The sequence below is a fragment of the Brienomyrus brachyistius genome, chromosome 4 (assembly GCF_023856365.1).
Source record: "Brienomyrus brachyistius isolate T26 chromosome 4, BBRACH_0.4, whole genome shotgun sequence".
Lineage (NCBI taxonomy): Eukaryota > Metazoa > Chordata > Actinopteri > Osteoglossiformes > Mormyridae > Brienomyrus > Brienomyrus brachyistius.
The window spans coordinates 2,535,860-2,821,826 of NC_064536.1; the positions used below are offsets into that span (position 1 = coordinate 2,535,860).

General features: G+C 45.1%; 13 protein-coding genes and 1 long non-coding RNA gene across 26 annotated transcripts in view; 7 read left to right on the forward strand and 7 right to left on the reverse strand.

Moving 5' to 3' along the window:
* Positions 1-15,371: 15,371 nt before the first annotated feature.
* Positions 15,372-86,444, forward strand: efr3a (EFR3 homolog A (S. cerevisiae)). 3 transcript variants are annotated; one of them, XM_049011561.1, is made up of 24 exons: positions 15,372-15,719; positions 15,964-16,131; positions 34,195-34,271; positions 35,964-36,091; positions 37,932-38,082; positions 44,027-44,148; positions 45,728-45,877; positions 51,835-51,969; positions 59,036-59,114; positions 64,584-64,719; positions 66,010-66,174; positions 66,916-67,024; positions 69,203-69,254; positions 70,738-70,910; positions 71,221-71,296; positions 74,395-74,556; positions 75,984-76,115; positions 76,247-76,314; positions 76,834-76,961; positions 78,928-79,013; positions 80,021-80,069; positions 80,521-80,624; positions 82,538-82,587; positions 83,212-86,444. In XM_049011561.1, the coding sequence occupies exons 2-24, from the start codon at positions 16,122-16,124 to the stop codon at positions 83,315-83,317; spliced, it is 2,448 nt and encodes an 815-aa protein (XP_048867518.1). In that variant the 5' UTR covers positions 15,372-15,719; positions 15,964-16,121; the 3' UTR covers positions 83,318-86,444. The 3 variants fall into 3 exon arrangements, with proteins under 3 accessions (XP_048867518.1, XP_048867517.1, XP_048867519.1); XM_049011560.1 differs by having other exon boundaries at positions 15,372-15,602; XM_049011562.1 differs by having other exon boundaries at positions 15,717-15,856.
* A 588-nt stretch (positions 86,445-87,032) lies between these two features.
* On the reverse strand, positions 87,033-97,506 carry oc90 (otoconin 90). The gene is made up of 17 exons (XM_049011584.1): positions 95,096-97,506; positions 94,889-94,954; positions 94,211-94,388; positions 94,021-94,133; positions 93,725-93,856; positions 92,610-92,702; positions 92,200-92,310; positions 91,852-91,914; positions 91,433-91,522; positions 91,208-91,303; positions 90,839-90,868; positions 90,533-90,649; positions 89,700-89,852; positions 88,985-89,080; positions 88,190-88,361; positions 87,886-87,992; positions 87,033-87,645 (listed from the first exon to the last, which is right to left on the reverse strand). Exons 1-17 carry the CDS (start codon positions 95,136-95,138, stop codon positions 87,302-87,304), a joined length of 2,004 nt encoding a protein of 667 aa, XP_048867541.1. The 5' UTR covers positions 95,139-97,506; the 3' UTR covers positions 87,033-87,301.
* Positions 97,507-98,281: 775 nt separating this feature from the next.
* On the forward strand, positions 98,282-111,096 carry LOC125740528 (uncharacterized). Its single transcript, XR_007397646.1, has 3 exons — positions 98,282-98,346; positions 98,465-98,530; positions 107,422-111,096. It is a non-coding gene; the product is annotated as an uncharacterized LOC125740528 (long non-coding RNA).
* LOC125740492 (HERV-H LTR-associating protein 1) lies at positions 99,044-107,073 on the reverse strand. The gene is made up of 13 exons (XM_049011733.1): positions 106,467-107,073; positions 105,832-105,936; positions 104,998-105,054; positions 104,493-104,573; positions 103,669-103,752; positions 103,440-103,523; positions 103,077-103,160; positions 102,860-102,916; positions 102,309-102,389; positions 102,054-102,083; positions 101,377-101,466; positions 101,099-101,185; positions 99,044-99,397 (listed from the first exon to the last, which is right to left on the reverse strand). Exons 2-13 carry the CDS (start codon positions 105,920-105,922, stop codon positions 99,213-99,215), a joined length of 1,011 nt encoding a protein of 336 aa, XP_048867690.1. The 5' UTR covers positions 105,923-105,936; positions 106,467-107,073; the 3' UTR covers positions 99,044-99,212.
* Positions 111,097-111,221: 125 nt separating the features above from the next.
* kcnq3 (potassium voltage-gated channel, KQT-like subfamily, member 3) lies at positions 111,222-176,370 on the reverse strand. The gene is made up of 15 exons (XM_049011559.1): positions 175,703-176,370; positions 126,057-126,147; positions 125,717-125,843; positions 124,857-125,029; positions 124,326-124,499; positions 123,258-123,368; positions 121,636-121,731; positions 121,255-121,349; positions 120,463-120,489; positions 116,420-116,631; positions 115,620-115,725; positions 115,113-115,244; positions 114,045-114,140; positions 113,858-113,942; positions 111,222-113,772 (listed from the first exon to the last, which is right to left on the reverse strand). The coding sequence occupies exons 1-15, from the start codon at positions 176,002-176,004 to the stop codon at positions 113,107-113,109; spliced, it is 2,493 nt and encodes an 830-aa protein (XP_048867516.1). The 5' UTR covers positions 176,005-176,370; the 3' UTR covers positions 111,222-113,106.
* Positions 176,371-202,167: 25,797 nt separating this feature from the next.
* On the reverse strand, positions 202,168-222,647 carry dnaaf11 (dynein axonemal assembly factor 11). Of its 3 annotated transcripts, none has more exons than XM_049011675.1 (13): positions 222,508-222,647; positions 222,121-222,288; positions 221,842-221,919; positions 221,550-221,722; positions 221,137-221,366; positions 220,877-221,035; positions 216,411-216,488; positions 214,487-214,552; positions 214,309-214,378; positions 211,949-212,044; positions 210,956-211,041; positions 205,901-206,072; positions 202,168-204,303 (listed from the first exon to the last, which is right to left on the reverse strand). In XM_049011675.1, the coding sequence occupies exons 1-13, from the start codon at positions 222,515-222,517 to the stop codon at positions 204,214-204,216; spliced, it is 1,476 nt and encodes a 491-aa protein (XP_048867632.1). In that variant the 5' UTR covers positions 222,518-222,647; the 3' UTR covers positions 202,168-204,213. The 3 variants fall into 3 exon arrangements, 2 of the variants coding, with proteins under 2 accessions (XP_048867632.1, XP_048867633.1); XR_007397632.1 differs by lacking the exon at positions 202,168-204,303 and adding an exon at positions 206,234-206,332 and having other exon boundaries at positions 205,949-206,072; XM_049011676.1 differs by lacking the exon at positions 221,842-221,919.
* Positions 222,648-222,839: 192 nt separating this feature from the next.
* On the forward strand, positions 222,840-226,056 carry LOC125740467 (zinc finger protein with KRAB and SCAN domains 1-like). Its single transcript, XM_049011670.1, has 4 exons — positions 222,840-223,122; positions 223,272-223,399; positions 223,505-223,610; positions 223,839-226,056. Exons 1-4 carry the CDS (start codon positions 222,840-222,842, stop codon positions 224,867-224,869), a joined length of 1,548 nt encoding a protein of 515 aa, XP_048867627.1. The 3' UTR covers positions 224,870-226,056.
* A 465-nt stretch (positions 226,057-226,521) lies between these two features.
* LOC125740465 (zinc finger protein 260-like) lies at positions 226,522-231,564 on the forward strand. Of its 2 annotated transcripts, none has more exons than XM_049011668.1 (4): positions 226,522-227,138; positions 227,224-227,321; positions 228,927-229,035; positions 229,863-231,564. In XM_049011668.1, exons 1-4 carry the CDS (start codon positions 226,841-226,843, stop codon positions 230,933-230,935), a joined length of 1,578 nt encoding a protein of 525 aa, XP_048867625.1. In that variant the 5' UTR covers positions 226,522-226,840; the 3' UTR covers positions 230,936-231,564. The 2 variants fall into 2 exon arrangements, with proteins under 2 accessions (XP_048867625.1, XP_048867623.1); XM_049011666.1 differs by having other exon boundaries at positions 226,523-227,138; positions 227,221-227,321.
* A 1,870-nt stretch (positions 231,565-233,434) lies between these two features.
* LOC125740471 (zinc finger protein 232-like) lies at positions 233,435-236,784 on the reverse strand. The gene is made up of 4 exons (XM_049011674.1): positions 236,464-236,784; positions 235,673-235,764; positions 235,440-235,584; positions 233,435-234,735 (listed from the first exon to the last, which is right to left on the reverse strand). Exons 1-4 carry the CDS (start codon positions 236,669-236,671, stop codon positions 233,684-233,686), a joined length of 1,497 nt encoding a protein of 498 aa, XP_048867631.1. The 5' UTR covers positions 236,672-236,784; the 3' UTR covers positions 233,435-233,683.
* Positions 236,785-237,202: 418 nt separating this feature from the next.
* Positions 237,203-248,128, forward strand: LOC125739787 (uncharacterized). The gene is made up of 8 exons (XM_049010242.1): positions 237,203-237,699; positions 241,489-241,559; positions 241,667-241,775; positions 242,181-243,344; positions 245,355-245,582; positions 245,777-245,862; positions 246,191-246,290; positions 246,390-248,128. Exons 1-8 carry the CDS (start codon positions 237,444-237,446, stop codon positions 247,172-247,174), a joined length of 2,799 nt encoding a protein of 932 aa, XP_048866199.1. The 5' UTR covers positions 237,203-237,443; the 3' UTR covers positions 247,175-248,128.
* Positions 248,129-249,045: 917 nt separating this feature from the next.
* LOC125740469 (adult enhancer factor 1-like) lies at positions 249,046-252,580 on the forward strand. Its single transcript, XM_049011672.1, has 4 exons — positions 249,046-249,527; positions 249,637-249,719; positions 249,851-249,959; positions 250,550-252,580. Exons 1-4 carry the CDS (start codon positions 249,233-249,235, stop codon positions 251,578-251,580), a joined length of 1,518 nt encoding a protein of 505 aa, XP_048867629.1. The 5' UTR covers positions 249,046-249,232; the 3' UTR covers positions 251,581-252,580.
* A 1,397-nt stretch (positions 252,581-253,977) lies between these two features.
* Positions 253,978-259,018, forward strand: LOC125740470 (zinc finger and SCAN domain-containing protein 2-like). Its single transcript, XM_049011673.1, has 4 exons — positions 253,978-254,467; positions 255,852-255,973; positions 256,838-256,976; positions 257,073-259,018. Exons 1-4 carry the CDS (start codon positions 254,185-254,187, stop codon positions 258,041-258,043), a joined length of 1,515 nt encoding a protein of 504 aa, XP_048867630.1. The 5' UTR covers positions 253,978-254,184; the 3' UTR covers positions 258,044-259,018.
* An 802-nt stretch (positions 259,019-259,820) lies between these two features.
* Positions 259,821-273,481, reverse strand: tmem71 (transmembrane protein 71). Its single transcript, XM_049011754.1, has 11 exons — positions 272,942-273,481; positions 268,775-268,866; positions 268,253-268,301; positions 267,942-268,154; positions 265,447-265,619; positions 264,905-265,093; positions 264,226-264,295; positions 263,430-263,491; positions 263,141-263,196; positions 263,008-263,046; positions 259,821-262,922 (listed from the first exon to the last, which is right to left on the reverse strand). Exons 2-10 carry the CDS (start codon positions 268,803-268,805, stop codon positions 263,023-263,025), a joined length of 867 nt encoding a protein of 288 aa, XP_048867711.1. The 5' UTR covers positions 268,806-268,866; positions 272,942-273,481; the 3' UTR covers positions 259,821-262,922; positions 263,008-263,022.
* Positions 273,482-274,041: 560 nt separating this feature from the next.
* Positions 274,042-285,967, reverse strand: part of ift57 (intraflagellar transport 57 homolog (Chlamydomonas)) — a 13,579-nt gene continuing 1,653 nt past the window's right edge. For 2 of the 8 annotated variants that reach the window (XM_049012369.1, XM_049012374.1), the window contains 10 exons: positions 285,879-285,967; positions 284,662-284,780; positions 279,253-279,343; positions 278,304-278,375; positions 278,038-278,160; positions 277,074-277,145; positions 276,024-276,155; positions 275,383-275,445; positions 274,986-275,052; positions 274,042-274,402 (listed from right to left, as the gene is read on the reverse strand). The exon at positions 285,879-285,967 is cut by the window's right edge and continues 86 nt beyond it. In XM_049012369.1, coding sequence (XP_048868326.1) covers positions 274,224-274,402; positions 274,986-275,052; positions 275,383-275,445; positions 276,024-276,155; positions 277,074-277,145; positions 278,038-278,160; positions 278,304-278,375; positions 279,253-279,343; positions 284,662-284,780; positions 285,879-285,967 — 1,007 coding nt within the window. In that variant the 3' untranslated portion in view covers positions 274,042-274,223. Of the gene's footprint in view, positions 274,403-274,985; positions 275,053-275,382; positions 275,446-276,023; positions 276,156-277,073; positions 277,146-278,037; positions 278,161-278,303; positions 278,376-279,252; positions 279,344-279,628; positions 279,748-280,845; positions 281,021-282,106; positions 282,179-283,070; positions 283,194-283,336; positions 283,409-284,285; positions 284,377-284,661; positions 284,781-285,878 lie in introns of all 8 variants that reach the window. The other 6 variants (XM_049012366.1, XM_049012365.1, XM_049012368.1 and 3 more) reach the window with 6 other exon arrangements.

Sequence of the window (285,967 nt, forward strand, 5' to 3'; positions counted from 1 at the left end):
GGGGTAAATGCCAAGCGGCAAAACCCAGAATGTAAAATCCAATCGATGCCGTAACCGCGAACGGATGGAGACGGGCGGATTTTCAAAAACGCTGCCATTGATTAAAGAAGTCACACTGCTTTTGTGACATTTAAACCCGCGGCCGCCGCTAATCCCGTCTGGCTCCCTGAAATATACGGCCTTGTGTTTCAACCGTCACGCCCGTCGTGTCGATATTGCATGGAAATGCCAGCGGATCTGTACTGCGCCCCGGTGTGGTAATGGCGCGTTGCTGGAAAGCCAGGAGCCTGCTGACTTCCCAGAATGCCGTTCTCAGCGGGACCTTCACCACCTGAGCACACTCCGAGAAGCCCGGGAGAACGGTCCGATAGCTTGTTCCTCTGAACTCTTCTGCTGCGTAGTGTGTCACGGTTGGTAGAAACTTCACCCCCCCCCCCCCCCCCAGAGACTGGACTTTGACGTAATGCCCGCTGATCTGCAGGAGTGAAGCAGCCCCTGTTTTGAACTTCAGGGTTCACTCCTGCTTTTCCTCAGCTGCATAAATATTAACAAGCCTCATAGCAGGTAGCTGGAAGTGAATGTTAATCTGAGGAGTGCTCAGCTCCTCTTTCCTCCATATATGGGTGTAGGGGGCGTCAAAAAGAATAATACGCTTGTCATGACGTCCATGTTGGGTTGGCGGTGGTGCCGGAAGCCTATGTGCTGTTCGCTAACACGCAGATGAGTTTTTAGCTGGGTCGTGTTTGCTGAACTGCGGCTTCTGGTAGCTCCTTGCTGAAATCCAGTACACAGCAATGACAAAGAAACTGTCAGCGTGTTTGCTCATTGGGGGGCGTCCATTTTGTATGATGTACGGGTTCTGTTGCCGGCAGCGCTACAAGCCATCAGAATCATACAGGGTCAGTCTGATGGGGCATTTGGTGAGGGGGGATTGCTGGTGGAACTGGGAACAGCTGTCAGCGGCGATCCCATGATTCGGTCTGCTTGGCTCTCGAACCCGAGACACCTGCAGATGAGGACCTGTAGGAGGCGCTGTTCTGTGGCAGGATGCTGGTCTGCGGAGTGTGAAATGTTTCAATTTGGCATGGACTACATCTGGGGGGGTAGGGGGCAGAATGAGCTGGTTGGGGTCGTCGTATGCTGAAATGGGAAGGGGGGTGTCAGTCTTACTGGAGGACAGAGAGTGAAAGACTTCACAGCTGATTCAGCCATCAGCTAGCGTGCCCCATGACCCAGACCTTTATGCGGTTATAGACAAAGGATGGATCTGCTCCATTTGTTATAGTTCATTTACAAGCTCTTTACTTCATTTGTCCTGCAGAGACTGATAAATTGAAAGGAGCCAGCTCACTCTCTTTCTTTAATCCCTCCATTTTCAAGGTCACTCACAGTTATTGATATCCGGTGGCTTGGACTTTTATATGTTCTTAATAATTACAGATTCATCACCGAATAATGAACAATCCCCTTGAAGAATGGTATGATCCAGAGGTCAGCTGACCTAACCGGCTACCTAACTCACTTACCCAGTGGTGCAATATAGACGCCCAGGTCTCCAAATGCCGATTAAGGACAGATAAAGTTATAGGAGTAGCCAGAGGAGATGAGACACCAGCTGGCCCCTTCCTTGGTAACAAACAGGCTTAAAAGTAGAGGTTTCTGTGTTGAAGTCTTGTTTACATAGCATTGTGGTGACTTAATGCTCTCTGCCATGAATGATCTTGAAAAGAAGAGAGGTCTCCAGATCTGGAAGAAGGTTCCCAAGCGGTGGTCTGCTAAGTCGTTATGAACACTCACGGGTGGCTGGTTTCCCTTAGACACGCTGAGTAATGCACACACATGCCCTGAGAGTTTGGGCGCGGTGTGTTATAATACTTTAGCCTGGATTTCAGTCCCCTGGCTGATCTAGGAGGACCTGCAGATCCGTGTGTTAATGTGCACAGTAACATTTACAGTGTATGAGCTGCCTGGGGGGGGGAAATGAAACAATGAAATGGTGCTTTGTCTTCCATTTGTACAAGTATGAGTACAGGTAGAGGAGAATGCTTCTTCTAGCATATGCCACCATGCTCTCCTTTCAGACACACACATATATATATATATATATATACAGGTGAGAGTGAAACTTGAGGTCTGAGCACAGGGTCAGCTATTTATCTGGCGGGGGGGTTAAGGGCCTTGCCCATGGGCCCCATTTGCTCAAGGCTCCAGCCCCAGTCTCCAGCCCAGAGATTAAAACTGGTGATGACCCTAAATCACTGAGCAACATACTGCCCCATGTGGTAGCACACTGTATCACGCCTGTGTTTACTGCAGTGGGCTCCACACCTGCCAGGTAAACACCATTACAACACCACACGTATCCTTACCCCTCCTGACTCTGCTCCCCATAAACAACCGCCCAGCTTGCCAATTCCCCTCTACTACCCCATAATATCCCCCCCGGCTGTATTCAGCAGGTCTCGTAACAGGTTTAGTATTCATGAACCAGGTCTTAATGTGCTGCAGACATTTCCATTTGAAAAGGGCATCCCAGATATTTGGCCAGAAATCATATTACATTTGTCCTTTAAAGATTCACCCTGCTCCTCTCCATACTTCACAACTAAAGATAAACAGGATCCTTTTCAAAGCGACTGTAACTGTGCTGGTCCCTCCATGTTCTCTGCCTTCCTCCCGAAGCTGGAGTCCTGCTTCATTGTGGAGGTCGAGGGTGCGATCTTCTTACTGGCCGACTCCGAGACCCGATTCGGTGTTGGGTTTTGACCTTCATGACAGTGAACACTTCGCTTTTAGCAGGCAAACCCACTCTTCCTGTTTCCATAATGTTGGCATGCCCGGGGGGGGGGGTTGGGTAGCCAGTTGACCTTGGACCCCCAGATGTTTTTTTTCTCCCTGCTTGGGAGTTCTTGCTTCCTCTCCGCCCTTGTCTTTTTTCTTTCATTCTTTCTTTCTGTCTTCCGCTTTTCCCGGTTCCATATATTATTCTGCATTATGTATTATCACAGATCCACGTGGGGCGGCTTGTGGTGACTCTGTTGTGAGAGATGCTATGTAAAGATAAACTGAATTGAATAAATAACATGTCCTAACCATTTAATTGACTTTTCTTTGCTATCCTATAAACACTGCTACTGTACGTACAACTTTCAGCTTAATAAACACGTCGCGGTATAGAATTGCTAATGAATGCACTTAATACATGGGAGAATAACGTAGGTGTGGTGTGTGGCGATGTAAGCTGCATCTATCTATGACCTTAGGCTTTCCTGAGCTCTGACGCATCTCCCAGATCTGCCTGTTGGGCCGGCGTCCGTCTCTGGGAGGCAGCCTCAATCCCGATGCGGTTGTGCCGAGAAAAGAACGGAAATTACTTCAAAGCCTGTAAATCCCGCCCTTTCTTCTTTTAGTGGACAAACTCGGTCACATCATTGGATCCTGCGCTCCTCTGCCTAAGCTTTAATCATTTAATACCAAGGCACCATAGCCAGCGTCTCAGCGTGTATACAGTACATACAAAGAGCACAGGGTTTTCTAACAGAGATGCTTTGCTGATGTAGATACAAGCACATAACGTACCATATTTTGCTACACTGCCCAAGTAGGTCACTCGGAGGGGGGGGGGGGGTTGGGGAGTGACAGCTAAGTGAATAAACTGTAAGCCTGACGTGAAGATGTAACTGGGACAACGGGGCTGTGCTGAGGACGCCTTGGAGAGGACATTTACCATCATGTACTTTGGGTCCCGCTCTGGGTTGGTAAAGGAACAAAGTTGAGGCATCCATGTCAAAAAGGGGCAACACGAGAACCAGATCCCACACGTTCCCCTTGTAGTTCATCCGAACTGCAAAAAAAACATCGCAGACTTCAGTGGAACTAATTTGTCTTTTGGATTCTGAAGAGACGGAAACATCCGGAAGGAAGGTCACTCTGGCATCTGTCTATTTTGGTTGACTGCCTCTCGCCGACTGGCAGGCTGACAGCCGCCCCCACCTGCCAAACTATAAGCTGTTGAAACCCATCTTCTGCCCTCTCCCGTGCGCCGTTGCCGGGGTGTCGAACTGGGTCGCGGGAGGCCTTACTCACAAGCTGTGCTCTCGACTTTTCTGCTGAGCGGCGAGGCCTGCGGCGAGGCCTGCGGCAGATTTGGCCGCCATCGAGACGCGTGTCCTGCACAGCTTGTGCTCATTTCCAGCCCTAAGTACACAGCTTATGGGAGGGGATGACGAAGAGACCCAGCAGAAAAGAGACTGATATTAACTGGACGAGTCAACAGAGTCAACTTTTTAATATGTAAAATGCTTCTTCTTTTTGAATTTATTCCACAGCATTAACATTGCTTACAGATGCTTGCTAAGAGCTAACTGTGTTTAACATTGCTTACAGATGCTCACTAACATGCTAACTGTGTTTAACATTGCTTACAGATGCTCACTAACATGCTAACTGTGTTTAACATTGCTTACAGATGCTCACTAACATGCTAACTGTGTTTAACATTGCTTACAGATGCTTGCTAAGCGCTAACTGTGTTTAACATTGTTTACAGATGCTTGCCAACATGCTAACTGTGTTAACATTGCTTACAGATGCTCGCCGACATGCTAACTGTGTTTAACATTGCTTACAGATGCTTGCTAAGAGCTAACTGTGTTTAACATTGCTTACAGATGCTCACTAACATACTAACTGTGTTTAACATTGCTTACAGATGCTTGCTAAGAGCTAACTGTGTTTAACATTGTTTACAGATGCTTGCCAACATGCTAACTGTGTTTAACATTGCTTACAGATGCTCGCTGACATGCTAACTGTGTTTAACATTGCTTACAGATGCTCGCTGACATGCTAACTGTGTTTAACATTGCTTACAGATGCTCACTAACATGCTAGCTGTGTTTGCCTACATGTCATTGCAAATTAATATGTCATTAAACCTCCGTAACATGGGGTGTAGTGAATAAACATGTCTTTCTGGCCTGAGACAGAAATGACACTTACATCCTGACGAACAGCCTCAGTGAAAATACAAGCACTTATCAAAGTGTTAGAGATAACAAGCAACCAGGGTTTAAGCTTCAAGCGAGCAAATGTGATGAAAATATCCTCAAATAGTCTGGAGAAATTTCCTGGCTAATGAGCTCATCTACAATTTCCTCAGAAGAAATCTTGTGTTGGAAACCAACGTCTTTAGACTAAATGGCTTGCATACAGTTGCTGGGTCTCTGACATTGTGGGGACCCAAATAACATGCACTAAATGCCTCATATCTATTTTTAGCCATATTCAGAGGCACTTCCTGATTGGCTCTGGGTTCCGGATTGCAGGGATCACTGATCTTTTATAATGTAATTGATAGTACAGTTATTGTCATTCTGTATTACTTTGTACTTGTACAACTACTAACTTTCACCCAGGAAGCATATAAATACTTAAATTATAGTATTTTTAAATACTATGAAAAATTTATTCCAGCAAACCATCGGTGGACATGTTAGTTAACTCCAGTCAATACGTACGCATGTAGACATTTCCACATATCCAGTGATGGAAAAAAAAGTATCACAAGGCCCTACAGAGTCACAAGGGTGAGTAATTTGAAATGTCAAGTGTTTGCGAAACAAATGTCAACTACTTCAGGTATATAAAAAAAAGCCCCCTTTAGTCACATTCCTGCCAATGGTGTGTAAATGTCTAGCATTTCCAAGAAATCGAACCATCTATTTTCAATCAGGCACGGACAGTGGGTTAGGGAGGTACTAATGGAAATTCTCTGAAGTCGCATCAAAGTGCTGAGACGGATCTCTGCTTGTTCCGTCCTCTGCCGGGAATCATCTACCATATCGACATGCTGTCAGAACCCTGCTGGATACAGCAAATCGGTACAGCGGAGGTGGATGCATGTAGCTTAGTGGGATAAGGACCTGGATCCCTGTCCAGAAGGTTCTGGTTTCAAACTGTGTAGCCGGCAGAGTAATCATATCACCACTGGTCTTTTGAGGAAGGCCCTTGAGGTGATGTGGACTGAAATCCAAAAGATGGAACGTCATAGCAACCTTCTGAAAAGCTGTGTTGGATTAACCCCTAACAACACAATAGCGGGTGGAGTACTGCCTTCGAGTGTTAGGCCCCAGGAAAGAGCACAGACAATGACCAATACATTCTCCAAAGCAACAAGATGCACTCGCTTGTGACAAGAATGTACTTGCCGTTTGGAAGTCTGAAGATCTGGGCAGAAGATAGAAAATCCTAGAGGTATGCTGTTTATGTGGTTACTAGGAGTCGGCATCAACTCGATGGCACCTGATAATAATTACAATATTCCGTAGGGCTCTCGTGAGAAACCTGATGAGCATTTCCTCTGAACCACTGCGAATTATACAAAGGCCTGGTTTACTGAACGAATTCCACGTTAACGAAAAAAAGAGACAAAATTTACAGGCCAATTTTTTAAATGTTTGGATTATGAGCTGGTTGCCAGGGTGTGTTTTTCATGCTTTGCTCAGTTATACAGCGAGTGGCTCGCGATAGCAAATGCCATGGGGTCCATAAACATCCATGCCTGCTTTCAAAGGCAGATAATGAAATCGTCGTTATATCGTTACTGGAACCCATGACAACAGAAAGTCAGTGTTGGCCAATGGTCCATTGTGCAGGACGCAGTAGGCAGCTGCCTGAGTTTTATGCAGGCTTGCTCTGTCTTCCAGTCCAAAATCTGGTACTATGGTACTGGGTTACATTGACCACAGAGGGGACTGTACATTCACCCAACAACGGAACCAGGGAAACAGGCGCAGATTGTGATTTCACCCTGTGTTTCACAGTCCAGGATGAATGTATGCCAGTGATGGTTGTGTCTGCCAGCAGTTTCTGCCAGTTCTTGTGTTGGCTTCCTGATTTCCGTGCAAAGCTAACTGGCTATTTCTGAAGTCTAGGGCGACTGGTTTATACAGGGCTTTCTGCCACTTATCTTTACCAATTCATCGGCATTCGTAATGCCGCAAGTAAGCTGTCATTGATCGGCGCGGAACTCTTACTGCAACGGTAGCCTTACGCGATCACCTGTACCGGAACTCTGAGTTACGTTCAACTTATCCTGTAGCTAATCAAGTAATTAAAGAACTAGGTTAGGCTGGATGTCTGTGGTGCACTGGTTACAGGAAAGGCCTCTGCTTAGCAACAACTCTTGTTCTGAAGCTGTAGATCGCATCTTGTGGGTGAGGATAGGAGGTGCCTAAGTGTGAAACTGAATTAATTTTCTGTCACCTCCAAGAACCTCCAAACAAGTGAATTAGATTATTGTTCTGTTGGCATTTCCGTATTTCTTGTGTTTTCCACTTTTTTACAGAACTTTGGTGGCGCCGGTAGTGGAAATCCGTTGTCGGTGCTCTTCTTGGGAGAGGTGGCTTAAATGTGTTTCCCTCCTTAAATAAAAACAGTTTAATCTGATTGGTGAGGTTGAAGGCAATGCTGGAAACCATCAAGTCTTTGTTGGTCTATTTATTTATCCAAACTTGTCAGTTAAATGCAGGCCATTCTACCGGCCTAGGGAATTTAGTGTGGTTAGCAATGCTGCCCTTTACATACCACCTTAATCTTACCTATAACTATTTCTTTTTAGAACGTTAACGCAGACAGTTTTTCCAAAGAATATTCAGGGAGCCGTAGGTCGGGGAGCAGAGCGTGAAGCTAGAGCTAGAAGCAAGTTCATGGTCTGGATCACAGTCCGACATGCATCGATCTGACAGCGCAGGTTGAAAGTAGGCCAACTTTGACACTCTCACAATCGCAACGGCTTCCTCCTCATTTCCTAATGCTGATGATGCTCCTCAAACTAAACACCTCCTTTTCTAGGCCCAGTCTCTTGTCAGCACACTGCAACTGCTGCTCCACCAACAGTTAAAAGCTTGCTTGCTATAGTGGTTGTAAGGCGACTGGCTTGTAATGTCCTCTGCTACCAACTGCTTGGAACTCCGGTAATAGGATGACGTAGATTTAATCTTAACGTAGGCCAGTGTATAAATATCGTAGAAGGGCTTTCCACAGAAATACACACTTATTACACAAAAGTCCAGCAATAGGAGTCCTAACCATTTTAAATTAAAAAATAAATTAAAAATAAATTAAAGAATATTGGTATTTATGAAATAGCTTCTTTCAGTAGGTTATTCAAATATACCATTGGCTTTTGTGCTACTGTTATCCGGGGACAACATTTTGCAATTACGTCGGGTGAAGAAAAATAACATGATATGTGAAGTGCACATTTCCATTACTTACTCAGTCCACAGGATATGTTTTCAAGAAAACTTCTGTGGGCTTAGCGAGTTTTGAAAATTTAATGAAAATTCTTCGTTGGATTACATGAGGACTGAGCAAGCTTTGGTTCCAGATATTGTAACATGAAGAGGAAGCCTGACTTTAGGTCGTTGGCGGTCTTATCTCGACCAAAACAAAAAAAATGGTCTGCATGAGTTTTGGAAATTTGCTCTTCACTAATCAAACTTCTAAATGCTTGCAGGCAAACACGTACTGGTTGCCCTACTTATAGCCTGACATAATTTTTCTACTAACGATACATTTGAGAATAATGAGATAAAATATGATAGCCGGAACTCAGGCATTGCATGCAATAATGAGAATCACAATATATAAAAGTAAATTCCATCCAGAAATAAACACTAGCTGCACTCTATATTAAAACAAAGATGTTATTTTTTTTCACCTGATCTTTGGAGACAGAACCTCTATCTTCAATAAAGCAATCAGCACTACAACCACTAACTATATAGTGGTTGGCATAGGATGCTAGTTAGCAAAGAGTGCTAACCTGGAGCTGCCCCACTGATTTGTCGCCACAATCAGGTGAGTGATGTAGAGACCAGAGAGCCTTTAACGTGTTGGCACCCTGAAGCATCGCTGGATGATTTTCAGGTCTCCTTTCTACAGCTGAATTCAGCCATCCAACTGACTTCACACCCGGTTTTCCAGGTGTTTTACAGTGGATTCTGGTGCACATTAAGACTCTGTGCCTTGAACCATATAGATGAAAACTCTTTTGTTGTGTCTTGTTATTTTCTGTGTTCCTTCGCTGTTGCGTCGATTGTCATTCCAGTAACACAGTGAAACTTGCATGTATTGCCAAACTATTTAGGTCTGTGCATTAGTCCGTTAGAGGGCAGCCACTTCCAGTGATTCCCATGGCAGGAATGTCCTGATTTTGTGTGATTTTGGGCCACATTTTAGCAGCCAGAGTGCCCAGCACTGTACTTAATTTTGAAGCCTAGTTCTCAGGCTATGATGTCAACTTCCCTTGCAGTTCCCTCGAATTCCTTTCACGCCCGGGCTGCTGCCTTTTACTGGGGGCCCTGGCCTGTCAGCCTGCACTTCCCCTACTTCATCTCCAGCCCATGCAGTCCTGTGGCTCCTACTGGCCTCCCAGTATTCAGCTTGTGCTGGTCGGATGCGATCTTCACCTGCACACCATTACGCTCCTGAGTACCGCCTCTCAACCATGTTGTTAACCCTTTGGTACCCAAGTGACCCAGGTTCAGCTGTGCTCAACACAGTGGGCAGAACAGGCAGAATGTTGAACACCTAACGGCCTGCGATGCAGGTTTGAAAGACCTCTGATTGCCCTCCTGTGTGTGGTGAACTTTGTAGCGTCTGAACTCGTAAATATTAAAGCATGAGTAACATGCTTCTTCAATAGCATGCTGATTTAGTTAGTACAAGAACTAAACAATTCAATGACTATGTGATCATTAAGTTGAATATTAATTTACCTAGTCATTGAGTTGACATGCTGTACATGAGATCCGTTGTAAACTCCCTCTTCAATATAAACCTGTAAAAAATCTATATATTTAGGCAGGTGGAAAGCTCAGGTTCAGAAAGTAAAAATCCAGACCAAGATTTTGTCCCAACCAACAAGTCATATGCTCTGTGACTGTAACTTTTTAAACTTTACATCCACTCATTACATACTTCAGACCTTAGGTGACTTTGTGACTCTACATCACCCCTAGTGGTTGAATGCGTGTGCATCCAGGGTGTAGCCAGTCTGTTGCACTGATTCACTAGACAGAATTAAAAAACATGGATATGCAGTGCTGAAAATGAATGTATGGATATCGTCCCAAACATGCATGGGCACTGGGAATTTCACTGATCAAATTTAAATAATGCAGTGGAATATTGCACTGTTTCCAATGCATTCCAGTTCGAAAACAGGTCTACCACTGTGCAGCCTTTCTCATAAGCAGTGGTGATGAAGTTCAGTTTAATGAATATTAATTACACCTACAGCTGGAGATCATAATAACCTGCGGTTTATTCCAGTTATTTTTTTCTCTGAGTGCTTATTAAATGAGTCACATCTTGGTTTGCCGGTCCACTGCAAATACTTCTTTTAATTCTCCATCTGAACCTCTTCATTTCTTTGTCATGGTAAATGTCAAGAAGGCATTTCCTGTAGACAGCAGGATGCTGGGATTTTGAGGTGCACCTTGAATAAACCAGTATCTAATGGCCTCGTTTTTTTTTTTTTATTAAATATTTTTATAAACACAGTCACCAAAATATGCTAATATGCCCATGAAAGCTGGCTTTACAGGATTAATGTCGTCCTACTCCCTAAAATAATCTATTCACTTTTTATCTTAACAAAAAAATGGTTATTTGATAACGTCATTTGTACTTATATTTCAATGGAGAGCGTTTGAACTTGGAAAAAAACTGCGTGTGCTTATGCGTTATACGTTTATATATTAAGATGCCCCAATAATGGTTCTGGTAATTCATCTTGAGACTTTTTTTAATTTTATCAGGTTTAGCAGAGCTCTGTCTAGGAGAGAACAGATGTGGAGATTTCATTATGTTTACATCAGTTATTTGTAATAGGCAGGTTTGTTGTGATGTGTTTTCTGCCATAATCTTGCACACTTGTAATGATCCGTTCACAGATAATTGTCTGCCAGCCGTGACTCAACAGAACAAGAATCACACTGAAGTGAAACTGTAGCGGATTGTGGACGCTTGTGTGTTTCCACTCATACTTGTCTCTTTTGGACTGTCTGGATTTTTTTTGGTATTCATAAACTCCGTGGCCTCAGACCTCTGGGACTGTAGGTTTGAATCCTGGCCGACTCTATGATTATTGAGTTAGCATATTAGTTTGCCCAAGCACAAAACAACCTCCCAAGCATTTATTATAGTAACATATAATAAGATTAGATTGCATTAGATTCAACTTCAGTGTCATTCTACAAGGAACAAGTACTCAGATAAAATGCAATAAGTACATTGTTTAAAAATCTGCATCAATGCAACATTGTTTGTGTGCATGTTTGCAGCAATGCATCTTAAATGTGACACTCATACTGCTTTTTTCATGCACCTGCAGGGTCCCCCCCCCCCCCCCCCCCCCCAAGGTATATATCCATTCACATCCTGGAACATTGGCTGTACCCCCAAACATGTAAGCTTTTATCTTAAAATGCCGAAAGGACTTCATGCGTGACAGAGCTAATTGATTATCTATTTTTAGCCTTTTGATTACATTTTTACGCACACACACAAAAAGTGATCAAAACTGCATCTGATTTCATGAATAAACACGAAGTAATCTCTTTGGTATACCCAGTAAGCATGTGTGGTGTTTTCTGCTTAAACAGAAATAACGTTAAACGATTCCGCCATGCAGTGACAGCAGCTGAAAGATCCGATGTCTTTCCGCTAGCCATTGTTTTAATGAATGCAGTAACAATGATGTCCACCAGGGAAACAATATGGTTAGGGAATTTCAAGATAACACATGGAGGTAACTAATCTAACACGTTGATAATATGTGCTGAAAAAAAAGGAAACGGTGGGTGGCAATTACACAATCACTCTTTCCACGGAGAATGGAGAGCGCGGCAGCATCTGTAATGCATATAACAATAAGACGATCGACAGCATATTCCAAACACTGACATCTAATCTTTGGTATAACCTTTGATATCTTTCACCGCAATCGACTCATGGATCAATTTTAATCAGTAGAGCCAAGCGGTCCTCACTGGAGAGACGGTGAAATAAACGTCCGGCCGTTGTCGTAGTAGCCTGTTGCCGTGAGACTAAGGAGGTAAAAATCAGAGCCGGAGAGCGACAAATCCAATTAACGTCTTTGGCTTCTCTCCGGACAACGGTCAGGCGACCTCCTTCTGTGCGGTGTACAGAACGCACCATGCAGAGATTCTGGGAGGGCACGGTTTAATCTGAGGACAAGCTCATTTGCCATTCTCCCTGTAGTTTGGCATGGCTGTCAGTGACCGGGATTGTATGACCAGATGTTGCCGGGCAGGACGTGAGCTTTTAATCACGAATAAGTCCAGAGAACCTGACAGCGAGGTCCCCAGGAGCTCGAAAGCAGAGGATTCAGCTAATAGGAATCCATATGCTATATCTTACGGTTATTACGGCAGGAGATTGTTTACCCTTGGACATTCAGTTTGGAGGTTAGATGGCCTATATAGGCAATTACACCTTTAAATAACCACTATTTTACATTTGATTACTATTGGGCGGAGCACTGTTTACTGAAGATAGCAATCAGGGGGCCTCTCAGACTGGTTCAATAGTGGCGCAGTGGTATCGTCCCCTACCAGAAGCACATTTAACATCAGCCTCGGTGCTCTACACGCGTTAATCTTACACAGCAACTGTTTTTAGTTCATCATATCTCATATCACTACTCAAACTATTTCTTTTATTGAGGAATTCTAACAGTTTTTTTTTTTTACTTTGAAACTGCGTGGAAAACATTTTGCACGGAAGAACCGTTTTCCTCGGTCTAACGATCCAAGTAAACAATCGACATCTGTGCATACACTGCACATCTTGTCCCACTCAGCGACTGGATCTATTACATTACATGTTCAAAATTATCCTATTTTTTCCCGTAAAATTCTCTGCTTGCCTTATTTGCATTCAATTGCGCAAACACATTTCAAACGCTCACAGGATGCCATGCCTTAATGCCGCCTGCTTCTCCTCACTTTGAGCAAACTGTAGGTGTCCTCAAGTGGTTCCTTTTCCACAAGCATTTTTCACAACGATTAGATTATGTCCACAGTGGGCATTGCCAAGGGGCAATAAATAGGTGAGAAAAAAAACATCAACTAAGGCCAACAGCTTAGAACGGAGCGGTAAGGATTCGACAAATTGTCAGTTGATTCCCTTTTCCCCTGTTGAGACCAAAGACTGTTAGAGGGGTACATACTCAGGAAACTAATTGTCACACTATTTTTTATGTTATTTATTCAGTTGTATTGCAGTGTTTACTAAGCCAGTCCATGTTTTTGCTCCCTCTGAGCTCCCTGCCAGACATCCATGTTTTAGCTCCCTCCCAGACAGTCCATATTTTTGCTCCCTCTGAGCTCCCTGCCAGACATCCATGTTTTTGCTCCCTCCCAGACAGTCCATATTTTTGCTCCCTCTAAGCTCCTTGCCAGACAGTCCATGTTTTAGCTCCCTCTGAGCTCCCTGCCAGACATCCATGTTTTAGCTCCCTCCCAGACAGTGCATATTTTTGCTCCCTCTGAGCTCCCTGCCAGACATCCATGTTTTTGCTCCCTCCCAGACAGTGCATATTTTTGCTCCCTCTGAGCTCCCTGCCAGACAGTCCATGTTTTTGCTCCCTCCCAGCTTCCGAGGACCGGATTAGGAAACACTGATCTATTGTATTACTATTACTATGTATGATGCTTGCAATAGGAGAGCCTGCTACCTCATTTCGTTCTGCATGTGCACAATGAGAACAAAGCTGACATTGACGCATGCGGAGGGCAGCTTGTCTGCAAACACAGATTCTGCACTGGCAGGAAAACCTCAAGCTTATCACCTTACAGGCCATGCGAGCGGATGGAAAAGGCCTCTGCTCACCGCCGTCTTAGAAGCCGGCCCGAGTTCCTCCCCATCCAGGAAGGAGCATGCTGAGCTGGCTGCTATTATTTCACTCGTATCGTGAGTCATTAAAGGAAAGGTTAGCCGTTTAGGTCATTACTCTGCTGGACGGCTAGGATGTCAGATCACAGGTGGCGTGCTGAAGCAATATTGCTGAGCTATTTCTTTGTTTTCACCCGTCACAGAAACACAAACATGTGATCCGTTTATTGCAGACTGGTTGTCAGGCACATCTGCGCGTGAATCGGACTTTGTTTCAGCGGCTGTCCACTGAGGCTTGTCGATTTACAGCTGATGTAGTGAGGCTGGAACACCTTCAGAGGCGTGAGCCCTCCAGCCACCCGAGTCAATTAATGTTCTAAAATGCACGCATGCAGCAGTAATTCCTGCGATCTTTATCAGGCAGTGTGCACTTTGCAAGCAGGTGAATACATTCGGTGTAATACTTAAAAAATGTCTCAACTGCCAAATCTCTCAGGGTTTTTTTTTGGTTTTTTGCTTTTTTACCTGCCAGTTCTAACGAGTGTGACATTGATTACCTAATGCTGTTTTTTGGTCTTCCCAGTGCTATGACTAAACACACCTCAGTGGTGTATGTTGTAATTGTAAGCATTTCTCCCACAATTTTTTCGTACAGGAATACACACAAAAAACTACATAAAAAAACAGACCTGTGTAAGATACACTTATCAGACTCCATTAATTCCCACTTGTTTTTTCTCTCCTGTTTTCCAACTGTACAGTGTATATGATATGAGCACCCCATGTGAATTGGATTGAGGGGAAAACAATATCCTTAGAGAATTATTACTTAACTTTGAATCCAGCAAGGGCATTTTAACCCCCATATTTGGTTTATATCATTCTGCGCCCCCCCCCCCCCCCCCAGCACCCTTAACCTTCTCCTTCCCACAGATGGATTATTTAAAAACAACATTCCATTGTCTTTCACTGATTAGCCTATTAGGAATGCAAAGAGCCATTTCTTTTGTGTGGGAAGTGCAGAGTACACTGTGGACAAGAGTCACACTCGCTGTTGCAAACATTCAGGATATATGTTACACAAAATCTTTAGTGTGCTAAAAGGAACAACTTCTAACTCTAGAGAGACCAGGCACAGCCCACGCAGACAGAGCTGAGGCTGATTACCCCAAATCCTGAATCTCATATTTTTACTGTCCATTAAAAAAAAAGGTAGCTCGACCAAATATCCTTATTTTATGGCATACGGTGTGGACCACTCACGCATTTTTAAGGTAATTTCACCAATATTGCACATTATGGTAGCAGTTCATGCACTTGGTTTCCGCAGATATATTACAAATTGACATAAATATTATGTACCTGAATATTATTATTATTTGCAAGCTGCAACGCTGCAATCTGTAGGTCCACGGCCCCAGTAGGAGGGACCGATCGCCGTAGCCGCACTTCCTTATTTAACTGCGGGATTGACAAGTACTGACATCAGCGGAAGAGAGCACCCTTTAGTCTCCGCCGGCTACCTTTCCCGGCCCTCCTGTTAACTTTACGCCGCAGGCCAGCGGACCACCGCCGCCCCTTCGGAAAGCGCGAGGGTCGGTACGCGGCTGCCCCGTGGGGGAAAGTGAGCGCGACGCCCCGCGAGACGGACGTGGAGGTAACGCGGCACGAAGGTAAAGCAGCCGCTTCCGCGTCGCGCGCCGATGTGGGGCGCATTTTTAGGGCAGGGAAGCTGCGCTCCGAAGGGGTTAAACCAGCAGCGTCCCCGAGCATTTACCGACGAGGCGCCGGTAAAAAAATTACCATCGCTCCTTTTAAATATCAGTCAAAGTCTCGCTTAAAAATAACGTTTTAACTTAAAAAGCACACGCACGCCATCTCGGCTAAACTGCCTCGCTGATAAGTATCCTACATGTCAGACGTTGAGGTGATTTCGGTGACATGTTGAACTGCACTTAGCAGACATTACATAAGGCTGCCTTTTAATTAAGTGTGTATGTATGTTTTTTTTTCTCTCCTCGTTTTATACCGCAGTGTCCTTAAAAGGTCCCTACCTCCTCCACCGCCAAACCATGAAGTGACGAAAAGCATCGGCAGCCCCGGGATATCTCTGCACACGGTCTAAGAGGAAAAAAAAAACACCCGACGGTTTCCCAAAGCCGAGGCGATCTCCCGGCCCCGTTTCCCGGAGGATGCCAGCCGGTAAGCGGCGTCTCTCCCCCTTTCTGCCATATTTTCCCATGCTAAATTAGCCGGTTAGCTAATGCGTTTGACTGCTAATCGGGAGGGAGTTCGGAGGGGGCGGGGGCGACCTTCCAAGCACGACAAACCGAGACCTAAATGAACCATTTTGCCTAAAATGTGATGAATACTTCTTTTCTGTTTTTTCGTGGTTGGCATTGTGATTGCCGTGCTGCAGGGGTTAAAATTACCTGTACAGCGCTGCCGCTTTCGAGTTCATTTCCACGGCAGCAAACTGCCAGTCACCGCGAAAAAACGCAAACGGACCCAGGATCTATTATTCATTTTAAACGATAAAAACCCGTGTAACAAGTTTTAACGTGTGTCCTGGTCGGATTAACTAGATTTACAGCGCAGCTGTTAAAACGGTTAAATCCGGTTCCCACGCACTGTTGGATAAATGACATTTATTGCGTTGCTTTTCTGTTTTAAAATAGACCGCCGTTTATAATGTTGTAAACTGAATAAACACGAGAGGCACTAGTTCCTGTTAGGTGTGTTTGTTTTGAGGCAAAACGTTAAGTTAGGAAAACAGAAATTATCCCTCGGGAGTGCCTGTTTGCCTGTTGCGTGATGTTTGACAATGCTTGTTTGGAAGCACGCTGACCCGGCCGGTGCTTTGCTTTGCCGGGTCTGCAGTGTGTTTGACGTGCAGAACCGATCATAATGGGTTTACTAAGGTACTTTGAGGCCCAGAGTGAGTATGCATTCTCTGGTGGATGCAGCAATCCCGCCCTGCTCCCATAGCTGAACCACAGTGTGACGTTCAGCTGATTAAAGGTAGGTCACAGTAAAGTTAATCTCGGTCAGCTAGACCCCAGAGAGAACATGTTGGAGATCCAGGGTCTCTGCTGACCTTGCAAGAAGGGCTTTCACTTTCCTGATTTTGGTGCAGTACTTAACTGATGTTCATAACATTTTTTATATGAAAATGCAACAATTAATGACTGCATAATACTGTTAGCCGTCTTTGAATTGGATTAAATATCTGTTTTTTAATTTCCCGTAGCCTAAAAGTGGTTTGATCAGTGGGGCCTAAAACTTGCTTGGGTGTTGTGGTATTTATGTGTTTCTATAAGAAGGCCATCACATGTGGGGGAAATGGAATTTGGCTGCCCTTCCTGTCTGCCAGGGGATGCTCTGCAAGCTCTTTAGTAGTTGGTGCTACTGGTTTTAATATCATTGAATATTAATGCACTCTTGGGCTCCAATTTGGATGAGCAGAGTTTGGCATCACTCTTAAGGTATGCGGAACTTTTAATGAAATTTTCACAACCACATAGGAAAGGACAGGGATATTCGGGGAGCCATATGCATGATGGAGGAGCTTCTTAGAAGCTGAAGGAACGTTTGGTACGTCAGCGTGTTGCCCCTGATCAGTGGGGAAATGAGAAGAGGCCAGATAGCCGTTTTGTCACATGATGACATTGCTTCTCTTCTTGAAAGTTGCATCACGATAATGTCATGTCACAATGGTTCATTGCGCTTTACTGACAGTTTTGGTTGGCTATTTGTTGAAGATTTCTTAATCGATTGAATGGTGGGTTATTAAAATTTTTTAGTTTAGTGCTGTTCATAGAGTAGGAGATTGTTTTGGTGAGTGAGCTGTCCTGGATTAGGGGCTTTGGTGTGAAAGTGATGAAAAGCAGTTGTAGACATGGACATAACGTTTGTGATCCCTCCAGTAATCAGAATTGGGCAATACAACCCCCACCCCCCAAATAATCATGTTGTCATGATGAGCAGGTGGGGACCTCACTCCCCCAGCCCCCGTGTTCAATCCAAAGTTATGCCCTTGTGTGTACACTACCTATGGTTTAGAATTGACTGCCAGAATCAGAATTACAATTATAGATGGAAATGCACCCATTTTTCATGTTCACAGAAATGAACTTTCAATTTTCTGTCATTATGTAAAAATATATATTGCAGTTTAAACTGTAAATGGAGATATTTTTTTGTAATTGTCCCCCCCCCCAGTAAATGACAGCTGTCTCAGTTGGGGACCTTTTTATTTTCTTATGTATGCTGAATTTTCTTTGAGTTTTTTTTTGGGTAGCAAGATTTATGAGAGACAATTTGGGTTGTTAAAAATATACCAGTGAGAAGAGTGAATTGCTTACTATCACATAAGCTGTGTAATTGTTGATTGTCTGTTGTTTGATAAACTGGGGAGAGCTAAATTGTGTTGTTTTGATGTTATGATTAATCCTTTTCCCCTCTGACATCTCTGATTTATTGTCTTCTGAGTAGGAATATATAATGCTACATTCTCACGGAATAATTATAACCGTAAAGAACTGGGCTTATTTCAGTGCATGCTAGTGTTTTTGTGCTATCTGCAAGCTGTGAATATATATTTATTTTAATGAACGAAGAATAATGCATTCGTGCGGTATGTGTGGGGCAATTAAGCTTTTAGGAAAAGCTTTGTATGACTGCTTTACACTTCTCAATAGTCACATAACCTGTTAGTCTTTCCTTTAATCAATGGGGAGGCCTAAAAGCTAACGAACACTTGTGAAAGTTTAGGTGTGTTTGGATTGGATCAACAGTGTTGTTCATCATGAATTAAGGATGGGCGGTTTAGTCACCAATCCTACATTTCCCTTAGTATTTATTTAAAATGTACCACAGATGCTATTCCAGTGACTCTTCACCTCTGAATAGATTTCTTCAGTTGGAATAAATGTTTCCTTGTCATCTGTCTCTTAAATAGGAAGACATGTTGCAAGCAGGCTTTTGGCAATGCTGCCTCTTTGTGTGCTAGTTTTATTTGCTTTGGTCTGGTCAAGCCTAGGTGAACAAGGCCCCGTTTCTGCCCTAATTACAGTGAGAAGCTCTCTTTATAGTTACCCATAATCCTTGGCACTGATGTCTGCTCATTGGCTGGCTGCGACCTAGGGGGGTTTCTCTTTCCAAGCCAGTGCTCTTCAGCTTTGTCTGTCTGTCTACAAGAGCCACTCGCATAACCTCAAGTGAGCTTTCTCGCTCCTGATTTATTTTTTATTTTTTTATTGTTGTTTTTGGGCTTTTAGGAATAATCACTTAATACGCCTGATTCAGAAAATCTCCCTATTACAGAAGGGGAAAATCACTTTGTGTCACAGTCGTCACGTGAGAGGAGGGGCACGATTTGCCTGAGTTCAGCTGCATCACAGGGCTCCTGTTTACTGTCATTGTGCCTTTCTGGCGCAGGAGTCTCTGGCACAGAGGAGGTGCTGGTTCACAGAGCTCTTAAAAATGATATTTGTTTTTTCACACTTTTCAGGAAAAAATCAATCTCCAGCATAGATTTCATGAATCAAATTGTTCTATGACAATGTTGTTGAGAAAGACAAAGATAAGTGTTAAAAATAAAATAAAAAAAATCGGTGCCACTTTACAATAAGGCTACCCATATAAAGAGTTTATGAATGGTTTATAATCTGGTTATTAATTAGGTTGTAACACTTTGTAGTTTAAAATTGTCTATTAATAAGTTAACTGTTTTTTTTATTAATGAGTTGCTACCATTTACAGATGGCAAAAGGGAGCCTTATTGTAAAGTGGTACCAAAAACTCGTTACGCATGTATTCGAGCATTATATGTTTAGAAAAACTATAGGAACTTTTTTATACATTGCTTTTTTGAATTTTTATTCTCTAAATCTGTGTGCAAGCGGAGTTTTTTTTTTTTTTTAATCTCTTGTGAGATTGGTGCTTTCATATCTTGGGGTTTTTTTCTGGTTTAAAGCTTCATTGCAGGCCTATAGAGATTGTTGGGGAGAATTCCTGCTGTCCTCTGAACTAAGGCTCTGCCGCATCTTTTCATTGTTCTGCCTTTGTCTGTTTCAAACCCAGCGTGGGATTTCTCTCCTGTGTCACTTGTAACACATGCCAGTGATCAATTGCCTTTGTTCCTACCTCACTGTACAAAACTTTTGCAATAAGATATTTTTAACATCTCCTGCACCGCATCCTTCTCTGATCTTGGAGATGCAGAATCCGGAAATGTGTCATAGCATGACTGGGACACCAGGCAGGTTTTAAATGGCTGAAAATATCGTACAGTAAAGGCATTCGGATCTTCCGTCTGTTTGCTGACATACCGCTCGACCATCGGCTTTAACTGCTTAGTATAAGTCGACTGGCTGGCTGGCTGACTGTCTGGGGCAGGCTGTGGTCGTGATCCTTGCCTACGGCCTCGTGCATAGCTATTCCAATGCTCATTAGATGGCATCAAGCCGTGAAGACCCCTGCAGTCGCTGCTGGCTCACGCTGGCACGCTGCAAGTACGCCCACGGCTTCGGGTCGTCTGTTCGGGGCCTGCCGGGGCTCGTGAGCCTGCCAGGTACATGTCGGCACGCCATTCACCGAGCGGGTGCGCTGGCCCTATTGAAGCAGCGGCATGCGTTAATGCCCTCACTCTCTCTCTGGTGTCCACCCCCCTCACAGCTGCTCCCTGTGGTGTGGCTCCATGGAGAAGCAGACAGAAGGTGCTAAGAGTTTCAGGGGGGGCGGCGAATGTGGGCACGTGGCTCTTGGTGCCCTGTTTGGCACCAGCCAGATCTTTAAAATAACGCCTCTCTGTGTTTAACAGTCCCTGGGAATTTTGGCCTCAGATCGTCTCTTGTGACTGCTTATTCTCTCCTTATTTGTAACCTTTTCCCCGGTGTCCTTTAATATTCTTGGCTTTGCTGCACATGCAGTTTCGAAATTCTTGCATGCTTTTTTTCCAGTTTATTTTCTCATATATTTTTTTTTGAACAACCCACAGTTTGTAAATTTCTCTCTATCCAGACTGATCTTTCTTTCATTTCATTGCAAACTGACCCAACACACATGCTTGCTCCTCTAGATGCCGCAGTGATGAGAGCGGGTTTCAGGGATGGTGTCTGCTCTGTCATCTTTCATGCACAACTGGTGCTCCCCCTCCCATTACCAGATGCCAGCCAGCAGACATCCGTTTCACTTACTGCTGCAGATGAAGCTCGGTCGTCCTTTTGCCATCAGCCAGATATGTGTAAATGTGAACATAAAATAACATTTACAGATCCAGAGGTAATGAACATAATTCTCCGTTCTCTGCCAGCGCTTGACGCGCGCAGATAAAATCTGACGTCACTGGCGGTTTCCTCTCTGTGGAAGCCAGCTGCAGGTTTTGTGTGTGCGGCTGCCCACCGCGGTGCAGTAGGCTGGAAAACGCAGCTCTCACCTTGATGCTGTTTAGCGTCTGGCTGATCGATTTGTGTAATACTTTTATTTTTTCGGTGTGCACGTTGAAGGGATGTCTGGTCCACTTGCTGTGAGGTTCATGGGCCTCCATATGAGGAATTAAGTAGCAGGAGAAAATCTCCACTTCGTCCTGATTTTTAAGGCGGCATTGGAAGTATCTGTGTGTGGGGTCGTTTGTGTGGTTTCTTTAAGATGTCATCCATCCATCTTTCAACCTCTTATTTAGTACAGGACCAGTGGGAACCTGGAATCTATCCCAATAAGCACAGTGCACGAGCCTAGGGACACCCTGGCCCGGACACGTACATGCAAGCTACTAGCAACTTGCGGCACTTTTCCACTGTCACCAAAAACCAAGCTGTACTGCAAAGAGACGGTTTTCCACTGTAAATTATCTGAGCTGTACCTGACCCGTACCTGCGCTGACATGGTCGTGCTGCTAGTAAGCAGGACCTAAATCGAACTGGTTGTGTTCCCACCATACGATTGGTCGAAATGCACGGAGATACCGATGCTTTGTGCATAGATTATATGAAGGGTAAAAGGGGGATGTTCTGTATATTATTCATTATTAATAGCATCACACATTGCAGTGTATTGATCCCTCCCACTTGCAGAAGTACTATAGGATACATATAGTAGATTCGTAATGCAAATTTAAACAAGCGAATGCTATTTCTGCTAGCGGTTCTTTCTAACATAAAACAGCGATTCTCACAGATGTGCTAGCGGAAATTAGCACACAGTAAATCATAACATACCTCATGTAAACGGTAAAAAGGCCGTCCCTTCTGCAGTGGAACCGTGGCTTGAGCTGGAACCGTGATGTAACTAGTGTCTTTGCAGTTCCTGTATGCCAGTGTAAAAGTGCCGTTACAGACCAGTTCACCTGCCAGTTTTTTTTTTTTTTTTTAAGGTGGAGAACATGCAGTATCTCCACACATGCAGAGTGGGTGGGACTTGAACCCCCAGTCCTAGAGGTGTGAAACTGTTTGGCTCTCCTCTTAGCCTATTGCTTAAAATGTCCTGCTTCTGTTTTGCACTTCACCTTCGCTGCCTGTATTTGCGAGTGGTGTTCTTAGTGAATGGTTGATGTAATTCTCGGTGTGGATGCTATTCAGCTTCAGTGCTGCTTGCTCTATTTATAAACCCGTTAGACACACCGTATCATGGCTTTGTTTACGGGCCGTTTGATGTCGGCCCGTCTGAAAGGCTCCGTCTTGTGAACTGCCGGGGCTGTGCCAAGGCTCCCCGTAATCTGACCCCTCAAGGGAATTGCACATAAATGCCTTTAATCATTGGTGCTGTTTGGCCTTGATGCATCCTGAACTAGCCTGAATGTAGTAGTGCCCTTTTAGGGGGAAGGTAGGTATGACTGGAGGAAGGCTGGGATGATCCAGATGGACCTGACGGTTCCATAATGCTGTGGTTATGAACCCTTCAAAATGGAGGCTCCCCTCTGCTGTCCTCTTTGTAATTTAATGTAAAGGTTTTGATGCAAATGATTTCATGCTGCGACTGACTGCTTTTCCTGATTAAGGTAAATCTCTAAACTTCGCTAACCTCCCTGATAACACTGCCCTGGAATTCGATGTCCCCTCTCTTTATACGACTCAGAAAACATTCAAGACATGGCAGATTTGTGGGTGGTAAACTGGGGGTGGGGGGGGGCAAAGATCGATCTGTAGGTTAAGACAACAGGGCTGCGTTCCTCTGAATGTTCTCTTATTGACCCGAAGCTTTTTTGAAATGCAAGCGGGATGTCAATTGAAAAGCATCACGCTAATTAACATGAGATGCAAAATTTATACACAAAGCTATAAAAATGAAGACCTCTCGATACTCAGGGGAAGGAGAGGTGGGTTTTAGCTTGAAATACTACCATTCAGTAATAGAGTAAAACATTTACGACAGGAAAGGAAATCCAGTATGAATTGGACGCCTAATTAATGGCCCTTATAAACTGCCATTTTGAATGTTCGAGCAAACGTTAAATCAATAACGGGCCCTTTAAGTCTTATTTGGCATGATCCGTTGTTTAGCATGATCATTATCAGGCAAAGATGATTACATGTAAAATAAATTATGCCCTGAGGGTTTGGCTTGGGAGGAGGGTGAAAGAATGAATGGGGAAAGCACTGGAAATTGAAGGAAGGCTAACTTTAATGGGTGAGTTTCCGGTAAGGCATTTTACGGAGTGTTTATCTAGAGCAGCCACGATTCTATTTGGCTGTCTCCCCAGCAGGAGGCGACGTGACATTCTGAGTTTGCCGTATCTTGGCAATGGATAGCCCCGCCCCCCCTCCGCCAAAAAAAAAAAACTTGCAAAATTCTGCTTTGGAGCAGCCCCACAGAGATTGACCCAGTTCCATGAATTATGATAGCATAAGGCCGTAAACATGATAAACTCCAGCTAAATCCACAGGAGTACGCTTTTCATTGGGCATTTGCCACATTCTTGCTTGCTGTGACTGTATTCAGAGGCGAGCCACCTACGTCTAGAGGGACATCACAAGATCTAGATGGTGATTAGAACTAATTAGTATATCAGCTAATTGAGTAGATCATTGATAATTGAGTCGGTTCCAGAAACAAGGCTTTTTGCCCAGATGAAAGAAGTGACAATTAAAAAGGTGTGCTGCTGGGAGTTTAGATTATGTTGTGTGTGTTTCTGTTTTTTGGTAAAGTCTCATTCGCGTGTAACAATAGACAAGGCTGCATTCGCAGTCTTTGAAAAAATGGCGCCCTCTATTGAGGGAGACTAAAAGGCCATTCCTCCCACCTTGGAAATAAATGAGACATCAGCCTGCCAGGTATTTCTGCCTGTACAGGACAGCAGTGCAAGGAAGCAAATGAAAGGCTTTGGCATTTTAATGTTATCACAGAGCTCTCGACTCGGCCCGCAATAAAGCAAATTTGACGGCCCAGCCCTTTAATATTGGTGATGAATTTTTATTTTCCCCGCATAGGACCTAATCCTAAAACATGTTCTGCTTAGCTTTTTGAAGGATGCATTCCATTTCGAGTGGCTGTCGCAAGTAGCCAAGTAGCAGTAATGATTCCTGATCGAACTTTTTGTTATACAGGTTTGCTCTAAAATGAGATGGTTTGTGGTGTTTTGGAATTGTAAAAAACTGCTCTGACCCTTAGCTTACTCTTCATTAGTCTGTATCTGCGATTTACTTGCATCCTCGAAGTAGATGCAAAGCTTAGAATTAATCCCCACCCATAAAATAATAATAAAGTTGTCTCGTGCTTCTGTTGGGACTGGCCATTGTGGGTTGGATGCATTATTGAAGGTGACTTTGTCGATGTGCATCTAAAAGTGCTTGTTTTGTAAGATGACATCTCAGCAGGGAGGATTCAGCTGCTCCATTTTTATCTCATTTCTCTTTTTTTTTGTGCAGCCAAATGTTTGTCTGACTTGTTCTGTTTCTCTCTTGATTTATTTTCTGTGTCTCTTCCTATCTACTAGAGCTTGATATTGATTGTTTTCCTTCTTTCCTGCGTTTTTACATGCTGATATTCCTCTAAATTTAGGTGTTTGAAAAATCTTTATTCAGACGTGTGTGTTCTTGTTAATGCTGCCCTTTTTCTCCTGGGATGAAAATCGAATGCCGCACAGTCCTCCTTCCTGTGACTCACTCGTGCTCACTGACAAGTTTCCCAAAGCTTGAGTACGATTGTCTGCAATTTTTATTGTGCTCTGAAAGCTGTGCCTCACACCGGCGCATCCCAAACCTGCACTGACAAGTAGGAACGGTTGCGACGCTGTGCTCAGCCGGCAAAATGATTTGTTGCCACCCGTGCCAATTGGCTTCGAGTGCTTCGCTGGCCTTTTATGTGTGTTCGATGTGGTTTAAGCCTCGACCGGCTATGAAATGTGAGATGGTTTTATTGCAGTGAAGGCCAGCAAAACTGAAATGCAGGGAAACAGAAAGAGGAACTTAAAAGCCTCGCGTCAAAGCGACATTATGAATACATCTGTAGAGGAACCTTCCTCGCTGCTTCCCCTGTTATTTTGTGAGTTCCCCAGTTTTCTCATTGAATAATGAAAACCTGTCAAACTGCAGCCATTAAAATGTGCGGAATGAGGGCCCTTATTTTCAGAGACGGCCAGAGTTAAGCTGACCCGATGTCTGTCCTAGTGAATGGAGTCTGGCAAGAACTTGACGCTTGGACAGTTACCGTGGAGCAAGCTGCAGGCAGGCTAGCAATGACGTTCTTGATAGCCAAGATAAGGATCCATTTGTGTCTAAAATACTCTATTTAAAATGGCTGCCTTCTAAGGAACCTTTGAATTTGTTTCTTCTTTAACACCGTCCTATAAGAGGTGTCGATCTGTTACTCCCACTTCCCTTAATTGTCTGTGTTAGCCATTTTCCAGGACTTTTAAAGGAGCATCTGCTTACCGAGTGGTACAGTGATTCATTCAGTAGATTGGCAGGGGGGAGAAATTAAGCTTTTGAGCTCAAATTTTGGAGCTGTTGGTGTAACGGAAAATGCCAAAAGGTAGCGTAGTTGCTAACAGGCAGCCATCGATCGGCCTTGACTCGGAGGCCTGAAGAACAGGCGCATCATGCTAACATTATTACCCATCTCATGGTGCGACTGGTTGGACTGCACACAGCTAAGGTAAAGCTATTTCTAGACTTCTGGCTGCCATCATTTTGCTCCTGTTGGAGTTGAGAGCTAAAAGTATGGAGAATCAATCTGCTGGGTAGATTAATTGGATCCCGCTGTTTCACGGTGTGCCGTGTGGCCATCATAAAATGTTTTGTTGCCAGCGAGAAATATCCTTCATGGTTTATTAATGACTTTCCAAGCATCCCTGCAAAGTCAACCCCCCCCCCCCCCCCCCCCACCCTGCCCTTTCGGAATTTAATTGCCCACCTCACGAAGCTGAGGTAATCTTTCACCGTCGACTGTTGATGCGTCCATTGCGAGCAGGCCATGGCTGGAGAGGTGGCAGATGTGTGGGTTTACCTGACTGAAGGTAGGCATATGCTGTTTTGTGAAATGACAGGATGTCTGGTTCTGGGTACTGGCTGAGAGGAAGCACCCTACTGAAAGGTGAAGGAGTCGGGAAGCATTATACATGTCTGTCTGTTGGGCAGTTTGTGATGGTGTAAATGTTGAATCTGAGTGTAGGTCTGCTGGATATATGTGTTCGAGTGATTGAACGTCATCTTTTCCTTTGGGTGCCTGGTTGTTTTGCTCTCCGGCTGTGGGTCGCTTTCGGATAGGTTGCAGGAAGTGGTTGGTTGTTGGGGTGGTCCAGTACCAAATTGGCAGATTTGGGGGAAGTGAGATGGGAACGCAGATCTCTGTCCCCTGGTGAATGGGTCGCTGCCCGTTCCAGCACGCCAGGCATGTTAGCTTCAGCAGCTGGCCTTCACTTCAACCATCTGTCCTTACTCAAGTCTGCTGGGGACAGCAGGAGGGTTGTCCTCCTCTTTGGTGTCATTGGCCTGACCTTCGCTGTGGAAACCGCCTCCTTGCCCCCTCTGGAGAGCTGCTGGGGTGACCTCTCTCCGCGTCCGTTCCTGGCCAGCAAAGGGGAGAGGTCCGATAGGGAAGCTCATGTTATGCTGTTTACGGACTTTATTATCTCCGGCTAACGGCGCCTGCTGGATGTCATTAATGGCTCCATTAGGTTTTCTACTGCCTGAGTCAAACTGCAAATTGCAAGTTCTTCCTTTGCAGGACTTCAGTCGCCGCAGAAACAGACAAATGTCAAGATGGCTATGGTCTTAAGCTGGTTTTAGTGCTAAAAGATAAGGCATCTCTTAAAATCATGGATGACTTGGAGAACTTTGTCTTGGAGTATCCTGAAACTTTGTGTTTGAGTTACCTTAAGGGTCAGCTTTGCTGGGTTTCAAGTAAGCTAAGTTTGCTAGACAAGCCTATTAAGAACTTTAACCTTTTTTCCCCTCAACATCTTCCATAATCTAGTCCTAAAAATTAGGCCTGACATACAAAAGGCATTTCATTTTGATTAAGTGTGTGTTGCTGGATGACTTTTAACCTCTTGGATACTAGAAAACTGTTGCTATAGGATTTGTTTGTTAGGCATTCTGAAGAACTTTTATCATTTTTGTAACCTTGATTCCCTGTGGGACCTTGACGCCTCCAGCTAAAGGATTATGTATCACTTCGAAACCAGGACCTTTCTCAGGGGGTGTAAGCCAGGGGTGGAATAACGATGCCGGATTAGATATCGGAAACGCTGGGCTTCTGCCTCTGCGATGAAGGCGTAGGTGACCAGGGGATGGATGATGGGAAGGGTCTTGCATCTTCAATGCAACCTTGGCACTTTAGTTGATCTTATAGATTAGATCAGCCTTCTTTTCAAAGAATGCCAAAGCCAGTTCATTATATGGGCGTAGGGCTGGACGAGGAGATTAGGCTGCCTGACGGAGAAGGACATTTTCAAGGATGCTTCAATCCATATTTTGATCTGCCTCATTGTTCCCTCTGTGAACCACAAGGGATTAACTCCCTCTAAGCGCCAAAGTCTGCTAAATTTAAACGGGATAAAAATAGTGTGTGGTGTACCATGCGCTTTTGAAGATGCGAGCCCTTCGAGGTTCATAATTCCCAGGGTTGTGTAAGTGGGAGGCTGGTATGTCTGTGAGAGCCAAACTGTCATTTTACCATGATTGTAAAACTATGAACAAAGTGTCATTTTACTGATGAAGCTGCAGCAGTCTGTAGCCCAGCCAAGACTGATTGTTCTGCTTTCTTTCTTTAAGTAGTGAGGCACTCTGATTCCAGCACAGCTGTGTTGATTTGAATGTGATTTCATCTTATCGTGTGTGTGTGTGTGTGTGTGTGTGTGTGTGTGTGTGTGTGTGTGTGTGTGTGTGTGTGTGTGTGGAATATGTATGTACTGATACATGGATAAATCAAATTTATTCAGTGGCACATTAACTGCATAGCAAATTTGGTTTTCTGGTTCCCTCCTTAGTTGTCGTGAGGCTGTTTATTCATAAATGGTGATATCTGTTGGTTTTATATTTCACCGGGAAGCAATTATTTAGATAAAAATGTACTGACCATGCTTTCCACCCCAAAATTCCGTCATCTGCAGCTGTGCCATGAAGTCGAAGTTGTTTACTGTCCTAATGAGTGTGGCTAGACTGAGGCGCGTTCTACCCGCTCGCCCTCACTGGCATGAAAGAAGTCATCTCACTTTGCTAATTAGGCCTAACAGGATAAATGGGGTTCTGCTCTGTGGCATATCTGTAGTGGGAAAACTGTTTTTTGATGAAGGGGGATTTGGCTGAATTTCTGGATAATGCGCTTATGAAACCGATATGGGACCTTATCTTCTGTGTTATTGCGTTCTGGGTAACATCGGATGCTTGAGGGTCCCCTTCCTGTGTGTATCTGTGATCCTTTTAGATTAGGTGCTGTTCTAAACCCTGTTCATGTTGTGAGCTTCACATGAGCTTAAACAAAACTAGAGCAATTTTCCATTTATTATTGCTGTTTGTGTAAATTTAGCATTCAGAAAGTATCATCTGTTGTGCCCAAAACATGCAAATATGTGTGCCCACAGACACACACACACGCGCAGACAGTCTTATGTGACCTGTGAAGTCCCGGAATTAATATAACATGTGATCCCCGGTGAACCATGGAGATGACCATTCCCTTCACCTGAAAGCTCTTAATCATCCCAGGGGGTGGGCGGGGAAGGGCGGGGTAGCCTTTCTTTCCTGTGGATACAGCGTCCGCTTGAAGCCGGGGTACATTTGGTGCTGTGCGGTATCGTTCCTGAGCTTGGCATGTGGACAGGTAGGAGCTTAATGTGATCAGTGTTTGGTATCTTGACCAACTCATTAATAGCAATGCGAAGTGGTTCTCAGCTGACCAGCTTGGTTAACTAAAGATTAACTAAAGTTATTTATTTAAACCAGGTGTCTTGGTACCTATTCTTATATTCCATCTACCTACTTCTGCAAGTTTTGCCGTTCCCTCCTCCTCCCTGCTAACTCCAGATGTTCTCTTGGCTGATGTCCATGTCAATCAGGTCCGAGGAACTGCAGAGGGGGAACAGCTGGGATAAACTGACCCAATCGAATACCTGCTCCTGTCACCTTGCTTGTAACGAACCTTCACATCTGTAGCTTGTTGGGTTGGGTGAATAAGTGTTTGCGTTGCAGTTGAGTGTCTAAGACATTTTCCTGGGAAGGATGCACAAGTGTCTGAAGCTCATAAGTAGCTCAGACAGACACCAGGGGGTGGGGTAGAGCTACAGTGGGTAGCACCCAGACAATTTTCTGATTTAACTGCCCGAGAGATGCAAATGGTTTGTACGTTAATTTATTTGCCATGGGATGTTGACATAAAGATCCATTTTGCTTGGTTATTTGACTGCCGGAATATTGTGTATCTATTTTTGAACCATCGGTTGCTAAGCTTGTGTCGCACGCCTAACCCTTATTAAATGCGGACAAGCCGCGTTTCCTGAATGTCGCCGTCTCTTTTGCAAGCAGATTGTGTTGCTGTTGTGGGATTGATAAATGATGCAGAAAGAAGGCATTATCAGCCAGGAAACCTGACTCCTGTCGTCTTGTGTGTACCTCCAGCTGTCATTGTCGTGTAACCCTTTGCTTTGCTCGTAACAGAGGCGACCTAAGCGTTTTTTTTTCTTTTTTCTTTTTTGAAATTGGCCCCTCTGCTTAGCATTTTGTTGGACCAGTAATGATATTTGACGGAAATCTGACATGACCTCTTTCCGGTTAACCACTCTGGGCTTGTCCTTGTGAGCAGGTATCTTGATGTGATATTCTATAAGGCCACCTGATACACATCCGCCAAAGATTGGTGACGGAAACGGCCACTCTAACGGCCGGTTGATTAGAGGCGTTGGCATAGCTGCCGTCTGTCTTTTGCGCCGGCTGAGGCGGTTGGCTGCTGGGGAGAATGGGGTGGGTATCCACCTTAGGTTGAGGACACCAAAAGGTAGGGGTAAGGTTTGGTCCCTTTTGGAGAGACACCATGAGAAGATACATGCAGGTCCCTCTCTCTGAGGCCGATGGAGTCTTCAGATACAACCGGACACGGAGACGAACGTTTTTCAGTTTCGGTAGGTTGGCTGCTTATTCATTTTAGGGAACCAAGTGGTGAATGACAATGACTTCTCTTCTTGCATTTGAAGGCCACCGTTTCCAGTTGTTGTGGATGAGGTTGCCAAACATATGAAATCTTTTGTGTCAGAATTCTGGGATGTACCGGATGCGTATATGGAATGGAAATTTAAACTTCTCCCAAGGGACTTGTGTTTGTTTTATTGATGTTATCCACTGCAGTTGTGGAATTCTAGAAGATGATTGTCAGTGTGAAGCTGTCAGTGTGGATTTCTCATTGGCTCAGGTTTTTTTTTTGCTGAGTCAAAGAACTGAAATGCAGAGGAGTATTTATCAAAAGTTTTCTGACTGGGTATTAAGGTACAAGCTGAACAGGCAGAGTTTTTGATAATTGTTTTGCCTCTGCATATTATTCTGGCTGTGGTGATGATGATGATGATGATGATGATGATGATGATGATTATTTGAGAATAATAATTTGTTGTAGAATCGGAGCTGCTTAGTGATTCTCAAAAAGGTTAGCTAATCCTCTTGCCATTTTGTGATCACTATGTAACTACATACTCTTACTATTTATCCAACTTTTCTAGTCAACAACTTTTGAATATCAGAGATCTGTATATCGGCACGTATCTGGAACGCTACCTGCGGGTTCCTGACTAGGCGTACTTCTGTGGTATTGTGTGAAAATTCGATCAGGCTTATTCTCATTTGTGCATTAGAATGCAGTGGCCAGCAGAGTGATCATATACCCACTGGGGTCCTTGACTGAGAGAAACTGTGTATCCCAGCTTCTTTTGCTGTGTGGGGTTTGTTACAAGGGCTCAGGTTTAGGCTTTGACCCCACTCCTGTGTCGCTGTAATCATTTATATCTCTTTGGCGGATGCTTTTGTCCAAAGTGACAGCCAAGTGAGGAAAGCTTGGGGTCAGAGTGCCGCTCCAGCCAGCATCCCACAAGCTGTGGGAGTTAAGAGCTTTGCTCAAACTCTTAGTAATGGTACGATTATGATCAACCATGGGATTTGAACCCATGACCTGGATACGGGCACAGATGCCTAACCTACTGAGCTACACACTGCCGCATTGCTTTGTTGACAGCCGTGCTGTGCATAGGAGCTAAACTCGCATGGTGTACCAGGCATACATCTTTAGGTGAAAACCTGCAGGTCCCTGTAGCACTCACTGACCCAGGATGGTCACCCCTGTGGTGGCTACCGGTGTAGAGGAGCCCTCTGGTTTGAACTGTCATCCATGGTCCTCATGCCGGCACCTGGCAACCATGGTGTCACTCCAAGAGCGATCTAGACACTATGCTGTCCATAGACCGCCGGAGCCACTGCTAGGCAGTCATGAGTGCTGTCCTCTGTTACCTTTTATATCCTACTGTAGTTGCAGTTGCTTCAGAATTATGAAATGGTCTCTCTGCTGGTCTCCCTGCCTGTCTTTCTTTGTTTTTGTCTCTCTCAATCTCCGTTTCTGTCGTCTGTCTCTCTATTTGTTTTTTTTTTGTCTCTCTCTGTCTTTCAGTCTGTCTGTCTTTCTGTCGCAATGTTTCCACCTTTTAGCACTGGCATGACAACTAAGAGGGCCTTTCTGTGGATAAACCCAGTATTACGTGGGCTCCCCATCCTACCCTGGGGCACTTTCAGTTCAGTCCCAGGGGGTAAATCTCAGTAAAGTGGTTGTCGTGCCCCCGGCAGGTAGGATTGAAAGCCTGTGTCAGCTTGTTTGCGTCGTTTTCGCTGAGTCATGTGGCTCTGAGGTTGACAGCATGAGCGTGTATGTTTTTAATAGCGTCGAGGGGGCGTGGCCTTCTTAGGGGGAAGGGCATTCGTTCACCACTTGCTCAGGGATCTGTAGGGGGAGGTGGGGCCTGTATTAGAGGGAGGGATCACATTGCATCCGGGATGAGGCTGTCTCATCTGACGGATAAAAATCTTCCTGACTGCTCTTGTTCTCTGTTGGGTGTGGGGGGGGGGGGTCCTGGCCAGATGTAAGACCTTCTGTGGTCCCTGAGCAAGTGCACAATGGAGAGGCATTAAAGACAAAAGCGAATGTAAAACTGGGCTCTGAGCTGGTGAATAATGATTCAGCCTTTTGCCACGGGAGTCATTTATCACCCTAGAATGGAGAGTTTTTGGGGTGATTCCCAAACAGAGCCTGTGGCCTGAAGGGGACAGTGTTGTGGTGCTTCACCAGGAATGTTTAAGGAAGCCTGGGTCAGTTAGGCCCTTGTTTTGCAGCCGTGGGAATCAGGGTCCTATAATCATTATATAATCAAATTATCATGCGATCTGATGTGTGAAATGTTTGTGGCTTTTGGAGGTTCCCTTTTAACCCTGGATTCCCATGTCTCTGGTCATTTTAAATACTATGTTTTAGCACAAGGCCTCTGGTCTTTTGTGCCCCCTTATCGTAATTTTATTCTTGTGCCAAAGGTGTAAGACCAGATGTAATGCATGAAACGTACATGAAACGGATGCATTATGGGTTATGGTGTCAGTTACTTAATTGTTTCTTATTAAGTTAAAGTGAAATATTGCAAAAATCTCACCTGCTAAAGGTTTTATGACTGTCTTTGCGGAAAGGCTAATGGCAGTTTTTTTTTTCCTTGATACATTTATATTGCTAGTGGATAAAATAACCATATCTTGACAGATTGACTTCCTCTCGGAACCTCTTTCGTCGTGGTTTTTGAAGAAACACTAAACGCTCTGGGCACCCTGACGGGACACTGCACTCTGCTCCCTTCTCCGTTTTCCCGAATCTGACATCGACGGCTGGTTTATTTCCAGAAGCCCTTATCTGCTGACCCCCCCATCTCCCCCCCCGCCCATGTTGGCAAAATCAGAAAACCTTCAGTGAAACCGGACACATCCCCATATCGATCCAGCAAGGCGGGGCTGCATGTCGATCGGGAACATGAGGAGTTGGCTCTGCAGCTGACCTTTTCTCATGCTGCTTTAAGGTTTCATGGCATGTAATCCCTAAGGTGGGGTGGCCTGACTTTCCCTCATTCGCTGAAAGAAACCGTTAGTGTTGCGTCTATTGTCTTTTGAAAATACAGAGCTTGGACAGAGAGAGTAGGGACTTAGCTTAAGTCTAGTATACATCTCTCTACTTTTTTCTGGCCTCAAGGAGACGATAGGCTGTCGTGGGGTTATGTGGGAAACTGCCCCAGCGCCCCATCCCCCATGGCACCACAGTGACAGTACTGGACTGTGATGGGGGGGCGAGGGCGAGCTTGGTCGTAGCTGAAAGCTTCGCTCTGTATGTGACTCGGCGGAGCACCCTCTCCTCCAAGCTCCCGTTTCGCTTCTTACTCGCCCACCAAGCAGGAATGATCCTGGAATGAAACGGTGAGCGAATAGAACATTCCGAGAAGGTTTCGAAATGGGTCCTGCGCTCGTCCTGGCGCTTTCTGCGTCTTACCCTCTTGTGTCGTCACTCACTATGCACTCCGAGCGTCTCTTCACAGTAGGACCACTGTCATCGCGTCTTCCGGGATCTTCTGAAGATGCTGTGGCCAAATGCCTGAAATTAAATGTGTATTTTCCTGTTGTTTTTGTGTGTTTATCCACTATTATGATTCTGATCTGCCTTGACATGACAGCATTACAGGGTGGGCTGTCATTAATGTATCGTGTGTCATCATTTTGAGTTTCACTGAAGCCCCCCCCTCTCCCCCCCCCATGCTGTGTCTTTCAGGAGTCTGTGGCTGCTGTGGCCCCTTGAGGCCTCGCTACAAGCGCCTTGTGGACAACATTTTTCCCGAGGATCCCAAGGTAACGCCGCTTGTTGCTATGGGTGGGTGCCGGCTTTCCGCCGACACGTCAGTCAAGACCCCCAAATGTCAGGCTATCCTTCCGCTTACACCCCTGGTTTAATCACAAATTTAAATTGTTATTGAATTGCAAGGTCGTTTTCATTAATCGCCAAATTCTCGCTTAATGCAATTTGGTTTATGACCTTAATCATAAACCAGTGTTGTTATCGATTCTAATTATCAGCCTCTATGAGTAACCTTTATGGCTGTCTCAGCCCTCTCATCCAAATACAATAATACTGCTTCATGTTTAAGGTTTTAATTTTATACATTTTTACAGTCCTGTACAGCTGGTAATGACCGTAAATATGATGATCCTAAGTGAGGAAGAATATGATGAGGTAAAGGGTAATTAAGGAGGAAAGGATATTGTCAGCGTTTCAGGAGCCTGGTCTGGCCTCGCAGTCACTTCGTAAGGTTTCTTCACACTAGTAAGGGGAAGTTGATGGGTTTAGTTAATTCTGTTTTTCACACAATGCACAAACTTCATTTAAAATGGGTAGAGAGATTCCATATGATTGGTCCAGCCTTTCTAAGAACTTCAGGACACGCGACTTAAGAATTTTGCTCGGTCCTGTTTCCCTGCCTTTTGTGGGGTTCGGCATCCACTCGTTCTTTCTCTCTTATATTCCTGTACATGTTAACTCGTCCTGTTAATTTCCATGCTCCACTGTGCTGGTAGCACCGTAAACGAGAAACTCATTAACTTGCTTATTAACTCTTGATCCTGTTAATTAAAATGGTATTTATGGGATTTTGGAATAGGTAGCCACTTCTCTGCATAGAATCTGAATTTTCGCCGCATATCGACCCCCCCCCCCCCCCCCCCCCCGAGCATGCATGTGTGTTTAGCAAGGTGGGATTGAGAGAACTACCCAGTTGCCCCTTGGGAGTGGATGAAGTGTGGCAATTCTGTTCTGATTTATTTGCCCTTGTTGCCCCACTTGAGAGCTATAATGTTAAAGCGGACGGCCTAATTATGGGCTTTCAGGTGCTGAAGGTGACTAATGCTCTTTCCCAGGGAGATTCTGATAAAACCCCTTCTGCCCTGGAGTCAGCCCAGAGGAACTGCCCGGTTCCAATTCAGTTTCCATAAATCTTGTGTTACAATATGCTGTTATGCTGTAGTAATAATAGTATAAAATTAAAATGAATCATAGGTGAAATAAGGCTTCTGAACCTGTAGTGGATGGAGTTACTGTCCCATCTCTCAGAGCGCAACCAATACAATGCTGATATTCAGTGATTGACAGCTTGCAGTCAGAGAGTAACAGCATACAGTAATCCCTAACCCTCTTGCTCTTAAAATGTCCTTCGGTGTTGCTTCCTAAAGAAAATCTAGCCAACTAAGTGCTGGTATTCAGTTGGAACAGATCTGTGGAAAGGCTTTTGGACCCTAATCAGAGAATTCAGGGCCACTGCAAAGAGCCAGTTGTCTCCTTTCTACACATGAACAACTGAGATGCTGATTAGCTGGGGAAGCCTTTATTTAAATAGCTTAGCATTGTTAAGACTTCACAATCGAAAGTCTGGTGATGTTTATGGTGTTATGTTGTTTGGATGGGACGCTTTTGGTTTCCTCATCCCACTACGAGCCCCCCGCCCCCTCCCTTCGGTTGGCCTTTTAACCAGCAGTGTGTCCGTGTGTTAGGATGGCCTGGTCAAGTCGGACATGGAGAAGCTGACGTTCTACGCTGTGTCTGCCCCGGAGAAGCTGGACCGCATTGGGGCTTATCTGGCCGAGAGACTGACCCGAGATGTCCTGCGACACCGCTATGGGTACGAGTGTACCTAGTCATTGTTTGCACAAACACTCTGTGTGTGTGTGTGTGTGTGTGTGTGTGTGTGTGTGTGTGTGTGTGTGTGTGTGTGTGTGTGTGTGTGTGTGTGTGTGTGTGTGTGTTGTCAGCTTAGGGAATATAAATTTTTCCAAAAATCAACTTAAAAGGAGTAATCCGTCAGAGTCCGCCTTCAGCAAGGCTCTCACGGAAGGTAAAGGTTAGTACCAGGAAAAATGTCACTCATTGCCCCCTTTGGAGTAAAACCTGTGATATGATTGATTTGCAACTGTACGATTAAAAAGAGGGAAAGCGAGTTGGGGATTTTCATATATAAAAACACACACCGTCCCCTGGGTCATCTCGTTCTGCAAGGCTGCAGACCCCTCGGCGAAGACGGCGCGGTTAACGGGAAGGATGTCGGCACGTGCCTGTTGCTAAGAAACACAGCACCGCAGAGCGCTGTACGAAGCGGCTTTGGGGAAGACACACCGGGTTTCCCTCTCTGTCTCAGGCTGCCTCGTCCGCAGGGAGCACATCTCCGTTCACCAAGAGTGAGCTGTTGGAATAACGCAGTAGTGTATAGGTCTCCCATAGTGTGTTTGTTTAATTTATTTTTTTTTTTGGAATCTCAAAGGCTGTGTTTTTAATTAGGCCTGTAAAAGGAGCCAGCGGAGGGCTTGTGTTTAAAAATAGAACATCTTAAGCTGTGCCAAGACTCCGGTCTCCAGAGGTGCCATGAATGTTTTTATTTTTAATATATTTACCATTTTCTTTCAAATCGGTGGAGCCATAAAGGATTATGTAATGCGTGTGTAGGTTATGTATGTGTTACACCATGGGTGTAGGTTATGTATGTATTACCACAAAGCGCGGTAGGAAGCATCTTCAGGAAAGGCATGGCGGGCTTCCTGTATGAGACTCGTCTGCAGGGAGGACAGCTTCATCCAAAATATCCCCACAATGTGGTAACCTGTTCATTGGTCTTTTCATCACCACAAGGGGAAATTTAAAATGTTTAAAAATTATATGACTGCAATCAAAAATAAAAAAATGCTGAAGATCTTGTATTTTTGGTTGGTGTTGGTTAATTGGGTTAAGGTTGTCATTGTTGGTATTTTGCGGTTGTCCATTGGACATCCAGTTAAATCCGTGGCAGGAGAAACTTAAACAGTTATTTTTTTAATGGACCCTTTTTTCCAAAGTGACACACCAGTGAGGACAAGCTGCATATTACAGGCATACAGCTGTCAAGCAGCCAGCTTGGCTACAGCAGCCTGTAGTGAGTGACTCGTAGCAGGCGTAAGATTGTCATGGAATAAGAGCCGTAGAAACTCCACAGAGCGTAGGATCTGGAAAATCTGGGGTAGTTGGACTTAGAGGCGCGTCTCGACAATGATGCCACATTAATTGGGTTTCTAAACGCTGAGGTTGGGTCGGAACTGCATGGGTAGATGGTTCTGTAGACCTTTACACTGTAGGGAGCCGACCACAGGCTCCCCCTCCCTCTGAGCGTCTCTGTTCCCTATTCATGTGCTCAGCAGTGCTTTCAGGACGGCAATTAATATACCACAGGAGCTAAATATAGAACCCTCCTCCACCTTCCACAGAGTTTGTGCTCTACAACAGAATCAATCAAACATAATATGTTTGAGACATAAACATGCAAATGTTCCAGAAACTGATGTGCATCAAGCAGGCAGATGTCTCCAGTTGTATAATTCCATCCTGCAGGGGGCGCTGATGTTCGCGGCAAGCACCTGTGCGGTTAATTTGACGAGTCGTTGATCCGGGTGGGTAAAATGCAGGGTTGGGCCCTGAGCCTTATCTCTGGCGTGCAGTTACGTCGTCATCGCCATGGAGGCCCTGGACCAGCTGCTGATGGCGTGCCACTCGCAGAGCATCAAGCCCTTCGTTGAGAGCTTCCTGCACATGGTAGCCAAGCTGCTGGAATCCCAGGAGCCAGACCTGCAGGTCCTTGGGACCAACTCGGTAAGCGGCCCGAGGGCCTGGGGTTCAGTCCCATCGTCCCGGCTGCCTTCTGTTGACTTTTTCTTTCCCCTTTGCCCCTTAGAGCTCCGTTCTCCTCGAACATATATTAGATCTTTTCGCCATCCTTCACACTGGTCACTTTAATTACACGTCACTCTTCTCTGCCCATCTTCCCTGTAAATTTCTTCTTTTCTGTTATGAATTCGCTTTACGTGTAAGACTGAATGATTTACTAATCTGTCAGAAGGCTCTACTTGAATGTTTTTTTTCTTTCTAATATGGATTTTATTTACTTTTTCCTCTGCTATGTTTTGTTTGCTTGGAAGTTTGATTGCCGCCTGCCCTAGAGTCAGGAAGGGTTTTTTTTATTTTCCCCTCCTCCATTTTTCTCAGATTAACTGTACTTTTTTTTCTTGCTGTCTGTTCCCTTTGCAAAGTATTTCTCTGAAAACAACATTTGGGGGAGAACTCCTTGAACTCCAAAAGGAAGGGAGAAAAAACTAACCTGCATCTGATAGCAGATTTGCCACTATTGGATTTTTAGTCTGGCTGTGATGTGAGCTGATGAGTTTAGGGCAAATGTAACATTAGAGCACAAAGTATGGATGGAGAGAGATTCTGAAAGGAAAAGGGGCAGAACCAGAGAAAGGGGCAGAGATCATCACCATCTAGGTCACACTATGACAAGGACGTTGCTAATTTGGAGAATCGTGTGAGATGTCGGGCATTACGGACTGTTCTGGGAGTCTGGGATCGGGAGGCCTTACTTTGCAAGAGGCACGTTGCTACTTCAGAGGGTTAAACGAAACCCAGAGTGCTCAGCTGGATGCAGGACGCCGCTCTGGAGCCGGGAGAATTCACATGGCTGCATGAAAACGGCCCCAGGTGGTCTAGGAGACATTAAACTGATGACTGGCCAATCAGAAGTGGGGAAATGATGACACGGGTGCCTTGTTTTATGCATTAGAAGGGTTGCTTTATAAGATGCGAAGGTATATTTTAAAATTCTTTACATGCATTTGTATTTGAAATGTTTTATTTTTAGTGTGTGTCTGAAAGGTGTTACTATTATTTGGCAGATGAGTTTTGGGCCCATAGTGATGTAGCTACTGGAAATGTAGTCCTGAGAATGATTCCCTTGTTGCAAGTGTCACTGACAAGACCTCACATGATGGTTATTTTTAAGTTCCTCGGCTGGGTTCTCGCGGGGATCCTTGCTAGCCCAGAGAGCAGAGTAGTGATGCCCGTGGCGTTTTACGCCTTAGACAAGACACTTGGTCGGTTTTGGGGGGGGGGGGTTGACACGAGGATCTCCTCACAGACAGTCCATATGTTTAACCTACGGCTGATTTACGCAGCTTGCAGTGCATCCAAGCAGCATTTCCTGTCGCTTAACGTTTTTTGCGCGTCTCCGTTTAGATTTTGACGGAGGTTAATTACGTTTGCTTGTCCGCTTGTCTTAAAACGAGTTGGGAAATTAGATGAGTTTGAACAGAAAGCGCCTAATCAGCTATAATCACCTTGTATGGACCTCCTGGAAGTGATGCGTCCATGAGTATAAAACTGCTAATGATTTTATTCCCAGCATTCTTCAACGTTTGTCTTCCGCGGCCCGGCGTTGTGCGCACAGTACCCTGACGTCAGTGTCACAACATGCCATGTGACTCGAGAGCTTCGCAGGCAAGGATGACCCACCTGCTCCCTCTCCCTGCTTTCGGCTGACACCAAAACTGAGACGATAACTGAGCTTTCCATGGTCTGATCCTTCTGTCCCGTGGCCTCGGAGCTGTCACTATAGTCGAGAGAGGCAGCGGAAGAGGGTGTGGGAGGGGCTGTTTGGATGCCAGGGAACATCCATTATTTATATTTGGTATTTGGAGGTGGCAGCAGGTGGGGGCAGGGTGCCCTAAGGTGAGTGTCATATTAATTTAATATCCCTCTAAATATGGAACGTAGGCCGTACGGGAAGCTGGCTGCTCTACAGGCCTTTTTTTTCTTTTTTTTAAAAACCCTAGAGTGACATTTCCCATAATGCATCGGTAGAACAGCTACCACATCTGTACCTATAAAGCATGTTTTCACCATTTCCGGTCACGTGCTGAGAGCTTGTAATGCTGAGCCAGATGTTCTTGTTTTGGGCCTGGTATTTGTAGGATGCTGTTAGTCAGCTAACTGGCATCTTGTATCCCATTCTCGTGCCCTATACTGCCTCCCCCACCCCTCTGTTACCCTAACCAGGGTAAGTGGCAGTAAGTTGTGGAGATCGGTGGCTCTCTGTGCAGCCATTGTTTGGAATGGTGGGGAGTCACTTCCCAAACAGTTAGCGTTTCCTCCCTGCCTGGCTGCAGAGAGACAAGGTCCTTCTTCTGTGGATCTTGCAGGTTAGGAACCTCACCCTTAATGATCCTCATTCAAAACCTTTGATCTTGCCAATGGTTTGCAGTATATGTACAGTACAAGTAAAAAATAATACTGAAAATCATTTGTTATTCAGTAGGATAATGACCCTATTGCAGATCTCAAGGTTATGTGGTATTTTCTTGGGAACAAGAAAAGAAATGGAGTGTTGCGACAGATGACCCGGCCCCCACAATTTCCTGACCTAAATGCTATATTGCTGAATTGGGGTGAGCTGGATTGAAGAGAGAGAGCAAGGTAGCCAGTAAACTCCTCCAGGACTGTTGAAGGTTTCCAGATGGTTACATCTGGATGCTTGTTGAAAGAATGCCAAGAGTCTGCAGTGTGGTCATTGAAGCAGGAGTGGACTGTTTTGAAGAGTCTAAAATGTGAGAAGACGTTGATGTTGACCACTACTCTTTTGTTGTTGCGATATTTTGTATGTTTTACTTAATTACCTCAACTGCATTAAAAAGCTGTACTGTCCTGACATTTGACTAGTACTGTACTATGCAGTGTTCTTTGAAAACCTGTGAGTGCTCAGGAAAGAGGAAACACACCAGTGGCATTCGCTGGTGTGGTACTGGTAATGCAGTCCGTCAGCTAATCAGCAGGGAAAGGTTTGAATCGAAAGCAAGAGTTGAAAGGTCAGGCGAGAGGTGGATGATATGAATTTGAGGAAACCCCATTTTAAAGTGTGGTTCCTCACATCTGCGGGGCCCTTTCAGAGCCAAAGGCTGATATGTTCTCTGATGCCCTGCTCTATAACGGAACTCAAAGGATGGGTGCACTTTGACGAATCTCCATTCACCTCTTTGCTTTGTCTGCATGGCACCAACCAGCCAAAACATGGATTATGTGCTTAGTATTTATGCAGTACTTACGAATTGCACATTTAGAACAAGGTTGATTCATCCCAAGGACAGGGTTTTTGATATCCTCATCTTTTTGTGTAACAGACTTCTAGGAAAACAAATCCCGCTATATCTCTAACTTCTGGAAAAGGTACAGAGTTCTGTCTCTTCTATTTTATGAAAATTGCCATTCATTAGCATCTAAATTTGGATAACTGGTAGGGGTATAAAGATGCGTCTACATATCATGATGAGCTGAATAAGGTAGTGAGATGTAGGATGGCAGAAAATCTCATTCATAAAGGAAGCCATGCCTGATGATCTTTGAGCTACACTGCTTTCTGGAAACTTTCCTCTGTTCTTTTGCAGAGAACACTCTCTAGTTGAGATGATCTTTGAGCTACAGTGCTTTCTGGAAACTCGCCCCTGTTCCGTTGCGGAGAACACTCTCTGGTTGAGATGATCTTTTGTGCTATAATGCTTTTGGGAAACGGCTCCTTTATTGCACAAAAGTTGCTCTTTTTGCTAGCTATGGTTAAGACTCTGAGGTAGCTAACTGGCAAGCTAAGGAAATAGTAAAGCTATCCTTAAAGATGCGTGATATATTGGTTGACATATCAGTATTGGTTTATATTAGTTAAAAAATATGTTCTGTCTGATGCATCAGACTTGGTTTATATTGCCGGCAAGCATTTAAGCTTAATCTATATTCAAAAGTTGCAGCACCAGAGCTAAAGACCTCCCTACTGAAATAATGGTGATGGTTGCATTGGATGATCAGCCATTTTCTGTCAAAGGATCAGGGATTTTTGTCAGCTCATTCAACACTTTAGAAGAGGTCTCAAAGTATGGGCCCATGACATGCATTGTTAAATCTGGTTCGCAGATTGATTTTTGATAGCGTCATTCTGCTAATCAGAGATGGCCCGCTTGGCATGGTTAATGAATGCTGTTAGGAGCCTGTTCCCTCATTAGTCCTGCTCAGAGGGTAAGATACCGTTCCTTCTTGTTAAAGCCTCTATGAAGGGTCACATGAAATTGCCTGAGGGTGACCTTTCTCAGATCAGGTCTAATTGCCCATTCAGAGGTGGCCGTTTTCCCTCCTTGCCCTTAACCTTCCTCTGCCATGATTGATCCTTGACTCGAAGATCCTCGGTTTGTTCCTCAGCAGTTTGCGAAAGGGCTGTATGGGTTTTTGACTCAGCTTAGCTTTTGAAAGTTTTGTCTGGAGTAGAGTTTGTGGTGACGTGGCAGCTTTTTTTGCAGAGCTCTTCGGAGAACAGGCTTCGATGACTGACTGACTGACTGTGACTGACTGGGCATACTTCAGGCCTGTGGTACCGCTGTCAGTGCTGACTAGGGCTATGCTGCTGAATTATAGGGTACACGACGACAAATGTGGTACCAGTGGATGGTTGTGTGACACATGTCTCCTTGGTGTGGGCGCCCAGTGCCCCACACTGAAGAGCTGTAATCAGTACACATGCTTTACCCGCTTCCCATGAGTAATCACCATTAAACACTCCTATGTTGTTCAACATTTTTTTTCAGTTTTTTTAACAAAGCATTAGTCCGCCTCTGTGAAGAGGATCTTTCCTGCTGGTGTTTCGTTCAGCCTCATTTTTGCCCTTGTCTCACATCCTGTGCCCTTATCATCCCCTCCATGCCTCGTCAGTATGCGTACGTGGGGGGGGCGGGGGGGGATCTATTGCAGCGCTATCATGGAGAAATCGAAGCTCATAAGCCAATGGTCAGAGTGTCATATGGGTCCATCAAAGAGGGCCTTTGATGTCGACCCTGATTTGATTTATTTTTGAAAATTATTTGTTTGGTTAGACGGATGGGTAGAGTGTTTCCGAGCCAGTCAGGCCAAGACCAGTACCTCCATTTGACTGGGCTGCTAAGAAGCAAAGAAACCGCAGCCTTTGAAGCTGCACTGCTGGAAACATGATAAATCTCTGTCACTGGATCTTTGACACTGAACAATACGTATTACAGGAGTATAAACGATTCTCTGAACATCCAGCGTGGTGCCTGGCATCCTGACTCGAGGTCCCCCAGTTAGGAAGCTTGTCTCTCCTTTCCTGATGATGATCTGGTTAAATTGCTGCCCCTTGCAGATGCCTTGTGTGGGAAATGAAGGACCTTTCTGTCTACCATCAGAATGTGTCAAAAGGGCAGTGGTAGCTTAATGCTTAGGGACGCGCATTTGTAATTGAAGGATTGCTGGTTCGAATCCCCAACCAGCAAGGCACCACTGAGGTACCCTGAGCAAGGTACAGCCCACAAGCACCACTCCCCAGGTGCTAAATTTGCTGCCCCCTGCTTTGTCACGACGTCACATATAGGTTAAGAGGACAGATTTCGTCGTTGTGTGCTGTTGTGTGTCAACAATGACCACTGATCACTAAATTCTAAAATTACCGAGAAAATGTTCTTGGCACATAGCACTAAACTTGATTTTAAACATCCTCTCCCTTCATGCCTCTGTGCATGCTGAGGTTTGTTTCCTTGGTGAGGTATTCCCATCCCAAAGATGGATTCCATGCAGGCATCCGGCCACCTGTTTTCCGCTTGTAGATAATCATAGGATGCTCTGGGCATGTCTGTCAGCAAGCAGATCGATGTGCTCCCGAAAGCCCAGCAACCCTCAAACACTCTGTCCTTTTTTGTCTCTCTTTTTTTAACTCAAGTTTGTCAAGTTTGCCAACATTGAGGAGGACACACCTTCTTACCACCGGCGGTATGACTTCTTCGTGTCCCAGTTCAGTGCCATGTGCCATTCCACTCACGAGGACCCAGAGACCCGGACGAGGTGGGTGACCATGTTGGTCTGGCTCTGTGGAGTGAAAGTGTATCGTTATTGTAATTCATATTCTTGTTTTTTATATTTATATTTATCGTTCTTATCCTTATTACTAATGTTGCTTTTAACAATATTAATGTTTGCGTTTTTATATCAGTCTTGTGTTCAGTTTTCTTGCAGGGGAGTCTATAGCATTTTTCAGCTAGCATTTGCTGGTGTCTGGGTGTTAGCATTTTAGGGTTTAAATTACAGGCGAAGCTGGTCTTGATGTTTCCATGTGCTCAGGCAACGGCTGGTGGCCCCCTCTGCTATCGCCGCAGGTCCGGCACTTTCTTGGGCAATTTTTTTAAATTAAACCAGTAATAAATGCGCAACTGTCTTTGAGGTTGAAAACTGCTCTGTAGATCCATCTCGGTGATTTATACCCTGAAAATTCTTGTCGTCTGACACGTCACTGGGGAAAACCTATAATACGGCCGTGGGCGGTGATTTATTCGCAAAGAAGGGGATTTGTTAGTGACTGTCAACTATATCCCTGCCGGCCAATAGCATTGATCAAAACGACGACGGATGGCAGTGGAATCTGGGACGCCGTCACGGCGAGATGCCTTCTCTGTGCCTTAATTACAGATTACGGTCGATACGTAGCCAAGCAATTACAGCTAAGAAGAGGCCACACCGAAAGGAGTTTTACCAAGATGTTTAATTAAATTTTAGGCCCTGGAAACTTCCCGGGGACTACCAGAATAATGCGTCTTCTCCTGGGGTTATTTTTATTGTTTTCCTTTTCCAGTTCAGCCCCTGATTTTGATATGCAACACAGTGTTTATCAATTTGATCCCCTGGGGCTCCTAGATGGTCCATGTTTTTGCTTCCACCCAGCTCCCTGTAGAGCAGAAACATAGACCATCTGGGCGTCCCCGAGGATGGGTCTGAGAAACAATTGCATAAGGGAGCAGAACATGATGGTCATCACGTTTGAGCCAAGTATACCCAGCAAAAACATGTTGATGATGTTTTGGTTGCCTACAGATCTCGTCTGCAAGGATTTCTGTGTCTTGTTAGTCTGCCCAAAGGTCTTTCATTTGCCTTGGCTCTTTTCCCCCAGCTGCACTTCACAGATGTAATGGGTACTCACACCCTTCTTCTGGCCTTACCTTGCGTGTGCTTTGTCTCTTGATATATGCGGATGTTAGACCGGTGTTAAAATCCTTGATCCATGCTTTCCGCAACGGGTCTAGAGGACAGGTGACCTATTGCATCATGGGTCTTCCAAAAGTCATGAAGTTGTGGTATGTCAAACCCGTGACAGGAGCTGACCCTCTGAATCTCCAAGCCTTCTTTTCTTTTGACTTGATAACCTACCTAATAAATAAGGGGTGGCAGGTGATTGTGGGGGAGGGGGCCTTAATATCATGGTTAAAAATGGAGATGTCAGTCCGGCAGCACTGAAGTAGAGCCCCTCAACAAGAGGCCTGGACCTTCTCAAACCGAAATCGATGTAGCAGGCGATGTTGGTGTTGGCATTCATGCTGTACGTATGAGGTCATGCCTGATACGTGCTCACACCAAGTGGTCCCGCCCACAGGATCCGCGTGGCGGGCATCCGCGGCCTGCAGGGCGTAGTGAGGAAGACGGTGAACGACGAGCTGCAAGCCATCATCTGGGAGCCGCAGCACATGGACAAGCTCATCCCCTCCATGCTGTTCAACATGCAGGAGGCCGACGAGTTTGACAGGTGAGCCACACAGCACCCGGCAAAACAGCATCGTTATTAATATTTACATGTTTATTCTCTGTATGCTGATGTCATCATCTGCTGGCCCAATATTGCAGTTTTTCGTGTCATGACATTTGAGTTTTATAACTTCGTTGGTCCCAAAAGGTTTTGTGTCCCATCTCAAACCACTACGTTGAGGTTCGTAGTGCCCTTCAGTCTGCCCCCCCCCCCGCAATGAGTGGTCCAAACGTTTTCCGATGTGACTCAGACTGGATCCTGGCCCAGGGCTGATGCCAGCATGTGTCTGCCGCCCCTTGGTGCGCGTCCGCGATGTCCCTTACAAACGCACGCCCCTTGGGGGAGCTGGCGTGGGCCTCAGTCCAGCAGCCCGAGGGCAGCGCCGGCCGCTTATCCCTGTCCTCTGATACTCCCGCTGTTCTCAGCCCTTCATCCCAGTCCTACTCAGCCGCTGGCTTCATTTCCACGAACCCCGGAGGTTATGAATCACCTCGCTCTCCTAGTCACGCCAGGCCGTGCCCCAGCCTCGCTGCATGCTGTCTTATCGCTGTGTCCGCTTCACTCCTCCTCCTCCACCAGTTTCCTTGCCATAAAGCAATTCATAAGACTACCACTATAAGCTTAATCTCGCCATTTTTATGTGAGTATTGTCAAAGGAGAAAATCACCTGGAAAATGGTTCTCTTCCTCTTTCCGGTTCTGATCTATTTCTGTCTCTCCTTTTCAGTTTTTTCTGCGTCTTTCCTCTTCCTGCTGATGTTCTCTTTAATCTCTCCCTCCCTCGTCGGTTCATCTATTCACGTTTTTACTCCAGTCAGTAAATGAAGCCTATTGTCTGCCTTCACGTTGACGTCAATTCGCACTACTGCTAAAAATGAAGTCTTGTCCTCAAAATGGCGTTGCGTGCCCTTTTATGAAACGGCGAGCGGGCCTTCTCCTGAGGAGTCCTGCTAGCAGAGGAGGTCCTGCTGTGAGCTGCTGCTTCTGAAACCTTCGGTAATCTGTGGGCTTTACCAGGGGGGAGGGGGGGAGGGGGGGCAGCTTTAACACAGCTCAGGCTAGGGAGCAGATCCAGCTGGGAAGGTAATGTGGCCTGTGGGAAGGAGATCTGGACCCGTGGTGATGAGCCCCCAGGACGTCGCGCCGAGGACCTTTTAACGGTTGCCTGGGGTGACGCTCGTGTGGTATTTTTCCGCCTTGCTGGGAAAGAGCGCGCCGTTCCCATGATCCCGGAGCGAGCAGACTGTCTCTTCCTGATCATAACCCTGGAAACAAGTGTCATTGCATCCTCTTTGGAGGTGGGGTATTGCAAGCCTAGTAGTATCTTTGTCTCTTGCACCCCTGATGATATCTCAGAAATGCAGCAGCCTTTATTTTCTCGTAACTGTTCAGGAGCCCGAGCTGAGGCGATCTCCCTGTCAAAGCATCTCGTGTTAATGGGTCTCACTTCAGTGGGCTTTCTCTCAGCTAACCTGCTGTTTTTAGCAGTTAGCATAGAGCCCAAAATTAGGGCGGGACTGGCTTTGCAGCTGGGGCATCCGGACTGGCGAATCACCGGCCCCGAGCAGATTCGTCTGGCTGTGGGCATTTTCTCGGGGGGAAAAGGCGTGTGAGCTGCTGCGGGTACAGTACCGGTGTGATTGCCTTTGGGATTATGCACTCACCTGCTGTATAAATATAGCACACAGCTGTAAACAGTCAGCATCCTCTAAGCATCCACAGGGGCAGCTCCGCTCCGTTTTGGAGGCTGTTGGTTGGCTCCTCCACCAGGGGAGGGACGGCCAGGCAGCACGGCAAAGCCATGGAGGACATCTCTGTGACGCATCCGAGAGGCTTGCTGCTCCCCCATCCACCTCCGGAGCAGAAGCCGAAAATGGTTCTGCTTATTTCCTGTGAGGGGGGGGAAAGGTGGGTTTCACCCTGGGTTATGAGGCAGCCCCCGCGCCCTCCCTCGTAAGCTCGGTGGCGGTGAAGGGGTTAACCGAAGGGAGTCACTTTGATAAGAAGTTGTCTGTCAGAGCAGGAATGAGCTCTATGGAAATCTGTAAGCAGATCCTACAGAAATCCCCAACACATGTGAGGAAGGAGGCCGTTTTTCTGGCTGAGTGCATTCTAACTGGCTTCAGGTTGGCAGAGGTTTCTTCAGCACTGCCGAGTGCCGACAGTGAAATCAGTTTTTAACTGTAATTGAAAATAGTCTCTCCATGTGTAAGATTCCTCTCAGGAAGACGTGTTAGGGACTCGGTTCCACTGTTTGCTTCTGTTGGGTCTGTGCGTGACTTGACTGCGAATGGGAGTCGGGCTTTAGTCCGATCCGCGTCCCCTGCCTGCTCCCTGTCTTGGATTTTGCGGCTGGGATCATATTAATGCCTCACTGCCAGGTGCGAAAGCACGGCTCTTTTCGGAGGAATGAACAGGGCAGTGGCAGTACTTGTTTCACCTTCTTTAACCTAACGGGAATCATTTCAGTCGTCCTTTTCCCCTCTTTGTAAATTTGTGAATTTAATTATTGTATAGGCCAAATGTACAACGTTTCCATTGGTGGATTTTTTTTTTTGGGCAGGAATTTAAAGCCTTCTGGTAAATGGCTACTCTCTCAATATATGTTTGATGCTAGAATATTCCTTTGACCACAAATTTTTGGTGTTGGGTGGTGAGTAGTAACTAGGGGTGCTGGTGTGTGTGTGTGTGTGTGTGTGTGTGTGTGTGTGTGTGTGTGTGTGTGTGTGTGTGTGTGTGTGTGTGTGTGTGTGTGTGTGTGTGTGGTCCTTGATCCCCATGACCCTGACGGATGTATATAAAACATTTTTACTGATTCGGAAGCTCCGTGCAAGACATCGCTAATCACCATGTCTGAGTCTTTATTGCAGTCGTAAATTAGCTTTTATTATGCATTGTTTTGTGTTATAAATCCATCGTTTCCAAACCCTGGCATGCAATTTATATTGTATCACGTGATTCAGTAACCTCAGTCGTTATAGATCGACTTTAATCTCTAAGAATACGAGCGTAAATGTGAAGGTTGCCTGGGCGTTTTTTTTGACTGCAGAGCACAGGCCGGAATACTTGATTAGAACATGGTTCTTGGAAAAGCTGCCTCACTGCACCCAGGAGTAGGGAAATGCTCCCAGAACACTTTGGTCAAGGGCATTCGATCCTGTTAATTGCTTCTCGTGAAACAACGTGACCAGAATCTGAGAAGCAGGTATTAATGGTGCAGGACCCGAGATTGGGGGGTCTCAGCCTGTGGGTGGGTAATCGGTGTGCCCATCGCGAGTCTCGCTGGCTTTTAGCAAGACTTTAGAATGACATGAAGACCGGTCTGCTTTAAATGCTCTGCCGTCAAGTCCCAGCCGCGATCCGACCAGCCCCTGCTTAAGTTGGTGGCAGTGCCGCCTTATGCCCTGGTCATGTGACAAGTGCCTGTCAGGCTTTACCATGGTAACAGACCTGCGACCTGCCAGCTGCCACACCTGCGTGGGAGTATTCACTCATGCAGGTATGAGTCCCCATGTGAACCTTTGGCATTCTTATCCACGTGGTGTCCCATAATGCTCCTGTGGAAACGTCCTAGAGCAGGGGTCTCAAACTCCACTCCTGGAGGGCCGGAGCCCTGCACATTTTTGGGTTTCCCGTCATTGAACACACCTGATTCAACTCCTTGTGCTAATTACCACATAGCTCTTGAGCTGTATCATTTGTGGTGGAACAGGGAAAGACCTAAGCTACACAGCCCTGACCCAGAGGTATGGAAAGCAGTCTGAGGTACAGTAGATGTGCCACCAAGATGCTTCTCCAGAGAGGTAGCTTTGCTGTAAGCATTACAGTGTCAGTGAAATAATCCGAGTTCCCTAGGTCTCCGAAAAGGTTACTTTAAAACAAGTCGCTTTTTAAAAAGAAAAAAAAATTGCATGAATTTGCATTATGCATTAATATGAGTTCATCGTGAGAATTATCACATTGGCTGAGGTTTTTGGATTTGGTTACAGATGCAAGGAAACATCAGAATTGGCAAAATAATCTTAATGAGCTCTCCGACTGGGAATGCGCCCAGCAATTAATTTAAATAATGATGATATCCACAGTTAGAGCCCAGTAAGTTTTTAAATAGGCTGAGGAGAAAAATAACACAGGCTTGTTAGATGGAGGCTGGCAGGGTGAGCACACGACTGACCTCTGTGCTCCGTCTTGCTGGCAATTTGGATTTCCGTTCTTTTCAGTTTATTCAATGGGCCAAGTGCAGCCGCTCGTCCTGTGAGCAGGAAACTCCAGCAAATCCCCCAAATAAAGTCCTGCTTCCAGGGATGACATAAGTTTCAGCTCCGCCTCCACCGGCAAGGTTTCCGAATGGTCTTTAAACGGAGGCCAAACCACCAGCGTGGCACCTTCGGATCTGCTCCACCACACTTCTTTCTTTCGATAACTGTCGTAGTGTCGCACCCTCGACTGGCCTCCAACGCGTCCCGTTTACGGGCAACTTATTGCTGCGGCAGGAATCGAAATGTCACGGATTTTGTAATAGTGGTGGTCAAGATAAGATGAGCGTAAGTGGTACAGAAGTGAGCGACGTCTCGGTCAAGCTCTTAATCTCTGTGACATTTACTGCATGTGCTGAAATGTTACAAAAAAAAAAAACATCCCAAATTAAATGTGTGTCACTTTTTTTAGAACTGGCTTCTCACACCGAGTGCTTTGCTGGTGTTTTCTTGGGAGCACGAGCATTTAACCTTGACCTCCACCCAAAGCAAAGCGCGTACCTTTGAGGTACAGCAGCCGTCTTTTCCCCCGTCAGACCAGGACCATTGGATTTCTGGCTGGGGAGGATATTAATCATGTGGTCCATTAGTATACTAGGGAACGTGGCCGTGATGCTCTGATAGGGACTGAATGGGCATTTGGCCAGTGGCCCTACATAAATTTGTTGGCGCTGTGCGATGTTTATCAGTACTGCCAGGACAGAATCTGACCCAGAGCTCCCCCTGCTGTTTGGACTCTTATTGCACCGGGGTATTAAGCCTGTGTATTATTATCGAATGACAGAAATGCATGCACAGCCATGTCTGTGTGCAGCCACAGGCACAAGTAGGAATAGACAAGGTAAGTGACAAAGTAGGAGACAAGGTAGATGGAGGTGTTTTTTCTGATTTTTGACAAACGGTGTAATTCTGGAGCAATGTGTGGGCTCGGTAAACTTGGTGAAATTGAATTTTGCTCTCACGGGAGCCGCTGCCCACCAACCATCTGGTGCCGGTTTGTGAGGAAACGATTTATCACGGTGGTTATTTCTGGGCCGAGCCGACTCGCTCGCCGCTGGCCCGGCGCGGCTAGATGTGACCCTCCACGCTCGCGGGTCACGGACCCTAAGCGAGGTGCCTGTTGACTTTGCCAATGATACCACCGGTTGAAATTTTTTTTCTTTTATAAAAGCACTGACTACAGAGAGTGTCGCGGAGGGCTGGGAGGGCTCCCCCATCTGAGTCCCGGGGTGCCTGCGTGATCGCTTTAAGCGAACCATTCGAGAAGGACACATGCCACGCTTTTAACTCCCCTGGAAGCAAACAGTCTCCATCTCTGACCATGCATCTCCTATAACGACCGTAGAATTACTGCAGAACGGGCCGGCCGGGGGTCTACTACCTCCTAAATGCACCTGGGGTGTGGAGGATGTGATCCTCACTTTTCTTGGTGTGGGGGCCGCCCAGGGAAAGCTTTGCCAGGAGCCCCTGGGAAGGTGGAGCCAGCCCTGGGAGGTGGTGGGGCATGGATGCCCGAGCAGATACACCAAACGCTTCCCCCCATTTCCTCAAAATGCATTTTAACAGCTTCCTCATAATGTTTATATAGCCCACCCCCCCAGGATGCTGATCATACCAGGGGATCTCTTTTGAGCAGAAGTCCATTTTGATGTTCCCTCTCTCCCCCCCCCCCCCCCCAAACCTCTCTACACCTACCCTGCAGGACGGGCCACCCAAGCTCCCCAGCGGGCGCGGAGCGTGAGGAGAACCCGGCGGTGCTGGCGGAGAGCTGCTTCAGGGAGCTGCTCGGGAGGGCAGCCTACGGCAACATGAACAACGCCGTGCGGCCTGTGCTTGTGTGAGTGCACCGCCGCTGCCGCCGGGCCTGCTGGGTAACGCGTGCACGCACACCTTCCTCTCTATCTCTGGGATCGTCCTCAAGGTTCATTCCGAAGTGATGCACACCTCTCCCTGTAAAGACCCCTCCGCTGAGATGACCACTGTGGGCGTGGCCGTGCCTCTCTCTGATTGGCCGATAGGCCTCGTCTCCTGTGACACATCGCATACTCAAGAAGCTCTTGAGCTTCACAGCTGGCAGGGCTGGGCTGCCGAAAATGTATCTGTGGGGCATCCCGAATTCCAGGGTCAGTTTTAATCTGTCCAGCCCTGACGACCAGTAACAAAAAGCCCCTTCGTCATCACTACCCATCACCCACACTTCTGCTAAAATGCTTTACGTAGTTATGAAAGCAATTAAACCTTCTCTGTTAAAAATAGAACATTTATTTATATATATATGATATAATTATAGTTATATAATCATTGTGCTGCATTCATCACTCTAACATTATGAGCCCTTGTATTATGATATTGGTAAAAATGTTATTGAGCTGTTAAACATTTAAGATCCACCAATCACACGGGGGGGGGGCTTACAGCTGTATTATACTATTACTCACTGCCACAAAAGTGCCAAGGCTTCCGCGGAGGTTGATATTCTGTCGGCTTCTCTGGAGATTTAATTAAATCTCTGCTTTTTCATTTTTTTTGTTTTAGTCTTTTGGGCTTTGTTTATTTTTGATGGACGAAAGGCCAGTGGGTGACATGGCAGGTACTGCTAAGCCGGACCCCTAATCAGGTGCCTCTTGTACTCACCACCGTGGGTGTCGAGTGGCGCTCTGATTTGTCACTTGTGGCCCCTTTTTTTTTTTTGGGGGGGGGGGGGTGGGGTGGGGTGTAGGCTCTTGTCTCCAGTCAGCCAGAAACACCAGATTGTACAGTGGAAAAATCAGGAGAGTCCCCAGTTATGTCTCCTTAACCTGGGGTTGTTTATGGGAGTGCCCACATCTTAAAGGCACGGTGACGCAAATCTCTGCATCCTGACGTCACCATGGCGATGGTTTTACCCAAGGTTCCGTCGTTGCTATGCGGTGTGAATCACAGTACGATTGGCTGGTTTTACGATGCCCCTTTTAGGGGCGATGAGATGTATTAGACCTGTGGGGGGGAAAACATCGCAGCCCCACATAACCATGATGAAGATGTTTGTTTCTGGTAAATCGGTCAGTTGACCCTGAAATGGCTTTGCGGGGTAAATCACCCGGGGGGGAGGGGGGGTCTGCAGTGAATCCTGAGGCTCTTCACTGCACCTCCATCCTAGTTATAAATAACTGTTTAAGTGACTCTTTCACTGCCAGTTGGTTTTACCTTATGCAGAGTGTGAATAGAGGCAGTACCATGTCCTGTGTTGAATATGCTTTTAGGTAAAAGTGTTTGCAGGGTGGATTTTTTAATACCTTGAAACCAAGGCATGCTGTTATTAGAGTCTTGACAGCAATGATTTGGATTGTTGAGGACTGAATTTGTATTATATATTTGTTTGAAGTGCCATGGTACCATGCATCATAGGGTTATGTGACTGTGACCAGGACAGCCAGTTTTGCTGACGTGGTATCAGTCTACAGTGGGCGGCATGGAACTGAGGGCTGTTGTCTCAGAAGTGCTCTTTGAACTTGCAATTAAACGGTCCATCTCTGATCTCCAGTCCTGCTGCTTCTCTGTGAATGAAAGGCGCCTTGACACTCAAGCCCTCGGTAGGTCGGCCTTTGGTAGCTCTTCCCAGTAGGAGGTTTCTCTTGCCTGCTTGTTCCTTCACTCGCATGATCTCTGAGATGAGAAAATGTGAAGAGCATCCTTCATGCTAAATCTCCTGCTCCTCCTCCTCCTGCTTAAAAGCAGAGCTTAACATAAAACAGAGTGCTAATTGTGTTTAGAGGTGTCACCGTGTGTGTCTCAGATGCATTTTGGTTATGGCAGTATTGTGGGTCGTAGCCCCAGAATACAGACATAAATGATCTCACCCATGGATTGGTATGGATGTCTTTGTATTGTTTTTTTCGCTTTTGGGTTGGTATGGTTCTGTGTTTCTCCCAACCCAGACAGCACGGCACTGGAAGGGAGCAAAAACGTGGATTGTCTGTGGGTTACGAGCTACACGTTGGTAAAAGTTGGGCTAACGTTTGTCTCTTTCGATTTAGGGAAATTCTTCTTTAGGCAGCTTTTCAGTCAGTGGTCTGATGGGGTTTGCCTGCGGGTGTGTGCGTGCGTCTATGGGTGGGTGGTGTTGGGTGTCAATGTGTTTGTCCCTGGAAGGAATCCCAGCTAATTGATACCTTTTATGAGAATTGGCCCTTTTATGGATGTGACATAAGGAGATGGTGTAATTGACATCTTGTGCCGTGCTTTAATGTGCTCCCCTGTCATTCCGGGCATGCTCCAGACTCATTGGCAGATTTATACTCGTGATTCTACGGGCGTGCGTGCGTGCGTGCGTGCGTGCGTGCGTGCGTGCGTGCGTGCGTGCGTGCGTGCGTGCGTGCGTGCGTGCGTGCGTGCGTGCGTGCGTGCGTGCGTGCGTGCGTGCGTGCGTGCGTGCGTGCGTGCGTGCGTGCGTGCGTGCGTGCGTGCGTGCGTGCGTGCGTGCGTGCGTGCGTGCGTGCGTGCGTGCGTGCGTGCGTGCGTGCGTGCGTGCGTGCGTGCGTGCGTGCGTGCGTGCGTGCGTGCGTGCGTGCGTGCGTGCGTGCGTGCGTGCGTGCGTGCGTGCGTGCGTGCGTGCGTGCGTGCGTGCGTGCGTGCGTGCGTGCGTGCGTGCGTGCGTGCAATATATATATCCATTCATTTTCCAAACCGCTTATTCTGCTGGGTCGCAGGGGGTCCCGGAAGCAATGGGCACGAGGCAGGGAACAACCCAGGATGGGGGGCCAGCCCATCGCAGGGCGCACACACACACCATTCACTCACACATGCACTCCTATGGGCAATTTAGCAATCAGCCTCAGCATGTTTTTAGACTATGGGGGAAACCGGATGACGACACGGGGAGAACATGCAAACTCCACACACATGTGACCCAGGCGGAGACTCGAACCCAGGTCCCAGAGGTATGAGGCAACAGTGCTAACCACTGCACCACCATGCCGCCCCTAATATATATATATATATATATATATATATATATATATATATATATATATATATATATATATATATATATATATATATATATATATATATATATATATATATATATATGTTGTTGTTTTTTTTTTTTTAAATAGGTGTTAATTCCAGAGGACACTGAGACCTTTCGCTTTGACTCGTGTAGTTATCATCCCCATTCATCTGATCATGGCCTTGCTGACCTCCATCGTACCCTGGAGCCTGTGACACACACAGCAGATGCCGTGGGTGTGACCGCCACGTTATTTTGGCGAGGTCGGCGAATGCGGAGGCCTGATGCCCACGTCCCCCCGAGAACGGGTCCATTAAAATGCCTTTTACTGCCGGGTGACAGCAAGGCGTTAACTGTGACTCCCACGCTATGCCATCTTTGTGCATTCTGGGCTCCCCCCCCCCCAGAGCTTCTTTTCTATTATTTGCTTTAAACCTTTTTTTTCCACCTATAGGTCTTCATGTGATTTAAGTGAATGTTTGTTTTCAATAGAATGGTTTCTATCTGGGGTGTATATGAGTGGTGTAGAGTGTTGAAATGGGAAACGATCTGCAGGGGGCGCCGATGTGCTTGGTCGCAGCCAGGAGAGGTGTGTCACACGGTCACCTTGGACGCAGGAGGCTGGGGGCGCTAATGAGAGGTCTGAGGGAGATATGAGTCAGCACCACGGACAGCTCCCTCGGATTGAGGCTCACCATCAGCTTGAAGGTCCTGATCTATTGCTCCATCTGGGCCACCGGACCCAAAGGAGAACCGCTGAAAGTGCAGGGAAGACTTTCAGACAGGCTGAGGCCAGCCTCTTCACTCCGTGATACCGATTCCCATCGACAGACCACGCCCCCATCCCCGGACCTACACGCGGCAAGTGGATGGCTGCAGCTGGGAAACGGCTCCGCTTTGGGAGAGCGGCCCGGCTGAGCGATGACTCACACTTCAGCCCCACGCGCCTCATTAAGCCGACCAGGTGGGGGCAGTGCGAGTCGTGAGCTGCACGGGTGGCGTCACGCTGGCAGCAGTGTTGCCGTGGCGCCGGGACTCCCACACAGCCTGTGGGAACCTTTTTACTTTTTTTTTTTGTTCACACCGTGTGTGAAGGCACGCCTGTCTTATCAATCAGATCCTCAGCGGGTGACGTAAACGTGCAGCGTAGCTTTAACGTGGGCAAGTGCATCGATCATTCTGCACCCATAATGCCTAGCTAACGTTACCGCCTGTGTCCATTGTGCTGCTTAACCTAAACGCATCAGAAAGCGTGACTTAACCGCCACGTAAACTTTGTATCTGTAATGCAGACCGTTTAAATATGTAGTGCGTCTCCGCGAGACATGCGTTTGTCAAGGGCTTTCTGAGGCTCAAAGGGCAGAAGGAAAGTTTTTAGTGAATTCATACCTGGTAACCTCTGGGGGATGGATAATCCAGGATTCCAGTCTATGAACAGTCCTCTACTGGGCTGTGGAACTGCAGGGGGATTTGCGTAGTAGGTATGTTAATTTCCAAAAAAATAAATATTTTCATGACCTCTCGTTCATATGTTCCAACATCTGGAAAAAAAAATACCCTCCCCGGCCTGTGAAATTAAGGTAAAAGCGGCCTGCAGACGTTGGAAGGTTGGAAGCCTCTCCTGCAGGAGAGGGTAAACACACTGCCTCACACCCTGGGTGTGGTGTGTTTTCCGTGTGGTGCGTTAAAGAGACACACGCGCCCTCCTACAGTATTCTATCTGGTTTCTGAATAGGCAGTGTTAGCACGCTTGCTGGGTACGGGCTTGGAACCAAGCTTAAAATAGCTCAGGGGGGTTGGGGCGGCTGGGGCCGTCTCCTGCCAGATTGACGTCACTGATAGCAAGCGGCGCCACCATTAACATGCTGCAAGGTGCCTCCAGGAGCCTCATGGGGGGGAGGGGGGTGGTGGCTGGACTGGGCCGGTGCTGGCTTGTCTGCCAGCTGTGAGTCTGATCCACAGGCAGGCGGAAGGAGGCAGAGCTGGGTGCCAAAAGCGCATCTCCTCACCCGACCCCTGTAGTGCCTCTAAGCTCACGATGTGTCTCCATCTCCCGGCTTCTTAAATAAATCCCCTCACGGCATTGGTGGTGTTAAAACTGGCAGTTCCTCCACATCCACAAAATGGCAGTATTGCTAGATTTATTCAGCCTCTGTAACTCACAGAAATTGCAAAGCTACTGAATTTCAATCGGTTAACTTTTTTTTTTTTTATATAGCGTCCTTCCCAGTACTTTTGCCCCAGAGTATGGCGTGATCAGGCTCCATGTTCTGCCTGAGGCCTCATTCCATCTAGCACAGTTCTTAGAGTAGATTTATGTGTACGATTTACTGTATAATTTACGTGTCCTCGCTGGGATTTGAACCAACAAACTTTTGTGTTTGCACAATGCTCTGCTTGTGGATCTATTAAGTCTGGGCTCCTGTAAGTGACCTGAAGAGGCCTTGGCTTCAGTGTGGCCCCTGGGCTGTCTGGCAGGGATCTCACCTGGTAAGCTTCCTCTTCCTGTGTTTACTACGTGGCGATGTTTGGCTTCCTATTCCAGGCTAGTGAGTCCCAGCACCCCTTTCAGCCCCCACCAATGACAGGGGGCTTAGCTTGACGCCAGAATGATCCGTCATCCCCTGCTCTGGCAGGACTGTGTCCAGTCTGTGTCTCTGGCCATCACAGATAAATGAGTGAAAAAATGTGCCTCTGACTGGGTGACGGCTCGGCACTGAACCACTGACACCGGCATCAACATGCGGGGGGTGGAGCTGCTGTGCTTACATGCCGGCTGGGGGGGGGGGGGGTGAGCCGGGCTCTGGGGGGGGGGGGGGGGGGAGCCGGGCTCTGGGGGGGGGGGGGATCGTGGTGTGATAGCTGGGATGTCTTCAGGCTGGTCTGTCTTTGGCCTGTAGCACTTTTATTATAAAAGTGTCTGTCTCTCCGATATTAAATTGATCTTTAATCTTTGGATTCTCTTAGAGTCAGCGAGGCTCCTTGGGAAATAAAAGGCTGTTTATAAGGGGACCCAAAGGCTGCTGCCGGTCTGCTGTGTAAAGCTCATCCATCCTGCCCTCAGTGGCCTGTGTTACAGAGCCCAGCCTGACGCCCAGTAGGCCTACCCAGGGCCACCTACCCAGGACCGCAGTGCTTAACCGCCCTCGGCGTCTCGACACTCGGGCAGAGCTGTGTGTGAAATCTGCGCCGTCTTGAGAGCTTTCGGTGTTCAGCGACGCATCACGTTTACTCCTGATATCATGTCCTGTATGTGAAGGTCGTACCAGCCGTGGGGCTCTGTCCCTTCTTCCCGTGGGTATATTCTGCAATGGACGTGTATTATACTTTATCTCTGTATTGGGGTTTTGGTCATAGAGCCTGTTAATGGGATTTAAGAAGGATTTCCTCCGTTTATGTGTTTTGATTAGGTTTGTATCGGCAAAGTGTCAGTACTCACCATTACATTTGTCGCGCATGAAGTCCAGGCCAGTCTGCGCCCCTCTGCCTGGTGTCAGGCTGCTGGGCCCATCGCGGTTCAGCTTCATCCATGCCAGCCAGCCTCCTCCTTCAGAACCTGAATCAAGAGCACTTTGCTTGAGGCTGCCGGTTCGAATGGGATTATCCGGATGCCAAGTTTCTGAAAACACTTCTCCTTGGGCAGACATTTTGGTATAATCCTGGCTAGCATTATATAGGCAGAGATGGAAAAGCAAAGATCTGGCTCGGGGCATGGTTAGACCCCTCTGCTGTTCTTACCATCTGTGTGCGATTCCTTCTTTAAGCTTCTGTAAATCATATAAGGACAAATCCATAAGCAGGTTAAGCGAGTTAATGTGCCAGACAGCAGTGCTACTTGTTTTGGGCCGTTAATGTGTTTGAAAGGCTCCGCATTTGGCGTCTCGAATAATCACTGTTTCTTTCCTTTCTGTAGACATCTCGATAACCACCACTTGTGGGAGCCCAATGAGTTTGCGGTGTCCTGTTTCCGGATCATCATGTACTCCATACAGGTATGCTCCACTCACCTTCTCTGCTGGCTTTATACTCTGTGGTTATTGTGTATGTATAACCCGTTTTCAATTGACCTATATTTAGGTGAAAAATATTTTTGATAGTTGGTGTGGGGGTAATAACGGCAGTCTGTGCTTTGTAGTCGTGTGAATTTTAAACCACCCTGAACGTCACGGTTTTGGCCATGTGCTGAGTGGCGATGGCCTGACTCCAGGCTTTAACTCTGAATTTCTCTGGGAATAGCCGGATTTCCTAAGGAACTAGCAGTTTGAATAAAGCCGGATGAAATGGCCCAAGGCAGATGACCTGCTATATTGGATTAAAGGTCAGTGATATAGTTTTGGCGAAGGGCTGAGAGGCTTTATCGCTTCTGCTGGGAGCAGGGAGGCCACGGGGCCAAACCCGTGATGTCTGGCAGGCGGGGGCCAGAGATGAGAACGCACGCGTGGAGGCAGAGACTCTAAAGTGCGAATGTGCATCTAGTCTGGGTGGCCTACTAGGTCTGTCTCCCGGCCCGTGAGAGAGGAGGTCTTTGTTTGCATGTTAGATCTAGGCATCAGGTCCTGGGTGGGAAATTGTACTTTGCTCACTGTTGCTGGAGGGTTAGAGAGCTGTGTGGAATCCCCCCCCCCCCCCCGAAATATTTAAGCTCACCGTAATTCTATAGCAAAATTTCGCTATGTGGTTTTGTGGCAGGTGGCGGTAAGAGGCGGAGGAGAATGACAATAGCGTGCATTTAATGAAAGAGCAACTGGCTGGTTTGGCCGTCGAATGAAAATGTCAGGTACGGCAGTTTTTGTGCCGTGCGTCATGGAGATGGCTTTGGTGGTGGGGGGGTGGGGGGCGTCCGCCTGCTGTTGTGCCCATCAGCCTCCCGGGTTCAACAGGCTTTCAATAAACGAGCGGCCTTTTTTTTAGTGAAAATTTACCGCCAGCCTGGCCAAACAAATGCAGCGCGATTAAGCGTGTTAATTAATGTTTCCCCAGCTTTCTAAAGGCAGGACCCGCCTTTGAATCTAACAGAGAGGAGGCTATCGCCCCATAAAAGCCGGATTTGATTCAGTCGGGTCGTGTGCGGTGTTATTCGTTTTTATTGGGGCTCTCCTCGGTGAAATGGCAAAAACAAAAAAGACAAAAATTCCGTAGTGAGAAATGCCACAGGGGACAGGAGAGGGAACGGCACCGGCGACACGGGGTGAGCCTGGGCCTCATTACAGTAGAACGTGGGAGGAATGGGCAGACGGGAGATCTGGTCACGCGAGGCTCCCTCCCCTCCGTCTCTGCTCTGCAAAATGGCGGGATGTTGCTATAGAGGGAGAATGAAATCAGTGACAGGATGGCGGACACATAGATGGTCTTTTCAATACCAATCAAAGACAAAGCAATGTTTTCCCACATCGTTTTCTCTCCTAGGACATGTATTCACAGAGACCCAGGAGTATAAATGAGACTGACCAGCCAGGTGTCAACATTATAACCTTCAACTTACACTTTATACCCCCCCCCCCCCCCCCCCACTGTTAACCATTTCTGTTTCCTGCTGGGAGGAAAATGGATGAAATGAGGGTGGGGTGGGGAGTGTTGGGGTGGGTGGGGTGGTAAGTCAGGGTTCACATTGTGCATTCATGCCAGCAGAAGGCGCCGTTTCCCGCACGACGTGTTTACACTGCCAGATGGCGATTGCCGTCCGATGCTGTGAGATGGCTCCTCGTTGGCCAGCACAGTTCCTGTCTTTAGTGTCCCCTCCGTCCTCAGAATGTTTGAAATCTCAGATTGATCTTTCCGTTCCCCTGTGATTCTTGCAGTATGCCCACCACTTTTGCCGAACTGTATTCCATTTTTGTTGTATATGAAAATCACACGGTCATCATGGTGTGGAGTAAATTGCAATGGTGTTGATACATGATGGCTATAACCTTCATCTTCAAAGGATTTGAAAATACAAGCTACTCTCAACCAGTTGAATTGCAAGTAATTAATTGCTCTATATTGTACATTTTATTATTTCTGTTCGGACTCTGCGTTTACATCATTTTGTGTTTGATATTAGCGGAATTAAGAATTTTTCCATTGCTCTAAGATTACTAATTAAGAGTAATCTTCAGAAAGAGTGGGACTCCCTGATTTATTCAGAAACAAATTGAGTAGGATTATCAATTATGAAACATGAGAGCCTCAGACTAATCAGAGACTCTTGGTATTCTAATGGAGGTAAATGACTTAAAGACCCAGCGATTGTTGCAGAAGATCAGGCAGTTTGTAAATGCAATACGTTCCTGCTGGCTGCAGAGAGACGTGAGAGTCTTCTCTCAAGGTTTAGTCCTGCTAAAATATCTAGTTTATAGGTATCTTGCATGTATATGACTTGTTAACTTAAAAGTCTTTTAAATGCAGCTATAAATATGAATGTGTCTTGTCGTCCTATTGAAGGTGCTTATTACTAGGCTTGGCCAGTAATTTTTTATACCATCATACAATCCAGACATTATAATGCAGTATACAGTATTTTTTATGGTGTTTTTAAAAGCTACGCCAATTGGACATTTCGGAATTTTGAGGGTGGGGTACATTTTGTCCTGGGGACCCACTACCTACCGCAAGGCTGGTTGTTGCATTGACAGTGGTTTGCCTAGCTGACTGTTAGGTTCCGACATGAGGCCTGACTTGTGTGGGGTCCCAGCTGGCCGGCTGCACGTGGGTTCCTCGACGTCCAGGAATGCAAAGTTCACCTTTGTTCTACCTGACTCTCCGTCACTGGCTCCCATGCTGGCTGTACACATCCCATCACCTGATATGAACGTTGTCCTGGTAGCATCGTTTCATCCTCTGGTTTCGGTTTTTAGCTCCTAGCTCAGTTATTGCTGCGTTTTGCACCTAAAAGCCAGCTTCCTACGCTGATGAGTTTTTTTATTAAAGGCCTGGATGCCGGGGGTGTGCGCTCGCCTCTTTCATGCTCCGTGACCGTCTGAATTACAATCGCTGTCATTTATCGCCCGCCGTCCCCCAGTGAAAGTCCTGTTTTTACATCATAGCCACACTTTCTTCATCCGCCTCATGGGGCTTCAGTGCACAGCGAAGTAGCATGATGCCTTTTGCTTTTATTGGCCAGTTGCCCGAGCCCCCCTATTCCCCCCCCCCCGTCATTCGGGTTCGTGACTTCCCTCCGGTTAAAGGATAAAATGGATTTTTATCCCTCATCTCCCACTGAGGTTGTGGGTGTTTTTCTTTTTGTTTTGTCGCATACATTTTTGACGGTGCTGACCTGCTAATGTCTGTAAAGAGTGCCGGTTTGCTTCCGAAAGACCAGACTGACGATGTGTAGGATGTGACCGTCATGTTTATCGCGTGAGCGATGGCTTCAGGAAAGCAGTGCTTTGTTTGCATTTGCACAAGTACCAGAACAGTTACATGGGAGATTTGAAAGAAGCCTCCAAATCTTGCTTTTCTTTGAGATGTTTATGCAGCATTTTGGGGGGGGGGGGAGTTCAAAGATCTTGCTCAATGGCCCAATGGAGGTGTGACTTGTTCTGCCAAAGACAGGATTCAAACCCACAACCTTCTGAGTGCAGAGGCAAACAGGCTTAACCCACTGAGCACACACTGCTGCAGCTTAGCATTTTCCCATGTTCCCATGCTGGAGTTTAGCATTTTCCCATGTTCCATGGCCAAGCCTCTGCAGTACATGAATTGGGTGGGGGTGGGCGGGGGCATTTCCATATGGGGACTGGACCCCATTCCTTGTGATCTTTCCCTTCCCTGCCGACTTAGACTCCCAGTTCCTTGTTAAAAATAACGAGTTATTTCTCCCACGAATATCGCATGTCTGAAATGGGCTGTACATTTTATATGAGGGGGGGGCTGGCAGTCCTTAGCCATGGGGGCTGTAATAAGAGCATGTCTGGGGGGGTGGGGCTGTCTGGGCTTCACAGACGAGTCATGTCCTCCTTAATGAGATGAGGGGGCACCCACTGTCAGCTGTGAACGGACACCCACCTCTAGGACCGTTAAGTTGGCATCGCCCAGCATGCTGAAGTTAGCACTTGCTTATTTAGCTCTCCCGACCCAGCCCCCCCACCCCCAAGCTGCCATGCTTGCTCAATCGCTGTGATTTAAGAGTGAAAATCCAAGGCCACCAAAGGAAGCTCCGACTATTACCTCACTGGTAACATCTGGGTTCTCAATCTCCAAAACCAGAATAGTCCTGGGGGGTGTTGGAGCCTAATTATGACTAAGTACGCACCCCCTCACAAGGTGCCGCCCTGGCCACTTGCCCATCTTTCCCTTGACAGCATCTGCCACTGATACTAATGTTCTTTGTGTGTGTCGCTATGGTTATATGAAAAAAATGAATGTCCAATCTCCTGGACATCACGTCCACAGGCCCACGTCTCTCCCACCCTGTCCTGGTGACTGGCTCCCGCCCTCTGCCTCCCTGCCCCTCCCCTTCTCGTTTCACGCCTGTCTCTCTTTAATTGGCTGCCCTGTCCACGCTCACCGGGTGGCCAAACCGGCATATTCGCGATAAGAGCCGATCGATTCACTCAGAGCCACGAGTCTCCCTTCACCGGAGAAGTGGGGCATTGTGGGTAATCTGCAAAGGATTTCGCGCTCGCGGCGAGAGTGATGGAAGTGTTTGTCAGGACCAAAACAACCCTCCCCCCCCCCCCCCCCCCCCCGACCCAGCCCTTACATATTCAGCAGATGCTCCGCTAAGATGTACACGCTGAGAATCTCAGATAACAGGATTTCCAAGCTCAGAGGCTTGGAGATGCTGCTGCAGATCCCTAACCCTCTCAGTATTCAGAACGCCGCTGACAAATTTCGCTTCACTGGGTTTTATAAAATAAAACTCTGTGTGCTTAAAATGGCACAATGATCCATTCTGCTGACGGAAGAGAAAGAGTTTCACCAGCCTGAAAGACACTGTTTAAGCTTATGCGTCTTTGTCTATTTGTGATCCGGGACGCTAGTAGACCAGTTACCCAGTGCCACGTTCGTCTGTCCATCTTCCCATCGCTTATCCGATGCCGAGTACAGAGGGTGGAGCCTGTCCCAAAAGGTATAGGGCACAGAGGAGGAGGAACTCTGGTGAAGATGCCAGCCCATCATGGGGCAAAGTGTAAATGGGGCCGCCTGGTCCACTATATGTATATGCGGCATGCTGTCACACTAACATGTCAGGTAGCCATGCTCAACATCCACGGAACAAACCAGATGAAACTTCAAGCCAAAGTAACTATTGTTGGTGGGATGGACCTGAACTGTGTGAAATTCCAGGTCTTTAAAATGACCAGGTAGAGACACAGCTTTGAAAATGCGAGTTGGCAAATGCTGGGTTTGGCCCAGATTGACTCCCATAAGGAGTCGGTCATTCTTTTGTGTCCTGTCCGTGTTTCCGGCCTGTTTGCGATTTCCCTGTAACCCTCAGCTACGTCAACGCCGCCGCCTCTGCTTTTCCCGACCCTCAGGCGCAGCATTCCCACCACGTGATCCAGCAGGTGCTGGGCCACCTGGACACCCATAACAAGGACACTCCTCGGGTGCGAGCCGGCATCGTGCAGGTGCTCCTGGAGACCGTGGCCATCGCTGCCAAGGGATCTGTCGGTGAGTGGCTGGATCCGTTCTTGCCAGAACGGCACCAGTAGGACCCGCTTAACGCCACAGACTTGTGCCATCATTCTTGGATGTTCGGTCCTGAGGCAACATCATCTTATCACTGTTTTGAAGACCAGGGGCATCCCCTGGATGAGATAGAGGGATGGGATGGATAGATGAGATGGTCTGGATGGGATGGCTGAGACAGATGGATGATAGATAGAACCTGAGGGACATTTTATTATTAGCATTTATTAAATTCAGTATGTTAATGGCCGAACCTCATTAGTCCCTAGAAAAAGATGGGAGTCTAGAGGAATTTTTTCATTTTTTTTTTTTCTTTTCTTTCAAATTCCAGCCTCGTTACTCCTGTTGTACGTTCCTGCTTAGTGTGCCGCCACCATTTAGGCAAGGGCCACTGTCGTTAATGTGAATGCAAACATTACCGGGCGCCGTGCTAGGGCACGTGCAGCCATTGGCCACTCCCGGTCACCGTGGATCCAACTTAATTCATTGCAAATAAAGTATTTCTTATATATTTGTTTTGGCGTGTACCACCAAGTCTCGAATGGGTACTAGCTAGCGAGGGAACCAGGGTTGCCTGTTAGAAATAGTGGGGAAAGTGAGCTTGTATTCCTTGCTTACTGCATCTTAAGTTGTTTCAGTGAAGCCTGAGTGACACCTGAGTCCATAATCTCAGGTTTGTCAGACTGACACGCAATACCAGCACTGTGCACTTTACATCATGGCTGTTTTTGCTATTTGTCTATATAATCATAGTGTTCTGTGTTCGGGTTTACATGAACACTTTGCAGTCCAGGGGTTAGGCCTCATACAGCTGGCCCTGCCAGATTGTGCGGATTCGCAGTCATTACCCAGAGAAGCATAGCTCACTGCATTAAAAAACAGTACAGTGATAGTAATTGCATTGCAGTGACAGTGATAACACTGCAGATGCCGGTAAAATGCAAATGCAGTAAAATACATGCATGTCATTTATTCCTGGCTAGAATTCCATTCCAAATGATTTTTTAAACATTTAACATATTGAATTTTAATAAATGCTATTAATAAATTTTCCATCCTCTAATCACTTCTCCTGGTCAGGTACCAATCTTCCGATCTGCGGCCTAACAAGTTCACTGCTTGTTCCCGAAAGGGGAACCTTCCTGAAGTAACGAGTCTTTGGTTAAAATCACACTGGTGCAGTGTGATCTCACTGTTGGCACCGGAAGTGTGGCCTCTGAGGGAAGGTGCCCTGCTCCCGTCTGAGGCGGCTGCGTGCTTCCTCCCCCGCAGGCCCCACGGTGCTGGAGGTGTTCAACACGCTGCTGAAGCATCTGCGCATGAGCGTGGACTTCGAGATGGGCCCCGACTCCAGACGCAGCTCCTCCGCCAGCGTGGTGTCGCGTACCAAGGAGAGCGAGGAGAGGATCGTCCAGAACGCCATCATCCAGACCATTGGTCTGTCAACCGGACCCCAGACTCCCATTACCCATATGGGCCTTGTGCTTGCTAACCCACAAACTATTAACCATTACCTTAGGTGTACTGCTTATTTGTTATTTTATTCAGATTACCAGTCCAGTATAGGATGGCACTAACTATACCTACTTGATTTCTTTAATATACCTGTAGATGGTACTATACAGGTAATGGTATAGGATTCTCTCTTTACTTCTTTGGTAATATACTTGTAGTAATAAACCATTTAGTAATATACCATTATTGTTTATATCACAGTAATGGTATAGGATTCTCCCTTCATTGGTAAAGCAGTAGTATACCAAAATCAATTTTGAATGGTAATATGTACCTGTAGATAAGACTACCTTTACCTGATTGGTGTCTTTAATGTAGCTGTAGATGTTAAAATTCGCCCAACTGTCTGATACATATATCATGTGATGTTGGAGAATAGTTTGGTCAGTATGGCAGGCCTTTATGCTATTTTCCCTGAAGCATAAGGAAATCTTTGCTGTTTTTTTTTTTTTAATGCAAAAACCGCTCAGTCTGAGCTGCTTAACCTATCAATTTATCCGCATTAATCCTCTGTGGCTGCAGGTTAATGGTAATGGGTTTTATCCCAGTTAACTTTAATTATAGTAATTTATGTCTCCAGCATATGTGGAGGGTTTTTTTTTTTTTTTTTGAGCATGTCCTTTATTTAAGGGACTTTGAAGGGATCTTTGCCCCATTTTCCAGGCTTCTTTGGGGGTAACCTTCCAGACTATCAGCGGGCAGAGGTGATGATGTTCATCATGGGCAAAGTGCCCGTGGACGAGGCACCCAGCCTGGACACCGCCAAGATCGGGTGCGTCACGCCGGCCGGCTTCTTTCTCCAGACATCACAGCGCCCTGTGCTTTGGGGCTTCTAGAGAGGGCTAGGCTTTTAACACGGCATCATTGAGGAAGCCTCGTTTCCTTGGTGTTCTCTTCAGAAAGATCCACTTTGACTAAGACTGCATCATGTGAACATGCGTAAACATTTGTCCAGATGCTGGCTTTTTGGTACGATACGGACGTTCACTAACATCCATAATTTGGTAAGCAGATTATTAGTGCGCCTGAAGTATTAATGAGAGGCGTGTTGTGATGCCCAAAGATTGGTGATCTCTATATATGGTATATCCTTATGTTTATTAAATTCATTCAGCGGAGCTTCTCTTGGTTAGGTGCCAGTATCTTGGTTTAAAAAGGTCACTCTAGCAAGAGGCAGCCCTAGGTTGACCCTTGCTATAACTAGATATTTTCAAGTCGTTTTCAACACGTTTAGTGATACATCATTCAAATGATTCTTTTTTTATGACTGGATAATATGCTGCCTTTGAAGCCTTTGAAGCTGCCTGGAAGGGTCTGCATGGTCATTCGCGGAGTGAAAAGCCCCCTTTTGTGTCTTTGTATATTTCTGTCCTTTATCTGGATGTCTGGCAGCTGTACATGCCTTTGAACATCCAGGGGCACATTGTCCATTAGCTGGACTGGCTTTTAAATGAGATTTCTTTTTTATTTACTTTTCCACAAACGGTATTTTCCTAAAATTATTGTGAGGGCCCATCGCCAGGCTTCTCGGCCTGCTAATCCCGGGGTCTCCCCCCCCCCCCCCCCCCCCCATGTTCTTGGCCCGCCAATCCCGGGGTCCCCCCCCCCCACCGTTCTTGGCCAGCTAATACCAAATCAAAACTCCCCCTGTCCTTTTTCCAGAAGAGAGCCATTAGATTCCCAATGTAAGGTTAGAAGACTCATTTCGGTTCAGATATAGGAGCACAGTCGGACCTGGGATATCCGCGAGGTTTAGCTTCCAGAACCCGTTGCGAATGAGAAAGATTCGTGGATGTTTGGTAGCGTCACTAAAAATGGTAATTATGTGCTTATTTCTGTAGTTTAGACTCTAAATATGACCCCAAACACTTAAGTTAGCTTAATACATTACCTTTAAAAAAACTGTTTGGCTGCCGTTTTCTTTTGCGTTCACAGTAAGGTAAAATAAGGAAACGAATGGGACTGTAAACTTATTGACACAAGTCATGTACGTAACCAAGGTACAATTCAATAAAATACGCAAGGAAACATGTACTGTACATACAGGTTTAAATTAAATTAAAAATAAATTTTTAAACAATTAATTACGTAATGACGTACAGAAATATGTTGTAAAAATACTATGTGCGCGCTAATAACGAAAAAGAAACAACAAAAATACATACATTAAAAATATTTCATAAAACACAGTATTATGGGTACTCACCAATGATGATAATGAATTAGCTGTGCAATACGGCGAAAATACGAAAATGACCGCATAGCGTACATGCAGAGTTACAGCTCTAATGAAATTTTCGTGGATCTGTGAATTCATGAATCACGAGGTGCGAAAGCACGAGGACTGACTGTAATCTGGTAATTTGGTTCATTTTGTAACGAGGGATTATAAGTAAATGCATTATGTTTATAACTCTTCAAAGCATCAGATTCAAATCCAGTTAAAAATATAGTCAGGCTGGTGTCGTTTATGGGTTCTGCAAAATCCTGAGTATCAGCCAAGTCTTAAGTGGTGCATTTGTATTAAATTTCTTAGAAGGGCATTCTTAGATGTTCTGTAACCGTGAAGCATTTTCTTATGTGTTTTATCGCTGTCTGATGCTTCCCAGATGTAGCTGGCAGCGATTGAGTTGAGTGCCGTTTTTTGCAGTTTTCCTCATATCCTGTTTAAGTTCTTCTTGGTTAAGCATCTTTCATTTAGTAACATGTTTAAACAACTTGCTTTATAATTTGTGAGCTCATGCTGATAAAGCTAAATCTGACTAGAACACTGTTTCAGTAATTTTACTATGGATGTTTTTTTTTTATCGTGAATAGAAATTTACATGACACTGTAAACAGTAGGGGGTTGATTTAGCATGTGCAGAACATCCTTTCATATGGAATGTTCTTTTTTTTGACATCCATACATTCCCCAAACATTCTCCTTACACTGTGTGTTTTTCCACAGGCAACTGGGCATGAAGCGGATTCAGACAATGCTCCTCAGCTCGCTGATCATGGCAAGTTGCTCCGGCCTGAACAGGCACTAGCGAGCGCTGCTCGCTAGCCACCAGTGCTCGCGGTGACGGAAATGACGGCCGTGTGACAGTCCGACGTGCGGTTTAGCTTGTTCATTTCACAGAGGATGTTGGGTGACCTTGGACTGCATTCTTGGAGAAGAGGGTCTCGCCTGCATGGTGACATCTGCTTTTGGTGACCCGTCAGTGGCTTGGCTGACATCTTAAGCTCCTACCCTTCACTTGAAGGATCTGTGTTGTTTCTCCAAAACAGTTCCGGGAAATATTTACTCTGAATTGTATGCTGTCTACATTGACCAGTCTGTAGATGTCTCCTTGCTCTAAACAACCACCAGTCCAGTAATGACATGACCTGTACTGTGAGCTGGGCCCCTCCAGCAAGCCTTCATCTAATGACTAGTTTCCTGTCAACCTAAAGGTATGATGGGTAAAAATCGCAGGAGCGGATTGTCAGGCAGAGAGGAGGCCTCGTCTTCCCCGCAAGGAAGTGATGTGCGGGGGACGTGTCGCCCCCGCTTGCATCGGGGAGTGTTGTAAAAAGGTTAAACTATTTATAACTCGCTGCAGCTGTGGCCGTGAGATGAACCCCTCTATCTTGGCTGCCATGGCGCGGTTTAGAGTGGGGGGGGTGGAGGGTTGTGTTTGCCCACGGGCTCTGCTCGATCAATCGAAGCCGTCAGAAGGTCATCCCAGCTGATCAGAAGGTCTAAGATTACAAGGCGCTTCTCTAAGAGGATCGTCTTAATGCAATGTGGCCACAAACCCCGGTGGCCTCTGGGAATGCGTGACACGTCCGGCATCTTCCATTTCCCGCGGCTCGGCGGTCCATAGCAATGGTGGCGCGCGGCTTATTTGCTTAGCAGCCTATATGTATGGTTAGCAGCATGGGTGCTGAATGTGATGCCATGGCGTGGCATGGAGGTCCTGTATTCGTTTTAACATCCCTGTCCAAAATCTGCACTTTTTAAAATGTGGGTGTTGAAATGGTTAAGGTTTGAGGGGCTTTTCTTCTGGCCCTGCAGCTCTCAGAAATCTGCTCGTTCTGGAGCTGTATCTTTTCATCTCTGTCTTCTCAGGTCACAGTTTTGTCCTTACACCGTAATCCTTTTCTCAGAACGTCTCCCGGTGTACGTCGATGCCGTGTTATCCGGGAGCGTCGTAAGGAGTACACAGGTCGCGCAAGTCGGGCTTTGGTGTGAAAGGGCAACCTTTGATGCTACAGATCACGTAGTGTTGTGGACTTGGATCTGTGCTTATGGGAGTCCGGAGAACATCTGGAAAACTTTTTAAATGGCACCTGACCGATGCCTGAAATGTTGAGGTGACTTACTGCTGAAAGGTTGATTTTGACATTGTCAGAGAAGCATGAATGGATTTCTAAGGCGTAAGATTTGGGTCTTGGCTGCTGGGGGGGGGGTCTGCCCCCGCTATGCCGTAACATCTCGCCTTCCCCACTGTGCCCCAGGTGACGTCCGGCTTCAAGGCGAAGACCATGTCGGCTGCCCTGCCCCCACCCTTCTTGGACCCGCTCTTCTCCATCTCCCTGATGGAGGACAGTGAGCTCAGGCAGCTGGTGCTGGAAATCCTTCACAACATCATCGATCGCCACGACAATCGGGCCAAACTCCGGGGCATCAGGTAACGCCCAACTGACAGCTCCTCCCGTCCAATCAAACGCCAGGGCTCAGGCCCTCGTTAAAGGCGACTAACGATCAAATTGGAATTGGTCTGCATAAGACAACCATAAACAAACATGTTCTCAGGAATAGACTGGCAGGTGGGGAAGGTAACACTCAAAGCTGCAAAACTGAAGTGGGAAATGGTACTAAATTTATGGGAATTTGTGCTAAATCTGCAAAGTTAAAGGTGTCTGTCTACACTTTTGCCCATGGGACGCCATCGCCTGTACTTCTCCAAAGCCCATTAAAAAACTTTTCTTTGGCTGCAGAATTATTCCCGACGTTGCGGCCTTGAAGATCAAGAGGGAGAAGATATCCAAACAAGATGTCAGTTTTATGAAGAAGGTAGTAGCTGTTCTTATATATGTGTTTTGTGTAGTTTTATTTATATTACATGTGTAACACTGGCAGTAAAACCCAAGATATATGAGCTTGAGTCCCAGATTTCATCTATTCCTCTCAAACCGTAATTTAGGAATGTCAACAGCCAGTAACATCCATCCTCAGACAGAGCTGTGAGCAGTGTGTCTGGGCTTGTGGGGTGGGTTTGTGAGCTGTATACTTGTGGGCCACCTAGACACGGGCTTTTCTCAGATCTCGTTTGCAGCTCGATTTTTGATTCCTGGTGGTTTTTCTGAATCAGCCGTGCCTGTCGGGCCGTTAGCGGGGGCCATAGACCCCCCCCTCGACAGGGCCGAATGTGGCAGCTGTACGGCAGCCCATCTCGAGCAAAACAAACTTCAGTCAGCAGTTTCCCCTCACCTGCGGTCTGAGGAACGAGGAAGAGAGTTTTTTTAACAAGGTGCTGCCACTTCATCCGCAGCCGTTCATCAAACGCGGATGTTTGCCACGATTCCCTTTCCCAGAAATCCGTAAGCCGGATTCAATAATGGCTCCTTTCCCTTCTCGAGTCCCTTTCCATCGCCCCACGCGTCCCATTCCAGACACTCTTCTGAAACCTCTTATCTCAACGCAGATTCCTACTTTCCTCTGTCATTATCCTAACGATTTTGCACTTCCTTTTCCTGTGGAATGCGTTATCCGTTCTTAATCCCGCTAATTATAATTGGAGAGGGCGAGAAGATGAATGGCATCGATCCGTGGGCTGAAGCTGAGATGCGCGTGGCCATGAGGTTGGGATGGCGTGGGGAAAGCCAGCCCCCGTCGCCATGGCGATCGATGCGGCCCCTGTCCTTATTAGCTTTTCTAAGCCCGCTCCCGTTGCGGTTAGCGCTGTTCTGCAGACCAAAGGGCCTCAGTCTGTCTGATCGATAGTAATCGCACCGGTACCGTGGTGGATGGGACTGGCCGTTAGTCTCGGTCAGATGGCCTCGGGGTTTCTCCTCACGGCTGTTTTGCGTAGATATACCTTTACGTGTGGAGCTTTTCACCACTATACATACACAGAGGTAGATAACATAGCTATGGTGTTTTTTTTTTGGTAATGTTTTCAGTGTACCTCTCTAAAGGGGCGTGTATATGTTAGCCAACTCAGGGGAAGAATTACGAGTGACCTGAGCATCGGTTTTCATTATGAGCTCGGAACGAGCCTCGGATGTAACCGGACCACCTGAGCCGGATCCAGTGTGCCAGCTTAAGCATTATCCGCCACCCGGGTTATTACTGCTGGGCCGTCGTAGTACCCGTTTCAGGGGGTGGTGAAGGTGCTTGGATTTACCACCCGTCCCCTCGACGGCTTTACCCCCGCCTCACAGTGTGAGGCTGCATTGCAAGGCTGCCCCCGCATTCCCCACTCTGCTACGCCACCCGCCCCCCCGAATTCCGAACGATGTCTGCTTCATCCTGTTAACGCGCCGCATCGACGCATGAGAACATTTGTGCTTGGAGAGCGGTGACAGTGACTGCGCCGCGCTTGTGGGTTTCCTTCAGGTGAGAAGACTCCCTTCGCTTCCGTTCCCGGGAGCCCTGAATTACTAGGTCCCGTCATTTGGCTCCAGAAAATGAGGAGGAGTTATTTTAAACACTATGAAAATGACTCATTCATACCTGCACCTCTTTTTGTACTTGTACATCTCTGTTGCTGAAGGAACTTCGATCTGATGTTAATGGTATAATTGAAACCAGGCTTTTATGAATATAATTTAATCTAAATAAGAGCCATAAATTGATGGCTGATGTTAAATGGATACAAAGACGGGGAGCAGTTCAAGCTTGTTTTCTCCTATGCGTATTCAGTGTAGCACAGATGTAATGTCTGCCTTGAGCAGGTTATTCAGATGCATGGCTCGCTGCTGCCCTCTATTGGTGAAGCGGGGAGGTGACTGGCCCGATCGCCTCAGGGCGGCCGGCTGCCGGTACTAAGGGTCCTTGCACGCGTCTGGCAGAGATGGCCGTTGCTGCGTCCGTCGTGCTGCCGTCGGTGGCTCGCAGTGAAGCAGTGTGGCGCTTTCGCGGCCGCCAGTCTGAGTGCGTCATTTCACTGGTGCCCATCACAACTGAAAATAGGGCGTCTGTGGCAGCAGATGGTTTCGCATTCTGGCTGGAGCTTTCCGTGAGAAGCGGACTGAAAGGGCTACCACGGGAATGGGGAATGGGCAATCAGGCCAGGACAGTCCGTCACATCACACCATCCATCGTATGCCCTTTTAGTCTGATACTGAGTTGTATGGGCATGCTGAACTAGTAGGGAATAATGGCCGTCTGCCTGTCTGTGTGTGTGTGTGTGTCTCTCTCTCTCTCTCCCTCTCTCTCTCTCTGCCTTCCTTCTCCGATTGAGGGAACCTTGAGAGGCGAACGGCCGCCAACGATGAGCTACTGGCTTGACTAATGTGTCCTGTCTGACTCGCGATCGGTCCGACACGCCGCAGGATTGTCTCCGTCCGCAGATGTGTTAATCTGTGTTTAGGGATGCGGCCCATTTTATGAATAAGCACACATCATGCACAAGGCCATATGTTATGTTTACCTCATTTAATCGCGCGTGTCAACATTTATTCACGCGTTGGTTAACAGCATATTTCATTTGTCCCGTTTCTTGCTTTTGAAATTAATTCGAATGCATTCTGGATGAATTAGTATTCATTTTTCAGCATGTAATTCCCCGCGATCTGTCACGCCGTCCGTGTATTGGCTTGCGTTTACAGCCACCCCCCCCACCCCAGTAAATTTCGGAAAGGACAGAAGGTGCGATGGTGGGATTACTCACTCGCTTCTCGTGACGAGCCTAGCTGTCCTGTGTGCCGCCAAGCGCTGTGGCCGATAAGGGGCCAGCTGCAGATGCTTCAGGAATCCTGCTATTAGCCGGCGCTAACTTGGCCAAAATATTGTAGCTGGCTTATGCTGCTTTTATATGCTCTTCTGGAGACTTGGGATTACAGTTCTGCCTGTATATCTTAAATTTTCTCTTGTTTTCAAGTCATTTCGACATTCTTCCATGCATTCAGGCTTGGTGTTTTGACTGTCTCGCATCTCTTCTCCACCAGCATGGGCAACAGCTGTACAGGCACATCTACCTAGGCTGCAAGGAGGAGGACAACGTCCACAAGAACTTCGAGCTGCTCTTCACGGCTCTGGCCCTCATCACCATCGAGCTGGCCAACGAAGAGGTGGTCATTGACCTCATCCGGCTGGCTATCGCACTGCAGGTACCGGCAGAGCTGCGCATGGACTCATCTCACACCCCCCTCCACAACTCGGCAAGCTCTTAAATGTCATGCCCTAGAAGAGCAACGAGCACACCTCCCCTTGGAAAAGAGTCAAGTGTATTATTTATTTTTTTTTAACCGCGCTCTGTTACTAAGACTGCCGATTGGGGCCAAGTGATGTCATCCTGGGGGTGTGATGGTTTATCTTCCCGGAAATGTTTAAGGGCTGTGAGCAAGGTGGTAAAAGTGATGTGTGGCAGTGCAGCGAAAGTATGGCTGCCCAGAAAGATGCACCAATACTGTAAAAGGATCCAGGTGTGATGTTTCGCCGAAGCTCCTTTTTCAGATAGAGGCTTGCAGTTCTCTTCCTCTATGGAGGCTGCATCCTGTCCAGTAGCTCCTGCAAGAGGCAGTAAGGCCCCTCTACCCATCCATTCATTTCCGCCCACCAACACTCAGCAGCGTTGCTCCACGTCGAGGTTCTACCACTATTATTTTCATAATTATATCTCCCCAGACTGCATTCTAGGTGCTGTTTAAATGCTTCTTTGACATAGACGCTCCTTTGTTATTAATACTGCTCTTTCTGATGGTTGAGTAGCTGCATGTTTGAACAGAACACCGATGATCTCATGACCTTTCTGTGCGATTTTAGAACTTAGCTGTGTTGTTCGGGTTGTAATGGATTTTTCAAACTTGATACTTTGGTCTTGTGTAGCCGAGCATCTATTAAGCGAGTTTAATTAAAGTGAACATGAGTCACTCGCCTCAGTCCCGGGGGTGTGGCCAGGCCCTCTTTCCTTGCCTCAGCTGAATTGAATAACCAATGAGGACGCTGCAGATCTTGGCTGTGTCAGGTTTTCAATATTGTTGAAAACCTTGAAACACTGTTGTGTTAATTGTGCCACAGGTTTCTAGGCTTATGCTCAGGGAGGCTATAACGGCAAAGCTTGCATTATATGACCCCTTGGGGGCAACGGCTATTGTTTTAATTATGCTGCAGAACTGGGTATTTAATTTCTTTAATGGAGAAACAGAGAACTTGATGAGGCTCTGGTGAGTGTTAATTGTAGTCGGTGGCTCCCCCAGCACGTTGTGTTTCATTAAACGCCATCAAGGCTTAGCAGGCTTTGCACCCCCCCCCCCCCCCCCCCCCGCGAAGGAAAGCCGCAAAGAAGTCACTATGGCAGAGACCATGTGATTTTCACTGACTCCAAAGACTGTTTGTGGAACTACACTTTTCATATGGGAACTTCCGAATAAGCATTTCTGTCATCATCCTGAGGTCTTCATTTGTAATATTAAGACGCGGTGAGGTTCTTCATCGGTACTCCTCCAGTAAAAGTCAGAATGGTTTAAACATGGATTCTTCCATTCACATGGCTCACTCATTATGCCCCCCCCCCCCCCCCCCCCCCATATTGCAGGACATGGCCCTGGCCAACGAGGAGAACATGCCCATGTTCATCCGCTGCAGCATCATGGCTCTGGTGGCGGCCTACCTGAACTTCCTCAGCCAGATGATCGCCAACCCACCGTTCTGTCAGTACGTGGGCAAGGTACGATGGGGAGCTTTCTTTGGTGGAGGACCGGCCATGGTCTGTGACCCCCTTCCACCATTAGCAGAGGGATCATTGATGTACCATAAAAGACGGTCCCTGCTTTTGAACTTCATGCTCCTGTCTTTCAGGTCCTTGAGATGAGGAACCTGGAAGCTCCCTACCTTCTGCCTGAGCACGTCTTCAGGGAGAAATGCCCGTACGTTCGCTGTCTCTCCCTTCTGTACTGTCTAGGCTGAAATGCCCGGGACCCAGATAACGGATTTTCTGGGGGCTCTTTGAGATGGAGGTCAGCGTGATAATGTCGCCGATAGTGTGCGGAAAATGAGACCCACCCTCTAAGAAAATGAGTACAGGCTGCAAGGAAATCGGTTTCTCGATGTTTTGAGTTGGACTTGGTGAAAAGTGCTGAGGATGCTCCAATTGCGATCGCAAAGCGGTGCGTATCCGCAAGTCGCTTGAACGCATTCCGGAGCTTTAAGCCCTGAGAAGTACCCTGAACACAAAGCCGAAGAAGGTTGCAGCACATTGTCAATGCATAAAATCCCCGAAAAGCTATGCTGTGTGAGATTAGCTTACGGCAGTACCACGATTTGGTTTGTAGTTGTTTATTCTTTTCCCTGAGCGAGACCTGCTTCCAGAGGAATTCTCCCAGTGATATGGCTCACGGCGACCCCCACCCTCCAGTTCACTCCCCCGCCCTTTCTGTGTCCCACAGGCTGCCAGGTTCCCTCGACATGGATGACCAGAACTTGTACTTTCAGACCCACGAGATCGCCGAGCTGTTGGCCGGCCCGAGTTACGGCGTGGACCGGCTGTCGGTGGCGTATGTGCCACAGGTGACAGGTAAGGGCTCGTCCCCGGACCGGCGTGCGGGGGGGGGGGGGGGTTAGCCTTTGCCCTGCATGGAGAATGCATGAAGGAAGGTTGAAATGACCGAAAACAAGAGGATAGTTTAAGATGGAATAAGGTGAACTTTATTGATCCCAGAGGGAATTTCCGGTTCATATAGTAGCAAGGTATGTAAGTACTGATAGACTAACATATATAGAGCAAAAGAAGGCAATGCAAATATAGCATACCTTATTATCCGAACTGTGTACTAACTTTCTGTTTTACTAAGCGTCCTGTCTTTCCTTTTCTTGCCCTCCCTAATTTTTTGTGTCTAAATTTAGTCCTTTATAGAGTAGGGAAAGTCCTTTATCAGCGCAGACAGACATCCAGAGGTAACCGGTATAGTTAGCCGTCAGTCCTATGGACGTAGTCTGTACATGCTGCTCCTCCACCCTGACCTTTGACCCCTCTGCTATTCATTACTGTGTGAACAGTGCACCATATTCTGTTGTTCCAATGTCAACACCATCCCAAACTGACAGTTTAATTCTAGTCCCCTCCACCCAGATAATTTGAACATTCCCTTTAAAATACGTGGTGAGCTGGGTGTGTTTACTGACCTTTTACATTGATTGTAGAAGATGCTGGTATAGGAAAAACCTACATTTCCTGCAGTATTGCCATGAGCCGGGCGTCGCTTATCCGATGGTGTGGTCTGGCGTTTGTGTACTTCTCGCTTCTTCGTCGGTACTCCAACAGTAAAAGTCAGAAAAGGTTTTGAAGACTCGATTAGTCTTTCCGGAATATTCCCGTGTTTATATAAAGACGTGCGAGTTTTAGAACTAGCAAAACATCATAATAAAAAAGCAGTCCGACCAACCAATCAGATAAAAGCAGCTGCTCCCTCACGACTCCTGCCAGTGTATGAGTTGCAGACTCTTAATTGGGTTTCAGAATCCATTATCTAGCTGTTACTCAGACATTTTAGGGTTCAGCTGACCTTTTATTTTCACACTTGCAGCACACGGAACACAGCTGATTTATTTTCTCATCCAACACTTAGACTTTCAACAGACGTGTGCTGTATTTACCCATCTCTTTTTTTGTTTTTCATCTCCTGACACTTTTCTCGCATGTCGATGACGGCTGTGGTGAGTAAGAGCTCGGTCAGGCTGTCCAGTCAGTTTTATTTTAGTTGTGCTTATTTGTGCATGTACAATATAATCACAGGACGTAGAACTAAATGTCGTTTATGTATTTTTATAGTTAAGTGCTGGATCCAGTTGTGTATGAGGAATATACACACCTGACGTCTCAGAGGTGATGTGTAGTAGCTATGAAAGTAAATTTGGTACTATTTTCATTTTTGGTAATGGGCCTTTGCTGTGATCCTCGCATGAAAGATATTTAATTGAAATTGCTTGAATCAAATTTGCTGCTTTATACAGGAAATAATTATCTGTCACTTTCAGCAAAATCGTCAGCTAAATAAATGTGAAACCCTTTTCTTTATCTAGGGAATTAGCTCCAAAAGGCTTGTAAGTTTACCACCCTTTGTGTGTCTGCGGTCTGTGGAGGGTGGTGCTTTCATGCCTCCCCCCCCCCTGCAAGCCTGGCCCTCACACGCCATCTTTCAGTCCCTGGGTCATCCGTCCTGTTCCTGCTGCTCGTAAAGCCAGCAGTGATGCAGGACAACTTAAGAATCAGTCTCAAACAGCAGCTAAAAAGGCAGAAAGTGGAACTAAAACACAGTTACTCTGCAGCATTTTACTCTTCTCTTGCAAAAGCAGATCACCAGCTGTAAATATGCCTTGCCTTCTACCAATCACTGCCCAGTATGTAGACCAAGGTTCTATTGATGTTGGACTTTCTGTACCACTTGCTGAAGCTTTTTGGACCCTTCTCAGCGATGCTTGGGGGTTTAGCATCTTCTCCATGTCTGTCAGCATCTTCTCAGTCTCTCGTCGTCCTTCCCTAGATGAAGACCGCCTCTCCAGAAGGAAGAGCTTTGTAGACACGATGTCGCTCCAGGTGGACATCGTCTCCAGCAGCTTACCAGACAAGGTAATTGTCTCCCCGTCTTGCATTTCCAGGCGACTTTAAATGGCGGTTTAATTTTTGGCTTCTGTCAGGGGAAATGTCCGTGAAGTTTGTCATGTGCAATTTGTTCTGAAAGATCAAGAATAGTTTCACGCTAATTTGCTGTGTGCATCTGCAAAAGTCCCCCTACCCTCAGCTAACGTGCCAGATACTTAATTATGTATTAGGGGAAAAAATAATCAACATGCATCATTAACCTGAGCTTTTGCACCATCACCTCGTGCTGGATTATGAAGCCACATTACCCCCGTGCACCCAGACAGCACCTGTCCTTCCAGAACAACGCTTTTGCAGGGCCAGGCGTTGCGATTTATAATTCACTCCATGCTGAATGGTGTCGGCCCTGTACCTTATATGTTGCGAATGATTATGGCCTTGGGGTGCAATTTGTGGAAAATGGCAACAAGGATATTTCTAGAAAAATAAATTGTCATCGAGTATTAATATGACAGTTGATTGAGACTTCAGTGGAAATACTTTCCCGCCATTAGCCAACATGCTTCGTTTACTTATAAAAAGACCTCTGATTGTGTCCTTTTCTGAAGAATTACGGCTTCAAACAGGATAAATCAAGGACCTTTATGGGAAAGCCTGTCCCTGAGTGTTATTTATTTAATTTTTCCTTTTAGGGTCATGACATTTCCCTATTTGGATGGGATGTTTATTCAGAAACCTTCACGTTAATGGCTCCGGTTGAAATGATAGCAGAAGGTCCCCTGTTTTAATGAGCTCTCGCCTGGGTTCGTTAATATTTCCACGTTAGACCCCAGGCAGCTTCTCGGAGAGCCTTTTTAGGGGTCGAAAACCAGTATCACACTCTCTTGGGGTCTTGCTCGTCCCCCTATCGGAAAGGCTGTTTTGCTCGTAGCAAAGACTCCTGAAGTCTGGACTGTGTTTTAAAGCCGCCGGTGCCGGACGGCAGCGTTGTTCGTAATGTCACGAGGCCCGTCTCCGTCTTGTTTTCTTTACAGTCCCAGCTGGCTGAAGAAATCACCTTCGAGACATTGAAAAAGGCCATCGGTGAGTCAGCGGGGACAGGCGGCCGTCCGCAGGCTATTCTCTGATTAGTCAGCGATGTGTCACCGTACGCCCTTCTCGTCGAGCCGTCTCGGGCTCGCTGCGCTGTTACATGGGTTTCCAGGGCGACGGGCGTTGCGATTGCATAACTAACGTTCTCACAAGTTTGAAAAGTGTGTTTAGATGACTTTCCTCTCATTATGTGACTCGTCACTCACCTGTAACTTACTACCCTCAGATCACTGAATTTTCTAACATCTTGTGGATCTCGAACTACATTGCACATCTTAATTACGACGTCCTCAGTCGCAGCTGAAAGTCAGCTGACTTGTGGAAGTACGCCATTTTGGGTGCTTGTTTTGTCCCATGCCTTCGGGGTAGATTGGGGTGTCTGACGGGCTCATCTGACACGTGCAGTGGGGTGAGCGGGATCACTGATGGTTGCTCTCCGCAGACACGACGGGAATGGAGGAGCAGGAGAAGGAGAAGAGGAGGCAAGTGATTGAGAAGTTCCAGAAGGCTCCGTTCGAGGAGATCGCGGCCCACTGCGAGTCGAAGGTGAGCTAACAGCAATGAGCAAAACCCAGGCAACTTCAGCAGTAAATGTACTTCAGAGTTCTTAAGCTTATGCTTACAATGTTAATGTACGGAAAGACAAGTCAGTGAATTGATCTGCCTTGGAAGGAAGTGGATGGATACGTTTGATAAAATCAGGCTAGTCTTAACTTTACTGTTTCAAAAATCCTTATCTGAAGGTGTGGTACCTTCTGATTGGAAGCACGCCTTCATAACGCCTATTTTCAAAAAGGGGGATAGAAGTAATTTGTCTAACTATAGGCCAATCAGTCTAACTTGTATAACTGGTAAAGTTATGGAGGCTTTAATCAAAGAGAAAATGATAGATTACCTGGACTCCAATAACATTTTGCGGGATAGCCAGCATGGATTTAGGAGAGGTAGATCCTGTTTAACAAATCTGTTGGAGTTTTTTGAGGAAGCTACTCAGGAAGTTGATGATAAGAAGGCCTATGATGTCATCTACTTAGATTTCCAAAAGGCTTTTGATGTTGTCCCCCACAAGAGGCTCCTACTTAAACTCAAAGCGACTGGTATTTTAGGTACCGTAGCGACCTGGATTGATAACTGGTTAACAGATAGGAAACAGCGAGTAGTTATAAGAGGCACAATGTCACAGTGGGCTTGCGTTCATAGTGGGGTACCGCAGGGTTCGATTTTAGGACCACTATTGTTCCTAATTTACATAAATGATATGGATACCAATATATACAGTAAACTGGTGAAATTTGCAGATGACACCAAGGTGGGTGGTGTAGCAGATACTGAATTAGTGGCTCAGCAGCTACAGCGGGATCTTGATTTAATTAGTAACTGGGCCTATACCTGGCAGATGAAATTTAACGTCGATAAATGTAAGGTACTCCATCTAGGGAGCAGAAATATAAAGTACAGGTATTTCATGGGTGTCACTGAAATAAAGGTAGCTGATCATGAGAAAGACCTTGGTGTGTATGTTGATGCTTCCATGTCCCATTCTCGCCAGTGTGGGGAAGCAATAAAAAAGGCCAATAGGATGTTGGGGTATATCTCCAGGTGTGTGGAGTTTAAGTCAAGGGAGGTAATGCTAAGATTATACAATTCCTTGGTGAGACCTCACCTAGAATATTGTGTGCAGGTTTGGTCACCATATCTTAAAAAGGACATTGTGGCCTTAGAAAAGGTGCAGCGTAGGGCCACAAAAATGATTCCTGGTCTTAGAGGAATGTCATACGAGGAACGGTTACTTGAGCTAAATCTGTTCAGTCTCAAGCAAAGGAGATTGAGGGGGGACATGATCCAGGTATATAAGATTCTAACAGGTTTGGATGCTGTTCGACCAAATAGTTACTTCAGCATTAGTTTAAATACACGAACTCGTGGCCATAGGTGGAAATTAGCGGGAGAACATTTCAAGCTGGATTTAAGGAAGCACTTCTTTACGCAGCGTGTAGTCAGAGTATGGAATAGCCTTCCTGATAATGTAGTGCAAGCTGAATCCTTGGGTTCCTTTAAATCAGAGCTAGATAAGATTTTAACGACTCTGAGCTATTAGTTTAGTTCTCCCCAAGCGAGCTTGATGGGCCGAATGGCCTCCTCTCGTTTGTATAGTTCTTATGTTCTTATGTTCTTATATAGTCAATTTTATGCAGAATAAGGATCTTCCATCTATCCAGTTTTTGTAGCCCTTTGTCCTGTTCAGGGTCGTGGGGGGGGTTGAGCCTGTCCTGGAAGCTACGGCCACAAGGCAGGGAAATAAGGATCTTATGCGGGATAAGTCAGTTGGCATAAGGGTGATCGCTTCTGGTTACATATGATCCTGTTGCCGTCGTCATGTTTTCTACAGCGGGTTGTCGATGTCAGTGTACAAGTTTTGGTTTTAAAAGTAAATATGGACAAATTGTTGTATTTTGCAGGCCAATATGTTGCACGACAGATTGGCACAAATTTTCGAGCTGACAATCCGGTAAGAGTCTTGCATTTAATGTCTTATGTCTTCAGTAATTTTGTTTATTGTGAGGGCTAATTTTTGGGCTAACTAGCATATAATTCTGGAAACTCAATAAGTCTGTCTGCCCCCTTAAGACTCTCTCTCTCCCTTTTGGGCTTATTACTGCACATTTTTGGGAATATTTATGTATTGAAATACAAAAAATTTGAACTAACTTAATACAATTATGTTGTATGAGTATTTTATTTATTTTCTCTGTTAGGGATCTTTCAGACTGTAATTATTTTCGGTTTCAGGCTCTGTTTGGCTTAACAGCCTCCTAGCTGTTTGTGGTCAGTATAGCAGGAATCTGAGTTTATTTTAAAAAGCTGTATCAAACATGGTGCTCTAGCTAGCTCCGCATAGCCTAATTCAGTTTCGGATGCCATCTGCCACCATCATCGCTGAAATGCGATTGGCCGTCTTATTTACACTCTACGCACTTTTATTTTCTCTGTATATATGCTCAGAAGAAATCCGTTAATAGTACTATGGAATAACATACGTAGAACCCGCAGTTGTGGGACTGCTGCAGTTTTGCTTTGTGTTGCCGTGGTGTCGGACACCGTGACCATTGAGCGTTTCCTTATTTCTCCGCAGGCCGCCGCCCAGCCCGTCTGGTGCCGTGACGATCACCGCTGGGCACGCCCAGTACCAGTCCGTCCCCGTGTATGAAATGAAGTTCCCCGATCTGTGTGTGTATTAAATCCGCTGCTTTCGCGCGCTCTGCTGGCATCATCGCCATCATTTCAGGATCTTCTGTGAACCACCTTCAGGGGAACTCGCTTTAAGAAAAAAAACATGTTCTTATCCATTTTTTATTTGTTGTTTTATTTTTTGGGAGGCGGGGACTTGCACGCTTGCTGGAGATATGAAAGGTTATTTTAAAGGTCGGCGGTTAAGAATCCGCCCCTCCCCATCAGAAAATCTGACGTCAGATGTTTCTGAGATATTTGATTCCTGAAAGTTTTAGCTGACTGTGGGAGGTGGTGGGGGGGTGGTCTTATTTTAAGAGGTATAATGAAAGCCTTCGTGCTGAGTCAGTGCACATATCTTGACCTTCTGAAGAAAAATGATCAACTTGTACAATGTATTTGTGCCCTAAGGCTGCTGGATTTATGCAGCTTTGATGCAATCAAAGACGGATTGGTCGCCTCAACGGTGAGGTCGGCCTGTCACGCTGCCAGCTGAGGATTCTGGGATGTTGAATGGTTTTTGTAAAATCTTCGTACGCAGATCAGGTAATCAGTCAGTCAGGGATAAGTATACTGATTCAAGGTTAATTTCAGGGTTGATATAAATGTATATCTTGAACTATTTGACAGTCATGAGGATTATATTCTTTGTATGGTGTGATATTTAGGTTTGTCGGCATGCTGATGGTGCCGTTTAGGGCCTCCACGCCGGTGTCTTGGTGAGTCTTCAGAGGATCCTATCCTGCGGGTTTAGCTTCCTTCATTGGGAGACTTTGAAGACTAGAAGTAGACTGTTGAGTCTATCGAGCGACACCTACGATTAAGGATTAGGGTGAGAGGCGAGCCTGAGCGTCTTCAGCCGACCTCTGTCGCCGAGAGCTTTCCAGTCGGCAGTATTAACCGTGTGACTCGGCGTGCGACATTAAGCGGTATCCATGTCAACATGAGGATAGGTGGTGCTTTTTTTGGCGGGAAAATTCGGACGTGCCACTGGAGGTGGTGGATCAATGGCCGTCACATTCAGGGTGAAAGCCAGTCCTTCCCAAAGACTGTCAGTCTGCATGTATCCGTGGGGTGGTGGTTCCGCTGGACAAGAGACCTTGTTCTGTGACTTGCGAGAGGCATTTTACGCGAAAACTTAAGTGCAGTTTTTTAGTTTACTACGTAGAGTGCAGTTGACAGACTCTGTTATTAAATCTATACAGCATACCAGCATTTCTCAACTCGACAGCAATGGAAACGTAGTATATTCTACCATTTTTATCAGTATAAACTTTAAATTCTGCAATGCCACAGCTGTTGACTTGTCTAATAATGTAATTCTGTAGTCAGGTAAAAGTATAAAAACATAGTTTGCATGGGCGCTGGCGAGACACCTTTGGGCTGGCCGTCTTAAAGCTTTTTGTTTGGGAAAACATTCTAAGTCGCACTGTGCGTTAAACGCTTGGCATGTCTGCCATCTTACATTTTGTGGGCCTGGTGCACAAACTGTAGCGCAGCTCTTGGACGCTCCCTTTGCCCGCCTCCCCTGCATAATTGGTCCAGGCCGCATGCAGAGACTGCTGCCTGGATGAGATGTTAGCCGCCGGGTGCTGTTCGGAAGCGCCCTCAAAAATCTGCCCACTGAGGCTTCCGGAGAAATCCCTTTTGTGTTGGACACCTGTTTCTTCGATCACCTGCCAAAGCTGCTCGATATCCTGTCAATCTGATCGTCTGCAAATGATTTGCTTTTACACTTTTTAAGCAATAAATAGTATATATAGATATGTAGATGTGTATCCTGAAGAGTATTTAGTGTATTTTATCTTTGTGATCTTTACAGCAGACTTGCTGATTGTACGCGCTTCCCTGCATATATTCCGGAATGCAGGAAGACCAATAAAAGCAGCTTTCTCATGATCCGAATCCGGTATTTAGGCATTAAAAGTAGACGAACGTGGGTTGAGGGAATGACGATCAATTTTGCTGTCGTTTGTACATAGACAGACTTTTCTGCTGCTGGGCCGTTGGCTGATGTGGCTGGCAGGACCTGCGTCACACTGTTTATGTTCTTTGCTGAAATGCACCGTGCCACTGGGGGAGTACTTCGGGTTCCGTTCACGCATTTGCCCTTTCGCTATGCGTTTGCTGAACACTGTGGAGGGGGTGCAGCCTATATACGAATTCAGTCAGTGAGGTGTTGCACTAAACCGACAAATGGATGCGGTTCTGTGGTCTGACTGCTTCTCCTGGGCGGTGGGATCTTTAATTGGACCCACTGAGCCGCCAGCGGGGGCTCCTGTTGCGGTTTTGGGTTTCCCTCTAATCGCCGTCTCTCGGGGCAGCTACGCACACAGGGCGCTCTTTGTGAACAGCTCCTCCGCTCTCTTATGTTCTCTGGGCCAAATCTTCCTCATATTATCTCCTCTGTTTTGTCTCCTCTTTCATGCACGTTGATCAGATAGCGGAGAGACTTCTGAGAGCGCCTCGGGACAGAAGTGCGGCGATTACCTGACGTAAAGAGCGGCTGTTTCTCGCTCTTTCAGTAGGACGGGCCCTGTTATTTTACTGTTATTTGCTGGAAATAAGCCCCTTGTTGACCTCTGGGGTGGCTGTGTGACTGAATGCTGGCTTTACAGGGGCTGTGCTGGCTGTGTAGCTGTTGGATGTATTTATATCTATATATACCATATTTTTTTATACCCACATCCCCTTATCACATTACTGAGCCGTGAGTTTCACGCACATCACGCAATGGGGACTTTGCACATCATTATCTATTATAAACGGTGCTTGGCGTCGTCGCAACACCATGGGTTATGCTTTATTTTTTCGTTTATAACGTGTGATGCGAGCTTTAGGTTCTCTCTAAGTAGGATCGGTACCGGTCCTGCTTCTTGCAAATGCCCCCGCCTTCCCCAAAGCAGCAGGTGGCGCCGTTTTCCCCGCCCGAGTCGAGAGGCTTTTCTCAGGCGGTCTGGAACGGAGTGGAGCCTCGAAAGGTCTTTTGTACGTGTTGCACACTTAGCCTCTTTCAGACTGTGTCTATAGCAGATTATGCTCTGAATCGAACACTGTATCAGTAGTACTTTGTGCATCAAGTGCAGTTTATTGTAAGAGTACAGATGGTCCAATTAAAGTTTTATATGAAAACCTAAAGGGCTCTGCTTGTGTCGTCTTTCAAGAAATAGACTGGGAATGTTTCTCACTTTGTGTAAAAGGATCTGTTATTTAATCGGTTAAGATTTGATATTATGCATATCATCACCCTGGCACTTTTTTAAAGCCCTTTATGTATTGTGTTGCTCAGTGTTTAAATTTAACCGATTTTAAGATGAGAATAAAAAAAAGTGTCTGTAGGTAATGTAGCAAATGGGCTTTTCACAGCAGCTCTCTCATTGGTGGAGTTGGAGCAGGTGGATGAGAGGTTGTGATTGGATGTGTGGAGCAGAAACCGGGGCATCTTGAATGTGCTTTTCCACAGGAGGGGGATGTCGTCGGTGAATTTCTAAAAGCTTCACTGGAGCTCCTGCTCAGCCAGCCAGTGTGGGGGGGGTGTGTGTGTGGGGGGGGCTGCCCATATAGGAGGCGGGAACCAGCACTCGCTCAACATGGAGGAGCAGTTCGCTTTATTTTTTAATAGAACTGGTTTCACAAAATACAGCATACCAGCAAAATGTATATATGTATGTATATATGTATGTATATATGTGTATTTATATATATGTGTGTGTGTGTGTATGTGTATCAAAATGTGGTTGCTTCAGCCTTCATGCCGCAGGTGGGGGGGCAGGAGGGGAGGTCCGGTCTCTAACGGGGGGGAGGGATACTGATACTTCTGACTCCACAGGAAGTGGGTTTTGCTGTGTTTTGCTCTGCACTTCGAGACCTAAAGCTGGACAAACTTTAAAGTGCAAGGTTTATTTAATAAAGAAAATACCATTGTGAGGTTTTTGGGCTGTTCCGAGAGCACCCCCTGTTGGTACCCCCCGTAAATGCGGAGGGAGGGCTGTTTTCTAGGCTCCTTCCTCAGTCAGCTCACCCAGTCCCCCAGCTCCTTCATCGCTGGTCATTCTACTGGTTTCCATGGCAACACTGTCCTCCGCCTCAGGCCGGATGGGGCGACTCTGGATCCCTTCCCGTCTTGTTCCCTCCCAAGTTCCACTCTCTTCGCTGGAGTCGGGCAAGTGGGTCGGTGGGCGGAGCCAGGGCAGGGCGAGTGGCCTGCGCCGGCAGGGGGACTTGGGGCCGCGGCACTGCTGCGCGGAGACGCTCTCGTTGTGCTGGGCAGCAGCCATGCACTGGGCACTGGCTTTGTCACACACACACTGCAGCTTGTCGCAGACGCCAATCCCGAAGCCTGGCCAGGAAGCACACGGCAGCAGCTACAATAAAGCTAGGCGATGGCTCAGTCACTACAACATGGACGTCAGTCTACACTGTGCTCGAAGCTGTAAGATGCCCCCTCCACCCCGCTATGTGCGGCCCATGCTCAGTGTTGAGGTTTTGTGAGCTATTTGATGGGGCTAATATGAGCAGCGTGACATTGCGTAGTCCATAAGGGCTGCAGTGACGGGCTCGTGCTGTTGAGGGCACTCACACTGCGGCTGGCCCCCTTGGCAGGTGATGTGAAGGCCCAGCCTGCGTTCTGGGCGGCATCCCAGCATCCTTATCTGCTCCAGGCAGCACTGGTGGAAGAAACAGCAGCTGGGGGGGGGGAAGAGGGTATGGCCTGTATTTAGCAACTCTCCGCTCATGGCCTTTTCACGGTTCATTTCGGGGGATTGGATGTTTAATATCTGGTCCCTAGGGACCCACGGTAAGTCTATGTTAGCAAAAACATTCCTGAGGACTGGATTAGGAAGCACTGAAGTTTTTTCATGGTACGACACAGCCACGCCCACCTGTCTAGCTGGTCCACGGGCCGGCCACGCCCCTCCTGGCCACAGTAGCAGCCATGCATCTCATAGTCGTGCGGGCAGCGGCCTGTCAGGCAGTGCAGCATCTCGCCCAGCGCGGGCATCTCTTGGCTCGGCCGGCCGTCCGCGCCGTACTGGGTGAAGGTGTGGCTGCACTCTGCTCTCCACAGGGGGGGCAGGAGGTACCGGAGTTATCCTGACATTAACTATACACTCACTACTGACTGCCTAAAACCTTTACGCAGTACTGTAGTAGACCTGGGCAGTATTACGTCTGCCTGCCTGGCTGGATATATGTATGTATGTTTGGTGAAAATTGAGTGACTGTAGCCTTTAAGTGAAATTTACCATTTCACTGAGATTTTAAAATAAAAAAACAGCATCGCTTTTGAAAATAGCATCAAAAAAACCATAAACCCAGAGTTGCCACCCATACTTAATATTCTGAGACCAGCCATGATTTTGGTTGTCCTGGATAAAACGAATTTCATTCAGGAACATGGAATGTCCCTATGAATTTCCCTAAACAAGCCTTCGGAATGGTGTCACCATGTGTAGTATTTTTGGCGAATGACTGTTGTCCAGGATTTTACGGGACTCTCTCCCTCTCTAATGATATTTAGTGTATCTCAACACATCTATGTAAAGCGCTTCGGGAAAACCCTGTTGTGAAAGGTGCTATATAAAAATGAATTGAATCGAATAAGGTGATAATCCTACACATACCACGATATAATGTCTAAGTTACCACCAAAGGTAGGGAGAGTGTTAGCTGTGCACCTTCAGGGTTGTGGTCCACAGGAAGGTCAATGAGGCCAGCCGCTTCCAGGAGAGAGAGCGCAAATAAGGGCACAGCCTTTGGCTTGGGCTGGTACGCTGGGGGGAAAGTGAGGTATAGCAGCACTGACACCAGGAAACACTGCATGAGTGTTAATATTCAGTGTTAATATTCAGCTGATTGTATTGTTCCTGCAAGATCTGGGTCTGAAAAAGGATACACTTTCCAAGTGTCGGCAAAAGGAAGACAATGTAGATTTTGAGCCTGACATGTTTGGCCCCAAAATCTGGTTCTAGAACAGTCACAGGTTGTTTCAAGCTTTACTTAGTCAAGAGCCAAGAATTTAAAATGAGGACAGCTAAGCTCTATTCCATTAATAAACAAAGCTGTCTTTAATCTTTTTTTAAGTGTGGGTCAAAAATAGGCCGGGTCATTTGCCAGCTGCGAGTCCCACTTCCCTTGCCTGGCCGACCGGACACGGAACACCTACATGTCTGAGCAGCCATCAGAAAAGGGATCCATTTACAAAACGAGAAGAATTTCACATACGCTATTTACCTTAGCTTTGTGTGTCTTAGCTGGTGGTCTAGCTGACCACTGGGCAGTCTCCAAATCAGATTTCAGGGTCATATGTTCAAAACAGGTAGTCACCGTACTGCTGTGTCAAAAGGTTGATATTTTTGCATTGGTATCAGCTATTGAAGTAAATCCCTGTACCTCCTTTCTCTCGGGATTCATCTCGCGAATCTGTCTCTTTGCACGAGGGCCTGTCTTGCGGCTCGGCCTCAGCAGACGTGCCAGGTTGTGCCACCGTCCTCTTCCTGTCTCTCTGAGCTGCACGGCCTTTTGTCGCGGACACCGGCTCCTTGGCTGTGCAAATGCAGCAGAGACCAGCTCCATTAAATGCTTTGAAATTAGATCGTTTCAACAAAAAAAAAAAAAAAGTCATCTGTTAATGAGCCAATGCTTTATTGGGAAAATCATCCCTGGATACCACTGCTGTGCAGTTGTGGTTAGATAAATGATGAATCTTAAGCACAGCACATTTATTTATTTATTTAAAAAATCCCCAGAGAATCAATGCGATACTTGTCAGGTCTGATTAAATCCCTGCTTAACCACCTGACAGAAGTGGCAGTTTTTACAGCATAAATTTTTAGCAGCAGCGAATTACAACAAGTAACCTAAAGGATTTATGAACATTCATATGAATGTTAACACATCTTGATATATTTATTCATTTATTACAAATCATTTTAATTTAACTGAACTGGGTAGCTATAATTGAGTATTTCAGATCAAATTTCTAACTTTTTTTTTTTTCCTTTTCAATTAGGTCCTAATTCTTATTCTGAACATTTTTTACTCTCTCCCACTGGGATGCTCAACTTCAGCCTTAAATAATTCCAAGAACTACTGTTGCCCTACAAACACGTTTGTCTGTTTTGGGGAATCAACTATATGAAGAGGTTAAGGATCTCGCTTTTTTTGGGGGAGCAAAATCCCACAGACAAACTATGGAAGAAATCTTTCCTGTGTGAGTCACCCACCTTCTGTGAAAGAGTCAAGTTCTGCAGAGTTCGGGGTAGAATGTGTCGTGCGGATTGGTGGAGCCGCCATTGTCTGCATAGTACCAACCAATGACTCCGTTACAGGTTCGGTCACATCTGCCAATCAAAGGAGGAAAAAAAAATATATAAAAGGTTGTGACACCAGTTGTGGGTGATACACTATTTATATACGAGTACGTTTGGTGTGTGATGAATTAGCTGTCACGGAATTCTGGTGTTTAAGAACATTCTCATCTGCTAAGGAAGAGAGTATAAAATCGTGAGGGAAGTGTGTAAGCGACGCACCTTCTGCCTCAGCATCCATTTCTGCCGTTGCTGCTTCCAGAGGGGGGAGAGATTTGCATGATGCAAACTGATTAATACATTTATGTGAAGCTTCAGGCCTGCTTCTTGGATACGTCATACAAGTGGAAAGAGTATTTACAGGCAGTAAATATTCTACAGAAAGAGATTATAAAGCTGAATATATATATATATATATATATATATATATATATATATATATATATATATATATATATATATATATATATATATATACATATATATATACATATATATTGTATATTTTTCAAAAATCACAACTTAAGCTCAAAACGTACGACCCACAATGGCATCATCACATGAGCAGAAGTGAGGAGAACCTTCTCGCACCATCAGTGGTGGACGGCGAAGGCCGGCTAGCTAGCGTGGTGTGTGTCTCCTGTCTCTTGGTCGGCACCGCCGTCTTCGTTTCTTGTCTGTTTAGGACTGTTGGAAAAAGTAAGTCAGCACACTGGAATCTCACGGCGGGGGTAAGAGGAGACGTCAAGCTTCTGCACCTCGGTGGGGGGGGGGGGGGGGCTGCAGGACTCGGCAGCTCACAATGACCTGTTTTACCTTCAGAGAGAGTCTCCACTGGGACCTGCAGAGGCAGCTGACGGTTCTGCTCAGCCTCTGGGGCACGCATGCTGCTACTCTCTCTTTCTCCTGGAGATGGAACAAAGACATTAAATATAAAATATTAATTTCAGCCAATGAGGGGATTAGGTCCAAATACAGAGGAAGTAAATTACCCACTATGGCCTGCCTGAGGTATCTCACTGTGTACACAGCTTAATGAGAATTTCTTTACATTGATTTTTGCATTCGGTTTTGGCTTCTGCAAAGACTGACTCTCCTTCATATAAACTGAAGCTTGGGTTGCCAAATATGCAAAAGGACGAGGTTGCAGGATGTGGATCTAATTGTTTTCCTCCTATGAAGAATCTGATGAATTTCCAGGTTTGAGGTTGGCGGGGTTTGTAGAACATTTTTACCTTCTAGAGAAGGACGTGGAGATCCTGCAGTCAGCATTTCCTCTGTCTCCAGCTCCGTCTCACCTGCCAGTTTTAGATTGGAAAATGTAACTTCCATATTTCCATGTGTTCTGCCTAAAAAAAAATGCATGTTTTGCCTCGCAAAATAGATCTTACTTTATTTTTTTAACAATTCGCATAACTTTGTGGTGCAATGAGTTAGAGTGAATGTAGAGAGTTAAGGTCCATGACAATAACCAGCTACGCGATGGCATCACGACAGGACCGCCATCTTTTAGTCGGGGCTGATCGCTCAGCGCCCGAGAGCCAGTGCAGAAAGGCTCTTTACGCCGATGTTCGCCCTTTTACCTTCATACAGAGATTCTGCAGAGAGGTCAGCAAACACCAGGGTCTGGTTGAGGTCAGTCTCAGGGTCCAATGTGCTGGTGGCCAGTGTTCCATTTTCTGGTAAAAGGGGCCCTAAAATAGATCACTATTATCATCATCATTATTATTACTGTTGTTCTTGTTAATAATAATTATAATATATGTGGTCCTTTATTGCAAGTAATTTTAATTAATATGCATATGCTACCCAATTTGTCATGCAAATACTAAGCAAAAGTTACACCATCTACATTTTTATATGTAACCAATCACTAAAAAAAGAAATATGTGTAGGATATGTGTCTCGATGTTGCCCTGCGTATATATTGTACGCGAGTATCGTCTCCTGTTCTCCTCCAGGGTAATGAAGCAGATTGGCCAGCTGTTCTCACCATCGGTGAGGAAATCCACGGCAGCTGCCGGAACCGCGGGAGAACCTTCCGCCCGCAGGTTCTGAAGGGAACCGTTTGTCGGCGGTCCAGAACCTGGTGCGGAGGCAGGAAACAATGACCTTGCATGTTAAGTCGTCCTTTTGTGACGAGGCTGCTGAGTCAACCTGGCCGCTGACGTGGATTATTTAAAGGTCATTTGTTTTTATCTGGCCGCTAGCTTGGTTAACCCGACCCGACGTCTCGGCACACAACATTAAGCGGCATAATCATCCGGAAATGATGTTTATTTACGGCCGGGTCGGCGCAAGGTAGGTCCGGCGCTTGGCATTTTCATTCATCACAAAAATTATACCAGCAAAAACCATTATGAACAAGAAGGATCCTCAGCTATAATTCACCCTTTTTTACGAGCAGTAGTGCAGCACCTGGGAGCAGATCATCCATTTTTGGAAACCACTTTGGGAGGGAAATAAAATGTGTAGTTCAGGCTAAAAGGGGGTGACTGAACAGAACGGCATTCTTGACACTTTGTCATCGAGAGAGAGCTGAAGCGGTGATTGCCTGTCGCTAATTTCCCATCCCATCCAGTCCATTCCTATCCCCTTGACACACGTGGGCGGGTCCATTCCGAACGTGACCTTAGGCATCGCCCTACCTGCCTGCCCTGCGGTCGCCCTGGTCAGGCTGCTGTTGTCAGGCAAAACTGTAAGACGGAGGTCGACACACTAATGGACACATGGCAAAGAGACCTTCCACCGCTGCAACCTCTCCTCCCGCTGGGCACGTGGGATATAGAACCACCTTCTGCCGTTTGCTTCCAGAACCGAAGTGTTTTGCGCCTGTAGTGACTTACTAGCGCTTTCCGCTCTGGTGTCTATGAAGAGCACACTGGAGGAATCATGTGACCCGTCAAGTCAATGAAATCCACAGGGACCGTATCATAGGATAGGAAAAAAAGCTGGTTATTCTTAGAATCATCTACAAAAATTATTTTCCACGAACATTTTAGATTTGCGGGTTTTAAAAGCCAGTGGTGGGTTCTGGGACCTGCTCCCACACCTTTGCTCGCTCTCGGTCGGCCATGCGGCTCGTGAAACAGGATACGCCGCAGTTACCGGTCGCGTGGCCCGAGGGGCACGATGCGGAGTCCAGGTGCCTCCAGGAGGGGTTGTAGGGGGACCGTCCCATGCATTCGATGGCCGCCTTGTCACACAGGCACCAGTCCTGGGCACATGGATCGCTCACATCTGCAAGGCCAGATCAGGCTTGAGTACATCAATCGTCTATATTTAATTTAGCGTGCATTTACCTAAAGTACTTTGTCCTTCATCCTGAGCTTAAATGGTGCCATTAAATGTGCCTTAAGTGTGCAAATCTCTCTCTCTCTGGCTAAGCGTCTGCACCGCCTTACCACAAATCACGTTGCTCTGGCCGCAGGTGATGCTGTGAGACGTGGTGTCGGGTTGCGAGCGGCAGCCGCGCTCGCTCGCGGCTCTGTAGCACTCCCTGTGGCGGAAGCAGCACCTGCAGACCGAGGAGGCGAGGAACTTTATCGTCTCCGGCGATTAAGACGGCAGCACTTGGGGAGAGTCCGGTCTCACCCGTCCATGTCGTCGACGGTCCCCCGGCCCCCCTGGTATCGGCAGGAGCAGCCGTAGTCCTCCAGGTCTCGCGGACACAGACCCGTCGTGCAGCGCAGGCACCAGGCGAAGCGTAAGAGGGACGGGAAGCTGTCCTGCAGCTCCTGGAGCCAAGTGAAGCCCGTCCCCAGGCAGCCTGCTGGGGGCAGGAAGTGACATCGAGTGGCAACAGGAAACGCGAGATCACTCCCACTAACGGGTGGCAAAAACAGTAGGTACAACGGGCTCCATGGGAGAAAGCATGGTCACTCTCACACACTTCATACTTCAGCCTTTTTATCTCTGTAATCTAATTTAAAAATATGATTAAAACCTACCTAAATACTGCTTCAATTCGATACATTTCTGCATAGTGCCAATCACAACGCCGCCCCAAGGCGCTTGACACCGGCGTTGTAATACATTACTAAATCAATTATGCATAATAATGCACAAAACAAGGAAGACAGAAGACAGAAAGGAACAATGAAAGAAAGCCAGACGACTTTTGACAATTTCCGTGACCATACGCAGTGATGTGAGTCAACACCGAAGTGTAGCATCTTGACATTCTTTTGGCTGCTCTGTGCGGGTGATACATCATTTCTATGCATTAACTGGACCAGTGACTGAATTTTTTCCAAACGGCACTATCCTCACCAATCAGAAGCTGAGCAGCTGTGGGGTCGGCTGGCCCTGGGCAGAACGAGGAATTCTGGGAAAGGACTGGAGGCGCGAGACGCAAGATTAACAACTGAGAAATTACACATTCTTAACAGCGTCCTGCAAAGTTGTCACTCGGCCAGAAACTCCGGCTGCTGTTTACTGGAGACGGTAACAGCTGATTTGCAGCAGGATGGCACTTACCGGTCGGAGCTGATAACAGCGTCAGCAGCAATGAGAGAAGCATGTTCTCCAGCTCTGGAGAGACACAGAAAGAAAATCCTGCAGCTTAATCGGGCGTGTAATCCCGGACACTTCAAATTTGAATCTCGATTCCAAATCCAGGCCGTGTTTTCAGTTCGCCCCAGTAGTTAGTTTAATAATTGCTGATTCTGATTGGCTGAAGGCTTCACACCTGTCTCACAGGGAAAGGAAGGCTGTGAAACTAGCAGTGCTCGGACCTTGAGGATCGGGATTTGAACAGCCCCTTTCTAGTAGTTTCCATGTTGGCCCAAAAGGTTTAAGGGAATAAGCACCAACACTATACTGAAATGCAGAGGAATATTTTAATGGCCAAACCATGACCTCATATCCCATCCTTGTCTGTAAGACTGTTGGTGGACATTTTCTAGCCAAATATGTTTGTACAAACTTCAGATTTGTATGTAACGTGCAGTGGAGGAAAACTTCCGGCCTTTTTCAGGTGAGCGTCTTTGGAGATGCTGAGATTCCCACAGACACCCCCAGACTCTTCCCTCACGTCGAACCCTCTTCTCATTAAAGCTCCGGTTAGCTACCGAAACGCCGCTTCCGCCCTCTTCCACGCTGCTTCTAATGAGGCCCCTGCCGTCTGCCAGCCGCCGTTCCGGGGATCAGAAGGTCCCGCACAGCCCCCGCCTAGGAGTTCAGAGCCCGTTTCCCATAATGCAGTGTGGCGCCGTGCTAGCACGTGGGAGATCACCGTGTTGCTAAATCGGGCCCATCTGCGGCTTTTCCACCTAAGCCGCTGTGGAGCTTCAGATGAGGAGATCATTAGCAGGCTCCTCTTCACGTTCTCTGATTGACCCTGGTCATATCCGCTCGTCAGAACTATACATCTGCTGCTGCAGCTTCAGATATTGTGCACTTATGCCCCCATAAATATAATAATAATTTTCATTATTTGAGCAGATATTCTGATTTCGGCTTGTTCAAGTCATTGATGGTCTGTGGCAATAACAGTCAAATGTGACAATCTGAAATGTAGCAAAGACAGTTTTATCCTACAGCATAAATACCATGTAGAGCAGCGTTGGCCAGTCTGGTCCTAAGGGACCCGCAGACAGTCCACATTTTTGCTCCCTCCCAGTAGGAGCAAGTATATCGACTGTCTGGCAGGGAGCAAAAACGTGGACCGTGGGCCAGGCTGGGAGACACTTATCTAGAGGCCTGAAACTCCAATAGAGGCTAAATGTGAATTATTAGACATTTACAAAACGATTAGGTAGCACCAACCTTTTCTCCATAAATGCATCATGAGTGTAAGACCTAAGCTTCATGCAGAGGCTGGTTAAGAGACGGCAGGTGAAGCCAGACTCACCTCTAGTGTTTGGGGATGCGTGTCTCCTCCTGGGTGATGTTCCATTCAAATGGCCTCTGATCCAGTGGGCTTTTTAAAAGGTCCCACACAGGTTGCCTTAATTATGGGTTAACAATGAGCTGATACATGTTCTGGGGGGGGTGGATCCTGGAACGGACCCATCGGACCAGGCTTGTATGCACGGGTGGTCACCATGAAACAAGGCTTCCCCTCACACCACTGCCTGAGCCCCCCCATAACCGAAACCGGGAGTAAGAAAAGGAACCACACAGCACTTAGACCTCAGGGCTGAACAGGTCCTGACCCGCGGCATCCGGGTCACGGAGGCCTCAAAAGGGCACCCCCCGGGGCAACAAAGTCCCCCTATGCTGACACAGAGCCAAGCCTGTCCCCCAAGTGCCCCCCACTAAGCAAGCACACAGACTGAGTGACATCATCAGCAGCAGACCTGTCATTAAAGCAATTATCAGGCAGGCCTCAGTCCAGGCGCATCAATACCCTGCTCACACAGCCAGTCGTTACCGAACATGCGTTAATAAACCTCGGTCTGGGTCAGTCATCCGTTACACAGCGCGACACAAATACCGCCAAACAGCCAGTTTAATTATTGATTCTTCTGGAAGTTATTTACAGCAGGCCAAGACCTACAGTATGTACAACATGTTTAAATAACTTCTGCATCTCCATTTCCGAACAGACTAATTCACAGTTAAAAGAAAACACGAGTGACCTCCGAAAAAGTATGCTTTATAATTATATAAATGTTTACAGCATGCATTGTCATATGCATTACACACCCACCTACTGATAATCCATTATAATGTATATTATTATTATTATTGCTGTTGTGCTATATTTACTAGGTGTTGTACTATGTGTTGGTATGTGTTCTGTATGTACATGTGGCGCCCATTTAAATAAGTGTGAGGTTTGAGGAGGCACCCTGCCCCCTGCAGTCCAGCGCCAGCTACTACGGCCGCGAGCATTCAGGCGGCAGACAGACGGCGAGGGCTGAGCCTGTTTCCTCGGGAGCCCTGAGTGGAAGGTTCTCCTCACTGCTTTGTGCACATCCTCGCCAGACACCTCTGCTTCAGATCTGCGTGGAGAAGGAAGCAAGGAAACTGGAGATGAGCAAGAAGGAAAAGGACACACGCATGTGCACACACACACACGCACACACACACGCACACACACACGCGGACACACACGCGCGCACACACACACACACACACACACACGCGCACACACACACACACAGACACAAGGGCATTTATAATTGTAGAAAACAAAGGAATTAAAAAACAAAAGTTACTGCACTGAAAATATGGACAGATTCATGAACTCAATTAACTGATGACGGAGTTAATGACTTAATTGACTGATAATAGTTCTCTCTGCAGCTTATCTACAACGTTGCATAAAGTACAGCAGGTTTAGGGTGTGGGGTCAACATGGTCTGCAAAGTGCATACAGTTAGGGTTCAGGTAAGTTTACGTCATAATTGTAAAAGACAAATGTATATATATATATTCACACTGTATTTGAGCCTTTAGAATGAAGAGGAAAACTGTTATAATTAGGGAAAGAAAATGAAAATCTAAAATATCATAACGGAGTCAGGTTATCCTTTCGCTTTGATCTTCTCTTTGATGATGAAAATCACTGCTTTTAAAGCACCTGTCGTGACCCCACGCCCCCGCGGTGCCTCTTTAATTACACGCTTCCTCGCGCACACTGCGGATGCCGTTTCACTCAGCGCCGCTTCTCATTGGTAGCCGCAGCACGTGACGCGGCCGACCGCAAGATCACGTGATTTGTGGCTAATTGTTCCGCTTCCATAACGCATAGTTTCATACACGGGCCGTTGTAAGCGCGGGTAATTATGTCTTATGCTATGTAAACAGTAACGTTAAAAAGATCAAATTAACTTAATGTACTTTATTGATGTTAATGGATTTGCGAATAAAAAAAGCATTACCACTATATATCCTTAGGAGAATGGATGGCAGTCAGTCCAAAAACATGAGCTTGTACCAGTGGAATAGTCCCACAGTACCGAGGTGAGATGCCGTACTTATTGTAAAATCATTTTAGTTCCATTTTTAATGTTGATTTCATGATTTTGGTGTACAGTGAAAATGAGATTCTGTAATGTATTAATGTGAAGCCTATCATTATGGTGAAGGTTAAACGTGAGATTCCAGCAGTCTGACCCACCGAAACACGTTTGTGTAAAAAGACAGTATCTGGGCAATCACTGTTAATTAAAGACTTCAAAGGATTTGAAGAGGAAATCAGACCAGAGAGGATATATCTCCAAGTTAGAATAGGCAACGGTAATCTTTTTATATGCAAAGAGAGTCTTACTGAAGCTCAGGGAATATGGATTTCTTGCTTTTACGTGCCTGTGTGTGTAGTTTAACTTGTATTGTTATGCTGGTGAAACAGCCATAAAATTCATTTGCCAGGTTCCTTAACACTTACTTTTTGAGTAGGATACTCGCTTAACCCTCTTGCACACCTCCATCGTGTACGTCGCATACCAACGCTGGTTTTCAGCACAGTACCTGAAATTCACCGGAAGCAATTTCATTCCCATTAAAGGATAATCATCATTATTGCCCGCATTCATGGAGAGTCATTTACGCAATATACGCCCAATTTAGATATATAAATATGACACGTACAATACAAGCTGCTCATTATGAACTTATTGTAAGGTTGTCATGGCAACGCGCCGCCTTACCGAGCCGCTCCACCGCGGTCGGAGTCGCGGCACCGGCACCGCGAGAAGAACTTGCAGAGTTCGAGCAGGCAGGACTGCAGTTTCTGGGCGCTGATGGGGGTGGCGGCAGTGCTGGCCGTGGGCTCCACCTTCCTTCTCGCTGTCCCAACCTGGGAGATGTCCGGTCTTTTCCACGGACAGCCTGCCGAGAAACAGAGAGGGAGCCAGCGCTGACCTGCAATGTGCCTTACAATCGGTACATTTTGGACCACCCAGACCTTTAACATGGCAGACAGTAGGTCTGTGTACTTGTTGATTTTCATTTATTGCGAACCTCGAGCAGGTCCACCTTCGTTGTAAATACAGAGAAATGCTCACAACCCATTTTACCAAAATTATTACCGGGAAAAATTGACCTTTGAGTGCAGATAGATTGGCTTCTTTATTTCTGTAGCTGTACACTGTTGGATCTCCTTCGTGCGAAAAAAAAAAGATTTTACTGTCCATTATAAGTCTATTATTCACAAATGTGCCTTAATAGTTTCTTATAATATATAATGCAGATTTAATTTGTTTCCGAGTGTCTTTCGCACCAGGCAACCTCTCATGATCGTTTTTGTTATAACCATCAAACACCTGGTGAACGCGATTACCATTCCGGGTAGTGATAGCGGCAGCATAGTGCGCAGTGTCACAAATGTGAAATACCTACGATTAATAAGTCTCCGGGACACCTTATGAAAAGAACAGCTCAAAGACATTTAAAATGCAAAACAGGCACGCTTATCGCCTTTTAATGGGCAAATCGGAACATGCTTTAATCCGCAAAAGCCCAATGATTCATGTTACCCCCACCAAGTCATATAACCCAGAAGGTTTCTGTGGGAAGATGCTGCCCTCTGGTGGTAGTGTTCAGTAGCGTTTCTTGAAGGAGATACGCTTTTTTTTTTTTTTTTTGACGAAAACGCGATCTTTTGGTATTGTTTTTTTTTTATCCATTTACCCAAGGTCGACTGTAAGTCTTATAGTGAATGAAGAAGGAGATGGACCGTTTTCTTGAGCAGCAGTAAGTCGCCGCAGTATAAACAATGCGGAAACGCGAAGGGGAGGATTTGTTCTGTATGAAATTTCTCCGTTGTTAGTGCCGTTTGACTGCAGTCCAGCAATTATGCGCTGAAAACACAGGCGTAATGGGTTCTTATTTTGTGACCGCTGGTTTTATCTGGTCACAAATCGCACCCATTATGCATTTATCCTTTGCCCCTGATCCATGCCCAGTACTGTGAGTGATGGAAACTGCATGCAGTGCAGAGGACGCCTCTTTATTACCGGACCTTTAAGCCGGTTCGCCCTTGGCCTAATAATCCCCGCGATTCAAAGTTTATTTATTTCACAGTCTACACACATCCTCAACAGTAATAAGAACACACACACACACACCACTGCCCATGGTCATTTATCCGAGTGCCTCAAATAATAAATAACCTCTGTTATCTTTTAAAGAAAAACTATAAATAATAAAAATAGACTTGATTTGCTTTTACCCTTTACTGACCTATGCTTTGAAATAACTGCTCGGAATGGAAAACTGTGTTTCCATGGTTACTATCACGCGGCACCATTTTGCTATTTCCTTTGACTGGAGACAAAGAAGAACTTTGACCCAGCGATGAATCAAAAACTGCAGAAGATACACATTAAAAATCCAGAATTATTGGTTCGCCTACTGCAGGGCTCAGTTCACCAATCAACGAACTATGCGAAAGTTTACAAGGCAACTCGAGTCGGGGTTAGCTGGGGGGGGGGGCAGACAGTGTGTCTTTGGAAGAGAACCAGGAGTCACCTGGATGAGAGAGACAGCCTCGGGACTGTTCCCGTTAACAGCAAAAAAATACAAAAGCACCTGCAACCCTGCGTGGTCTCTCAGCGAAACTGGCCGGGGACACCGTCCTGGGGGTCGGGCTGGGGCTGGGGGTGACTTCACCCCGGGCTGAGAGTAAGAGAGGAGAGGACACAGCGCAAACTAAAGAGAAACTCACTCGTCACGGTCGAAGGTCAGGTGGCAGAGGTGAGCCTGCCTGAACAGACCCACTCCCCCCCCCCCATCTCATTGCAGTGAGCCAGTAAAAAGTGGGTCCGGGGGGTGCAGCAGGGTGAGCCGAACGAGGCAGGGAGGCTTACCGGGCGTGGTGGCGTTTCCGGAGCCGTTCTGCATGCCGCTGGGCTGGGCCGAGCTGTCGGTGCTGGACCCGGACAGCGAATGGTGCCACCCTTTTGGGGGTGAGATGACATCATGACGCTGACATACAATGCCGCTCAAATTATTCAGGAATCACTCCGTTACGCTCAAGAAAAAAAGACTTACAGCATGTCTGCAGGACCAAAATACAAGAGGCGTGATTTTTATTGTATAAATTTCAATTTTATGTTATTACCCAGTAAAACTTACACTTATTACCCTGCACTTCAGAAAATGATGAGAATGCACTCTAGGTATATAAATGCCTTTATCTCAATGCAGTATTATATACTGAATAACAAAATTACAAGGAATAAAGGAAATCCTCAATCTTAGAACCTATAACTATTGTGATTTATAATGGCCTGCCTACGTAGGGTTATATCTGGCGGTATTTACCGCCATTCAAATCATGTGTTTGATTAGGGCCCCCTGGTGGGCACAAACAGTCACTACGCCAAATTTTACATAAGCACTTCCGTTATTTAGGAGACGCTGAACAGCGCAGCATGTTCTGCTAACCAGCGAGTCCCTGGTCATACCTCATCTGCTTTCTTCTTTTGTTAGAAATGATGGGAGTGTGCGATCAGGGGAGTAAATAAACACAGAAGGTTCTTACCCATAGCTAGATGAGGGACTGTGATGTTGCCTTGGAGAGGAAGGAATAAAAGGAGAGAGAGAGAGAGAACCAGCTGTTGACCTGACTCCAACATGAATGTATAGTGGGCAGGGAAACCTACTGCAACCATTGTTGTGGATCTTTCACAGACAAATGAAGGGCAGGGTATTCAGTGACATCTTACCTGCTCTGCCCTGACGGAGCTGCTGTGCTCCCCAAAGTGTAACAACACAGGAGCAGAGGGGCTAAAATTACCTCTGTGGAGGTCAGCAGTAATAGTCTGATTGAAGAGAGGCTTGACGGATTCCACCTCCCAGAGCTGAGACAGATCTCTCTCTGGAGAGGAGCAAACTGGTGAGATAGGGGGTGGGGGCATCGATCGCGCCACCACACCACAAACGTAACACAATCAGACAGCCGTGTCTGAATTCAGGAGCTTTGCCACATATTTAATATAATGTTTTTTGCAGCCATTCTGAAGATGGTTTGAGACGCCGTAACACAGCAGCCAAAGAAATGTGCTGCAACGTAGCATCATTCGGACAGGGGGGGCTGTCAAAGGGGATGGTTTTTGAATTATGAAAATCGTCATGAACAATATGGGAGCCTAAGGCCTAATGCACATCATACCAAATATATACCTTTAAATGCCTCAAAAGTAATAAAATACATGTTCAGGATTGAAGATCCAACACTGGATCAATACAACACATGGGCTGCCCTCATTGGATGTTCATCGGCATCAAGGACGCGGTTCCGTCCTTCTCCAAACTCGATAAGGCAGAAGTAAGGACCAGATAACTCACCGGTCTTCCCAGCCATCACACAGATGTATATGCAGTCCGAGTCCTTGTTCTGACTCACTGCGTAGACACATCTACCATCAGACACATCCCAGACCATCTTAATGACCTGCATCTCATGTGAATGAGGTTTATCCTGATTTCCGCTGGAACACGAGGTTCAAGACCAAACAGGCCTCTCACATGCTGAATTTCAGTAGCTTTGCTGAAATCCACTCACCTGACAATATGGAGCTGGATTTGAAGATCTCGTGAAGGTAGCTGGAGGAATTCCCCATGATGTCCAATAATATGGCAGTGAAGTCTATGCAGAGACCAAAAACGTCCAGATGTCAGTTGCCCTGCGTTACCTCTTTAGGGTATGCCAGCAATCTCATGTACGGTGACATACTATCCAAGCCATAAACTCTCCAGCGTTGATAAACCTCAGAAACTGCCCTGATACTCGTCAAAATCTGGTCTAGGATTATATATATTGATCTGTATCCTGTTACCACAAAACAAGCAAGATGAATAATAGCATTTGGAGATGTATTACACCGCAAACATGCATTTTCAGCATGTACCCTTTGTAAATGCTCACCTGTCAAGTCGTTAGACCTATTAGTCAAACAGTAGCAGTATCTCATTGGAAGGAGGCTAGTCTCGATGTTCCTGAAATTGGAAACTGTCGGAAGCCAGGTTTCACCACACAGAACTGAGTACTTTCGATCAAATCATACTAGCTGTGTATTTCTGGATAAATTATCCGATGAGGCGGGTGAATTCCCTGGGTGCTGAGAGGATTAGCCAGCCCACGGTTCGGGACGTACTGTTGTAGACGAGAACGGTGAGCTTGTTGAAGGCCAAGGAGCTATGAGACGTGATGCTCAGCAGAGTAAAAATGTGCTGGGAGCCTGGAAAACAGGACAGGGGGACGACAGCAGGACATGCGCCTTGGCTCAGCAGATTTATAATAACACCAGGGACGGCCTGTAATGGAAGATTGATGGCTGGGTACGCTAATGCTACAAAATGCTAAAACAAGACCCATTCCACTTCCAAGAGGGGTTAAATTCGTAGCCTTTTAACAAAGTAACTGCTTCTTAACAGCGTAAATCCAAAACCAAAGCGTTGTCAAGCTACCCAGGAAGATACACGACGGTATTATCTGATTTTATGAAATTTCAATGTGAATGCTACTTGTCATCAGTGAAAAGCTGAGCACTGCTCAGTGGCCACTTTATTAGCTACATTTGCTCGGTGAACAGCCTGCTCCAGCGAATCGTGTGGCTGAAACGGAACATCTGCAGTACGCAGACAAGGTCAAGAGGCTCGCTTCCGGCGTGGCTGTGCATTCGAAGCGTCACGGCACCTCATCTACGCGATTTTGACCGTGTCGAGATTGTTGGTGTCAGACGTGGTGGTTTACGTTTATCGGAAATGGCTGCCCTGCTGGGATTTTCGCTACAGCGTCTAGTTTATAGATAATGCTGCAATTAACGAAAAACGTCCAGTCAGGGGCATTTCTGTGGGTGGAAACGCCGTTTTAATGCCAGAGGTCAGAGGAGAATGGATAGACTTGTTTCTGCAGCATCACACTGTACGAAAACTGTGAGTGAATCATAAAATAGAAGTCACTCATATTTCAACATACCAGTTTGTGTCGAGTTTATTAACTTATTCACCAAGAGAGTCATGTCAATGGAGGCAAGGTCAGTATCTCCAGCAGGAATCTCTGGGCAAAAAACACACCACAATGATGTTAATATTATGATCAGTCATGAGAAAACTCATAACAGATTTCTAAGTGCAAACTGGGTTACATTACAGAGAATGTCCACCCCCACCAACAGGAAAAGATGATTATTAAGTTGGCTTTCATTAAAACATTATGCAGTTATTCCCCCCGTGAAATAAAACGATATTGATTAACACTGGCAAATATTTCAAGAGTTTATTATGAGATTTAAATCATTTTCTAAATCTGGATACATAATTACCTTGTGTTGTCCTTCTTTGAATGAACTACTTGAGCACAATAGACTATAATATTGCAATGTATAATTACGGCCTTTTGCGTATGAACACTAATTTCACTGATGTGCCCATTTTCCTTAAGATACAGTTTTAAACAAAGACCGACCATTTTCTTGAACTACCTGTTGATACAAGAATGTCTCTCTTCTCCAAATGTCTCTCGAAGTTGCTTTTCAGAGCTGCAAATAAAGGTGCATAGTCACTGCAGTGGTTCTGTAAGTTCATGAACGGTACATTCACAGTCTGCGCAGTCAGGCGAGGACCCCAGAGACCCTGGGCAGCAAAGCAGACGTGTGATGTAAACGAATGACTGCATTTTGGGAAAAATTACTTTAATATACAGGCAGCTTTTGATTTACATAAAACCAGCAAGTGAATCCAGACCGATGCAAAAAAAAAATGTCCAAAAGACAAAGTTTATGGAAACCCTAACGCAAAAAAGTTGGCAAACACTGAAAATATATTCTAGCTTTGCTTTTGTTATTTTATGTGTTCTTTAGCATGTATTGTAAGTGTATTTTTGGCTTATGGATTTTTTGACACAAGGGGTCTTGAACAGCATGGGGGGGGTAAATCCGAGTTACATAATTATGTACGTAACAGTTTATGGAACAGATTATTTACTGGGGAAAATGGGAAATGTGAACGGGAGGGAATTCCAGTCAGATCTCAAACATGAAATCAGTACCGTAACCAAGATAAATAAAGTGTAACACAAAGGACAAAATGAACCGTCGACTTTTTAATAAATACACTTCCAGGTTAGGTGGTTTGAGAACTGCCTGTATAAACCTTCTGATGATTAAACAATGAATTTTAACTTTTGTATAATTAAAAAACAATTATCATTGTTGTCATTGACAACAGTGGAGGCCTTGTGGGACGGTTTGCTCGTCTTTGGCCGGATCGTGGGGGGTGGGGGGGGGTTCTTGCCCACTGCAGGCCGCAGCCCCTACCTTTACCGTAAAGGACGGCCAGGGGAATGAGGGCCACGCACAGGCTGACGCACAGCCCCCCGTGTCTGCCAGCCCCCCCGGAAGCAGCCATGGCAAGGCGACGACCTGCGGCACGACCACACACACCTTCACCGGCGTGTGCACAGACAACGTCGCCGCCCCTCACTCTCCCCCAGAGCTAGTCGTCCATTATTCCTCTACAGTTACCTTCCTTTATGTCTATTGATTTCTATCGCGCAAGACATTCATGATTATGGTAAGATGTTAAACAGCAAAACCAGTTACCGCTGACGTTAAAATCAGTTACCCTTCATGCATATTATTAACATCTATAAACAAATAAATATCTCAGAGCCAAATGAATTAATCCTAAACACTTCTAAACACATTTTTGGACACAAAAAAGGATAAAAATCACAAACCCAAATAAACATAATGTTTGCATAACTCCAAAAAAATGACAATTATTGTGTTGTACTGAACTAAAGCACAGTGCAACATAAAAGGATGTTTAAAATTCAGAAGTCTTACGTCTTTCACTGCACAAATCACGTGATATCCGTCCTTTATAACCTTTTTACCCATTTTAAATTCCCCGCACCTTCCTAAACCATTAATGTTGAGTCTAAACTTACCTTTTTTTATATTCTTGGTCCAAGATTTGTTCGACCTGAGATGGGGGTTACTGTCTTCGGGGTGAGATTAGTCCACTTCCATTTGTTCTGGGGGGGAGGGGGTGTTGATCTTTGGAGATCGCTGTCTTACGTCCGTTTGGCCGATCCCAAGTGACAGGTGGGGGAGATTTATCAGGAAAACGAGTACCGGCCCGACTCGGCAGATGGGGCCAAGCTAGGGTGGGCAAGTGAGGTGCTCAGCCCCCTGGCCAGACTCACGTTCTAAATGGTCGTAATAACAGGCGGGCATGTTATTTGAAACTGCAGCTGTAATTGCTCTCTGAGAGCAACTGAATGGCCTTTTTAATGTTGCGGTGGTAGCACCCTGATTCGCTGGTGCACGGCCTTAATTGGCAGGAGGAAATAAGGCTGAGCATTCTGGGTAGCACCAGGGGCCTGGGAAACACTCCGCTATGGGAAACCGAGACCAGGCTTGACACCCTGAATACTCTGTCACATACAGTATTAGCCATTTGCATGTAAAAAGCAGTACTGTTGTTCAGAGCAGCATTCAGACTCATTCAGACATAAATCAAAAGCGCACGTCTGCAATACAAGAACATTTTTTTTCTTGTTTTTCCTCTCCCACCTCCTCCCTCAAGGTCAAATTGATGGCAGTTGGTTGAAGTTAAGAAGGATTGAGACTGACACTCCTTTGAAATTTGTGCATCTCTGGGAGAAATTTCTAGACAGCAAAAAAAATAAGTCTTGCTCCTCTAGCAAAGCGGAAGCCTACATTTCTACACCACCAACAGGTGGGTCATACCGGCAGAGACCTCCCACCAGCGCCTGGGGTCTTTCCCCCGCCCCTCACAGCAGTTTTAATTTACACCCAGAAGCCCAACTGTGGATAATCATCAGAAAAACAACAAATGCCTCCGACTTCCTGCTGATTTGCACTTTCTGTGTTTTCCAGGGGATATTTCCATTCTGCCGGAGTCTCTCAGGTGTCGGACGCAAAGCCTGAACGGCCATCAGCTTCTTTCAAACACACAGGGTGAGGGTGAGCCTGCAGCCTACCCCAGGAAGGACAGGATGTGAGGCAGGGCACCTCCTGAGTGGGACACATATCACTGCGAACATAGGAATCAATAATACAGGCATTCCAAGCACCCCGATGCTGAGATATACCGGCATTATTCATAAATGCTCAAGTAATGAAATCCCCGGCCAGTACGCAACCTCTGCATGTCAAGCAAACAAGGATTGAGTCCAGGGACGCCAGAGTTTGCATGCGGCACCATATTATCGCTCTGCTATTCTTTCGGTATCTCGCCTTACAGTCGAGGTCTAAGGGGGCGGCTGGTTCTCCTGCCCCGGCTCTTCAGCCACAGAGGTGAGGCTGGCTGACCTCAGCATACCGGCTAGAGATCACTCAGTAGGTCACACTGCGCCCCCGGTCATTTTACCCAGATCCTTTAGTCCCAGTTTGAAGCTCCTTACTGGTAACATTTTTCTGAGAACCTGGAAAGCGTCTCCTAACTAGGTCACATTTAAGTAAGACAAATTAAATATCAGTCCTAAGTTTGTGGGCTGAACTGTTGTTAACGACAACTGAAAGTTGAACATAACAGTTTTAAATCGACTCCAAAACAGCTTTGTGTGTTTTGAGAGAATAAATTACTTAAGGGACGTTTCTGGAAGCGACATCTATGGTGGTAAAGTACTGGCAAGACCCCCAGACACTGTTAACAAGAAGTTTCAGATTCTCCCAGGATCAGTTTGCAAATTAACATACTGGGGCTCACCAGAGGACGCACTGTGTGTACTCTGGCATTTGTGCCTGTATTTTATCCTCCACCGTTTATCTGTCTCTGCGTTTCAGAATTTCAGTGTCATACGAAACATAGATGACTGTGCAGTGACTGAAAACCCCGGGTCTCATAAGCTGACATCGGAAATGCAGCCAAAACACAGTAACTCCAGACTGGGACGTAATTGTATTATGTTTGTGCCTGGTTCCTCAGGGTCTACCAGCTGAAAGGTGAAGTGAGTTTGCCTATCAGCAAACACAATATAGATAAATTACTGAACGAGTCAGTGGATATAATTACAACAAAGGCACTATGCCAGTCACATGGGCGAGAATGCGAGGGCGGGTATCGGGGCCTTACTGAGGCCCATGCTTGGCAGAGATCCATGGTGCTATTGGGACACTCCACCTCATCGCTCCTCTCCCATATTTTATATAAACAGATTAAATATACGCACGGAGAAAGTGAGCAGGCTGGCATGCCATTGGTCCTCTCATCGCCAAGCAACCCTGAGCCAATCACACTCACCTCCATGTGTGATTGTTCTCCATGTAACAGGAAGGCAGGGAACAAACATAAAACGCAAGGATGATGATGTGCATGTAAAACAAAGAACTGCAAGTTAACCTTCACCCCCCCCCCCCCTAAAGCTGGGTTATGACTCTGGGGAGGGGGGCACTGGACCATTCAGGTCGTAACGTGCCAGTGCATATATATGCAAGTATTATACATGCAAACAATTTACACCTAACATAAACGATGAAGACAGGAATATACCAGCCTATGAACGGATTTCCATTTTAGCATCTCTTTATTTTATTAGTAAGTGGTGCAATAGTAAAGACAAACATAAAAAAAATCAAGTAAGAATACCATTTGCATATTATTAAATGAAAATATTTTAAACTGGTTAGATCTAGAATATAAATTACAAGTACCATTTAAAAATTGCAATGAGGAAAATTATACATCGCTTTGAAGGTCACTTGTATAAAAGTTTGTTCCCTTGGTTAGGAAAAAAAAATCGTAATGACGAAAATGAAGACAAAGCAAAGAGAAGCTTTAACAGACACATTTGTTCGCTGTATTTAAAACTCGTACGAGGGCAAGGCACAAAAAATGTCTCGTCAGTCATATGCCCATAATTACGGTTTATGCAGTGCGTACGTGTGCATGGAGCGGCACGAGGCTGTGTCACGCGATCGCTATTCAGTACAATCACTAAACCTTAATTATTCAAATAAGAACGTTAAATATCCCTAAACCACTGTCCGAGGGTAACCTCGAAAAGAAAAACGTTTGAAAAATTAACTCTATTTTGAAGAAACGTTAAAGGGTACATTTATCGGGAATGAACAGATGAAAGCAAAATTATCAAAGTTCAAAATGTTTTGTTAAACTCATATAAAGTGCACCTTTTCAGGAAAACCAACACTAAAGACAAGTATTCTAGAACGAATTGCATTCATAACAAGCCGCCTGCTATGGCTTAGTTTTGTTAAGGATCTACGCTATAGCCACACTCCCGGGTAATGGGAAGGGAAGTGAGAGTAAGAAGAAGCGTGACTTCAAGCAAACCGGCCAGCGGGGCCTCAGGAACCAGGAACTCTGCGGCCATTTTTAATTTCATTTACAACTCACTTTAACTGTACATTCATTCCGATACATCAGTTTTCTTTTTAAAAAGTGACACATAACAATATATAGAGGTGACAGGGGATAGATTTTAGTTTCACTGCCCACAAAATTTGAGAAACAGTTAACAATCGAACGATGATTTTAAAGGGTTACACACCATGGTCATTAGTGTTACGATTAGATCATTAGGACGAAAGATGAAAAACATCAGTTTTACTTATCTTAGGTTACTGTGTAGCTCTTAACTATGATGAGCTAAGCATCATTATTCAGTGAAAGTCAGCCTACCAGATGGAATTACCATGTGTTTAGTGCTATGGAACTGAAGCACAAACCGTACACGGACCGTCCTGGGGAGGAAGAAAGTCACACTCGAGCCCCCACTGGTAGCTGTAATTCAGCGAGGGGGTGAAAAAAAGGCCTACACTTGTACGACAAACATCCCATTCTCAGTCGTTTGAAGGTAGCATAAATGTCTTTCGTGATCGTCGGACACCCTACATGTGCTTCCTATGAACTGAAATGCAAAGCCCACTGTAAGTCATACATTCAACCTTTCAATATCATGCAAAAAAACGTAAAATTTGGCGGAAGGTCATTGAAGAAACAGCAATTTATTCCGTAATTAAAAGTAAAATATTCTCTGTAGCCACACATTGTAATAAAACAATCATAGTCGCTTCCAATCATTTTCTGATGTAAAAATATATGAACTATGCAAGGCGACAGAAAGCTTATGTTCCTGTTCCTTGATACAATAGTGTTAATTGCACAGCTGTACTGCAAATTAGTTGCTGCCCCAACATATCCAAAGCTTTAATTAAGGATCAGCTGTGTTACGAAAGGATGGTTCTTTAAAGGATAGTTCTCTTTGTAACCCGACATACAATAAAAACCGTCTTATAAAACGGCCGTAGACCTTCCACCTAGAAACGATTATACTTCGAGCAGCTGCTTGGAAGACCTTTCTTTATTGAAAAATAAGACTGAAACTCATAACAATTGTAACAGTGACTATAGGAGCGTCTCTGAAATTAAGAAATATAACATAAATTTGCTTATTTGGCTATTGTCATCGTAAAACAGCATGTGGGGGATTTCAGTAACAGTTACACAACTCATCCCAGAAGAGAATGCCTTTCCTGCATGTTTGTGTATTGCCAATATTACAAAATAAAGGATTAATTTCCTCCTGGTCAGGGAAGTATTCACTTTTTATAGAGTATGAATGATGTAGACGGAACATGAGACGTCAAGACTCAGCGGTCTCATTTGGTATCTCGACAATGCAGTGCATTAGCAGAATCAGTGATAAGGGGGGATCTATGCCTTACGAAACTTTAAGTCTACTGGTAAAAAGTCTTAAATGAAAGTGTGGCAACTTATTGTTATTATTATTATCGTTATTATTATTATTATTATAATTAATGGGATTTTATCCTGTGTTTCATAATTCATAATTGTAAGTGTAGCGATGGTAGCGTGGAAGTTTACAAAGAAAACGCCTTTGGTCGTACAAAGTCTTCCCATTCGTATTAATGACGGGGTCGGGGCGACAGAAGCGCAGCACAGTACATATCGCGGCCGCTGCACGCAAATGGGACACATGCTATAAAAGGCACCATTAAAAGGGCGAACGCCATTGGCCGTAAAGAGCCCGGCCGTCTCCCTTCACCAGGTTAACGTCTTACAGTCTTTGCAATTCCTGTACTAGTCAGCTTTAATTTCTATGTATTTTCATGACAAAGTGACACGCGAATTCAGAAATATGGATGCAGGGTGTATTTGTTTGTCAAAAGGGCGTGAAACTCAACACAGATGTAAAAGAGAAATGGGCGTGATTTCAACATGAACACATCTTTCTAATCGCTTAAATGTTATGTCTGCCAGGTATACGTTGTTTTGCCAAACACTGAACTTACGCATATTTAATAGGCCTATCTGCCCGATGCTTAAATTAAATGCTATAATGTAGACCTATTTTACACTAGGTTTTTTTTCCGTAAGATTAAAAAAAACGACATTTTCATAACAATAGCATTTACCTACTTGCTGTATTACAAAAAATGATGAACAACTAACATGCGGCATTTGTATGTGATGCTGTAAAAACCAGTAATAACCAGTGTTAAAGATAAGTGTTAATATATAGGTGTTTGGTTTACACTGGGGTTTGAGGTTAAGGGCTGGAGTACCGACATGGTGTAGTACTTGGTAAATGGATATTTACGTATTCGGAATCTCATGTTTCAACACGGTGGAAATGCTCAAACTTAAAATTCGTTAAATGTGCATGAATGAAGGATTTTGAGTTTCTTCTTTTCGGAGGACATTGCAATGCCTCTCGTTCCAGCTCAGAAAATGTTTTTAATCAAAATTTTTCACCAGTTAAAATTTTTTACCTGTTTTTCCTTTGGGTAATAATAATAATAATAATAATAATAATAATCATAAACTTGCGCATTTAAAATATAAGGCTACAATCAGTATGGGGGTTTAAAACTGATCCATTAACTTTTAGTTACTTTGTGGAAAAACAGGTGGAAATTTCACACTTGTGCAAAAGCTTGATAAATCTGGCCATTCATGTGTACCACAAAGAAACGGAACCGAATACAAAAGGCTGGGAAGTTCGCCACGTGCCACAGCATGCGACGAAAATAGGAAACCAAATAGATATTTCATTTGTGCATTCTCTTATTTCTTGCCCAGACATATCTAGCCACAAAACGTACTGCACGATAAAGCTGAGAAACGTTGTCAAAGGCATCCAGCTCAAACCCTTTCAGAAACGCTGCAAATTCATGCAAACCATGCATTTAAATTATAATAAAAAATAATAATAATAAATTATGTGGTATCTTTCCAAAAATAAGTTCTTAAAAACGGCATAGCATTTAAAGTATTCATCAAGTTCATTTTTTTAATGATTATTTTTATTATTATTTTTATTACTCCCCGTTACCTGAACTTTGCAGTGTCTACCACTAAATGTGCATGCTTCACATGCAGTGCTGTTTGCTTTGCAGCGATAAATAAAGCTTTGGGTGATTTATTTTTTTTTGTCCTTTTGCTTAACTTTGCAATGGGTGCTCTGTACAAAGTCTATATATTATACATGTGGGGGCCGGTTTTCCCCCCATTTAAATGTATGTTTCTTACCAGAAGGCAATAGCTCCGCCACATTTTCACCGGCCAATGACACGGGGTTAGGAGGGCGTGTTCCACACGGAGTCAGGGAAGCCCTCGCCGGTGGAGGACAAGGGGAGGGGCCCGCTGGGGGTGAAGGGGTCGGTGTCCGTGTCAGTCTCACCTTCGGCCAGGTAGCGCTTCTCTTTCACCCAGCCGGGGGCCCCAGGACCGGCCCCCGTGCTGAATGAGACGTCCTCCCTTTCCTGCGAGATACTGAACCCGCTAGGCGAGCGCTCCAGCTCTTCGTGGTTGACGGATGGCAGCGAGAGGGGCGTGTCCACGTCCCGTCCCAAGGTCCAGCCCTGACCGGGGCAGGGACTGGGCCCCTCGCCTCCGAAGTGGCCCTGGGTCTCCAGGAGCGAGCTGATGGGCAGCACGGTGGGGCGCTCCGTGTAGGTGGGTGCGACCGGACCCAGCGGCATGCCGTGGTCCTGCCTGAAGCTGTAGTAGGGGGTCACTTTGCTGATGGGTACCTGGTAGGGCATGTGTGGGCAGCCGTCGGTGTAGTCCAGCAGGACGCGGCGGATCTCCGCGTACCTGCTGTCCTCCTTGCCACCGGGTTTGCCGCCACGCGGGACTCCCATGGTCAGCTGGGCCGCGCCGCCGGCGTCCACCTGCAAGTGCTCCATGTGCTGCATGTGCATGTCCACCAGGAAGTCCAGCTTCTTCTCCATGTCCTCCACCTGCGGGGAGACAAGAACATGGTGGCAGGAGGGTCTGGCCGTGCTCTACCGAGTCTCGTGCCCGCCCCGGACCAGCCACGGGTACCTGTCTCTCGACTCGGAGAAAACGTCCCATCATGCTTTGGTCTTCAGCCTCAGGCGCAGAGGCTTTGGATAGGTAGGGCTCGTGTCTGAGGGGCAGCAAGAGTGCGAGTCATAGTCAAGCCCAAAAGGCAGACATAATGAAACAGCCGCGGTTTAAAGATAAACGGAAAGGTGACTGGGAGACGGACCTGGGAGACTGCTGAGCGGGATACGTGAACGGCGTCTTCTGGGTCTTCTTATGCTTAGGGGTCAGTGGGGGACCGGGGGCGAGAATCATGTCTAACCTGTGTGACATCACGGAACACGTAAGGCAGCTTTACACTGAGTAACCGCTACTGAGTCAAAAACTCTCAAAACATTCAAATGCAACCAGGAATATCAGATAAAAAGTGACATTTCACTCATCATGCTGCATAAGAAAATGATGTTGAAATGAACTTCATGTTGCGGTAAAACTCCACTATAACTGTGTCAAACTGTGGCACCATAGCAATTTCAAAACCTCTCCTTAAGTCACGCCAGTATTTGCAGTGACCATCCAACATGCCATGTGGTTCCTGCATTCGACTGCTAGCATGGCGTGTTTGGCTAATCAATACCTCATCATATCATTTAACTAATTAAGTGGGGTGGTGGCGAAATTTTGCAAATAACATGGAATGGCTGGGGTGCCCCTGACGGGAGGTTTGGGAACCGAAGAGGTGTTATTCTAGCCATCCAAGGAGATACCAGTAACTATCGGGAGAACAGAGGAAATTCTTGTTACTTTTCGTTGTATTACTGTTCATTTGCATATATTTTACTGTTACAAAGATAAATAACATTTGTTTAATCCTATAATAATATTCCCCCAGCACCAGCTCCCCTGAACCCTTCATATTAGTAAATTAGCATTAGCTCTGGCCTTCATATTAGCAGATTAGCATTAGATCTACCCTTCATATTAGCAGATTACCATTAGCTCTGGCTTTTACTGTATATTAGCAGATTAGCATTAGCTCTGGCCTTCATGCTAGCAGATTAGCATTAGATCTACCCTTCATATTAGCAGATTACCATTAGCTCTGGCTTTTACTGTATATTAGCAGATTAGCATTAGCTCTGGACTTCATGCTAGCAGATTAGCATTAGCTCTACCCTTCATATTAGCAGATTACCATTAGCTCTGGCTTTTACTGTATATTAGCAGATTAGCATTAGCTCTGGCCTTCATATTAGCAGATTAGCATTAGCTCTTGCAGCTGCTCTGGCCTCACCTTCCTTGCAGGTACTTGATCCTGCAGAGCATGTCCAGATGTCCAGCCGAGTACTGCTCGATCACATCCTTCACGTCATACGGCCGCAGCGTCTCCTTAAAGCGCTTCTTGCTCAGCAGGAACTTCATGATCCTGCAGGGACAGATAGGAAACGTGACCGGGCTGAGAACAGGATCAGGAAAGAGGCTGGCAGTGGGTACGAGGCAGGGAGCCGCCAGCCTGAAGCTTGAAGCTGAGTGGCAGGACAGAATCAGGAGAAACCAGACCGGCTTTGCTAACTAATGATGGAGGACATGTTCTGTGGTATCGACTGTCAGCTACAAACAAACTTAATTACATTGTACAGATGAATAAGGAATATCTATCTAAAATGGCTTCTGACCAAAAGTCCTCAAAGTTACAATGAAGATGAGGTGTAATATGATGCGGTTGCTATGGAAACATGGTGGCATTCCAGTTGGTGTTCTCCTCGTGTTCCCCATCCCAGCTGCACTAGCCCCATCTCACCTGACAGCTCTGATGACCAGTTTGAGCGTGGGGATCATGGCCTCCAGGAGAACATCGGCTGGAAAGCCCCGGTCCTCGCAGGCGCCCTCCGGTGGAGCTCCGGCGTCTGACAGGAGAGAAACACAAACTCAGGCCGCCTGCGTTGCGCCTCTCTAACGGAAAGCAGGAGAGCATACAGCGCTCTCAAGCTCCGGGACCCCGCTGCTCTTCACTACTTCTCATTAAAGCCAAAGCTTTGTTATTTATTAACCGTTCATTTTAAGAGGGGGGGGGGCATTTACCAGTGCCTAGCAACAGAAAATCACTTTTATAGATCTTCTGGCTTCATGGGATGGGGGGGGGGGGTTGTAACCAACTAATCAAAAACAGCTAATACACCCCCCGCAATAATCATGTTTCCCCCTAAAGACCTCAACCCCCCCAATGCTGAAACCAAATTTACACCCATTCTGGCTCATTTGAAAACTTTCCAAACCTATGGCCAGGAGAGACCTAAAATGACTTGATACATTACATTTATTTATATGTATATATTTATAATAATCATCTTTATTTACACAGTACTATTTAAAGAAGGAATGCAGCTCAAAGTGCTTCACATACGAAAATAAAATATAAAAAAAATAAATAAATTTAGCAGACAAGGAGGATCAGATGAGGTTATGGGCCCTGCTCAAGGGCCCAATGGTGAGATCAGTCTCCCGGCCACAGGATTCAAACCAATCAAGCAACTTTCTGCTCACCTATCCTAACCCACAGAGCCACACATCACCCCCTTAGCGCTTGGCCAAGCCCCCTACCTTCCGAGCTCTGTCTCAGGGCGTAGGCCTTCATGCGGAAGGCGGTACGGAACCTCTCCCGGTTGCTGAACCCGGCGGGCTTGGGCTCCTTGGGGGGGCCCTCCTCGATGCCGTCAGCGTTGAGGGGCACCAGCGTCTTCCCCCTGACGACAGCAGCGGCGGCCGCCCGCGGGTTGGACTGTCGAACCCGCTCCAGTAAACTCAGCTTTTGGCTGGGGGAGGAAGACAGAGCCCAGTGTGGGACTGGATCCGAAATATTTATCTACAACCACTGACCGACCACTCAGGAGCAAATGTCATCCCATGACCAATCCTGAGCAGCATTTTATCAGAGTGCAATATATTACACACACACACACACACAGTCGTGTAATCATATCTTTTTGGGGACCGCTCATTCATTTCTGTGGGGAAAATGCTAATGCTAACTATGAGAACCTTAATGCCGACCCATAACGATAACCATAAGTAACCAAACAAAATACAAGAGTTTTTGCATTTTATTTTTTTCATTGCAGTCACAGATTTTTTTTTTATAAAATACAGTTTTCCCATATGGAGACCAGGAAACCATAAGGTAAAAAAAATGGGTATTCATCACGTTGTGGGGACATTTGGTCTCCACAAGGTAAGGTAAACCTGGGCCACACAGACACACACACACACACACACACATATTACCTCAGACATGGTACTTAGAAACGTAGCTTACATATATATTTTTTTCTCAATCAAAACATTTTGTCACGGACACATTTGATGATCCTTGATCAGGACATTTTGCGTAAAAAATTTGAAAAAGGACCCTGAACTGTGAATTATACAGTGCAAGACTCGCAGTGAGTCACACTTTGTGAATATACTGCACGATACTGCTACACTGACAGCACAATCTGACACCAATCCATGACCTAAATGAGGATTACAGAAAACTAATCAACACAACCTTTAGCGCAGTTAATGAGTTTTTATCTTCATAACTAAGTCATTCCTTATTCCCTTACTCAGGCCTGCCCAGCCTCTGAAAAGGTCACTGGCATATAACACACAAATACTCTTCTCTCATCCTGACACGGGCCAGTCTGCCAGGCCCCTCAATTACGCTCCCCTATCATGTTTTACGTTTAACGAGGACACAGGGAACTGTTCTTCTCGTCTGGACACGGACCTTCCCGTCGGCTCCATGAAGCTGAATCCCGATCCAAGCAGTTATCACACGCACCGAGAACGCGGTCGGGTCCAGATAACCGATCCGTGTCTGATGACAGCGGGAGAAAACCTTGTCATCCTGTGCGGTAACAGTGGGTTTTGTTTACTGTGCGCTGCTGATGTCCCGATACAGGTGATGTCATGGATAATAGGAAATGGATGCCAACAACTAACCCTAATGGCTTACAATCTGATTTGACACTGAGGATTCATGTTGGCTGTGACATACTTGTAGCGTTCGCTAAATTCACACACTCTACTGCAGTCTCTCTAAAGGTTCGGTTTGCAGTGCCCTGAAAGAATGAAGGTCCCAATAATATAATCATAAACAATTTTAAATCAGTCAGATGCTGCACACCCCAAAAGCAGTCATTTTACTTATTTATGTATTTTTTTAAACGGGAACGCAGTTACGGCGGATTCCCGGCTTTGCCCCCCACTGCCATCTGCTTTACTGCCAACTTAAAGTGCCCCGTTACCGTAACTCAACCCCCCGACCCCGGGGTCGGATTTGGAGTCCGGGAGAAAGCGGACCCTTTTGGATCTGGAGCTGCCGGCAGTGTTTGGCAGAGACGGCCGCTGTACAATAAAACCCTCGGCCTCTGGATGAAGGTGGGGGGGTGGGGGGGGGGGCGAGAAGAGACTGGAGCATTCTCCTACTTTTGCTCCCACAGTGAACACAATATACTCCTCTATCTCCTGCCCAGCATAAAGGCAAGAGATTAAGGTGCTGAGAGTGCAGAGAATGGGGGGCTTTTAGTGCACAGAGAGGGGGCAATGAAATTCCCACTGACTAGCTCTTGTGCTACATAAAGAGTGGAAAATTAGATCCCAGTGTTATATGGGCATAAGCGATGTAAAATAAGCTCCTTCCAAAGCAGCCCTTGAAAGGCAGCAGAGTTCACGTGGACCGATTCCCAAGTGGCCTACCTGCCGCTCCCGGATAGTGCTTCTTACGGCCTCACCAGCTGACTCTGACCAGATCGCTGACTCCAAACAGTATGAACGACAAGCTTTCTGTTTACAAGGCCTCCGAAGTGCATTCTGGTAAAAGCCAGAGGCTCGGATCTCTAAACCCAGCGGCTTCTTCTCCGAGCGAAGGCACGACCGCCACAGCACGCTGCCGCTACCTTTCTCCGGGGCCCCACTCAAAAAAAAATAAAATAAAAATCACACCAGGGTAGTGACTCATCCTGGCTAACAGGGGGCGCTGAAAACTCAAGGGCTCTATGGAACTGCTTGGTTCATGTGATTTCAGTGCCTTTCTCAAGCCCGAGTCGGGCACCCAGCACCCAACAACAAATCATGGATATTTGGGTCAGATGGAGGACATTAGGAAGGAGGCAGAAGTCATTCTTAATAAAAACGGTCAACAAGGAAGAGCTTCCCTGGTTTCCCACAGAGGGTCATAAAGACGAGAGACTCTCTCTGCAGAGCGCTGGCTCACAGACGAGGAAGACGGCAGAGTTCGGTGACTGGACGCAAGCTGCTTCTCTAATTAAACCAACCTTGCGTTAACACGAACGAGATGCAAAATGAAGGGAATAAATCGATGACGCAAAGTGCGGCGCTCTTGGCAGAAATACGAGGCACTTACATGGGTAAAATTAATCGGGAAGCTGCCGTAAATCATTTAACCCCATTAAGACAAATCAATCATGACCCTATTCTCCCCTCTCACACTCTCCAGTGGGACATCCTGTAAATATTGGCAAGTACTGAATCACGGGCAGCACTGGACAGCAACTTAAAAGATAAACTTTTACAAGTATGAAGTAAGTATTTCACAAAAGGGCACGGCCACCATTCATCACCAAGCAGGACACGATCCGGGGAGAACATCTTCCTGCCAGACAGCCGTTGCATTCATGAGCATGAATGGATTCATCATTAGCCAACAGGAAGAGCGAGTCTCTGTCTCATATTTAATACACTTTTAATGGTCATTAGCTGCCATTCACCGTGAGACCATTTCAGGCATTAAATAATAAGGGAGGGTATTAACAGATACGTATTTTAGGAATGCAATTCATTTTTGTCTCCAGTGAGAGTGCAATTCATTTCAGAGAAAACAGAATGCGACACAATGTCTTTAACGTAATGGGACTTCAATGACTTTACACTGCGCATGCTATGTACAAAAACAGCCACTGCTGGTGACACCTGTAGCTATTAATCTGAGCGCCCATCTACGCTTTCCGTCAGCTCAATGCTCAGCTCCAGGACTGGGGGAAGGAGACGCACCCCCAGCCCTGCACGTGTGGCATTTGCACGCTTCCCTCCACGTTGCGTGTTCCTCTTCTCCCGCAACCCAAAGTCATGCAGACCATATAAGCGGAACTGGCATGCTGACGTCTAAATCGCCTGTGGTTTGTGATTGTGTGCATGTGCCCTGCGATGGCCTGGCATTCCTCGAGGTTGTATCCCTGCCCTGTGCCGGGCTCCAGGGCCCTCTGCAACCTGGGATAAGCAGCTGGAAAATGCCTGACTGAAAGGGCAAAAAGAGTCCTTGTTATGGTTCATACTGCGCCAAGGTCAAGCGATAACCCAGGGCTTATTCAACCATTTTATCTCATTAAAGTAGTCCTGCAGCACCTTCATATTCACTCGTTTTATGCGGCACTTTTATTGAAAGCAACTTGTGCTACAGAGAGGAGTTATAATTTATGTGATCTCCTAGGGATTTGAACCCATGACCTTTGTGTTATTACCACAACACCGGTACTGTAAATTCATTTGTTGAGCTTTAGAAGCCACTGGTTAAAGCAGTGCTTGGTAAACCCACACCTGGGACCTGAAATGCACAGGAGCACACAGGGCGCAAACTGACTCACCTGGTCATTGCCTCTAAGTGATCCTTCCTGCAGGAGAAAGCAGGAAAAAGGGTTTGCTTCATTTTTGCTTGCTGGGGTTTGTAGATTTAGCTGTAAAACACTGTGTGAATGGTTTCCCAGCTTGCTGACATCAATCATTCCATTCGTGAAAAGTATCTGAACCAGGGTTGAGACTCTGGTCGCTCGTTACGCTTGATAAAATTTTCCCACAGTTATCTGTGAACCTCCGGTCATCTGAGGGAGCTTTTGGGCTACTTTGAGACAGCCCAGCCTCCCCCCCCCCAGCGCAGACATACTACAACAAATTTAATGTCATATTTAGCCATGCTATGTTTTGTTACCTTCAAAAATTAGCTCTCGCTTTTTGCGATGGGAGTCCAGGGTTTAAACGGAAGCCAAAGTGTCAACTTCTGCCTAAACCAACTCATGCAGGCTAGACGCCAAAAAAAAGATGCACAGACAATGTGTAAAGCAACAAAAAAAAATAATCACAATAAATACACCACACAACAACAGATGCACGAATAAAATATGATCATATGATCATGAGTTCATTTCTGATGATCGATTTATCCCCCAAATGTAGAGAGATGCATAAATGATAAAAGAATAACACAAGAAATGCAATGACATAAACACATGCAAGCAAATGATGGAAAATAAAGGTTTTACCGTGACTCATGAATATGAAATATTCGGATATCGAGACGAAAACGTGGGATTTGGCAGTGGGACAGTGGTGCCCCACCCAGTGTGGCCACCAGATGAGTGGGAGGGGCTAAATTTACATGCCTGAAGCACGGCAGGGATATGATGGTCTCGTAGAACCTCCAGGTGGCGATGAGGTCCTCCCGGGCTGGATCGGTGGCATAGTATCTCCAGGCGGACTGCAGAGAGGAGGCAGATATGCTGATCGGAGCATCTCCGCGAGGTCACCACCGCTATAAGGACAATATCTCACTAACCCTTACAGCTAACCAACCAGTATGGGCTACACTGAAACTCCACTGATATTCTAAGCTCCTTTTCAGGGACACGTCACTGAATGATCCTTACAGTCTTTCCCCTAAGACACTGTGTATGCACCAGGTGGTTTTAAGGTGCAGTTTTATGAATGCATAGATCTGGAGGACAGGGAGCAAATCCAGATGGGGAGGCGAGGACGGCTCTCACCTGGAGGAGTCCAGCGGCTGGGTGCCTTCTCTTCTCGAAGTGCTTCTGTCTGTGCTGCTCCTGGACCTTCAGAGCCAAACCTGATCCCAGGATGCCCTGCAGAATACACCCTACTCATCAGCCAGAAGTTCATTAAAACCAGTCCCTCCATACTGACTGCATAATTCGCCATGATCATCGATGAAAGCTGGGAACTACAATTAGGAGTATGTACATTGTCATGTAGGAGTACGCGCACTGTCATGTAGGTGTACGTGCACTGTCATGTAGGAGTAAGCGCACTGTCATGTAGGAGTCCGCGCACTGTCATGTAGGAGTAAGCACACTGTCATGTAGGAGTACGCGCACTGTCATGTAGGAGTACGCGCACTGTCATGTAGGAGTACGCGCACTGTCATGTAGGAGTACGCGCACTGTCATGTAGGAGTACGCACACTGTCATGTAGGAGTACGCACACTGTCATGTAGGAGTACGCGCACTGTCATGTAGGAGTACGCACACTGTCATGTAGGTGTACGTGCACTGTCATGTAGGTGTACGTGCACTGTCATGTAGGAGTATGCACACTGTTATGTAGGAGTACGTCCATCGTCATGCTGCAGTCAGCTGGGTCTCATACCCCAAGCCCTCCCTCTGCACACCCGCTCCTGTTTCCCCACCCCCTTGTTATCAGGGTTATTACTGTTAACAAATGCAATAACTAAAACTATAAGGTAACATTTTTACAAATAGGAATAACACCAAATAATTCATCCATCCATTTTCCAAACCACTTATCCTACTGGGTTGCGGGGGGTCCAGAGCCTATCTTGGATGCAAACACTAAATAATCCTAAAATAAAATTAAAAAGTACAACTATATATAAACTATAAACGCTGCTTTCGAAACTAACTGGAAAAAAATCTTATTACAACTGTCAAACAGTTCATTGCTTTGCTTTGCTAAAGTAATGATATAATCTTTAATTATTATTATTAATATGTGGAGGATGTTAATTTGTGAAGGACCCCATTTTGAGGACATTTGTACATAATGTGCAGTGTAGAGATATAGGATTCTCTAAACATCAGACACATAAAATATCTCAACAACTTATGGTTCTTTATTTATCTTATAAATTACTAAAACTAAAAAACTAATAAAAACATAAGAGAAATACATCTTCAAAAATGAAAAGTAATAATACCGAGCAAAACCACACAGACACCTAATTAAAACTAAGCTGAATTTCAAAGGAAAACTGAATACATTTTAAAGATGAAAATTAAAAAAAAAAACTAAATTATGAGAACACTGCTCAGTAAACTGGCTACCTATGATATATGTGCCATATCATTTCAACTTGCACTACAATAAACGTACATACATTTTGCACTGTGCCTTCTGTATAATCATCTTCTGTACATTTTTTTATTCTTATTCATATTCCTGTTTGTACAGTGTCTTGTTAAGCATTTCTCTTGTATATTACATTGTTAATCATATGTTTGGCACTGGACCACAAACATGTGTGTTCGTACAAACTGGCAATAAAGTGAGTTCTCATTCTGTTTCTGACCTAAGCAGCGCCACCTGTATGCAGGCATCGGAAGCACAGGACGGCCGGGCAGAGTCACTCACGGCAGGAAGTGCGAAGAAGGAGACCCCGATGAGAGCAAAGGTGCCGGCTAGGAGCCGGCCGGCCCACGTCTTGGGTGTTTTGTCCCCGTAGCCAATGGTGGTCAGCGTGATCTGTGTGCCATGGAGACACTGTGTCAGCAGCATTTCATTTGGAACCAGTCTCTATTGTAAATGCAACAGTGTAACAGTAACTATTGTAACTGTAACAGTGACTATTGTAAATGTAACAGTGTAACAGTGACTATTGTAAATGCAACAGTGTAACAGTAACTATTGTAATTATAACAGTGTAACAGTAACTAATGTAACTGTAACAGTGACTATTGTAAATGTAACAGTGTAACAATAACTACTGTAACTGTAACAGTGTAACAGTGACTATTGTAAATGTAACAGTGTAACAGTAACTATTGTAATTATAACAGTGTAACAGTAACTATTGTAACTGTAACAGTGTAACAGTGACTATTGTAAATGTAACAGTGTAACAGTAACTGCTGTAAATGTAACAGTGTAACAGTGACTATTGTAAATGTAACAGTGTAACAGTAACTATTGTAAATGTGACAGTGACTGATTCATTTGGAACCAGTCACCAGGCACTTGGAACTTGTGTATCATGGAGGCAGCAGCCTTTCATTTGGAAAATCTTCTTGCCGTTCTGACACAGTATGTTACTCTTCACATAACAGAGGTCTACACATGTTCTCTGGGATCTTTTCCAGTTTAAAACAATGGACGTGCCAAAACACAACTCATGTCCACCACTGTACATCTCATCTATTCTTGTTCTAGACACCACCACCCCACCCCCAACAAGGAACATAGACACAGGAGTTTTTATGAAGGGAGGGAGACACCCTAATTCAATTTAGAAGGACTACATGAAAAAGAACAAGAACTTCTTTCCTCGATTTGCCTCTCTGTCCATTTACCAGTTATGTGGGGGAGGGACACAAAGGCTGAGAAGTGGGGCTCGGAAGATCAAATCCTCCATAAGCATATGACTGGTTACTGGACCACAACATGAACACCACCCCACGGTTCCAAGTCTCCATGCATTCTTACCAAGCCCCACCAGAGGGCGTCGGCATAGGTATCAAAGTCCTGCTGGGGGGTTTGGGCGGTCGGAGCATCTCGGTCCACTGTGTCCGTGGTGATGTCATCCTTCTCCACCAAGTAGACCAGGAAGGAGGCCAAGATGAGGGAGAGGAAGCCGATATACCAGGCTGTGATGAGCTCCTGGAGCAGGGGAAGAGCTGTCAGTGCGTGGATCCGGGCCGGATCCCTTACGAGCCAGCGTCAGCTGTGACCGATCAAGTGCAGTTATCGTCAACGAGAGGCGCCGAGCATCTCAGTGGCAGGACGTCGGGAAAGTTGCATGTACTTTCAAAGACACCCTACTTGGATGAAAGCACAGCGAGCCTCACAGCGTAACTACTGAGTGCTAGGTAGGGGAAGAACCTCACAGCGGCAAGCAACCTTGGGCTGTTCCGCGTCAGAACCGCAACTCGACAGGAAACTGGAGTGGAGGGCAGCAGGGCCGGGTCCGGGAGCAGGTGGGGTTAGGTGGGGAAAGGCTGGGGCCGGGAACCATACCTTGCTGTGAGCATAGATGGCGGAACCCAGCAGCTTCCAGGTTCCACCCCTGCGGTCCATCCGCAGCATGCGCAAAATCTGCAGGAAACGTAGACTGCGCAGAGATGTGGCCAGCACATTGCCCTGGTTGCGCACCACCACCACCGGCACCGATGCAATCAGCACGAAGATGTCTGCCAGAGATGAGAAGAGCACACACACACACACACACACACACATGGACAGGGACACACACACGGACAGGGACACACACACGGTCAGGCAGCAGCAGGGTGACCAACATCACCTGCAGAGCCTGTGCTACGTTACTTTGGGCAGATTCTTTATTTTGCAGAATTTCCACACAGTGGCAAGAGTGCTGGCCTCAGGACCAAAGGTTCTTCGGCCTGCAGTCGGCCAGTGTTCTCCTCTGCAGTTCTAAACTGACTCACGTGTGTTTTAATAAAACGATTCGTTCCAGTTTATGGGCCTGAGGCACGAATTAAGCATCTTCATTCAATCACATCCTACTAATGATGGCACCGGCCAAGCGCGTAATTACGAATCCCAGCCTTTTCTAGCGTCTCCATGATTTTGCTTTCAGAGTTTCAAGACGGCTTTATCGTAAGGCATCCGTGAAAGGTGTCACATTTAACTTCAAGTTCAAAGTTTTATTTATCATGCACACACAATAATACGCTGTACTTCTGACATGAGATGCTTTCGACATCTGCTTCCTGAACTGCCCTCAAAAGGAAATACATAATCCGACGTAAAACAGAAATAGTATAAAAAGATCCGAATAAATAAGAACTCATTGAACTCAGCAAAATCAGCATATGCCTCCCCCCCCCCCCCCCCGTCCACTCAGTCATGGGTACCTAAAACGCAGAGGGGCTTGCGGGCGAACTTCAAACGGCCCCTCCATCCCTTGTATCGGCAACAGCATCCGGCCGCCCAGATCCGCAGAACAAACTCCCCGCCGAAGATGAAAATCGTGAAGGTCTCCTGAACGCAGGTGAAGATGCAAAGCACAGTCAGCATCTTGAATCCACATTTCAGGAGGCACACCCCCCCCCCCCCCCCCCGGAGAGTGTGGCCAGATGGGTACAAGCAGAGACTGCGCTGTCATTCATATCTGATCCAACGGAAAGGCGTAAATGGACCCAGGCATGCAAAAGGGCAGTCAGGGTCAGACACACAGACAAACGAGCTGCTTACCAGTATGACGAGCCAGTAGGCGGACAGTGCCTCGTGTTCCTTGAACGTGGTTAATATGGATAATATTAAACAGCCAAGAACGATTAAGAATCTGCAAAACAAACAGAATAACCGAGAATCAATCATCACAAACTAAATTTGCTAAGATAATATTTTCTCACTTATTAGTTGGGGAATTCATCTAATTAAATGGCCAAAGTTTACCTGCAGTAAGACGAAGTTACCATTAGTTACTCCAATGGTAACGGGGAAAAGGCTGCAAGCAGTAATATACCCACTAGAGGGAGCTAAACGTCTAACTTTTAAGTTCAGAGCACCTTTCTCAGCCGTAGCTCAGAGAGTATGCAGTTTGCATGTTCTTCACATGCTGCTCTGGTTTGCTTCTGGGACCCCAGTAGTTCATAGAAATGTTGATAGGCAAATCAGTATTTGTAAATTGCCTCTAGTGCCCATGAGCCTATGCTGAGGTAGGCTTCGGGCCACCTACGGGCCTATGCTGAGGTAGGCTTCGGGCCGCCAGTAGGCCTATGCTGAGGTAGGTTTCGGGCCATCTACGGGACTATGCTGAGGTAGGCTTCGGGTCGCCTACGGGCCTATGCTGAGGTAGGCTTCGGGCCACCAGTAGGCCTATCCTGAGGTAGGCTTCGGGCCGTCTGTAGGCCTATGCTGAGGTAGGCTTCGGGTCGCCTGTAGGCCTATGCTGAGGTAGGCTTCGGGCCGCCTACGGGCCTATGCTGAGGTAGGCTTCGGGCCGCCTACGGGCCTATGCTGAGATAGGCTTCGGGCCGCCTACGGGCCTATGCTGAGGTAGGCTTCGGGCCGCCTACGGGCCTATGCTGAGGTAGGCTTCGGGTCGCCTGTAGGCCTATGCTGAGGTAGGCTTCGGGCCGCCTACGGACCTATGCTGAGGTAGGCTTCGGGCTGCCTACGGGCCTATGCTGAGGTAGGCTTCGGGCTGCCTACGGGCCTATGCTGAGGTAGGCTTCGGGCCGCCAACGGGCCTATGCTGAGATAGGCTTCGGGTCGCCTGTAGGCCTATGCTGAGGTAGGCTTCGGGTCGCCTGTAGGCCTATGCTGAGGTAGGCTTTGGGTCGCCTGTAGGCCTATGCTGAGGTAGGCTTCGGGCCGCCTACGGGCCTATGCTGAGGTAGGCTTCGGGCCTCCTTTAGGCCTATGCTGAGGTAGGCTTCGGGCCGCCTACGGGCCTATGCTGAGGTATGCTTCGGGCCGCCTACGGGCCTATGCTGAGGTAGGCTTCGGGCCGCCTACGGGCCAATGCTGAGGTAGGCTTCGGGTCGCCTGTAGGCCTATGCTGAGGTAGGCTTCGGGCCGCCTACGGGACTATGCTGAGGTAGGCTTCGGGCCGCCTACGGGCCTATGCTGAGGTAGGCTTCGGGCCGTCTACGGGCTATGCTGAGGTAGGCTTCGGGCCGCCTGTAGGCCTATGCTGAGGTAGGCTTCGGGCCGCCTACGGGCCTATGCTGAGGTAGGCTTCGGGTCGCCTGTAGGCCTATGCTGAGGTAGGCTTCGGGTCGCCTGTAGGCCTATGCTGAGGTAGGCTTCGGGTCGCCTGTAGGCCTATGCTGAGGTAGGCTTCGGGCCATCCACATGCAAACTCCACACACATGTGACCCAGGTGGAGACTCGAACCCGGGTCCCAGAGGTGTGAGGCAACAGTGCTAACCACTGCACCACCATGCCACCCCCGATACAGATATTATCCCAAAAATACTAAATCACAGGAGATTACTTATCAAAATATCAATGGTCTCGGCCAAATAGAACAACATTTACTCTTCCCTTAAAGGGGAGGGGGAGATCTACTGGTCCAGTAGATACTTGTATAAGCAATGACAATCCTGTGACACAAGATGGAAGACTACATCTAAATTCCCCAAATCAGCATCGTACAGTACAAGACTCTCCAGTTCATGTGAAAGGTCACAATGTGCAGGGGACACCGACGAGGAAAGGAGGGACAGTGGGGTACAAAGGGTGTGAAAACGGTGTAACAAGATACTGGTGAGAATACGTGATTAAGAATACACGATTTCCCACAAGAGGGATCAACTTGAAAAAAGAACCTGTATTGAGCAATATATCAATCCATACATTATCTTTTTTGTGAAGAATGAATCAGCATTCACCTCTATTTCTATGCAGTTCCTTCTCAGCTACATACGCCAGAGAAATGTTACCGAACACCCCGCATTTTTGACACATCTGAAGTCTAGAGAAAGACTTGGTTTTACTCACGCTGCCCGATATTAAACCTCCGTCCTGGATAGTAACACGCCTGTGGGCTTCAGAGCTACAGCTGCCTATCAAGGCGGCTCCCTTCCCTTTGCTGAGCACCGATGGAGCCTGAGCGCTTCCTGTGGTCGACATGCGCCGCCGGGCATGGAGGAACAATGGGCGCACAAAGGGTATGAGGGTATGGCCAGATGGGATTCAAGACCGTATTCCATCACAGACAGGATGGCTAATGACAGGAATGGCCTCTCTATATGCATTACCCTTTTATGCTCCCCAAGCACAGGGTCACCCTTGACAGGCTCCTCTACCCCCTCTACCTGTCCTACCACCCCCCGAGAGTCAGCCATGGGAGTATGATAACTTCCCATCGCTCCCCCAACATGGCGTGCGGCGCGACAAAGCAGCCCAACCCGACTCAGGCCGTTAAGCACGGACCATCTGGAAAAGATTCCCGAAGTGTCACGAGGCACCCTAAGCCCCCCCCTCCGCAAAAGCAGGCAACTGGAAGAATGAGGAAGGCCAGCTGACATGAAGAGTGAGCCGGTCATCCGTTAAAGTGCCCTCCCGCCACGTATCCATGCGCGGCTCCGCACGAGCTCCACACGGGCGCCTTGCTCCCTGACGACGCCGTGCCGCGAGTCAAGCGATTGGCCGTCGCTCCGGCTGTCCCGCCAGCTGCTTGGCTGTTTCCCCCGGAAACGGCCGGTTTTATGGGGCACCGAAGATTAATGTGCCTTCGCATGGCCCATTCACCCCACAGATTAACGGGATGGCTTCATTTGCAGGAATAAAACATTATGCTCATTCGCAACGGCTAAAAATAGGTGGCACTTCAGCCTCTTATAGGGGAGGAAAGTGGCCATCAGATATAGCACTGATCCCCAGCTAAATTATCCATATCTCCCCCACCCTGATCCTCCAACACCGGCAGCCATCCTCTAACCTGGGCAACGGTTTGTCATGCTCAGATTATTTCACTGCGACCTCTTAATGGAAGGGATCACTGGGAAGTGTGGCTCGGTAGGTACTGCTGCGCCATGCATCCTGGTTTGGGACTTCAAGGAAAGCATGTCTTCCCTGTGTAACTCAGGTGTCTTCTGGGTAATCTAGGTTCCTCCCACAGTCCAAAATGCAGTACATCTTGGCATCTACTATAATTGCCCCTAATTTATGATGGTGTGTGAGTCTGTGCATGTATGTGCCCTGCGATGGACTGGCATCCCATCCAAGGTAGACTCCAGCCTTGAGCCCTAAGATACCAAAAATAGCCCCCCCCCCACACCCCCATGTCCATAACCAGGAAAAGCAGTTAGCAGAAAAATTGGTATCTGGACAGAGGTGTACAAACATCACAGAGTCTTCAGCTTACAATGCAAACGCAAACCTAGGAGATAAGCTCTCCCCCCCCCGACAGAGAACTGTTTGTATAGGCAATATGAGCTCTCATATTGATAGATGGATGAGTACGAATAGCATTGATGGAGACGGATGACACATAAAACGATGATTATCGTCGTCAGACGGCGTACTCGTGATGATAGGAAGAGGCCGGTGCCACGTGAGCTTGTTACCGCTGGATGTGATCATCGTCACGGGAAACTCTCTGTGACTCAACGGCGGCGGCTGTAAATCACGAAGGGGGAAGCGAGATGCTACACCCAGCAAGCCGGCGAGCTTAAGCCCACAAGTCATGCCTCCTGGTTCTCCTGCCAATTAAAACACGGCTAACCAGCGTGTCCGCTGACCTGAAACTTGACGGCTGACAGGGCAACCGGTTGGCGGGATCAAAACGGGGCGGCAGGAAACAGGAGCGCAGGAACTCGAAAACGCTGCAATGCACGGGCTGTAACGTGGTGTCACTCAGGAAGGTGGGGGGGGGATTGATCCGCAAGACGCCAGAGCCTCATTGGTGCTCTGCAGTTGGATCGAACCGATCGGCATCTAGCCACAATCCAGTACCAGACTGCCAAAGGTCACTTTTAAAAATGACTGGCTGCCAGAAGAGAATGACTGTGCATCCAGTTTATAACAGATGCCCGGACAAAGATTATTAAATCAGGAGCGGTTGTAATAATGAATTCATTATTTAAATATCAACATACAAAGAAAGCTGCAGCAGGTGGAAAGCAGAATTTATCTAGCTGGCAAACTTGGGCACCTTTGCTGCTGGTGTGCAGACAGGGAATTAACATATTCCAAAGTAAACCTGGGGATTATGCTTGTTTTCAAAAATTGTTTGAGACCAATTTTGTTTGTTCCCTTAGAGGAAAGAACAAACAACAGTTTTGGGTTCCTAAAAGTTCAAATGCACTTGACATGATCTCAGTCCTGCTGGTCCATGCAAATGTACATTTGAGTGATACAGTATGTGACCCATCACCACGAAATGAGTCTTAAGTCGCACTGGTAGAATTACACCCATAAGACTCATTTCGTGCTTATTTGAACCAAAAGCCAATGAAACCAAGTATCTGTGAAATCTTCCTTCCTAAACATAGTCTATGAACTATCCATCCATCCATCATAACCACTTTTCCTCAGTACACAAACCATAATAAGTAAAATGTCCAACGCATGTTATCTGGAACATCCATCTGTTGCGATCATTTAAAGTCAATCTGAAAATCGGAGCACACAAACATTATATTTTCAATTACTGTGTTGGCCCGAATACAAGACAATTTTTTTCCCCTCAGAATACTTCGGAAAAAGTGATATCGTCTTATATGCGGGGTCTAGACAAACAGGGGAATAGATGGCTCCAAATAATATATTTTTTAATGAGCATTTTTGACTTACTGTAAAACAGACTTGCCAAAAGATTTCTTGCGTGAGCGTGAATCAAAAAGCACAAAAGTCACGCCAGATGCGTGACAGATGGCAACCCTGCATATGTTTAGCGTGTATCCCTGTCGTGGAAATTGTTGGCTGCCTGTGCTGCTGTTAGTATTAAACTGATACTGACTGTCAATAAAGATTCAACATTCACTTTAAAAGAGCTGCCATGTCATTTATAAACACGGCTCCTTTCTCCGAAATGCTTTTTTTTACCCTCTTCATGTGGGTCTGCTGCATCAAAGTCATTCTGCCCCTCAAGGGTTGTGGAGTTTGTAATACTGATTATCTACCACCTTCCCCTGAAATAATGTGTTTGTTTTTTTTTTTTTAAATGTTTGCTGTTTAATACACTTATTGTTATCTGATTTACTGTGGTGGCTGGTTATCTTAGTATATGATCTTGTCAAATAAAATAATTTTTCTTCATATAGGTAAGATTTGGTATTCCAAAAACTTTTTTTGGGTATCGTCTTATATTCAGGGTAGTAAGGTAATTAATGTCCTGCAGTTTTTGCAAACATCCAACAAATAACTCAAATACACTCCATAATGGAAGCAGAACAGTGCATCTCCTAAGCATAATATAAAGTCGTAGTAATGATTCCACTGTGGACCATAGTAATGATTCCACTGTGAACCGTAGTAATGATTCAACTGTGGACCGTAGTAATGATTCCACTGTGAACCATAGTAATGATTCAACTGTGGACCGTAGTAATGATTTCACTGTGAACCATAGTAATGATTCCACTGTGGACCGTAGTAATGATTCCACTGTGGACCATAGTAATGATTCCACTGTGAACCATAGTAATGATTCCACTGTGAACCGTAGTAATGATTCAACTGTGGACCGTAGTAATGATTCCACTGTGGACTGTAGTAATGATTCCACTGCGGACCGTAGTAATGATTCAACTGTAGACCGTAGTAATGATTCAACTGTGGACCGTAGTAATGATTCAACTGTGGACCGTAGTAATGATTCAACTGTGGACCGTAGTAATGATTCCACTGTGAACCATAGTAATGATTCAACTGTGGACCGTAGTAATGATTTCACTGTGAACCATAGTAATGATTCCACTGTGAACCGTAGTAATGATTCCACTGTGGACCGTAGTAATGATTCCACTGTGGACCGCAGCTCAGAATTCGCTGAGTCCTGTGTAACTGCACACCGGCAGGGTTTGGAAACATCAGAAGAGTGACCACAAGCAAACTTGTTCTTTTTCTGCCATCCCTCACTTCCCTGCAGTAAAGGAATCATTTACCGCTAACAGATGTTCAGAAAAACACTAGCTATCTTCTTTTATACTGTGTGCAGACAAAATAATTACCCCTAAAACTCTGACTAAAGAAAAAACAAAACATGATTTCAAAGAGATATAAGGGAAAATGATATGCACAAGATATATGGTCAAATAACAAAAAAAAACTTATTTAAAATGGGAGAAGCCCCAATGAAATCTGACTTTTCAGAGCCAACTAAGCCTTCTGTGACAATTTCTCAGCATTTCTCACAAGCAGAGATCACTCACTCCAAATCCCCCTTTTTCCTTGGGCCTAACATATCACGAATGAGACAAGCACAAAGGAAAAATCAAACTTAAGGGATAATCCATCCCCTTTGATTTGTAGCACCTTAACAGAATTGCAAGCAAGCCAAGGACCACCACAGATCACAGGAGATGCTGCAGTGAGACAAAGTCTTCCAAGTGCTAGACAAACATGTTAAATAAAAAAGAATGACCCATCTCTTTTATTGATCAGAATAAATTAGGAGTGAAAAGCCCATGAACCCATTATCAAAAAGGCCACCCACCAATGTGACACATACATCTACTCAAATAACAACATTCCAGCTCTCAAGGGCGATAACACAGAAGATCAAGTAGGTGGGAGAAGATTTTCCCAAACCTCTTTCCTGAAAAATCTGAAGCTTGCTTTGTAGACCTTCATAATTACCGAGGTTATGGCACTGGAATACTAAAGTAACTGTATACACTGCAAAACAGGCATTACGCTTACATAACCTCTCCACAGTGCCCCCGCAAAGACTTTAAAGAGCGTTTTGCGTGCTCACAGCAGCTGACAGGCAGGCACCACGCGCGACTCAGGGCCACTGTCACTCTCGGTTATGTGTGTAAATGCTTTTTGTCACCTATCTGGACACTCTTTTCAAGCTTGCCTGTTGGACCTCTCACGTCCTCTCATTTCACCAGTGAAAATGCTACGTGGCAAGACCAGAGCTGCGCATAAACTTTTAACTCGAGCCGGCAGTAATGGGAGCAGGGAGATCTGATCACTGTCCCTGGCACCTTAAACAAGATCTGGAAAGGAAACAGGAGCTGGTGAACGACGTTACCGTCGATCACACGCAGGCAAGAACTCGACATAATGAAATGAGGCGCAGTGAGCTGCATGCTGTCTTCACGCCGCTGTGCACTGCAGCCAAATGCAGACTGCTCATATTTTACATCACTGCCAGCTGGTTTATGTTTTGCTCTGGCACGTGATCTTGTTAAATGATCAAATCAATACTGTTTTTTTCCACGGATTCCTTATTAACCACAGTGAAAAGATGAGTCAGAGAATCATCTCTGTGGATGTTGGCCTACAAATGTTTTGCTTCGTCTTTTCACTTCAAGCACACACCACATTCAACTTACTGGAAATTTCCGCTGTACTGTACGTGATTTACCCATCTGCACCTAACGGGACAGTTTGACAATAAGTTTAGCCTTCCAAAAGCTCTTTTAATAGAATCTGTGGATTTTGCAATGGACTGATTTTTTTTAGTACAGGCTAAATCTTGTACTGCTAGGTAGAACCCCCCCTAACAGGAATGAACAAATAAGATAACTCTATAAAAAAGGAGTAGGAAGTCTTTTAAGGGAGAAAACCCTTCAGCAACTTCACATGACCGATACCTGTGCAGCTGCAGGAATAACTGAAGTCGCGATAAGGAGGGGGGGGAGATCTAGTTTATACCCAGTGACATTTCCCCAACAAATAGAAAGTACTTTTGAGCGTAGGGGTACTGGGTTAAGGGTAGGGCAGGCTTGGTGTGATTTTTAGAGAGGCACTGGGTTAGCCGCAAGGCGGAGAAATTACTTATAGAGGTTTGTCATATAGAACAGAATGAAATCTGATTATCTCATGGTATGCTCAGCAGAAACATACAAACAGCTCTGCAGCCTTTATATATAGGTCAGTTTGCACTAGTTTCTTTTCTATTGTTGCTTAGTAACAGCCTCTTCAAGCAGTCATGTAGATTCTTGCTGAATAATGCACTGAAGAGGTTCCGGAAGCACATCGGGTGAGCATGGCAAAGGATCTTCTGGGGGGGGGGGGGGGGGGGGATACAGTGAATGTACAGTGCTGATGGAATTACGGGAAAATAAGAAGTAAATAAAAACAAAGATGGGCAGGGGGACGGAATCGGCCAGAGCACAGTATCCATGACAATGTGTCCATGATTAACTTTGAACATCCGTGCTGCTCCTATGATCTGTGAAGAATCATCAATGCACCTCTACTATAAATACAGGATTAATGGTCCATGTCGTGTGATTATTTTTAAAGCTGGGAGAGAAGGAGAGGGATATATGACCCACTGGAGCATTCCCTATCCCCAAGCCCCCCTGTGCTTTCATGCAAGTAAATAAAAAAACGCGTCAACAAATTTTGTTCTGATGAGGACCGAAGTTATCAGATGTTCACAGTCTATCACCATTACGTCACATATTTCTTCAAAAACTTAAAATGAACCCGAGACACGAACCCAATTACTCATGCCTCAGTGATCATGTGAACAAGGCTCAGAGACCCTGGTTACAGTCATTAATAACCCTGGCCTGCAAAGACCCAGACCACTAGAAGCTTCTCATCCACCTGTTCATTGCTGTTAATTAATACAGGTGTCAAGAACAAAGGAGTCCGGACTAGGAAATTAATGCCGGGGTAATGACCGAAACGCTCATTTTAACTGAACAGTTCAATAAATTACATGGAGTCATTCACATGGTGGTGATATAAGATAACCTCCAGGGAAAGGGTTCTTCAGGACCAGGGTTAGAAGTACCCTGTTGTGCAGAGTGTAGAAACCAGAAACCAATGTGTGACTGGCACCTCAGAGTGGCAGATGTTAGCACAGTGAGCCAGTGTTGCTGTTAACTGGTTTGTTATGGAGAAACCCAATGAGAAGTCTCAGGGCTCAGCTACATATCGGGAAGGAGAAGGTTTTATCCAAGCAATGCACATGGATTCAGTCACTTTGGCGGCCCAACCGACAGCCGACCTGGGCAGCCTACCACGTTACCCCGTCTTAGAAAACGTTCACATTAAATGGGAGACACACCTACGCAGCTAACAGAAACAAGAGTTTGCGCGGGAGTTACTGTAGAGAGTGTTGGATGACTAGAATCCGGAGGACTTAAATGTACCTTCTAGTTAGAGCCAACTTTGCTTATGAAACATCCAGTGTAGTAGCTTACTACCCAGGGACAGATTACGGACTGGGCCAACGGGGCCGCTGCCCAGGGGCCCTTGGGCTATATGTCTCCCTAGCTCTCTGAAGCTCAGGAAGAATGAAGGGAAGGCCAGGGGATTTGATCATCGTCGATGGCCAACTCCAGCTAGTGGAGACAGATCAGCCTAACCCTGACCCCAGTGACCAGCATGCAGAGGTAGTTGTCATTTACTAGTCCTGTCAGATATCTAAAGGCAACTCATTTAAGGTAATGCAATGGTATAATCTAATGTTCCAATCAGACAAACAGATCTGTCATTTGTGAAGGCACCCAGATGTACAACTCCATTTAGCAAATCGTTAAAATAAGATTTTAGTTAAGCAATTACAGGCCTTTCAAGGAAAGCAATGGGACAAATCCTTGACAGGGTGAACTTTGGAAATCGAATAAGGGGGAGCAAAGGGCACTCAAACATGTTTAATTCCTTGAATAACATTTTCTGCATTTACTTGCATTTTCTCCCACCCTCCGGCAAAGTATGGATGCAAAAAGGTCGGACATCTTCCACTCGAGAACAGTATGAGCGCAAAACCCACCTTTGGAAAGGCCGCTTGGAACACAGATGGGAAAACTATGGTCCATTTTTGGCATGATTTTTATGCCCACAGACACAGAGAAAAGTTTTGCCAAGTAACGTGATCCACCTGACAAACCCCAGCACCGTTTAAACTGTAGAAGCCAACAGGCAGGACGCGGATCTCACAACACCTCCACACTGCCGCTTTGGTATATCGTCAAGAAAATCTGCTGGCACTGCGCTCGAAAATATGACTTCCTGAGTGGAAGGGAAGACGGCTGAAGAAAATAGAAAAATAATCACATTCGTACAATATGGTTCTGGAAAGATTACCGGCGACAGACTTATGGACTGGCTTTGTACATGAATTTGCCCTCTGCCTGCACATTTCGGGTGACTTTGCTGCATCTGCAGGCAGCCTCAAATCCACGTGCTGACTTTGCACGTTCCTGCAGGCTTCCTCCGAGTATTCCAAACTCTTTGTGTAGTCCGGAGACACACGGGTGGCTGGCTTTAAATCGCCCTTGCTATGTGAGAGCAGTGACCTGGTACACCTTTTGGGACTGCTGGATGGACCCCTGTTTATATTTAAACGCACAGTGCCTCTGTATGTTTGGTATAAATATTTCACCTCATGTGCCGTCTTGAGCATTGTGATAGCAGGGGCCATGTCATGCTGAAGCTCTATATCGTTGCCTCTGATCCAAATCCAGCTTCAGAGGCTTAGTGAGTTGCAACTCTTGCGTCATTCATTGCAAGTAATACATTGCATATATATTATATTTGTATACACACTCCTGGGGAAAATATTGGGTCAAAGCTTAATTTTGTGCAATTTGGGTCCCGTCCATCATGACATTTGCAATGGTTCTGCCATCTACAGAAGGGCTTTTCGATATTACAGAAAAGACCACACCTTGAAAGACCAATCCCTGAAGCACTTTCTGTCAATAAATTACTTGTTAGGAAAAATTAAGTAGTTAAATGACCTAGCTATATATCGGTACCAAATGGGCTTAATTAGGGCTGGGGGTTGGAACTGGAAATCTATTTGCTTTGGTCGTTTTGGACAGGGGGTGTCACGTGACACACATCCAGACGTAGCGGGGACTCTCCAGGCGACGCCCCACATGAACCGCCTGAAGCCTGACGGCCGCCCTTCAGCTCCAGTGCCACATCCAGGCTCTCCCGTTTTTCGCAGGCTGCACGCAGTTACGAACATCAAGTCTGACATGTGCCCCGCTATCGCGAGACAGTTATTGATTTGAGGCTCCACTGAGAGGCAGACTTTCCACTCAGAGAAGCTGCCTTTATATTCCTTTGTATTACACCGTGAAACTTCTTCGAATGCAGGTTTACAGGCTACTTTCGAGTCACTGTCAGGATTTCTGTGTACTTCACAAGCTGTTTTAAAAAAAAGTATTAAAAAAAAGAGCAGAAATAATAAATCGTACGTAAGACACCCTTCCATTACGAAATGCACCCTCGGTGAGCACTACTATTACCAAATGATGTGTGTGGTTCAATGTGTAGCCCTGTGATGTATGTCTCAAGGCCTGTCATCTATCGGGAGTTACTCTAGTTAGGCATCACAGTGTGCATTTTCACGAACCAGATTTACGAGACGGGAGCAGGCAGGCGGGCAGGTAGGCGGGCAGGCAGGCGAGCGCCCCCACAACCCACGTTACGACAGCGCTGGGATGACGTATGCCCAGTCGTGTCCCCAAGCTTGGCACCGACATCACCCACCCCCACGTTGTGACCCGAAGAACACAGGCTGGGGAACAGTGAACAGCATGGCGTGAAAAGGCTATATTCTGGCCTATGCTCCTACAGAGGTTGTATTCACTGTATTACCTTCACAGGATTTATCAGTGGTGCATGATATCATCATTTGCATCTTCACTCTGGTCAGCCTGCGACTAAAAAAAAATAAGGTAACACCTGATATATCACATTTCCCCTTTCACGTTAACAATTCCCTGGAAGGAATGACAGTCAACACAGGTTCCACAAAAGGCACATTTCACTTAGCATTGAAGCTAGCAGGCCCGTGGTCCTCTTTCCAAACCAACCTACTGTCTCTCTTGCACAGCTTCTCACTTACAAACATATTAGCACATTAACCTGCGGACCAGATCACATCGTCTGGGAAACACATGCTAAGCTCCCTGAACAAAGCTTCACACTTTGACTTCAGTCAAAACACCTTGCACCAGGAACATTGCACTGAGAGACCTCAACCAACAGGGGGAGTTTTCATTGTTGAGGAGAACCTGGTTATGGGAAATCATCCTTCTGCATTTTCCCACAAAGATCTGCTGAGTACGCAGCCGGAAAGGCAGCCCAATGACAGCTGTCTTTCTGGATTCATAATACACTCACATTATTCAGTGCACTGGTTCATCCTTGGTAAAAGAAAGGGTCGGGATCATTTTGCGGGGTTTTCGAACCCATTAATAAGGCAAGCATATAGATTCAACGTGGGACACAGGACTGGAGATTCATCTAGTGTATTTGACACCATCCTACACCTTAAGAATGTGCAAATTAATCCATCTCAAAAAGCACAGTGTAGCTGGAAAACCTATGGTGTAAAAACGTGGACTTAAGAGATAAGGTTGCTGCCCCGGAGGAACAGAACTGGCTACCAATGATGTGGGCGGCCACACAACACAGAGAAATGTTTAGCCAGTTTCTTATCTGAATCAAGACCTTACCTAGCAGACAACACAAAGATCCCCATCTACTACAGTGTCAGAATACAAAGGAAAGGTTCAGCACCTCTCTGCTGAAAGCCAGTCACATAAAAGTCAGCAGTGTGTATAATATCACAGCATGAGATACTTAAAATCAATATTTTTGATGTGGTAACGCGATACGCCAATCTACTGCTCTCCAAATGCTCCCTTTAAATTGAGGCACGTAGTTCCTGGATTAATTGCACCACAGCTTTTCAACGCGCTACAGAAGTACACCGATTTTGCAAAAATCCTCTAACTGCATTTCAGAAAGCCAGGCCAAATCCAGAACATCTCCTTTTTTATTGATCAATCAACAGAAAATTATGTGGAAATGAATAAGCAAATAGTCCCACCAGAGGTTGGTAGTTCAGGTCCAGGCAGTAAAAATCCAGACCAATATTTTGTTTCAACCAACCAATTGAGTATAAAAAGTCACAGACCAGAGTCATAAAGTACTCAACTCAACTGGCTGGTCTGCATTTGTACTCTCTGGACCTGAATTACCCACCTCTGATTCCTACTCTGTTTCCTCTTTGCTATTTACCCAGTTCACAAAAAAGGGTCTTGCCAACAGGCACCTTAATACAGCAGGTCCACATACTGCTTCTTCTCCCAGTCAAAGATTTTCTTAAACAATGCATGTGACTTTAATTACAATCTTGGTCTAGCTAAGATGGGGAGTGTAGAGGTTAAGGTATGAAGTCTGACATGCATTTGACACTCAAATTGGCCTCACCCGAAACTCCATGTGAGATGTGCAGCACGTTTACTGATACCAGTGAAGAACCAGGTAGGCTGTCAGAAACAATTACCCACAATCAGAGGTGGAAATTTCAGGTCCAGAAAGTAAAAATCCAGACCAAGATTTCGTTTCAACCAACCAGTTGAGCATAAAGAGCCACAGTCACAGAGTACTCAACTGGTTGGTCGAAACAAAATCCTGGTCTGGATTTGTACTTCCTGTGCCTCTGCGCACAATCACATAGGCATTAGTGGCAGGCAAAGAAGCCCTACCGAAAGTGTCATAATAAAACTGACAATGAAAACACCAACACCCTACTCCAATCTGAGGAGGGAAATTAGCCAATAGCAATGAAGAAACTATTAGTCAACTAGATTTAACCAATCATAATGAAGGCTACAGAGGCTAATACAGAGGCTGCACCAGCTAAAAAAATAAACGTCTGGATTGAATATGTGGAAACACCATAAGTCATAATCACCATAAAACACTTGGCATTCCCTTTCATATTCAGAAATGCCAACAGGATTTAAAATATGATTACAATGGATTATTTTTAATTTATATATGCTTTCACCCATAGTCCCCAGTACTTTGGTGACATGCGACTGTGTGGAGATCAGGAGACCAAGTTCAGGAAGCTGCTGCCCATAAGAGAAAAAAAATTGTATTCATCACGTTGTGGGGACATTGTGTCCCCATAAGGTAAGGTATACCAGCTCGCGTGCACACACACACACACACACACACACACACACACGCGCGCACACACACACACACACACGCACACACAGACACAGCAGCCCATCAGAGAAAATATCCTTCCAACAAAACTCATTTACCCAAAGTCATTACCCATTCACTCACCGCGATACCAGTACGGCTTCCAGCTTAACCGTCCGCGATACGTCCCTTCAGCTGAAGTATAACAGTCATTCCCACCAACTGCATTACTCGCCTGGACCTCTTACAAAAGACGCCAAGACAAAACTAATCAATCCCACATTAATATTCCAGTCAGTCTGGCCCTAAATTAATACCACCGGGATCGTAATATTTTTTATTATCTCGAACTGTCATGATGGAATATGCTACCTAATTAACCAGAATGTTTATTGCTAGGCACATTTTCCCTTGATAAGCTGCAATAACTGAAAAGCATCTCGGAATCCAACTGGGAATGAAAGACCATAAGTTAGCTTCACTAACCTTCTGCTAAATACCAAACATATCTAAACCAGAAGTCACTTATAAATTACTAGTTTACGTATACAAATTAACATACTAATTTCTTGCAGTTTCTAAATTCTGTTAAAAATAATCTTATTACCTTTCAGCAGACAAACTGTAGCTACAAAGTATAGAGAGGGAGGGCGGAAATCCTAAATTTTATTTTTTAATTATAATGGTTACATGTGAATGAATGAATGAATGAATTTCAAGACACCTAATGTGTTTTACAGAACCCATGGGGAGCCATTTGAGCCGTCACTACTGTGGAGGACCCATCTGGATGATGCAACAGATTTTTAAAAATCTGTTTTTCCTCCTCTGTTATAAAAAAAAACCGTTCACACAAACTCTGATTTTTAAAAAAATCTTTGTCCACAAGAAAATGCTAAAAACATGCTATCAAGAGCAAACTGGCTTCATGTACTGTAGACAGCAAACAGCGAACACTGTGCCATCAAATGAAGTAGATAACGGCACACACTCTGACGTTACTAGGCAAAAACTGTCTTCCCCGTCTACACATCGATGCAGAGCATTCTGAAAATCTTCACCCTGGACGGAGTTTTGCAAAAGCTCTGTTTTCAGTAAGCTAAAACATCGTTCGCGTTCGGACGAAAGTCCAAAAACACATAGAAAAAGCTACGTTTTAAAAAATACCAGTGTATGTGTGGACAAGGCCTAAGTTGGTGAAGGGGCAGTAGAGAATTCACCAATTGGATATAGGGGATGACTAGGAGGCCAGATCTGATAGGGCCACAGTCTGCAATATTAGCCAGAACATCGAGGACCAGCCCTACTCATTTGAAAGATGCCGAGGAGTCTTTTATGACCTCAGAGAGGCAGGACCTCAGCTTTATGTCTCATCCGAAGAACAGCTCCTTAGAGACCACAGGATGGGCTCCCCTGCAGGCCACAATGTCCCCATCACTGCACTGGGGCACTGGTATCCACGGAGACCAGACGATGGGCTCCCCTGTTGGCCACAGTGTCCCCATCACTGCACTGGGGCACTGGGATCCACAGAGACCATGGGATGGGCTCCCCTGCAGGCCACAATGTCCCCATCACTGCACTGGGGCACTGGGATCCACAGAGACCACACGATGGGCTCCCCTGTTGGCCACAGTGTCCCCATCACTGCACTGGAGCACTGGGATCCACAAAGACCACAGGATGGGCTCCCCTGTTGGCCGAACCAACAGCTCTTCCATGTATAACGCTACGGCTTACAGACACTGTAGAACATTAGAGGACCTCCCTCTGATGCATCTGCCCCACCCAGCACAGCAGTTCATGTAACGCACTGACGTTTGCTATACATGCCTAGGGAATAGCATCCTTTATTTAGGTATTACAAGGGGAAAAAACAAATTTTGTGTCAAACAGGATAATTTGGCACAGTCGATAATCCTTAAAAAGCAAAGGCAGAACTTGAAAGGCAGCACTCAATGTCAATTGGATTTTGGAGAAACAGCGATTATTCTAGCTGGGACTGTGAATGGGGGAGTCTGCAGTTATCGGGCATCATTACCATTCAGACAGAGAGAAGGATAAATAGGGAAAAGAGCAGTCAGGGGGGTTTGCACCTTCCCGAGGTAACTACTAAAGCCCAGACATTCGCTTCATTAGCTCAAAATTAAAGAAAATGTTTAACAACACTGATGCTGCGTGATACCATAGTGATTTAAAAGTGAAATGACTAGTGCTTGTCAAAGTGTATTTTTTTACATGTCCTTAATGAGAGGATGTGAGTAGGGTTGGTGTACTAGTCTTTTAGCCTCTGAATGTTCAGCCGGGATTTACGGCTCTCATTCAGCTCTTCCTGTTCCCGCATCCCCCCCGCATCCCACATGCTTGCTTTGGAATGCTGAGTGTTTGATTTGATGACTGGCCGCCTGATCAATTAAACGCACAGAGCACCTTCATAAAGACAGCCCTACCTTTTACCAGGGCTGGTCAATGAGACACGCAGCGTCTTTGACTGACATGACGAGGCACCCAATCAATTACACACTTCAATAAAAGCAAAGCGTCGATGCCAAGCTGACAGGGCATCCAGCTGCATGCATATCTGTTTAATATCTATACATGCCCTATTGAGGACCATTTGCTAGCATACAACCCGAAAGCATGACCCCCATGTTTTGAGAAAGCAAATCAAATGATATTCCTTTAATTTCCATTTCTCCTTCTGCACCATCAGGGGCTGCATGGGACACACGCAAATGGAGAGGAGATCCTTCATCCTCAGACCTTAAGTGCCTAATAGTTTATAATGATGTATTTAACCCGTTTGTACCCTGCATGTCCTTACATGGTGTTTGAGCTGGCATCTTCAGCTTACAAGCCCTGCCTCATCTCCAGAAAGCATCATCAGCAGGATACCAGCTGCCACTTAACTGTGTCACTCCTCGTATCAGGAGGGAATTAAACAGGATCTCAGGCGTCTGCTGGGTAACAACGATGAATTGCTTATAAATTATAAATTAGCAGGCAAACCCAACCCGTGGCCCCTTTCTGCAGAGTCTTTGTGCACAGATGAATTAAATAGACAGTTTGTTGAGTAAGAGTTTGCTTAATAACATCAATAGACATTAATTTCAATTTTAATCCATTGGAAATATTCATTGCCAGTACATTACCATCAGCATCACTACTGAGAGACCATAGGCGTAATGGGAAGCTGTAAACAGGCATGACCTGACAGCAGAAATCAGTAAACCTGTAAATTCATTACTTAAGCATTCCTGCTGCGACACCCCCTTCTTGGGGTTAGTAGGGAGCTTTGCCCCTAAATCCCACCCTCCACCCTGAAAGCTCAGCGCCCTTAGCAAGCCTGCGGCAGGTGCTGTGAACAGGCTCTGCTCCGAGAGCTATTAGTGAGTTGTTAGCATATTAAGCGAAATCTCTGAGTCATGCTATTGGTGACCCCGGCGTCAAAGGGTGGTAAGTATAAGCGCTGGGCAGGGGTGGCGGCGTGGCCGGGGGGAGGCTCATGACTAACCTCATCTAGGAACCACACCCCATGTAGTGACACCCCATATTTTCCTAGCTGCATTATTTTGGCATTATAAATTGGCAGTGACCGCTACAGATACGTTTCCTGGGGTAAAAATGCAGCAACGCAGAGCATTAAAAAAAAGTTGAAAAGGCACGCACAAAAATTAGGGCAGTGCACTATAGAGCGATACATGCAGGGTGTAAACAGCCTATTTTATTCCACAGCCTGAGTGTGGGCTGAAGTGGGACAGGCTGCGGGATCAGTCTGTCTCAGGCCTATGATGCCAGCACGTCTTTGGCAGTCTGCGTAATATTTTATTTTCTGTGGAGTTTCTCCCAGGCGGGGGGTTATGGCAGGCAAAGCGCACACGGGCAGTGTTCATTTCTGCGTCCCAGTTTTTCGAGGTTACAAATTGTAGCTCTGTAAAGCCCTGAATTAATTAAGCCGCATTAAGTTGGTACATAATGAGGGTTACTCCCAAGAATGTAATTCCAATACTAAGCGTTCAAAACCAACGTTGCACAGGCCCCAGCCAGACCCAGATTCAGTAAACAGACTTAGCCCCCCTCCTCCTCTCCCCACCCACCCACTCACTCACTCACTCACCCACCCACTCAAGATGCCCCCACGATGGCCCTTTCAGAATAAGTGCATGCATCCTCCTATTTTAAATGTGGTTTCCATGTAAGCTTCCCCAGAGAGAAAGAGAGAGAGAGAGAGAGAGAGAGAGAGGAGTACAAATTTGAAGGAAAAAAAAAACGAATCATAGCTTTGCATCTTAAAAGACACCAACATAATAACGTCACATCCCACTCACGCAGCACGGGGACGGGAATCCGGGTTTCCAGGGAAACCATGGATGCCTCGCGCCTATTTTTAGCGCAGAAACGTTTCTTCACCGAGATGCGTTTAAGCAAACAGAAGGCGAGCCGCTTTCAACGAGCACGGCCCTGCCCCACCCCACCCACTCCAGAGCCGGGTGATTTATCATCCGATCCATCACAGTCGGGAAGTGCATACATACGGCGTACATGAAACCGTACTCGCGTCTAACTGTCAGGGGTAATCTGAGGCACGACTTCAGGCATCCATTAGTGAGGAAAAAAAACGATACATTTAATCACACTGGATGCCTACAGCATATATGCAAATGCATTATGTACTTTACCTTCATGAGAGTTCCACAGAGGGAATTTATGTTGAGCACTGGACCATTGGCTCTTTGTCTTAAAGCGCAGTGCAGAGCCTCTACTTAATGTGCGAGAGTATACGTGCAGCAAAGCAAACACAAATAAAACATTAAAACTCTTTACTCTCCTCGGGGGTAAGTTTGCTATCAGATTACAGAAATGAGACGAGCATCCATAGTCCCCATAACCTACTGCCCTCCTGTACAACGCCCACCCTGGAAAGGGCTCCTTCAAAAACCCATAGATCAGCATCAGAGGGGATCTTCACAGTGTCGTGCCCCAGTTGCAGAAGTAGGAGGAGCTCCCCATATCACATGGCCCTGCTCCACACCGAATTCAGCTCTCTGACACTTTCAGCAGTCGTGATCCAGGGCAAATTATGACTGAGCACTGCATTCCCACCGCCAGATTTAGTTAAACGGAAACCAGTGTAACAAGCTTATGAAATTATGGCATTCTATCAGTTTTAATGAATGAGGGCAATCACTCAGTTCTGAAGGAACGCAAAATGCTTCCTGTTTTTTGACAGATTAACACAAGTGAGCTTAGTTTACCAAACTGTGACATTGCAAATTACACTGTCAGAGTTTTCCAGGGAAGAAGGAAACAAGGTTTATCTGATTAGCACAGAGAAGCCAGACCAGATGATTTCTAAATTTTGAAAGAATAAAAAAAACAACATAAATTGTCCTTAAAGCTATCATTCATGTGTGTCCATTTTTAATGTCCTAATGAAGAAATGTGCTGGCTTACCACCCATGATTAATGGAAAAGATGCATTAAATTTGTATGCCTGTGAATAGGGTGGAGTGGTGGCTCTGAGGCCAGGGATCTGTGCTAGCAATTGGAAGGTTGTTGGTTTAAATCCCGTGAATGCCCAGCGTACTTCTACTCCATTGGCTCCTTGAGCAAGGTCCTTAACCTGCAATTGCTTCATGCTGGGTATGACGTTAATCTACATCCAGCCCTCCAACTTACAGGGACAAACTCGGGGCTTGGTGGCAGGATTGGCGCTCCAGTCACCCACCACATGGCTGTACTCAGGTTCTCACCCCTGAGGTGGTTTGCCACGTGGTGGGTGTGGCAACGCGCTGAATCAGTGCACGCTCCTCCTTACCTGCTGAATTAAAAGAGCCTCTAACTCTATCACATCAGGCCACCAAAGACAGAAGAAAGACATGTTGACATGGCAGGGGGTTTCACTGAACTCTGCCTTGGGATAGCATCCCCGTACCATTCATCTACGCACAGTCTGTCTCGCAGGAATCATTTGATCCTTAATAGCAATTAACATTTTATCATCCATCTTCAATATGTAGTGCTAAAGTTCAACTCGATTACAGAAAGGACAATCTGCAGTGGCAATTTCAAGTTTTTAACATCCGTGACCCATTACGTTATGCAATAAATCAGCCTGAACCTTCAAGTCTCAAACATGCAAACACAGTCTCGCTCCGGGAAGTTACTGGACGTTAGGTTGAAATCCCTGGAAGAGAAAGTCCTGTTGAACCCTCACTGTACCTCTAATGACCTCAGTGTGCCTTCAGCATCAGACTGGTGGCAGACACATCAGGAGCTGGTGTTAACTGGAACAGGCTGAAGGATTTCAGCATGCAAAGGGGTGTGAATGCTTCTAATCTACCGTGAGTACAAAGCTTAGGCACAGTATATGCATGGATACGAGAAAATTATGCAGATCCACAGGAGCGGCAATACCAAACAAAGCCTTTCTTAAGGAACACTTAGAAAGGAAGTGGCTCCTCAGCAAAGCGGACTTATTGCTGATTAGAGGATCAGCCGGAGGGAAAAACTCATCATTTACTCTTTTTATTAGAGCAGGAAGCTGATTAGGGGGCAGGTCGTGACCCTTTAAGAACCCGGAAGCCCACGATGACTGTGCTGCAACGGATATCTCAAGGGTCGGAAAAAGTCTGGAAGGGAGAGAATGAGCTTCTTCAGGAAACAGAGAAGGAAGGCCTGAAAGGGAGGGCCCACTTCCAGAAAGAGAGAGAGCAATGAAGGGGTCTGAGTTAGCATGGAGGTGAGAGAGATGACAGCTCGGCAGCCTTGAGAGCGGATCGCAAAATCTCAGTGGCCGCGCCAAGAATGGGAGATGGCGCAGTCTGCCAGTCGGTTTGACTCTGTCTTTGCCAAACCAGCTCGAAAGCATGCAGAAATTCATGAGAATTTCCAAGGGTAAAGTATATATTACTGCCCCTCTGATATTCAAAACTGCATGCAAACAAACTCATTAGTCAGGCCGATCTAGTTTGGCAAAAACCCAAAACAATGGGAGCACCATGAAGAAAATCATTTCGCTGAGGTCAAGGGCATTTCCAGCTAGCCCTGGTCTTTCGTCTGTAATGTACCCCAGTTTATTTATATTTATGCATATTGTGTAGAACTGCAGTCATACTTTAATCATATTTTTCCAAAGATTTATTCAGTCACGTTTCCCTCAAGGAGGTCATTGTCGGAGGAATTTTCCATTTTCTTTGGCAAACAGAATTACTTTCCCACTATTTCCCACATTTACAGATTGTACTAAATAAAACGAATGTCAAACATAATCAGCTACACTCTCACTCTTCAGCGAAACCATGGAAATGGCCTTAAGTCTGACGGATGCCAAAGGATTTTCTTCACCTCTTGGATCACGCAAAGCAGTATTCGCCCCCACCTTCTGAACATGGGACACAAGGTAATCATTTACACGCGTGTCCATGTGTCTTTCCAGGTTGGCAAGAACTGGAAAGAGATGGAGGGAACCCCCTTTAGCAACGAAATGAAACAACATACAGTTCAAACATATCAGCTAATGCAAGGAAATATAGTTTTCAATGACCAACAGCTAGAAAGACCAAAAGAGAGAGAGAGACTCAGCTTGGGGATCAATCTCGAAAGACAAGTTCAAACAGAATCTTTTCTTTTAACCGCCTTGGGTTTCCCAGCATAACCTCTGCTTAAATCAAGTGGATGATGTGGCAGAAAGGTGTATGTTTTGTTTTTTTTTTTTTTTTGGGGGGGGGGTTCCCATTTTATTCTGATACAAATGAGTCATCTTTTCCTTTTCTCTCCAAACAGCACAAACACGGACAGACCTTCACAGCAACACTGAAGCACCTCAGATGCTCAGGTGGTCAGTCCTTGTTACCCAGGGCGACGGGCTGCCTCTCCAAAAGGTCACTTGTGATACGCGCATATCGGTGGAACTCGAGGAATCCCGACAGTTATTTTTGTATAAATTACCAAAAGATTACACGCATGCTCAGTCTGCTGTGGGGTGAGCAGGGGGGGGGGATGGGGTTACGTGCCAAAATGAGCTGCCAGACAGTTGCCGCAAGATGGAGAGTAATGGATCTTCACCGAGAGCTCGGCTGGGTTGATTCATGAGCGGTGCCAGTCCTCACAAGCAGATAATATGCGTATGTGGAAAGTACTAAATCTCTCTCGCCACCCAACGACTGTCCAGTTAAACTCAATGCTGAGGTTGCTGAATTGTAAACAGCAGATGCTGATTGGCCAGATTCTTCAGAAAGATGATGTAAGGGTCTCTAATCGATGACCCTCTAATTGTCCATAATGAAAACGTCGATATCCATGCTATAATCCTGCCTATATATACATTTTATAATTGTATTACTAAGTAGGGGGATTTTTCTAGTTGAATTCTAGGACCATTGATTGAAATTGCACATGCCAGGAGGGAAGGAGATATTGGTAATCCATGGATGTTGAAGAGCAGGTCCACAGATGCTCTTTGGAGCCAAAGCCCATTTTCAATCATGGTGAAGGCTAGGCTAGTACCGTGTCTCTTCGGAAAATCCTTGGGTACCGCTGGTTTGACTTTGTGTCGAACGAGCGATTGCTAGAGGAGTCCTGATTGAGGAACATTATGTGCATTGTGAGGGAGCATCAGTTACGACACTACAGCCATGTGGCGTGTTTCCCTGAGGGTGATCCCGCTCACAGGATCCTCACTGCTGAGGACCCAAGCGGCTGGACCAGGCCAGGGGGACACTCACATAACACCTGGCTGCACCAGATGGATGGCCATTTCCGGAGGGTGGGACTGGACTGTGTATCTGCCTGGGCGATCGCTGGCCCAAGGAGTTTCGCTGTGTGGTGGGTGCAGCAACGCGTTGCATCAGCACATGCTCCCCAGCCTGACCTGACCTGACCTGAAGGCTAGGGGACAGTAAGAAGTTACTTTTTAATATGTACTTGGAAACTGAAGTTTGGACATCATTGGTGGTGTCAGCTAATAACTGCAACTGGCAAATTCCCTCCTTGCAGCCTGCAGAAATATTACACCAAAATCTGTTACATTTTCCTGGCACTCATAATAAAAACTCTCACATCAGTGTGACTATTGAACAAACTCACTGTAAAATCAGTTTATGCTGAGATGTGTACACCGGACAAACCTTTGAAGTCCAAGGTCTACAAAATTCGTCCATCTCAATAGCAAGGTCCAGTCTGTGCAGCAAACGAAAGGAAACACCAGCACCTTGATTGCGATACTTGCCAGAGTGAACGACAACAAAAATTCAGCCCATCTCTCTGCTAGCCTCCTGGCTGAAACCTGCAAATATTCAGCAGTCAGACATCTCTAAACGCTCACAGAGTTACTGTAAATTTCTGTTTGATTAGCTGAGACTTATTGAAAGTGGTTTATGATTTCCAGCCATTTAAAGAGCCATATATTTTTATGGAGGCAATTTATATTAAGAATGCTGTTGGGTCCCGTTGTAGCACATAACCTTGTAGCACTTAAACCAATGAAGGGCAAGTTACAAGTCCAAGTCCTTAGCCACCAAGCCAGAGAACATACAGATCAACAAACTCCAACCTAAAGAAATCAACATATTTAACATTTATCTGACCACCAATCAGAAATCAGAGCCCACTACACTGTTTTAGCAGCTAACCACAATCATAAATCTGATGTTGCAACTTTCATACGTAAACAATCATTACTTCAACAGCTTTTAGCAACTGGCTAAAGGGTAATAACACTAAGTGCATACGTTGCAGGTGCTACATCATGTTTGCGTTCACAGGCTGCTCCATAAGTTGTTTCCAGATAAGTCTGATCCTAGCCATGGTTTAGGATTTATCAGTTGGTAATCACATAACATTATTATGGTTCAGAGACACGGGAGACACCACAATGAAGAGATTCACCAACTGAAAGTGCATTCTGGGAAATTATGCCATGATATAGTTGGTGCAAAGCATAAACCCAAACATCTTGCCCAAATGGATTCTTGGACAGTGATTACCGGAGCTGAGAAAAAAGTCTTGCATGAAATTAGAATTATTTCAGCCAAGAAGTACGGAACAATAAACTCCACAGAGCCATCAAAAGCGGCATTCCTGAGGTAGCAACAATATTTTAACTGGAAAGAAAGCAGCTTATTCCCTCCATGTGAGCACCACAGTAACCTGCATTTTCTTGTGTAGGTGTTGGTGTCTGAGTGGAAAGAGCTATTTGGCCAGCATCCATTATCCAAACTCACAGGTGCATTTACTGTTTGCTAGGCATGGAGAGGAGCTCCGTTGTAATCGCCACATCGCGAAGCACGGACGGCCACTGAGACAGAGGACAAAGCCCAATGAAAACATGTATCCACAACCCAACAGGAGGGGGAGAAGTCTCAGAAGGTCATCAATTCCCATTACCGTGTGATTTAGACAGTGTGAAGCAGGCATGATAAATGGGAATAGCAGTAATGACATTTTTATCCTTGACGACAACAGGGGGCATAGTCTTAAGGACATAAAGGTTGCAGGTTAAAAGCCCAGTAGGGTAACTTTTTTCAGCCATAGGATGGTTACTGAGTAGGCCCAGCTCCTGCTCTATGATGTAGACAAAGAGATAGGGCGCACTCACACTTGACCCAGTTGCCTTGTACCGTGCCTCAGAACGACTGTCCCCCTCTCCACTCCCCCGCTGGTCTGCGCTCACATTGTGCTTAACGTTCAGGGCCCAAGCACGCTTTCATCAACACCGCGCGACATTTTGTGTGTGAAAACATAGGAAGAAAAGCACTATCACACAGCACAATGGCGTTCATTATTGGTGTCCATATTTTGTGGCTTATCTGGGGCCATTTTGGGCACGATGACACATGGCCCTCATAGATTGATCAAGTACGCAACGCAATGATTTTCATTTACATGTAGGAAGAAAGTCCCATCGGAGTTTTTGTGTGCTGCACCCAGTCGTTCCTGGATACTCTCATCAGCCCAAATTTGCAAACACTGCAAACGCCGTGGACTGAAGTGATCCCTTTGCCGCAATACTTGCTACGTGTCTGTTGCTACCCAATCCTTACCGCCTACCCTATCCAATTGCGAAGGGTGTATGCTTGTGGAAGCGTGCTCGGGTATAGTACAGACCGCCTAGTGTGATTACACCCATACAGACTGCAACACTGTCAACAATGGCTAGGGAGAAAATTCAGCAGCAAATCTGGAAGGACGAGCTGCCAGTCAAGGGCGGGAGTGACATGGAACCCTGGCCAGGTCCCGGAGCCACAGCACCTCAGCCTGACCTGAGCGCCGACCACCCACTCGGCGTCTGCGCCGTTTTCATGTGCCAGGAGGCCTGGCATCGCAAGAAGGGCATTTATCAGCAGGCCGGCCTGGAAAGGAAGACGAATGATGTCATATGACAGCGGTGGGACTGGGGGAGCCAGCTAGGAAAATAGATGCCCTGACAACAGGAGGTGAAGGGGAGGAATACTCAGGGAAACTCCACCGAATTCCCTTGAAACCCTGGGGAGGGGTTAGCTGGCATGCAGCTTAAAGGGACAGAGACACAAATCATTGCTGTGCTGGAGGCCGGCAATGTAATCTACTTATGGGGGCGGACAGAGTGAATGTGGTAGTGCAAATACATAGCATGTATATACAATAAAGCCTTAAAATAACTGTGCTTGTTAATTGGGTTCATGTGGATTTATATGAATTTATACAGTTTTGACTAACAGCGATTTCGTTTTCTTACATGTTCTTTATGTAAGGTAGCTGGGTACTGTTCATTAGTGTATTCAAATATATTCAAAATAATAATATCAATCATAATATATTCATTAACTAAACTTTAAAAATGATTTATTGGGGGGGGGGGAGCCTTAGTGAACAAAAATAAGACTTTAACTTGTTGGAGCGGAGAGCCACTCCTGCACCCACAGCTAGGGGGAGCTCTACCACAGACAGCCAAGCGCCCTTATGAATATCAGGAATTAAGGTGGACAGACAGAGCACCATGCTAGCAACTGGCACCAAGGCGGATATGCAACACAGCTGCCGCTGGTTTACGTCCCAGGAAGATCCGGCGAGATTGAGAGGTTTCCTGTCAGGGGCACCAGAGATGACCATCCCCAAAAGCTAAAGACCGTGATGCAAGTCCCAGCAATGGGTCATTCATACAATTTAGAGGCTAAATCATAGGATTCCATCTCAGAAAGTTCCTCTGACATATGAGATACATATATGCTGATATCAGAAGTGAAACGAGTGGAAGTGAGTCTTAGGCCGGAGTCCTAACAGGAGACTGGCAGGAGAAGATGGCGAGGTAATGGCCAGCTTTCCGCTGAAATAGGGCCCTGTGGTGCCACCCTAACAGCCTCCCAAGGAGGCCAAACAATGTGCCGGCACGTCTCCCTAGCTTATCTCCGCTCGGCGCCCACCCGCTCCCGTCTGCCGGCAGGCAAATGGAGGACCCTGGAAAAAGCAGGCTCCCGGTGCCTCTCCGACTCGGATGGAACTCAGAAGGAAGCACCGTACCGAGTCACACGTAGGCAGCCAAACATACCGAACGGCTCTGACACGCCAAACCCTCGAACGAAACACTCAGCCAAATATATGGGTGTTTTCATATGAGTGAGGCAGTTAAAATCACAGCTGGGTGTCACTGTCCATTTAACTCGCACAGGGTTTTCAAAGCTCCAGGAAAACCAAACCGTTCATTCCCCGCCTGTGCCTTTTCTGACAAGGCAATGGGTCAGATTTCCCATCATGCTGCACTCCACAAAGACCGACTTGCTCTTAGCTTACCCCGGACATACTCCTTTGCGACAAAATGTAAGAAATTCAGAACCTTTACTTCTCAATCTGCATATTCTGTGCCGTTCCGCATTTCTTGCGAGACGTGAGGCTTTAACGCCTATAATCTCCCGAGCCAGTGATGCTGATCTCTTGAACCATTGGCATACTACATGCTAATGGAGTCCAGCACGGCCGAAGAGCATCCATTAACATGAGCAGGGGGCAGGATGGGAAGGCAGAGAGGAGGATGGTGTCTGATCTGGCAGCCCCTCAGAGAGTAAGCCTAAGGTCTCCTCTGCTCCTGTAGGAGGTTCACAGCTAAGCTGCTCTCCTCATGAGTCATCATGCTCACCCCCCCCCCCCCACCCCCCGCCATCACCATATTATTTTGTCTCAGAGCTGATTTCCTCCAAAGGGCCTTTTCTTCTCGGTTTTTCCCGGAGACATCCAGCTATCGCTGCATGTCGCTCAAGGGTACGACAGCTAGACCCCTCATGAGATCTGGACTTTCGGGTCAGAACGGACCCGTGTTCTTCGCTGTGCCACCGGCTGTCCTGACATGCCGCCATCCAGGCTGAAGTATCCCTGTATATTCCTGTATGCCCTGAGCTCCTAACCCCTCCCAGAAACACAAACACCACCATATTCCAAGGTACAAGTTCAAATCCCCTGCTTCGGTAAACAAACCCGTCAGTGTGTCCTTGCCAAGCTCCCCTGTCCAATTAAAAAAAGCACCTCTTCGCTCATTTTCCTAGCTTCGGAAGACCTGCAGTCATCACAGCTCCAGGCCCTGGAGACTGTCCTGAGTAATTACATCATAGCCACCTGATCTTCTCTGACCCTTTCAGGTAGTTTTATATAGCACAGGAAAGACGCTAAACAAAATAATAAGACCAACAGTTGGCATGGCAACCCTAATTGGGTAAGAGGCTCTTGGTAACTGATCAGGCAGGTGGATAAATGGTTGTTAAACACTTATTAGATGGCTGATAAATGAAAACCTTCAGCTTCCCCATTTAAACCAGTAATGAAGTCTACAAGGTCAGTAACAGGCAAAGGAGGATAAAAGGGGGTAATGGTGAATTACGTGTGGCAGCATTACGGTCTGAAATGATCGGGCACAATGACACACAAGGTCCATAGACAGAGGCCGGCTATTTCAAAACTGGGAAATGAACAGCATATGGAAATCTGAGAGCAGCTGTCACTGAACATAAAAATGGACTGTGTTTACCCCCCAGGCCGCATCCCGCGGAACCCACTCGCCCAAAAGAACAGTCGGAAAGGAGGCAAGCCAACAGCACAGACGGCCATGAGGCCAGAGCAAAAAGGCCACATGCTCACAGACACACAGGCGTCTACGTTTGGGCACTTCCTGTTAAGACCCCCTGCACGACTCATCAAGCTACCCCTGTGAGCAAAGTTTGAAAGAAAAAAAAAATCAACATTCGAGTAAATGAAAAGCTGCTTGTTTTGTCAAGGTTTTTCCTGTCTTTTTAATACTTTCATAAAACTTCTGTCTGCCAAGGAGAAGCCCCCCCTGCCTTCCAAGGGAACCCCGCCACTCAAGGCAGTCCGCCCTTAGCAGCGATATAAGCACAGCCTGTTTGCACCATCGTGTGCCTCCGGTTAACCTTGCAAATCACTATCGCTCTGTGCGAGAGCAACCATTTCGCATTAAATGCGGCAATACTTGCATAAACACACTGTCTTCAGAATTGGTTTTGTATCTGGCATACACACACACTTAAATATTTTACATTAAATGACACTGCATGCATTGTAATAACCCCACTGAATACTAAATTCTGGGCAGTGGACACAGTGTAGAACATCACATCACAGGAAACTTTACACAATAACATCCGCATGCCTGTAAAATCTCATAATGTAACACCCATATGCATGTAAAACTTTATATCAAGGGATTAACATAACTGGTACGCAAAAATCGATTAATGTAACGTTAATTTAGCGTATTTTATGTGCATTCGTGCCAATACGACAAGAAATTACTGTGCATTTTAACCTCTATACCGCAAATGAAGTACAAATTAGCATATAAAGGTTAAAATACACAATAGTTTCTTGTCATACTGGCGCAAATGCGCGTAAAATACTAACATATTTGCGCTGGTGCATTAATCGTTTGCCACACGTATTGCTTTTAAAGGTGAATGTGTACTTGCGTACCAGTTATATTTACAGCCACATGTGCGGGACACCCACAAAGATCATTAATGAGATCCATCAAGCTTATCCGTCCAGAAAGTTGCATGTTTGTCCAAGAAAGCCCCAGAAATGCCGTTCTGCTCCACTTGCTACTCGGTGTGTCAAACGCACAGCCCAACCCGTACGTGTGGGGGGGGATCCATGCTGATTTTTAATTCCGAGGCCTGGGATGCTGGCGACCTATCAAAGACCAGCTGCTAGCAGGTCCTCTGCCTTGTCCGCAAACCTGACTCCGGGCCTTGGCGAGCATCTGCTGTACCCATGCACTTCCCATGCCGACCTGCAGGGGGCCGGTAATGTGAAGGAAAGTTCAGGGGTTACAATAAGGCGACCAAAATTAGACTACAACCTTGGGATTAAAAACTTAAAGCTTGTACAATGAAATGAACACAGATATTTAACAAATTAGGGTTGGTGTTAGTTTTTAATTATTGCAAATGTTCTTACTAGAAATGTGCATCTCCATCTGAGGCAATGTGATAAACATCTCAGTACATTGCCAAAAATCCAATACATTAAAGATATGAAGCAATTACTATCGCAATTGGCAGCAGAAGAGAACTGCAGATGAGAGAATGCACTTCAGAAACAGTTTATAGAGGGAGAATCAATCTATACATAAAATTACTGGTCACATTTCTAAATTATAAAGGCATTGGGCTTCTACGAATAATTATATATTCATGAAACCCTGGCCATGTGCTGCTTCCTGCTCGATAACTCCAGTGGACAGGCCAGGCCAGGCCAGAAACCCTCTCATTGTGACACTCAGCATAGTGTTTCAGTATGTTGGTGATGTGATGTGATGTGGTAACGTGAGGGAGGTGCTGGCCAGGCCAGGGACCCTCCCATCATGACACTCAGAGTTGTGTTTTTGTATGTTGGTGACATCATGCAGCCACAGCATGGTAAATAAATATTACGAAATTAATAACGCAAAATGATTTAACTCAGTATTCTACATTAAAAAAATCAGATTTTACCGATGCAAAGATATTACAAATGATGCAACCTGAATTCATCCTGAATTGTATCCATTGCACAATTCTTATACCGGGGCAGTCAGATCGTGAACTTTTATACTGGTGCAGTGAATCGCTGAATCTTACCATCCCTAGTTCTTATACACATTTCACTCCCAGCTACCCCCATCCCACGCTAATTGATAAATCCGGATGTTCACAGAAGCAATGGCAGTTGAGCCCCCCCATCTACAGAAAAAAGAGCAGTCCTCGGCAGTAGGAGCCGAAACCGGGCCACAAGCAAGAGCCGCAAGTTTCTCTCTAATCCGAACTTCACTAACAGCTAAACTTCACCATGTGAACCGCAGGGCGTCATTCAACAGGGGGCGCCCCACAGCGCCGACGACAGAGCCTCGCACCCTCTATGTTGTGTCAGCCTCCCCATGGTCTCCGCTCTGCCAATGGTGGGAATAACACTGTCTGAATCCATGTTACACAAAAACAAAAATACTTTCGGCCATGGGGGGTGGGAGGTTGAAAAAAACATCACAATCACTGAATTTGGGAGCCCAGTCGTGCCTTTATAGTATCTGCAGGGTCTGCAGATTTCGCTGCATCCCAGCAGTGGGTGGGTTAATTATAGTAACTGTTTGGAGAGGAAAAAGTGACTTCTGGCTGCTCTGGGTGTGAATGATTTACTGACTGGGAAGCTCTCCTGTTCACATTTACATCCAGGGTCCAGTGACATCACTTTCAGGCCGGACGACAGATCCGATTAATTACAGTGCTGGACGTGAAGCAAAACCCATGGGCCCCAGCTCACTTCAAAGGTGTGAGAGACAGGACCTGCCCCAGATTATAGCATCGGCAAGCCTGCCCATTCCTAAGGTGCATTAAAGGCCTGGTTGCTATGGAAATTCAGACATTATAATAAACGCTGATAAAAAAGCTGATAAGAAATGTTGAGCAGGCATTTTATAAATGGGGAGGGTGTCCTTCCTTCACCAGACCCCTCCACCCCTCACATCAAACTTCCTCTGTGCTGACAGAAGAGCGAGGATCACACAGCGCTAACCAGGCTCAGGAACACTTACTGCACGACGTTTGGCTCTTGTGGTCGTGACCTCAGGCCTAACTACGACTGGAGGCAGCTCAGCGATCAAGCATGTTAACTTGTTCGTTCAAGTTCCAGGGGAACTTAAACAAACAGCCTTAAGCAAAGTAATTAGTCTAAGGAGCTGCAGCTCAATAAATGAGTAAACATTAAGCCAGACCGATGCGTCAGTGAAACTAAATGCAGTATCGGCACAGTCCTGACTACTGCCCTTTGAGGGCCTACGATGGTAAATGGACATAGGTGTTTAACGGTAGCTGGACAGTGGGTGTTTGAAAAAGCTGTAACGTGACAGGAAAGTATCTCAGATCACCAAATTCTTCAGTGACTCACCACTCTCCCCTGTAAGCGTGCGGAACGGAGCAAAAGCTCCACCCCCCCCCCCAGAGAGTAGTCTGTGATAGCTTTCTAGCCCCTGGCAAAGTGCCTCTGATTACCGGGGCTGCAGGGTCAGATTATGCGTGCATTTAATGAGGGGAGAGGGCATACTCCTGACTCATAATGTCAAACTTGACCTAAGCTTGAAATACTGACTGACACCAAGCCCACAGCACAACTGGACTGATCACTCCCGCAATGCACATCACTTCCTCGGAGCTCAGTTGACACTCATATGCTTGGCATCTGGGTTACCATGGATACAGGCGGTCGGGATTTCTCAAAGATCACTCCCATTACGTATAATCATCTTGGTTCCATTAAACAAATCAACACTGTTCACTATTGTAGTTTGAGTAGCACCTATGCACAGTGTAAAATGGAATCACAAGTCGCGGAATCAATAGGAATATTAGATGGCGAAACCTTTAAAAAGTTCAACAAGCCCTGACTGACTTGAAACGCTTCTGAGTAGACTTCAGAACTCTCAAAGGCATTTGATGAGTGTGATTTCAATGAGATGGAGACTTCCCGTGGAGAGCAAAGCTAGCCATCACACCAGAATCCATGACCAGGCAATTTCTGTAAGTAGTTCGGTTGGGTCTGTAATTTAAGGTGACTCTTGGACAGCCCTTGAACGTGCACAGGTGATGAAGATGTCCTCTTCCCGTATTCCCAACAACAATACATTCTTGAAGGGTCATCAGGTCAATTCATCCCATGCCCCGGTTATCATACTCAACCATGAAATAGACACAGTTTAAACCTAATTTAACCTGCAAACTATAAACTACAGGTTAGCAGTCAAGGTTTATGGAGCACTATATCAGGCACTCAGTAGTTGGTGATGGACAGGAGCTGGGGAATATTGCACCCCCCCCCCCCAACAGTATCTAGAGAAGCACCACTTCACCAAACAATTAGACACCCATAGCAACAGCTAGATTTCCATCCACATTTACTTCGAAAAATGCACGGTCTTACTCAGTTCCAATTCGGAGTCATTCCAGTAGGGCAGGACGGAACAGGCTGAGCCAGGGAGTCCTGGGTAAGGTCAGATAACCTCACCAGAGGCACTTCCCGTTGGCTCTGAGGACAGAAGGTTCAGGACAGGCTGTTACATGTGCATAAGGGACGAGAGTGAGTGGAACACAGGACAGGCAGGACCCGCTTGCATGAGCTTTGATAAACAAAAGGAGGGCAACTCTCTCTCTCTATTCATGTTTCTATCAAAAAATCCGGCTACACTAGTGCAGATCACACACTCTGTTGTGGCACTTTTTCCTGAGCACCCAATGCAGTTTATTCAGCTTGGATCTCGAACACCGTTCCATCTGAGATGCTTCCAAAGCATCCTTGGAAGCTTCCCACTCTTCGATGCTCCAAATCACACCAGGAGATTCGCCGGGACGGAAATCTCCAACACTTCCCTTCGTCGTATCCTTGCATCTGTGTGCACATACACGCACCAGCTTCAGATTTAAATCTGTGTCGTTCAATTCTATTTCTTTCTCACACATTAATTCAGACATGAGGCCCAAAAATCAGATATTTTAAAAAATTATTATCAGAGAAACGTCAGTCAAAAATGAAAAAACACCGGCGACAGCAGTAGGAGATAAAAGAAACCAAATCCGAAATCTGTGTGCGAGATTTAAATGTGGCTATATATTTGGCACCCACGACAAATAAACCAATACTGATTAATCTGTTCTCTACTAATAAGCATCAACAAATCCCATATATTTTAGCATAAACATATGCTAGAGAGGAATGCCACTGTACTGGTAAGACATAACTGTAGCTCACTTCACCAGGAAAATCATCCCAAGTGGTTACTATGTTTGTTACTATACCTGTTAATTCTGTAAAAATTTGTGAAATACTGAAGGAACTACTGAAGCAACAAGTCATAAATAACACAAGTTAAATACTGATCTCATATTTGTTCATTATTAATGAATCGTGACCAAGGGGCTAACTTTTGGTTAAACATTGGGGGGTCGAGGTCTTCATGGGTCCATTTAAGGGGGTCCAGGAGATTGTACTGCCTGGTGTTGATTATTGGGGGGTGGGGGGCTTACGACCCTCCCCCCGTCCCCTTTAATTTAGGCCATTGATCATGACGCATCTTTTATCTCAAATAGCCACTGTATTTTTTTCATGATTTGTTCATTATCTGTACTTCAGTAGTAACTGAATTTTTATCTGTGCCTCCTCAAGTAAAGTGTCAATATGAATTTCTCAATACGCATTTCGAATAGCACAACTTCACTTGTGCTGCAAAAACCCAGCGCGTCCCAAACACCCCGTCAGCACGCCGCCCGACTCGTTACACAACCGATATTAAAACGAGCGAAATGACATAAATACTGGGGAAGGAGCGGGAGAGACGGCGGAGGTCTGGGGGAGGATGTTCAAACAGAGGCTGAGACACCGTGATATGGGTGGTTAAAAAAAACCACAAGGAGCTGATAGACTAGGCGTAGACATGTACGGGGGGTCTTTACCTGCGACCCAGCGGGAAACATGTTTCAGGCGCGTTTTTAAAGCGGACTTTTCCTTCTAGTGCTTTCCGGATCGGCAAGGATCGCGGCGCGCGAGCGCTTCGAGCGAGGGCGTTGCCCGAGGTGGCGTCACGTGACCGCGCGCTTGTCTCGCGCCGAATCCCGCCTGGCGGTCCGGTTCGGAAAGGCGAGACCCGCGGCGAAACGCCAACGGATGAGCGCTGCAGAATCGCGGAGGAGAGTTATACAGCATCTCAGCCAGAAAGGTAAACACGGAGGACGATCTCCTCTCCTGTGAGCAGTATTTTCCTAGGTGCGGGGATCCGTCTACGATCGGGGTATTGGTGCCGATACTCCTAAGTGAAACAAATGGAGATTAAGGTTACGAGCAGGCAGACATGTTTAATCTAGAGTAGAAAAATATTCTTGACAGATCGCAAGACGACATCAAAATCCACAAGATTGCTGACCCCAAAGAAACACGAGACCAGTCGTGTTGTCCTTCCAGGAATCATTAAACGAGTTTCTAATGACACTTTAAATTAAAGCATTTCAGTACAGTTGGACCCCCCCTCCACCAATTCAATGTTTGTATACACTTTTCCAGGCAATTCTTTAAAATGTGAAAAACCAAACCGAGTCAATACAGTTAGTCTCCCCCGAGATAACAGCCGTTCAGTCCTTGCCTAAGCAGAGTAATTCTACAATCTGCTGCACATTAGAGGACCGGGTTGGTTTACTGATGAGGGGGTGGCTGGGGGTTAGGAAATATCCACCTCATACCATTACACCGGTGACAAGCATAAAGCACCAATCTCATTATTATAAAGGAACACGCAGTACCTGTCTGGTCCAGAGCAGCTCCATTCTGTTTAGTGAGTTTTTATTTAATTCAGTTCATTGTACAGTTACCATAATGTCATACAGTAGATACCATATGGGGGGGTTATTCAGGTTCGGCTAAATTGCTTCCTGCAAAAACAAAGCAAATCACAAGGTTCTGCTGCTTCAGGAGATTTGAACAAATCCTACTTTAGAGCTACATTTCAAATTTAAGCCTCCTATATTTCCACACCTCTGTCCTTAAAAACTTCAAAGAATAAAAATCCAATTACCACAATACTTTCTCCCTAACATTGGAATTGCATAAAGAAATGGTAAAAGGTCTTATCCAGAAGTCAAGGTTTGACAAATATTTAATAGTAATCATAATAACAACCAAACTGCGGTGGTACGGTGGTGTAGTGGTAAGCACTGTGGTCTCACATGCCTGGTACCAGGGTTTGAGTCTCTGCCAAGAGAGGGCGTGCAGTTCACATGTCGTCGTCCTGGGGTTTCCCCCCACAGTCCAAAAACATGCTAGAGGAGTGACTGGTGTGTGAATGTGTTCTGTACTGGGTTGGCACCCCATCCTGGATTGTTCCCTGCCTCGTGTCCATAGGCTCTGAACCTCCCGACCGCAAGCCTGAACAGGACAAGCAGTTAGAGAAAAACGATGGCGAAAAAGCACACAAGTTCTACTCAGCACTTTTGAAGGCTACATCTTTTATTCATTTATTTAGATGCATTATACTCCAAGTGGTTTGCTTTCATACTTATCTAAGTTTCCAACAGTGCATACTGGAGAGTCAATGGCAGAGGGCAATACTGTACAACACAGCCACATGGCTGGTGTTGGGACGACGTGGACCGCCAAGGAAGGGAAAATGCATGTGACAGCCATGTCACCTGGTGGGCAGAAATGGATTTCCTGTCCAAGAAATCAGTTGTGTTACGAATAGAATCCCCTTCAAAGACGCAGCTAATATTTTTAAGCCAAGGGTGAAAATGCGCAATGAATGGAATTGCGTCAGGTGTACCGTATATATTAAGTTCAGTTTCTGATGAACAGCTGCAATGCATTGTGGGTCATAACAAGTCACACACTGAATTCAGATATGCTTGTAATATCTGCAAATGTCAGTCCGGAGTCATATTGCGCTGTTTCTCATTAATGCCGCTTCACAGCCTGTCTGTGTCCAGCTGCAAGCAGGTGCGTCGTTTACATGCGTGAGGCGGTAACAAGCGGGGCTGCCATGCGGAGATCAGCACAGGAACATTTTAAAATACCCCTTGACTCCCCCCTTTTGCCCCCCCCCCCGCCAGTCTATGATAGACTGAACGATCCAGCTTCACATTTCAGTGAAGATTATGGCTAGCTGGTGAACAGAGCACCCGGCTGCTATTTGTTGCCTAGGTAACAGTCATCTCTGGTAGAGTTAAGTATCAGCCTAAAGGGTAAATTCAGCATAAATAAAAGAAAAAACTGCAAGGGGTGCTGTTGACAGTGGTGGGGGGGGTGGGGGGTGGTACTGGTTTCCACCAGTGTAAATACCTCCCCTACGTGTTTGAGCAACCAGGCCTTACATAACCCTTTAAAAATGATAAGGAGTCTTTCTTTATTCTTTCTACTGAGCAAAAGCTACCATCTGAAAGAATTCAGGATGGGGGCGGGTGTGAAAACAGAAACAAGCAAAACGCTGACCGGGGGCTTGGGCAGTCCCCAACATGACGGACAGGCAGCCGCGTCCTCGCGGTTCCAATCCAAAAACTCCACCCTACTTTTCTTTCACTGCCCATCCATCTTCCAACTGCCTATCCTGGTCGGGATCTCCAAGTCGTCCATCACCATTTCCATTTGTACTTTTCCGGATTTCTATAAAACGACATTTTATTACAAATCCACCAAAGAGAGATTTAGTCACTATGAAAACTATGTGCTACGCAGCTTCCCTGCTTGTCCACTATGACTCAACGAAAGCACTAACAAGAGGCTCTCAGCCCTAAGTCGCTCCTTTTGCTCGCCTCCTATGGGATGTAGGAGGCTATAACAGGCAGTCTTTTAGCCGTGTCTGTCAACAGCAGCAGATGTAGGTCTATACTTGTGCAATAAAGAGCACAGAGAGGGGATGTTGTCAAACAGCCTGAATGGCACATGCTGAACACCGTGTCTGATACTGTACGGACACCGGAGCGACATACCCTCAGAGCGCAAATAATAATAATGGAAAAAACAACAACAATAACACGATGACTAATGACTAATCAGAGGGGCATGAAACGAACACCCCAGCAGTCCCGGTGTGGGCTCGCTGTGTGGAGATGTCGCTATAGCAACAGGCCACGGCATGAGCGGAGATGCTGGGAGAGCACCGGGAGGAGTGAGTCGTGCCGTTTAATGAGGTCAGAGGTCAGAGCCGGGAGAACCGGCGAATCCCAGCAGGGATGGGGTGGTCTCCTCTCCCTCCAGCTGTTGGATGTCTCTTGCACACCCAGAGCGATGCAAAAAGCCACCTACAATTACATTCCCTCTGCTAAGCTGGTTTGCACTCCTCTTATCCCTGGTAAGTGTGATTTTTGTGGCAGGGAAGAGGAACAGCCAATCACGGCCCATTTTCTAATACACACCATAATAATAAGAATTAAAATTATACCTGTGTGCTGTGGAAATTCAGTGACGAGCTTCATCTGTCGCCTTGACAACGTCTTGGCCAAATTCATTGGGGGTTGGGGAAAGAGGATATGTGATTTGAGAATATCGTCTGTTCATAGCACATAAATAATGCAGCGTGCTTAATTCCCCTCATACGGGGGAGAATCTTCACTTCAGAAAGTCAATACCGCTGCGTCGAGCATGTCGGAATGCAGATGTCCGCCTGAAGATGCTGGCCCTTAAATAATATTAGTTTTCTAATTATCTCTGTTTGTTTGTTTGTTTGTTTACATATGATTTGACGGTATACAGAACAAGAATCCATTGACTGTATAACAGCCCAATCCAGCTGAACATGGTTAACAGGCTGGACAAGAGACAAGAGACAAAGACAGAGATGTTTCAGAACCAGAATGGCATGCAGCCGTTAAACCTTAGAACTGGGTACCAGTTAATAAAAAAACAAAGAAAAAAAACACCAGTTAGGAAACCAGAGCTGACTACAAAGAGACAGAAACCATTCTGAAGTTACCCAGATTCCATGACAAATTAGTATATTTCTGAAAACAACGTCACAGAAATTCACGGTTGACGGTCACTTACAGTTTTCTCTCCTCATCCCCCCCCCCCCCCCCCCGCCCCTATTCGTGACAAAGAACCCAGGGGTCGGCCTCTGGGAATTCAGGGGCGGGGGTTTACGAATGCTAGCTGGCGGCCATGTTCCCGGCAGACGGAATGACATGCAGTTACTCTGACAGCTACAGGGCAGGGCGGGATGCCGCAGAGGATGATGGGAAGGGTGTGCTGATAGGCAGCCCGTGGGGTGCCGTAGTGACAGCCCTGGTGACACGGGGTTGCCGGGTGATCCTACACATGCGTTTCCCCATCAAAACCTGCCCTTGGATATTAAACACAGAATTTGATTGGCCAGAGTTTGTGTATGAACACATGTATGACAGAGCCGGCCATGCTGAGCTGTCTAACACCTCCTTGTCGATCGAGGTCTCTTTCGGCTCGCTCTCTGGGTGTAGGGGAACCAACCGCTTGGAATTCCAGGAACACCGCAGTATCAGCATAGCACAAACTTTGTGCTACGCTGTGACATTATCTGGCCCTGAAAACTTCCCAGATTGCTCAGGCAATATCAAGGGAGACACATACAGATGATAAGTGAACTTAACGATTGCTATAAACAACAACTGGGAATTCACCAGGTGCTGGCAAAAAAAAAACAAACTCAGACAGAATAACATTCCAGAACTGTAATGTGATCTTATGCATCTCCTGAGAGTCACAGCCGGTACAAATGTTTTTTGAGACACTCTGAACGAAACACCAGTTTGAGGGATGACAGGGGTCACCAGAGACCCCCCTCCCCCATGTGACTCCCCAAGGTCGAGACAGCCTCCCAGGCAGGGACCAACCTCACAAAAACACAAAGCAGCCAACACACACGCATCTATACCACACAGCATGATGAATCTGCTGCAAGCTCCAGACCCACGACTCCCCTCAGGTAGAGGACGCGTCGGCTGAAAACTCTGATATATGAGGAGTTCATTCAGAGCCGTTTTTCGCCTGTCCAATTAGGTGCGTGTCGGATCCAGTCCATCATAGGGCATGCAGACGCATTCACTCACACTGAGGACAAGTCACAAGGCGAAAGGAGAACTCGTCTAAACATCCAAGGCGACATGTTCAAACAGGACAAAATGCAGGATCATGCCATGCTGAACAAGAGCAACAGTGCCCACATAGACCTTCCTTCATTATTTACATTTATTCATTTAGCACACACTGTTATCCAAAGCAGTATACAGTCCCTGAAGCGTTTTGGGGTTAAGGGCTTTGCTCAAGGACCCAATGATGACATCACTCTATTGACCACGGGATTTGAACTGGTGCGAATCATGGGCACAGCATCCTAACCCACTGACTCACACACCACACCCGCTGTGGGGACTAAATTACTCAAGTGAAAACACTTCCTGTGGAACAGAATACCACACATATCTTGTGCACAATATTGTAGAAGCGATTTTGGAGGGATTAATTAATAATAATAATAATAATAATAATAGAGGTAATAACAAATGACTAGGGGTGATTTTAACAATTTATGTTAACGGGTTTAACATTTTGATTGTTTTCTGGCATTCAGTGTTCTCAATTAGCCAAAACTGGGAACTTATTTTCAGTTTTGTTGGGTTTAGATGTGAGAATCTTTCCACATGATCTTTTTCTTGTATATTACAACAGAGTTCCTATCATTACAAAAAGTCCCCAGAGGGAAGCCGTCCTTCACTACCAATTAACTCTAACTGGGAAAACAAAATCAAAACGAGCATCGTAAGCAAAAGACAGAAAAGTTACACTTGTTCCCTAAGACCTTCATCCCCCCCCCCACCCCCAAAAAAATCCCAAAATGCAGCATCAGCTTGGCCCAGGTTGCCAGAGTTACTGCACTCCCCCAACTCCCCCCCACCCCAGCGGAAGGAAACTCAGCAGGTATGAGTCAGACACATCCGTGTGGAAGAGGGCAAGCGTCACACCATCTCTCCAGGAGGGCCGCAGCCTAACTGTCTCATGCAACATCCGAAAACCGAAAGCTCTCTCCACGCAGGAGACACGTAAAAAGCGGCTGCACGGGAAAATATTCCAACAGGATGACAGAGCTTCCGGGCGGAGGGAGAGTCTCCAAACTGAATACGATCAAATCGTCATGGTAACCAGCTGCACATCACCTGACTTGTGCCCCCGACAAACAAACCATGTTGATTTTTATAAAGCCCGGTGTTCAGGAACAGCTCCCGTTCACGAGACGTGTCTGGCACAACATAAGAACAAGTTGTCCAGTGTCAGCCAGCAAGATCTAATTACATTTCTATCTTATTAAATCCCTTTTAAGTTCCAAAAACGAATTCACGTATTGTAAGACACACTGACCAATGAAACACAGAAAGACTGCCAGAGTGAACATGATAGGAATCAAATGATCATATTTGATAATGAAAGCACAGCACCTCCCAGTGCATTCTGGGACTACATTGATGGATGGACCTCAAGGGTTCAAGCCCCTAGTGGGGGGGGTGATTGTGAAGCAGCTTCTGAATTATTTCTTTTATGTGTCATGAGTGAGGGGGCACAGAACTGGGAAACAGAAGCAGGAGTCAGGAGAACACACTCAGGAACATCCAACGTCACATTACAATATTAATGACCGGACTAACTAATGGCACACAGACGCGGACTTAAATACACAGAACTAATGAAACATAAAGAGAAACAGCCGATGACACAGGGATTCCACACGAAGTATCGGGGGGGGGGGGGGGGGGGGCATGGCACACAGGAGGATCGGCATGAACATTATGTTTCTTAGCTCATCTTAAAAACCTTGATCATGTCTCTTCTCCCTTTGGTAGAGAAAAGTCGCAACATTTGATCGTAAGACCATTTTAACGTTTTACTGTGGGCAGAGTGGTTCCTCCCAGGCCAACGCCCTTGGCTCCGCCCCAAGCAGAACCTTAAAAGGGGCAGGGCGGCCGTCCTCAGTCACTGCTCAGAGAGCCCACAGGCACGGCGGCATGAGCACCAAAGCTGCAGTTAGCTTGCTGCTGAGGAGAACAGCTGTCCAGACGGGTAACCGACGTCAAACCCGTCAGGCGGCAGGTGTTGGAATCGAGGGGCGCAAACACACAGCGAGACACGGGTGACTGCACATGGACACCTGGATATACATGGGACGCTGTCTTCAGGCAAGGGGTCGGGCTTTTGTGTCATTGGTGGGGCGGGGGGTACAACAGGTAAAATGTGTGGTGAACATCAGGTTTACACCCTGGGAGATGGCGCACCTTGCAGAGTCGACACAGAGCGTTTAGAAGCTGGCTGCAATGGCGGCTTCGCCAGCAGTACTGGGGCAGCGGCTTCTGTCCGCCGCACTTAGTCACCGCCCACATAGCAGCGGCTCGCGGGCCTCGGATTACAGCTCACCATGCGCAGCCCCATCCATGTGCTGCCGCTGCTCTGACAGGTGTATCCCAGTGTATGAATAATTCACGAGGGAGCAAAGGCGAGGCGGCGACGACGCGGTTTTCCGGCACAGTCTGTGATACAGGCCTCTGAGGGGGGGATGCTGGGGAGGGGGGCTGAATAAATAATTAAAAATTAATCCCAATTGGAGTTTATCTACAAACTAAGTGGAGTCCCAACAGAACGGAGGCTTGAATAATATTTATCTCAAATATTTATCAATTCTTTCAGTAAAAAAAAAAACTAGTGGTAGTTCTTTTGGCTTGAAACACATTGCAGGCTATTGTATGACCCCCCCAACACACACAGACACTCTAGTCCCTCCCCCCACTTCCCGCTCTCACTCCAGAGAAGCCCCTCCCTCCCTGACAGATCCGGTTTCTTCTAGACTGTAACAGCATCCCTCCTTTGGGTGCCAAGGCTCTTCTCACATCCAAACCCAACATCATCTGCAGTCTTTTCTGCTGAAAGGGATGGGGGGGGGAGGAGGAGATGAGGTAAGACAGAGGCTAAGAGCAGCGTCAGACAGCCAGTTTACCCATGAGTAAGAAAGCCCCGGACCACAGATCCGTAAGAACACAACTACCGTTCTGTAGATGAACTTCAGCAGCCACATCTGCTCATTTATAGCCTGCGCCCATAATACAGAGAATCCCGTTGCTGCAAGTCAATACATAAATTGAGGTTCCGCTATCGTTCGGTGAAGCTTCAGAACGGGCAATATGGGTCATGGAAGCAATTTTTAATGGGTTATTATTGTAGCTGCCAGACGTGTTGGTTCTAGTATTTCAGAAAGAGCCAGCATCCTGGGATATTCACACACTACAGTATCTAGGGCTTAGAGGATGGTGCAGCAAGCAGGAGTCATCCAGTCAGTGCCGGGTCTGATGCCAACAACACCTTGTTATTCAGAGCAGTCAGGGAAGAGTTACCCTCATTACAGCTAACAGGGAGGCCACAGGTGCAAAGAATCTCACGGCCTCCAGGCTCCAAAAGGAAAGTCTGAGGCACCTTGCTAATGAATCGCAGCTGTTCTGTAGGCAAAACTAATTCCTGCCCAGTACTATACAGACATACAATGAGGGCAGCGTCTCATATTCAACAAAGTTCCTTCTTATGAGCTGCGCATCTTGACGTGTTTGTTCAGAGGTCACTGGTGTGCGATGGCGGTGGACGAGTCATCAGGAAACTCAGACACTGGACACCAGAAAACTCTCTTAGACTAAAGTGTTGGGACAAGTAAGATCGAGTGAAGCGGAAATACCACAAAATATGTGAATAAGTATATGAATAAACAGCATCATATTTCATATTATTTCACAATAAGTATTATTAGAGATGTTAAGGTCTTGGTATAGCAGCACTTTAAAAAAAACAGAGCTAGTTAATGTCTCCAGGGGATGGTGAATTCCACATTAACACCGAATGGGTTTCAGGTCCGGGTGGAATGAGCCACGTATCAAACTGGAGGCCAGGAGTGTGCCGCTAATTGCCGAGCTGCTGCTCTGGGTCCGCAAAAGCAGATAATACACCAGGGGCGGGTGCGGTGCCAAGGAGCCGGCGGGCATGCGCAGATCACAGCGCTGGGTGGCAATTAATAAAATAACAGCTTCAAAACATTAAATAAATTGGATAAAAACATTTAATATTGTCTACCTTGTCGCCGGCAAGTACAAACCAAGTAGAATTTAAAAACCACAATCTTTCTTTTTAATGCAGTTCTGCATTTATACCTTTTCATATACAAACTGCTTCAGTTGCATACTAAAGTTTTTCTAACATAAAATTATGTAACAAATGTAAATTTTGCGGCAGTGGCTCCTATTATGTAATTTTCCTGCCTAAAATATTTCTTTTATTCAGAACCTAAGAGTTTCCTGCCCAGAGTACAAAGATGCAGCTTGGTTTCAGCACCAAGGACAGTGACCAGAAGTGGCAATAAGAAGTACGGTTGTTTCAGATCCACGGACAGCAACCGAAACGCTCCCTGACTCTCTCAGCTGGGTGGGCACTGAGTGGGCATTGTGAGGGCACTGTGGAGTCCCAAAACTTCTACACACAAAAACAAAGAGACAAATTAACCTTGAGTGAATAAAGTAATTTCTCCTGAATTAAGAGCTGGACTTTCCTCGAAGGGACCCCTGTTTTCCAGTTTGTCACAATACTGGAAACTGGATGACTGGTAACTGAGCAACATATTCTCCTTGCCTCAAGACACCATTACAAAAGGGAAAAAAAATCTGTCGGGAGAGTTCCAGTTTGGAGAGGAGCCCCAGTAAATTTAAAAAAGACAAAGAGGATAGAAACGATAAATATGCACCAGCGATTGAATGCATTTGTCCACACAATCCCACATTCCCACTGCAAAGGAGAGCCGGAGATACAGTTAACTTACATTACTATTGATTAATTTCTTTTATTGTCCTAGAGCGAAATTATATCAAAATTAAACGACATGATGATCCACTCAACATGACAGTTCAAAAGAGCTTCTCTGATACTGATTTAAAAACCCAAGCAGAGATTTACCATATAGCTAAACCTGAATTTAAGATCATGTAGAGACAAAGGATTTTACAGCATCTTCCAGACAGGAGAGAGGTTTGCAAAGTGAGCAGACACTAAAAAATCTGACAGGATATCAAATGTCACACGGTCTGCTGAGGTGGCGGAATCTTTGCAACAATTCCTCTCAAAACAGACAAGTTAATCTCTTGTGGCTCGGTCTTGACAGCCATGGAGCAAAAATACTGAAGTACATTAGCCAGAGCCCCCACCACCAGAAGGGATATTAGATACAAAATTGCTCTTTTTAGGAATTCCAAACCCCCCCCCCCCCCCCCCCGCATACATCAGCAAAAGGGACAATGCTCATAAATCCAGCTTTCAGTCAAGAAAATGGCCCCGCCTCCAACCCATGCTCCGCCCACAAACACCTCAGCGAACCCAGCAGAGGCAGATTTGACACCACCCACCACAGCACCCAAATTAACAAGTAGCTCCACCCACATGGGCACCAGAAAGAGGATACTCTCACACACGGAAAGGGGGAAATCGAATCGCAGGTCAGCAAGGATTCAGTGTAGGTGCTGGACACAACAGTGCCATCTTGCACATCAGAAGGCATCATGGGACCTTAGAAGAAGACGGAGGGCAGCCAGAGTGGATCACGCAGAGCAGATCAACCAGAGTGGATCACCCCTAGTGGTTCACACAGGGCAGATCACTGGGGCTGCTTTTTCAGTGTCAGTCTGGATCATTAGGGTTCATATAAATTGGTAGCCACTAGCATCACAAATACCCAGCATATGGTACCGGAAAGTCTTCAAGAAGAGGGTAGGGGGTGGAGTTTGGTCATCCATATCTAAATGTGCTACAGAATCAAACACTGCTAACCACAGCGGGGGGTCAAATAAAAAAAAAATAGTAGGGATTGGGGGGGTATGATGATGATCATTTTAAGATCAATTAAAAAGACAGTCTAAGATCTCTGCTCTTGTTCTGCCAGCTGGCTCTACCATGTGAGTAAGACCAGCTGAGAGACCCCCCCTCCCCCAGAGAGAGAGGGGGGAGAGTGAATAGATGGTGCTTTTGGACTTCTTCCTGGAGCTAGCAGAGTCATAAAGACCTAATGGGGCCATAATCCCCAGCCCAGGGCAGACCTTTACAGGAAGCATCGCCCCCCCCTCCGGAAGCCAGCCTGGCCCACCAGCCAGCCCCCGCGGCATTTACACCTCTGCAGTTATTTTCCACGCATCGCCTGCTTAGCTCACTGCCACGGGCGTCTCTCACATGGAGACGGTCTTGGAGAGCAGGGGGGGCACAACCAGGTGGGTTCTCACAGTGAACTTTTAAAGGGACGGGGTCACGTGGAACGACAACATCCCAGACTGGAAGCCTGCATTCCATATGATCAGACACTGCACAGATGACTGCCCAAAATAAGTATACTGCAAATTAGAACACTGCAGATAAGAATACTGCAAATACAAATACTGCAAATTAGAACACTGCAGATAAGAATACTGCAAATACAAATACTGCAAATAAAAACACTGCAGAACAATGCAATTACAAATACTGAATAATATCACGTGACACTGATTAATAAAACTACTAATAAGGGCTACTGAACTTAGCAAAGAACTGTACAAAGATATGACTAAGTGTATATTTTGCAAACTCAGTATAAATTTTTTTTTAACAATAATTAACATTCAGTATTCATTACCTCCCGTTCATTAGAGGAAATTTGAAATTTGCAAAAAATTACATTTGTTCTTAAGACTCAGATTTATGTTCATATATGTACTTACTCTTGTTTCTAACCCATATGTCTTCCACACACCTCTGGATTTTAATTATTCATTCAGTATAGTGTCTTTATATCTGGATGCAATCCATCACTGAAATCCATAACTTCTGTGATTTTAAATCTTTCCGGAACAGTTTTTTTTTGTGCAATTTCATGTGCTGCATCTCCATGGCGACATAGTTCTGAATGTCAACAACACACCATTGGCTATATGACGGTCACCTGACAAAAGCATGCCTCCGAAACAACCCCCCCCCCCTCCCAGCTTCCACACCGTAGCCACCTTCAGAACCACTTATCTGAAGACACTTCAGCTTTGCTAGCCTCCATTTTGGGTGTGAAATTCAGCACGAAGCCCGAAACTCATCCATCCCTGAAGCAGCGCCCCCCAGTGATTCCCACCCGCAGCAGCAGGCGCTGTCAGAACACAGCAAGGCAAGCGAGAGACTGTGCGAGGTCTACAGTAGCCTCCCATTGATTTCTCTGCCTGCTTCCTTGTCCGCCATCCCCCCCCCCCCAGGAATCAGGAGTGAGACCCGGTTATGAGAGGGAACACAAGGTGGGGGGTGTTGAGGGGAGGTCAGAAGCACCAGCCTGCTCACCACATCAACCGCATATTCACAACATCAAATGATCAAAAGCACAAGTGGGAAAACAATGAAGGTCTTGTCGGGATCACTTTGGGCACAAACACAAGGAAGCAGAAAGATAGGAACCAAAGCGGATATCGGGCAGGGATCAGGATTTGGGCGTGATTTCGGGGAACAGGAAAGAAGTTAGTTATATAAGGAATAAGAATTAGCAAAAAGATAAACTGGATAACAGGACTCATCACCTGCCTTCACCTTAACCCACAGCAGCCTTGCTCATGGAGTGGTCTGGAGTATGGAATTAAAACTCAAAACAGCAATGAATCGGTCCAAAAGAAATGGGTATCGCGATTCCACAGAAAGAGTTAAATGCTGACTGAAACATACATGTAAAATGTACCCTCTTCTTAGAAGCATATCAATGGAGCACAAAAATACACAGTAAATAAAACAAGCTGTAGAAAAATACAACAACCAACTCTTAATTAGCTACTGTGACCAGCAGCAGCATGAAATAGTCCAGGTTCTCTGTGAATATATCTAAAAGAAAGGCCCAGGTTGGCTTTGATGAACGTATTACGCCTTCATCGGAAGGTAATTACACCTCCTTTGACAGGAACAAGAACCCCATGGCTGCCAAAAAAGTAGCTATTTTATATGATGCCAGGAAGCGACTTGGGGATGGGGTGCAGAGGGCGCCAGTATCCCAGTAACCAGCCACAGCCCCGCCTTAAGGGGCGGGGACTCCACCAGTAAGTGAGGTGGGGATGGGGTGCAGAGGGCGCCAGTATCCCAGTAACCAGCCACAGCCCCGCCTTAAGGGGCGGGGACTCCACCAGTAAGCGAGGTGGGGATGGGGTGCAGAGGGCGCCAGTATCCCAGTAACCAGCCACAGCCCCGCCTTAAGGGGCGGGGACTCCACCAGTAAGCTACGTGGGGATGGGGTGCAGAGGTGCCAGTATCCCAGTAACCAGCCACAGCCCCGCCTTAAGGGGCGTAGACTCCACCAGTAAGCGAGGTGGGGATGGGGTGCAGAGGGCACCAGTATCCCAGTAACCAGCCACAGCCCCGCCTTAAGGGGTGTGGACTCCACCAGTAAGCGAGGTGGGGATGGGGTGCAGAGGGCGCCAGTATCCCAGTAACCAGCCACAGCCCCGCCTTAAGGGGCGTGGACTCCACCAGTAAGCGATGTGGGGATGGGGTGCAGAGGTGCCAGTTTCCCAGTAACCAGCCACAGCCCCGCCTTAAGGGGTGGGGACTCCACCAGTAAGCGATGTGGGGATGGGGTGCAGAGGTGCCAGTTTCCCAGTAACCAGCCACAGCCCCGCCTTAAGGGGTGGGGACTCCACCAGTAAGCGATGTGGGGATGGGGTGCAGAGGTGCCAGTATCCCAGTAACCAGCCACAGCCCCGCCTTAAGGGGCGTGGACTCCACCAGTAAGCGATGTGGGGATGGGGTGCAGAGGTGCCAGTTTCCCAGTAACCAGCCACAGCCCCGCCTTAAGGGGCGTGGACTCCACCAGTAAGCGATGTGGGGATGGGGTGCAGAGGTGCCAGTTTCCCAGTAACCAGCCACAGCCCCGCCTTAAGGGGCGTGGACTCCACCAGTAAGCGATGTGGGGATGGGGTGCAGAGGTGCCAGTTTCCCAGTAACCAGCCACAGCCCCGCCTTAAGGGGCGGGGACTCCACCAGTAAGCGAGGTGGGGATGGGGTGCAGAGGTGCCAGTATCCCAGTAACCAGCCACAGCCCCGCCTTAAGGGGCGGAGACTCCATCAGCCAGTCTACCCTAAGTTATTGGGTCCCTGTAGTTGGAAAAGGCAGTGGTGAGGTGGGGGGGGGGGGTAGAGGCCTTCACTTTGACTCAAAGATCTGTCTAACTACCCAAGCACTTCGGCACCTCACCATGCCAAACATGCCTGAACACACGTCTGAGCATGCAGTACACACCTTCAGACCAAAGCGAGCAGGTCAGTTCTGCTCAGTTTTACCTGGATAGTGATCACATCGTGAGCACCATTAGATTCCAACAAACTTCACAGGGTTTTCACATAAATTACCCCTCTGACATACTGTCATCCTAATCACTAACATAACTGCATCCAAGTTAAATTTCTAGTCTGCAGCATTGGACAAAAGACTTCATAAACTTATCTACACCCCAATAAATGCATGTTAAAGTTCAAAATTGCAACAGAAGATATTGTTTCAGTATATGGTGATTGTTAATCTATTGATAGAAAGTATGCGTCATACTACAAAAATGATTTTCTTCTAATATTCCTGCAGAGCTCAGTTATGATAACAGCACTTACGGTAATGCGCTAACTATTCTGTATTGGTCAACATTAACATCCCTGTTTCCTTCCATAACAATCCCGCTACACACTGAAACTGTCATTACTGAGTCTAACCTTATTTCTGCGCACAGTAACATCTAAAATTTACATCACTCCGGCAGCCGCTTTTGTCCAAAGAGAAGCGCAAGCGAGGCAGATATGGTGCGTTACAAGGATAAAGCTGTCAAGAAGCCAGCAAAGCGTAACTGCGTCTAGGATAAGCTTCCAGTGACTGCCCGGTAGCAAGTGCCAGTTATCATCGGAGAAAGCCATACACGACACTATAAAATCACACAAACAGAGTTATTGCTGCCTCTGGTCTGATTTCGCAACAATACACATCAGATCATGAGATGCTATTTACTGCCCGATTTCCTAACTGGAGCGTTATCTTCGTCACATTACAGATGTTTTCAATCCCGGTGTGTTTGTGACTGATAATTTAAAGACGGAACGATGTATATGGGAGCATTACATAAACGCGGCTCATTTGTTTGTAAGCATCCCAGTTCCCACAAATGCTGGCCGGTCGTCAAGTTGGGAAGCATGCACAGGTTGGCAAGTTTTAAGCGATGGATGGGGGGTGTACCTACACAAAAGCGTGATAGAGCAGCGCCCATCCTCTCGGTCTCTCAAGCGCGTCGTAGATCAGGTTCTGCACCCTACGTTTCCTGATGTTATTCCGCTTTACGGGTCTCGTGTAGCCCAGAGGGGTCTTTGCTAAAAGTCCGATGCCCTGAGACCCCCTTTTGAAATCGTCTTTGCCGGGACCAACGAGCAGAAGGGCTCCATCTTTATCAGCACCGGTTCCCTGGTCCAAGTCGCCGGACAAACCTGCCTTCTTCTCCCGCTGTTCTTCCGAACTGTTACCAACATTTCTGGATCTGATGCCCATTTTCTCTATTGATCCCTGGCGCCGCGCTCGTCGAAATCAGAAATGAGCCACATGCCATGATCTGGGCAATAGATCGCTGTGCCTTCAACAGTAGGTCATTTAAGGATCTGGTCTCAAACGAAGGGAGGTGCTCCTTAGTCTGGCTGGATGGAGAACATAGCAGGATCGGTCGCTTGTCACTTAATAAAAACCGCACACCCGTTTCAGAGCAGCCCCCCCCCCCCCGGTCTAATTTCTGCACGGAGCCGTCACATCATAACAACAGCCGATCACCATAACGAAATAAAGTCCCGACCACGGATCACAGCAGATCGCCGCGGTCGCGCTACTGTGCAGAAAACGCATTGTGTATCATTTTAGAGAAACACCGACTGGCAGCATGTTTCATATGAATGAAAATGAATCCAGAACCCTTTTTCTTGTTTTCTTCTCTCTCTCGCTCCTTTTTTTTTTTTTTTTTTTTTTTTCTTTTCTTTATAGGAAAGAAATTAAACGCGCTCAGACATAAAGGGAAGGAAACACCTGAGGCAGCTTCTTTGATTTCAGGGAGGTGGAAACGCCGTCAGCTTCGCAGCTATAGGAGCGGGCTTTACGAAATAAGCGCACGGCTCGCTGTTCACCGCCTCATGCCCCGACCCCTTCTCCGTACAAGCAGCCTGTCGGATCGGAGTACAGGGTGTGGACGAAAGCCGTGGAAAGTCGCCAATGCTGGAGCACGGAGCTTCACAGTAAAGGCTGCGTAGGGAGCGGACACGTGATCCGAGTCCTGAGTCTTTATAAGACCTAATGCCCGAAACTAGGGGCGATCAGCAGCACCGCAAATACCGGGAGTTCCGTGTAGGGAGGGGGTGCTCCCCTCTCCCGACTGAAAAATCAGACGAACACCTCTCGTAATGTACATGCATTAAGATAAGTGTGAGTTCCACATTCAGAAAAACCAGTCCTAACAGGCGTTGATCTGATCTCTATAAACAGTCATAGCCTATTAAATTGCTCGCGAGGGGGGATTCAGTAGATTTCAAATTTCAGCTTTGAAGGGAATTTAATGTATTTCACACTTGACACAGATCAGCATATTTTATCTTTGTCGTAGTTCCGCCATATAGAGCGTATTGTGCATTGCATAATACATGCATTCATGAAAAATGTCTTTTGTTGGTATTAACATCGGTGGATCACAATATCAGACTCCAGTGGTTAGTTGCATGCTGTTTTCTTTTGTTTAAAACACGCTCTGGAGCAAAGCGGTCCCACGTAATATGTTTTCAGGTAAAGATCGAGCGCCTTCGGCTCCTTCTTTGCGTTGGGTAGCCGATCACCGCTTTCTTTACCATTTGATTTACTATCACAGAAATAAACCAATTTAACAACCCAGAGTGTGCTTGAATGACAGTCATGCACCGAGAGACGGCCGTCGCCAAGCTATATAATTCTTCGATGAATACTTTAAATGTAGAAAACATATGACTAGATAGGCTAGCAAAGGTTGAAACCAAGAACAGACGGCAAACATGGCAAATCAACACGGTACATCGAAACAGGTAGCCTATTATATTATGCTGTAAACAGTCCAAAGTATTTTATGCTATGAATTTCGATCCTTTCTCACTGTTAATTACAATGAAGTCAGTAATATCTAATCAATTCGCATTGTGCTGGAAAACTGGTGAGCAGGGCGCTTTAATGCGCGGACTTCCCGGCACTCCCCCGGGGACCCCCATCCTCACTGTCGTAAGATATATAGCGGGGGGGCTTCTGCCCATGATAACATGCCTCTGGTGGTGAGAATATGATTTATACTTATCAGAGTTCTGCAGAGGACGGATCTCACGTGTGTTATTAGTCCGTCTTAATTGGACTTTGTGGAGTATGATTTCCCTGTAGAATTACATGGCATGCATTAGTAGTGCTTAAATATTAATGTATTCAACGTGTACCTAAAGCATTTCTTTGAAAGCATTTGGATAATGTAGCGATCATGACACAGACATGGCTAATATCCCGAAAAGTATTTTAATTTATACTTGGTTGTCGCTGTTGAGCCAGATCACTTTTCCAAATAACTCTCTCAGACTGGGGGAAATTGCAGGTAATTCAGTTTCAGCTTGTAGAAGCGTCACGAAGGAGCCGATTTCACTACAGTTATTGTCACCATGGAACCCCAAAGGTCGGGTCTTATTTCTGGCGATTTTAATTTTTTTTTTAATCTGCCTTGCCATTATGTTAACCTACCTGGTGTCAAGCGTTTCTGGAAGTCAGGTTGGCGTCGTGATTTATATTTTTTTCTGGTGGAAGGAAAACGCTAAAGAGGAAGGAAGGGGAAGTGGGTATTACAGGTCTCTCATCAGTCAGGTTCTCTTATCAGCAAAACAAATTAATTAGTGGTGGAGAAATCCTACCGGTCGCTTCCTGCTGCATCCTAATTGACAAACGCATGCCAAGGTTCCTCGAAAAACAGTTCACTAAATATAGGATCGATTGCTGTAAAAAGAGCGCGCTTGGGGATCCATACTTGCGCAGTTTATACCTAATTATAAGGGATGATATGGAGGAATTAACCGGATGGAGTGCGTGAGTGAAAGCTGTATGTGCAAAGTGTGTTTTCTTAACCTCGGCAGCCACATTGCCATATTATTTTCGTCTTCGGCCAGTGGGTGGGGAATGTCTGCGGGAAGGGGGTCCGGTGATGCCGCAGGTCTTGCTGGCCTCCCGCAGCGCTGCTCTTGGGTTAAACCGCATATCTCTACCGCCAACAGCCAAGCCGTAAGCAGATAAGCTGACTTGGGTCGGACCTCGGCCGTTTTATCCCGGGAAGAGAAATGCCAAGACGCACGCAAGGTTTCCTATCTGTGTCGGTGTCGGAAATACATGTATAGAGGCCGGGAAATAGTGATCACCGAAATGAGGAATTGGGAAGATAAATTATCAAAACTGGCCACCGGTTCCCTAGATGACAACGCCCCCTCCCGCTGAGCATGGAATAACCTAACGTCGTGGGTGGTGTGCCTATTTGGTTTCTCTGAATTCTTACCTTCCTTCTGCATTGCGACCAACGCTTGTCATTCTGCTAAATTCTCTGGTCATTTTTGGTCATTGTCAGGTGTGGTTTCTGTCACGTGATCTGCAGAAGCATTTATTTGAACTGTTTTTGTTGGTATTGAACATAGGTGAGATGGGGGGGGGGGGGGGGGGGGATAGTGGCATTTAAGGTATAGGGGCTAAAATACTCGGGGTTATTACGATTACCCCTAGTTATATGACTTCAGGATGCCCACGGTTGAGATTCTTGTTATGGTAATTTATATAAGCACCCTTTATTATAGGTTAGTTAGCAGTGAGTGCTGTATCCGCATACCTCTAAGGCAGTGGATTCTCGTGTGTGTGAGGCATTTAAATGTTTCCCTCTCCCTACTGCATGGCACAGGTGTCCGGCTAGCACGCTAGCTCCCCCTGCAATCCAAAACATGCAACTAGATGAATCGGAACTAGTACCTCTTTGCCTGAGGTGTGTGAGTGTACGCCTTGAAGTACCATCCTGTTCAGTGTGTCCACTACCTTGTGCTCTCTGCTTCCTGGGGTTAGAGTCAGCATAAGCACAGATTAGTTGGAAGGTGGAGAGAGAGAGAGAGAGAGAGAGAGAGAGAGAGAGAGAGAGAGAGAGAGATTTATCTAATTGGGTTTATCTGTGCTCTTATGAGATCTTTGTAAAGTCCAGGCCATGTTCTCAGAATGTAATAATATGTCATCAGCAGCTGATGGACTCTAATAAACAAAACATGTGCATTAGAGTAATCAAAATCAGCCAGAATTGCCAAGACATTGTCACATGACCCATAGCGGCTTGAATTGGACTTAAGCTCTAGGTAGATTTGTCCTACAGTACGATTTAAAAGGCCTTAGAGCAGCAATAATTCAATCATGCCAACCTTTGACTTATGTTGATGTCCTCAACACGAACATTTAAAGACTTTCTGTGTTCTCATTTCTGAACAAATAAATTATACATTTGCAGCCATGTAAGTATGTGGCAGTATCTGACATCAGGGTGTCCTCAACACTGCTAGCAGGTAGCCCAAAAACACACTGCTTCTGCAGGTCACTAGATTGATGGGTTTATCTTTGTTCTGTCTCAAGTGGACTCTCTCCCTCATGTGCTGCTCCAAATATAGCCTTAATGAACCTAGAGAGGCAAATGAGATGAGGTCATTGACCTGTAAGGTCAATTCACAATGGACAATCAGAAAAGAAAGTGCTTAATCCAAAGGCTGGTGGAATCACCTTTTGACAGCTAGTCAAGCAAGATGTATGGGCAGGCTTCAAATCGGAGCACTGTCATGCAGAATCCAGAAATACTAATATTTTACTTGATGGGGCACAAATACTTAGTGACAACTCAGTTACTACTGAAGTATAAATAATGAACAAATCATGAACAAATATAGTTGCTACTTGAGGTAAAAGATGCATCAGGATTCATTAATGTTGAACAAATATGAGATCATGTGTTATGATTTGTTCCTTCAGTAGTTCCTTAGTAGTTCAGGATTACAGAATAACAAATATGGCTTGAGATAAAACATGCATCACGATTCATTAATGATTAATTAACATGAGATCAGTATGTAACTTTATTTATTAATATATAAGTACAGACGCTCCTCTATTTACAAACAAGTTACGTTCCGAATGGATGTTCGTAACTTGAAATATTCGTAAGTCGTTATTCAATATCATTTTAAGGGTTCTCAAATCTATATGCACAAGTAAGTATGATATAAAGTCAAAATATGTTTTCTTATCCTAAAACACATTACTAATGATACATAAAACAAAAATAAATTATAATAATAATTCTTTAATGTTGGTTTCCATACCTTTGAAACTGGTAAAGTCAGCTTGAGGTGATGGATGAGAGGAGGAGGAGTAAAAATTTAATCTTCAGCACTTTCTTCAGCCTTAGCCTTTCAGTCCAGGAAGATGGACGTAGCCTTTACCTGGATCAACATGAGGCTAAGCGGTACCCTCCTTAGCCTCTGGTGTTCCAGCCACATTGCGAGACGTTTTTCCATCTCCTCAATTAGCTTCCCCCTACTCTTTCTAATTATGGTCGATTGCATCGGTACGGCACTTTTCACGTTCCATAATTCTGTCTTTGTTTTTGTAGATCGTTCTGATCGTAGAACGATTCATATTGTAAGAGTGTGCTACGTTCAGCATTTTTTCTCCACCGTCGAGTGGTTTGCCATTTTTTACCGCTACTACAACTATCACTATCATCACTAGCCTTACACTTTTCACCAACCATGATGGATAATGGATGCACGGAGTATTTTGCAATAATACAATGAGGTAAACTTTGATCTTAAGAGAGCACGTCTTACCGATACGCCAGTACAAAGAACTGGGAATACGCACGTTAAGATGCTGCGCGGCGGGAATAGCGGCCAGAATCCGTACTGGGCGGAATTGGCGCGCAGAACAAAATTTGATGTTGCGGACGGGAAACGGGAGCCCAATGAACGCAATTTGAACTTGACAGTCCTCTTCGTTCATATGCCCGAAAGTTCGTAAGTTGAAAGTTCGTAAATAGAGGAGTTCCTGTACTGTACTATTAGTGCCATGTCAATTAAAGTGTTGCCATTTTTGTTACATTTAGTTTTCATTCCTCAAAATAGCCATTCAAGAAAGTCATACGTTTGCAAAAATCATATGAGCCTGTCGTCAAGACAACTGGTCTTCAAGGTACTGGGCGTGGAGGTCTCCATAAAAGGGACCTGACCTTCTGTGGCACCTACGAGAGCGCGATGACGCCACGTCCCGGGGCAGGGTCAGGATGTCGCCAGCTGCTGATTCCGCGGAAATGGCACGACGACTCCCGTTAAGTTTGTGGCACGGTGTCAAAATTAGCTCGGCGACTTGGCTGACCTCCGACAGCAGTCGCAAGAAGACTTAAGCCTGTAATATTATCTGTCAGCGGCAGCGTTGTCGGCGTCCACACAGAACTGGACATCAAGGCCTCCCGCTTTCTGTCAGCGATCACTGTGGCAAGTCATGTTGTGGCTGATGAGTTATTTTTCCCTGCAGCTTACCAGAGTAAAACTCGCAAGCAATAGTAACGCTGACAGCTGCAGACTCGGCCCCTTCTTGCTCTCATCAGGTTCTCGTTTCCATCTGATGAACCGAAACTTCTGGCTGACGTTGGCAGGGATGTCTCCATGTTGACTTAGATATTAATGGATTATGACACGTGGAGTAAAAGAAAGAGGAAGAAAAAAATCCCAGTGAAACCACTGGCCTTTCCAAAGTCAATCTACAGTTAGAGGGTGACAGGTAAGGAGAAGAAAACAAAGGATCCGTTAACAAAAAAAAACTCAGTGGCAATGAGGTCACCTGTACCTACATCGTCTACCTTCTGCCGATCGCTCCGTCCTTTCTGATGACCACTGGAATCCCTCATTGCTTTCGTGAGGCTTTCAAGGTGCCCTTCAGACTGACAGCACCAGCAACAAAGTGCCATCTGTTCTTCAGCCCAGAGTCCTGAGAGGGACCTTCGAAAACAATGGTGAAGGCTGGGATGCAGATCAGAAATCTAAACATGGGGCCATATGGTGTGCAGAGTCCTCTAGGTAAAGCCAGTAGCACCCTGTACCACCCCCCCCCCCCCCCCCCGAGGAATCATCTCTGCTCCAGCTGGGGTTCCTCTAGCTCCTGTGACATTGTGCATCCTTGAGAGGCCATTCCAACAACCGTGCAGATGTGAGGTCCATCCCCCTGCCAGCTCAAACTGGCTGATTTTGTTCATTATTCTCTTACTTCAGAGTATGAGGGAATAAAGACCCATCAAATGAGACAGATTTTTGCTCATGATAAACAGTATTCTGTCACTTTTTAAGGAAGCGAAACTCAATTGTACTAAATAAATGTATTTAGTTCACACACGACTAAATTAGAATATACATTTTTCTTTTTTTTTGTGGTACCATATTTCTGCTCCATAAACTTATTTTTAAGAATCTAATTCTTAAAAAGTCGACTGTGTTCTTGCTAAAATACACTTGCGCAGCTACGTGTACATATTTTAATCGTCTGTTTTATCAAAATCAAAAAATAGAACAGAAGATGTTCAACAAACTAATTTGCATTTGTAAGTGAATGTTTGAAAGTCAAAATAATACTTGTTCTGGTCTGAGTGTGCTTCAGTAAAGAGGTTTGGCATGGCTTCATATTGGCACACAAAAGGACCTGAAGAAAATGTGTATTTTTATATGCACCGGAGGTAATGGCACCAGTACAGGATGTTCTGTAGTAGGGGATGGAAAACAGGATGTGAGCTTGAGAGTTCTTTTTCCACTTTGCTTGTTGTGTTCATCCGAAGCAAATTACAGTGTGATCCATTCGCTAAGATGGGTATTTTATGAAACCAATCAAACTGAAATTCCCTGCTCAACATTAAATCCCCGGTAACCTTGCAGTGTAAATGCTGTGTCCTCCACGCCGCCTGCTGTACTGAATGCCGGCAGGCTCGCCGACGGGCGGAGTGGTCCGAGGATGTCCAGCTATGAAAGGGCGAAGGCGCGCTTCGCAGGAACTGACAGCTGACGAGTGATTGTAGGCCGATCGCCTTTAGTGCCGAAGTGGGTCACTGTGACAGGAACTGCAAAGGCAGCCTTGCCCAAAGGTGTCACCTTCGTCAATGAGGTGCATCTGCTATGTCCAGTTCCTACTCTGCTCAGACAGGAACTTTAATCCTTGTGGTTTAAGATGACTATAACGTAAGAATTAGATTTTCCTGACCATATTTTTACTCATTTGCATGTCCTGATTCAAAGATTTTCCTAAGATAACTATTGCCTAACTAGTGCTCTGTCTCTCTCTGTCCCTCTCTCACTCTCTCTCTCTCTCCCTCCCCCCATCTCTCCCCCCCTACCTACTTGCTGGCTGAACTTCAGCCAAGATACTTACCTACCTGGAGGCTGTAATCCCCCACAGAGCCCTGTCCCGCAGACCTCACCCCCACCCACGCAGACTTCCTGCTTCCTCTTTGACGTACCGTGGATGGATTGGACACCATACTGTGAAAACACCCAGGGGGTTGAACCATAGGCCTGCTCTGCTGTCCTCTAGAGGGATGTCAACTCTTTTTGGTGAAGAAATAACTGTCAACGCACCCATGTACAAGTACACAGTGCATTGAAACACCATTTCCCTTGGGCCCTCTATGGTACTACATATAAATAAAAATACAATATAAATGTTTCACATCCACTATTCAGCCTTAGTCCCACTCTTAAACAGGACATTCAGATTTAACTGGTTGACCAGCAGTCAGCCTGCACGACGCATTTATAATTCTATAAATGTGATTTATATTTCGAAAACTGAAAGATTTTGCATCCAGTGATGTTACACTTCCTCTCTCTCAGAGTAACGAGGGAAGGAGTCGTGCTGTATTCCTGTCATTACGGTATAAATCTCCATCTTCCAGTCCACACTGTCCTTTGTTCTGTCACGTGACCAAAAATTGCACCTGACAGGGCAATCACATTGCCACGGAAACCGATTTTATCTGTAGCTCTGCCGAGGAGGTGGGGGCTGTTTATTTCACATCCAATGGGCAGGCAGCAGGAGAATCACGGAGAGGGGAGATTGGGTGTATCTAGCAGAGGACCACCCCAGCTGGGTTAATGGCCACCCCTAGCGAGACTGAAAGCACACTGTCCACACGCTGGATGGATGGATGCACAGAGTGTTTGTGACACGTCTTGGAAAACACAATGTTGTCATGACTCAACCTGATCAATGCCAGCACCTGCAGGATGGGAAACTCAAGTTCGGGAGTTTATTTCGTGCTGCTGGGAAAATGAAGTGTAATACAATCCGTTATTAAACTCCCCCCACCCCCGCCCCACCCTGCCTGCATTCCCCTCCAAGTTCCTGGAGTTCTCCGTCTGTCACTCATGGCGCCCCCTGCCTGTCGGGGGCTGCCATGACATATGATTACAGTGTCTCCTCAGCCCACGGCTCTACAAAGTTCATGCAGCTGTGTGATTGGAGGAACGGATCTCCTTGGTGAAGGAACGTAAGCAGGTAAAACATTGTATTCCTGGATATGAGCCTGTCTTGGTGATACATGCATCAGAGATTGATGGGGGTCATCTGCAAGTATCTGGGATGAGTCATTTCTGCCCTGCTTGTGTGTTCCAACAAACTCTGCCCCCTTAAAAACAATGTGAGGCGTGTTTCACTTGGCGAAACGTCAGACAACAAACATGACAAAGGGTCAAAGTTTCACTCAACAGCTGAGGCTCTTCCGGATTGTTCTCTAGGCAGTTTTCGAGCCTGGGATGTGAGCTTCACTTCCCACAGACTGGAATGTGGGGGCCTTGTGTTCAGTGAGGCTGGCCATCTTAAAAGGGGGGGGGGGGGCATTGCATGAGCATCCTGGCAGCTTTCCACCTGGGGAATGACACAGTCAGTCCATTCAGCCAATCTTAATTATAATTAAAGATTAATTTGTTTCAATCATTTCATTTATCCTGAGCCATAAGTGAGTAAATCAATTGAGTTCAGTCCCCTCCCCTGAGTCCCCTTAGTTTTGTGAGAGTTTATCCATCCCCCAGTCTGTCTTAAGCTGTCCCTCCCTAACTGGATGATGCCCCCACTCCAATTAAATCAACTGATTACTTTTAATCAGCATGTGGGGGGGGGAAGGGGGGGTCAGGGCTGGTGGCACCTTTACCTACTCACACTTTGTTCTATGTCTGCCCACAACGGGAGGGATGTGGCTTAATAATTTATATGTAAAGTTCTAATTTTTCATAGGAACGAATGAAGCCACATTAAATATTAAGGGGTCCACATCTCTCCCCACCTCCCCTGTTTCCTATACCCCTGTATGTCTGTATCCTATGCAGGCACCACACACTGTGTGACCGTAAGACACTGAAATTATAAACCGGATGTTTTTATCTCTCGTATTGGTTTTGGACGCATTGTCTGTTCCTCCTTGGGCCGATGGAATCCCACCTGTTTCAGAAATATTTGCAGGCACAGCCTATATGTGCCGGCAGAGCTATAAATTTAGGCCGAGCCCTACTGTCACCTCCATGCACGGAGCTGGACGGGCAGCAATCGGTAGGGTGTTCTTCCTCCAAAGCTCTGGGTTACCCAGTATATTTAGAGAGCAGCCCTGTATTCAGATAACATATGATACTACTGGGTCAAATCTCTGACTCTTTGCACATGAAATGAATCTCAGGGAGAAACACAAGGCTGTTATTTGAAAATGCCAGCACCACTTAGCAATTAGCATTTTGTTGAAGAGAATAATAATAATAATAATAATAATAATAATAATAATAATAATAATAGATACTTTATTGATTCCCATGGGGAAACTCTCTTTATGCCTCCCCCAACTTACTCTCTGTAGGTGAGAGTAAGCTGGCTGTGAAGGGCAGCCACTCATAGCAGCAGCCAAGGAGCTGGGGGTTAGGGGCTTCGCTCGAGGACTCACAGATGTGCCATAATACGGCTAATATGTTAGATTTATAGAAAATTAAAAGAATTGTTAATTTCAGTAAGACTTGCAGGTAATGTAAAGCATTACCAAAAAATGTGTTGTAAAGCATTTTGAAAAAAAAACTTAATTTTCATTATGTCTGCTGATAATGATACTGTACATGTGATCATTTTAATTAAGCATACACACTGATACTGTATATGTAATCATTTTCATTAAATGTACAGACTGATACTGTACATGTAACCATTTTCATTAACTGTACGGACTGATACTGTACATGTAACCATTTTCATTAAATGTACGCACTGATACTATACATATAACCATTTTCATTAAGCATACGGACTGATACTGTACATGTAACCATTTTCATTAAATGTACAGACTGATACTGTATATGTAACTATTTTCATTAACTGTACGGACTGATACTATACATGTAATCATTTTCATTAAGCGTACGGACTGATACTGTACATGTAACCATTTTCATTAACTGTACGGACTGATACTGTACATGTAACCAATTTCATTAACTGTACGGACTGATACTGTACATGTAACCGATTTCATTAACTATACGGACTGATACTGTACATGTAACCATTTTCATTAACTGTACGGACTGATACTATACATGTAATCATTTTCATTAAGCGTACGGACTGATACTGTACATGTAACCATTTTCATTAACTGTACGGACTGATACTGTACATGTAACCATTTTCATTAAGCGTGCGGACTGATACTGTACATGTAACCATTTTCATTAACTGTACGGACTGATACTGTACATGTAACCATTTTCATTAAGCGTACGGACTGATAAAGTACATGCAACCTTTGAAACACGATCCCTTAATTCTCTCTGCTTATATAGGAGACCCCAGCTTTGACCATGAAAGGGTCCTATTTCACAGTCTATTTCTATTAAGTTCAGCAAATAAACGCTGCCGGTGCAATAATGCATTGTAACATCTGATAGCCCATCATCCGCCGTGCTCTATTTAGGACGACCTAATCACTCATGAGGCACGGTGTCCTGCTCCCAGGCACACAGACCATCACTGCAGTGATGACATTTCAGCACCGAGGAAGGCCGATGGCACCATACTGAACTTCCCGGCCATGCGTTTGTTATGGCATATCCAGCTTTGATGAAGTATGCTGTCAACCATGATGGTCACTGGAAGAGAACACAATGCTTTATGGAAGTCCCTTGAAAGCAGTGTCAATGGGAAATAAATTGGTTGCATGAAAACCATATATTCATTAGTATCCTTACTGGGTATGGTTTTCTTTTCTTTTGTGCATCTATACCAAGGAATACGGATGGAATATATTTCAGAAATGACTGATTGTTATTAGGCCTATGATTCATTCCATGGTAACACCTAGTGATACTGGTAAGGTTTTGTTTCTAGACAAAAAAGATACTCATAAATAGGTATTTAGATACCCATGTAATAAATATGTGTATGATATATGTACCGTATACACAGATGGCGAGATTAAGGAACTCAGAATTCAGAAGTTATCTTAAAAAGACACTGCTCAGAAACATGTAGAGTGTTTCTCCCCAAAGTCCAGGATTGCTAGTCGTCAGTCTGAATCCTTGCCCTCTGAGCACTGTGGTTCTCAGATAAATTTGGACACTAGATACATAAAAGTGTTGACACTTACAGAACCCCACGGAATTTCATCTTGTGACTTGTGTCACCCTCCTGCACACTGAGGCATTATCAGTAACTACACATGGCTATGCGTGGAACCTGAATGTGCTAACCACCCGCAGCTTTATCTGAAGGGCCCTCATTATCACCTGTAAATATAACCTCTGTGCCCTTTGGCCCAAAAGATGTCTTTGACTTTAATGCTCGTTTCTGCAAAGAAAGTCAGCAAGATTTGGGGAATCAGGGACGAGGATGAATGGAGATTGAGGCCCCGTCTTATGGGACCCGAAGCTTGATACTGACTCATGCTTCTGCCTCTCAGAGCTTCATCTGCCAGCAGCCAAGAAATGTAGGCAGCGAGATAGTGCCACCAGAAAGCAGCTCAGATATTGGCTGGTTTGGCACCTGGCTTAAATAATAATGGAAGGGCTCTGCATTCTATTGGCTGGTGCTTCTCAGTGGGTGCGGTCAGGGCAGGAAGTGGCCTCCTATAGCAGCGGGGCAGCAGAATGCTGTTCTATCACTGTGGCCAACGTTTCTGTCCGCCTCACGAGCGCGAGAGGTCAACATTAGCTGGTAGCTATTAGAAGGGAGCTGTTAGCAGATAGCTGGGTAACTGGTCACTATTGTATGTTTAAGATACTGTTATCTACTCCAGACACCTGAGATGAAGAGCAATGAAAGATTTTTATTGGTTTTAAGGGTGATTCCCTTGAGGTCTTCATCAGAGTAATGATGTAATGATATAATTGCCTGGCAGACTATTTGATGTGGTTTACTGCAGTGAAAGGTCTTGCATGTAAAGTAACCAGCACACTCAAGTAACCAGCACACTCAAGTAACCAGCACACTCAAGTATCCAGCACACTCAAGTAACCAGCACACTCAAGTATCCAGCACACTCAAGTAGCCAGCACTCTATTAAAGCTTTATACAAACTGACTAAACATGACTAAAAATAACACAGCAAAGCACTGAGAAAAATATGTGTCAGTTCTGGGGCATTAAGTCCGCTTTCTCCGCTATGGTTTACATCGGTGACATTTCAGCATGTTAAAATTACAGTACAATAATCATTAGAATGTGTGTGTAAAACGATTCGAGAATAAAAAACGTTAGAATTCTGTGTTATATTTTACAACTTTGCCACATACGAGATTTTTTATTTTATAAAGAAACTGTGGCAGCTGTAGATAACCTCTGCCTTTCTGGTCACCTGACAAAGCCCCCCCGGCCCCCCCATGAAAGGCGACCCTGTTCAGTCAGCACTTAGAGCTCCTCAGTGCATAACACCCCATGCATCTCGCATTACGTGCCCACACTCCCAAAGAGCCCCCCATAGCAGCGATTAGACCTTAACTCAGCACTTTTTTTTGTTTCATGGTCAGTATTAATGCGACTTGCATGTTGCATGTTACCGGAGATGGTATTTGACTTCTCTGCCAACCCCTTGAGTGTGTGCGGGGGGAGGGGGCTAGTATTTGACCTGCAGAAACAGCTCTGAACACATACAGGGATCTTTCTTGCAAATGCTACCTCTGTTTTACAGGGTGATAAAACATGCATCAACTGCATGAATTTGGGCCTTTTGCAATATAACGATTTTAGCACTTCACAGTGCAATGCCTACCGTGAAGTAACAACAGGGGAGTAACACATTGACATACAGTGATCCCCCGCTATATCGTGGTTCAGCTATCGCGCCCCTATATCGCGCGCTATATCGTGGTTCAGCTATCGCGCCCCTGCTATATCGTGGATTTTTCCCCAACGCATCACAGTTCTCTGCTATCTGTGTGTATATATATATGTATAAGATGATATGTGTTTAAAGCATGTGAGAGGGGTATTTTTAAGGTTTAAACTATAAAAAAAGATTTATTTATATGGTCTTTCTATATTGCAGACTTTCACCTATCGCTGATGGGTCTGGAACGTGGAAGATCCTTGCTCAGACCCCAATGGTGAAATCGCTTTTCCAACCTTGGGATCTAAACCTATGACCATCTGGTGAAAAGCACAACAGCCTAACGCACACAGCGCCCCACAAACTGACTGTAAAATGGCTGCTGCAGCCCTCCTCGTTGCCTCAGTGTCTTTCTGGGATCTTTATTCTGCCAGTTACCCCTGAAACACCCTTGCAGATCCTATGAATGATGCCCTGAAGTGCATGAAAGATGCCGTCCACATGACATCTGGAGGTCCAGGCAGGCATTCCGATAAACGCAGCACAGCTATCCTGTTTCAATGGTTTATTTTTTTCTCATTTGCTTGATGCGATTAGTGAATTCAAAATGGCTCATTTTAGGAAAATGTCTATCAATAAGAGCGGATCATGAAGCGTGATTGGAGACCAGGACCGTTTCTGGGATTTGACCCTTAGGTGGTTTCAGGCCACAATCTGAAGAAATACAAGAAGGGAACTGAATAATTTTTTCATGGCATCAGAGACAAAAAATAGGGTGTCTGTGCCCCTCTAAATAGAGTCTAGAACCGCCTATGTTTGGGACGAAAGGACAGTCTACTGAACATTCTAACTGCAGTAACGGGATTACTGGGACCACTGTGCTGAAAGAGGCTGTTCTTAGGATGTCTTGCTCTTGGGAGCACATCTGCTCCCATAACTGGTTATTTGATTTCACCCAGTGACCCCAGCTTTCAGCTTTCCACAGAAGTTTCCAGATTTACCGATATAGTAAAAGACAAAGGAGATCTGTTAATCACAGCAGAGCAGACGTGCTGAAATTTTTTACTGGTAAATTATCGAATTACCCAACTTCACTCACACACACCCATGCACACATGCGAGGTCTAATGTCATTAGATTCACTTGATGACAGTTCAAAAGGTTCTGTCTCAAAGACGTATGATGTCGACAAAAATATCAGCAAATCAGCGGAACAGACAGCATCCTTTGTTATAGGGGATTGAAAAGGCCATATGAGAATATAGATAGAGTGATGTGGGGGGGGGGCGGGGGGGGACGCACCCCTGAGCTGGGCACAGCAAGGAAGATCCTCAGTACACATCACTACTGCTTCACAGTAACAACCTGGTTTACAGTGCAGCACCTGAGCTCTCCCTCTGAGACTCTGAGAACCTTCTCTCCATGCCGCATGCACGCTAGGCCACAGCGAACTGCAGTGATAAACAGTCGTCATGGCAACCACAAAGAAGCAGGAATCGCTCAGAAGCTAGGCGTGTAGCATGCTACTGAAATTCACGTTTCGCCATGAGGGACGTACGTGACGAGCCACGTTTCGCCATGAGGGACGTACGTGACGAGCCACGTTTCGCCATGAGGGACGTACGTGACGAGCCACGTTTCGCCATGAGGGACGTACGTGACGAGCCACGTTTCGCCATGAGGGACGTACGTGACGAGCCAGGTTGAGCAAAACATGGGGGTCGAGAGGTCAATGCTCTGTTAAGAAGGCGGCACCTTTCGCCGGATTCTTCACTGTGCGTCCGGAAGGTTCCAGAATCCTTTCCTTTCACAACAGCTGCTCTAAATGATTTCCACATGGGCACAATCTTCCAGAATGTCCCATTGATTGTGGTCCCACAAAGCTTTCATGACTGCTTTTCATGACAGGCCTGGAGACCGTTATCGTGCCCATGTGACCACTGGAAAAAACACTTTAGGGTCACCCTTCATCTTTACTGTCACTGCGTCAGGCCCAGAAGAAATAAGAGGCATGGAATGTGCCAGCATCAGTAAATCCTCTCTGTGTCTGGATGGCTTGCTGTGGACCCACTGCAGGAGAATGAGAAGCGGCACCTTTGAGCTTCCCTGCCACAGACAAGCGTGAGGGAGAACCCTCCCCACTCCTGCCAAACGTTTACACTGACGTCTTTACAAGCAACATCATAAGACTTCATAATAACACGGTCTTTGAAGGGCATTCTGGGTACTTTTTGGCTTTGGATCACATGAGCTTTGAAGAGCATTCTGGATAGTCTTTGGTTATTTCTGCCTTTTTACATTACCAGTACCTGCAATAACCCCAATTTTGCGTAAATCGGCATCTCATAGTATTTATAAACTTAATCATTTAAGAACTTTGATACCTTCTCTATCGTTAAATTTTAATAATGGAGAGATAGCTTCAGGTGAGACTGAGATTTATTCTAATATAAAACAATTCCGTGCTTATGCAGAGTAATTTGGTATATAAATGCAGGTCTGCAGATAAAAACATTTACTTCGGGGATTTTGTTTATTTTATTGTCAGCGTGGTTCCACTGCGGTCGAACGTATTACGCTTGTACAGATACGACTATAAGTATATACTGTCACTATTATTACTACGGAGCAAGAATGGCTGGATTATGTAATTACACATTACCTCAGTAACGCATTACATAATTACACGTCCCTTTTATTACCTTCTGGTAAACCACAGTGACTCAGAACTATTATGCAATCAAATGAATTGGAGTGTGCAGGGGCATTACTTTTGGTTGAGCATGGGAGGGGGGGGGGTTGAGGTCTCCACCCATTTAAGGGGTCCAGGGGGTTGTATTGGCGGGTTTTGATTATTGATTACAACCCCTCCATCCCAGGTGACTGTCTGAAGCTGGGTATGATCCTTAACCTTGTAGGTCCATGTTTCCATGTAAATAAATACCTCCTCAGTAGGTCTGGAGAGAACTTCTGCAGCCGCTCAGTGAGATCTGAGAGTCTCCCGGTCTCAGGACATGAGGTCACTAAACACCCCTACAATAGTTATAATTTAACACCTAAATCTTACATGGGCGCCACACACATTGTTGAGCCATGTTGCACATCTCGTTTCTGCTCCCTATTTATTACATATGTATTATAGTTATTTTCCTGTTTTATTCTTTGTTATGGCGGAGTTGACCACCTTGCATTTCCATGCAGGTCACGGTCTGACCGTACACCTTGCACATGACAAATAAAAACCCACGAATCCCTGAATTCCTATTTCCGCTTTCTGATAGCAGCCGGCCCAGGAAAGTTGGCTTGGGCCACAAGGAGCCGTAAACTTGTGCTGGGAGTCTGGAAATGCCCTCCCCCTCCCCACCTCAGTGCAGATCTGTAGTCTGATTTACAACAAGCTGTCCCTCCTTTTGCCCCTTTGCAGCCTTTCAGTGTCTGAAAAGCAGAGGTAGGTGGCTGACAGTAAATGGCTTTGGCCATTAACATCCCACAAAACACATCCCATTTCCGTAATGCAGGCTGGCCTGATCGTTCTCCGCAGAACAGAGGCCTGAAGAATTAACCGCTCTGCAGGGAAAAGTCAGTCAGGGAAGAAACCCCCAACCAAAAGATTTCAGATATTTAACAGCTGACCAAACAACTTACTAATTTGCTTATCAAATCTTCCTAATATCTAAATTAAAATCCAACCATCCATAATCCATCCATCCATCCATCCATCCATTCATCCATCCATTTTCTGCCACTTATCTGGGGTTAGGTCACAGGGGCAGCAGTCTAAGCAGAGATGCCCAGACCTCCCTCACCTCCACCCACCTCCTCCAGCTCCTCTGGGGGAATCCCGAGGCATTCCCAGGCCAGCTGAGTGACATAATCTCTCCAGCGTGTCCTGGGTCTGCCCTGGGTCTCCTTCCAGTTGGATATCCCTGAAACACCTCAGCCGGTTCCTTCCAGCTGGTTACAATCAGCAAATAATCCATCATTAGAGGAATATGTACATTTAAGTTAAAGTTTTGCTAAATAAACTGATTTTAGTATCAGGGCGCTGTGTTTCACTAAAGTGGCCAGAACACAAATCCATCCTTCCATTTTCCAAACCGCTTATCCTACTGGGTCGCGGGGGGTCCGGAGCCTATCCTGGAATCAATGGGCACGAGGCAGGGAACAACCTAGGATGGGGGACCAGCCCATCGCAGGGCACACTCACACACCATTCACTCACGCATGCACACCTATGGGCAGTTTCAGCAACTCCAATTAGCCTCAGCATGTTTTTAGACTGTGGGGGGAAACTAGAGTACCCGGAGGAAACCGCACAACGACATGGGGAGAACATGCAAACTCCGCACACATGTGACCCAGGCGGAGACTCGAACCCGGGTCCCAGAGGTGTGAGGCAACAGTGCTAACCACTGCACTACCATGCCGCCCCAGAACACAAATGTCATTCTTATGTTACAAATGGTGTAGATATACAAACCAAACATGACAGAAGACACAGTGTAGAAACGGGTAAACATGATAACTAACCCAGCCACCCCCCAGAATCCAGGCTGTAGCAGGTCCGATGGTCCGATCCAGCCTCGGTGGTGAGGAGAGGTGAGGAGGCGTGAGATAGTCGGTTTAATCGATCATCGCGGAGGTCACGGGGTCGGCTGGACAGGATCCTGCAGTGGAAGTTTCTGACGTATGACCCGTAGCCTATGAGGGCATCAGCTCGCACATAAATCAAACCGATAGTGTGGGAGAAACAGCCCCCGGATGCTGTGTGCAGCCCGCAGAAGAGCGAGCGGCTCCACAGTCCGACAGCGACCCCACGAAACGCTGGGATTTTCAGCACGGTTGGTGAATTTCTGAGAGTAAACTATATATTTTCAAGTTACGCCTTTTTATGATCGCACATTTTGATCGCACGTGAAAAAAAAAATGGGGAAAACTCATTAAACCAACCACCTCCAAGTACCAAAAGTTTTATTGGTCCATGAAACGACTCAAACCGGTCTGTAGTCATAAACAAGCTGGGAACCTCTAACCTCTGATATGGGGATATGTGGACAGCTGTAGAGAGAGCAGTGGGTTAATGTCAACATCATGAGACGAGACTGACCACGTGAGCCGTGGCTGGGGGCTTCTGGGTAATGGGGCTCGGGGGGAGGAGGGGTCTCTGTTGTAATATAAAGAGTGTCTGAAGCTTGCTTTGCTAATGGAGTAAACTTTATTTCCAAAATAATTAAATGGGCTCAGTTTCAGTTCCACAGTGGAGACAGGTTGGTGACTCATTACTAACAACTGTGGAGGAAGTAACAGAGGTGGTGGGGGGGGGGGGGTTAAAAGCACCCCAGAGAAGGAAACACCAACAGCGGCAGCGGAGACTGTCAAGTGGTCCTGAGCCAATCGCTTTCACGGTCCCCTGGGGCCGCTCACTGGCGCCACCAACAGCTTCCACAAAGCACAGCACTTTTCACACCTACCTTATCACTCTATCTCCCATTCCTGCTGATTTTTATAATTGTAGCTCGGAGGCAACACTTGAGACCAAGATTTTAGCCATTCAAACAAATAAAACAGATGACAACGGCAGTAAGAAATTTTGATTAACTAGTTCGCTTGTAATTAAAAACAGACATCTGGCCATTCCTTTGTAATGATGTTTCCTTGAAATGAAAGTATCTTTCTTGCAAGATAGACAAATCAAAACAAGTTAATAAAACACATCAATCTAGTAGCTATAAAATGTAAAAACAGGTCAAACCTTTTAGGTATCGTTAATTAAATTGTTGTTGAAATACTAAGAATGCTAATGCTGTTCATAGCAATACCATAAACGTTAAAGAGTACAAAAATAAAAGAGAGTTACAGTGACATGGACAGAGGGACGTCCTTGGGGGCAGGTCCTCCAAATTTCAGTCCTCTCCTCTTCTGCAGGGGAGCCTTCAAAGACTCAGTACTGACAGCGTTTGGGCGGCTGACTGTGAACTACAGAGCTGAGGCGGCTAAACAGGACTCCCAAGTCGAAACGGGGGGGAGAGTCAAAGCCAAGGTCACTGAAACGTAGATCCACGGCAAATCAAACAAATCCAAATCCAAAACTCAACAGAACCAGAGAACCAAGTGATGAGAAAAAGATTTAAAGCCAGTCCAAGAGACCAGGACAGAAAGCTTAAGTAGACATGACCAAACTCCAAAACTAAGCCAGGCATTAAATGAGAGAGAGCTGAAATAGATTGATAGACTGCCTGAAGGTACGGGTGATTACAGAGGGACCATCTGGAGATGATATGTCGCCATGGTATTATACCTGTAGCAGGTGACTCGTCAAACTGATTCGGTACCAGATGCGACAATTGTTACTTAAAATATATGCTATTGTTAAAATTTTATTGTATTCAGGTATAAGTGGATGCATGCAAATGCTCTATTCTCATAAGCAAATACAGTGATATACCACCGATCCATCGTCTGGCCAATTAAACAGCCCTGGGCTGCAGGAACAGCAATACTACCATGAATAATAATACATACAGATCTTTTGTTTTGCTCCACCTTCGCTAAAACATCTCTCCCATATTGCTAATCTATGCAGCCATATTGTTTCCACATAATGGCATAGAAAACATTAAGGTGAGTGATTTAAAACATCATCGTCATAACTGCCCACACGCTGCATTTTTGTATTACTTTCAGGGATCCTTCCAGAATTGTTGCGCTGTACAGCGACATCGAACACTGCCCAACGTGCAGGGTAACGATTGCTTACAGGACACAGAGCGACTTCCTCCCCCCTGCAATCATATTCTGATGTCTCTTTATAAGCAGGCCCAGCAGTCGCCGTAATTAGTTTTATCACCTCCATTAGGCTGTGAAATGCCTCAGAAAAAAAGGACAACACAAATGTCTGTTATCTTTATAGTACAACTGGCACACGAGGCACCTAGGTCATGTGTGTATTGTTTGGGAGGAATACCAGTCTATTTATAAAAGACGCTTCAATAGGCCGAATTATTCGATGAATAACAATGTGACTCTGAAGGCTTCGCCCGAGGCCTACATTCTGCCACACGGACCGTACTGCAGTGGCGTGGAACATTTGCTAACCTGGTTATTTATGGTTGCCTTCTGTGCCGCCCTCATAAATTCACATACATAAATCGCCAATACAATGCGTTTCCTGACACAAAAGTAGGGAGATCCTCAAGGTAAACGGCAGCTGCGGCTGTGCTATTTAGAGATACCGCACCACAGCCCGAGTGTGACCCTGCCGCTTGCACGTTTCACCAAAAATCATGGAAAGGATAACAAAAGAAGAACTGAGGGACCAATGTGGAGACTGTCCTTATTTACGTAACAAAGGGAATAAACTGCGAATCGTGACTCTGCTTCATCTCCGTAATCAATTTCATTATAGACTCCGCTTCTCTGTATTAGCATCAGGATACCGTTCCAATAGCTCCTAGGAGCAATGCCTTTATCACATTTTAAATGGGAAAATAACTAAGATTAGAAAAAGAATTCTTAGTACTTCATAAGTTAATAATAGCTATGAGCCCTGGCTGTATTAAAGAAGTATGGGAATTTTTCAATCTCGGTATGAGACTCAAGGGGCGGCACAGTGGTGCAGTGGTTAGCACAGTCACCTCACACCTGTGGGATCTGGGTTTGAGTCTCTTCCAGGGTACCAAGTGTGTGGAGTCTGCATGTTTTCCCTGTGTCATTGTGGGGTTTCCTCTCGGCAGTCCAATTCCCCCCCCCCCCCCCCCCCCCCGCCCAGACTCCAAAAACACGCTGAGGCTGATTGGAGTTACTAAATCGCTCATAGGTGCGCATTTGTGAGTGTGCTTTGTGATGGGTTGTTCCCTACCTTGTACCTAAAGGGTCTAGACCTCATGCAACCCTGAATAAGAAAAGTGGTTTCAGAATATGAGAAGTTGACTTTTCATCACTGAACATTTGATCTCGGGGTGGCATGGGGGTGCAGTGGTTAGTACAGTTGCCTCACAGCTCTGGGACAGGAGTTCCAATCTTCACTGTGGCTGCGTGTGTATGTGGAGTTTGCATGTTCTCCCCATGTGAGTGTGCCCCATGACGTGTTGGCACCCCATCCTGGGATGTTCCCTGCCTTGCGGCCATGGGCTCTGAACTATTCCTACTCCCATAACTCTTGTTACAAACTATGATACACTTGTTTCAAAGTCTTGGAAATGTCCCACAGCCTCTTGAAGTTGCTGTTATTATACCAGTCCTGAAGACATTATATAACAGAACTTAGTGACGTAGCAAATTACAAGCCCGTCTGTAACCTCCTCTTTATTTCAGAGGTCTTGGAAAAAGCATTTGTTAATCAACTGTCTCGCTCAGTTTAAACCTCATCAGTGTATGGAAACCGCATTAATAACAGATGATTTGATTTTGATCATAGAAGTGTGTCCTTGCTTGTGCAGCATTGGATACTATAGACCATGAGACTTTCTGGAACCTGTTAGAATCTTTTGTCTCCATCAAATAGCAGGCCGAATCTTGGTTCTGATCTTATTTAACCGACCTCTACCAAACTGAAGGATGGTGTCCCACAAGGCTCAGAGCTCGGCCCATTAGTATTGATTTTGTAAGTGACATTATTAGAAAACAGGGCGTTGGCTTCAACCAACAAGTAGTGCAGATGATGCACAGCTATCACAGTGTCAGAGTCTGAAGTTATTATTATTAATTACATATGAGAAGCTGAATGGTTGGTAATGTGCTGCTACTTATCCTAGGTAAAAACAGAAATATTGTTACTTGGCCATAGAGCAGCTGGAGGTATCTTTAATGAGAACTTAGCAGAGTGGTTAAAAGTCTTGGTGTCATAATTGATTGACACCTGCTTTCCCATGGGGTGGCGTCTGGCTCAGCAGGTTAGGCCACTATCCCTGTCATCAGAATTGCTTCGTCTAGATAATTAGTATATCTATAAAAAAAATAGCCATGGCAACATTTGAAATATATACAACAATTTTCTTCCCCCTCAGCAATATAGCCAAATTTCAGAAGATGCTGCCCATTCATAATTCAGAAAAAAACATTCAGTGCCTTTATAAGTGGACTTTGGTGAAGATTGCTTATGAGAACCAGGAAATCGAATCATATTAGTCCTGATCTGTCGCCATTATGTTGGCTTCCTGTTAAGTTTCGTATTGATTTTAAGCCACTATTACCAACCTATAAAGCTCTTGCACCAGAGGACCTTGACCCAGAGTACTTGTGTGATCTTTTCATTTCTGTAAGATCTCCCTCATTTGCTTCGCTCTCAAGGCGCAGGTTATCCATTAGTTGGCAGAATGGAAAGCGTTACCTTGGAATGAAGAGCACTCTCTGACAGAGCACCACCACTATGGAATTCTCTTCTAGGAAATGTGTCAGGATTCGAGCTCACTCTCACATAGGGCTGCCACCCATCCTGGATTTTCTGGGACCAGCCTGGATTCTGATCGTTTGTCCTGGGAAAAACAAATTTCATTCCAGGACATGGAATGTCCTTATCAATTTCTCCATCAAACAGACCTAAACAAACGTTCGCAATGGTGTTGCTATGTGCAATTTGGTTAGTCAATGATGGAGTGTCCAGAATTTTAGAGGAATGAGGTGGGAACTGCACGCTCGCACTGTAAACTCGCGCTAAAACACTCATGTTAATTTTGCTTGCAGGGACAAGGGTGCCGCTAGAGATTTTGGACCCCATGAAGGTGTTTGGTATTTGGGCCCCAAATCAAGACAAAGCCAACTCAGGGGCCATTAGAATCATCCTGACCCCCCTGTACAGGGACACTAGATCTTGGGATTTACTCAGAGTTACATTCTGAGGCACAGGGCTAACTACATTGACTTTGGGTGAACCATACAGTCAGTGCTGTCACTTTGGCTTCTCATGCAGCCCTTGATTTTGTTGATGTGCTGCTGTTTGACAATTCTTCGTGCTGTTCAGGGATTCCTCGTGCTCTTCGGGGATTCCACGTGCTGTTCCTGGATTCCGCGTGCTGTTCCTGGATTCCGCGTGCTGTTCAGGGATTCCGTGTGCTGTTTGGGGATTCCGCGTGCTGTTCAGGGATTCCGTGTGCTGTTTGGGGATTCCGCGTGCTGTTCGGGGATTCCGCGTGCTATTCCTGGATTCCGCGTGCTGTTCAGGGATTCCGTGTGCTGTTTGGGGATTCCGCGTGCTGTTCAGGGATTCCGTGTGCTGTTTGGGGATTCCGCGTGCTGTTCGGGGATTCCGCGTGCTATTCCTGGATTCCGCGTGCTGTTCAGGGATTCTGTGTGCTGTTTGGGGATTCTGCGTGCTGTTCGGGGATTCCGCGTGCTATTCCTGGATTCTGCGTGCTGTTCAGGGATTCCGTGTGCTCTTCAGGGATTCCGTGTGCTGTTTGGGGATTCTGCGTGCTGTTCAGGGATTCCACGTGCTGTTCAGGGATTCCGTGTGCTCTTCAGGGATTCCGTGTGCTGTTCGGGGATTCCACGTGCTGTTCGGGGATTCCGCGTACTGTTCAGGGATTCCACGTGCTATTCGGAAATTCTGTGTGCCTTTTGTTCTCAGCTGTAAGGCTGCCATTCCTAGTCCCGCTAGGGTGTTTTCATAGTTCTCACTCTGCTGTCTCACATGGTCGCTTTTCTGCTCCACTCTTGCTCATACTCTTTCATTATCCTGTTCTACCCCCTTCTGGGATGAACCCCTCAGATACCCAGATACAACGGAGCCCCCTGCCTGCCTTCCTGTTCACTGTCTCCCTACGCCACCTCACCTGTCCATCTGCCTGCCTGCCTCTTTGACTGCCTGCCTCCCTGTGCCGTCCCTCAACTGCCTGAATTTCTTTTGCGCTAAATTACATACACTTGAATTGCTCAGTGCTGGCCAGAGGGGGCTGGGCTTCTCCCACAAGTCTGCTTCCTCCCAGGGTTTCTTCCTCTCTCTGGGGGAGTTTTTCCTTGCCTCATCTCAGACTTACTCTCTTCTGTCCTTGGGCCCAGGAAGCTATCAAGTGCTTTGTGACAATGCTCCTTGTCAAATCCGCCATACAAATAAAACTGAACTAGATTAAATCTTCCACAACTTCCTCCTCGATGACGAATAGCCGAATCGACACATTGAAAATGCCATAAATTACAAACAGGACAGAGCAGTCCGGAAAACTGAGAACAGGGTAACTGCGACATGCCCGGAGCCTTCAAGTTGCAAGACACGGTCACAATATGTTCTGACAGAAAATGGGACTGGAGACATCTGCCAAAGCTCCCTGTCACCCCAGCCTTCAAACCGCGACGTCAACAGTGCCCCTTAGATTGCGGAGTCATGCTGTAACCCTTCACTGCAGTCTCATATTGCCTGTCATGCTTCGGCCGAATGCTGAATTCTCACCCAGCAACTGCACACTGGGAAACCTTCTCCATTTTATCCCCTTTACCAGTTAAAACACCATCTCCCTGCTGGTCTACTGTAATCACTGTTAACCTAATGTAACCTCATTTAAATTACACACAGGTACCCAAACAGCAGCGTGAATAACAAACAATTGAGACAAAACAACAGGTGTGCTATAATGTGTTTTTTGCAATTTTTTGATGTCACTTGTTCTGTACAAATAAGGTCCATTTAGAAAACTAAGCAATTATGTTAAGCTGGATTATGTTCAGCAAAGGTAACTGTATATCTCTCTCTGTATATCTCACCTGATATATATATATATATATGCCTTTGGGGTCAATTTGACCCCAGGGTATGTGTGACAGTTAGAGGTTATTAAAAAGATATACAAAAGATAAAAACTGTCAGGATTGGAGGTTTGAATCTGGCCTCTGCTCTGTGTGTGTGTAGAGTTTGTTTGTCGTCTCTTGGGTGCTCTGGTTATGTCACAAAGACATGGAATCTCTAAATATCCTATTATGTGCGAGTGTGGCATCCTGTCCAGTGGAAAGCTAAACCTTTCATGCCTGAGATATGGTCCAGGTAACTTTGTCCACGACAAGCAGGTAGAACAATTATTGTTTGTAGTTTAGTTTTTAAAACTAAAATATCATATATTTTTCTGCAAAGCTACAACTACCTAACTAACTGCTAACTGTCTGTGAAGTTCGTGGATCACGCCATAGTCCCAGGGTCTTCGTGTCTCTTTAATCTGTTTGCTTTGACCGCTCTCTCCAGAGCTGTGTTTCCCAGTCCAATCGCAAGGGACCCATGGTTAGTTCACATTTTTGCTCCCTGGGCCCCCAAGGACTGGACTGGGAAACACTGCTGTAGACTATTGCTTGAAATGATATATTGAAAATAAACCCATTAGTCTTTCATTTTGATAGAGTATCTATGCAGAGTTCGGCCACCGTGCTTCTGACTCAGAGAAGTCAGAGATGACGTCATCACCAAACACAAAACGAAGTCCTGTTCAATCTTCAGAAAGATCTCTGCCTCATGGTCACTTACATAGCTAGACATCAAGTGGGAGTCTTTCCAGTAAACATCCAGAATGAACATTCGCAGTTTAAAATGGACCCCCTTCCGCAGACAAAGAGGCACGGGATGCTGAGACCAAATGTCAGCTGTATGCTGTTTAAATAAATGTACTTGCACGCCTCTGGATAATTAAGTGCGTGTCTGTGGAGAGACACAGCCCAGTGAAGCTGAGGAACACTCAGCATATCCAATCAGAAGCAGGAATGAAGTGATGGTGCGAAGCCAATCAATCATGCCAAGAAGCAGCACCGCTGTGAGAAACAATTAGGCAGGCCGGCCTGGTTCACGGCCGCCATCCGTCAGCCCGTCACTTTCTGGCAATAGGCTGTAGTCGGTCTCCGGAGGCCATGGAGGGAGGCCGAGTGCGACGAGACTAGGGGAGAAAAATGACAAAAAGTAAAAGCAAGGCTAAGTGCTGCCATAGCTCAACAAGTAGAGGCTTGTGTTAACGACATGAAGGTCATGGGTTCAAATCCCAGTGAGTGCACATAAATTGTAGCTCTTCTCTCAACTGTCAGTCACTTTGGGTAATGGTATTAGGTAAATTTAATGAAGATGAAAGGTGGATAAGAAGAGTGATTCTACAGCACCTTGATATCACTTGCCAGCTGTTATAGGATGATACTATATGGAAAAATAGAATGTTGGGAAACTGGAGAACCTACAAACTGCACAGACATAAAATAGGGTTCAAACCCCCAACCCTGGAGGAATGAACAGTACTAATCGATGTTTATATATTTCATACATTATATGATAACATTCAGAAAAAGCTCTGTCTCTTGCAAAGCTATATTAATGCAGAAGGAAAAAAAATGTAGGAATCAACAAACGACAGGCATAGATTACAAACTGGACTACTGCAAGCAACACCAAACTTGGCAAGAGTAGAAAGGAAATATGGAGGCGCAGTGAAAAGATCTGTGTCTGTTATGGGTACTGTACACTCCGGCTCAGGGGAACGGTGAAAAATGGCCGACCACAGAGGGACACTGTGGGGTCCGCAGGAGGTTATGAGAGGAGCATTGCGATCCACTGGCGGTCAGAGATGGGGCAGCTCTTGGATTTTGTCGGAATTCCCGGACGTGACTGCAGAAGATTTGTGCGGAGAGAGAACGTGACAGTTCGGAACAGTACTGTAATGTAACTACAGCAGACCTATAGTAGGTCTGTGATTGGCTGTAGCGTCAACAGAGATAAACTACTGCAGTAAATCATGCTGTCATAGGGAGCAGCAGACTCAAAACAACAAATGGGGTTTAGTGGCTGGGAGTAAGGTAACAGCGTGGCAGGGCACGCGCCCAAAATGGCTAAACACGGCACTAATATTAATCAATGTTCTCGATCCAGATATACGCATTACGATGTCCTGGAGGGGAATTGTAGGAGAAAAGCCTGATGCTCTTTCTACACGGTCTTTCCAATCTAAGCAATTGTAGGGAGCTGTTGCAAGAACGCAACTAAATAAAGACATAAAGAAATACTTAACTTTGCTTCTGCTATTGAAAGATTTTTACTTTCTGGACCTGAACTATCCACTGCTGTTGAGATTCATAATAACAATAACAGTATGAACACCACTCTGGCCCAAAAGTTTGAAATACTGAATAAGAAACAACCTTAAAAGACAGTAAGACTTGTGACCTTGCACCTCAATGCCCCAAGTAAGACCATAACCTTAACGGCAAAATTTATGACTTCACTTGGACATACCACCACCTCTAGATCAGATTCTGTGTGGCTCCTGCCTTCAGATAGACATGGATCCTTTTATTTACCGTGGGTGTCTGTTTTCAATTGTTACGTGAAATGTTCATGTGCTTCACTTATGGAATTATTTACGAAAGTCCTAGAAGAATCCGGAAAAGCAGAGGATCCACAGGGCTTGATGTCTCACATGGAAGGTTACGTGAGGACGATGGCAGCTGCTGCAGAGACCCTTACATAAAGAAACAGAGGAAAAGAAGAAGGAGAATTTCAAACATCACGTGGAAGGAATGTTTCCTTTTCAACAAAATACGTAACAGCATAGCGATAAGATGCTCTCTGGCAGCAGTGGCTGCATCTGACACAACCTAACTAGGCCACTGAATCTAACACCAAGGAAGCAAGTTTTCTAAGTACTTCAGAGTCAAGTTTGCCATTTTAGGCATTCATAAAGATGCAAAGGGTGAAACATAATTTGCAGCTGAAAGATTATCTGCAAGCATTACACAGAAGACTATTAAATCAATCTAAGAATCTTATAAGCCGTTGCGTCACCCACTTTGATGCTTATAAAGATCAAAATGTATGTTAGCATGTCACTGCTGAGTACTTGCAAGAACAAAGATTCAGCCAGGTCCAAAACCAGAAATACATGTTTTGGGGATTCGGCAACCCTAACAATTGGTCCCCCGGATAGACTTTGCTGAAGCGGGGCTGAAGCAAATTTCTAAGGGGGTTCATACTCATAAGTTTATTACTTCGTTAGGTGTCTAGTGAGAGGTTCAAACCTGTTATTTTAATACGTGGCCATGTGCCTGGTTCCAAAGCTAACTTGCTAAAAACTCCCTTTGACAATAAAAGTATTATACATATTATAATACATTATATACATACAACCTTCGAACTTAATGAATTTAGACAACCTAACGCAGCCTAACACTGAGATTTTATACCTCTTTTCCATGTGCATTTCTCATCCCTTTCTGCTGCCTGCAGACATCCCCGCTGTCCCTCAATGAATGCTTTAAACTCCAAGCATGACAATCTAAAGATTTTAAATGATATATTTGGATTTTTTTTTGTGTTAGGTTAATACAAAACCTTCCTTCATAATTCACAACAAAACGCGAGTCTTTTTTCATTAGCCAGATAACTCAAGCCAAATATATGAATTGTCCAATAGGAAAGTCGTTTACCTCTCCTCCTATTGGACAGATTTCAAGTTTGGCTTAAGTTATCCAGCTAACTGGCAAATTCTACTTTGTGCAATATCCCCAAGTATCTTTGCTTGTGCCTTATTTTCTCTTTTCACCCCCTGAGTTATATGTTGTTAGTTGCTTTTTCTTTGACGGGCATGTGGATGTGAGCAGCGGACCAACAGCCCACACAGTTGCTAGGCAATATTGTAAGCTTTACATTTCTGTTACCAATCAAATAATAGTAAAGACTTGGCCAACTGTCACTGTGTTTTAAACCATTTAAGGACACAGGATTGGATGCATAAACAGGACCAGGAAAAAAAGGGATTGCGGTAGATGGAAATTAAGTGAGGTTTTATTTGAAACTATGACATTCTAAATTAGACGTACATTTTCACAAAAAAAAACAGGACAATTTGAGTCCCGGGAAAGAACGTTCTTCCGGGACAGTTGCTCAAAAAAGAGAACAATCCCTGGAAAACCGGGACAGGTGGCAACCCTACTTGAAAGCCAATCACATGTTCCCAGCCGTGGCGTCCACCTCCGCTTGCTAGCTCTAGATTCCGGTTGTTATTTCATGTTTCTCCGTGTCTCTGACTGCGTGGAAATCTTTCACATTAACGGTGGCACCTCAGGGTCATCCTCAAAGTCTTCTGAGTCACAGGGTCCAGCTGCTGCTGAGCTCGTCCGCAGTCTCAGGGGCCCTTCAGCGGTGCTCCTCTCTTTGGGCACAATGTTGGCCAGATCTATTCCAGAGTGCTTGCTTGGGTCAACTTCCAGCCTCTCAACTCCATTCGCTCTCCTGCAGAATAAAGCCACATGCTTCACATACCTGACGAATAAATAGAGTCTCCCTCTGCGATAAAGTCGGCACAGATTTTAAATCCATGTCTCGTAAACATTTTCCAGACGTTTCCCAAGGAGATGTAAAATGCTTTCTCTACACTTCAGTAGGCATCCTACCCTGGCAATACAGCTGCGGACGTATCTCCACGGCCTCGGTGAACTTTTATTCAAGAGCCACGAGGAACCGTATCCTCCACAGAAATGGGTTTTGATCCACTAGGAAGAGGAAAACTCTTATAGCGTAACATGGAGTCCTCTGGTACTCAAAGGCCTTTGCAGTGTTACATATCGGGAAATGGTCATGTGCTTCTTCGCTGCTCAAAGCTTACTCATAGCTTCTACGGTCACTGTCAGCCAAAAGGCAGCTCTGCCTTTCTATTCAGCTCTATTTATTAATTTATAAAAGTCAGTGCACATATATTATGTTACATACGGTTTTATAAGCATATTAAAAATATACATGATCTATACACTTAAGTGTTTTTTTCTTTGGTCCCCAGAGTTCCATTTATCATGACTTCATTAAGAGAACGTCTCCTACACCAGACATCCACATCCTCCAGGAGAACAAATTAATACTGCCGATATGTCCATTCCCAAAAAGCTATGTTAATCAAGACCGACCATCCATCCATCCATCCATCCATCACAAGGCACGCAGGCCATACACAGGGATACCAATTCCCAAGAGCTTTCCTTCGGATTGCAGTAGGAAAGCCATGTGAACAAACTCTCCACGCTAAAAATGTTCTCGTACTTCTTCCATTCACCATTACACTGACAAAAAGGCCCAAACTCACAATTTACCTGCAAGGTGAGCTGCAAAAAGTAAGCATAGCTGACATATGGCTACGCAAGACTGTCCAAATGGAGCCCTGCAGTGCGCCCACCAGTGGTGAGAGAGAGGCATTACTGTCATGTACTCTTTGTGTCGGTATTTTACAATATAGTTGATATACTTCTAAACAGACATGCAATAAAGCACGTGATCAACAAAATAAAAGCAACATGTATTACTGCACCTCACCTCCCTTTCTTTGCTGTGATTCTTAAAGGGATTATCATTATCCTTAATCCAGAATTCCTGTATGTAAAACTTTGACATGGCACATAAAACCATAATTTCTACAAAACTGTAAACTGACGAAACTGGCATATCAGAAAAACAGCCTCACGCTCGCGAAGCTCATTTTCATTCTCGTTTTCAAATAAATAATGTATATATGTGGCTGATGTGATTGTGATCTGTGTGCCCCAAGAGTGACCCAGAGGTAATACAGCAAAACGTATCCAATGACGTTAACCTTTTCAATGACACATAGCATTAAAAACATATTCTTGGCCTTTTCGTTTAAAGGTTGCAATTTGCCAGTTTAGACGCAGTCAGCAGGGCATCCCAGATGAAAGGTCTAATTTACCAGTAATTACATTTAATCTCGTTGGGGAGCTCCAGGATGTAAACAGCACCTCTCTAAATAAGGATCAGATACAGCTGGTGGAGCCAAGACCCCTGATTATTGTACGAGTAAGAGCACAAAAATACCAGGAGCTACAGCCACCAACCCATTCTTCTTAACGACTGTAAGGGCATAGAGACCCTAGTGAAAGATGTAAAACCAAATTTGGTGTCCATTCAACTTCAAGAACTGTACCTTGCATGTAACTTGTACCCCTTTATGCAGCAAATAAACACAACATCTGTAAAGTCGCCCTGACAAACTCACACACGCTGTAATGGCAGCATCCAAAGAGCACAAGCAATTATCCTGACGCAGTTAGTTACTTGTACGTCGTTACTTTCCTTTTAAGTTTTCCCATGACGTGACTAATCTCCCTAGAAAGTAACTCACTTGTTTTTTAATTATAACACAAAGTAATGAATGCAGTTATTCAGCGAAAGGCCGAAAGAAAAGAAAGACAATTATCATTATAGCAGCTGTGAATTACCTGAACAATGAAGTCAGTCAATAAAACAACCGAAACACAATGTACTGTTATGTAAAAAAACAGGAGGATGTACTTCATTAAATCTGCACACATTTCCAATTCACATGCAAATTCTCAGGTTTATTTACAAGACCAAATAAATTAAGCATATTAATATGCTTATGCATCTTCCAAACACAGGTAATGTGAAACTTGAACCCGGAGACAGCGATGTCCGATAGCATCAGCGGTTCTGATTACAGCTGTTCCGGGTCTTATTGAATCTCTTGTGGTGCTGAGTTTGCACTTTGCAGGATGTAGCTTGGAGGTCAAAGGTCAGACTTAATCGGGCCCAAATGATGTAATAATGTAATTTATTCCACCACTTTCATTCTTCACACTACATGAGCTGTGCAGCACTTAGCATTTTTATTGGATGTTAAATTAAACAGTCAAAATTACGATGAAACTGCACCATAGCTCTAATGGAGACATCCGAAGGACAAGGAGCAGCCTGAGGGAACCCGAGGGGACAGGAGGTGGAACCCGAGGGGGCAGAAAGCATGCGGTGGAACCCAAGGGGGCAGGAGGCACGAGGTGGAACCCAAGGGGACAGGAGGTATGCAGTGGAACCTGAGGGGGTAGGAGGTACACGGTGGAACCTGGGGAGGCAGGAGGTACACGATGGAACCCGAGAGGGCAGGAAGCACAAGGTGGAACCCAAGGGGGCAGGAGGTATGCAGTGGAACCTGAGGGGGCAGGAGGCACAAGGTAGAACCCAAGGGGACAGGAGGTATGCAGTGGAACCTGAGGGGGTAGGAGGTACATGGTGGAACCTGGGGAGGCAGGAGGTACACGATGGAACCCGAGAGGGCAGGAAGCATGCAGTGGAACCCAAGGGGGCAGGAGGTATGCAGTGGAACCCAAGGGGGCAGGAGGCACGAGGTGGAACCCAAGGGGGCAGGAAGCATGAGGTGGAACCCAAGGGGGCAGGAAGCACGCAGTGGAACCCAAGGGGGCAGGAAGCATGCAGTGGAACCCAAGGGGGCAGGAGGTATGCAGTGGAACCCGAGGGGGCAGGAGGCACGAGGTGGAACCCAAGGGGGCAGGAGGTATGCAGTGGAACCCGAGGGGGCAGGAGGCACGAGGTGGAACCCAAGGGGGCAGGAGGTATGCAGTGGAACCCGAGGGGGCAGGAGGCACGAGGTGGAACCCAAGGGGGCAGGAGGTATGCAGTGGAACCTGAGGGGGCAGGAGGTACATAGTGAAACCTGAGGGGGCAAATGGTTTCAGACACGTTCAGTTTCTTTCTTAGTCTAGCTTAGGGGTTGATGTCAATGGACTCATTTATATTATACAAAAAGTCTAACAGTTTATTTTTTTCCAGATTTGAATAAACTTGAGAACATGAGGGGTTGTGAAACATTAATAATATATAATTTATTTTTGAAAATTAGCGAACCCCTCCGCAAACCCCCCCCGAATTGTGCATCCTGCGTAATACTAGCTACAGACTGTTGCTGGTCCACAGACTGGTGGGTCTGGAGCCCCTCGTCTAGAGGCCAGGAGAAAAGAGAGATATAGAAGAAGCCACTGAAAACAAGAGCAAATAGCTTCTGAACCAAAGGCAGTCTCACCCACATGCAGGGAGAACAGCTTTGCTCTGCTTATAGGTATGTGCAGCATGAAGGAATGGACTAACACAATCAAGCTGGGCGCTCTCGTGCGTTTCTGTTGCTGTCGTTAGCGCTGCGCGTGCGGCATTTAAGTGCGATTTCTACTGCCTCCGGCTACATTTATGTGGTTCTTTCCATCTGGACTCATGCACTTGTCACAGAGCTGTGGAAACGGTATCAAATATCATGCCGCATTTCAAATCACAAGAGTCTCCCTCAGCAAACAGAAACAAACCATCATGGGCCTATAAGTAAATAAAATTCATACTTTAAATTAAATAAACACAGTAGTTCATAGTCTGGCAATTTAATTGCACGGCTTAGAGACTCCAGCATGTTCGACCTGCAGCTTAGCCTGCCGTATCAAATCCACAGGACCCTCGAGTGCACTGCCCTGGCCAAGGTTATCTGTGCCTGCAGAACACGGCAAGATAAAAGATCCATTTGCATCATTACCACTCGCGTGAATCATCATGGGTGCTTAGCACACAGTGGATTTGAGGCGGAAGGGCGAGCTCTAAAGAGCCGTTTAGAGAGCGCGGCCCGGAGGCGAGCAGCAGGGGATCACGCGCCCTGTGAGTGGACAGCGGCGAAAGGTCACCCCGCAATCGAACACCTACAGCACCATTAAGCTGAAGTTCCCATGACCCGTCCTTCGAAGTGGACATATTAAATCGAAACTATAGCCCACAGAATATAATTACAGAACCTGGGGCAAATACAATAAAAAGTAACTAGTAGAGAAGAAATTGCTGCGGTAGGGTTTTGTACTTATAGAGCAGAGAGGAACGAGCACAACATCCACAAACCACAAGCTATATGGGCTCTTAGAATCGGATCAGCGCCAGGGAATTAAGAGAAGGAATGTTCCAGAAGGGCTTAGAGAAGGGTACAATGGAATGTTCCAGAAGGGCTTAGAGAAGGGTACAATGGAATGTTCCAGAGGGCTTAAAGAAGCGTACAATGGAATGTTCCAGAAGGGCTTATAGAAGGGTACAATGGAATGTTCCAGAAGGGCTTAACGAAGGGTACAATGGAATGTTCCAGAAGGGCTTAAAGAAGGGTACTATGGAATGTTCCAGAAGGGCTTAATGAATGGTACAATAGAATATTCCAGAAGGGCTTATAGAAGGGTACTGTCTAATTTCCCCAAAGGCCTTAGAGATATGTACTATGTACTGTTCCAGAAGGATACAAGTGGCCTGGACAGTCATACTCCCAGGGAAGTCAGACCTACCTCGTTACATCTGCATCTCCATCACCATTGGCTGACACTCTGGGAAGACGGGCAGACGTTGTTTTCCGTTTAATTTCCCCATGAGCCTGAAAAGTACATTTATAATTATGTTAATAATGTATATATAAATATTAAAGTAATTGAACTGATGAAATTGATGAGTATATATATGTATGTATGTATGTATGTATGTATGTGTGTGTGTGTGTGTGTGTGTGTGTGTTTGTGTGGGTGTGTATAGTTGGTCAGTATACAACAGTTATTATTATTCCCAATGAGCTTTTCCTGCTAACCATGCTCTAGATAGATATAGATAAGGTCGATACAACAGACACTCACAGAGAATAGACTTTAATTAAATGTCATATTAGGAAGTCCGTTAGCAAAACCAATTCATCACAAGACCACTGCTGGTCACGTAATTGATGATTTATTGATTACATTCTCATTAGTTTTCCTTATGATACCACTTACTGTACGTCTGTGACAAATACAAAAAGTTAATGCAAAGTGAAAATCTAAAATTTCTTTAAAAATAAGATAGTGTACAGTGGTTAGCACTGTTGCCTCACAGCTCTGAGACAAGGCAGTTGAGTTGACTCTATGTGTGTGGAGTTTACATGTTCGCCCTCTGACATCATGGGGTTTCCCCCCATTGTCCAAAACAAGCTAAGGTGAATTGGAGTTGCCAAATTGTATGCGTGTGTGAATGGCGTATGAGTGTGCCCTGTGATTGGTTGGTGCCCCATCTGGGGATATTCCTTGCCTTGTACCTGTAGCTTCTGGGATAAGCTCCTGTTGGCATGGAAGATGAATACAAGTGTCTCTTGTAAAAGCATCTAGTTTTTGGTCACAGGAGAAACCCCTTGCTGGGTAACGCTAAGGTCCTTTTTAAGGAGGTACCTTTCAAACCGCACCATGACAAACAGTGCCGATCGCATGCGTTCAGCGTCCATCCCCCCTGAAAACCCTCAGCCCTCCACCGCCACATACCATTGGCATGGTGACAACCAGGTGACCTGTGGTTTGGGACCTCAGAGCCGTCGAGCTGTCTGGAAGCACCTCAGCGGGGAGGACGAGCTGGAAAACCTGCATCAGGAAAAGATTACGGTTCTCTTAGAACGAGTCACCCCGCAACCCCAGTGAGGACTAAGCGGTTACGATCATGGATGGATGGATGGATGGATGGATGGACGGATGGATGGAATAGGTCATATGGTGCTTCTATTGACAAACCAGGGTTTACAGGACCACTGCATACAGCCAATCAGATTAAGCCTAAAGTCATCTCTAAAACTGCAGGACAATTCATTCTTCTCTTTTAGAAAATACATTATTTTATGTCATACCACAATACTCCAAGGACACACATACTATATTTAATTTAGTTTTTATATACACATACTATCTGAACAGCCAAAACTCAAATCTCATAACTGTCAAACTGTTACAAGTAAGCTTTAATAAAACACCTCGAATGACATTTGCCATTAATCTGGAAGATGAAATAGAACGTATTAATATGGGATTTCATATCGATCCATCACCCAGAAGGTGACACAGGACGGTGAAGTCCTCCCGCTTTAATCAGTGAGTCCCACATATAAAACACCAGCCCTCTGGGTGCCATGGTGCCACAGGCACTGGAATGAAGTTCTGAGCTTCCCCACCTGGAGTGAAAATTTGAAAACAACACTTTCACCTACAAGAAACTTCACAGAGCCGTTCTCACACATGAAGCCCGGACATCGTCCTGAGAATCAGATCCAGACTTTTTCCGGACTTGCCCTTTCACACACGTGGCACGCAGCCAGAGACTGTCCGTCTCAGACGGGTTCACGCCTACTAGAAATACTCCGGCTGGTTTAGACGAGGGCTGGTGCTTGGGGTCGAGCATGCAGGAGGCAGGACATGATGCAAATAGCAGTGTTTCATTTCGTTTCATTTGCACTACTGACAGGAATTCCCGAATCTTGTTGTCTCTCCACTTAGCTATGTTTGTTGGCGTCTTCATGTACGTAACCCTTCTTCTTTCCCCTCGGAAGTTTGTGTTCTTCCGCTTTTACGCCAGTCACATGATAGAAACGTCATAAACACGCCCTCTTGCCCACGGTGCATTCTCCGGAATTCTCCCTGCACCGTTCGCACATGGGTGTCACGAACTCAACGAAATCCTCAAAAGGCACAAGTTCCAAACCATCAGTTGATTAAATGTAAGGGTTACTTCAAGCCGTCTGAGAGTGAATGGTCCGGAGAGCAAGGAATACATTCATTCTAAGAAGCCTGAATCAGGTGCACAGCAGAAAGAAGTTCAATAAAAAATGAAGCTCCTTCACATGACTTCCAGAATTATGGCTCCTGGAGCAGCCTAGCAAACAAACTTCAGACAAAGGTGTTTGAAGCCGACTTTCCTGCAAGCAGCCATTTTAGGACAGTTTTAACAGAGAATAAAGGAGTCGAACTGTGCATGAGACATTGTCAATGCAAAAAAATATATATTTCAAAAACAGCTTCCAATAAGCTGTGCGACAGCGTTGTTTATAATACCTGTCCAAAATTGGGCACATTGGCTAAAATGTATTCCGGTTTATAACCATGAAAATTACAAAGCCTCTTTGATGCGTAAGCAAAGCAACACGGCAGCTGAGATCCGGCCGTCATTCCGAGGATTAACTGTGAGATCACATGTCCAGCCATAAATAATCATTAATGTCCTCATAAGACAGGAACGTAACAATAAAGCATGCCCCCTTGTTGTTCTGACAGTGTCAAACGAACGGAAAGAGTCTCATATGAGTCTGACTTAGAGGTAGCAAGAACATTGTCAGCCTGGCATAATAATTCAAAATCTAATCGGAGATCTGGGCTCCGTGCCCAAAGGCTTCTGGCCTTGGGCCCGGTCTTCCCCCCGGGCGTTGAAGTGCTGCCGCTGTCACATGCCGCTTTTCCAACGCCTCCCAGCTGCTCGAGGTTTTACGGCACACCTTCTCATCACCCGGATTTTTCTGACAGTGATGCGAAGTTAGTCAGGAGACGAGAAAAACAAATGACGTTAATTGACGGATGGCTGTTTTGTAGCCGTTGGGAGATACGCCTGCATTCTGCTTTTATCTAAAGCATAGGAAATGAAAGCCTTTGTACATTTGATCATATTGTACCCTAGGCGATCGACTATGCCTCCTGCCACCCTCCACCAAAATTTTACATATAAATTTACATATTCAAGGGCTCCTGTCCAGTGTTTGGCCCCCTGAATCTGCCAGGGTATCCATGCCCCTACTGTGTCCCTGCTCAAAACCCTCTGAAACCCTGTAGCAGATACGCAGTTGGGGGATAGAGAGGATGGACCTTACCTTCCCCTTTACAGTCACTCGAATGTACGTTGGCTGAACATCCACGTCCAAAAGGGAGGTATCCATGTGTCTGCAAGTAAAACAAGGAGCCGATTCCCATTAACTGCTTTGCATTTATTCACAACCTATTTTACTCAATATTCAAGAAACTTGCGAGTGTTTAAAGTAAAAATCACACCTGTAAACTGCCAGATCCAGGACAACCTGGCTGACCGCCGCATTTTCTGACAGTGAGAAATCCAGCCTGTGGGACACAAGCCACCAAAACCACTGGTAACAGCGAAGAGGGTGAATCCAGACGTCAGGAGCGTGACGTGGCAGCGTCACAATGAAATTTATGCCAACATCAGACAGAAGACATGAAAAACGCAGCAGCACAGACCTGTTGAGTTATTCAGAGGTTCGTAAGAGAGTCCTGTGGAGGACTGATTACGCATTTCATGCCGGGTAAAATCAAATCAAATCTCAGAGAAGCGTCTCCTGGTTAATCGTCAGCAGCCGAGCAGCGTTTTCAAGGAGAAGCGGTGTGGTTTGCTGGTGGTCATCAAGTCCTGGTTAGATTGTGCTGGTTACCTGTAAGCTGGCTTGGCCACACCCACTTTATGATGGTTCAACTGAGTAACCAGTTACTGCTTCCTGGTCATCCGGTTAGTGCTTCTTTTGCTCATTTTGCCTTCTCAGGTGTACTGTAATTGGTGCCAGTCCTTTGGATTCCCCCTGTTCTCTGAATTCTGTGTGGCACGTTGGGTTCTTTCTGCGGTTCCCCTGCTTTGATTCATGAGCTCACCCTTAGCCCTGGAGTCACGCCTGGTCACCTCATCTGTGACTCTCAGACTAGCCTGCCTAGGAGGAGGACACCATGGATATACGCATGCCCATTTGTGCATTTGTATTTTGTTAATGAAGCTGTTTTTTAAACCCTCACCTACGTAACAGTGTTCAGTGACACTGCAGTTGGTTATTTGCATGATTAACATGTTTAACAGCTCCAGATAGTAAATCATCACAGGTCATTTTGTTTTAGCAAACTAATTTCTCCACCTCTATCAGCTAAGTTTGCACAGAGGCACGTTAACATGGTCAGGGGCAGCCAAGCAATTTGACGGTGACAGTTGTTGAACAGGGGGGTGGCGACAGTAATATTTTACCCAATAATGTAGCATACAGTCATCATATTAGGCAAATACAGAGCTTCTTCACGACACCTTCAGCTGAAGACCTTCAGGTAGGCATGGAAGGTTGAGGAGAACTTAATTATGCATATCATAATGAAGCCTGACAGCTCCAGGACACTGGAATTTAAAAAATATAGCAAAAAACAACCCCCCCCCCCCCCATACCAAGTCTGAAGGGCCTATATTTAAAAGTGATTAGCAATCAGAATGGTTTATCCTTTTTTGGAGAGGTTTGCCAACTGCACATTTTCCAACACTCTGAGGGGGGTGGGGGGGGAGACAGTAGGGCAATCTGAGCAGAAGGCGAGGCGGGGTTTTGAAGGATTTCCACGAAAGCATTAACAGCATGTGTGCGACCAAGCGTGGGCTACCTCTGCTAGCATTGTGGCACCCTTCTCCCAGACTAGCCAATCACGGGGCCGCTTATTGTCCGGGTACGTTGCACGGATGCCAATTACGGTCGCCGTTTCTGAGCAGCTTTACGCCAAGTCGGGTCTGTTGCTAGTTTCTGGCATGGAGGGACCACACGGGATTCACATGGTGTCTGAGTGGCGGCAAAATTCTTGTCTGTGTTCCCGCTTGAAAATCAGCCGCCCGCCACGCCAGGGGGACTGATAACGAGCTATAAAAATTTGAGTTGACGGTACGACTTTAATTTCCTGCTGTGGTGGCAGTTATAGGATTTCTCTGCACCGATAAAACATTCCCCACTCGTCTGGGTTCATTAGCGTTAATCAACGCAGGAGGTTGCACTCTGATGCATAATTACTCTTCCTGGAAAAATAAATGCGACTGAGATGCAAACCCCGGCTAAGTAGCTGTTGATTAGAGTGACCCCAACAAAACTGGGACACTGCTGCACAGTGCAAAGAATTTGTCCCCCCCACGCGCACTTTCCGGTCACCCTCTCCATCCCTCGCTGCATACTTGGGCTCGTTGACGTTGAGGACCCGTCCCTCCTTTGTGACAAGTGTCCTTGGATTCTTGGGCTTCTGGTCCTTTGCCCTAAAAAACAATTGTGGGACTTCATTGGTCTAAACATCGACATCTGGGTAGTTCTGAATAATGGCTGAAGATATGGGTAATGGACCCATGTCTGTGTCCCAAAGGATGGGACTCATGGTAAATCAAATAATTGTGAAGATATTTCAAAACTCCTGTAGCTGGCATCCTGTCCAGGGTGTACCGCTGCACTGTGAAATGCGCTGCTCGGATAGGCTCCCGCGCCCTGACCAGCATAAGAGGTTAGAATTAGCATGGATAGATGGATGGACTGGCATCCTGTCCAGGGTATACCCCTGCACTCTGCCCTATGATGCTTGAGATTGGCTTCAGGCCCTTATGACCCTGAATAGGCTACGTGATTGAAAATGGCTCATTGATTGTTAAATAAACCTGAACTGGCCCATCCATCCATCCATTATCTGTAACTGCTTATTCTATTTAGAGTTGTGATGAGTCTGGAACCTACAGGTGCAAGGCAGGGAAGGGGTGCTAACCCATCACAGGACACACTCAAGGATATTTTGGAAACTCTGCGTGTTCTTGGACTGTGAGGGGGGGGCTGGAGTACGTCATGGAGGAAAGCCCACAATGACACGGGGAGAACAAGCAAATTCCACACACGTAGCGCCATGGTGGAGACTAGAACGCTGGTCCCAGAGGTAGGAGGTAACAGTGCTAACCAGTGCACCCCCATCCCACCCCCTATCTGAACTGTAAAACAACGAAGTATCGATAAATCAAACCAATATGCCTGACATTTATGCATACTAAATATCACTAGAATGAATTCTGCCCCGAGTAAACATCTACCGCATGCCATCTAAGAGAGACTAACAAACATGGTACACAGGTGATGAACCAAGAAAGAAAAGCAGGTCTGGGTGTCGCGATGCCAAACGGAAAACGATACGATGATTAACTAGACAGGAGAGGCCCGGCAAAGGGAGGCAGCTTCAGCGGCACTGCGTTACGAGCCAGCCGCTAGACGACCATTTAAGGATACTGCTCCGCTAAATCTCAGCTCCAGAAGGCTACGAGATCCCATCAATGATGGCTCTCATGTCGAATATATTACTGTGCTCATGAACCTCTCCACCTTCGTAATTATGGATTGCGCTCCCCCACTAACGCAGTCGATCCTTAGTTAGGAGTCAGGGCGACATGCCAGGTCTGATACGGGCGTTTCTCCTGTTTTCGTGTTCGGGATGCCTCTGAGGATCAGAGCCGAGGGTCATGCTGGGGCGAGCCCCTTCTCTCCTCGGCTTTCTAGCGATGGGTATTCAGCTCCGAAGCTTCCGGGCAAGGTTCCCTTCGGAAGTTAACGGGGTACTTTCAGAACACTTCACCATAAAGGTGTCAGCGCGAAATATTTATGACATAATATGCAGTGTGCGCGGCTATCAGTGAAAAGCTCTTTTGATCCTGCTTATGGCACTGAGTCAGCCTTATCATTCTGGCGTTATGTGTACAGTAGAAAGTATTCCAGTACACTTACAGAAATCGCATTAAGGAACAGGAAACGCTACTTCTAGAAAAGGTTGAGGTGATGTCCATTAGCCCTACCGTATTAAATATGCATCAATTTATGATTTGTGATGGTAGGTAAAACGAAATAAGCACTGAAGCAATGCTGAGAACACTTAACTTCATTAAATGAATCTCACAACTGAACTACTTTAACACTGAATGCATTTGGAAACTACCTTGCCTTATATTAATTAAATATAACTTGTGTTAGGCAAGAAATGCAATGGGTAATAATATAAGTGAAAAGGCTTCTTATAAATAAATACAATATTTATTATGTAGGAAAATTTTTAACTTATAATATTATTAACGCTGATAAATTTGTGTAATTAGTCGAGACTTCACCAACAAGATGATTAAGAGAATGTTTGCATCACTGCTCTTTGGTATTATAGTAGACCTATTCTTTCACCCATCAAAGATATTCTCCAAGGGAAAAAAAAAAAAACTAAACGTAAAAATTACAGGCAGTTTAAGAAAATTTCAATTCAGAAACTAATAAATGCTACAGTGACTTGATATAAGATGCTTAATTAGGGGCCCAGCTGGAAAACAAGCACACAGATCGCGCTGCTGGGAACAGAGGCAGTCGCAGCTCGCCGGAGGGCAGTCTGAACCCTTCCCCTTCCCAGCATGCATCACCTGTGCCATTAATGAACTCACGCTGTTGGCTGAGACGTGGGAATATGGGGCCCTGGCTCTGTTACATGCTTGTGAGAGTTTTACTTACACAAAAATGTTTTGAGGGCAGAATGAAAAATGATAAGTTCAGACTGTAGAGGAGGTGGATCAAAACAACTGGAGGAGGCAGGACCAAGACTGATTGGTTTGCCCCACCTCATCTAGTTGCTTGGACCCACCTACTCTACAATCTGATTGGTTCTCTCTCTGAACCAATCATTTTTCATTCTATCCTAAGAACATTTTTGTGTAAGTAAAACTCCCATGAGCTTGTTAAACATCACCATGACTGCTGGCCCCCCAGTGACTTAGTCTGAGATTCCAGTCCTTAACAAAGCTGGGTTAATTTCCATCGTATTAAAATGCACGTCTGCAATCACTCGTAGCGATTCAGAGGATGTGGCACCAAGTCGCTGGAGTGTTTCTATCGTAATAAGAGTTATTATCGTGAGTGCATGGGTAAGGATTGTTGGAGATCATTCATGTCAAAATCGACAGGTGTTTCATCATGCTAAGCATCTGCTGGTTTTCCAGGGAGTGAAAGCCAGGGAGACCATTAAATACCACCAGCAACATTCTCTCTGTACACAGAGCTCAACTGGGGGAGGGAACAGATGAAAGACACGAGTGAGCTGAGGCGATGGGGGCCCATGCGGAGGCATCATTAACACACTGCAAGCGAATTAATCGTTAATTAGCGGCAGGAGATTAGAAGACTAATTTAAGAGCAAATTTCCGAAACTCACTCCGTTTTTTTTTTGTTGAGATGAGACCACCAATGACCTAAAGTTAGCCTTCCTCACTGAGTGTTACACTACCGGGAACCAAAACTCACTCAGCGCTCATGTAATCCAACGAAGAACATTTGTTGTATTTCCAAAACTCACTAAGTCTGCAGAAATTTCCTGTGGACTGAGTTAGCTTTGGAATTTCGCTCTTCATTTGGCTCTTGCAATCTTCTTTCTTTTTAAATCGAGCCAACAAATGTCTGGGAAGCCGCATCTGTGTTTGCTGCAGATGACTATTGTAAATAGTGTTCTGGGGGCTCAATGGGATAAAACGAACCTGAAAATGGGGAGGTGGGTATATTGCTCGGTGGGTGTGGGTTTGATGCTGAGATGTGTGGATACGCGAGGATAACGACGATAATGAAGACCTGATAGCAAAGGACTGCAGTATGTAATCACCCTGTTAACCATTCATCTTGCTGGGTTATGAAAGAAGTACAAGAACATATTGCTGAGAAATATAAAGGCTTGAGGTTCTCATGGTTGGGTAGATGTACAGTGCTAGTTAAACGTCAGACTAAAACAGGGGGAAAAACTCTTTATTTAATTCATTTATTAAATCAATATGTTGCAGACATTTAACCTCCTAGATAAACTGCAACTTTTCAAGTTGGAAAGATCGCACCGAATCAGAATAGGATCCTTGCCTCAGGAACTGGTGTTACAGTGCCAGCTAGTGGTAGAAAGTTTGTACTACAGATTCCCTGGATGGGACTTGAGATTTTAGGCATCCAAATGGTCGTTGGCCAAATGCATGTTTCAGTATATGACAAAACGATGCAAAATAACTCATGTTCTCTTGCAAAATGTCTTAATCATCACACGAGTGCTATACCAGGGCTGTGCTAATGTACGGTTCATAATCTATACGTTCCAAAGATAGACAGTCGAATTATAATAGCTGAAAATGAAGGAAAAAAATGTACTCAATGAGGTTATCTGCAAGGCATGAAAACCCAATTTCCTCTGCACCTTAAGGATGACAATCAAAGGGGCGGCATGAAAATTGCATCAGAGACGGTGTCACAACATCAGTGAGGAAAAGGACTGTGATCTCATTTTGGCCGGAAGATGACAGCAGTTTGTTATTATAATTGCGCACAAAATGAGTGGCGATCTCACTGAGGCCATGTCTCTGCAACTGAAATGACGGGCAAATTCATTTTAGTCATTATTTATGTATTTATCTTGTGATTTATCCAGACAAATGAAAGGCAAATGGGGCATTTAATTCTTCTAAAACATAACAAGTTTCAGTATCAATAATGACTAAAATTGAGGAATACTAAATTTAGGTAAAATGAACATGCTACACCCTGTACAGGACGCCGGTTCATCTCAAGACAAAATGGTGGACAAAGCAACTGGACAAAATGGTGGGGAGTGGGGTACCTCTCTTTCTCTTTCTGCCTTCGCTTCTCTTCCATGTGACGATGGGCTTCGAGTCGGGACTCTGGGGTGAAGGTGCATGGTTTTTCCCAGAATTCCCTGTCCCAATCCGGTTCCTGTTCCGGGTTCTGCTCCTTCTGGTGCTCCTTGTTTTCATCAGGGCTATGATGAACAAATGGACACTCAGCCACGTATGTATTCTCCAACGAATGGGATGCATGAATGCACCAACAGATCACATGAAATGGTTTTATGCGACCTACATTTTGTTGCTGATGTTGGTGTCCCAGCAGGCATCAGACCCCGGCATGTTCTTCATGTCCGTCCTCTTCCTTAGCTTCTGATCTCCCCCTATCCCCTGGGCTTCTTGCTTCTCCCGTGCTCTCTTCTCCAGGTACTTCAGCTCCTGCTCACGGACATGCCACCTCACCGCCTCTAGGCCTTGTGCTGCACGGATCCTCTCCGACCGTGGGATTTCCTGGCCGTCCAGCCACTGGCAGCAGGAGGATCCATTAACAGCAATAAGAATGACATTGCTATCTAATCCAATCTTACTCCACACTGTCATCAGTTCCTACACCAAGACATGTTTGAGTCTTTCTCCATAGATACTGGATAAGTAGGTGGAAGCTGGATGGATGGATGGATGGATGGATGGATGGACACACTGTTTTACCTTCAGCTGTGGCAAAGAAGCCACTACGAACTGTCGGTAGCCCTCGAACTCTGTGCATGGGTTGCCCACCAGAAAGAGCTCCCTCAGGTGCAGATTGTGCCTCAGAGACTCTATGCTGCTTAGCTTCCCGATAAAATTAACCGTTAGGTCCAGCTTCTGTAAACTTTCACATCCTGTAAGAAAATAAATGAAAACACGTGGACAGAAACAGCCTATCAATGAACTGTATTTTGATAGATTTGATATAGTGTATACTTAAATTAAGGTATAAAAATATTAATTAAGGACCCACCTTCAAGATTTTCTATTATTTCAATGTTGTTTAATGCTAGATTTAAGTATTCCAACTTCTTCAACCTGTTAACATTTTCTTAAATTAAAGGACAACGCATTTCATTAATGTAGTGTTACGATGTTTTAAATCAGCTTAGGCATATTTCAACTTATTTTCTTGAATGAGTAACATGTTTTGTCGAATTCGTAAGTAAAACTAAATTAAAAATACACTCGCATTGAGAAAACAAACTAAAATTATTCATGTATGATTATAAATAATAATAAAGGTGCTTACCAATTCTTGAGATTATGTTATTTTGTAGGTAGAGTATTTTTAGCTCTTTACACCATTTGTCGATGTACTCAATCTTCTCAATATCTTGCTGGTGGAGAGACACTTCCTCCAAAGAGAGTATCTCGCAGTTATTGTGCTCCGCACGGCGCCTGATCAGTTCCTCAGTAACTTTAATTTTAAACAGTTAAACAGACATTTTCAGTAAACGTAAGGAGGCAGACAGCATGTACTGGAACATGATAAGCAGAATATGTGAATGGGTGTCATTCTAACTATCCACCAGAAACTAGCAAAAGCATATATTAAACATATATATGCATTAAATGCGTTTTTTAAATCATTTTACATGCATGCGTAATTTGCAAAATGGACGATGAGCTAACTTACTTCGCACCATCGCTGATTGTTTCACAGATATCGCAGCAAAATGTTTGGATGGGTTGCTATAGAAACCGGTGACCTCTACGGGGTCCGCAAGGGACCAAAAACCTGCCCGTACCGTAATAACAACGCCCTTTGGTCATGCGTCTTCATGCTACTGTACCGCGAATGACGCGAAACGCGAAAAGTCCATTAACCCACGCGCAAAGGGAGTGTTTGTTCCGGTATCTCAAATTAATATTAATAAGACACACTTATTTGCAACCTTCTTAGATCACTATCAATACTACGAAAACGTCGAAGGGGATATTGTGGATTTGAAGACACGCGGCGTTATAATGCTGAATTGTGCTTTATTTCATTCTCAGATAGCCTCCATTGTTGAGGTACTAGCTAAAACGGCCATTGCAGAAATATGCGAGCTGGTGGACAATGGCTATGCGGCATTGCAAACGGAGATCTCGCGAAGCCAAAAAGAGAACAAAGCCCTGAAGAGGGAACTGCAAACCACGAAACAGAGATTAGCGCAGCAAGAAAAGAAAAACGGCTCACCGCAGGCCCCTGTAAACACTGGCTATAGAAGAGTTAAGATATGCGATGAATTAAGAGGGATTGCAGGAAGTATGTTGCATCGCTCCATATCTTTATTTGTCGTATCAGCAATCCATGTCGTTTACAACTGAGTGTCTGTTCTGATATGCTCAATAATATTGGAAATGTAAGATTGTGTACGATGATTTTCCATGTGAATCTCCCCGTATTTGTTTTAGAGGAGGTATTTTTTCCAAACGAAGAAAGCCAGCTATACAGAAAATCAGATGGGAGCCAGGGGGAAGACCGTGATCACGCCTTTGTGGAGGAGGAATACGGTATGGTCAAGTCTGCTTTGAAAGTGAAGGTACGTTTACACACGTTTTGCACACCTGATGCGTTAGTATGTTTAATATTAGTAGTGATTTTGTGTTTATGGGGCAAAAAAAATTCATTTCGTACTTTGGCACAGCCTACACAACTGGAAGAGGAAAGCCGTGACTTGCTTATAAAACAAGAGGGACATGAAGAAGACTTTGGGAGTAGCAAACTACATGGATGTCTAAATGTGACAGGCGGTAAGTCATCCGTGTGTCACTTAGCAAGAATCAGTCAGAGAATTAATAGCCTGTATTACTCTTCCTTACTTATAAATTGATATGTTAAAAACATTTTTCCTGAATCAAGTTAGAGGATTTATGCCTGTTTTAAATTGCAGAATGAAAGGTTATGCATGATTGTCAGATACGATATCCAGACTTATTAGAGTAAGTTTTAACAGTAATCCTGTCTATCTTACTGTCCAGTACTTGTGGAATCAGGTGCTGCTGAAACAGTTCCAGTTCTGGCAAAACAAAGTACCCCAACACAAGACCCCGGACTGCACTTTGAGCAACAGAGAACTGGCCAGCTTTTAGACAGAAGTCATCTGGACACGCTGGTCCATGCAGGATCAGAGAATGAGCCTTTTAACCAAAGTTTTGAGCATCAAGGGTCAGAACAGAGTTCTGCAAAAATGGACAGTGTAAGAAACAAATATTTCATGAATGACAGGTCAGATCAACTGAACGTCCTCTTATCGCCGTTGAACAGTGGCAGAAGGACCAGACAGTTAATGGGATCCTACGCCACAGAGCTGAATTCACAGAGAGTGTCAGCTGACTCTGAACCTCCGCTTGGCCCTTTTTCAGATGAGTATGACGATGACAGCCTGTGTTCTTTAGTATCTCAAGATGAGAAACCGGATCTGATCATGATAGACTCGGCATCCATGGAGTTCGAGTTGCAGCCTGAAGAGATCGAAGAGACGACGTCAGAATCGGCGCAGAACCAGCACGAGCGTTACAGAGAGCGAAGCAGAGGCGAGAAAGGGAACTATCTGCATAAGGGACTGTCACACAGTCATGCATTAGAGGAGCAGAGCACGGCATTCTGTGACCCACAAAATATTACCGGAAATGTCTTTTATGAGAAAAGTCTCAATATGCTGAGAAGCGCAGAAATTTACCAGGAAGCTGAGACTGTGGGGGGCAGGTTTGTAGGTACAGGGCCGTTCAACTGCTTGCTTTGTGGAAAGACATTTTCTCAGCTGAGTCAACTTAAGAAGCATCAGCTCGTCCATACAGGAGAAGAGCAGTTTAAATGCGCAAAGTGTGGAAAGTGCTTTGCCAACTCTAGTAATCTAAAGAGACATCAAACTGTTCACACTGGCGAGAGACCTTTTAGCTGTGCACAATGTGGGAAAAGGTTCTCTTTTGTAGGAAACCTAAAAAGACACCAGAGCGTTCACATTCGAAAGAAGCTGCCCGGCTCTTCTGCATTGGAGGAAGAAGTTTAGGCATCATTGAAAGATGCATTTCAATAGAAGAAAAATATTCCTATTCATTTTTTCAAGACCTTTAGTATCAGTGTGGACTTTAATACAAAGGAGCATGGTTATTTACTTTAATATGTACTTGTTTTACCCCATTGTCTACCAGATTTAAAAGGACAGTTATTCCATTTACAGTAGTTCTTCCACTCCTCTTAGTCAAATGCACCAATTCAGCCACAGTGATATTTAAATCTCTGTCTTGTTTAGACAGAATATCCGGCAAACTTCATGGAGTCGAGTAATGCGTGATGATGCTATTCACTCAGTTACCCTCACACCGGAGGTGCCCAGACAGTAAATGTCATTCAGAAGAATTTAGTGGGAGAAGCTAACGCAGGCATGCCGTCAGTAGTGACGCTGAACAGAAATCTAATGTCACACAGCAGGAATCAAATGCAGATTCCAGCTCTGACCTGTGCTCTGCTTTTGACTGGTGCAGAACCAGACAGGTGGAACTTGACATTTATACAATTCTTTAAATATAATATTCGGACATCTTGGCACCTCAGAGTTTTTAGGAAAGTGTTAAGATGAGTTTTTCATCACCTTAATCAACCATTTGGCAGAGGAAGGTGCCCCTTTGGCATCTCAAATGATTTGATGTAGTATTAAGGCAAATTTGAATAATGTGTTACGTTAACTGCACCTTCATAACGCATTCATAGGACCTCATAAGCAGCATGTTAGTATGCCTTAATATGTCTTAAAGCATCCCATTCATAATACTATCAATGGACAAGACATGGTAATGTGACATGGCAGTGGTAATATAGGTTAATAACAAACATTATAATTGGGTAATAGAATGTTATGAATGTTTATTAAAACTGTTAATGAATGTTAGGTTGTTAAGGTATGCTTCCAGACTGCTTATGAATGTTCTACGAATTATTATAAAGGCATTATGAAGGTGCAGTTAATGTAAAGGGTTACCCAAATTTGCTCACAAAGGGAAATGGACTGTAAAATGTTTGGTTGTTTTCCCTTAAGATAACTATAAATCAGTCAGGCAAAAAGTATGATAATTTAATATAGTATGGCAAACAAAATCCTATTGTGAAAACCCTGAAAATGAAGTTCTCTTGAGGTTAACTGTACTGTGTGAATGGTGTTGTGATTTAGCTGACAATAAAGTAATTAACCTGCGTACACATCTATCTCGTTTTTCATTACGGACATTGGTTTCAGATTCATGTAATTACTTATTGCACGTACAGAAACAAAGGCCGTATTAAAACTGTAGTCAAGAAATAGAACAGAGCAAATCTTTTTGTTTGGAAACATGATGTCAGTATTAATAACGAGATGTTTCTTATAATACGTCATATTGAGACTTTTAAAAATGAGATGTGTTTACAGTGCGTCACTTGAATATTGAATTGTCATTTGACTTGCATGTTAGCTACTTGACTTACAATTTACTACCACACATTGATTGTAAATGGTCATATTTTGTATCAACCCAAATAATCATTTCACTAAAAAAAATACAACATTCTATGGACAGATAGACCGATCTATCTATCTATCTATCTATCTATCTATCTATCTATCTATCTATCTATCTATCTATCTATTATAATATACACAGCTAATATAATATACCCATCATGTAGTTTAATCGTCCATCCCAATGGCCATGTTTCTGTCTGGGAATTTGAGTGCCGTTGAATTACAGTAATTACGGTAAATTCTCTTCCTCGTTCGGCTGCCCGGAAATCCTTCGCTGGAGAGCCGCTCACTGTATTACAGTTGTCGTCTCATTAACACTTTTACAGCAGTTTGTACATTTAAACAGTTTTTCGGGATATCCCAGTTATTTCCATAGCTCTGTAATCGCAAGTTGTCAGCGACGTAATGTTTGGAAGATACAGCCGAGCCTAAATCACAGATCATTAAAGCGGTCCTGAGTGGATTTTTATATTTTTTGCCAGAATGTTGAACTCGGCTTCTTTGCACTCGCAGCTCACGTCCATCATGGATGTCTTAACCAAAGCAGCGGTGGCAGAAATTTGCAAACTTGTAGACGACGGGTATGCGCTTCTAAGACTGGAAATGTCTCGGAGCCAAAAGGAGAACGAAGCGCTGAAGAGGAAGCTCTCGCTGCGCATGATGGAGGCTGATCCTGCGGGGACGTGCGGGGCAGCAGCGAGGATCCCCGGGGAGCAGAGCAGCGCCCGGCTGGACGGACCTCATCCGCCCGATGGTGCAGGGGAAGCCGCTTCAGTCAATGGTCAGTGGTGAAATAGCCTGAAGCGGTACGTGTGTGCGTGCTTATTTGCACTAAGGTCAAGCACAATTTCATTTCCGTCCAGAAGCATTTCTGAACCACCCGTTAGAGGTCTGTCGGGGAGGGGAACCCGCAGCCAGGGCCAAGAAGGACTTCCGGCTGCCGTCTGATCCTGGGCTAAAGAAGGCAAGTTTACGGAAATTTTACACCCCACTGTTATTAGTCTCGGTGTTGTCTTAAGGATTTTTTTGTCATGTTACATAGGCGCACTAGTTACTAACCCTAATCTGGTGGTAGTTCAACTAAATTTAAGATACTGAGCAATATAGGTACATAATTAATATAGTAATAGTAATATAGTAATGTCTGTAATGCATTTTTGCACTATTTTAACACCAGAGTAAGGCCTTCATGTTCAGCAAGTACCAGTACAGTATCTTTTACCGTTACTATGGTTTTTGTTCATTAATTGCATTCTTTTGGTCACCGAACATATTTAATGTTTTGCATGTATATAGTGGTAAATCACCTGAACATTCAAATTGTATTTAGTATTTATTTGAAGCTAAATTTGAAATAGAATTCTGAATATTTAATACGCATTATTTCAGGTGACAGTGTGGATGCGCTGATGCTCTTCTTAATGGACATTAATGACGAATGAATAATTACATGTTGATACACATTGGGCACCTCATGATAAAGAGAAGGCTTTTTATTCAGCTCTCCAAATCACCAGTTGTGAAGTCAGTTTAACATTAGTTTATGTAGAATGATGCGGCTGAATATACAGTGCCAGTCAAAAGTTTGGACACAGCAAGTTACCTACAAAGGAGGGTGGTAGTGTCGTGTCACATGACCTGGCAACCCAATGGTGGGATCACTTTGCTGACCCAGGGTTTTTAACCAACAACCTTCTCAGTTTCAAACCCCCTCACCTCAATTTTTTGTCGAATAGCTTGTCAGTCAATGCATAATGTTATTTTATAACATATATAACTTATAACAGAAACATATAAAATATATGTTATTTTATAGTTTTGATGTCTTTATAATCATTCTGAAGTTCAGAGAATACAGTAAAATCCCGTTATAGTGTACTCGCTTATAACGGAATTTTGTCTATAATGGACGAGGTCCGCTGGTCCCGGCAGTGCGCCTTTAAGAACATGCAGAAAAAGCATCGGATATAGCGGACTCGCATATAATGGAATTTCGCTTATAATGCACAAACAAATTGGTCCCCAGGGCTGCATTTAACTGTAGTTTTGTTCGGTTATAACAGACATGCAGCTCCGCCTAAAAGGCGCGTGGCGTGCCAGTGATATCCAGCGTAGTTTTGTTCGGCTATAACAGACATGCAGCTCCGCCTACAAGGCACGTGGTGTGCCTGAGATATCCAGCGCAGATACGTAGTCGGGATTATTATTAATGACGCATCTGGTCAGGTAAAGTTGGATTACTACATGTACAATATAGTAATCTATACCACAAGTGTGTCTGCTGGGGTGTGGCATGAGTAAATGGTGTCCTGTAGTCGTGTTCTAGCCATACAGCGACTCTGGATATAACAGACTTTGGATATAACGTACTATTTTGCCAGGTGCCTTGAAGTCCGTAATAACGGGATTTTACTGTAGCATAAATAAATCTTTCTATTGGTGGGTGTGTCCAAACTTTTGACTGGTAATGTAGGTGATGCGCTTGATTAAAAAAAAAGGTTTTTTTAAAAAAAGTAGCCACAGGTCAGTCTGATGGTTGCAGTGAGTGACTGTTTCTCATCTGTTTTAGTGTTCAGAGGTGGAGAAGAGAAGGGAATCTCTGAATATTAAAGAAGAGCGATTTGAAGAAGATATGAAGCACTGTGACTCCCAGATTGGGCTGATGATTAGTGTGGGCAGTAAGTGTCCTTAGGAGCAGATAATTGGTCCAGGAGGGACTAGCCAGCTTCCCTGGGGACCAATCCTGACATTAATATGAATTGTACTTCTACAGAAATGAATATATTTCTGCAGACCTACTGGCAAACAGGACTTACACAAACCACGAACTGGATTTACAACAGAGCTTTCAGTTCTCTACAAGTTAAATTAGTAAGAGATGCTTTGGAGAAGCATAACAATTGGCACGTTGTATTGCTTCATGCTGGATTATATCACCTAAGCCAGTGGTTCTCAAACTCGGTCCTCAGGCCCTACTGCTCTGCTTGTCTTCCATCTATCCCTGCCCTACACACTGCTGATTACCTGGATCAGGTGTGTTCAGTCAATCAGAATCTTAAAGACAGCTGGGACTTGTGTGTGGGGCAGGGATAGCAGGGAAACAAGCAGGGCAGTGGGGCCCGAGGACCGACTTTGAGAACCACTGACCTAAACCAACGTGTTTTGGTCCTTATTTTATATTTAAATCGTGGTTTATTGCAACAAGCTGAAAATGGAAAATGCATTTATATTTAACTCAGTTATCTCATGCATTTATCCAATGTTACAGCATCCTAGGATTTGAACCCATGGCCTTTCCATTGTCAGCACAACGCTCTACTTATTGAGCTACAGAAGGAGCAAAGTACTCCAATCTCATATCAGTACCTCAATAATTCTGTCTGCAGAACTAAATGCTTTGACTTTGCATACATGAATCATCAGGTGTGTGGTACTGCAGTGGCTTTCCTGTGACTTACGCCTTAACTCTCTGGGAACTGACTGCGGGGTCTACCTGTCGCCCTAGGAGTTGTGGAGCCTGCGGTGGATGATCCTGGAGATGGGATTAGCGTACCCGACAAAATAGCCACAGCTGTAGATGACAGACAGGCCCTCTCCGAGCACCAGAGGCCGGGGGCTGCCACGTGGAGCGATGGAGGATTCCTCACCGTCCTCAAGGCAGATCCAGAGAACGAGACTATCAGTCGGAAAAGCCACATCGGGAGACCTGAAGGCGACGCCGGCAAGCCGTTTGAGACCGTTATGTGCGAGAGACCGAGTCCATTAGAGACCTTCTTCACACAAGTGAGACCAGAACCAAAGACTGAGCAGACAGTTCGCGCTTATGCCCATTCCGAGAGGCATTTGTCTACACTCGGACCTTTCCCAGAGACATCAGGCAACACTTCATCCTCCCTGGGATCTCGAGATGAGAAACTGGACGTAGTTATAACTGACTCAGAACTGCAGCAGTCTTCAGTTTGGGCTAGAGAGATCACATTGGGGGCAGTTCAGGTTCCCCAAAAACAATCAAGTGATCGCGGAAAAAGTGTGAGACCGCAACAAGGAAGTTACGTTAAGGTATGTTCCCCTCAGACCCGAATGTCGGAAAGAGACAAGCCGTCAAAGTCATTTGATGGTCCAGGAATGAGTGGATGCTCTGTAAACGAGGAGAATCCCACCACAACAAGAAGTGTTCATCAGAGAGGCAGTACGAGGGAGAAACGCTTCATTTGTGCATATTGTGGAAAGAGCTTCACCTGCCTGAAAAACCTGGAGACACATAAGAGGGTCCACACGGGGGAGAGACCGTTCAGCTGCGCGCAGTGCGGCAAGCGCTTTTCTCAGTCTGCCCACCTCAAGAAGCATCAGAGCGTCCACACTGGAGAGAAACCCTTCAGATGCACTAAATGCGGAAAGTGCTTCGCAGACTCGAGTAACTTGAAGAGGCACCAGAATGTCCATACTGGGGAGAGACCATTTTGCTGTACGCAGTGCGACAAGCGCTTTTCCTTAATTGCTAATCTCAAGAGACACCAAAGCATTCACATCGCAAAGAAACCGTATCGGAATATAATGTGGGAAGGATTAATTTTTTAAAGGACACCTAAAAACGGACCTTTTTTTGTATTCCTTAATATGCAATGACCGATACCCCAAAGATAATGGTTTGTATTGTCACAGTGGAGTTTGTATATTTCTGTGTTTAATGACTTTTTGGTGGTTAACATAGGAAAGAATTGGTGTTCAAGTATGGTGATTATAGAAGGTGTCTTTGCATGTTCTCTTCCACCCAGTGTCCATTCAGCTACTGTCCGGAGCTGACGTGTAAGTGTTTGTGAAAAGCAGTTTTCTCTTGAAGGTAACCAGCTGTGATCCTGCTACGTCAGGACCTGTAAAGTTGTTGTTTGTCCAGTACCGGTGAGTAGCCAGTAAGATTGCAGGAATATACCCATGTGACCGTGTTCCTTCTGCTTTCCCCCAACACGTTTCTTTCTGTCTGTATATATTACTTCCTCATTGTACATGGTTTGCTGTTACTCCTATAACGGTTTACTTGTATTGCCAGGGTCAACAGTTTTTGTGCTGGTTACGTAGTTATATACAAATCCTTTGATTTGTATAACCAGACAGCCCTCAAAGATGAGCCAGTTCTTAAAACATGTTAAATCATTTTTATAAGTCTAACATATATGCTGTGCTGAATTGAAATAAATAATGCTGGAAAATCAGTCTGTCCCCGGTGTCTGTCTGCAGAATCAAATACACAATCCTATTTAAATGAACCAGTGTCTTTACTGAACTTTCCCAACACAAAAAAAAATTCTGAACCAGAGTTGAAGACAAAATCCAATGAAGTTTTAAATGATTTTTAAAATGTTTTTAACTATTTTAGGTACCCATTCTCCTGTCTTTTCAGCATCATAGCCCGCACAAAATTTATTCATATTTTTAAATGGTGAAAAAAGCTCGTAACTTGTTCCCGGGTTTCTAGGATATTCAGCACTCATTCAATTCTAATTTTTAAGTATTAAAAATAATAATAAAAAAACAAAACAAAAGGGTTTCCTCTATTTTTGACTATGGAGAAATAAAATTAGTTTTTCTTTAGTCGGTGAATGCCGGGAGTGATTCTACTCCGTTGGGCCCTTGAGCAAGGCCCTTTAACCTGCAATTGCTTCATCCTGGGTGTGACATTAATCTACATCCAGCCCTGCAAGCATGTCCTTCAACTTCCAGGGAAAATCTGGGGCTTGGTGGCAGGATTGGCACTCCGGCCACCAGGAAAAACTTCACACTGTTCCATTCCACTCTAACTAGTGTGGTCCTGAGGTATCACCTGCTGCATGACTGTTCTCGGGTTCTCATCCCTAAGGTGGTTCATCGTGTGGTGGGTGAGGTGACAGGCTGTATCGGCGCACGCTCCTTACCTCTCAGAGTAAATAACGTAACGGGATGGAGAGTGAAGGCGATGGAAGACAAGGAGTGTGTCAGAGAGCTTTTCCAATCAGTCATTTAAACCAAAACCTGGAGTATAAAATGTGTTTAACCTAGCAGGAGTAAAAGACACAAACAGTTTATAAAATGATCATAACTGTGAATTGGAAAAGGTTTTTACTTAAGTTGTATTGCATTTCCAGTCTTGATTTGTAGTCAGTGTGTCCATGGAGAAACTACAAAGATTGGGTGGATGTTTCCATTCATAACAGGACATGTCTTTTGAGGAAATTAGAGCATGTAGTGGAAAGTGCTGGATTTTGATGGAAATGACCAATTCTGTAGACACCCGAGTTCCATGGAAATTAGCTTTAATGTATAATAGAACTGTAGAAATACGAAACAAAAGGAAATGAGGTGTGTTCACTTGGATCGGTCAGAGGTCTGCGTGTGTGTCTTAGTGTCTCAAACTTGTCTGGGGTCCTCCACAAAGATTCTTAGTTTCTACAGCCAAGGACACTTTCAAGTTATGTTATTGGCGAAGAATGTTGACTATACCATGAACCTCCAAAAAAAAAACGAAGGGATCTGTGTTGGAGGAAGTTCAAACAGAATGCTTGGTAGAGGCGAGGGTGGCAAAACAACATCCTTTGGAGACGTTGTCAGGAGAGAGCAATCTCTGAACAAGGGCACCGTGTTCGGTAAATTAGAAGGAAAGCAGAAGAGAGGAAGGCGCTGCACAGGGTGGATTGACGCAGTGTTTGGAATAATGGGTTCAAACAAGGAGGAAATGGTGCAGTGGCTCAGGACTGGACAGCTTTCGTTCTGTTGTACACAGGGTTGCTATGGGTCAACACCGACTCAACGCCACCTAACTACTACACCCAAGGACACATTCCAGTATATTTCCAGATATTCTGTCTTTGTCTCCAGTGTGGCTCAGCGGGCTAAGCCTCTGTGCCTGTGATGGGAAGGTCACTGGATTGAGCCTGGCTTAAGCAGAATAGTCACATCTGTGGGCCCTTGAGCAAACTGGGTCTGTGGAAGGTCTTGGAACATACCATCTGCAGATACTGGGGGGAACTCCTGTATGATTGTATAGCAAGGAGCTGCCTGCTAGTCCTTGCATATCATTAAAAAAACCACTGCAAACGCACTGAATAATGTATAAAAAAATGACTGTACTGTGGAATACAGTATATGCAAACTAACACATTGTAACATTTAAATGGACAACAGGTTAAAATGTTTATGTACTATTAGCATTAACATTCTGTGGCAAACTGGCAACAGTGATGAGCAACATTAATCTGCAGCTACTTGTCATTCGAAAGCTACATAACAGACTCCACCCCCTCCCAAACTCCACCCCCTCCTCTCACCAATGTCCGTGTGCAAATAAAATTCTTCCTAATGCAGGCAGCTGCATGCTTTCTTCATAATATGAGTGTTCTGGTGTCTCTTAAGGTTGCTGGAATCGGAAAAGCGCTTGCCGCACTGCGTGCAGCTGAAGGGTTTCTCGCCTGTGTGGACTCTCTGATGCGTGATTAGACAGCCTGACTGGCTGAAGCCACGCCCACACAGCGTGCAGATGAAGGGCTTCTTGCCAGTGTGGGTATTCTGATGCCTCTTAACGTTGCTCGAGTCTGAAAAGCGCTTTCCACACTGGTTACAACTGAACGGTTTCTCTCCAGTGTGGATTCTCCGATGTGTTTTCAGACGATTGGGGCAACTAAAGCATTTACCACAATATGTACAAATGAAACTTCTCTCTTTTGTGCTAATCGGGCGACTGGATTTAGGGATTTTCGGAAGACTGATGCCTGCATTGCCACTGAATGCATCCCTTACTTCGCTGACGCTGAAGGATCGTTGCTCTGCCACGGACTCTCTCCGATTCACTTGGTTGCCGTTGACATTTTCCAACTGTGATTCCGCGTCGCCCTTGTGTTCCTTATACCTTCTCTGTTGCACATATGCAGTTTCCAAAACGGGTTCCTTGGTCCACGCTAGACATACCTCAGTTTCCATGTCAATTGACACTGAGCTCATTGCTACACTTGCAGGTTTCACGCTATTTGACTGTAACGATGGAAAAACGCTACCAGAAACCTTTGTAACGGGAAAAGGCCGTTGCTCCGAGCACCTTACAGGGTTCTTTGGGTCCTCCTCCCCGTCTGCTTCAACGTTCGACTGATCATAGAATGTCTTTGCTTGACTAGTTCCCCCATACGTTACATACTCGTAAGGGAAGCTGTTCAGTGGCACTGCACTGCATTCCGATGCTGAGAATTGAGCTCTTTGGGTAACGGTCTCATTTGCTGGTTCTGCCTTGAGGACAGAGTCGGCTCCTTTGCTGTCCCAAACATTCCGCTTCATCCTCTGGTGCCCAGAGAGACCAGCTCTGTCTTCCGAAGCACTGGGGGACTTCCCATCATCAGTGGGAACCAGCATCACAACTCCTGAAGAATGGTTTGTACTAGTATTACAATTCAGGCAAGTCTGTCATTTTCATTTAAATTTTGTCTCATATTGTCAGTTCTAACAATATACAGACACTCCTCTATTTACGAACTGTGAACTTACGAACTTTCAGACATACGAACAAAGAGGACTGCAAGTCCAAATTGTGTTCTTTGGGCTCCCGTTTCCTGTCTGCAACATCCAATTCCTCCTAGTACAACTTATGGCCGCTACTCCCGCCACGCAGTAGCGTAGTGTGCGTACTCCCAGCATCTTAGTTCTTTGTACTTGCATACACCCCTAACATGAAGTTGAATAATGACTTACGAACATTTCAAGTTACGAACGGCTGCTCAGAACACAACTCATTCGTAAGCAGAGGAGCGTCTTTATCATCTATTACTATTGTTATTATTATTATTAATTACTAAAACAATCATCAAGTGAAAAGTACTGCTTACAAAGTCAATCATCTCAAAGATGTTTAAAAACACACACACACACACACACACACACACACACACACACACACACACACACACACACACACACACTTATTTGGCAGGGGTTTTTACCCAAACTTTGCTCACTCTGCTTGCCACGGAGTCTGAGCCTGTGACCTTTTGATCACAGGCACAGTGTCTTAACCCCCTGTGAGCAATAACGTTTTAAAGCAGAATGCAACTATTAACAAACTGCCCACCCTTTTCCACCGCTTCCTGCAGGTCTTCTTCCTGGAGGTCTTCTTCCTGGAGGTCTTCTTCCTGGAGGTCTTCTTCCTGGAGGTCACCATCCAGTCTCTCCTCTTTAATGAACTGCAGTTCCAACTGTCCCGTCTCCTCTGCAAACTGTGACGGAGAAGTGACACGAAAGGGGTCAGATGCTGCTCACTGGCCCCCGTGCCCTGGAGGAGCTCCCGCACTGGCAGCACTGCACCTTATCCACAGCTGCGGGGTCGCCGTCTCTCCAGGGACTGATTTCAGGCTGACTGTCAATGAATCTTGCAGCATCTGCAAACTGATCATCTTCTATATAAAAAAAATTAAGAAATTAGATTTTACTTATCAATCTTAACATTAATTATCAAGCAATATTACATTTCACAAATATCAAAGCAATCATACCAAGGCTTGTTCGTTGTGGGAAATCATGCATTTAACCATATATTCTTACCAATCCGTTGTTTTGTATACAGCCTGTCTCCCTTACATGCAGTCAGTGTTTTCAGCACTGTGGCCTATGGCATGGAGTGAATGGCACTGACTGGTGATGGTGCCATTGGGTTTGTTAGGTCTAAGCAAAGGCGGAGTTTTCTAGAAATATACTGGCATGTGTCCTTGGCCGTAGAAGGTAAGAATACCCTATCTTTGTGGAGCAGCAATAATTCTAAACATGTTTGTAGTGTCACGTTTCTGTCACGTTTAAATTTACCTCAGATACTATAGGTTTTTTAAAAACCACTATGTTCTGAGTGATGTTTATTAACGTATTAACCATTAAACACTACATTATAATTATTGAAATTTTAGTAGATAAGTACAATTTATTTTGTCGACATTGTCAGGTTAGTATAAAAATAAAACGAAACACAATGACGTTTGCAAAGAACACTGAATCAGTATTTATACCGCTGTATTTTGAATAAAAATTTAATTCGTAGGAAGGGGTAGAAACTTAAGACACTGTCTTTAAGGCATTACACACCCATCGGAGAGATCGTAACACACCTGGATTTGCATAGCCTCGCTCGATCATCAGCTCCAGGATTTGCAGCCTCTTCTTTAGAGTTTGGTTCTCCTTCTGGCGTCGAGAGATTTCCAAGCGTAAAACCGCGTAGCCATCGTCCACAAGCTTACATATGTCTGCCACAGCCGCTTTGGCTAAGACATCCATGACGGTCACCAGCTGAGAATGAAGATCAACGCAGCTAGTCATCTTCCAAGCCCCGATCACTTTGTAGTGCCTCACAGAAACAACCAGCGTCCAGTTTTAGTGGCTCCCGTTCATGAATATACACAACTGGCATACTTCCGGACAACTGTGGAAGCGAATCACGCTGAAATTATGATATTACCGTAAATGACATGCACTACGCGCAAAGGTTACCTCGAGTAGGAGCATGAGTTGTGACAAAGCAAAGGACTCATGTTGTGTTAAGTCAGATTTTAATATAATTTGTGTACCAGGAAATGCAATATAATTACTACTAATATTAATGGTAATTAATTAGCTTTTTATTTCATTAATTATCTGCCAATAATTAAGACTTACTACAAAGTCATTATCTCTCTTGATTACAAAAACATCTACAGAATATTAAGTTGATCATAAATATTTTAAATATGGAAATTATGAAAACCAGGCCTAAACCTTCGTTTCGTATTGGCTTCTTACTTGAGATCTCATAACCTATGTGCGTTTAGTGTCGAGTAATTAAGGTAATTTTACTACCATTGAGCGCTCCACAGCTTTCCGGAAGTATATCCGCTAGGGTGCTCAGGCGGAATACCAGTACCGTCAACTGGGAAACTAGTTGTTTAACTGTACATGGCATTTGTCTTTCTCTATGTGACAGCCCGAAAAAGGAATATTTTAATGGTAGATCCTCTACAATGTGTTAGTGTTTACTGAAGACGTGATTGTTTGGCAGATACTGAACTACAGCCTCTCTAACGGTACAAAGCGGGCCAGTAATTAGGTGATTAAAATGACCAGTTGCAGCGTTTTTCGCACTCAGATGAGCACCATTATGGATGTACTTGCTAAAGCAGCCGTTTCCGAAATATGCAAGCTTGTCGATGATGGGTACGCGGTGTTACGGTTAGAAATATCGCGGAGTAAGGAGGAGAATCAAACACTGAAAAGAAAATTAAAGATAATGGAACTGATGATCGCACAGGGATGTGTGGCACCAGAAGAGAGTGACTCTGATAAAGCAGCATGTAAGGGCGAATTAACAAGCGGTAAGTTTGTATTATTATCATTATTAACTACTACTGTTATTATTTCATTCAGTTTTATTGTTGTATGTCGTTAGGCAGCCAAAGAAAATGTTTAAATGATCCCGTTGGTTTAAAATTATAATATTGTGCCTACCGAAGTGTGTTAGCTTGGCCATGCACGTCAAAACTTATGCTAAAATCTCCCTAATATTTGCAGCAACCGTCCAATACACTCATGTGTCTTTTGACTCCACCTCTAGCACACCTCATATAGCTAATCAATATGTCATTGACTTTATTTGACTAATCGAATTAACTAATTCGTGAGGTGGCAGTGAAATGTAACAAATACATGGAATTGCAGCCGTGCCCCCAAGAAGAGGATATCAGTAACTTTTTGGAGAAGAGAAGAAATTCTAGCTAGTTTTTTAGTATATATCTGTGTGTGAGTTATGGTTGTGTGCAAAATTATACAGGAGGGAGTTCAGATTATATGGTGCAGAGTGAATGACTATAATGAGAAATATGGTACAAGATATACAACTGTGAGATATACAGGGCGAAAATGATCAGTCAGTGCAGCCAAAACAATGTTCAGTGTGGCCTGGGGGGTTAGTGGTGTAAGGTGCTACTGAGCACATGGACAACTGTGTGGAGGAAGCTGTTCTTCAGCCTGCTGCAGGGACAGTGGAGGCTCCTGTAGGTCCTCCTGGATGGGAGATGGGTGAACAGTGCATGACTGGGCTGAGAAGGGATCCTGCGTGATATGTCACCTGCTGCTTGCGGTGTTTGTGATTAATTTGTGATTAATGGTGGGTGGGTGGGTGGGGAGGTGCTGGGCAGGTTTCACCGCCTGTTGTAGGACTTTCCGTTCCATGGCACCCTGAGATGTGGTTTGTGAGGATGCTCCCACCAGAATGGGGGGGCAGGGGGGGATAATGATAAATCCTTTTTTTTTCGCCATTTGCCTGAAGTACTGTGGAAGATAAAAAAAAAAAAAAAAAAAAAAAAAAAAAAAATTACTATTACTAATTCATTGTCACTCACTGAAATAATTCAAGTTGAGACTTTGTGAGGTAATGTTTCTTCCATAAGCAGAAAGGAAAGAAAGAGAAAGCGACAGTGTCCCCATTTCCAGGTGCTGACACCCCCCACAAAGAAACACGAGTTTATGTACCTTTTCAAAGTTCCCTATAAAGCATATCGATATTATGATTGGCTGCGTCTTCGAAAAACATTTCACCTGTCAAAAAGCTCATTAGCTATAATTGGTTAATACTTTGAGAGGTACATCGATTACAATTGGCTGCTACCTCAAGAGACACATCATTTATACGTAGTTGCCTTGGTCCCCTTAGTTTCCCACCCCGTGATTAACACATGACGTTAACCCCCCCCTGAGCGCACCCTGTTCTGCCTGACCTTCTCATACTTCCTCCCTCATGGGTTGTCTCAAACCCCCCCCCCCCCGAGGCAGGGAACAACCCTGGATGGGGGGGCAGCCCATCGCAGGGCACACTCACACACCATTCACTCACGCATACACACCTATGGGCAATTTAGCAACTCCAATTAGCCTCAGCATGTCTTTGGACCGTGGGGGGAAACCGGAGTACCCGGAGGAAACCCCACGATGACATGGGGAGAACATGCAAACTCTGCACACATGTGACCCAGGCGGAGACTCGAACCCGGTACCCAGAGGTGTGAGGCAACAGTGCTAACCAGTGCACCACCATGCCGCCCCTAGCTAAATATCATCGCTACTAATGTTATGTTAAGCTTGTATGTCCCTTTTGCAACAAACATCTTACAGCTAACCCTAGACCCACTTCCTGTGCGTCCTGCACCCCTCTTGACCTCAGCCAGTTATTCTTGTCTCAACAGACTCCAGATGTACCCACAGGTTTCCTGTCGCCTGTGTCCGTCAGCCCACTTGCCTTATCTGTGACCCAGCCACTTGCGACTAGACCTAGAGTGCGAGTCTCAGAGCAAACCCACACATCCTGCATTCTCAACACACAGCACGTACACGCAATGTTCTTCATGCCTAAGGCCTAAAACACTGACAGCAATCTAAGGCTGCCTCTAATGAATATTTATATGAATTAATCTATCAGCTACTGATTGGTCGATTAATCTCAATTCAGAAATCAAATTGACTGTTTAACTTCGTATAATGAATGCCATCACTGTACGGACATTACTTTCATCCACAGTTCTACAAGCAGATTAGTGGTTTGCCTAAAATATTAATAAGATGTGATTTGTGATGCCCAAAGGTTACTAAATCTGTATAAATTCAGCGTACTCTTATGCTTATTAAATTCAGTTAGTGGAGCACGCCACATGCTACTGTTTTGGTAAATCATTGAAGTGATAAGCAGAGAAGTCGTGGTGAAGAGACGGATCAGCAACCACAACATCTTTTGAAAGAGGAGATATTTTGGTTAGAAAAGACGTTGGTGGTGTGGCGACACTTTTTTGCACATTAAAGTCTGACTCTTTTAAAATAGATTTCATGTTTCAGTTCGCAGTGTTTGGTTTAGGATAACAACGTGGGTCCCAACGAGCCGAGTGCACTCGAACACACACACTGGCACCGTCAATCCACGTAGAATAAGATCAGATTTTAGCCTAAACATTTTCACTTATTCAGTGAAGATTCTAAGGTAGCAGGCAGACAACTTTATGGCTTTAGTAATGAGTGTATTTAGTAGCTAAACAAACAAAAGATATATAAAAAAGCTCTCTATACTAGTGGTAATTTAATAACCCGTATGGTGGTTTTGCCTTTCTGGTGATGCATCATCCAGAATAGCACTTGTGTGTTTTCACTTCCGGCGTTCCTGCATAGCACTACTGCCGCTGCGATATGCCATCAAAGTTTTGCGCAGCGTACGAACCACCTTTTGGCTTTGTGATAATTTGAACTACTCTCATAATTAGGTAGTGATATTAAAGGATACCGTTTTAAAATGAAGCTGTTATAAACAAGCCAGTTGAAATCATAAAGGTAATTTCATGAAAGTAATTTTTAAAAAGATGCGTCAATTTCAAATATTCATGTCGACGCATTTTCAGCGTCGATGTCATAGAGGCAGCTAGAGGAGGTGCGGCCAAGACATTTGATTGGTTGGTCCTGCCTCCTCTAGTTGCTTGGGCCCACCTCCTCTAAATTCTGATTGGTTCAGAGAGATAACCAATCATTTTTCTTTCTGCCCTCAGAACATTTTTGTGTAAGTAAAAATCCCATGAGCTCTCTGATCAGGCCCACCACCAAGGTGCCGTCTGCCAGCTTGATTATGGAGTCTGAGTCATGATAAAGTTTACAGTGATAGGTGATAATGGAGTACAGCAGAGGGCTAATCACGCAGCCTTATGGTGCTCCAGCGTTCAGCATGATGGTGAAGGAGGAGTGCCTGTTGAACAAGGTGTGGGTGAGAGTGATGTGGTGGATGTCATTGAAGGTCACAGCAGCAGAATACCTTGGCACTGTACGAGCGACGTGCACCTTCCCTGCGATCACCATCAGTTATAACATTACTGCCGTTTAAGTTAACGTATTGTGTGTTGCTGGAGAACTACATTTCCCATTGTCCATGTTCAGGAAATGATATTATCAGAAAAGCTTTCATAAAAACTACGTTCTGGATCACTGAAAGAACACGGACACAACCTGTTAGTATGATCTAGCAAAACTTTACGCTATATTTCTGAATATGCATAAATTATTCAAAGAATAGCTGTATGAAGAACTTTTGTGTATCTTTGTATCCCGTTGACTCTTTTTTTACCTTTTATTCACAGGTGATGCCCAGTTCATGGCCACAGTGGAACCCTCATATGCTAACCTTTGGAGAGACGATGATTCAGACTCTGTACGTTCAGGCAGATATTCACGTTTCTGTCTTCGGTGAGGTTGGCTGTCTGGTGAGGTTATACGCCGGGACTGTGCGCATTGAACGCTCCGGTTTCTCTCTTGCAGATCGCAGATCATGGCGGAAGGTTTGAGTTGCAACTTATCAAACAGGAGATACTAGAGGAAGACTTTGGGCAGAGGGACTGTCAGGAAGAACTGAAGATGTATGCGAAAAGTAAGCTTTGAGGAATTAGGTGCAGTAAGTTCATCATGAAGGAATAATACTACTTTTAAAATGTAGTAGAATTAATACACAGGTTTTGTTATGCTTTATAACTTCAGAAAGTTAGATATCCATTGAAGCATATTCAATGTCTTTTTTTTTTTTTTTCTTAACTGACTTTCAAAGTTCCTTAAAAGATGTGTAATAATATTGTTCAAAGCTGTATAGCAGATTTATGGTTCATGCCGTCCTTTATAGTGTAAAGCAGTGCTTCTCAGGACGGTTCACATTTTTACTCTCTCCTAGCTACCTACCGGGAGCTGGGAGGTAGCAAAATTGTGGACTGTGTTGGCATCCCTGAGGACCGGTTTCATAAACATTGGTGTGTAACATTGATCTCCACCTTTCTCACATGAGGTGCTGAGGGGCCTGCAGAAGCTGCTGCAGGTTTGTCTGTCTTGGACACAAAGACTACATCTGCAGAAGATGTAGAGGAGCTTCCTGGACAGCAGAGAAATGGAGCCAGTGTTTGGGAAGGCAGCAGCTCCGGTGACAACCTCAAGGCTGAGCTAGAGAATGGGACCCTGAGCCAGACGCCCCAGCAAACGGGGTCTGAGAAGACCATGGAAAGAGGGAACGCTCTTGCTTATGACTACATCACGTGCGAGAGGCTTGGTCACACGGAAGCTCTGTCTGCTCCGAGATTCTCCGACCAAGGAACCAAGGAGGTAGCTGCCTTCTACACACCAGAACCAACGTCCAAGTGCCAACCTCTTTCCTCTGGCCTGCAGTCGCTTCCTCCACCGTGGAGCGACACTGGAAACTGTACACCTTCTGCAGAAGTGCTTAATGTGAAATTGGGTGAGGCTAGGATGGACACCGATTACTTTAAAGTCGAGACGGACCTGAGTTCTACGTGGGATGAAGAGGGGAGGATGGCCAACATGGAGCATGACCACCAAAAACAACAACAAATGCACAGCGAGTCCTCAGATTGTGTTCCCGCGTATTCCTCAGAGTCTCAGATGGCGGAGAGCGAGGATATAGCAGCTGAGCTGAAATCCAGAACCCCAGGCCTAAATGGATGGGACCCGTATGATAACCAGTTGACTGAAACTGTAAATACCGACAGCAGTGCGGAAGCAAATATGGACAGACTCATTTGTGTATATTGTGGAAAGAGCTTCGCCTGTCAGGATGTCCTTGAAACACACCAGAGAATACATACTGGGGAGAAACCATTCCAGTGCACGCAGTGTGAAAAGAGATTTGCACAGCTGAGCAATCTTATAATACACAAGAGGGTCCACACTGGAGAGAAACCGTACTGCTGTACGTACTGCGGAAAGCAGTTCGCCCAGTCCCGTTATCTCGTGACGCACCAGAGGGTACATACTGGAGAGAAGCCATTTAAGTGCACGCAGTGCGGAAAGCGCTTCGCTCAGTCCAATAATCTTATACGGCACCAAAGTGTCCACACTGGGAGAAAACCCTTCAGGTGCTCGCAGTGCGGAAAGTGCTTCACGACCTCAAGTCACCGGAAACGACACGAAAGTGTGCACTCGGGGAAAAAAACGATGTAACTCAATGGCACGGTGACTTGGATGGATCTTCTCTGCGTTTGGCTACACGGTTTTGGACGTGCTTCATGCAGATTTGCCTAAACCAAAAAAGAAAACGAAAAAAAAACCACACAGTTAGAAAAAAGGAGACTTTTAGATTTACTCTAAAGTAGGAATATCATTGTTTCGAAAATATTAAATACAGACAGATGAGAAATGTGCATTCACTAATATGATGGTATTTTTGTGTAATTGTCTTAGTGAGTTGCACAGCAAGTTCATAATGTCAGAATTCGGGGTTTAACCCCATTCCAGGCTGTGTGTGTAGTTTGCATATTCTGACTGACTTTTCTTATTTCTTCCCTAGTTCAGGGATGTGAATTTAGCTGAACTAGTATTTCTAAGCTGCCCTTGGCGGGTGATTGCGAGCGTGTGCCCACTGTGGTGACCTGGCGTCCCGTCCTGGGCGTACCCATCCTTGTTCTCTATACTTTCTGGGATGGGCTTTAGGTTCACCACAACCCATCACTGAATAAGCAGTTATGCAAGATGGATGGATGAATGACTTTATCTTGACTTACAAGTCATTTTTTAAGGTTGAGGCAAAATCACCTGTAATTATGTGTGGTGCAGCACTGGATTAAAATATTAACTTGAAAAGCACATTGGAAGGTTTTATTATTTGAAGGATGAAATACCTGCAACACGGAAGCAAATTTTAATAAACTGGGTTCATTCATAGCAGTGGCATAGCCAGGATGTGACTTTGGATGTGTCACGGCAACACAAGGGGTGCAGGAACTCAAACACAATAAAGTAACGTGTACCTTTGTAAAGACGAAGCGTCTCTGTCAGCCTGAAAAGATAAGGGATACCCTCCCCCCAGGGTCCCGATGATAAAGGGGAAGTGTGGGATTCGGTCTTGTGAACCGGAGACCCCCTGTACCAAAGAGAAAAAAATCATTTGGCTGTGCAAGCTGTTTGCTTTGAGTGGGATTTCGGCATCCTGGCACACCCATGGCGATGCCCCAGATTCATAATGGAACATAATAAACAATATTATGAATTTTCTTCATCAATGAGATTATTTTGGATAAGATTATATCCATCTTTTGCCCTTATAAGTAGGATTTGTTTACATAAAATCAAATTTGACAGTGGTAAAACATGCAGTTACATAATGCGATACTGTCCCTTCCTAGTAAAACTAATACGTGTCATATCGCTCAGATCAAAAGACTATCTTTTATGTTCCAGCTTTCGCCACGCATTCTATTAGGACTCCTTAAAATGGGAACAAAACTCTGCAGTACAAACAGTGATCATTCCGGGGGTAATTGTATGGATCAATGATATTTAATTGAACAAAAAAAATTTAATTTAAATCTATTGCTAAATAATTGTTAGATCTCGCAGAGAATAAGGACAAGGACAAACCTTCACCTTAACAGCTTCTGCCCCCAGGCCATCGCCCTCCTAAATAAGTACCCAAGAGAAACGGTCTCATAATCTAAAACCATAATTTATAGACGTTGCTTACACCATACCCAAGTTGTTTGCACATTACATCCATCCATTTATCTATTTATTACTTTATTTTTTCTACATGCTTGCCTTATCATTGCACACCTCCATATATTTTCTTTTACCATATTCCACTTATTTGTCCATGTATCTTTACTTTTGGATGTTTAGTTGTATGTTAAATTTTGATTTTGTCATGGTACCACCCGCATCAAAAGAAATTCCTTATTGTTCTCTGTACTTGGTGAATAAAAAATTAGGTATTCTGTATGACAGTAGTTAAGCAATTTTAGGTATGTTTTCACGAAAATTTGCCGCTTATTCTAGGTTATTTACGGTAATACTTAACATCAGCTTCCGGAAGTATAATCCCGGTTATTTAGCAGAACGCCGTCTTTTGCCACGGTGTTGTACGACATATGGTTAAATCGAGCACGATCTGTGTGTCATTTATTTAGTTATTTCATAGGGTAGGTACAGATCTTCAAAATATCGAAGTACTGACCGCAGGACATCACGATGTCGACCAGTGTTGGTTTTCAAACACAGATAACCTCCATCATGGAGGTGTTAACTAAAGCGGCTGTGGCTGAAATTTGCAAACTTGTGGATGAAGGCTACGCAGTGCTGCAGCTGGAGATATCCAGAAGTCGGCAGGAAAACGAAATTCTTAAACAAAAACTGTCGATACAGATGATGGCGACGGGGGCTGCCCAGGAGAGACCCGCAAACGGTAACCCTTCCTCCTCATTGTGTGCCAGAGGGCATAGAAACGTCAAAGTTCACGATCAAAGGAGCATCCCTTTTCATTTCTGATTTCCATTATAACGGATATATAATATGTTAACACCGCACCGTTTTAATTAAGTCAAAACTCTCTCTATTGCCTTTAATTCTATATGTTTTCTGCTGCTGTATTTATTTCAGAAAACATTATTCCCAGCTCCGCTGGAATTTTTGGGAAACCACTGGGTCCCCGCTGGAGAGACGGCACTGCTCCGGTCCTGGATAGGGTACTGTTACCAAGCGGGTTTGGGTTCAAGCAGAGAGATATCTGTGTACTGTTTCATTGTAGTTTGTTTAGATTTGATAAACTTTATTGATCCCTGGGGGAGCTATTTGGAAAATGCCCTCTCCAGTTAGACTGGTAATGTTACATATATAATAAAGTGATACTGATACAACATTACCTGGCTCAAAAGGTTCTGTTTCTTCTTATATACTTAGAATCATTTATATATGTGAATGCTGGACATTTGTGTTATGATTTTATTTGTATCCTATATGAACTCTCTTGTTTCTACAACATTATTATGTCTAATGGTTGCGGTTTTATTTTAGGTTTCTGACATTGATGAGGAACAGCCCAATTTGCTGCTCGTAAAAGAAGAGGATTTGGCAAGCGCCGACTCACTGAGAGAGCTGAACGTCATTGAAGAGAGTAGGCCTATGTCAGCAATGCTAGCCCTTAAACCGTCGGCAAGGTTGCAGTTTAGCAGTTGATGCATTTGTTTTTTGTCGTGTGCACCCTTCCCTCCAGGTTTCGCGGAGCTTGAGGCTGCGGAAAAGCCCGGCAAAGCAGACGCCGTGATTGGCACAGCAGAAGACATGAAGGGACTTGGTGCGTGGGACGACGGGGGGCTTGGCGCCGCCCTCAAGGCGGAGGTGGGAGCGGAGCTTGACGACCACGAACTCCACCGCTGTAGGCCGGGTCTCAGTGCAGAAAGACGGAGCCTTCCGGAATCTGAGGTTTCCATGTTTGACAAACCTGCTCTAGAAATGTGCTATGCAGAAAATTCCGGATTGGAACAGGAGGATCCGGCTAGCTCAGAAGGCGACTTGGAACTTTTCTCAGCTGACACAGTGCTTCCTCACTTAGGACCTTTCAACAAACCCCTGTGGTTTACGGACCAGAATGCCGACTTGCGGAAAAAACGCTACGATTGCGACTACTGTCAGAAGAGTTTCAGCTCTTCGCAAAGTCTTGAGGTGCACCTGAGGGTACACACCGGCGAGAAGCCGTTTAAATGTGCGCAGTGTGGGAAAAGATTTGCCCAGTTATGCAACCTCATAACACATAGGAGGGTTCACACCGGGGAGAAACCGTTTCATTGCGCCGAATGCGGCAAGCGATTTGCCGATCCAGGTTACCTTAAAAGACACCAGAGCGTTCACACTGGCGAGAAACCGTTCATCTGCCAGGAGTGTGGGAGAAGTTTCTCATTCTCCAGTAACCTGGCAAGGCACCGCAGTCTTCACGCTAGAAAAGACCCGTTAAACTGTAAACGTGGTGCGAAGAAATTTATTTCTACAAGTCACACATAAGGGAAAGCGCATAACAGAAAAAAAATATTAGCATGATGTTAATGTCACTTAATATCGTCCAGTTAATATTCATCAAAGGCTGTGGATATATGTGAACAGTGTATTTGAGATTTAACTGTATTTCCCCATATTATTTGGTAGATCAGATTTCTAGTTTCAACCTGGACTTAAGCTAACATACCAAATAAGTGCATATGTTATATGTGTAATTTTATAGTATTAAGATCCTGTCCAGGGTGTACCCATATGCTTTGACCTTTGACCCCTGGAATTGGCCTGTGACCCTCCCTAATCTAGATGAGTACGAAGGTGGGTTGTTGGATTGGTAATTTTGCCAAAAAATACGATGTAATATTCAATGATGCTGACCCAAGTCATTTTCAACCAAGTGCAATTATGTCAGGGTGAAAAGCTGCTGCCTTTCCTGTTATGAACTACAACATAATTTCATGGCTGATAGTTTGACATTAATGGCACTAGTTACTGTGTTAATACTGACTGTGTTAATCCATCTTCCATAACCACTGTCTAGTATGGGGTCACACTTAGACTGAATTCAAGCCCATGAGGTACAGACTACAAAGCAGGGTATGCTACCAAAGGTCATGGGTAATGTAAAGGTTGGCAACACTCAGTTATTCTGAAAAATCTTTAGGTCACGGTACTGAAATTCTATGGATGGATGCATCTTTAATACAGGCTTTAAATGATGGGTTTTTGCTTGATACATTTTAATTTGTTTGGCCAGTGGTTTGAAACATTTTATCTGTATTTAACATAAACCTTTTTTTGCTTTTGAAATGCACAAATGTCATAGCCCTGACCTCTTAGATTGGTTTGTGTTTCTGGCTGGTAGGCAGTAGCAGAAATATTACATGTAACTAAATGTAAATCATGTCCCTATGAAAATAAATTTTCAAGTAGGAGTGGTGAGAAAAGTGGGGAATCCAAATATATTTGTGTCTATGCGTTTACATTTTGGGTTAGTCTGGCCTTAGGATTAGGGTTAGGTTTAATATTAAGTTTATGTCCTGGAAAGCTATTTTCCTGCTCAGACACACCTACTAAACCTGGTAATTAGCTAGTGAGCTAAATAAGGTATGTTTGAGCAGAGAAATCTACAAACTTCATTACAGACTGACTTCCCAAGACCGGAATTGGGGAGCCCTGGGGTACAGATTGCATTGGATTTGAGAGAGAGTTAGGGTTAAGATTAGGGTTAGGTTTAGCATTAGGAAAGTGATAAGGTTAGTGTTTAGGATGGTGTTGGCATTACATTTCAAGCTACGTTTATGGTTAGGTTCAGGATTCAATTTATGGGTATGGTTCGGGTATTATAGGTAGGCTTAGATTTCCCATTTGGGCAAGGAATAGGGATATGATTAGGCTTGGGGTTGAAGTCAGGATTAACATTGACATTAGGATGAAGTGTAAAGTTAGGGTGCCACTCATCTGTTGATGAGAATTTCTGTGAGCCATTATAAACATTAAGTCATATCTAGAACATATAATGAAAATATAAAAATATCCTTAGATGTGTGAAAAACGTCATACCTTTGGCATTGTCTGGTTCACATTCTTTTTCCATCAGTGATCTTATGGTTTGACTTTGAAGCATTTGTTCAGCAAAGATATGGCATTGTGTGTGCAAACAGACGTATGAAAATTTGAAGGAATTATATATCCAGTTCTTGTGATATGACACTGAGTGTGTCAAAAGCACGCTCCGTGTTACGACAAGACAGCGTGTTCCTTATTAAAGGTCAGTGTGTATCACTATTATTAATGTGATATTGCAGCTTACAGTACAGTGCGGGTGTTCTAGAGCATGTACGGTAATTTAAAGTCACTTCCTATGGAGTCCGGAAGTAATCTACCCAACACACTGTAATATTACTCCGTTACCAATCGTATAATCCAAAGCTACGTTGTTGAGGGGGCAGCGCAACATCAGTGACTTATTGTTTTTTAAATAGCAATATTATAACATTACTGCTAATATATATACATATATATATATTTTTTTGTAAATCAGGCATTCCCAGGTTTAACTGGACAATGCAAGCAGCCATGCCGAACTGTGCTGCCTTTCAGGCACAACTATCCTCTATAATGGAGGCGTTAACTAAAGCGGCCGTAGCAGAAATTTGCGAGCTGGTAGACGACGGCTACGCCGTGCTACACTTAGAAATATCCCGGAGCCAGGAGGAAAACGAAGCCCTGAAACGGAAGCTGGAGATGATGGAGCTGCGTATGGCCCGGAGATGCGGCACGAAAAGCGGGGAGCTGGGCAGCGCGGTGCACAGTCGCCTGAACGGGATGCTGCCCTGCAGTGAGCCGAGAGCAGCGCGAAGTATGTCTCCAGGCGGCCTGCCTTTCAGATCTAGCAATGGTCTGGTCTTTAACGTAACCTCCTGACACTGACATCGCTTTAAACATCGTTCTCTTTTATTACTTCGCAGAGAAGAGTGTGCTCCAAGGAAAGGAGAAAACATATAACAAACAGTGGACGGTGGACGAAGGAGAGCCTGCGGCCAAGATCAAGGTCAGTAGATGGTCCAACAAAACGCGAGTGCGCTGTAAAATGCACCCATTCATTCAGATAAAAAGTCTTGCTTGTCTGCATAGAATTCTAAATAAGGTCGGGTATGAAATGCATGCAATACTCTGCCACAGCCTGCTGAGAAAGATGACGGAAGAGCCGAACCGATCGTTATTAAAGAAGAGAATCTTTACGAGAGTTTGGAAGACAGCGACCAAGAAAGACGAAAGAGGAGCAGAGAGAGTGAGTGACCAGCGCCGGGATTCCCCCATAATCACCCGTATACGCAGACCCTTCTCGGGTTTTAGGCAACGTCGTAAATGAAGTGTCACGTGGAAGGGAGATGCTGAGATGCTGCACGTGGGATCAGTACCTGTGGCCGCCGCTCGAGGCGAAGTAAATAAACAATATATGTGACCCGTCGCCAGTCGCACTGGTAGAACTTCACCCATAAGACTCATTTCGTGGTGATGGGTCACATATGTGTGATTTAATGGTGCAAGTTCTGTACATTATCTTAAAGAAGTAGGGCGTGTGTTATGGTTAATTACCTGGTAATTAATGAATTTCAGTAAGCAGGCTTATTAACATCATGTCCCTATATTTGTGCTCACAATCAAAGGCAATTTGCTTTGTCTTTCGAATGAGCATTACCTAATAACTTTTCCTCTCACAGTATGTTATTATTCTGCACGTAAATGTCATTTCTGTGTTTAATATGGATTTGATTTTTTAAATTGTCTCAATACCAAACTTCAACAATCCTTTCTGTTCTGTGGGTATTGTTTAATATTCGGTCTCATTTTCTACTCATATTAAACCCTTCCCTCTAGGAGCTGAGGAGCCATGCTCTGATGGTGAAAGTGGATGCTGTATAGATACCCAGACGAAGCTTGCGGAGGATGCAGAGAAGCTCCCTAGACAACAGAGGACCAGAAGTGGTACTTGTGAGGACATCGGACTGGACTCCGTTGTCAAATCGGAACCAGATGATGAAGCTGGAGCCCATCACCCTGGAGGGCTGGAGTGTGATTTCGGCACCCTGCGTCAGAGAGGCAGCCAGCCACAGGCGTTCTTTGCGCAGGCGGCTTCAGAGACGGAAGCTGAGGAACCGGCTTGCTCTTACTCTGTAAAAGCAGCTTCGTCGGATGTCCAGATGGCTGGTTCAGAGGAGCAACCTGCCTCTACGGCGGGGAAAAGCCCCTGTAGTCTCCTGTCTCCTAAGAGATCTGAGGTTGTGATGAAAGATGCAAACATGACGGTCCCCATGGCCGATAGGGCGGAGGGACATTCCACGTGGAGCAAAGAAAGCATGTTGGCATGCGTTTATCCCCAACACGTACAATATGACGATTTTGGGGAAGCACAAGAATTGCAGTCGGACATTCTAACCAGCATGTGTCTCCCACTAGTGAGTGCCAGGAAGAACGCAGTTAATTCAGAGTCGGACATGGGTAATCTAACCACATCAGCAGGAGGTAAGAGTCCACGCAAAGCAGGCACCAGAGAGAAACGCTTCATTTGTGGGTATTGCGGTAAGTGTTTCACTTGTCCGAAGTACCTTCAGACGCACCAGAGGGTTCACACGGGAGAGAAGCCCTACAGCTGCCTGCAGTGCGGGAAGAGATTCGCCCAGTCAGGGTATCTCAAGAAGCACCAGAACGTGCACACCGGAGCAAAACCCTTTGGTTGTAAGCAGTGCGGAAAGAGGTTTGCCGATTCAAGCAATCTCATAAGGCACAGGAGCGTTCACACGGGGGAGAAGCCGTTCATTTGCACTTACTGCGGGGAGAGGTTCGCAGGAAAGCACAACCTCAAAATACACCAACAGAGAAACCATCCGGCTCTTTGGAGCGTGAGATAATACAAGAGCCGGAAAAGGAGGGAATGTTTCTGGTGAATCCACAGAGATTTTGGGGCAGTGCTTTTCAGTCTGGATAAAGGTCTGACGTAGGTGTTGCAATTACGATCGCAATCACAGACTACTGCTCTTTTAGGAATAATACTATAGAAGCAAGAAGAAGTCAGGGCGTAACTTGTGTGATGTTACCTTGATTTGGCTTGGGTGGTAGATTGGTATACCATGCTATTTCGAGTAAAAGATGCCAGGATTTCAAAATACTGAAATAGTGTTGCTTTTGAAAATACTGTCAAAATACTATATACTGTGGTATAATGTCTGGATGGTATGAAGCATAAACACCCCCAAGCCTAATTCATGCATCAAACCCCTGAAACAGTATTTAAAAAAATCCACTCAGTTAGGGTAAGTCAACCCTTCCATTACTGTTCAATGGTACTAAACTATTAATTATTCCATCGTGCGAGATTTTAGCCACTGAAAAAAAAAGGTTAACCCCTCTACTATGTTATATGATGTTTGATGATCACAGCCTCGGTCCTACGTCTCGTCAAAAGGACCACATGATTCTCTTAGCTGCGCAGGAGTAGTGGTATGTTATTTGGTATTGAAGGAAATAGCACCCTCTAGTGGCTCGTAGCCAACATCACTTGAAGTAGTTAGTTTTTCATGCTGTCCGGGCTCAGCTCAAGGTCGGTAGCGCGTGATGTTACATATTTTGTATAAAAGTCTGACAGTTTGACCAGTCTTTACCACATTTTTATATGTACTGAAATGTCCTTTTTGTGTGTAATATCCTGGTATGTGAATCAAGTTAGTAGATTCATTTTCGTTGCATTAAAGTGGTGCGTTGCTTTAACAAATGTTACAAACGATATATTGTCAATATATTGTTGATAATAATATATCGGTCCTGTTCATTTTAATACACTGTAAATTTTATATATACAGTACAGATTCATATTCTTGTGTTGATGCTGATAATTAAATTTGTTGTATTACACTTTCCATAACAAATTATTTGTTGTGTGTGTAATAAAGCGGACTATGAGGTACGTTGCATTGAACAAAAGTAGTGTATCCAGGTAAAAATACTGTATCCAGATTAAGAGTACAGCACATTTATGTAATACCCACATAAAATTTATGTTTGAGAACATTCATTTTTAAAAAAAGTAGGAATCAAACTTCATTTTGATACAAAATACCCTATTTGTGTGAATCAAAATTATCTGCAAAATCCAGCACCAAAGCAAAGCACCAGTGTTTTGTATTTTAAATACAAAAAAAATATACGGTATATACATTTTTTTCATTGCTTAATAAGACACAATACAAACGTGAAACCAAACAAAATACGAAATATTTTTTCTTAAACTTAAATATATCCCAAATACGTGAACACTCGGATAATAGTAAGTCAATCAAATGAAAAAGTAATAATAAACTCATAAATATTTTTTTTTTTGTAATGTAATTGACAAAACTAGTTACCTTTTTGCACTGCAAATGCAAATAACTCAAAAGGTAAAATTTAAAATGGAAAATGTCAATTTAAGACCTTCACTCAGCAACATCTTAAAAACTAACGGAGACGAACAAAGCACGAGTAGCCCTGAATGGAGCTGGTGTTTTTATTCAACACAAGTGATCAATTATTGGCTCTATTGATCATTCATTAAAATGTCAGAAAAAAAACTAAACTTCCTTTTGTGTTCACAAACATTGCACACATGACGTCATCGCACGTACAAAATACAAAAATACTAGTATTTTGGTACAAATAACATAAGTAAGTCAAATAATACATAAATACATACATATTTTAAAAACTTGCATCAGAAATATTGCCAATCCCTGATACTCGTAAACAACCAGTTTGAAATAATAGTTAATGGCCTATTTTAAACACAACCAAGTGCTTTGCTTACTGGAAGTCCGCAGGAGAAAGGCCTCCCGTGCGGGCAGCCGCCGTGACTCTCGCCAGACGTATGGACGGGCCGATGGATGGAGGCATGGAAGGATGCGCTAAATGCATGCGGCAGCAGAGCTGAAGGAGAGCAGCTCGGCAAGTCGGGGTGGTGACGGAGGAGAGCTATCCGGCGGAAAGCATATGTATAAAGAGAGAGAGACCCCTCGCGTTCGTTTCCTTTCTTATTTATTAATAACGGTACAGTTTATTTAACCCCTTAATTGATTGGACAAGTGCACTCCGCCCTGTAACGTTAACAATCTAAACTGTTGTATTTATGTTGTACTTTTTGTTGTATTTTTGAGTTCTGATATAATAACAATAAAAAATTAGAAAATGTCAAAGGCCATAAAAGGCGAACTAGTCAAAGAAAACTATTGACCTCAACAGTTTTCCGCGGACTGGTGCGGAAAGCAACACCGTTCAGCAGTCGATAGGGGACCGGAAGTGGCCTTAACGCGACCGGAAGTGGCGGAGGGAGTTAGGGCTGTGCTAATGCTAACGGTTACATCGATGGGGGCTGCGCTAACACCCAACTAATTTTATAGACTATTCCATTAAACGGCAAAGCAGAACACCCCACCCTCCCCCAAAAAAAGCCAAGCGGACACGGAGATCCCCCGCGAGTAGCAGCCATGACGAGTTGCCTGGCTTTTAACACACAGCTCGCCTCCATCATGGAGGTGCTGGCTAATGCTGCCGTGGCGGAGATCTGCAAACTGGTGGACGACGGCTACGCGGTGCTGCAGTTGGAGATCTCTCGGAGCCAGAAGGAGAACGAAGCCCTGAAGAGGAGGGTACAGATGCTGGAGAGCGGGAGGATGCGGGAGGCCGAGCAGAGGCCGGCCGTGAGAGAGAGGAGGACGCGCCGAAGCGCCGGCTTTCGGATGGGCGACGAGCAGGGCGGAGATGCTGCTGGTAAGGAGAAGACTGACCAGGCTGAATGAAAGCGTGCACACATTCCTATAGCAGCTCAAAAGTGTGTATTAAAGCGTACACACATCCCTATAGCTACTAAAGGTGTGTATTAAAGCTTGCACACATTACTGTAGCTACTAAAATCTATATTAAAGCGTGCACACATTCCTATAGCTACTAAAAGGTGTCTATTAAAGCGTACATGCATTCCTATAGCTACTAAAAGGTGTGTATTAAAGCGTGCACACATTCCTATAGCTACTAAAAGGTGTCTATTAAAGCGTACATGCATTCCTATAGCTACTAAAAGGTGTCTATTAAAGCGTGTACACATTCCTATAGCTGCTAAAAGGTGTGTATTAAAGCGTGCACACATTCCTATAGCTGCTAAAAGGTGTGTATTAAAGCGTGCACACATTCCTATAGTTACTAAAAGGTATGTATTAAAGCGTGCACACATTCCTATAGCTGCTAAAAGGTGTGTATTAAAGCGTGCACACATTTCTATAGCTGCTAAAAGGTGTGTATTAAAGCGTGCACACATTCCTATAGCTGCTAAAAGGTGTGTATTAAAGCGTGCACACATTCCTATAGCTACTAAAAGGTGTGTATTAAAGCGTGCACACATTACTGTAGCTACTAAAAGGTGTGTATTAAAGCGTGCACACATTACTGTAGCTACTAAAAGGTGTGTATTAAAGCGTGCACACATTCCTATAGCTACTAAAAGGTGTATATTAAAGTATGCACACATTACTGTAGCTACTAAAAGGTGTGTATTAAAGCATGCACACATTACTGTAGCTACTAAAAGGTGTGTATTAAAGCGTGCACACATTCCTATAGCTACTAAAAGGTGTATATTAAAGCGTGCACACATTACTGTAGCTACTAAAAGGTGTGTATTAAAGCATGCACACATTACTGTAGCTGCTAAAAGGTGTGTATTAAAGCGTGCACACATTACTGTAGCTACTAAAAGGTGTGTATTAAAGCGTGCACACATTCCTATAGCTACTAAAAGGTGTATATTAAAGCATGCACACATTACTGTAGCTACTAAAAGGTGTGTATTAAAGCATGCACACATTACTGTAGCTGCTAAAAGGTGTGTATTAAAGCGTACACACATTCCTATAGCTGCTAAAAGGTGTGTATTAAAGCGTGCACACATTACTGTAGCTACTAAAAGGTGTGTATTAAAGCGTGCACACATTCCTGTAGCTACTAAAAGGTGTGTATTAAAGCGTGCACACATTCCTATAGCTGCTAAAAGGTGTGTATTGAAGCGTGCACACATTCCTATAGCTACTAAAAGGTGTGTATTAAAGCATGCACACATTCCTATAGCTGCTAAAAGGTGTGTGTTCCTTCTTTTTTCCAGGAGAGAGCCGGTTCTCGAGCATCGACAAACCCTTCAGTGCAGATGTGGATGCTGGTCTGTGGAGGGACAGGGAGGACTCCTCTGATGAGGTTCATGTGTCTTTATCAAGCTGCAAAGAGCAGGTAGAATCACAGGCACCTACACATCGCCTAACCAGCAATCAAGCTTTGCGGTGGTCATTGCTCGGTGTTCTTCTTTAACACTCATACTTAGTATGCTCTCTGTGGTGCTAGAAGGAGTCTGAATGGGTTATGTGAGCATTCCTCTAACAGCAATAGCTACACGCAGAAAAAAATGTAAATTGGCCCAGGGAATGTTTAACAAGTCAGAATGTTTGATACCAGACGAAGAGACACAAACTTAGTTATCTTTAGTGGTTTTTGAGCTCTTGCTATTGGGTTAGCCCCTGACCTGATTAGCGAGTCCTCACTTCTTTTGCGGGTTTCCACTTTCTGAACAGCTTAGTGTTTAAAGCTTTATTTAGGTACCTAATTTGGGGGGGGGGGGGGGGGGGATTTTGTAGTCGTTGAAAAAATTAAGGATGAAATTGAACGGCGTTTTAATTGAGCAATGCTGAAAAGAAATGTTGCATTTTGATGGATAATTTTAGTGGGGATTTTGAAAGAAATAATGACCAGGCATAGGTTAGCAAGAAGAATAAGAAGTATTTTTTCAGTGAAAAAGTTAAATATGACATCTCTGGACATAGAAATGTGCTGAATCTGAAACGTTTGGGGCCAGTTTTCCTCTAGGCAGTGTTGCTATTGCCTAGTAAGCGCAAAGCTTTACTGTACGTTTTTCAGTACCAAACCATGACAGACTGATTATTATTTTGTAATGAATTTATCACTGTATTGTCTAGAGGGAGACCTAGTTTAATATCCCATCTAGAATTTGCAGCAGCATTTCAGAGGTCTGTAACTGTAATAACTATTTAAATATTGACTTGCTTTTTTTATTGTTGTTTTGTGTTTTACTCTGTTTAGAGTAGTAACTTTGTTCCTCGGCAACATGCGGAAAACCTAGAAGAGGAAAAACCAAAATCAGTATGCATTAAGGTGGAGTGCCTCGAAGATGATCTGGAGAATGGAGACCAAGAGGGCGAGCTGAAGATCATTGGGGACAGTAAGTGAACCCTATGACTACCTTTCAGATAGTATTAGTAAGAAATTGTAGTAATGATGATAATAATAACAAGAATGGATCACATTCTTCTTCCAGGCAGGATGGAGGTGTCTGACAATAACAAAAACATTCCCAGCATTTTGACAAAAGCTGTAGCTACCAGAGGCAGGGATGAACCAACTAAGCACAGCAGGAACAGAAATGATGTCTTGAAGGCTAATAACAGCCTCCTCAAGGAAGAACCAGCAAACGAGACCAACAGCCAGCGAACAGGATCTACGCAGGAGGCCGGAAAAATGAACGATCTGGATTATATCATGTATGAGAGCAGCAGTGAGTTGCAGACCTTCAGTTCCCACAGTAATACAGAGGAGGAGGCCGGCGGCCCAGCCTGCAATTTCGAGTCTGAGGACCTGGTAGTTTGTTCTGAATCTCAGCCAGCAAGTGCTCCAGGGAGGGGTGATGCGTTTTCTGAATGGGACAAAGTGGCCATGATGGGAGTGGGGCACACGCAGCATAGCTATTACAGGGAAGATGGTCTACGAGACGAGTTTCCCCTAGGAGAGATGGGCATGTTTACCCCAAACATCCAGATGACCGTGGGAGAGGACATGGCGTCCAAACCCAACATGCCTCCCATCAACGGATGGGTCACTGGGGACGACCGTCTTGTCAAATCGAAAGGCGTCAAGAGCCATCGGCGAGTTGGCACCAGAGGCAAGCTGTTCATCTGCACCTACTGCGGGAAAGGTCTGGCCTGCCTGAAGAACCTGAAGACACATCAGAGGGTCCACACGGGGGAGAAACCCTTCAGCTGTGCCCAGTGCGGCAAGCGCTTTGCCGACTCGAGCAATTTTAAACGGCACCAGAGCGTCCACACGGGGGAGAGGCGCTACTCCTGCACCTACTGTGGGAAGCGCTTCGGCCAGTCGGGCTCGCTCAAGGTCCACCTGAGGGCGCACACGGGACAGAAGCAGTTCATCTGCTCACAGTGTGGCAAGACCTTCATCTCCTCCAGTCACCTCAAGAGACACCTGAGTGTTCACGTCGGTGAGTCTGTGCACTAGCCTAGTGTTTGGGGCGACTCTCCAGTCTGACTTCTTAAACGTTGTCGTTCCCATTGAAAGGAAAACGATGTCTGCATCACCTATCGAAGGATCGTCCAGTAATCCTGTCCCGCCGAATACCTGATAAATGTTTCCATATTATACTGAACAATAAATATATATATATATATATATAGAAGTACATTTTTGATAGAATTTCTAAGCTACTGAACATTAGTATCTGCGTGTATAAATAATGTTTGTAAAGTTTCAGTCTGTTTATCCAAGCCGAGACTTAATGGAAACCATTAATGTTTGAAATTCCGCATCTGTTGTATGGAAGATCTGTTTGGTTTGGTTTGTTTTCCAGCCTGTCCTGTTGGTACTGGACAGCTTTTCTGTTCACGCTGTTTACATCAATACAGTGTGTAGTGAATCATCCAATGTCTTGGCTTAGTTTTAACTTCAAGTCTTTTTTTTTTTGGCTGAGATATTACCGCGAACAATATTTTTTTACAAGATGGTGGATGCTTAAGACCGCTAAAAGCAGGGATTGAGAAGCTACGCCAGACGGGATCTGCTGGTGTACTGAATCAGTTCAAGTACGATACGCGCCGTTTTCATTGGATGAAATTGTGTGTGTTTCTGACCGACCAATACGTGTTGAATACACACAGTGTCCTTAAGAAAGTAGCATTCCCATTCTGCAGTTACATTTCAGACGTTTCCTTGACCGGATTTGCAGTGTCCTTTTATTTAAATTAATTTATCACTGAGACACATTTCTGAGAGCTCGCTTTCATTCGATTATCCATGCCTATGAATTAGTCATTTAGGTTATCGTCTATAGTTAATGTAGGCCTTTTATTTATTTTGTTTATAAGTGTATTTTTTTTGGGGGGGGGAATACACACATTGTGAACAGAGTTGTACCAAGAGAGGCATAGAAAAATTGCCACTCTGACGCTGGGTTTTAATAAAACATCAAGAGAAGGAGTTGAATCTACTTCTTTTCACGCCACTGGAACTCCCAAAACTGTTACTGCAATGCAGTGCGCTCCAGACGTGCCTGCTGAATGTCTAAAGTAAGCATGCTAACAGAAAGGAAAGGCTGTCAAAACGAATACAACGGAGTACTAGGTATCGGGAATTAAGTCAATGATATTTACAATGCAATAGCGACAATTTAAAGACATGCATTGGAATGGAGCAGCTCAAGAATGCCAGTAATTAAGGCTGATGTGCTTTTTACAATGGCCATTGTTACAGGTCATGGTGATTTTCTGTAATTATCAAGACATGCAATCAAAAATAATTGGAAAAGCATCTTCCACACCCATTCTCTGTATAATCACACGTGCTAGCATCTGATGAGATCAAGAATATCGGTTGTAAATTCTAGTAACAGAATATAGAGTTCATTTATAATCACTGTAATCTGCAGCTGAATCAGAGCCTGGAATATAGCAGGAATTTCCATAATGAGTGACAAAGGAGGTTGTTTGAATGACAACTGGGACATTTGCTCAGTGTGAATGAAACTTATAATCATCCGCATTCAAATTACAGCGTGAGAATGACCGACGCTGATTTTCAAAAACGTAATTGTGCATTTGAATTTTACCAGCCTTAGTAAAACAGACAATTCAACGTGCCCAAGAAATTTCATGGAACAAACGCCGGTAATCTAGTTAAGTGCCACTAGATGGCGCATTGTCAAAAAAAAGGGCACTTATAAGACTTGTTTTTTAGATACGTGTTGAAACGGAATCAATCAAGTAAACACTGAAAACACAGGTACGTTTTTACTAATAATGTATATTTTTATTTAATGATTGATTAAAATAAGAACAACAGTAACGGCACAAACGTTTAACACATTTTCGGTGCGCTGGCCTTTTGCCGTCGCACAAAACATTCAATGCTGGTGGCTTCTATGGTATGTCAGACATCTCTCAAGAACATGCTGAGAAATGTCACCAGGACAAAAATGTTTGCCAACTGGGTTAATCCTTTTACTATATTTTACTCAATTAGCGTAAATACTTCAATCACTTGTCATATTAAAATGTTTAAAAACACTGAGAAAATACAAAAAAAGATGAAAGTGTACAACTTCAGAAGTGCCTTGAGTTTATTTGCGTATGTTTGCGAGGAACAAACACGCACGCTAATTTTACAGCACTGAAAACAATTTTGTTTACAGTAATGTGCAATATATCCTAAGTAACTTTTCTTCTGTGCTATTAAATCACAAGTCAGAATTCAGATAAATAGAAATTACTTTGTTCTCTCCTAAACAATCCTACATTTAGGATTTACTCATCAAGAGTCAAATCTAAAACCAATGCTCAAAAAATCTTGGCTTTAGACATAATTTGTACTTCAGTTTCAGCTTCAACTAAGGCAGAATGCTGATATTCAGATACGTTTCAAGTGCTTACAGCTGGAACAGGATTTTACTACAGCTATTTTGGTTATGAGACCGTATTTTGATGTTCACTGCCTAAAAATAACAGACAGCTCACTGGTGAAAAACATGCATCTCCGTTCTTACGGAAAACACAAGCCCCCTGCACCAGGCCTTGGTTTCCTGAATGACAGCATTTACAATACTTACATTTATCTTTGTACACTTCGTTTATAACCCAGTTGGTAAATTCTGATTAAAACATTTACTGTATCTAGGAAAAGTGCTGATATGAACACAAACACATTTGGCACTTAGAGCTCAGATTATTACACATTCCTAAGTATTTCTTTCACATTGAGTCTGTAATCTGAGAAGCAAACTAATGACATAACATTTATGTTGAAGCACGCATAGACATTGAAGTATAACACAGCAGAGTGATGTCCCAAACTCTGAAGGCCGGTCAGTTAATGCTAGTTACTGATGGACTTTAGTACAAGGGAAACAGTTTCATTCCCATTAAACCGAAGACATCATGCGAGGACTTCAAAATTTCAAAATTACCGCAAATCAAAGTCCTTACAAATAATTTTTGCTATGATTTGTTAGCTAAAATTGATTCATTAATTAAAATTGATTGTACTTATTTAAATATTTTCTGCCTTGTCAGTATTTGTCCACGGTGTATGTAGGGAATCACTGAATAATGACTGACTGAAGCCCACCAAGAATAGAGTTTGAGACACCTGCTATAGATCTACTATTATAGTACAACAGCATTGTTTAGTACATACCATAAGTCTTGATTTCTCTAACAGCTTGGTAATGCAGGACATCCAAACATGATTTTGTTTTTCTCCCGTAATGCTAAACGTAGCTTCGTAAATCTGCGCAGGAGTGTTTCCTTCGGAACATGTTTTGCTTTAAGTTTAGTACAACAACGGTACAGTCATCTGTAAGCAGTAAATGATTTCTCAGTTCCCAATCTAGGTGCTGATATTAAATCATTAGCCCTCAAAAACATAAAAATAGTTCTTTCAAGTCCATCCATTGCATATCTGCTATGAGAGGTAATTATAGATACCGGCAATGTAAACTAACAACGACCTAATTCTGCGTAACGCATATTAATACGCCGTATGCTGATCATACGTACAGCTTCTGGTATTTTGACAGTACGACTGGAAACCAGTGTTCGAATTGAAGAGAGTCTGGGGGATCCTCAGACCTCACATAAGACAAGCACCCCTCCCCACCCCCAAATATAATTTAGTATTACAAATGCTCCTCGATATACGATGGAGTCACGTTCCAATGAACTCATCGTACGTTGATAATATCGTAAGTCGAATATGAGTATGGTATGACAAATAATTAACAACTATCACTGAATAAATAAACAAACAAATAATTACTGTGAAAGTACTGTGAATCACTGCAAAGTAAATAAATGAATGAACGTAAAGTTTATTGTATCATTAAACGTACAGTATTGTTTCGTTAAACCGGAAGAAAAAAAAAAAACACCGTAAGACACGGTGTCAAACGCTGCATGACGTGTTTAGATCCCTACAGAGACTGGATGTGTGGTTGAGAGGACTCTGCCATCGCCCGGCATCAGTAAAAAGTATCGAAGACCTTATCTGTAGCCCCCAGAACAGAAGCAGAATCAACGTTTGACGACTACAACGACATTGCTGTCGCGCCATCGTAAATATGAAATATTGAACGTGGACCCCCACTCCACAATTCGAACACTGTTGGAATCGTCCTTCTCGCAGGCTGAGCTCTGCAGAAGTCAGCCTGTAGGCACTGAGCTGATTTTGCCGTCAGGCACATTGTGACTTGTGGGTCCAGAGGTCCCTCTGTCGACTCAAAAGGCACTTTACTCGTAGGCCTGTAATCTTACTCAATCCTTTGGCCGCGAAATAACAGCACTTACCACTAATTACCCATTAGAAATTTCAGAAATCTATGTGCTACTCAGAGAGCCCGTGCAAATACCTCAAACAATTATTACTTTTTGGTTTCTCTTCACAGGATTTGCTCTATATTCTGATTTACAGATCATATATCTTCTATATACATACACCAAAACCATGTTGGACAGCCCAAAAACAACCAAGGCAATCTACTAACTCTGACATCCCATATCAAAATAAGCTTCGGTATTGGCTATTACATATACTTTCATTTTATTTTACTCAGGTAATAATACCTATTTTGTATCATTCATTCACAAGAATCAAGAGTATTTTATTTACCACAAGAATATAAAATACCCTTATTGATAAACAAAATTCAATCCCAGTTATAACCGTTGACAAAAAACTCTCCCAGACATGACATGTTACGGTCCATATGTTTACATACGTTTCACTTATAATCCAGAATAAAATGTGACCCGTCGCCTTGATCTTCCTTCTCCAGTGTCTGTCTCCTCTTTCGTCTTCTTTTGTTCTTTGCAGTCACCCTTAATTCCCACGGCTTAGGAAGCAAAACAAACACGATAATTAGCCGGCAGTGACAACGTAATTTTTCACGTGTGTTTTGCCAGGAAGGAGACAAAGACCTGCTTTCCGTTTGTCTATTCCTTTCTTGAGCTGATATCCTGAAAAACGAAACATATGAAGAGCCAGCATTATGCTTCGGTGGGAATCCACAGCGAGTCGATGACTCCTACATGTTTAACAAGGGTTTCGCACCTCTGTTTTCGCTCCGGCCCACTTTACCGTCGTCCTGAACGTAGACTTCACGAGGACTGCAATGAAAAACACGAGTACATTGTTTATCACCAAGTACAGTACAAGTTAATATTTCTCCCCTCATAAACATGCTGTTCTGTGCAAATGACAATCATTAGTATTCGCCCCTTATAGACCTAATGTATCAGCATGTGGACCTTGATCAAGGTTTCCACTGCACTTCATGATTCCACGGTCTGAGCACATTCAGAGCCTCCGATGTACTTATGGGAGGGGTCTCGGTACTCACAGAAGGACATCAGGATCAGGGTGAACGTGATTGACCCCACGGCGACTCCTGCCAGCAGGGACCTGGAACATTATGAGATCAGATACAGTGACGGTTTGCAAAAGGTTGTAAAGGTTTTATTGCGAACAAAATTGCAGCTGAAATAAAAAATTTTATTGAGTTAGTTATATAACTGTGTTGGGTGTTTAAAATGGTATCGAATCTGAATACTTTTCTTAGAATCGTATCGAAGTTTGTGAATTCGGTAACGTGACACTTTTTGAACACTTTTTACACATCTCACAGAAACTGTTGCAGTGCAATTCCAGAGCAACGGTGCTACAGCAGTAAATGTCCTACCACCCTCCGAAGTTCACCAAAACCTAGGTGCCGTGAGGAAACAAGAACCTGAGGATCTTAGCGTACAGGGAGCGAGTCCGTGAAGAGCTTTGTAGGTGATATGTATTACTTTATGTTTGATACTGAATGTAACTGCCAACTGTCATTAACATTGATCTTATCAGTTATTGGTTGTAATTGATCCTATTTTGCGGTACTGATTATCTATAGGCACAGAGTGGGTCCCGCCCGGATGGCGAGATTGGGCGTCAACACTGCGTGTAGGACAAACACGCACGCTCAACCACACCGCACGCCCTCACAGCTTCACCACCAGGAGCTATGAGGCAGCATTTGAACATAGCGAGCCGCCGAGACTCAAACACCAAGCAATATTCCTTAAATGACGTGGTGGGATGCAGCTTTGGGTAGCACGGCTGCCTCCCGTTACGGTTTGTGCAGCAAAGGCAGATGTTACCTGGAGAAAAGAGCCGTGAACAGGCTGACGGTCAGGAAGATGAGGAAGAAGGCAGTCACCATGACGGAATCTGAGAAACACAAGGGAACATTCGGGAAGGGGATTCTTTATTTGATGCTTTAGCTTTTTTAGTTAAAATTCCTTGCTGGGGAAATGCAGCAGACCCTTTAACAAGTAAGAAGTGGCAAAGACATATCAGGGAAAGCCATCTCTAACCACTCAGTTCCAAAAACAAAAGACAAAAAGATTCAGGCAGTGAGTGGACACCCTTGGGTCCTAAATGGCTCATTCGCTGGAGCCACTCATCAGCCAAATCATCTATCCAGACTCATTCCCTGCTCACCACAGAGGGTGACTGTCAGGTGCCGGCGAATCACTGTGTGTGGTTAAGTCACCCCTGGAGGAGGAACTTGGGCCCCCCTGCATGGCCGCGGTTTATTGGCAGATAAACGATATGGTGGTAGGGTGGAGGACCACTGGATTTTGCTCTCGGCCACCTCATACTCACAATACTGACTTCCTAAAAATGTTCAAATATCCGCTGAACTGCTAAAAATAACAGATCCAGCTATCTCGTTAGCTTTCAGGTGCTACTCTGGGAGGTCGTGGGAGGGGATTAAAAGTAAGGAACTGATTGGAGGAATGAGCATTGACTAAACGGCCCAATCGGGAGGCTGACCTGAGGGGCGGGGTTTGTGGTGACAGCAGCTCTTGGCGTTAAAGGGAGAGGGGGGCGGGACATCCAGGAAACCCCCCAGGGACTGGCTGAACTGTTCCTTGGAGAAGCAGGCCTCGGTGTCCAGAGCCGTGAGCTCGCCCTCCTCCTTCAGACAGGATGCGTGGCTGGGCTTCTGTGGTGTACTGTGGTCTGGAGAAGGTGGAGGAAAGGTCTCGCCATGAAGGCACTTCAGACACACAATCACATCCACACTGCTGCAAGCCCCATTTCTGCTGTGAGTTTACATTAATGTTCTTCTAACCACTGAATTGTTAGCACAATGCTCCAATTCCAACACAGTTTGCTGATTTCTGTGCTCAAATACTCAGCTACTGGGTTTAATGGGTGTGTTTTAACAGGGAAACCTGTAAACTGTGTTGGACTCTGGGCCTCCAGACCTGGAATTGAGGATTCCTGCTGTACTTGTTTAGCTACAGGAGACCAGAACCAGAAGTCAGAGAAGCGACCCCCCCCCCCCCCCCCCCCCCCCACCAGCCGCTCACCATAAATGAAGTCGCAGTCCTTCGTCAGCCCAGAAGTACTTTCCTCGCTCCAGGAGGACTCGCCGAGGGGGGGTCGGTACACCGCCTCAAAGACGCTGTTCTCCAGCCAAGACGAGGTCACTCCAAACAGGCTGGACAGCGACCGGCGGGCCCTGCGCCTCCGCCGGAATATCCTGCGAATATTCCGGAAGGCGTCACTCAAACGGCTACCTGTTTAGCTCATTCTTCAGTCTTGGTGACAGTCCCCCTCCCCCACACCAAATCTACTGAGACAGCAAGGTCAGGTCATTTGTTTTCTTTTGTTAATACCTGAAAAAACGGCAGAATTTCTGAACACTCATCTTACATTCAACTTTTGATCTTAAACCCCAAGGACTTCAGTGTGTAGGGGCGGCATGGTGGTGCAGTGGTTAGCACTGTTGCCTCACACCTCTGGGACCCAGGTTCGAGTCTCCGCCTGTGTCACATGTGTGTGGAGTTTGTGTGTTCTCCCCATGTCGTCGTGGGGTTTCCTCCGGGTACTCCAGTTTCCCCCCCACAGTCCAAAAACATGCTGAGGCTAATTGGAGTTGCTAAATTGCCCATAGGTGTGCATGTGTGAGTGAATGGTGTGTGAGTGTGCCCTGCGATGGGCTGGCCCCCCATCCTGGGTTGTTCCCTGCCTCGAGCCCATTGCTTCCGGGATAGGCTCCGGACCCCCACGACCCAGTAGGATAAGCGGTTTGGAAAATGGATGGATGGATGGACTTCAGTGTGTAGCAAAAGCAATCGAATTGGCGCTGATGTAACAACAGTGTAATTCGGAGGGGGTCGTATTTGTGTGGACAGAAGGAATCAGAGTATATTCAGAACACATCTACTGTTATTTTTAAATTAAACATTGATTGATAGTCCAATGGTCAGACTCAGAACAGATACATTATGCTGTCTCTTACAATAGAACAAGAACATAAGAAAAAATGTCTTACGGTGTATTGAAGGACCAAAAATAGATATCAGAAGGGTCATGAAGTTTTCAGTACCGAATTCACTCCTTAAATACAATCAATGATCTTGCTGACATCATAGTATCCTGTTGCTATCAAAATCATGTGACATTCTGCCTGTCACATGACCTTGATAGCCAACAATAGAATTTACAAGTATTTAATCCATATTGCTTCATTATTTAAGTTTGACATGTAGAGGTTAAATAAAATTGAAAATGATCCTGACTCTGAAACCGTTTGAGGGCAAAAACAAGGCTGTCAGTTGAATAAGCCTGGGGCTGTTTTTACAAAGCCTCCATTATGTCACAGTCCTCGATGACAGCTGTGGTGGTTGACTTCAGTGTGAGGTACACATGACTCAGTGGCAGGGAATTTACTGGCCCTGACGATTATTGCGGGGGCGGCATGGTGGTGCAGTGGTTACCACTGTCGCCTCACACCTCTGGGACCCGGGTTCGAGTCTCTGCCTGGGTCACATGTGTGCGGAGTTTGCATGTTCTCCCCATGTCGTCGTGGGGTTTCCTCCGGGTACTCCGGTTTCCCCCCACAGTCCAAAAACATGCTGAGGCTAATTGGAGTTGCTTAATTGCCCATAGGTGTGCATGTGTGAGTGAATGGTGTGTGAGTGTGCCCTGCGATGGGCTGGCCCCCCATCCTGGGTTGTTCCCTGCCTCGTGCCCATTGATTCCGGGATAGGCTCCGGACCCCCCGCGACCCAATAGGATAAGCGGTTTGGAAAATGGATGGATGGATGGATGACGATTATTGCTAGGTTTACCTCACACTCCTGTAAGCCAAGTGTCACCTCAGTGAGACCCGGGTCTCTGTGAAGGTGCAGGACTGCGCAACGCTCTTCACTGCGCAAAAGGTTTTTATGCAGTCTGACATCTTTCTGAAGATTAATAGACTGTTAGCGTGCCCATTACCACCTGTCTTAAAATGACTGCAGCAAAACTCACAAAGGTTTCCTTGTCTCTATTAAGAGATCTGTGATCTCACGAACCGAATGTACACTATTCCCAATTGTGTAGCTATTTGAGATGTACATATTTATCTATGCAATCTATGTATTTACACAAATGAGCTTTAGGGAAACTACACATTTTTAATAGTCACTTAAGACTATTGTGGGCAAATTTGTAAACCTCAAAAGATATCTGTGGTTCAGAAATCCTGCTAGTTGCTTGATGGTCTTTGCATTTAACTTTCTGCCCATCCATCCATCCATCCATCCATCCATCCATCCATCCATCCATCCATCCATCCATCCATCCATCCATCCATCCATCCATCCATCCATCCATCCATCCATCCATCCATCCCTTTTCCAACCACAGGACATAAAACTTTGCATACCGTACATCATTGCGTCTATTACTTTCAAAAACAGTTCTGAGACGTTTCTTGTAAAACTTTCTCATACAGTATTACTTGCACGCGCATATTTCCTGTTGGTTAGATCGTCGCCCCGGGAGATCCGATTCACAAACGTGGTCCACAGCTCACCTGACCAGGTTCTCCTTGTAGGACACGTTGGTCTTGGAGGGCGTGAGCGAGACGTTGCCATCGTCGTCAAACACGTAGCTGTCCTCCGTCAGGACGTAGTAGCCGTTGGAGAGGAGGCGGGGGCTACGGCGACAGGAGCAGGGGGACCCCGTCAGCGGGTTGATGGAGACGCACTCGTACGTCAGATTGGGGGACAGCAGAGACAAGCTGACGCTGAGGGGATGAGAGGACACAGGTCATAACCCAATGGACACTAAGCATCTCATTTAGCTATGAAGAAATTGGCACCATATCCAGGACGTCAGCCTTACCTGTGACATGACTGGTCAGCCAGGGATTCTCGTTTCCTGATAGGAGAACCTGTAATATTAGACATTAAAACAAAAATATTCGCCAATATGTAAACTGTCCGAGCACGATCTGTAAAAACAACTGTGGTTTCCCCAAATACTGAACCAAGCTTAAAAACATTCAGGACTGGCATGCTAATAAGTCAAAAATTAGTCTGAATATTTGTGGAAATTAGTATGAATTTTACCTTGCAGCACAGGGGTGTACACAAGGGTGGAGCCACAGCAGCGTTGTCCCCAGCCGAAAGCCGATTGGCTCCCGGAGTGGCCCCTCCCCATCACTTACCGATTCAAGTCACATCATTGGCTAATAATAAGGATAGCCCATCTGTATGAATTGTGGCCCCTCTTATGCCCCCCACCTTAAAATCGCCCCTGCTAAAATATCGCTAAAGCAAAATAAAGCTGCCTTCTTACGATCTGGCATCCTTTATGCAGGGAGAGAGATCTACTCCCTCTTTAAAAGCTCCTTGTCAAACCTACTTGTCACTGCCCCCGAAAACAGCAGCGCCATGACCGGAGTCAGGACTCCCTCTGGAAGACACAATGCGGCAACTGGACACTCTCGGGCTACTCTGCAAAGACAAGATGCACACAAGATGTATGTAAGCAATACTGCGTGATACGAGACCCAAACGAGCGCAGGACCGGGAGCAGAATGTGGTGTGTAAGTCTGTTCAAATGCTGCTGCCAAATGGGGCTGAAGCTGTAGAAAATCGCAATGTAGTTAGAAACAGGGAGAAGGGGATTAGCTTAGCGGGCAGCGGATCTGTGCCCATGTCCAGATGGGTTGTGGGGTCAAATCCCATGGCTGCCAGAGGCATATCATATTACTGTTGGGCCCTTGAGCAAAATACTCAAATGCTCTAGGAAGACTGGATGAGACTAATATGCTGCAAAATAAAAGTATCTGTTAAATAACTAAATGCACCTGGTTAATACCCCTGGTGGTCTGGATAATAGTAGGAACACCGAATGATACGTAGCCATAGAACAAAAAACCAAACGGCTGTCATCCGCTTATCGTCTGCAGAGGGAAGCGTCTCTTTCCATCACAAGTGTTTCCCTGTTATTTTTAACGAAGCCTGAAGCCAAACCTGAAAACAGACCCGGAGTGCAGTAGGGGGAGATAATACAAGGAGTTTGGAGGAACCACCTTTATGTCACACAGCTCTGACACTCTCTCCAACGACACCCTCTAATGACACCCCCTCTAATGTCACTCTCTCTAAGTGCCTTGTATAAGTGACTGCAAAGCCCGAAATGGCTTGTTTCAGTTTCTCTCCACTGGTCCTCCGGCTGACTGGCACCCGATTCCAGGATATACTCCTGTACTCCAGGCTCCATGTCACCCTGACCAGGATAAGCGATTGGAAGATGGGCGCTTGGTACATGGGCATGTTTAGCTGCGAAGACACGTCAGCGTTTCGGCATAGTGAGGTTCTGCAGACCAGATCATTGGTCACCATCCTAATCTGGGAGCTGCCAGTATGTAAACAGATCTCTCGGGTCTACCCAAGCTGTACCCTGCCAAGCGACACCCAGTCCACACATCAAAGGCCAACAAAAACCAGGGTAACCAGATCTCACGCTACTGTGACCAAATATAATGATGTAGGGATATTGCCCATGTATCGTTTAGATGGATGCAGGACTGAATACGTCTCCCTGGAAGCTTGTGGAGCATGATTCCACCTTACAGGCTCCACAGGAGCTGCTGTTTGGGAGTTTCTGGTTTGTCCGTTCTGGGAATTTAATTCATCTATGAGAAAGTCGCATGGGGAAGTACCTGGAATGCCAGTCAGCGCAGGGCTCAGGGGTCCGACTGGGAAAGTGCAGCGTTATTTACAGAAGACAGGCAAATTCCCCTCACCTTAGCGTTCTGGGGCTGGGAGGCCAGTGCCCCCCTTGAAAGCCCCACCACAAAAGAGGTCCCTGGATATAGAAAGGAAACTCAAGACTCCCAGCTGAAGAGGAATGTCGGAATGAGGTCACTTTTCCTGTTAACTCACGCCATGCCGGACGCTCAGAGGGGGATGTTAGCAAGCGTCTGGCTTGCATGTTTGGCAACGGACATTCTGTCTCGGCAAAACAAAAACACCAACCTTGAAGATAATGAAAGGCGAAAAATGCTTTCACTACACCTAAATGTATATTAAAGACGTTGGTGAATCCTACGGTGAAAATGCCGCAAGAAATGCTCTTACCCAAGAATGAAAACAAGAGTCCTGGAAGACTTTTATACACAGGAAGAGAGCAGCACAACGTTCTGTGCTGTCAGGTTATTTGTCTGAATTTTGAAAGGATTCATTTTCTAAATAAAACAATTAAAAAATGTTTGGTTTCCATCTTGCACATGTACTATACCGTGGAGAATTCAGATACAGCTCAGGAACCTTCTGTTTCAGCTACTTAAATAAATCTTTAACCACTTCAAGTGTGTAAAATTGAATGACAAAATAACGGTGGGGGGGGGACGACAACCCATTGCAAGAAGAAAACTGTATGCGTGATGAGATGACACAAGAAACTTGCAGAGGTGGAGATTTCAGATCCAGAGAGTACAAATCCAGACCAAGATTTTGTTTCAACCAACCAGTTGAGCATAAACAGTCACAGTCACAGAGACTCAACTGGTTGGTTGAAACAAAATCTTGGTCTGGATTTGTACTCTCTGGATCTGAAATCTCCACCTCTGGTTACTTGATGATTGTGAAAAAATGTTTCTAGTTGTTCATATGGTCAAGTTGTCTGTCCTGTGATTTCCCACAAAATGGTTCAGGACTTGAAACACCACTGTGTTAATTCATTTTTCTTTTGGTTGTGAGCCAACAGATGATCCCATCTCTGCTCTTATCCAAAAATGAAAACAAGAGTCCTGGAAGACATCTATACAAAAGAAGAGAGCAGCGCAACATTTTGTGCTGTAAGGTTATTTGTCTAATTTTTGAAAGGATTAATTTCCTAAATAAAATTAGATTTGGTTTCCATCTTGCACATGTACTATACTGTGGGGAATTCAGGCAGATCTCAGAAACTTTCTGTTTTAACACAACCTGTTATACTGAAGAAACGGCACAATCACACCGCAGTCGTCTAAACACTACGCTTGAATTAACTACAATCTGTCTTTCGCAGTAACAGCTGAGTTAGGCACCACCCAGACATGAGACATATGGTTTCCTGACTGGCCAGCCTTTCGCAGCAGCTGACTAGGACATCGTCTGCACGATCAGCCACGCTCGGCTGTGAGACTCGGCAGAAGTTTATGGTGGTGAAGCACATGAGAAAGTTGAAACTAACACAACAAATCCCACACCCCTCTACAAACCATGGACATAATAAACAGCTGGGAGACGGACAACAAGACTGCAACTATACATGAAAAAGGCACAACTGTAGTAGTTAACCTACTGTTGTAGCTTTTCCTAAGAATATAGAGCAAGAGTAGCAAGTTAAAGTGCACTTTAAAAGAACGAGGTATTAGTTCTGCCCTGTAATCAGCACCTCCAGCAGTGGGTGAGCCAAATCTGAAGAGGGGGCTTTCTGAAAGCACCCCCCCCCCCCAAACTGGACACGGTTGCTCACCAGTCATGTGACCAGGGATCTGTTTGCTTTCAAACAGATAAGAAGGATGCTGTACTTCAACAGACGCATGAATGCACATATTCTTTGATTGACAGAATCCAGTACTGCGAAAACAGTCGCTGGCATATAGTGTTAGACAGCATGGTAAAACTTAAAAAAAAGTGTATTTTAAAGGAAGTAGCAGGGCCAGGTCTGGCGTAAACGGCAGTCTCTGATATGCCTACTTTGCGTTGGAAGTGAAATGATCAGATTTCTGGGTAGGAGGGTCTCGCCTAGGGCGCATGAAAACGGTAGAGCCTGTCCTGGAAATTAGGGCAATTGTTATGCACATCACCTTTTTTTATAAGTAAGGAATCATCATCGCAAAGCTGATTGAAATGTAACCTTGCTTTTCGTGTTTCCTGTCTGTGCCCGCAAGACCACAATAACATTGCATCTCAGAGATCAGACAGGACGTGGATCGCATCGCACTCCAAAGTGCAGTTTCAAAAAAACGAAAGCAAAAGCAGCTGGAAACCCCCACGACATTAACATATGTTCGGAACCATTGCATTCAGATTTCATCTGCATCCATACGCAATTTATAAGAAAGGTGCATGGTATTCGGAGTTTCCGTTACAGCTGCTCGCACAATACTGCGCCACCGCATTTAGCACTTAGACGGCTTCCCCGGTTATGATCGCTGTCTGGGTATGATGCTGGTCGCCATAAGATCAGCGGCTCGGTGCGATCGGGCTCAGGATGGAGCAGCTGACGCAACGTAAATGAGCCAAAGCGCAACTACATGCAGACACTGATTTCCGTAACAACACTAACCTTCCACCGTTACAGTATAAAATCCAGTTAATAAAACGGCACACGCATCTATGCATATGTAAAAAGTCTCTAAATCCTTTAAAAATTACATTATGTGTAACTCGTCGATACGTCACATAGAAATATGCAATACCCTGCAACTGCATAACTTGAAGAGACACAAATCAGAACAAGTTGTTTCTTTTCTGACAGCCAAAGCAAAAAAAATTGTCCTTGGGACAACAATAGAAAGCACCGAATACTTACAAGATTTCCTCTTTTAGCAACTTCGCTTGTTCTTGATCATATGAAAGGGAGAGTGTAAAATCTTGTGACTGTCCTCAAACGCGGACATCAATTAATCTCCACCGTGCAGTCCGCTTTGATTGCATTTTATAAAATTATACTTGCTCTCTCTCTAGTCGGCAAGCAGCCGCACCTATCGCGGAAATCCGCGCGGTCCTAGTGCCGACCAAAATAGCACGGGTTTCTATGTGAATCTACGGTGTACACAGTACATTTTACAAATTGTTATGTAAAAAAGAAAACACCAAAACTTAAAAGTCATGCTGTATGAAAAAGTAAAGAATTCTGACAAATAAAATATAGAACAAGTCAAGCCCTTTCGCTTGAAGAATGTGGACTTGAGGAGCTTTTAGGAGATCCAATGCGCAGGAAAAGCCTATAATGATTCGAAAAGATGAAGGTAAAAGGGAAAGCAAAACATATGGACTCAATTGACGCAAAATAAAGTAATATGCAACTGGGAAGCCTGAAGACACATGTAGGGTGAAGACAAGATTTTCTGGGGTTGGCATCGGATGACAGCACTTAATAGTATTATTACGAACTATATATTCTAATATTAGTGGAACTCGTACAAAATGACAGTACATCAGAGGGTAAAGGCATTTTTTCTCATTCCCCAATCTACAAAACACCGCTATCAAGATGAAGTTAATCTCGCTGCAGGGCAACACTAAACGTCTATCACAGTGCCCTCTGGTGGCTAGCCCGCCGGTAACGGTAAAGCATAACGGTAAAGCAGACGGTATTGTTCAAAATGTAACTTCTTGAAAGCTGTCATATATATATATATATATATATATATATATATATATATATATATATATATATATATATATATATATATATATATAAACATCCATTTCAAATTTTTACAAGATCCGTCCTATAAATGTCATTCACAACACATTATTTCTGTGATTTTACCTGTTTTACCCGAGTGATTCATGTTTCACACATGTTTAAATTGCTGGGAAAAAATAGATTCAATCACTTTTGAGAAGAAATAACTGCATAAGACGACAAAAAAAAAAAATCAGTAAAAAAAATGATATTCTAAATATTATAGAAAAATTATTATTCATATTTTGGTGCAAATACAAAAATCATATTTACAAATTGTATAACCTTTTTGTACTGCAGAAACATGCATAATTAACAAAGGTTTAGCCATTCTAGTTTTAAAGAGGAAACCATGAAGTGTTCGGCAGCAGACAGGAAGTGATGTGGCTCTATCTGAACGTCAATAGGTGCCGATGGCCGGCTCCGGGATGCTGGTGGCGTGCATGTCTCTGGTCATGTTGGATTTCTCCTTCAGCTGGGCCTGCAGGATGGTGTGCTCCACCACTCCGATACGGATGTCCATCTGAATGACCTCCTGCTTCAGCTTGGTCAGGCTCTGCTTGATCTTGACCAAGGGGGCTGGAAAAGGAAAGACACATGAGTTCTACATAGCGCATAGTTTCTGACCTACAGGAAGAAATGGTTTAGGACACAGAGGTAGGAGAATATCAGGATGTGAGGAAGTCACACACACACACACACACACACACACACACACACACACACACACACAGAGCAGGTGAAGGAATCGAACCATTGGCACTTAACGCTTTTGAGCCAATTTCAAAGTATATTTATTTATCAGAAATATTTTTCAGCTTTCTAACATACCTTTGCAGTGATTTGTTGAATTTGATTAGATTACGGTAACTGATCCATTTACAAAAGGAGTAGCCAACCTTATCCGCAAAGGGCCAGTGCGTATGCAGGTTTTTGGGATAACTTTCAGGTTAGCTGCTCAAACTTAGGGGTGAGGACTCTTCAGCCAATCAGTCTTCTAATTTTTAATCTATTTAGGGAGTTGCAGCGAAAACCCGCATACACAGCAGCCCTTTCGGGATAAGATTGGACATCCCTGATTTACCTTAATCTCTCTGCATGGTCGTGATACCTGAGCAGGAAGTAAAGCACTCAGATCCTGAGGCCAGTTCCCAGTTCTTACCTCCATCAGACATACTGCTTCCCCTCTCCTCCATCTCCTGCTTCACCTTCTCCAGATCCTCAGAGATCTTCAAGAAGACAGACACGCAGCACCAGACAGAAGGATTCATGTTAAACCCGCCATTTATCGTCCAACAAAATGTAAACGTTTCCAGAAGGGACTGTTCTTAAAATGAGCCCTACGGGGAAATGGATTTGCGGCTCATTAAAGCGTTTTCCTGGAAGTGATGTTAGGGGGTGTACTATCACACAGGGAACAGAAAGAAACGTTAATTAATATTCGAATTTCTAGGGAGCCCATTACGATTTTTGGGTTTAAAAGCTGAACTTAGCACTCGAGCCGCGTGAATCGAATATCAGATACATTCACAGCTGCTACAGGTCCGCTGGATTCCTACCTCAGACAGAACTCTGGTCCTCTCGGTCACTCCGCCGCTGCCCTGCTGATAGCGCTCCCTGGACTTCAGGGGTCAAACAGAGAGGAGGCGAATTAGCATCCTTATGAGGCTGGATCATGCTATATTCAGAACCCAGTAGTTTCATCTTACTCTAACTGAGGCCCTCCCCAGCACTAGTCAGAGTCATAACCTATTGCCACATCTACAACTCCTTTAAACTCTGAATAGCTCCATCCATCCATTCCTTCATCCATCCATCCCTGAGTCTACAGCATATCCCATGAAGCACCATCCATCCCTGAGCCTGTAGCATATCCCATGAATCACCATCCATCCATCCATCCATCCCATCCATCCATTCATCTATCCATCCATCCCTGAGCCTATAGCATATTCCATTAAGCACAGAGAGCTAGGCAGTGGACACCCTGTAGGGACCCTAGTGTACAGCAGAGCACACAAAGTTTTAAACTCATCGTTCTTTATGTTTCTCGTTATTCTTCATATTCCCTAAATGTCACAGATCCTGTATCTCAGACTGAGCCCCAAGAACACCAGGCGAGTTTTGTTCAATTATCCCAGCGTTCAGCAGAACACTTGCCCCGCCCACCCTGCCCCCAACCATGGGCCAGCCCACTCGCCTGGCTAAGCTTGGCGTGAGCGCTGCGATAGTCCTGGACCAGGTGCTCCAACTGCTTGTTGATGTACTTCTCACGGCTGGTCACCTTCTCCAGCGTCTTGCTGATGTCTTCCTGCAGCTTGTTGAGGTAGCCCTAGAGAGATGCGAGCCTCAGGTCAGCACAGTGCTCACGGGACACTGGCCCTGGGCCAGTTATTTAATCCAGCTTTTTTCCAGAAGCATTTATAGAGTGGAAGGTTACAATGAGCCAAAAGCCTATTCCAGGAATCACAGAGACAGGACACACCCTGGATGGGACGCCAGTCCATCACAGGACACAAGGCAGGACAAATCCATCTCAGGATTGTGCAGCATGTACTATACAGTGCTCACACAAAGTCTTGGGACGCTTGCTTAATTCAGTAAAAATGTTGCCAATTAATTGGTGTTAAAACAAAAATTATTATTTTATTCATTTGTTTACAATATATCACATTTGAAATAACCAGTATTTTAAACTGCAATATTCAAGGAGTTATAAACTGAAAACCAAATTATAGTTCTAAAAGAGCTGTTAAAAGTTCATTCACAAGCTGTCTCATTGGGTGCTGTTTAATTAGTAACACTTTTGCAATAACATAAAACACCAAACATTTCCGTTTAGTAACACTTTGAGAACCAATGACTGCAATCGCAATTAGTGGCAAAATGGCAAGAACAGAACTGAATGAGTCGGTTAAAGAAATGACACTTAATAGAGAATGTGTGTACAGAAGGTGTGTGCAGATACATTAAACATTGTTTGCCACTGGACTTTTGTTATAAAACAAATACATTTGCGACATTTTTACACAATTAAGCAGGCATCACAAAACCTCGTCAGCACTGTACATGTATATTTAATTGCACAAACTTATTTGCAGACGTGAAGTCCTTCTTTCCATGAAGCTACTGGAGTATTACTGTGTTCATTAAGCACAGCTGTGCTGCCATGTCCATCTCACACTTATTTATACTAAAGATGCCGTGTAGCGACTCCAGCCGTCACACCGCAGTAACGCTGGACTCTTACCTTGGCTTCCTTCAGCGAGGATTCGATGCCATCTTTGTGCTGGTGCATTTGGTCGACATGTATCCTCCAGTCCTGCAAAGGTGACCACAGACAACCCACTGGCAGTCACTAAGGAGAAGCTAGAGCTGGCTAACAGTAATGACATTAATGTAAAATCGTAGGTGAATGGCAGCAAACTATTTTCAAAGAACATAAGAAATTTACAAACGAGAGGAGGCCATTTGGCCCATCGAGCTCGTTTGGGGAGAACTCAACTACTACATGTGACGTTGCCACCATCAGTGACGTCCCTGCATCCAGCTCGCCGTTCTGCCTGTGTCATCTTCCATTTCCCCTACTCCTCCTGGGGGGTGATGCCTGGAGGCCCCAATCTACCAAGATGTCCAGCACACCCTGCTACATGTGACATCGCCACTACCAATGACGTCCCTGCATCTAGCTCGCTGTACTGCCTGTGTCATCTTCTACATCTTATGATTTGGACAGTGTGACTTGGCACTTAACCATCTCTCCTATTTGACTCTCCCTGCCGCCCCCTGGAGGATGGGCTCCCCCTTTGAGTCTGGTCCCTCCCCAGGTTGTTTCTTCCTTCTTGGGAGTTTTTCCTTGCCACTGTCGCCTCTGACTTGCTCACTGGGGGCTTTGGGTGCGGATGCTGTAAAGCGCTTTGAGACGATGTAATGTCGTGATACTGCGCTATACAAAAATAATTTTTTGTTGTTGTGTTGTAATAGCTCACAATTTGCCAGAAGTCCACATTATGTGGGATACTAAGCTCTCAGCACTGAACTTTTAAAACAAAGAAATGTATTAATCTTCACTCAGTTGTGTATTATACATTAGAGGTTTTTCTAACGGTAACATGCCAGTGTTTTTCATACCACCGAAACAAATGTGTAGCGCTGATGTCTCACCTTGTAAGTGGATTTCTTGAGCACTTTCGCATAAAAATAGGGATCCTCACCTTGTTGTCGGCTCTGACGGTCACCTTCAGCTGTGGAAGGACTCTTTCAACTTCCAGGTTCCACTCGGCCACGTCCGTGTTGGACTCTAAAATCTCATCTGGCTTTGAAGAGCCATTAGCCTCCTGGAAAAAAACAAGGTCTGTGTCAATTCTAGTTTCAACACCTATATTTTGATTGTGACACCAGCTGTCAAAAGAGAAACCCCATGGGTGTGAATATGATATGATCATTAACTAAAAAGATTAAACCATGCAATCAGGCTTACATTTTGACTGGTCCTTGCCTTCAGAGCTTCCAAGTCAATGAGATTTTCTTCCTCATTGTCATCGGGTTCCTCCTATTTTGAAAACAGTACATTTAGAATGTTTAAATTCAGAAGAAATAGCAAGTGCAGTAAAACCTCAGATTGCGAGCATAATTCGTTCCAGAAATGTGCACTCGTATATCAAAGCGAATTTTCCCATTAGAAATAAAGGAAACTCACATGATTCGTTCCACAACCCAAAAATATTCATAAAAATGATTAATACAAAATATAAAGTAAAAATACATAAAACGAATAAACCTTTGAAAAGAATTGTGGATGGTGTGAGGGAGATGAGAGAGAGGAGAAGAGGAGGGTTATTTTGTAGGATGACTTTCATTATAACTAACGGAATCACTGCTATCTGTTGGCTCACTGGAATCTTCTTCTTTTTGTGCGACTTTAACAAGGAACCTATCCAATGACAGCCGCTTTTGCCTCCTTCTCAATTTCGCAGAAATGTGGACATTGCATTGTCCTTAAATAGATTCATCGCTCGCACTGCTACACCCTTATTCGGGTGGTGCTTTTCTACTAAATTTTGACTATACAAGTGAGGCATGCCGACTGAGACCAAGCATGGGAAACGATTACCCACAATCCCGCAGTGAGAGAGAGAGAGAGAGAGAGAGAGAGAGAGGTATCGGCTCAGTTGTGATTACGTGATGCTAGGCAGACAAAGCGTATACATAACTCATACTGCAAGACCTCGCTTGTTTATCAAGCTAAAATTTCTTTAAAAATTTTGCTTGTCTTGCAAAACACACGCAAACCATGCACAAACTACTGCTAACACAATCAGCAAGACCTGCACAGGAAAAACTCAGAACACCTTATGCACAAGAATGTTCAAGGCGTTTTGCAATAACGCATGTTGCAATGACGCATTAAATATTTACGCAGCGCATACAGTCATATCTTCCTCCACTTTGCTCAGTGTGAGTTCTGCATCATCTTCCACAAGAGACTCCTCTTCCAGTTCCTCTGTCGGATACTTTGGCCTGGAGAAGATCATGGGGACGAATTGTGTAAAGATGAGACAGGAATTAACCTAAGTATCAGAGCTGGAGAACTGAAACAAGACCCAAGAAGTTCCTAGTGTTCCCACACATTGGTGGGGCTTCTATGGGTTGCACTAGAAATCCATATATTTTGATGTGGTTCTTCAAATCCCAGACCCATAATAAGATAAGCAGTTCAGGAAGCAGCAGTGAAAACAGAAATTTACCATTACTTTTGAAAGTATCTGCCGGTAGGCAGAGGGTGTATTCTCAAGGCAGACTCACTTCTTCCATGCAAAGCCCTTCCTTTTCAACGCCTCCTCAGCCAGACGGTCCAGCACATAGCAGACGTGCTCCCCGGAGCCGGTCTTCAGTCTGGAGGGGGGGAAGTCGACCTGCCCACCCTGCATCGACAGAATGAGCTTTCATCCAAAACAGCCCGTCGTTTCTTCTGCTGACAATTACTCGTTTTAATTTGTAAATCCACCGGTAACAGGAATTTCCACCCATATCCTTTCAGTCATTAGTGAACTTCGTAAAGCAGGGGTGTCAAACTCCAGTCCTGGGGGGCCAGAGCCCTGCACAGTTTTTGGTTCACCCTCATTTAACACACCCGATTCAACTCCTTGTGCTAATTACCACACAGCTCTTCGGCTACATCATTTGTGGTGGAACAGGGAAAGAACTAAGCTACACAGGACTTCTGCCCCCCAGGGATTACAGTTTGACGCCCCGGTCCTGAAGCATTACTAGTTGTCAAATACAGCACCACAAATGTTCCCCTAGACATTCAAGAATAATTTTCATATTTCTAAACATTAACACAGTAATAACATACAGTATTGTGGAAAAGCCTTCCTTTTTAAGTGTTATTCTTTATTTGCATATTCTAATGTTAAACTGTGTTTTTTTTGTCCTGAGCAAATGTGCATTTACTACCCAGATAAATAGTTTTAAACATTTCTTTTGCCTGCCTAAGAATTTTGCACATTGCTGTATTTGTATGCATATATGCAAATTGGACGCAAGAGAACATCAACACCAATTATATAACTTTCAAGCCACTATCATGTCTTTCAATACAGAATGTTTGGTAACATTAACTGCACCTTCACAATACATTCATTATGCATTCATAGAACATTCATTACACCTTCAATATGCATTCATAGAACATTCATTACACCTTCATTATGCATTCATAGAACATTCAAAAGAAGCATGTAAGTGTACCTTAAGATCCTGACATACCTTAACATAATAAACATTAATAACAAACATTATACAATTATCTTATTATGATGTTTGTTATCATATAATGTTTGTTAATGTATATTAAAGCTGTTAGGGTATGTTAGGATGTTAAGGTATACTTACATGCTGACTATGAATGTTCTACAAATGCATTATAAAAGGTATTACGAAGGAGCGGTTAATATAAAGCATTACCAAATGTTTATTTAAGTACCAAAGTTATCATTGTTGGGTTGAGTGCCACTTACGAAAGCCCGCAGCTCTGACAGAATGTTGGACACCGTGGCATTGGGATCGTCGTATTCCTGTGGCTGCTCGAAAGGTCTGCCCGCTTGGTTGATAAGCCACGAGGCCAGGACAGTGAACATGTAGTACTGCTCCCCTGGGTTGGATGGCATGTAGGGGCTGGATGCAAAATAATGCCTGTGCAGATGACAGGAAGCCGACTGGTGTGAAGATTGTATGTATAGATAAACATGCACATACATACATAAGTGATGCCAGACAGGCATTCGACCACCTATCCTGAGACCAAGTCATTGTCAAGACCAAGGCAGGGCCAGACCGAGGCAAGACCAAGGCAGTGCCAGACTGAGGCAAGACCAAGGAAAGATTAGAAACAGACTAATATCTGAGTCTACATAACACAAAACACTATAAAATGTGGAGCATAGCTACGATCTTTAGAGGCTTATGATAAACAAACTGCTAAATGTTTTTTTTTCCCCAGAAGGGTAGTGCGTGGATCATTGCGGAAGCGATGCGCTTTGTTTTCCGTCTAATGCGAATAATATAGTTTTTTACGGATTATTAGGGATGTTTTTTTCGTGGTAAATGTTTAAAATGTATGCCTCGTTACACAGTGCTACTCTGGAATACTTCAGAGCACAATGTTGCGACTTGGACGACCAGATGGACTAAGTAAACCAGTATTTTAAATAACCAGTATTTTAAACTGCAATATTCAAGGAGTTATAAACTGAAAACCAAATTATAGTTCTAAAAGAGCTGTTAAAAGTTCATTCACAAGCTGTCTCATTGGGTGCTGTTTAATTAGTAACACTTTTGCAATAACATAAAACACCAAACATTTCCGTTTAGTAACACTTTGAGAACCAATGACTGCAATCGCAATTAGTGGCAAAATGGCAAGAACAGAACTGAATGAGTCGGTTAAAGAAATGACACTTAATAGAGAATGTGTGTACAGAAGGTGTGTGCAGATACATTAAACATTGTTTGCCACTGGACTTTTGTTATAAAACAAATACATTTGCGACATTTTTACACAATTAAGCAGGCATCACAAAACCTCGTCAGCACTGTACATGTATATTTAATTGCACAAACTTATTTGCAGACGTGAAGTCCTTCTTTCCATGAAGCTACTGGAGTATTACTGTGTTCATTAAGCACAGCTGTGCTGCCATGTCCATCTCACACTTATTTATACTAAAGATGCCGTGTAGCGACTCCAGCCGTCACACCGCAGTAACGCTGGACTCTTACCTTGGCTTCCTTCAGCGAGGATTCGATGCCATCTTTGTGCTGGTGCATTTGGTCGACATGTATCCTCCAGTCCTGCAAAGGTGACCACAGACAACCCACTGGCAGTCACTAAGGAGAAGCTAGAGCTGGCTAACAGTAATGACATTAATGTAAAATCGTAGGTGAATGGCAGCAAACTATTTTCAAAGAACATAAGAAATTTACAAACGAGAGGAGGCCATTTGGCCCATCGAGCTCGTTTGGGGAGAACTCAACTACTACATGTGACGTTGCCACCATCAGTGACGTCCCTGCATCCAGCTCGCCGTTCTGCCTGTGTCATCTTCCATTTCCCCTACTCCTCCTGGGGGGTGATGCCTGGAGGCCCCAATCTACCAAGATGTCCAGCACACCCTGCTACATGTGACATCGCCACTACCAATGACGTCCCTGCATCTAGCTCGCTGTACTGCCTGTGTCATCTTCTACATCTTATGATTTGGACAGTGTGACTTGGCACTTAACCATCTCTCCTATTTGACTCTCCCTGCCGCCCCCTGGAGGATGGGCTCCCCCTTTGAGTCTGGTCCCTCCCCAGGTTGTTTCTTCCTTCTTGGGAGTTTTTCCTTGCCACTGTCGCCTCTGACTTGCTCACTGGGGGCTTTGGGTGCGGATGCTGTAAAGCGCTTTGAGACGATGTAATGTCGTGATACTGCGCTATACAAAAATAATTTTTTGTTGTTGTGTTGTAATAGCTCACAATTTGCCAGAAGTCCACATTATGTGGGATACTAAGCTCTCAGCACTGAACTTTTAAAACAAAGAAATGTATTAATCTTCACTCAGTTGTGTATTATACATTAGAGGTTTTTCTAACGGTAACATGCCAGTGTTTTTCATACCACCGAAACAAATGTGTAGCGCTGATGTCTCACCTTGTAAGTGGATTTCTTGAGCACTTTCGCATAAAAATAGGGATCCTCACCTTGTTGTCGGCTCTGACGGTCACCTTCAGCTGTGGAAGGACTCTTTCAACTTCCAGGTTCCACTCGGCCACGTCCGTGTTGGACTCTAAAATCTCATCTGGCTTTGAAGAGCCATTAGCCTCCTGGAAAAAAACAAGGTCTGTGTCAATTCTAGTTTCAACACCTATATTTTGATTGTGACACCAGCTGTCAAAAGAGAAACCCCATGGGTGTGAATATGATATGATCATTAACTAAAAAGATTAAACCATGCAATCAGGCTTACATTTTGACTGGTCCTTGCCTTCAGAGCTTCCAAGTCAATGAGATTTTCTTCCTCATTGTCATCGGGTTCCTCCTATTTTGAAAACAGTACATTTAGAATGTTTAAATTCAGAAGAAATAGCAAGTGCAGTAAAACCTCAGATTGCGAGCATAATTCGTTCCAGAAATGTGCACTCGTATATCAAAGCGAATTTTCCCATTAGAAATAAAGGAAACTCACATGATTCGTTCCACAACCCAAAAATATTCATAAAAATGATTAATACAAAATATAAAGTAAAAATACATAAAACGAATAAACCTTTGAAAAGAATTGTGGATGGTGTGAGGGAGATGAGAGAGAGGAGAAGAGGAGGGTTATTTTGTAGGATGACTTTCATTATAACTAACGGAATCACTGCTATCTGTTGGCTCACTGGAATCTTCTTCTTTTTGTGCGACTTTAACAAGGAACCTATCCAATGACAGCCGCTTTTGCCTCCTTCTCAATTTCGCAGAAATGTGGACATTGCATTGTCCTTAAATAGATTCATCGCTCGCACTGCTACACCCTTATTCGGGTGGTGCTTTTCTACTAAATTTTGACTATACAAGTGAGGCATGCCGACTGAGACCAAGCATGGGAAACGATTACCCACAATCCCGCAGTGAGAGAGAGAGAGAGAGAGAGAGAGAGAGAGGTATCGGCTCAGTTGTGATTACGTGATGCTAGGCAGACAAAGCGTATACATAACTCATACTGCAAGACCTCGCTTGTTTATCAAGCTAAAATTTCTTTAAAAATTTTGCTTGTCTTGCAAAACACACGCAAACCATGCACAAACTACTGCTAACACAATCAGCAAGACCTGCACAGGAAAAACTCAGAACACCTTATGCACAAGAATGTTCAAGGCGTTTTGCAATAACGCATGTTGCAATGACGCATTAAATATTTACGCAGCGCATACAGTCATATCTTCCTCCACTTTGCTCAGTGTGAGTTCTGCATCATCTTCCACAAGAGACTCCTCTTCCAGTTCCTCTGTCGGATACTTTGGCCTGGAGAAGATCATGGGGACGAATTGTGTAAAGATGAGACAGGAATTAACCTAAGTATCAGAGCTGGAGAACTGAAACAAGACCCAAGAAGTTCCTAGTGTTCCCACACATTGGTGGGGCTTCTATGGGTTGCACTAGAAATCCATATATTTTGATGTGGTTCTTCAAATCCCAGACCCATAATAAGATAAGCAGTTCAGGAAGCAGCAGTGAAAACAGAAATTTACCATTACTTTTGAAAGTATCTGCCGGTAGGCAGAGGGTGTATTCTCAAGGCAGACTCACTTCTTCCATGCAAAGCCCTTCCTTTTCAACGCCTCCTCAGCCAGACGGTCCAGCACATAGCAGACGTGCTCCCCGGAGCCGGTCTTCAGTCTGGAGGGGGGGAAGTCGACCTGCCCACCCTGCATCGACAGAATGAGCTTTCATCCAAAACAGCCCGTCGTTTCTTCTGCTGACAATTACTCGTTTTAATTTGTAAATCCACCGGTAACAGGAATTTCCACCCATATCCTTTCAGTCATTAGTGAACTTCGTAAAGCAGGGGTGTCAAACTCCAGTCCTGGGGGGCCAGAGCCCTGCACAGTTTTTGGTTCACCCTCATTTAACACACCCGATTCAACTCCTTGTGCTAATTACCACACAGCTCTTCGGCTACATCATTTGTGGTGGAACAGGGAAAGAACTAAGCTACACAGGACTTCTGCCCCCCAGGGATTACAGTTTGACGCCCCGGTCCTGAAGCATTACTAGTTGTCAAATACAGCACCACAAATGTTCCCCTAGACATTCAAGAATAATTTTCATATTTCTAAACATTAACACAGTAATAACATACAGTATTGTGGAAAAGCCTTCCTTTTTAAGTGTTATTCTTTATTTGCATATTCTAATGTTAAACTGTGTTTTTTTTGTCCTGAGCAAATGTGCATTTACTACCCAGATAAATAGTTTTAAACATTTCTTTTGCCTGCCTAAGAATTTTGCACATTGCTGTATTTGTATGCATATATGCAAATTGGACGCAAGAGAACATCAACACCAATTATATAACTTTCAAGCCACTATCATGTCTTTCAATACAGAATGTTTGGTAACATTAACTGCACCTTCACAATACATTCATTATGCATTCATAGAACATTCATTACACCTTCAATATGCATTCATAGAACATTCATTACACCTTCATTATGCATTCATAGAACATTCAAAAGAAGCATGTAAGTGTACCTTAAGATCCTGACATACCTTAACATAATAAACATTAATAACAAACATTATACAATTATCTTATTATGATGTTTGTTATCATATAATGTTTGTTAATGTATATTAAAGCTGTTAGGGTATGTTAGGATGTTAAGGTATACTTACATGCTGACTATGAATGTTCTACAAATGCATTATAAAAGGTATTACGAAGGAGCGGTTAATATAAAGCATTACCAAATGTTTATTTAAGTACCAAAGTTATCATTGTTGGGTTGAGTGCCACTTACGAAAGCCCGCAGCTCTGACAGAATGTTGGACACCGTGGCATTGGGATCGTCGTATTCCTGTGGCTGCTCGAAAGGTCTGCCCGCTTGGT

What these genes read in the sequence shown, in the direction of transcription:
- kcnq3 (XM_049011559.1), bottom strand. Translation starts at nt 176,004, where the DNA reads ATGGGCATCAGATCCAGAAATGTTGGTAACAGTTCGGAAGAACAGCGG. An exon ending in ACGCCCTCTGGTGGGGCTTG is followed by an intron (nt 123,369 to 124,325) that starts GTAAGAATGCAT and finishes CATGGCACACAG; the next exon opens with ATCACGCTGACCACCATTGG. An exon ending in ATATCCCTGCCGTGCTTCAG is followed by an intron (nt 120,490 to 121,254) that starts GCATGTAAATTT and finishes TTTCTCCTGCAG; the next exon opens with GAAGGATCACTTAGAGGCAA.
- oc90 (XM_049011584.1), bottom strand. Translation starts at nt 95,138, where the DNA reads ATGCTTCTCTCATTGCTGCTGACGCTGTTATCAGCTCCGACCG. An exon ending in TCCACGTCCTTCTCTAGAAG is followed by an intron (nt 91,523 to 91,851) that starts GTAAAAATGTTC and finishes TTCCATCTCCAG; the next exon opens with GAGAAAGAGAGAGTAGCAGC. An exon ending in AGTGGAGACTCTCTCTGAAG is followed by an intron (nt 91,304 to 91,432) that starts GTAAAACAGGTC and finishes TTTTTCCAACAG; the next exon opens with TCCTAAACAGACAAGAAACG.
- tmem71 (XM_049011754.1), bottom strand. Translation starts at nt 268,805, where the DNA reads ATGGCGCTGCTGTTTTCGGGGGCAGTGACAA. An exon ending in GCTGACCAGTCATGTCACAG is followed by an intron (nt 268,155 to 268,252) that starts GTAAGGCTGACG and finishes TCATCCCCTCAG; the next exon opens with CGTCAGCTTGTCTCTGCTGT. An exon ending in GGGCCGGAGCGAAAACAGAG is followed by an intron (nt 263,047 to 263,140) that starts GTGCGAAACCCT and finishes TTCGTTTTTCAG; the next exon opens with GATATCAGCTCAAGAAAGGA.
- LOC125740471 (XM_049011674.1), bottom strand. Translation starts at nt 236,671, where the DNA reads ATGACTAGCTGCGTTGATCTTCATTCTCAGCTGGTGACCGTCATGGAT. An exon ending in GCGAGGCTATGCAAATCCAG is followed by an intron (nt 235,765 to 236,463) that starts GTGTGTTACGAT and finishes TTTTTTATATAG; the next exon opens with AAGATGATCAGTTTGCAGAT. An exon ending in GCAGGAAGCGGTGGAAAAGG is followed by an intron (nt 234,736 to 235,439) that starts GTGGGCAGTTTG and finishes ACCATTCTTCAG; the next exon opens with GAGTTGTGATGCTGGTTCCC.
- LOC125740469 (XM_049011672.1), top strand. Translation starts at nt 249,233, where the DNA reads ATGCAAGCAGCCATGCCGAACTGTGCTGCCTTTCAGGCACAACTATCC. An exon ending in TGAGCCGAGAGCAGCGCGAA is followed by an intron (nt 249,528 to 249,636) that starts GTATGTCTCCAG and finishes ATTACTTCGCAG; the next exon opens with AGAAGAGTGTGCTCCAAGGA. An exon ending in ACGAAAGAGGAGCAGAGAGA is followed by an intron (nt 249,960 to 250,549) that starts GTGAGTGACCAG and finishes CCTTCCCTCTAG; the next exon opens with GAGCTGAGGAGCCATGCTCT.
- dnaaf11 (XM_049011675.1), bottom strand. An exon ending in AATAATAGAAAATCTTGAAG is followed by an intron (nt 221,723 to 221,841) that starts GTGGGTCCTTAA and finishes ATTTTCTTACAG; the next exon opens with GATGTGAAAGTTTACAGAAG. An exon ending in ACTTTGAGGATGACCCTGAG is followed by an intron (nt 204,304 to 205,900) that starts GTGCCACCGTTA and finishes TCTTTATGTAAG; the next exon opens with GGTCTCTGCAGCAGCTGCCA.
- efr3a (XM_049011561.1), top strand. An exon ending in TTTTTCCCGAGGATCCCAAG is followed by an intron (nt 34,272 to 35,963) that starts GTAACGCCGCTT and finishes TCCGTGTGTTAG; the next exon opens with GATGGCCTGGTCAAGTCGGA. An exon ending in GGCTGGCTATCGCACTGCAG is followed by an intron (nt 74,557 to 75,983) that starts GTACCGGCAGAG and finishes CCCATATTGCAG; the next exon opens with GACATGGCCCTGGCCAACGA.
- LOC125740467 (XM_049011670.1), top strand. Translation starts at nt 222,840, where the DNA reads ATGCTGAATTGTGCTTTATTTCATTCTCAGATAGCCTCCATTGTTGAG. An exon ending in AGTCTGCTTTGAAAGTGAAG is followed by an intron (nt 223,400 to 223,504) that starts GTACGTTTACAC and finishes ACTTTGGCACAG; the next exon opens with CCTACACAACTGGAAGAGGA. An exon ending in ATGTCTAAATGTGACAGGCG is followed by an intron (nt 223,611 to 223,838) that starts GTAAGTCATCCG and finishes CTTACTGTCCAG; the next exon opens with TACTTGTGGAATCAGGTGCT.
- LOC125740492 (XM_049011733.1), bottom strand. Translation starts at nt 105,922, where the DNA reads ATGGCTGCTTCCGGGGGGGCTGGCAGACACGGGGGGCTGTGCGTCAGC. An exon ending in GGCCGTCCTTTACGGTAAAG is followed by an intron (nt 105,055 to 105,831) that starts GTAGGGGCTGCG and finishes CTTTATTTGCAG; the next exon opens with CTCTGAAAAGCAACTTCGAG. An exon ending in CACCGTTCTCGTCTACAACA is followed by an intron (nt 103,524 to 103,668) that starts GTACGTCCCGAA and finishes GGCTTCCGACAG; the next exon opens with TTTCCAATTTCAGGAACATC.
- LOC125739787 (XM_049010242.1), top strand. Translation starts at nt 237,444, where the DNA reads ATGACCAGTTGCAGCGTTTTTCGCACTCAGATGAGCACCATTATGGAT. An exon ending in TAAGGGCGAATTAACAAGCG is followed by an intron (nt 237,700 to 241,488) that starts GTAAGTTTGTAT and finishes TTTTATTCACAG; the next exon opens with GTGATGCCCAGTTCATGGCC. An exon ending in ACTGAAGATGTATGCGAAAA is followed by an intron (nt 241,776 to 242,180) that starts GTAAGCTTTGAG and finishes TTCTCACATGAG; the next exon opens with GTGCTGAGGGGCCTGCAGAA.
- LOC125740470 (XM_049011673.1), top strand. Translation starts at nt 254,185, where the DNA reads ATGACGAGTTGCCTGGCTTTTAACACACAGCTCGCCTCCATCATGGAG. An exon ending in GCAGGGCGGAGATGCTGCTG is followed by an intron (nt 254,468 to 255,851) that starts GTAAGGAGAAGA and finishes TCTTTTTTCCAG; the next exon opens with GAGAGAGCCGGTTCTCGAGC. An exon ending in GCTGAAGATCATTGGGGACA is followed by an intron (nt 256,977 to 257,072) that starts GTAAGTGAACCC and finishes TTCTTCTTCCAG; the next exon opens with GCAGGATGGAGGTGTCTGAC.
- LOC125740465 (XM_049011666.1), top strand. Translation starts at nt 226,841, where the DNA reads ATGTTGAACTCGGCTTCTTTGCACTCGCAGCTCACGTCCATCATGGAT. An exon ending in GGAAGCCGCTTCAGTCAATG is followed by an intron (nt 227,139 to 227,220) that starts GTCAGTGGTGAA and finishes ATTTCCGTCCAG; the next exon opens with AAGCATTTCTGAACCACCCG. An exon ending in CTGATCCTGGGCTAAAGAAG is followed by an intron (nt 227,322 to 228,926) that starts GCAAGTTTACGG and finishes CATCTGTTTTAG; the next exon opens with TGTTCAGAGGTGGAGAAGAG.